The sequence below is a fragment of the Seriola aureovittata genome, chromosome 15 (genome assembly GCF_021018895.1).
Source record: "Seriola aureovittata isolate HTS-2021-v1 ecotype China chromosome 15, ASM2101889v1, whole genome shotgun sequence".
Classification (NCBI taxonomy): domain Eukaryota; kingdom Metazoa; phylum Chordata; class Actinopteri; order Carangiformes; family Carangidae; genus Seriola; species Seriola aureovittata.
The window spans coordinates 7056403-7344065 of NC_079378.1; the positions used below are offsets into that span (position 1 = coordinate 7056403).

The window sequence follows — 287663 nt, forward strand, 5'->3', positions numbered from 1 at the left end:
ACGTGAGAGTCTTTGCATGTTCAGTCTGTAGCTGTCTTGATGGAGCGCTTCCTTGAGACCTTGTTCAAAACTGTGGCCATTAACATCAACTAACTGAATGATCTTTCCAGCTCCTCTCTCCTGCAAACGTAGGAGGTTGTCATATTGGTCAAAGAACAAGGGTATGCCAAGCACAGGGACACCATGGTAAATGGCTTCCTGGACTCCATTGGTTCCTCCGTGAGCTACAAAGACTTTGGTCTGTGGGTGGCCCAGGAGGTCGTTCTGTGGCATCCAGTCCACTATCAGAGTGTTGTTGCCCAAAGTGGAGGGATGTTCACCTTTGTGCCTCCATAACACCTGATCAGAAAAGAAAAAGAATCAGTATAAACGTACTGTATCTGTGCACAAGCAGACAGACAGTACAATGATGTTGGCAATGCTGCATCCTGAGTGCTGAGCACTTTCCTTGATACTCAAAAGATGCTTTACATGACACAATCCTAGCCTCTTAAGATCCACCATTTTCTCAATGTGATTTGCAGGCCAAAATGCATTTAAGAGACATCATTTGAAATGTAACATCTTCTGAAAATGTTCTTGTTTAGTATGGGACTAAAATCTAACCTAAACTACATCAGTCCATAAATGGTATTTTTTGGGATATACTTTTTGCAAGAACTATAAAAATCATCACATCCCTTCTACATCTTGTGGAAAACACATATGTGAAATGTCAGGCCTCTAGGCCTGACCTTATACGAGTTGTGGACATTTTAGTTTGTTTTTTATTGGTGTCCTTGAACCTCTCTAAAATATCTGCAAATGGAAAACAGTGCTTTTACTCTAAATGCTTTTTACATTCAAACCAATGTTGACTTTTTTTTCTTTTACATTCATCAGCTGTGAGTTGGGACATGTCACACCTTTCACAGCCATTGACAATATTCATATCTTGGAATACTTTTATAGAACTTTTGTGGACCTTCATGGACTAAAGGAATATAAATAATCGAGAATTGACAGACAATATGACTTTATGACCTCTTCAAAGGTAAGGGGCCACCACCACTTTGCTGGTTTTGCTCATTTATGATGCTGGTAAATTTGAATGAATTACACTTGTGTGCTCATGGTTAGAGCAAAACTAATTCTATATTTGAATTGTGGAGACTGTAACTGATCTACCCAGGTATAGCAGGCCAATATTAACACAGGTTTAAGCCTTTACACCTTCATAAAATTTTGTACGTTGATCAGTTCAGTAATGGGTTAATTGCTGCACTAGAATCTCCAGGTCTCTCCGGGTCAAACAAAAAGCATTTTGAGTTACACATTTCTAGCTTTAACATTTCATATCTTTGTAAGTGTGTTACTGAGTATGTGTTACCTTCTGAGGCATCTTAGCAAAGACGCTGGCAATTTCATCTGCAACATCTTTGGGCAAAGCATTAACCAAAGTTCCCAGAGTCATTATAATCACTCCGTGCTCCCCAGCACTCTGAACAAACTCCTCCAGGTGTGCTGGCAGAGGTTGGGCCGGTTTGCACTGGAACCCTCCTATGTAGACAACATTTGGCATTGTGGGCCGGGGGAAGTCAAACACAAAATCGGATCTGAACAGCCAAATGTCTGCTTCTTGAAGAAGCGCAATGATGTCACATCCATCCTCTATATATTTATCACAGAGGGCATCGTAGCTTGGTCCCACAATGAATTTCTGCTGGAACAGTATGATGCTGTAGAAAAACATGTTCTTGATCCTCTGCATGAAATTCATTTTATCAGTTAAGCCCGATCCTGGCACTGGGATATAAGAGAGTGGTGAGGGGGCTATTGCAAAGTGGCCTTCTCCGCTGGTGATCCAACGAACATTGAGCACCAGGGGCAGTTTGAGATATTTAGCTAGTAAGACCCCTGGTGCCATGGCAGGGTCAGTCAGAACAAAATCATATTGGGAATCCATTAAGCTTTTGATCATATTCTCATCATCAAAGATTTCAACAAGAGCTTGAGACCATATAGAATGAGCTTCAGAAAGCATTGAAAGGAAATCCTTGGTGATTTTGAGGAAAGTAAGTGCTGAAGCCCCCTGTCTCTGCGCCTGAAAAAATGGTTAGAAAAAAAAGTGTTGAAAAAGTGCAGGGGACAAAAGATTATCTTGATTATTCAGTAATTAAATGACCCACGTGGGGCCCAATACATCATCCTTAATGACATACCCTCATATTCTCTTGTAGGTAGTCATCAAAAAAGTTCTCCAAACCTTCATCCATTGGTATTGCAATTGTAATGGAGGTGTAGAGAGGAGACTTTTCTGCGATGTACCAGCTGGTGGAGGCCCTGATCACAGTGATGTTGTGTCCTCTGGCATGAAGTTCTTCTAGCAGGATCTTCATGTTGACCCAGTGACTGCCGTCTACAGGGAACACCAGAATGTTCCCTCCATTGCAAGGTGTTGTGAAGGAAATCAGACAGACACTCAGGAATGTAAATATTCCACACACACAATGCAGTGGCATGGCTCCTGAAATATGGAGAGAGAAATAACAGTGTTTTTAACAATGAGCTTGAAAGTATTTATCTAAAAGAAGTACGTTCTTAACAAGTTTTTGAAGTGGGAATTACCTATGTTATAAATGAAATTCCACACACTGAAAGTATAATATTATACTAACCACAACATGATAATATTCCTAAAAGTTACTTACCCATGCTGAAGAGTGGCAACAGTAGTTGTACTTGCCCGTAGACTGACAGTCCATCTAAAGGATTCCTTGCATATCTGAGTTCAAACTCCAGCCTCAGAGATGATTGGTCCTTTCACAGGTAAATGAATTACATGTGGCACGTGTCATATGAAGCTATAGTGCTACAATGAAAGTTCTGCAAATGACAAACAAAGGGATTTTTTTTTTTAAAAATTTTATTACTTAACTTAATAATGTTAATGTATGGTAGTACATTGTATACTGTGTGTAGTTTTATGAATGTGTATCTCTGTCACACGAGAACACTGCTTGCATCATATCAACCTGTGACCTCTTTCATAAGGTTATTAGAGTGCATTATGTAATGCTCACCAACATGAGTTTCACACATGCCATGTTATAAACCTGGAGAAAAAACAGACAGGATTCCTGGATAAATGTATATCATCCTCTTAGCATGTTATGCAGTTATTTTCTCTTGTGTTTTTGACCTGCTGGTTTGTTTACTGCAACTCCCTGTTGCTAAATACGCCAAATATAGCTGCCAGCCGAATGTAGGTTGCAGGTCGCAGAACTGAACTCAGTTGATCTGAGGCGTGTCTTCTCCTATCACTCTTAGGATCAGTGGTGGAGGAAGTATTCAAACCCTTTACATAAATAAAAGGACAAAAGCATCACTATAACATTTCTCCATTACCAGTAAATCTCCTGCACTGAAAATGTTACTTACGTATAAGTATTTGACCATTAAAATGTAATTAGAGTATCAAAAGGAAACGCACTTAATGTGGGAAAAGGCCCTTGTGAGTTTTATACTGTTGTATATTATATCATTAGATTATTATTACAGATGTATTAATGTGAAAGCTGCATTTTACTGTTGTATTTGGTGATGATAATTCTCATTATGGATTAATTAAAATGATTCGGTTTACTATAATTTAAGATGAAGAAAAGCAGCATTTCGTCAAATTTGAGAAGCTGAAAGCATGAAAAATTACTTAAACAATGAATCAATTATCAAAAGAGTTACAGAAAAATGACTTATCTTTTCAGCTCTAATTTTATACTGTTGTATAGTTTAATCTCTTACATTTATTCTATTTTAACAGCTCTTCGTAGGTTTTGTATGTAAAATCTGAATCTGTAAAGTCACAAGCAACTAAAGTAAACAAGTAAAAAAGTGCAATATTTAATGAAATGTAGGGGCATTAAAGTATAAAGTAGTATCAAACTAAAAAATAAGCTTACTTCTTACCGTGGAAGACATGTGACCAAAAATTTGAATTCGGTAATGTTAATGTTAATCCCTCTACAGGGATGCGAGTGTAATATTATCAAGCGAGTAAATCGGCTGCTGCAGAACTTTTTCTTGTTTCTAACAAAAAAAATCAGGCAGCACTTTTAAACCACATCGTCATAATTAGAAGTTATGCTCCCTTTTAGATAATCATGAGTGTCTTTACACTGTTCTGATATGTTTTAAAGTTAACTTGAATTGTTGGTGAGTCAGTTTTCATAATACCAATTCCTTCTCTTCCTCAGTTCACTCTGTCTTCTTTATTTTCCCTGGTTTCCTCAAACTTGCTCATGAGAAAAACAAGCACCCTTCTTTTCTTACCAGGACAGAAACAATGCTCACATTGTGCACTCTGTGCTGGGTCCTAAAGCCGGCACTTTTCCAGTGTCTCGTTATTGTGAATTTCATACATGGTATAGAGGTAAAGGAAAAAGATCAGGCACACAGTGATCCCCACCAAGAAAGCTGCAGCATAGTTTCTGACAGTTTAAGTTATTTTGACAGGAAGGTAGTTTCAAGCAAGGAGGATTTAGAAGCGTCACAGTCTGGTTAAACATCCATCACTCTCTGCATGGAACAACTGGAGCAGCGAGCAAATGTTTAGTCTGTGGAAATTTAGTTGGTGGATACCAAATTTTTACAACATATCGCCACATGAGGTGGGGTAGATGTCCATGTGGCAGTCCAGTCTGTTCAGTGCTTTGCTCACACCAAGAAAAAAAAAACCCTGCTACCTAATTATGATTTCTTGCAGTGGCAAGAAGGCAAAGATGATTTTTTTCCTAGACTTTATGAACCTAAACATTCACACTTCCACAGAGAAAGTGCAGGTCACTTCCTGATATGTCTGATGTGAGTTTGCCACCTGCATCACAGGACACCACACACACTCAAAAACAAAACAAACACAGATCACCAGACCACAAGCTTGTCACACACAGGATGCAAGTTTATTATACTGCACTGACAGGAAGTGAGATTGTACACGTCAGATATGGAATTACTCGTTCCCTCGTGCCCTTCCATTACAATAATATCAGGTTTCTTCACATCTCCAGAAAAAATCAATTTGTGTGCATGACATAAAAAGTGCTTACAAGTCAGCTGGAAGAGAATGAAACGCCATGACAATTTCTTTCTATGACAAATTCCATCATCTAATGGTTTACTGATGGAGGAAACTCTGTCTCATGCAGCATTCCAAGATCTCCCATACAACAGGAGCTAAAGTTGGTAAAAATGTTGTGACAAAGACACCAAAAAGACACAAAATGTACACACCCATGATAAGATGAATTACTTTACTTCAGCTGATTGAAGGTTTCATTATAACTTTAACTATATCTGCTTTAGAGAACCCATTGTAGCATATTTCTAAATGAATTTGACCTCAGTCAGTGTTGCTTGGCTTTGGTCTTTCTTCTTCTGCTGCAGCAGAGAAACCTGAAAAAGGCCAAAGCAGAGAGCAGCAGTCCAGTTGCTATGGTCAGCAATAGTACCACTACATCTAAACAGTAGTATGAGTACCAGGGCATCTTATAAGCCTCTGTACGCAGGTGTGGAGCCCCTTTATGGCGCATCACGTATTCCACCCAGAAGATGGCCCGATCCATGGGTGGTATTGGCTGATCTCTGTGCAGACGTGAGAGTCTTTGCATGTTCAGTCTGTAGCTGTCTTGATGGAGCGCTTCCTTGAGACCTTGTTCAAAACTGTGGCCATTAACATCAACTAACTGAATGATCTTTCCAGCTCCTCTCTCCTGCAAACGTAGGAGGTTGTCATATTGGTCAAAGAACAAGGGTATGCCAAGCACAGGGACACCATGGTAAATGGCTTCCTGGATTCCATTGGTTCCTCCGTGAGCTACAAAGACTTTGGTCTGTGGGTGGCCCAGGAGGTCGTTCTGTGGCATCCAGTCCACTATCAGAGTGTTGTTGCCCAAAGTGGAGGGACGTCCCCCTTTGTGCCTCCATAACACCTGATCAGAAAACAAAAAGAATCAGTATAAACTTACTGTATCTGTACACAAGCAGACAGTGCTGAGCACTTTCCTTGATACTCAAAAGATGCTTTACATGATAAATTAGTAAAACCTAGAAATCTAGATTTACACAGTGAACTATTTATTAGGTGCTATTTCCAACCCCTCTATAAATCACTCCATCTGTTTTCTACACCCACTCATTATGATTTGTTAGACGCCCTAGGCAGGCTGCCAGTCCATCACAGGGCTATATATTCCTTTTTGAATTTAATGTATTCATTCAAGGAATGATTTGTGGATTTTTAATCATTTATTATTTTTTCTGTCTATTTGAAAAGTAGTATTGATTTTAATTTGAACAATGCAGTTATGAGTTAATTGCTGCACTAGACTCTCCAGGTCTCTCCAGGTCAAACAAAAAGCATTTTGAGTTACACATTTCTAGCTTTTGACATTTCATATCTTTGTAAGTGTGTTACTGAGTATGTGTTACCTTCTGAGGCATCTTAGCAAAGACGCTGGCAATTTCATCTGCAACATCTTTGGGCAAAGCATTAACCAAAGTTCCCAGAGTCATTATAATCACTCCGTGCTCCCCAGCACTCTGAACAAACTCCTCCAGGTGTGCTGGCAGAGGTTGGGCCGGTTTGCACTGGAACCCTCCTATGTAGACAACATTTGGCATTGTGGGCCGGGGGAAGTCAAACACAAAATCAGACCTGAACAACCAAATGTCTGCTTCTTGAAGAAGTGCGATGATTTCACAACCACCCTCTATATATTTATCACAGAGGGCATCGTAGCTTGGCCCCAGCATGAATTTCTGCTGCAACAGTATGATGCTGTAGAAAAACATGTTCTTGATCCTCTGCATGAAATTCATTTTATCAGTTAATCCCGATCCTGGCACTGGGATATAAGAGAGTGGTGAGGGGGCTATTGCAAAGTGGCCTTCTCCGCTGGTGATCCAACGAACATTGAGCACCAGGGGCAGTTTGAGATATTTGGCTAGTACGACCCCTGTTGATACGGCTGGGTCAGTGAGAACAAGATCATATTGGGAATCCATTAAGCTTTTGACCATATTCTCATCATCAAAGATTTGAGTGAAGGCTTCACACCACAGTAAATGGCCCTGAGCAACCATAGAGAGGAAATCCTTGGTGAGTTTGAAGAATGTAAGTGCTGAAGCCCCCTCTCTCTCCGACTGAAAAAATGGTTAGAAAAAAAGTGTTGAGAAAGTGCACAGCATTTCAATGCTGAAATGACCCAAGTGACGCCCAATACATCATCCTAAATGACATACCCTCATATGCTCCTCAAGGTACGAACCAAAAAAGTCCTCATAACCTTCAGTCATTTCAACTGTGATAGATGTATAGAGAGGAGACTTTTCTGCGATGTACCAGCTGGTGGAGGCCCTGATCACAGTGATGTTGTGTCCTCTGGCATGAAGTTCTTCTAGCAGGATCTTCATGTTGACCCAGTGGCTGCCGTCTGCGGGGAACACCAGAATGTTCCCTCCATTGCAAGGTGTTGTGAAGGAAATCAGACAGACACTCAGGAATACAAATATTCCACACACACAATGCAGTGGCATGGCTCCTGAAATGTATGGAGAGAGAAATAACGGTGTTGATAATGAGCTTCAAACTATCATCAAAAGAAGTACGTGCTTTGATAATAGTAGGTCTATTTGAGATTGTTTTCACATATATATTTTTTTATACAAACCAAACTCAGTTCTCCTAAAGTGGTCCAACAGAAAAGGGAAGAGGGTTCTTTTTGCATTCACATTGTGAGTTAATTTGAAGGAAGACTCAGTTCTCTTTATGGTCCACTTCAGCTTTGATGGGGCCTAAGACCATTATTGCTTTGGACGATGTGTGCCTCTCACTCAAATCAAGATGGCTGCTGCCATACTCGTCTTATCCACATTCATGTGGTATTAGGTAATATTAGTAATATTGTATAGCCAATTTAGTCAAATTAGGAATACAATATAGCAGGGGTGTTCATTTTAAATTCATTAACCTCCTAGGACCTGGCGTCCACATATGTGGACCTCACATTTTGGGTTCTCTAGACCACAATACTAACTTTTTCTCAACAAGGGCCTGGTGACCACATATGAGGATATTATACTGCCACTCAGTAATTGAAATTTAAAACTAATGTCCTCATATGTGGACATCATTTTTCTCAGGTCCCAATCAGAATAAATAGCAAAGAGAAATTAAAAATGCATGCCATGCAAGAGTTCGGGTCTTAGGAGGATAAAGTCAAGTTAGACAAAATTTCCTCAAGCAAAGGTCTGGAATTATCTGTTTTGTTAACATTAACAAATACAGCCTCATAAGAGAAAGGGTTTGAGTAAGAGAGTGAGAGATAGAGAAAGAGAGAGAGGGAAAGGGGGTGGTGGTCTAATTTTATACAGTTTGGCGGTTAAATCCTTTACAAATAATTATATTTTAACAGCTCTTAACAGGTTCCATATGTAAAATCTGAATCTGTAAAGTCACTAACTAAAGCAAAAAAAGTAAAAAGTATAATATTTACAGTACGGTGAATGTAAGTTCTTACTTTCCACCGCTGCCTAGGAGGAGTTGAAATAGGTTATTGTGTTTATCATATTTTTGCAACTGTGAAGCTCGTTTCAACCCTATTTTGAAAAATAGCTGTACAAATTAAGTCTTACTTCTTACTTAACTGCAGCCTAAGTATTAGTTTAACTGAGAGAGACAACCAGGAGAACAGTTATATAATCCGTGACATTTACGAATGTATGCTCTGGCTCCGGAAGTCCGGGGTGGACATCCTCATATTTCTGTAAATTGAAAATAGTTCCACCTTGTATTTCTCCATCTGGACAGATCCTCACACCTGTAGATCTAAGTACTGGTCTGTGAACACTACTGAAGTGCTTCTAAACGAAAGAAGTCTGACTGGATTGAATGTGAACAGGCAACTGACGCACCTGTCATACTTCTGATATGCTGTATTCGTTCATGTAGACAAGAAACTATGTAAAATATTGCATCTGTGATGAAAGTGAATACTTACTTTTAAAGGTAGAGTAAGCGACTAATCTAATACGTTGTCAAATTCAGTGAATATCTCCTCACGTTCCGCTAGCTGTCCGTTCTGTGTGGGTTTTGAAAAAAACTCCGGTGTCTGTACACTGTCTGTACCTGGCTTTGTAAAATGGATATTAACAAAATGGCTTGCCCTGAGTCACACCACACTATTCCAGCCAATCAGCAGCGTTTGTGCTCATGCACAAGACAAGGGAAGAAGAAGGAGAGAGTAAATGGGGGCAAAGGGGCGTGGGAGCAAGTGACAGTAAACCTGACGAATGCTAATGGATATGACCAATTTAAAGATTACCTGGGGAAAGTGAAGAAGTAGTCTACCCTTCCATCGATGTCAGTCCGTGTGGAGTTTTGAATTTGATTGACGGAGACTGCAGACGATACATCAATGCAGAGACCAGCAGTAAAGGCAAGTACATCAGAGAAATGTCTACAAGCAGTGGCGCGATAAAGGATATACCCCACATCAATCACATTGTTAAGAAGAAGAAGTGGCCAATGACCAGCAAAAGAGGAGAAGGTCAGAAGAATTAAAATTGAAAAAGTGCTATGAGCAGGCAAGTACAAAGAGCTTTGTTAACATTGGTAAGGCTTTCCAGTGATGGAGACCGCATGGTGGGACTGGCAAAGTAATTCAGACCTGGACTTATCCACTGTGACCAGCCCGCACCCCGAATGACAGGCACACAGAGAAGGCTGAGACAGAGACTAAATGTGATGATTGAAGGATTCATTAATGGTTATATTACTTTCGGTATACCAATTGATTGTAATTTTACTTGATAAACAATAAAGGAGGTACAAAGGAGATACCTTAGTGTCGCGGTGTCGAGCAGCAGGTCACACCAATCCAAATTCTATTTTAATTGCCTGACACCACCTTGGGAATTTCACCTGAGGAATTATTCACCATTATCAGTTAATGGGACACACAGGTTCGTTATACTCAAGGCACAAGACGCGATTCCAAGTACTTACAACAAGGTATACTTTATTACAATATTATAAAAAGGCTATAAACTCCAGCCATACAAAAGAAAAAGGGGAAACAAGGTTCAGGAGCTGAGGCCTACAGGTGTGAGCAGGAACTAGTGAGAGGAGTGGGGGGGGGGGGGGGGGGTCTACCAAATACGAAATATTAAGGATAAAATAATCAAACACACAATGTGAAATCACCCACAATCCCAGGACACAACACACAGAAGGGAAGGACACCACCACCTGAGTCACCAGCAGCCTGCAGCAACTGAAGGAAGAAAGAAAACAATTACAAAATAATCACAAAATTAACATACAAAATGAATAAAATGGGCAGGTAACTACTAAACTAAAACTGCCCAAGATGAAATAAACAATGTAAAAACAAACAAACACTCAGCACTGTATTACTACCACATTAAGTGGTGCCAGTCCAGTTCACCACCCAATGGCTGTGTATGGCAGCAGCCAGCCACCCTCAGAAAGCACCGCAGCAAAAGCATGAGGGAGAACGTGGAGCGGTCGACCAAGAGCAGAGGAGCAAGCCAGCAAGCACGAAAACAGGAGATAAAGCAAGCAGGAGACGAAACAGCAGCGGCTCAAATCAGCTGGTGGTGACGTCACACCACCGGTGGACTCCGTCAGCTGATGAGACTTCCTAATAAAAAAAATAAAAAATAAAAAAAATAAAAAAAATTAGCATCGCTAGGTTAAAATTGAATAAATTTCGGGAAGCAGCGATAGCAAATGCCTACCATTTGAAAGTTCACACAGGCATATGGGAGTGAGGGAGAGATGAGACCCGCACGGTTACCGGCATTTACCTGTAACCACACCAGCGTTTAGCCAGCGGAGACAATAGCAATGGCAGAGAGAGAGAAGGACACTTACCATTACAGAAGACACCAACTACAACAGAAGCACAGCCCACCGTCGTCGCTCTGAGAGGGAAAACAATCGTCCGGTTCTGAAATGACGCAATGGGGGGAAGCGCATGACAAAGAGGAGGTGAGAGGCTGCCACTTTTATACCAAGCTGGACCAATTACCAGCTACCAGCTGGCATCAATCACAGGCAGCTTCCTCTATGCTGCTACATCCGGATGTAAGTTTTCTTAATACAGAGCTTTAGAGAACCCATTGTAGCATATTTCTAAATGAATTTGACCTCAGTCAGTGTTGCTTGGCTTTGGTCTTTCTTCTTCTGCTGCAGCAGAGAAACCTGAAAAAGGCCAAAGCAGAGAGCAGCAGTCCAGTTGCTATGGTCAGCAATAGTACCACTACATCTAAACAGTAGTATGAGTACCAGGGCATCTTATAAGCCTCTGTACGCAGGTGTGGAGCCCCTTTGTGGCACATCACATATTCCACCAAGAAGATGGCCTGATCCATGAGTGGTATTGGCTGATCTCTGTGCAGATGTGAGAGTCTTTGCATGTTCAGTCTGTCTTGATGGAGCACTTCCTTGAGACCTTCTTCAAAACTGGCCATTAACATCTTCTAACTGAATGATCTTTCCAGCTCAGGTTGTCATATTGGTCAAAGAACCAGGGTATGCCAAGCACAGGGACGTCATGGTAAATGGCCTCCAAAGTGGAGGGACGTTCGTTACCTCCATATCACCTGATCAGAAACCAAAAAAAAGGGTCAGTTTAAACTTCTTGTATCTGTACACAAGCAGACAGACAATATAGTGTGAGGATCAGACTTACACTGAGGAATACAAATATTCCACACATACATGATGCAGTGACATGGTTCCTGAAATGTATGGAGAGAGAGATAATGGTGTTTTAATAATGATCTTGCTAGTATCATATCCTATGATACTAACCACAACATGATAATGCTTGCATTACCAGGGAGGCAAAGTGGATTTTTCTAGACACTTCCACAGAGAAAGTGCAGGTCACTCTCTGATATGTCTGATGTGACCTTGCATCACAGGACACTCAAAGCACAATAAAAACACATATCACCAGACCACAAGCTTTTCACACATGGCATGCAAGTTTTTAATACTGCACTGGCAAAAGGAGAGGTCGTACACATGTGAGATATGGAATTACTCATTCCCTCTCACTCCTGCCCTTCCATTACAATTAAATCAAAAAGTTTTTCAATAAAGTTTCACCACAGTTTACTAAAAATAAAAGCTTTCCTCATGTGTGATATTTAAAAAAGTGCTTGCAAGTCAGTTGGAGGAGGATGAAACCCTGTGATAATTTCTTCCATGACAAATTCCATCATCTAGTGGTTTATTGATGGAGGAAACACTGTCTCAGGCTGCATTCCAAGATATCCCATACAACATGAGTTAAAGTGGGTAAATATGTTGTGTAAGATGCCAAAAATAAATAAATTGATTTACACACCCACGGTGAAATTAATTACTTTGCTTAAACTGATTGAAGGATTCATCATTATGGTCAGCAACAGGATGATTTAGCACTAAAATATTAGGTAAATTGACAACACTGGTGTTTAACTTGCCCCCCACGGCATTGAGCAGACATTACAGGAAACTGCTCCCCATCAGCTTTCATATTTTGTTTTCCTTATTTTTCCAGGTGCTTCCTACATTTTGGTAGTTGATTCCCTCCTGAGCTATACAGAGGAAGGCAAACACACCCTGTACACCAGATCACAATCTATTACACTCCAGGTCTGGCAGACTTCGTTCATCATCAGCTGTCCAATAATTCACATGAAATAACCTCTTCAAAATGATTAACAGGGAAAAGTAAATAATCAAAATAACATTAAAGTACAAACCTACTCAGCCATGCCTGCAGAAGTATGGTGTGTCATATATCTTATGCAACAGCTTAAGTCTGAATAAATAGAAGTTGCCATTACAGTATCAGAAGGATTATTTTTGTTACAGTCTGCACAAGCCATTTTCATTTGTCAGCAGGGCTCTGGACAGGATAATGACCATGTGGAAACCCAGGGATGTCTGACTCATGCAGCAGTGAGGGGGTCTCTGCAGCCCTGCACACGATGAATGAGAAAAGAGTTCAAAACCATAGTGTTCGGATTATAAGAGCAGATGGACATATGAAAAGGGAGAAGTTCCTCACCTGCATTTTGTTTAAGTCTTTTCGGTGTTTGGAAGGGAATGGTGAAGAATGATAAGGAATGAAGGGCAGCTGTTTCACAAATCCTGTCCATGAAGAGTGATGGTGCATGGAAGCCCTCAGGGAGGAAACTCAATAAGTGGAAAAGATGCACAGCTTCAACAAATGTTAAGATGTGAGTTTTACCAAACAGTTAACACTGTACATTTGTCAAATTCAGTAGCTAAAGGCAAATACCAACACATGAGATATTCAAGACATACAGCTACATGTATGTGTTGAATATCCCCTAAAGGTCGTATACAGGGCAGTTGCTGGAGTCACAACTGGACACGTACCTGGGAGTCTTGGGTGAGGGCGAATATGTTCCTGTTCATTTTTCTGCATTGCTTGCAGTATTACTGAGTTAAAAATGGAGGATCATTGTTACATCTTACTGGTTAACACAAAAGGAGCCTGAGGGATAAAGGTCTTTGGACTGATGGACCAAATTATAAAATTTCAACTATATAAATAATCACCGGATTGACTTTGGAGGAACTCCACAAGAAAATTACTCCAATAAAGTGGCCAATATGGAAACATAGCACTGGTCATACAAGTAGAAGTGGGGTCGATGTCACCTCTGTTGAACAGGCTATTACACTTCCCTCTGTTTACTTTTTTTCCACTCAGACTGAGAGAGAGCAGGTATTCACTTGCCAAATGACTCTCTCCAATTACGGTGACATTCTCTGTGTGTGTGTGCGTGTGTGTTTGTGTGTGTTTGCACTTCTATCTTTGTGAGGGCCACTTTCATTTATAGACTGAGGCCAGTCCTCATCTTCTGACACACCTTCAAAGACCTGCTTTTAGGGTTCAGGTTAGAATTAGGTTTAGGTTAGCGTTAGGGTAAGGGTTGAGTTAGAGTAAGGGGCTAGGGAATGCATGAGAGTCCTCACAAAGATAGAAGTACAGGTTTGTGTGTGCGTGTGTGTGTGTTTGGAATAGAGCTGTTCAAGTTTCCTTGGAGTGGACATGATGATGATGACGATGATGATCTCAGAGTGTTAGAGCAGGATCCTGCAGCTGACAGATGAAGACCATAAAAACAAACACCACTGCGAGATACACCCTGATGAAGTTTCTCTCTCATGTGCCAACCTGTTCGAGGAAGAAACGAACTGCACATGAAGGCTCAGTGTTTCAGTGATGGATAGCTTTTCGGGGAAAAATGTTGAAATTCTTTGTCCTTTGTGAACAGAATCAGAAGCACAGAGTTGACTGTACTGTGTCTCAGCAGCTTTCAGCCCTGTTGTCTAACAATAATCTTTTTAAACTTTCTCAGTCTGCCTTCAGGGCGTGTCATTCCACTCAAACAGCACTTTAAAAGGTGGTAATTGATCTGCTTTCCGTGGGTTCAGTTTCCACCTCTGTTCTCTTCTTACTTACTTCTTACATCTCAGTGCAGCTTGCAATACCACAATTCATTGTAAACCCCTGGAAAACCCACTGGAAATAAATTTGGCATCTCTGGTTGAAGTCCTACTTATCTGACACTTATGTAGATCAACATATATATGAAATATGGAGTACCCCCCACTTGACTTTGGTGGATTTTGGTCTTGTTACTCATACACTGAGGCCTTAGTTTGTCATTTATATGTGCCCTTACAAATACAGACAAACAAACTGACCTTTAATTTTTCCTCCTACAGTATATACAGTCTAAATTAAAGGACCGATAAATCCTATGAGACGGTATAAAGTAGATTACAGGCTCCGTCTTAGGCCGACTGCCTTTGATTTATCTTTGATTTTTTTTTTTTTTTAATTACACCTTACACTCTTACTTCAGTTAGATACAACTGAAAAGCCTTTTTTATTATGGCATCACATTGGCTCATCCCAGATCACCACAAGGACACGTTGACGTCTGTCACTGTAAACACAAACAGACAATTTCGATTCTGTCATGACATGTCGATGAATTGAAATAGCATTTGCAAATGGGATCTGTATTAGAAGACCATACAAGCCATTTGTGATATGCAACACACAATACTTACTGCAAGAGTAGACACCAACAATTTTTCATATAATATACAGAATACCCAAATAGTTGGAGAATAGAACAAAATGTTCACATATTCCTCCCAAGCAAGTTTTTCTTCTCTGCAGATGGAGTGACATCAGTGAAAGGAACAGGAACCTAAAAACCTGTGGTACACTTTGGAAAATGCTCGGCTAAAGTCTGTGATTTGTAGAGTGCTAACACGTGCAAAAAAAACATTAGTATGCCTCTTTAATCCGCTCTCTAATTTCTCTAAATTCATCATTTTTCATTAAAAGGTGAACTTAAAAAAATCATCCTTCGTTCAAAGACTTCCAGCATGATTCGCCAGAGACTCGTCTCATGACACTTTTTTTTTCTCATTATTTATTATCCCAAGCAGATAACTTGATTAGAAAATATGAACCCATTAAACAGAACAAAGGAAACCACATGAGAAAGCATGACATCTTCAAGTTCACCATTAATGTAACAAACAGATGAAGCCAAACAACTTCCCATAGTCCGTCTATTTGTACATACAAATGCAAATTGTTACCAGGATCTCAGACTTCCTCTCATATTCATCAGTGGTGGTAGATGGGCAAAAACAAACTAGTCCCAGTCGGTCAATAATCTATGGCGCAATCCATCATAAAGTCATAACCCACACATAAACAGCTGTAAACAGTTTGGCATTTTGGGCTGTTTACATAAAGACCCCACACAGTAATGGAGCCTGTTACATCGTTTACAGTCTATAAAATGTGGTCACAGATGCAGAGTAATATCTGTGTTGCTATTGGCTCTCACACTGACTGTCTCAGACTTAAACCTATTGGTCTAATGGTAGTGAAATGTATTTCAGTTGCAGGCAACCACAAAAAATAAAAAACAAAATTACTACATGCTAGTTCAATGCAAAACATCCATTCCGTCCTCAACATAGTCCAAGGTTTTTAACAATGTTGACCTCTGCTTTTCTTTCTGCATCATGGAGTCAGTTCAATCATCTGGGAGAGATCAAAAACTCCTTTGAGTTGAGGCTTATGATTTCATTCAATTTCGGCATCTTCATGACTGAACGTGATTCAGCACGGGCCCCTTTACCGACCCCTGCACGTGTGCACACAAATGCAAAGTCGCACGCACGTGTGAACACAGTGGTTATTTTTCCACCCGTAGCGCTCAGTTTGTCTTCCACTCTGGACATGGAGAACATCAGAGTGTAGCACTGACAGCTCTCTGGAGAGGGCACGCAAACGCACACGTGTATACTACACGCGTGCACACATTTGCATGCACGTACACGCAAATTGGTTTGATGAGTGAGATGATTGATTACTGATATCCTCATAAGTCCTGATCTCTGAGATTGTTGAGCAACAGAATAGTGATCATATGAGGTTACCGGTCACCTGGTCATTTGCAGGGCAGGCCCAGAACATGCTGGAGAGATTGAATATCCCGTCTGCCACAGGATACTCCAAGAAGAACTGGAAGAACTGGTTAAGGAAAGCTTTGTTTAGCTTGCTGCCAGCGTGACCCATACCTGGATAAGGGGCTTAAAATTCATGGACCTCATGTAAGGTTTAAATGTTGTCATATTGTATGTTTGAGTTAATTTACTAAGAAATATACTTACAGTGTTTATACAATTCATTATTTACATACTTATGTTTACAGTTAAGTATTTACATATTTATGTTTATACAATTATTATTTACTTATTCACAAGTTTAAATATTTACATGTGCCTCTTTAAAAAGATAACCTATTTTATCAATCTCTCTCTAGTTTTCCTCTAAGCCTTCCTCATCTCTGATTGGTTAGTTTAGTGACATGTGACTTAGAAACACGAAGTATTGTTAAGTGGACGAAGTGTGGACTGAAGTAAAACTGCCACTTGAAAGTTAATCCGTTTCCATCCAGCTGTTTCTTTTCTCAAAAAGTATCCATACCACCACATATCAAACCCTCATGTTACACTGTTATTAACAGTATGTAAGAAGACAGAATACTTTACAAATGAAATTATATGTTGATGACAAGATACTGGTACAAAATATTATGACATTATCTGACTTCTATTTATGGGTCTTGGTAAATCTGTAGTGTTACATTAACACCTTTGTTTAAGATCAGTCTGTTCACCATTCATTCATATGAAAAACAAATGTTTCTGGGTGTGGAGGAGTCAAACGTTCACTTTGAGAAAAACAACAAGCTTATTGTAAGGTAAGAAAAACTTGAAAACTGATGGGACAAACAGCCCTCACAAGCCCACTCAGAGTACTGTAATCTTCACAGACAACACTGGACTCTGTGGCCAACACTTACTGGCTAACAAAGCACACACACGGGAAGAGGAAAGGGCATGTCTGCCGTGCGTCATTCCACAAGGGAATCACTTCTACTCTTCCTGGTAAAATTCCACTTTGTTGAAACGCTTTAATCACTTAGCTGTATCCTCATACAGAACACTAAAGGTCAAATTTGAAACTCTGCAGCGCTCCAGCTGTCAGACCTGATCATACCGTGAACTTTGCATTATGCATTGCACACAACAGTAACCTGTGTGCATTGTTGTACTGTACCTCTACTGAATCTTCACAACTCTATTAAGACAGTATACTATTTACAGGCTTGGTAATGTGTTACACAAGCTGTCTGGGTGTGTTCAGAGGTCGTCCCAGAGTGTGTGTGAGAGGGCATGCGCTCGTATCAAAGAGGGATATCTGATATCCATTTCCTGTGCTTACAGCCTGAAGAAAGACCGGTTGGATTTAATTACTGTAAAAGACCAAGCTAAACACAAACATGAAGATTTATAGGCACACAAACAACCATTTAGGACATAAACCAAACAAGACCGGCGATGTAGGCTAAACGTCATGTATGTTCTGTGTGTTTAGGTGTCAGAGGGTCAGGTCCATTTACAACATCCAAAGTTATAGGCAGAAGTGTTTTGCATGAACCAAGCCTGTGTTTGGGCACGAGGGCCTCATGCAGAACACAGAATAGTTTAGTCACACACAGCCTACTTCAAAGATCTCCAAAGGCTTAACGTTTAACTGGAGAGTCTTTTGTAAATATCCATAAACAGTGAAAAGGTTAAGGCCACAGCGTGATGTAAGCAGTGGAGAAATCAACTTATGATGCCATTACCACACGCACGTATGCACGCACACACACACACACACACACACACACACACACACACACACACACATCATAAACCACCAGTATTACCTCAAACCAGGCAGAAAAAAACATATGTGTCATTGTGGGAGTAAAAAATAAAATAAGCAAATGATTTACTTGAATAATGTCTGGTTTTGTATTTGCAAGGCTACTGAAGGAATAAGATGATTTTGTAAAGATGATATAAATTATGTTATTGTCACCAAACATAATGTAACTACTGTAAAATCATCAGACACTGTATCAACATTGTGTTTGGCTGTTAGGCTGCAGGAAAACTGAAATAAACAAATAAATACATCAAAGTTGAAAAAAATAGCAGCACCATAAAATGATGTATTTGCAATAAATTCATTCAATAGAAAAGTCTCATTGTATTGAGTGTCCTCTTACTGTTTAGCAAGAACTTGGAGGAAGTGAGCCTTATTACAAGCAGCAATTCACTCCATGTGTATTCTGTTGTTTCTCCTGTTTCAACTGTAAAAGAAATTAGACAGTGCCTCATCTGGACAAGTTAAAGGTTTTTTTCAAGTGTGCTGAGACTATTACATTGTAATTTTGGTAAATATTTGCAACCTCTGACTCTAAAATAATGACTTGTCCTGATTATATATGAGGTACCAAGGCACTTTGTTTTATGTTGTGATTGTAATTTTTGAGAAATGTAGAACCTCTCCCCCAAAGACTTTTTGTAATGCCGGCCATATGAATGTCTGAGTAGTTAAACACAGAGCCTGTCTGAGAAATATAAACTACACTACCTGTCCTTTGTATTCGCCCACCTTAAAAATCCTACACAGGATTGGTTTAAGCTGTAATTACATCCCCAGGCTCTAGACTTAAGACCTGTTCTTCCCACCCCAAGTGTTGTCCATAATATCGAACACCTTTTAACTTTCCAGCCCTGAGCTGGAGCCAAATATCTGTCTCCCTCCTCAGACCGTAATAGCGCCCCAACAGACCCAGTACGTCACATGGAATGTGCAAAAAGAGATATCAGTGTATTCGCTCTCAAATTGTTTTCCAGACACTTCAACTCCCACACTGCACACATACTATAGACACACTCACAAGAAACCAGACACCACAGCAGTTTTTTGTGGAATTCTTCTTTTACATAATTTCCCCTGTATTAGTCCACTTGGAGTAAATCTGGAATTACACAACTTTGATACCAAACCTGGATTTGATATTATCTTTAATGAGTTGGAAGCTCTTATATATCTGGGTGTCATCAACATAACGGTTGTAAATACAGCAAGACAAGTCAGGGTAGCGCCCCTTGTAAAAAAAAAAAAAAAAAGGAAATTGGAAGAACTGTTGTGTGTATCATTTCTGTCATGCATGCACACACATAATGTAATGTAGAGCTAAGAGTGTGCGGTACAGTAATTGTGGAATTGAAGGTTCAGCATGCACCAAGCCAAAGGACAAAGACAAAGGAGTGTGTTGAATCTCTGTTTCCAGAGGGGAAGTGCTGTCTTAACACACACCAGTGTAAGGAAGTGCCACTTTATCTTATCCACAGTAAGGTCAACCACTCTTACTCAACTTGAAACAACTTGCGTCAACATTACTAAGGGAGCAGATTTTTTTTCCTATCCTGGCTCCTCTATTTTTGTTGTCAATAAATGTCTCTTTGTTTAAAAGAAATCACCAGTCGCTAAGTGGAAATTTTTCATCCTAAACGAAGCAACACACACACACACATACTCTCAAAGCTCTGACAGTATCTCAGAGGCTGTGTTAACCTCTGGCTGTTTCTTTTCACTAAGTAGTCACCATTTATCATTTGTCTGTAACACCATTAATACGTTCACTTATTCTCTTCACAATGTGAGTGAGACAGTAGACAGACCCATTGCTCTAATGCACTGGCCTCCGTCAGTGATCAGCGCATGAATTTATTGAGGTTGCTGGTCATCTATCAAATTACCAAGGTCAGTTTATGTGGTCAATCAGTCTGAACTTGGAGCCAACAGACTGAAGAAATGCATGAAATCCCCCTGATCTGCTGTTTCTGGAATATTATACTGTCTGCAGACACAATAATCAGACATCGACACTCCATTCGAACAGGCATCACCAGTGATGTCATTGCACAGATGCACACACATACACACACACACGTGATAATGCACAACCCTCCCCTTGTTCTGTGTTTTGTGACTTATCCTCTTTCTCAGTTTTTCCAGCATCCCGTGTACTTGTCAGTGTTGTTGAGAGGTTTAAAGGTAAGGAATTCACTATTAATCCCTCTCATCAGTGTTGGGTTTGCAATGCAAGTGATGGATTGACAGCTCTTGAGTTTTCTCCAGAGGGCTGGGTTTTAAATATCTGACACACACACACACACACACACACACACACACACACTGAACATCCAGACCTGGCAAAACTCAGCATCTTAATACCAATATCAAAAGAACCGTGTGTCTCAGTGCCTTTTCCACCCTTATCTCCTGTTTTGTAATTAATAGGCAATCACTAATAATCACCAATAAAGTGTAACAACTGATTGCATGTAACATCAGGGAGTGCCTGGCTTCAGCACTCCCGGATATGAAAGGATATTACAGGAGTAAATTTTGCCAGTGACGCCACTTTTCCACAGTCAGAAGTGTCTGAACTAAGCAAACATTCGACTGCAATACAGTTAATTCTCTTTGTACTTTGGCCTAATCCAGATTTAATGGTATTCTTTTCCTTATTCTTATTCTTTCAGATACAACAGCATAATGTTCATAGTGATCAATGCTCCTTAACGCACCACCTTCACCTTTTTCATCACTGCATCTTGTAACTGTCAGTCTAACTGTGGTGAGGTGCCAGCTGGCGACTGGCCAATACACTGCACACCGCCACCTCTCCTGTGATGACAGACGTCTTCGTATTTCCAGGACTTGTATTTAGAGAAGCACTGACAGAGTGTGCACACTTATTTTTCATGCGGAGGGGTGGATGTTCTGTGATGCTGACATGGAGCACCTAACGGGTGACCACTGTGCTTTTAAAAAAAAAAAAAAAAAAAATTTTCAAATCATTCATACTTTCCTATTGACCAGAAAGTGTGAATTGAACTGTTTGAATACTTGGATCCGTCCAGCAACGTGAAGTACAGCACCACCCTGAGCCCTGACACAGCCCTGCTCTGTCACTGGCTTTACTCCACTGGTAATTATGTAACACATGAGTCACATATTGACTGTATGTGTTGACAAACTCCCACATGCAGCTTGTAGATCAGTTACTTTTTAAACCTTTAATGAGCTGATTTTGGCTCATAAATCTTATTATTGTTGCAGAAGTCAGAGCATTAGGTGAAACCTGCATGTTCATGCAAACAAAAAAATATGAACACAGGCAAACATGCATGTTTGCTGCTGAAATATTTTGGTTTTGTTTTTTCCTTGTTTGTTTGTTTTCTCTGTGTTTTCACTGCAGCGCAGTAGAAACGTAATTTAGATTTTATCTAATAAACTGAGGGATTAAGTGTTGCCTTGTGGATTTAGACTATTTTCCTACCTCTTAAGATAAATAAGCCATTTTAAAACTTACTGGATTATCTGAAAAATGCACTGTTGGACTGAAAACCTCATGAAAAGCTGACATTTTGGAAATACATGATTTTCTCTCCTTCTTTTTTTATGAATTGATTTTCATTAAATTCAAAGATCCATTGGAATACATTTGTGGAGGAACTATACACAACACACACACAAACACACACATTTAAAGATGTTTAAAATAACTTAAATACCAAACAATGTGATAAACAAAGAGAGACAACACTGTGTCTTAACCTGAATAAAATATTTATCAAAGTAAAGCTGTTTAATTCCTCACATGTCATCAGAATATAACTGATTCATAATATGAATACTGCTTCATGAAGAAATGAAGGCATTAATCATCAAACATTTCTATCCAAACATATTATACTTGAGTTCACTTAACACGCGAAAAGTGTTAATGATAACGATGTGCGTTTTGAGGTCTGTAATAAGGAGTTGTGGAGCCTGTGTTGACAGACTGACAGACAATGACGTCTCCAAAACAGATTGGAAACACAACACGTGATGTTTGGGGCTGAGTCACAGCTTCCATTAGACAGGCTTCAAGCTTGTGCATGGGAGTGACTTGTCCCAGCATAACAACAGCGACCTCAGACTGCAAAAAGCCAGATGGAAAGATAATGTGATAGTTGATACTTTTTTGTGTGTGCCTGATAAAAACAGCTGTGTAGGTACAGTGTGACGGCTCCAGTACTTCATTTGCATCAGTGCTGTATATAAAAATGTGCAGCTAATGAAACATAATATATGAGCAGCAAAAGCCTGATCAGCTAATGGAAAGAAGCAACTGACAAAGTGTGTGTATATTGTTTCAAATGTCTCACATCACACTGAAAACTCCACTCTCAGTGTATGTGAGTACGGTGCATATTGAACCACAACTGGCTTCCAAAATAGTTGTGATCGTACATACATACGTTAAACTGAGATTTAAGGTGAAACTTTCCTCCTTCAGGGGATGGATGTGAGACTCGGCACATTCACCACATCATTCTGCACAGTCAAGCTTAGACATCCAAGTGAAGTAACGGTTAACTAAACACTTTTCACAAAACTTGTGGTTTTAATTTGTGGCCAGTGGGGAGACCAGTACTCTCTACTGAATAATATCTCAATCTGAGAGGCATCCAGGCATCTAATTTGATCGAAGTCAAGCTATTGTGGTGGCCCCCCATTAAAATCCCAGAAAAGCTCTATGGCCCGCCTGGAGGTTTTCATGACAATCTTTTGGGCAATTGCTTACTGGCCTCCTCGTGCCGTTTTCTTGTTGTCTATGGCAAAGTATCTGTCGTCTGTTCATTGGAAGTTAGGCTAGCATTGGACACAGTTGTGGATGGTTATATAAAGCAAGGGGGCACACAAGGCCAAAACAGACTGGCTCAGAACAGACCTCAACCGCTGGACCTGCTCAATCACTCTGACTGATGAAGACGTAGGGGGAACCATAAGTCTACATCCAAAGCATGTGGCCAGGTCTGATGTTATACTCTCAGCTTTCAGATTAGTGATTTAAGTCTTCAGTTAAAAAGCGCAGTTATACAAATGTCAAAGAATAGCCACATAAAAATGTGGAAAGTGACAAACAGGTTTTAAATGACTCACAAACCGTGTAGAGTTCATCTTGAGCTTTACATGGTTTGAGTGATTTAGTGAAAGGTAATGTTTCTCAGTGTAAACATTAATCTAAGTGAGATATGATATTCACCAAACCGCCGGCTCTGATTTAACGTTGCTGACAAATTACTTTTTAATGAGTCATAAATGACAACTCCAGAGACTCCAGGTGATTCAGTTAAAATACAATATCATTCCAAACACGTTAAAACTAAGTGATGGTATTAAATGTTGTTTAAAAGGGTCATTTCACTGAAATCACAAAGAAATGTTCCCACTCCTGCTGGTTTCCATGTAGACAATTTCGATTCATCTGCTAAGAGTATGAGAGTTCTGCAGCCAACTCAGTGCAGTGGAAGTTAATGGGGCTGTTGAAAAAAATACACTTGAAATATTCAGCAGTGTCTCCGTCCAGAAACAACGACCTGGTTGAGACAAAGGTCATGACCTCATTGCTGTGGAAAGAGATTTGCTTTTGAGTTTTTCAGTTGTCATTTTACAAATCACAGGCCTGGAAATGACCCTTTTGCAACTAAATTTTTTTTGTTATTAATCCATGTTCAAACGTGATATCCTATTTCAAAACAAAAGTTCATTTAGTATATTTGTCCTTTAAAGCAATAATTTATATAGCAATTTGGAAAATTCATTTCTTTGACCAGAGAAGTCCTGAGATATCAAGCCAATCATATTGTTGCACTGATACAAGCGCACAGTTGAGGTTTACAGTTGATGTTGTGAGACCTTATTTTAGGGTAAAAGTCAACAAACTTTTGAAGCATTTAAAATAAAAAAGTCAGATTTGACTTGTGATTCTTTACAGTGGTTATGTCCCACTGAAAGTGAAGTTATGGCTCTCTCCCCATTCATTTAGATAAGGGCCTGATCTTGTTGGCCTGAAGAACTCCCAGAGGATGTTGCCAATATGGCTGCCAAGGGGGGAGACTTGCCAAGAAGGACTTTGGCTACAACCAGCAACCACTTAGCTTAGCATTAAGACTATAAACAGAGGAAACAGCAAACCTGGCTCTCCCACTTACAAGCCGCATATACTGTATTTTTTGTTTAATATAAAAAAAAAAAAAAGTGTAAAAACATTTGTTGTTTTACAAGGGTTTGTACCAGACTATAGACAGGCTTATATGGACCTTCAGTCAAAGGAAGGTAACTTGATGCAAACCAGTAAAAAATACTCTTTAGAGGTTTGACATCATACCGGCTCTGACCAAACACAGAAAATGACAGACCATTTATGAGCTTTACACGCAAACATGCACACGGCAGAAATCATACTCCATCCATGTCACACCAGGTTTTTGTTGCTCGCAGTGTGGCTACTGTCATGACATTTTTCCCCGGTGAGGTTATGTGACGGCAGAGGTAAAGTGTATGTGAGGGGTTCAAGGTTTATTTACTGTGCAAACAGAGCTTTCTCGTTACTACAGCATGTTTTTCACTGTTTGATGCGGTGAGAGCTGCGCCACACACAAAGTAAACAGATGTGGCACACACACACCAACCACCCACACACACACACACACACACACACACACACACACACAAACACATACACATACACAACACAGTAACTCTTCTGTTTTCCCTTAATTGACCAACTTACTTTTATTACTTTCTTGAAATCTTTATTTTGTTTTTGCTTGGTTGTTTATTGCTTGGAGCTGAATTATTTTCTATTCTCCTTCTGCGCTCATGAATGTTTCTTTTCTTTCCTTCATCAAAATGAGATCGCTGTTATGAAACGTGTTATGAAACTAATGTGTAATAGCTGCACAAGCACCCAGTGCAAAGTTAGCCGAGGTCCTCACACTGTCCAACCTTATCTGCCTGAGAGTGACTTTAACACAGAGTGATAGTCTCGTCATCATAAACCGGAACAGACTCAGACCCCTGCAGGTTAAAATTCATGTCCGAGCCAGTCTCTTCTCAAACACAACCCAGAGAGGATTTCTGTTTGGCAGCAGTAAGAAAGAGGATGAGCTGGAATGCTAATGGAGTGTCATTGAGTTCAAATGACAGAGTGCAAGAAGTGAAAGACATGGATGGGAACCTGAGGATTTCTATTATGTCTGAGACACCAGAGACTTTCCCCATCCAAATGTGCATGTTTGTGTGAGCGCACATGTATGCGTGTGTTTCTCAAATTAAAGCTGGGTTTTTTTGGGGGTTTTTTTTATTATTACCAGCCGTGACACATGTGTGGTGTGGTCCTGGAGACATCTACTGTACTGGGAACTACCACAGAGGCAGTACTTTGGCAGGTGTTTAAACGTCTGTGGACAGATTCACCATGATAGCGTCATAACTGTGCAAGATTAAGTCACGAAAGTTTACAGGTGAGTAGTTGAGATGAAAATGAAAGCCGAATTTGAAGAAGGGGTATGGTCTAACCCACGACGAGTGAGTACACATGGGTCAGAACGTCAACATGTTGATCCTATTGCAACTTGAACGGCACTCACTGGCACGATCAGCAGTCTCATAATCACTCCTTATAATTCATTTTTACAGCCCAGAAGAGCAACACCCAGCACCACACAGGGTGTCTCTGGCTAAACCATGCAGTCCTCAAATTGTAAACCAACATAAACCAGATGAGAAACAATTAAGTGTCAAACACAGGGTGAGATGTTGTATGTAGCGTCCTGAAAAGCCCCGACTTTAGCTCATCCCTGCTCATTCTTGTGAAATTGCAATTCCCGTTCAAACACCAGAGCTCTGGAGAAAATTAAATATGATGTATCATTACGGTCTGTGCTTGATATAATAATGGTTTCCCTGCCAAATTATCATTACTTTTTTTTGTGGCTCACACAAGAACACCTCGTATCTCAACTGTGAATTTTGCTCCCAATTGAAATCCACAGCCTATCAATCAGTGCTGCCGTTGGCTCAGCAAGAATTAACTATACCACATTTTACAAGAACTTATCCAGACCAAGAGTGGTTTTGTGAAACCTATACATTGTGACAGAAATCATCCATACTGCTTAAGATAATGACTCCTTTCCAGCGTTGTTCTGTATTTGACCCTGATCTCTGTGAGGGGAGCAACCAAAAGACAACTTTCTCTTTACGGGAGATTAATGGAGCACCACAAAAACCAAGCTCATGCAACACGCAGTGCCAAAGCGTCCTGCTTTTCAATTTCAGCAAGAAAAAGCTTTGTATATTTTTTTCTTCTCGCTGCTCCTTGGTTGATTGGGCTTTTGCATCTCAGCCTGTCCCATTCTTCCTCTCTGTGGCACTTGTCCTACTGGATCCCAGTGTACACCGTTATGCAAGACAAGGCAGCAACATAAATATGTCATCCCCAGAGAACCAGGCCAGGACAGAGTGGGCCAACTGAGCTTCTCTGGCTGCTGAGTCCCCTTGATACTATTACTCACAGGCTTTTTGAAATGAAACAGAAGGGAGGGACCCATAAGTCATTCCTCTCTCATGTTGATCACATTGCCTCAGTCCATTCACATGTTCACTGCTTTTAATTTTGTCTTTATCTGTCTGTCCTTCATTAAGGAGCTCATACTCTCAATCCTCATTTGTCAATTAAGTAATTCAGTTTTACCACTATCAGTTCCTCTCAGTGTACATAGTGCCACACCAATTATTCAAAAATCATTCCAATGTCAGTGAAGTTCAAACATTTAAAGTCGGGGAAAGTATTCTCAGCAGATACGTTGAGACTTGAGCTTTCAGAATAGGTATTGGGAGAGGAGAAATTGGATCCGTGCATGTTGTCTCCACTTTTAATCTCTTGACATTGACCTTTATTCCATCAGCAAGATCAAGATTGTCCAACAGAACTGCTGTTTTTGTGCAAAATGACACAATCTCAGAGGCTGGAGGCTACTGGAAAATGTAGCTTAAGTGAACGCATCAAGGTTTGACTGATCAGCTAATGTGACCTCAACATGACAAAATGAGACCTTATTCTTAAAGGGGCTATTTGTAATTTTTGCTAGTGCTACATAGCAAACGTTAGCATTAGCAGCTGTTTACTTACAAGTCTAGAAGAAAGGCTACAAGTTCAGCTACAAGTTCAGCATCAAACTTCATTCCTTTACTCTCCAAGAGCTGTTTCCAGCAGTGGAAAGCAATGCCAATTAACTCTCGTCTCTAATACGTCTATGCTTCTACTGAAGTTAGCACGCTAACCAGCAAGCCATGTCTCTTATCTTCCTGATAGTGACTCTCTGTAGCCTCCAATCTGCCCTGAAGATGTAAAAGGTGTACAATGACCTCTTGTCTTGAAAACGCAACATAGCCGAAGCTCTTGTCGAGCGACAGTCACCACCACCTGCTCCTGGCTATCACCCTTCAGCGGCAGAGAAAACTTACAGCAGAAGGAATTTTTGAGCTGACACTTTGTCAGTCAGCATTGTCTTTATCCTCATCATCTCAGGAAGATAGCGATGCTTGAAAAAAATGTATGCTCAACAAGAGTGACATCTTGAGGTCATTCAAATTATATATCACCCTTCCACTGTGGTCAAAGGTTAAGCTATAGCTCATTTACACTTGAAATTCAGTCACAATCTAGGAGAGCTCTGTGTAAACTCTTTCCATTCTCTCTCTTTCTGAGTTTCTTTCCCACAAGTGATTAAAGATAATGCACTGTTTACTCCAGTAAAATCACTCAATTTCCAAGTAACAGAGAACTCTTTCCATCCAGGGTAGCAGACAATCAATAACTTTGGCAGCGTGTTTTATGTGTGTGTTTAAGACTGAATATTGCCTGTGTGGGCAGGTCGTGAGGATGCATTCGTGCAAACATTGGTGTCTTTCATCATTTTAACACATTTCTCTCAGGGAGTATTCATTATTCTGATGAAAGGAGTTACAGGGTAACCAAACACTAATGCCAAACACATTTGAATTCCTCACCGGCAATTTGGCTTCCACCTCCATCAACCCAGTCAAGAGCACATCACAGCCAAGGCTGACGGGGGGATGCTAGTAACATAAAAATGGAAAAGATAATATCAAAGAATAAAACCACGAGTATCACTGATTTATGTTCATGGTCAAGATTTTGTGATTTTGTGCTGAATTGATAGGTTAACATTTACATTGGACCACCAAAGCCAATGCCATATGTAAGGATTAAATGTAAAATGTTTCTGTTTATTTTAAAAAGAAGTTCAAGTCTCAAATACAGACACATACAACATTTGGCCTGTTTCTAATAGTTTAAAGGTGTTTTCCTTCTAAATAAACCTGTCACACTTGGTTACCAGATACCATAACAACACTCTGTATACGACAGTGACTGTAATTCAGTACAGTGCTGTCCAATCCTCCTTTGCATCCTCCATCTGATCCCCGTCACAGAGCTGTAAATCAGCGGGTCGGCAGTATTCCTGGACAAGAAATGAAAGCAACATTGTTATGACGGGGGGGTTTTCACAGCGCAGAGAGTTATGAAGTTTGGGTGGGAGGAACGGCCAGGCTTCCAGCACCCACAGGCAGCTGTAGATCTGTCTCACAACAAGATCTGACCTACATGTCTCAGGCAGACAGACGGTGGAAACGCTAAAAGGTCCAGCTGCCTGGGTGTTTGACAGACACCGAAGGTCCCTATCAGCGTTATTACAGTGGAGCTCACCTTATATGATCTTCAAACCCTTGACCCAGCTAACAAAAGCTTCCCTGCAACAATATCTGTTGTTGAGTGATGGCAAAATTGAAATTAAACTTATTGAAACAGTATTTAAATTGCTTGCTAATGAAGCTAAATGTTCTTTTGTTATTGTACTGAAGTTTCCATAAATAAATCCAGTTAAAGCTGTAAGCTGAAGAATGACGTTGTTATAGGGTTTGGGGTTTCGTATCGGTCATAATCAGCATCTTGATATTATTCCTAATACATTTTTTATTAAAATGCATGTCTATTTAAGCACCAAAAAAAAGAATTCAAATGAGAAAGCAATAAAAAGAAAAAGCAGCAGGAGGAATGTGTTGCAGAAAGTAACTTTATAGAATAATAGAATAACTTAATACACCACACTGACTTCAGCAGATGTTTTGTCTGTCTGGTTATATTTTTCCTGCACCATGTGTGATTTTGTGGGCCAGAAAAAGATGGGAGACAAAAGTGAGTTGCAGTTTGGTATTCAACATGCTGAAACAAGATATTAAAAAAGCATGTTAGTTGAGTCACTTACTGTAAGTTGGCTTTTTTTTTCTGCAGGATGGGGTGTGAAAAGAGGCAGGTCACAGAGGATCAAAGACCAGTCAGTTCATCCAAGTATGGAAGTCGTAAATAGACACAAACTGGAATTTGTCAGGAAATAAAGACTTGTGGTTGTGCCTGAACTTTGGAAAGTGGAAATTGGTCTAGAATTACTTATTTTTTCTCAGAAATTAGTTCACATAGAATTTTTTGAGATTCCTCAAAACCAGTGTTCATTGTAGAACCAGTAGCCGCAATTATGTCAAATTTCATGCGACTTCATCTGCTATGAATTCAGCCTGCAGGCGACTAAATCAAAGCAATATAAATATTTCTCTCCCGCCAAATGTTTAAAAATAAGTTAAAATAAGCCTGAAGTCGGCGGGCTGGACCTATGTCAGTCTTTCTAACTTTATGGAGCCCTTTAGTCTGTGTGTTGTAGCCAACCTCGCTACATTTTTGCCAACGGTTTCAATTGTGAAAGACGTTAAGAAAACACAACTCAACAATCCGTGCCATGGTTTTGTTGTGCAGAAATGTAAAGCCTGTGTGTTCTGCACAGGGGATATGCTACATCTGCTAAGTGGCTGTTCAGCCAAACCACTTTGTATAATCAATAAACTTTTTTTTTTTTTTTTAATAATGCATAGTGTCAAAACGGAATATAACACTCAATACCTCATTCATCAACAGCTCTGATGATCCCTGCTCACATTTTAAATGATGATCTGAGTTTTATTTCAAGCCTCTCTGTGAATCTAATCGTCCCACAATGACAGCACTTTCCATTTGCTGGAGTCAAGGCAGTTGTTGTACAAGCATGTGCCCCGAATGTCCAGTTAATCCTCTCAGACAATCGTAGTAGGAAAGTGGGCAGAGTGGTAATGGAGTAAACTTGTCACTGCATTGGAAAATAGAGGACATGTGTTCACTCACTGGCTCGCTGTGTGTTTCCCTTGGCCAAGACCTCATGCTGTGTTGTCCCATCAGGCCATTCCTGTCTGAAATGATTCCTGGCGTTCTCTCCTCCTCCTCCTCTCGTTCACACACACACACACACACACACACACACACACACACACACACACACACACAGCCTACACTATCATACACATCTTGGCCCTGCTTCCAGCTTAATGTGTGTGAAATTCTACGACGTGTGGACACAGTCTAAGGTTTACCCACAGAGAGATACAAGCGCTTTTGGAGAAATTTCTAATTAAAACTATCACCTTAAAAGCATCTGCAGTGACACATAAAAGCATAAATTATATATGATGTAAGAATCTATAAAGAATCAGCAAGAGCGGGGGACGTGCTCTGACAAAGAGTGACCTGGGGGAAACAAAGAATAAACAGCACTTTTTAATGAAAGCCAGCTCACACTTCAGAGTGACTCACTGATAACTTGCTGAGTCTGGCTTTCACAGATGTGTGTTTTGAAGGACAAAGGCTTGCACGCCTGTTTAGCTGGTATGCATCACAATTCAAATGATCAGTGCCTGAAACCTTAAAAACCCATTCCAAACACCTTTTACTGCAGCAGGATTCAAAAGGTCAGTCAGAAATATCAGCGGTGCCAGTTCTGACTACTCGATCCATTCTCTTCCTCTGAGGTGAACAAACACCTCATTTGCCTAGACTTGTATTTCCAGCTTTTATGGCATCTTTCTCTTTCTGATGGGTGTCATTTCTTTCATAAATCACTTCTTTCATCAATCATTAAAGGGGAATGTTATCACAGCTCACAGCTGCTGTGTGCCTCAGCACGCTTCTCTGTCTTTGATTGTGTGCTTTACATTTGAATTAGTGAAAGTGGTTTGACAAAGTGAAATTATTTCTCCTTTAATACCAAATTTATACCCAGAGAAACTTCGCACTTGTCTCCTCTGATCACATTGACCTCTGCCACTCCCAGTATTGGGAGGGTCGGGAGATTTCCCCGGTGGGCCGTTAATCTTTTCGGGCCAGGTCAGAATAGCTAGCTTTTCGTTTTTGGGCAACCCTATGCTTTGTATTAGCTGGCTAGTTCACTTTATGTGTTATTAACAGCTAATGTTGCACAATATCTGCAGAATATTGCAGAATTATAATACAGAAAATTACAGGACAAATGTTGTCATTGCATCATGTAGAAATCTCGGACAAGATACTGTATATGTGTAGGCATTCTTATTGTAAGCTTTCGTGTGTGTGTGTGTGTGTGTGTGTGTGTGTGTGTGTGTGTGTGTGTGTGTTATGATCAATAATTCTCATACAAACCAAGTGATTTTTACTTCATTGCGTGATCAAGTTGAATTAAGCTATGTAGTAAATGTAGTAGTCTTAATAATAGCTGTTTTCATTTTATACTATTAAAAGCCCCCCCCCCTGATAATTTCCCAGTAAAATTAAGTGTCCCCCTCCACCCCTGGCCCCTCCTCATTTCCTCCCGGCACAAATAACTGACATTTTTTTCCCATGAAAGCGATATTATGCTGATGAGTTTCTGGGAACCACAAAACCCATGGTTATTGCTCTGCTCTTCCATATTCACCGCTTCCATTTAATTTAATTTCTCACCGGTGGTGTTATTTTTGTGTCCATGACACTGGAGCAAATAGAGGTGGTTCTCTAAATGGAAGTTATTAAAAACAAACATCAGGTTCTCGTTCTGTTTCTATAAAACATTACCGGTCACGAGAAGCTAGAAACGCTTCAGAGCAGCCTTCACTGTTCGGGTCTACATCTGCTTTTGCTTGTTTTTCCTGTAAGTGTGTGTTTAGTACTTTGTAATGAGCGGGATCGTTGTTTTTGTTTTTTTAGATTTTCTCATCAACTCCAATATAACACAGGCTTGAGAAGGTGTGATCCTGACTAGTACTCTTTGTGACAGGTAAAAGACATTTACACAACCATGTCTCAGGAAGTGATTTACCAGTGAGATAAATGCTGCTCCCCTACCATGTGACACACTAAACTACAACAAAATTGGTTAAATACGTGAGAGGTGCTGAAGGTATTATGTCTTTTTCTACACTTAGATTCCACTCCACTTTGATGTGGGTTAACATTGTTCGCTTGCTGAAACAATAAATGTGCAGAAGCTCATTTATAGTCCGCTATCTGGGCTGCTAGCTTCACCCTTCACAGCCTGTTTCCCCCGATGTGGAGTCTGTGGATTTGTGCCTGACATTTTTCAACATGTCCGCTGACAAAGTGGTCTGTCAGTAACATGTCTGTCTGTCATAACAGCCATTTTTTTTTTCTTTTTTTTTAGTCCTCAGCTTCTCTTATGGCTTTCATTGCTTTCTTGTTTGTGTGCATGAGCATATGCACGTGTTCCCACCATGCCCGGATGTTTATGCGTGCATGTGAACTTTGGCTCAGTGATGGGTTTCCAGTAGGCTGCTGGGCTGCTCCAACATCCAGCTGCTTATCAGAGAGAGAAAAAAAAAAAACAGGAGCTTGAGTTTGTGTGTGTGTGTGTGTGTGTGTGTGTGTGTGTGTGTGTGTGTGTGTGTGTGTGTGTGTGTGTCATCTGCACATTTTCGTCCATTTACGTTTTCATATGCAGCTAAAAAAAAGAGAGAAAGAGTGAGTCATGCAGTTACAGAGTAAGTGACTTGTAGCTGCCGCCTGTGCGTGCATCCACACATCCATGAGTCTGTGCACAACATGTTGTCAATTAAAACTGAGCTGTGCTGCTTGTGAAATTAAGAAAAAAAAAGATCTAGCACTGGTAACATTTGGCTGGCAGAATACTCATGGGTGTCCACTCCTGAAAAAAAAAAGATTATTAACACCTCAGTTTCGTGTTGGCGGCAGCAACGAGAGCGGAGGAAAAATGTATCTGATCGTTCCCTGCTCCCTCCTTTTTTTTCTTTGGGCATTATCACTCTCTGCAGGTTTCACTTCCACTGGGTTTATTTTCAGATGAAGAGAGAGAAGCTGCTGATTTAACAGAGCAATTACAACTTGTTGATTTGATAATTGGCACAACAGGAAGAAGCTCGAAGTGTAATCAGTGGTGCCAGGTTAGAACTTTTCAGCCCCAGGTCTCCTGTTCCTCCTCTCTGTTTCTTTATATGATACCGCATGTTTGACTAGTGATTGTAATTTTTTACGGGGTTTTTTTACTTACTGAAGTTTCTCTCCAATCAGAGATGAGAGAGTCCATAAACTCTGTAAGACATTAAAACCATCATAATGATCAGTGGTACAGTAAGACAGTTTGATTAAAAAAGAAAAACACAGAAGGTGAAATAAACATGGAGAAACAAACGCCTGCTTCTTCAGCGAGTGAAGACCTCATTACACAGTGAATCAGTCAAGGCTGTTGTTTATTATGGCTTCACAGGGGAAATACATCCAAGACTAATAACTGTAACCGCACCATGCTAATCCACTAAAATCAAACAGTGTGGGTTGGTTTGGATAGAATTATCCATTGCTCACTCTGTTCTTCTCACAGCCCCCTTACACACAAACACCCTCATCCCCTTCCCCACATATTCCCTCGGTTCTTTCCTGCTGTTTTGGGACGGCGTCCAACATTGACGTTCGGCCTCACTCATCCAGCAGCTCTTGTGCCGCTTCTCTAGAAGTCTGGCAAAGGAAACACTGGAGTCTGGTATATGATGCTGCTATTAACCGTGGGGAGTGCCAAAGGTCACATTATTGAAATGTAGACACGCAGTCTGCTACCAAGCTATTACAAGTAAGAGGGGCAGCTGCCAGAGCTTCAGGTCTTAAATTCCACTTTCTTTCGTTTAAGAATTTTCAGTGTTGCTCAGAGTGACTCCATATGGTCGTTCTTCTCATCCCCAAAAATTCAAAATGGGAAGTCCTTAACTATACTGCTTATCCTCCAGCACCCAGTATACGACCCGAACCCTCCTCTTGCCACAAATACACACACACACAACAGTAACGTACAGTAATTGCGGTAATGGATATTTCCAGTTTCGACAAATTGGGTCTCACTTTTGTAGATGTGTCCACTGCTTCTGTCGGTTTTGATAACATCAAACTATGGCAGAAGATCTGGGAACACGGCGTCAGTGCTACAATGAAGTCCGATGGGGCAGGTTTTAGCCAGATTATTTGGGGGGGGGGGTTCAAGCAAAGTTAGGTCGTTTAAAATGTCCGTTATAATCCATCAAAGTTGAACACTTGATTGTGCCATGGTTTTGTCACTGAGTTCCCAGATCTCAACAATTAATGAGTACAATCTTGTCATAATTGATAGGGACAATGGCCTCTGAAGAAAAACAACAGCATCAGTCGTCTCAGCGTATGCCTCAAAACAACACTGTTTTTAGCTCAAGTGACAAGGCCCTCCAGTGGCCGCAGGAGTTATGACTTTTGTCTGTCGGCAGCGAAGATGGGAGAAGTGTTTTTGGAAACAGGTGATATTTACTTCACATGAACTGCTTACACGTCTCCAGGGGCTTTTCATTGTCCCAACTCTGGTCAAAAACATGGAAGATTGAGTACATAGGGGTCAGAAGACAGATCCAGCTGTGACCTCAGTGCCGATAAAACCTGTCAGTGACATGGTTCCTTCTCCAAACATACATTTCTTCTTTTTTTTTTACCCAGAATTTTGGGGATTCCCATGAGCCTTCGGGGGAGGTGTTAGACTGAACTTGAGCAAATTACCAGAGAAAATTCTCTCTCTCAGCTCTGCCTCCTGTCTGTGATGGATGAGGTCAGCTCAGACCTCACACAGAGAGAGACGGCTGCTGCTCAAGAAAAAACATGAGGAACTGAATTAATTCTTGCATGTTTTTAGAGAACGTCACAGGAACGCCGGGGCCTTTGAACCAAACATCAGTTGTATAATTGAAGACAGCCTTTAGAAAACCTACTCCTTTCTCCCTTCTGTTTCACCATATGGTGCATAATTATAACTTCCTAACACACTACTTTCTCCGAGTCCTCAAACAACTCTGCTTGAACACACAGCTTGAAACATATTCACTCATGTGCTGACTCAGTAGACACAGGATGTAAAATGAAGTTAGATAATGAAGCGAGATGTAAAGTGCTGCTTTTTTTGTTTTTCTCACCACACACCCATTAGCCACAACCTTAGAGCAGCTAACTGGTTTTAATGTCGTGACTGATCAGTGTATAAAGACCAGATACATAAAGAAAAAAAAAAGCCATTCGTCTCACTGCAGCTACCGGCCAACTCGCTGCAGGTCTCCCATGTGAAATCATGCGTGATTTTTCTTCGGTTCTGTAATCCTATACAACACGACAGAATAGCTCATTCTTTGGAACAATAGCTGAGTCACAAGCTCATGGTGTGCTGAGTCCAGATATGCAGCTACAGCCTCTGGGCCACAGCTGGACCAGAGAGTGGTGGCCCCTCAGTGCCACAAAGTCATTGATATTTCCCACATTCATAAAATAACAATATACATCTCATGCTTCTTTTTTCTTTTGTTCTACATTGGCCTGCACTTTTTGACCAGTTATTCTTCCTCAGTGAAGTCTTCATCTGGATGATGATAAGAGGATTTGACAGTGGAGATGTAATGTGATGTGAGCAAGCTGATCATTTAATGAGGATATTTTAGAGTGTCATTGAACTGTGGGAATTATCTTGTTTGTTTTATATGCATTCTGTGAGCTCCATGTGTTCATATTGTTGAAATGAAAATTAAATAGAAATTAGTTATTAAATATTCATTTGCATTATATATAAGTTTTACATTTAAATTGTTTAATTCCTACTTTTCCATCACCGTAACTTGAACATCTTTTTTTTATGATAAGAGCAAATGTATAAAACAGACAACAGATGCAAGATAGAGGTATTTGTGTAACACGCCATAGAATTTTAGCTCCTATACTTGTGCACCGTACACTTTGAGATGTGACATCCTCCAGAGAATGACTTCATCTGACAATCTGCTTTATGGAAGTTTTGGATCCTCTCGCTCGATGTTAAACTCCCACACAGCTGCAGTCCTCGTCCCTTCCCTCAAGAGAAAAGACAGACTGAGATGGAAAAGACTCCTCTTCCACAGTTTCCAGGTCCCACGTCCGTCAAGGTGAGAGAGGCATGAAGAAGAGACAGACTCAAGAGAGGAGGGAAAGAGAGTTTTTAGTTGCAGTGTATTCACAATTGTGCCAACTGCCTGTCAACACTATGTGAAGGATTTGCCTCTCCCTCTCCCGCTGGACGTAACCTACATGTTTTGTCAGTCCCTGTTTCACTGGCACATCCTAATGTCTCATTTAACTCATCTCCCCTCTCCCTCTCTCACTCTCCACAGTGTGTGCTTGTTTGCTTCACTCATAGCTCATCCTGGACTGGAAAAAAAACGTGACCAGAGCCCGTGGCAAAGCAACACAATGACTGCATCTGGAGGTCTCTCCGTATTCTGTAAACAAAACAACATGGTTCTTATTGTGAAAGGATTTTTTTATGGTGAGTGATCTATCACACCTCAGCTTTTATGGATTTGAAATGCTCCAGCAGCTTAGGCTAAAAAGTCTGCCGCATGTCAGGAATTTGGACTCATCTGATTTTTTTTCTTTTCACTCCATGTTTGCTTCTCATTAATAATCTATGATATTGAGAATTTTGTTTTTTTTTTCCTTTATAAAGTTTTTATTCACAGGTGCTGTGACTCATCAGAAGCAAATGTTGGCAAGTAGAGAAGTGTACAGGACCACTTCTCAACCTCTCTAACCTACTAGTCCAGTAAAATGTCTGTAGGAGCAGCTATTAAATGGATAAATAGTGAGAGTGGGTTCCCAAGTGAGTATTGTAATAACACATTAGAGGCAGAGGAGTGAAAAAAAGCCAGCTAACAAACGTCATACTTCACTGTCACCTTATAAGTACACTGATTTCAAGGCAAGAGAATATTAAAACGACCTCTGCGTGACCTTTGTAAAAATTCACATTAGGCGTCCTTAGTGTCAGCCTCACTTACTGCATCCACAGCAGATCAGAGACGAGACTGCTGCAGACAAGGCAATTCCAACATGTTGAAAATACAAGAAGATGATATAGAAAACCTCCTAAAATGAGCACTGCACAAACGTGAACTCTCTATGCCCATACTGCTCCCCTGAGGTTTTGACTCTGGATGCACTTTTGAAAACCAAGAGCCGTTTATCCGTTTCAATCAAAATGCTGTTTACATAGGTGTCTCGCTCCACAGTAAGCCATCAGCACAGGCCACTTGCCAACTGTGTAGCTCGCCAGAACGCACCTCGGATGAAGTGGATAATTGATAGCAGGTCCTAATTTGCGGACAAGATTATTCAAAATCCTTAAATCCCGCACCCTTCTCCACATGGCTGCAACACAGGAATTGAATTAAGGGTTTGTAGCGTATTCAGCTGTCGTTTTTGATTTGCCAGGAGAGGAGCATCAGTACGAGAATAGCTCCAACACACTGCCTTGATGTGAGAGCAGCTCTCTCAGATGTGCTCATTTGGCATTTTCAAGGGGGCATCTTCAACACCACTAAGAAGTCAAAGTGTGTATCAGACAGGTCTTCAGCTCTCAGATAGCATCTTTTTTCTCTTGGCGATGAAGATGCAAATTGCAGTTAAGGAATGACACTGAGTGAAAACAAAAGTAAGATGCACTGCACCGGCTTGTTCAATCATCTGAGAGCCTGTTCAGTATTTCCCATCACATGAGACAGAGCTTCACAGAACACTCTGAGTCATGATCGCCATTGCCATCATCATTATCTCACTTCTAATATGTACTAACAGATTTATGTGACTCATCTTATTGTTCAAGCTTTGAAGCTACAAGACTATCACATGGTCCAAATCCAGATATTACTGAATGCAGACGCTATATCTCTCAGGAATACTGCCATGCATTTTGGTCTCACATACTTTCATGTCTCTTTTTCCCCAATATGATTATGGTTATGTGCTTATTCATTCTAAGTTCCAGCCAGGCAAGGCTTTCACTGCTGAGAAAATAAAAGATGAATTAGGATATGTGTCAGTTCAACACCACAGCCTGAGTCTTTTGTAATGTCCTGGAAGGAAACCAGTCAGAACGAAAGCTGCACAGCAGAGATGTTGATGCCAAAGTGAAACAAATTTTTTTCATCATTCGTTTTGATTTTATTGTATCATTTTATACATAGAAATAGCCTGTCACCAATCAGTTTGAGAATTGGTTAAGGATGGTTTTTTATTTTTATTTTTATTTTAATTTTTGCAAACGAATTAGGTTCCAACAAGTGGTGCTGCTAATCAAAACTAATTAAAACCAGCATTTTCTGGTCAATTAGTCACTTAGTAAAGCTAACTCTGGGATTTGAGTCAATGGAGAAACATTTATTATTGAGGCAAAATCAAATTTAATCAACATGCTGCATTGCTGACAGCATCAGCAACACATGCAATCCTGTCCCTTGTGTACAGAAGAAAAGGCTTTAAAAGAAATAGCTTACATTTTGAAATGTGACTGACCCCAAGCATGCCCTGTCATGTGGAAGTTTAGCTCTTGAAAGAAAGGGTATCTGTGTGTGTGTGTGTGTGTGTGTGTGTGTGTGTGTGTGTGTGTGTGTGTGTGTGTGTGTGTGTGTGTGTGCATGTGCAGCAGGTGAGGACTGATCCTAACTGAGCCCCACCCAGAACCTTTCTGTCCACATAAAGGAAGTGCTTATACTACAGAGATGTTGATGTTGAAAGAACTCTTTTTCAAGACAGACAAAAACCCGCTAACAGATGCTTAAACAGTTACAACACATTTATGTTACTCTTCTGTGAAATCCACATGTTTCAGTAGCATTGTAAATGTTTTCAGTGACGAGTTTCAAAAGTTACTAAAAGATTTTTTTATGTTTGGTGCAGTTTTTGAGTAACATATAGGATAAATTTGACATATAAAAGGCTGTTAAAAGGGTATCCTTACTCTTATGTCATCTAAACCTGTAAACCTGATTCATTCTCTGCTGTCCAGACATTTACTACATGCCTGTATGAAAACATTCACAGATTATGTCTTCATCAACTGCTTTAAATTTCTGTTGCATAAATTACAGGCACAATCAGTTCTCACCTCTACGTTTGCAAGTGGAGACTTTAAATTCCTTCAAATCTACTTTTTCTTTATGTTGCTGCTGTTACTGCACAACTGTGGCATTCAGCCTAATGAATCTGCTATCCTGCTCTTCCCCCTACTGTACATTTGTGGGATTTCAGTCTACCAAGATGTATACATTAGCCTATGGCCTGAAGTCATTTGTAAATAGCTTTAATCAGTTGTTTTCATCTGCTTTCAAATGTGCCAAACTTGAAGAGATCCTTAAATAATTTCCTTTTGACTTTGTGTCACAAACTGAAACTATTCTTAGCCTACACACTAAACACAAAATAACACATTGTGACAACAGCTATCAGTCACTGCTCGCTTGCCTTTGTTGCATGTTTAGGTTTAAGCATTAAGAGTTTAGTGATAACAGACAAACACAGATCCACTTAAAGAAAGGGCCTCAAGATTGGGTAACAAAACCAGGAAGGCCACAAGTGCCCATAAGTGCAACTGATTCTCTATTATTAACTACTATCATGTGTTTTGTAGGCTATTGTTAACTTATTTGTTTGTTTTTTAATTAGCAAACTGAACTGAACTGAATTAATTACTATCATCAGTGAGTTATTGAATGATGATGATGCTTGAGTGAATGATTATGAAAATGTTTTTTTAATAAAGGGACAACTGATTCAGATAAGCAGTTAGAAACAAATTTAGAATAAAATATCTGAGAATATTGTATAAATGTGCAAATTCTCCTTGACAAAGATGCCAACATACAGTTGCGGGGAAAAGTTTGGGCATTTATGGGAATATGTTTTGAGATGGAAATAAGTAAATACAATACGACCCCGGCAGCCATTAAAATTAGCCAGTAAAATGTCTATGCACTGTTGTTTTTTTAATTTATGATCTTTAAAAATAGGGGAAAAAAATAAATTTTAGCAGAAATGCCGGCTTGCTAACACGTTGATTTAGGATGTTTCACCCACTCATTCTGCAGATCAGACACCAAAACTTTTGCATACAACTGTGTGTCATGAAGATAAAGTCAGATAAGCTATCTGCATTTATCAGGCAGATGTGGATCTATAGAACTAGCATCCGTTGGGTGGTAAAGTAAGCAACTACTGTGGCTCCGCCCACCGCCGCTCAAACCGGAAGTTTAGCTGTTGTTGTCACACTGGAAGAAAATGGCTGCAGCTCCGACTTTTTTTCAATGAAGACACTAATATTTCAATTTCATTTCGTTTTCTCGCATCGGAGCCACAGTCGACCGCTATGCAATCTACAAGGCAAGTCCATCCTGTTCGTTGAGATTGACGTCGCTTTGTTGGTTTGTGTCTCAGACGGCGTAACATCGCTAGCGTAGCGGGTAACTCACAGCTTGCCCACTAGGAACGGGCTAGCATGCTAAGGTTAGCCATGTTAGCCTCAACGGTCAGGCATCAACGAGCTTGTTGCTATTCAGCCACTCTCTTGACTGCACTCTCAGTTATCAGAGTTCACTAACCCTAGCTACCCAGCTTTAGCGACGCAAAGACACATAGTGAGTGTATTTACTTCGCACACATATAAGCAAAGGATGAAACAATTTCGCTCGTCAGTCTTCTTAGCTGTTTTTATGTGGCATCTGATTGAGTGCCAGACAGGCTTTTTGGCATCAGCACTGACTTAACAACCCGCCCGCCACTCTTGAGTGTTTCTGTATCTCTGTTTGTGTATCTGTCATCTGCGTTTGTTTGGCCGTGCTGCGTGAAACACGTCTGCTGTGTTGCTGTGCAGGGTGTGAATGGTCACTATAGGAAGGTGACAGTGTGGGGCAGAAAGGACAGCATCGTCTACCGTCACTCGCCTTGCAGCTGGCGGTGGACCACAATGGTAAGTTTCATCTCTTTCAGGTCATCTGTCTCTGCATATCCAGTGGACACACACATTGATGTTTTCTACCAGATAAAATAGTCCACCACAACCCTTCACCAGGTCTTACACAGTTGGTCACTTATCTATTTGGGAATTCCCATTGTGACTGAGCTGATTTTTGTTTTTCACTTATTCCCCTCAGCAACAAGTTTTGGAATATGCATTGGATCGAGCCGAGGTAAAAGCCACTATTTCAGGTTTATATGCTTGTTTACAGAGAAAAGGAATTGCATGTGCTCACATCTATCTCTGTGCACCATCTAAATGCACTGTCCATGTTAGTCATACACGATTCTGCCATCATTCATTAATGCAGTGTATTATCTGTCATTCAGTACATTGTTGAAAGTGCTCGACAACGACCAGCCAAAAGAAGAATTTCATCTGGCGGGAGGAAGAGTTTGTATCAGAAGCTCTATGAGCTGTACATAGAGGAATGTGAGAAAGAGCCAGAGTTAAAGGTTTGTATTATGCAACTTGACTCTCAGTTATGACTAGGTCATTATGGGTATGCATGAAAACCTTGTTTATTCCAATCTGTAGATGATAAATGGAAAAAAACATGATCGTGTTGATAGAGGTTTCTAAACATCCATGCACATGTTTTAGTTACATGAAAGAGTGTTAATGCAAGAAAAAGGAGGACTTACATATAAGTGATTGAACAATTTTGAACACTGTATTTTCTACAGTCTGTCTTTTCCTTACTCGTTGGTTCAGAACCGAGTTAACTCCTGTTTTGTTTACCATTTATTAACTGCAATAGGCAACTACGTGATCGAGAAGTAATGCAGTCAGATGTGGTAAACTTGGGATTTAATCAACCTACATTTGTAAATTCTATACATAAACAGTAACATTGTAAAATCCACACGTACTAAAGTCTTATAAGAAATCACCCCTGCTTTTTGATAATAATAAAATAATTAGTAAATACCTGTAGTATGCCAGATTTTAAGAAGTGGCAGCGCTTGTCTGTTAAGTTTTCTTGTGAAAAGCCTATTAAACCACTATTTAAGAGCATTAACTCAAAGTAGAAGTGGGTGGAAAGCAGTAACATTTCTCTCTCATAGAGTTGGCATGGATATAACTGAGAGTTTTGTTACTAATATGGCAGATTGGTCTCTTATTTGTGTTTCAAAGAATTTGAGGAGAAATGTGAATCTACTGGAGAAGCTGGTGTCTCAGGAGTCTGTGTCATGTCTGGTGGTCAACCTGTACCCTGGGAATGAAGGCTATTCTCTAATGCTCAGGGGCAAAAATGGATCTGGTGAGAGAAGCCAGTTAAGCAATTACCCAAGTCCATCCAGTTGTTTTTTTTTTCTCCTTTTCTTTCAGCTCTGTTTACCACAATCATCTCATCTGCAACATTCATATCATGTTCCTCTCTAGATTCTGAAACAATCCGTCTGCCATATGAAGAGGGAGAGCTGCTGGAGTACCTAGATGCCGAGGAGTTGCCTCCTATTCTGGTGGATCTGTTGGAGAAATCACAGGTTTGTATGCGTATGTGCACATATACAGATGACTCTAGATTTAGGTTAAGCTAGCTATGCAGGGTTTCAGTTCTTCTTATCTTATAGTAGTTTCTTATTGATTATTGTATAATAATCTCCCACTTGTTGTCCATTAGTTAGTTGACATCCACAATATGCCCTGTGTCTCAGGTGAACATCTTCCACTGTGGCTGCGTAATAGTAGAGGTGAGAGACTACAGGCAGTCTGGAAATACCAAGATGCCAACCTACCAGAGCAGACACGTCCTGCTGCGTCCAACCATGCAGGTAAACCAGCAGAACACGTGAAAAACAAAATACAGTTTGAGCAATCGTAAGATTTTTACATCGATTGAATGAAAAAGTATTGACCTACAGTTGACGTTTTAACATAAAATTTGCCTTGTAGACTCTGATCTGTGATGTCCACGCCATGACGAGTGACCATCACAAGTGGACACAGGTAAAGTTTGGTATTTACCATCTTAGTGAAAAACGCAAGACTAAATCTGACACTTCACTATCTTGATTTGTCCCTTTTCTGTCCCATTAATTCACCCACATCCTCATTTAACACAACCCAAACACCTGTATTTTACAGAGCACTGTATTTTTTCCTGCAAATTCAAATTATATTGAATGTTTAAGTTAGAAATATTTTTTATTCAAGTAAAATGCATCTACAATGCCTTAGCTAACGCATATATTCTTGATCACAACAGTAGCAGTCCTGCCTTGTGTGTCTTGAGTCATTTTAGTATCAGCACATTGCGCAGGTGTTTTTTTGTAGCTGTTTTTATAGTCTGTTTTTCTTTTCTTTTTCTTTTTTTTAGGATGATAAATTACAGCTGGAGAGTCAGTTGATTTTGGCCACAGCTGAACCTCTGTGCCTGGACCCTTCCATCTCTGTCACCTGCACAGCCAACCGCCTGCTCTACAACAAACAGAAAATGAACACTCGCTCCATGAAACGGTACAGAACACACTCACGCACTCACAACAAAAGAATGCACGTTTCTGAATGTTTTTTTAAATGGAAGACATGAAAATTGAAAGCACTGTGATTGCAAAAAAGAAAATGTCAATGAATGAAGCAAAAGCCTTGAAAAGCATTTGAAGAGGCATACTTCTTGCTTGTTTGCACTGCAGGTGTTTCAAGAGGCACTCTCGAGCTGCACTGAACAGGCAGCAGGAACTGTCCCATCTGCCCATGCCACCGCAGCTTCGACTCTACGACTACCTACAGAGGAGGAAGGAGAGGAAACCTGCTCCCGTCATAGACCTGAAGATCTCCAAGATCGGAAACGTAAGTAGACAAACTACCTGCAATATGACAAACATATCTACACTGGGTACATACTTGGATATGATGAGGTTGGCTGAGGTTTTTTTGAAATGTTTCTTCAGCCATGTTTAAATGTATTCTAATTCCCCCAAGGGAGTCACTGGTGAACACAAGCTGGTGTTTCAGCACTACTACAGTATAGATCAGTGTATGTTGTCGTAGCGCACTCTCACTTGTTTTTGCTCATGCCCCTTTTTGTTTTTGTCTGATCTCGTCCTGGCCTCTTGGCTTTCATCACTCGCAGTGTGTTGACATGTGGAAGCAGAGCAACTGCCAACTAACTGTACCGAAGGAAATTGATGTGAGTAGCTCAGCGTTCCTTTTTTTTTTTTTTTTTTTTTTAACACTGTCACTTAAGCATTTGAACCAACACCACTTAAAACCCACTCAGCTCACAGTCTGACAGTTAAGATGTGGGGCATACCGAACCCTGATTTGTTTTTGTGTTTTGCTCCAGGTGGAAAAGTACGCCGTGGTGGAGAAATCCCTGCAATTGGAGGACTCTCAGCCCACCACTGTGATCTGGCCTGCTGAGGTAAGTGTGACAACGGCAGCATTAATATTCTCTGAGGGTAGAGATCAATGATGGCTGCTTGCTGTCAGAAAATAAGCAGGGGGTGTGTGCGTGCAACCTGTAATGCTCTACTCCCTAAATTGACTTTGCTGACCCACTACACTCTGCAAAATTACCACAGCCTGTGTTCACACAAATGTATGAACACAGAAACGATATCTTCTAAAAGGCTGTACGGCCTTAAACGGATTCCTTTTCGATGATAAGTCATGAATACCGTTCAACTCGACCACAGAAGTGCAGTAAATGTGGAACATTTCTGAATTTCACACGTGCTTCTGCTATTATGGAAAAGTAGACCACACTGGACTGCAGTCAGAGCGTGTCGGGGGCATTGCTTCTGTCCATAAATGGTGCTGGACTCTTTTTCACATCATTTGAAAATACCTCATCTCTTATGAAAGTCAGTGAAGCGAGGGGTGATATATTCTCAGTTCTCGGCCCTGAAACAGGTGGTGCGAGGCACAGTGCAGGTCATGAGGCGAGGCTAATTTGCTAATGTGAACATTAATGTTTGTGACAACATAACAAAAAATAGTCCACCTTTGTTTTTGCGGTTGGAATTTACCCGTGCCATTTTATCTTGCGCGTCATACAAACCTTTTTTTCATTAAATTGCATTCGTTTACACAGGAAGTTGTAGACGACTACACGCTTGAGTGTGAGGTGGGGGGCCAAGCGCAGAGGACCAAGGTGTCTATCTTCCAGTCGATGGGCGATCCACTGGTGTATGGGAAGATCTACTGTGCTAAAGAACCCAAAGCAGAGGAGGACAGCACAGACTTAAAGCTCATACATCCCCCGTAAGCACAAGTCTGCGAGACAAATTCAGTATACACGAGTGAATTTGAAATGCCGCTCATCTTCATCTCTTTTGTTTCATTCGCAGCTTCCTCATAGGCTCGAAGACAGACGCAGACCGGTGAGTCACCGTGTTTTCTTTTGTTGAGAAGCTAATCCTGTCAGATACAGTTTCCAGAGATATACTGTCAGAGAGCATGGTATAAAATTTAGCATAATGTCTGTTTCATAGGTTTCTTACTCAGTACAAAGGGGTGTATGAGAGGGATATGAAGTGTGTCGTCAAGATGACCCATAACTCAGTCAACGTGGGACAGGGGCCTCCCTCCCCCAGCAAAGATGAGGTAAATACTTTCTCACTTGGATGTAGGAAATGTTCAAGGTTGCTTGGGGTTTGTAACTCAAACAGAAAGTTACTGTTGTGTTACTTTTTGTGATTCGCTGTGGCTGACGAGCTGGTTTGAATGTCATCTGCAGGGTGATGGTATTTCTCCACTGGTCCAGACGTCTGTTTTGGGGAAAGGGGTTAAGCACAGACCCCCTCCCATCAAACTGCCTTCAGGATCAGGCAGCAGCTCCTCAGGTACAAATGCTACTGCTAAATTGCTCTGCAAACATGTTGTGACCGTACATGCCTCCTGGGAGCAGTGTGGTAGAGAACGGATACAGGGATAAATCGCCTCATTCGTGAGAAGAATCTCCTCCTGTTGCTATCTGGTGTCCTCCTGTCACCACAAGACTATTAAGCTCTTAAATATGAAGTTACAAGAGTTTAACCAGATCTATTTTATGCTCTCTGTTTATGAAAAATAGTGCAGTAAATATGTCAACTCTTCTTTTTTCCATCAGGTAATCCATATAGTTCACAAACCACCAGTGGTCTACTCAAGTGTCCTACGCCCCCTCCAGCCAAAAGCCAGTCTCTGAACAGGAAGCACTCCATGGAGCTGGGCCAGGTGGGCCTGCTGTCGCCCGCCTCCCTCTCCCCTATGGGCTCCACACAGAGTGAGTACAGCCGACTGTGACTAACCGTTGGGCTGCTTGCTTTCATCAGGCACAGCCACAGTTGTGAGAGCAAGTTGTATTGGAATGTCAGATCTGGATGAAGAAACAGTGAAACATGTCCTTGACAAGGGTCCAGGTCTTAAGAAATATGGGAGCATGAAACTACAGGGACGGATCTGGAACTTGACAAGCTCACAGAAAATTGCATCATCACCAGCCCTTGTTTCTGGTTTGTTATGTATTTAACTAAAGCCAGCTGGCACACACATTGTCAGAAAAATGGATGAAGTTTTGACAAGATGAGAGCCTCAGAAGTTATACTTAACTTTTTAGCTGTTATTAAGGAAAAGATCCATTTCCATTTAGCAAAGTAGCAACTGTCCTAAATTTGCAGTGCAAAAAAAAAAAAGATTAATCACTGAAGCAACAGAATGAGTCTAGAGTTTGTTTTTTTTTAACTAAACTTTTGCTTATAAAACGTTACAGATATCACCTGCTGAAAAGTAGCAAACCTCCCTGTCTTCATAATTGTTTTGTTTTTGTTTTAACCCATTTATCTCTCTTTAAGGATCTGGAACCCCCAAGCCATCCACCCCCACACCCACCAACACGCCGTGCTCCACCCCGCACCCCACCGACTCCCTCGCTGCTCCTCTCTCGGTGACCCCTACCCCTTCAGATCCTCCCATGGTTCAGAGCCAGTCGCAGCCCGCCCTCCTCACGCCTTTCCCCCAGCAGCAACTGGCTCTAAGCCAGCCGCTGCCCGTCATGACCATTCCCCTGCCCACCATGGGTACGTCCATCACCACAGGAACCACGTCATCGCAGGTCATGGCCAACGCTGCAGGGCTGAATTTCATCAATGTAGTCAGCTCAGTCTGGTAAGACATAAAATAAAAGTCTCTGGTGCTATACTGCCACTTGCTGTTCACTGTCACACTTCATGACGATCCTGTGCTGTTTTTGTAGCAGTCCTCAGACCTTGATGAGTGGCTCCAACCCCATGCTGGGTCCAGGCCTTAATCTGAGTGGAATCCTGCCACCTGGAGGGCTGATGCCCACCATGCAGTCCGCGGCACAGACTGGTAAGAGTGAGATTTCAGTGCCGTGTCCCCTCTTGTGCTACCAAAATGATTTATGAGCAGTCAGTCTCCATGTGACCTGCAGATAAACATGCTACAGGGTAGCAGTGTGGTGCTCTGAGCATGGAGACTAACCTTTTAAATGAACCTCTCGTGTTCTTTTGCATCCAGCCTTCTGACATGACCTTGAGCATAACAGGGAATTCCAGCTGCAGGGACCACTGACCTCTGACCTCACATTAGAGGGCAGAACAGTAGGATGCCATTTTACCAAACAGGTTCCTACTGCACAATCAGCAATTTGCATTTGATCAGGAAGATAAGAGGATTAACTGTATTGCTCAAGGACATTTTGAGAGGGTTGGACACACACTGGCTGCTCCAGGAATCAACAAGTGACTCTATACTTAAAAGGGTTGTTTTTCCTCTTTTAGCTCCGTGTTACATGCAATGCGTCACAAGGCTTCACAGGCCTACAGTAACAAAAGTTTCCGAACCAGGAAAAACTGAAAAGGTCTGATTATATAAAGGTAAAAGGGCCAATTCAAATTCACCATCTTTGACTGGTGTGCAACTGAGTCCTAGGTGTAAAAAGATGCTTATAGAAAATGAACAGAAAGTTGTTGTGAATGGAAACACGAGCTGTACAATGCACCGCAACAGTGTGTTCATATAGCAAAGAAAATTCCTCTGTTTGTGTTATTCTGTGTGGTGAGTGTAACTCTTGATTTGTTGCTGCAGGGAGTCATTTTGGCCTGAACAGCAGTACTGGGTTGAGACCACTGAACCTACTGCAGGTATGGCTCTTGCACCACTGTTAGTTGCATGCACTGGCTATTTGTTTGGCACCTGGAATAGTGGAGAGCTGTTTGTGAATCACCTGCATGGCTTAATTTCCTCACACGTCCCTTTTCCCTGCAGCCACACTGCACATCATGTCATGAAGTGAACACTTTTCATCAAGTTGCTCGAGTGTCTTTTGTATGTGGTGCCCCTGGATTGATTAGTGCCACCCTCTAACTTTTGAGATGGAAAGCAAATTAGCCATCGCTGGGGGAGGTCAAAGGATAGTGCAGAAGAAGTGTAGGGATAATGAACACAGGCAGAGTTTGTTTCAGGATCATTGCTTGCATTATCCCCTCTATAACCCTTTATATTGTTGATATTGTGATAGCAGTGATGGTCTAGTTACCCTGTGTTGTTTGATTGCTTTGTTAATTCTCCCACTTTCCCCTGCTCTTGTCCCTTTTTGCTTACATGTGCATCATTCCTTCCCCTCTGCCTCTCCATCTCCAACCCTTCAATCCTTTCCCCTGACCTCCCTGTCTGTCACTCCCCTACTTTTTGTCCGTTGGTGTCTGTGTGTGTGTGTATGTGTGTGTGTGTGTGTGTGGTTGTGTCTTTTTGTGTTTTACATTCCCAGCTCCCCACTGGTCCTCTCATCTTTAACTCTCTGCAGCAGCAACAGCTGTCTCAGTTCTCCCCACAGCAGAGTCAGTCGGCCACCTCCAGTCCTCAACAGCAGGGCGAGACGGTGAGACACACGTCTGCATGTAAAACGCACACAAGCACATACAGCCAACAGAATGCATGTTAGGGAAGTGATAAAAGAGCCAATGGCCACTCTGGGTTGTATGTCAGAGTTGCTAGAAAGAAGCCAGAACTCCGAAAGGAAGCTACGCCTAAAAAGGTTGGGGCAAAGATCTCTGGTCCGACCAAAGTGTGCTGACATATATGGCAAAGAATTTGAAAATGCTCAAGTGACCCAGCTGAAGCCCAGACTTGATAATGGAAAATCTATGAAACTGGTTCATGACAGCTGACAAGAAGCTCTGAGTCATACAAGAGCAAGTTTGAACAAATCTGCATGGAATAATGGGAGAAAAGCCCAGAATCCAACAGCGCCAAGCTGATACTGAAGTGTTCCAGCAGGCGCTGTAGGAGAAGCTGTAACTGCTGCCAAAACACCTCATAACAATCTAATGGCCAGACCCTCACTGTGCTGGGCTCACATATGAGAACTAGTAAAATTAGTTTCATCTTTCAAAGGACCAGTGTGTGGGTCTTAGTGGCATCTAGCGGTGAGGATGCAAGTTGCAACCAACTGAATCCCCCTGGTTCTTTTAAACCACTTTTTAAAACTTAGTTTTGATTTGATGTTCCTTTGAACAGTGTTTCAACAGTGTCTGGCTTTGTAACTGTGTGTGATGGCCTCACTGTTTTGTGCTACCTTTGACTTTCTCTGCAGGGTGATCAGGGGTCAGATCAAAGTATAGGAAACCAGCAAACCGCGGTCATCAACCTTGGAGTCGGAGGGTTCATGTCTCCACAGGCAGCAGGTATGAAACCCCCACCCCCCAATCACGCATGCAGACACACACACACGAACACACACATACACACAAATATACACTAAACCCACACAGATTTCTCTGAAACATTTCTGTTCGTTCAGTCCCTCCATCTGTTTCAAACTAGATTGACACCATACCACTAACTAGTACTAATAAGATAAGGTTTTACTAATGTATTCATCATTGTAATTACTGTACATTAGGACTCATAGTCTGTAACTAAACATGATCATTTTACTGAAGTCAGCCATTGTTCCTCTCAGTGGAGCATATAACAACTGACAGGAGAGACTCAACTTCCCCTTCTTCTCTGCTACATTTTCTTTTTTCTCTGTTGTTTTTATTTTTTTTGCCCCCACCCTTATGTCTTTCCCTCTTGCACTGTCCCGTCCTCCTCCTCCTCCACTTGTCTGGCTCACCCCCTATATGCTATTTGCCCATAATCCACACTTAAAAATCTATGTGGACATGGTAATTTCCCTGTGCTACTGGCCCCCCCCCCGCGATGTTCCTTCTTTTTGTCTTTTTCTTCCATTTCACCTCTTTCCTATATGGATCACTGACACCATGCCCCCCTACCCTGAATCCTCCTCCCCATCCTCATCGTTGTTTCCCTTTTGTACGTGCATTTTCTCTCTTCATACTTTCCTCCGTCGCTTTGCTTCTCTCCCTCTTGCCGTCACATCCCTTCCCCCTGGGGCTTCCTCTCTCCCTCCTCCCCCCCTTAGTGCTGTCCCAGTTGGGCTGTGGGCTGGACGGGTCTGGGCCCCCACTGCCTTCTCCAAGGCTTCAGCAGCAGCACCAGCCACAGATCCAAGTAATACAGCAACTTTAACATCTGTATACACATATACATTTTTTTTTTTTGTAGGACCCAAACACTGAGTCTAGATTCACCAGCACTCTCCATGCCTTCATTTAGCAGGCAGGTGTATGTTGTGCTCCATTATAAACTGTCAGGGAATCAGGTAAATTTACTTTGTGTTGTGTATTCAAGTCTAAAAAAAAAAAAGACAATGATTTCTTTATCTTTCTTTACCTACGAATTTGATATTTCATCAGACCTGGGTCAAATTTGAATGGATTTTATTTTTTTCTTAAACATTTTCTTAAATGTGCTTTTTATATATAGTAAATTAAAATGTAAATAATTATTCAGAATATATTCAATATATTCTTAATAATGTGTTTTTATTTATTTACTTCTAATGAACAGTTGTAATGAAAACTGTATCACCCCAGGTCTGATTTTCATCACTTGCCTTGTGGAATAATTTATTTTCTTTGTTGTAGATCAACACCATTCACTCCATCTTGTGTTGTATGTTTGGTTAATATGTTGTTTGACTAAGACGACAGCAGTGCCAGTATTTAAAGCAACCCGCACACCAGAGCTTGTGGCACTTCCCATGGCAGCAACTAACAGCGTGTCGAAGTGGGAGGCATGTTCTTACAAAGCTTTAGAAACAGGATCTGTTGAAATGTTGCTGACTGTATCACGACAGATTAGAGATGTTTAAGCATGAAGTGTTAAGGTGTTACGGACCTTTTTTTTTTTTTTTTTTTTGCCCAGTTGAAGTTGCTGACTTACTCTGAGCAGAAAGCACGGTTGCTAAGCTGCATGTCTGTCGTTGCCAGGATCACAGCCAATAATTTGTGTCTCCAGAACGCCACTGGTGCTGCTTGACTGTATCCTGCCTCACTCCCCAACACACCCTGCCCTGCCCCCAAATCTGTATCTCCTCCTCTTCCTCCTCCTCCCACCCCTCTGCAACCCATTAACCACTCTTCTGTGTTTCTCTTCACACTCCTCTTGAATGTTGTACCAGGCTTCAATTCAGCTTCACTAATCAATGCCACTTAATATAGATGTCTATGACACTATCTAAGATTCCAGTTACAGTGAGGGAGTCTGCTCAACAGCGATGCCAGTGAATGTTTCTTTTAACCGCGCTGCAGGTGCTTACACATACGTTAGACCTACTGACAGAAACGTGCATTGTGATGCTTGTAGTAAGCTAACATCCTGAAATTGCCTCTCATATTGTTTCTGTATCATCTTTCTCTCCGCACTGGACAGTTGCAATTCTTGCAGCACCAAATGCAGCAGCAGCAAATGGCTATGGGAGCAGCAGCTCCTCAGGGGGGAGCACCACGGCAACATACCGCCAGCCAACCAAGAAGTAAGAGGAAGAGGAGCACGCCACAGCCCCTCCCAAAGTCATGACAGACTAAAATCACACTAAACCCCACCCCACCCCCAGCTACACAAGGACGTGAATGATCCATACTGTGCTCTTTGTCTGCCTCACTGTGGAGACTGCAGACAAAAAAAAGACTTTTTTTTTTTTTTTTTTTTCCGTTTTTGTTTGTCTTTTTCTAGCTGACAAATTTGTATGTAATGGTTGTCAGAGGTTTTGGAGAACCAAAACTGTGTCCACCATAGAGGATGGGGCTTTTAGAACAGGGAGCCCTACGCTTTAAGAACCTTAGTGATATTTTTTTGAGATGAAACAGAAAAAGATGGTTCTTGTAGGTATTGGGCTTCCACGATAACAGATCGCCCCTTCAGGAAGATTTGTTTTTTTGTTTTCTATGGAGACCCCCGTGGACTGAGAGGATCATGAATGCACATTCTCAGAGGATTCCTCATGAGCCTTCCTGATCCTCGTGCCTCTGCTTGGTTGACCCCCGGTAGAAACTGCCCTTTAAGCACAGATCCCAGCTGAGCTTATTGACACCAAATCCTCCATATAACCATTACATGTGAAAATGCAAATCTGATCTTGGCTTAGTGCCTGGGGGCAGCTCTCTACCTCTCAGTCTGTTGGAAGTCTTTCTTCTGTTAGCAATCCCGGCACAGGGCTCAACCGAGGACTCAAGATCAACATGCAAGACGGTGTACCTGCTTTTGTACAGCACATTTTGAAAAGGCATTTCCTTTTAATTAGTTCAGGAGCCATGGGCGTATTCTTACAAGACATCATCTGAGCGTGTGTGTGTGTGAGACGTTTCTGGACACTGAGAAATAATTTTTTAAGCAGTCTTTGTCAGCAGTTTTATTGTTATTAAAAAAAAAAGAATATATATTGACAGTGGAAAATACAGCTTTTAGATAAAAAGCATTGTCTGCGGCTCCTTATTGTGCTGTCTTCACACTGTGTATGACTTTGTCGATGAGTTTGTGGATCTCTCTCTGTCGCACTGTTGCTCGGTTTATACACTCCTGCAGCTTCTCTCCCGTCAGGGACGACCCACCTGAGCCAGAGGGGAAGACTGTTAGCAACAACGTTTTTTTCTTTCCATTCAACCTCATAGAACAGTCGGTATGATTTGTTTTAATGCCTGCAAACTGCAGGAGCTCCGTTTACACACTTGTTTGGCAGGTTTACAGTTGCAACTGGGACGCAGTCCTCATTCTTCAAGAGAGAGGACTTAACATTGGAGCAGTGTAGGTAGACTGTCTGACTGACTTTACTAACTGCACAAAATTCCAAGCTAGGTTTGTGCAAAATATGATACCAGCATAAACATAAACAGATAATGACTGAATTCTTTAGTGTGGGATTTTAATTTGGCATTTGCTTCATACAATTCTTTATTTAAAAAAAAAAAAAAAAAAAAAAAAAAGGTTTTCAATACATTTAATATTTTTAAATTCATACTGATTATTGAAAATGGAGAGTAAATGCTACTCAACTTAACTTAGGCCTCTTAACCTCTGATTTAGTTGTTTATTTTTTAACTTTTGACTAAAAACATTACTAAATTGCACAGTATATCCCAGGATAAAATAATTTTATAGTTTAAATGTAACCTTTGTATTCTTAGATCAGCTTTTCCAGCCCTGCATATTTGACAGTGGGGCGTTCCTAATGAGTTTTCCTTTTTGTAATCAATAACAAATGGGATATGCAACACAGGGAGAGGCAGGTCTCTACAGACTTTAGTCTGACCTGGTTTGTGCAGAGAGCAGAGTCGATCTTCCTCATCCGTCACCACAGTGAGGTCAGCGGTCGCCAGACTCTCCTCCTCGGACGTGGGGTCTACGATCAGTATGGAGCTGCGCAGAGAGCAGGGGAGGATCACACTTGTGAACACTGAAGGTAGTTTTTATTCTGGCTAGACAAACCGAAAATCGTCCACTTACTCATCGAAGATACAAAAAGAGGTAGCGACTGGATGTTTGTGAATATGCAGCCCGTGTCTCTTTTCTAAATTCAGCTCTGGTGAACATGTTTCTTTGTTGATGGTGATCTCCGGGAGTTGTGCTGTGGAGAACAGGGAAGATGTGAAGTTATCATACTCATGAAAAGCAGCTTATAAACCAGATAGATCCTATGTGGCTCTATCCTATGTATAAGGCCGTAAAGAATTAGTTCACTTAAAGTGGGAGGATGAGCCTGAGTATGTGCTGCAAGGTACAGCATGGACACTTAATGTCAGGCACAGATCACTGATTGTGCAAGAATGACTATATATACAGTTAAAAACAAATTGTTTTTTTCATTTCAGCTACAGTAGCAGCACAGCACATACTGTTCTTCAGAGCGGCCAACAGGGCAACAATACAAGCATCCAACACGTTCCCATCGTAGTCCAGACACATCATGTCGCAGTAGAGCACCCAGCAGAGCTGCAACCAGAATCAGCACAATCAGAACCAATGATCTCGACATATACAACGGTATAACAGGCACCAGTGTATGTGCGTCAATCTGCGTTTACCTTTCCTCTGTCAATGCACAAGTCCTCTGTTTGTATCACTTCAGAGCTGCAAAATCCATATGACAAAACTTAGTGAGAGTATTGGCAGGCATGAAGAGAATTAACACACACCTGATAAAAACGTAAGAAATGTGTATTAAAATCTGCTGCACCTTTCGATTACATCAGCGATAAACTGGCTGGCAGCCTGGGCCTGTTCTCCAGGCGGGCCCGGTCGAAACCGAGACGAACACAGAGGCGGCAGGTCCACGTTGGGCACTAACAAGGACGGGGAGAGAAATGGAGTCAAGACAGTTAAGACATAGTTAACTGACATATAACAGATTTTATAATAATATTAATAGTCTCATCTACTCAAGCTGTGTTGCACATAAGCTGAGAATTCCAGGAAATGTCAATTATGTGATTTTTTTTAATATAGTCATAAAACAAGACTTGTAGAGCTGACAAAACACCTTATAAATTGCCAACTATAAACATCTCAAAGAAAACAACTGGCAATTTGACAGTGAAACATGCAATTATGTCACAAGTATGTCATAATTAAATTGACTAAATTTATGATATTTTAATTATGTAAAGTTATATAACATAATATTAGGAACAAAAGGAGGAGAAAATAAATCCATATCCACCTGGTGTACACTGCCTTGATTCAGCACTTACCGATGTAACCTTTACCAGGTGCTTCAACTGTAGGGTTTGCCAACTCCTGCACACAAAGAAACACAAGAAAGGAGTAAACATATATTTATATGGTCCAAAACCATTTAAATAAGACTTTTAGCTAATGTGTTCATGATTATTTACCGCTTTGATCCCACAGATGACGGTGGTGTTTCCAACCTTCACCAGGGCTGAGCCGTCTGCTGTGGATATGGACCCTGAACAGAAAGAAAATTATCCCATACAGACTTGGAAAAAATATATATATGATGATTTGTGTGGATAAGACTCAGCGCTGTGTCTCACCTATGTTTAGCGTTGTGGTTCTGAATTCTGACAGCTCCCGTCCATCAGGCCGGCAGTTCTCTTTCTAAAAAGGGAAGGTTTGGATGTTATGTGTCTGCTGGCACTGACATTAATAATAAATAGAAATGTGTAACCATTCACTCAGAGGGACAAGCTGAACGTCAGCTATGGACTGAATGTATGTTTTTACTCTCACTAACCAGGAAACTCCTGTGGTACTCCAGAGGCTCAGCAGTCCTGGAGTGAACAAGGAGAAGGAGGTTGTTGGTTTACAGAAAGTGAAAACATCACTAACATTTATCTTTAATGACAGATCCGCTCATTCGCCTGTAATTCAGAGCTCGCTTAGATGACGGGTAAATCCTGTTATCAGATCAATGCCACCAGGACTGGCTGGTTATTGCTTATTTATCGTGTATTAACTAACTATTCACCAGTCAGATCAATTATATCGTAATAAATATATTCACTACAGCACATCGGCGGAACAGGATTCACATGCAGATTTTTATTTTTCTGACAGCAGTCAACGATCACTTCTAATAATAAATTAGTTTTATAACTGAGATTACAACACATTAAAAGTATTATTTTAAATGTAATAACTGCAATCTGTTCAAACTTACTTGAAACCAGCCGCCATGATGTTTTGATTAACCACGTGGGTTTGGTGTCCACACTACGGTAGCCGGTAGGAGGAAGTACAAGTAGAAATGCGATTTTGTTCTCTTCCTCCACCACCACGGTTCCTGCGGTCGTTCCCACCCCTGTCCTCTAGGTGTCAGTGAATGTGTCACCGCAGGACCGCTCGGTGCTCTCTTGCCTCAAACTGATGATGTGTCGAGAAAAAGTTGTCACTTCCTTGTCACCCTTGTGTTCAGTTGTGATTGGAAGTGGAGTCAAACTGAACCGCCCGCAGAGTAATGGAAATACCAGGATTGTTATTTAGTGCTTCCACCTTCTAAACAGTCGTCTAAGCTTGTATTTTCTTGTGTACCCCGGGAAGTTAGAGCAGCGAGACACGGCGAGACACGGAGCAAAGCGAGGAGAAGGGAAGCTAGCTTTACAGCTAGGCACTCTGAGTGGTGGTCTGTTAGTGACTGCAGAATAACTAATGGAAAATGGATTTCCTCTGTGAAATAGTTCAAGCCCTGGTCGCATTAGCAGCTCTAGCTTTCATTGTGGTAAGTAGTTATAATAATGAGTTGATATTGTGTTGGCAGACAGCTGTTGTAGCTTGTTTATCATGTGTTTGATGTCTGTAATGTGAAGCAGAAGCTGTCCATAAGCATTTTGCACCCACTGGTCGGCAGTGTGGATTTCTGTCTCTGTACTTTTTCATGTAAGAAATCCTTTTGCAATGTGTTATTCTCAGGCTTTATCTTGTACTTTCCCTCAATTTTATGACACTTCCTTTTCTCTCTGCGTCTGTTTGTAAACACTAAAATCTAGTTGTTAATCCTTAGATATCTCCAAAGCAGCAGCAGGAGGAGAAGCCCACTTTAAGGTGGAACACAGAATTCTAAAAAGTATTAAAAACCTAGCATGATTTACATAATGATAAAATTACGACCATTTTATTAGATTTGAGTCTGTAATATAACAACATAAACAAAAGAAGGAATCTGACATTCAAGAAAAGGATGTAATCCAAAACACTGAAACTCATGGTAACAACAAAGTTTGCTGTGCTTCTGCTACTTTACTGACTTTAGTGGAGGTTCTGACAGAATTAGTTATCACAGCTTTACTCATGAAATAATTAGTACATGTTCTAAAATATTCAATACATTCACTCAGCTGTCTTCTATTCAAATTGCTAATTTATTTTCCACCTGTGGTGAAAAACTCTTAACATACCTGAAGGCAAGTGTAACAAGAGTGCTATTTTGGCTTTTTCAGGTGCTCGTTGTAGCACACGTCACCGCTGGGATGGTGAACCTGATCCGCCACGAGAAGGAGAAATACTTCCTCACTGCCTCAGGAGAGAAGGGGCTGTTCCCCAGCCTGCACGACCCCCACTCCAGGGAGCTCTCTGTGGTGATCCCAGCCTACAACGAGGAGCTCCGAAGTGAGTGACATTTACAGGATTCATATAGGATGCATAGGATATAGGATACATCATTAGTCTGTGTTTTAAGGACTTTATCATCACCAGCAGTTTAATGCTTATAATTGCACTTTAAAGTTTACTTTGTGATGGATGATAAATTGTGCACCATCCACTGGCTAGTAAAGCATTCAGTAACCATGCATGTTGGTTCAGTTTAAATCACATAGTTCACCTTGTACCTGCAATAGGTTATGGACACTAATATGTGTGTGACTATGTCATTACAGTGCCTGTGATGTTGGATGAAGCTATGGATTACTTAGAAAACAGACAGGTAAGTGCTCAGCCTCATATGGGCAGTGTTAAATTAAATCCTAATGATAATTTTAGTTTGATTAAAATGGGAATAATTAAAAGAGTCTAAGAAATATTTTTTATTTTATTATCTTCACTGATCTAAGTGAAGCAGTTTTATCATCTTCCTGACTGTGAAACAAAGAAAACATCGGTTATTCTCAAAGTGGCCAGTAGGTGGCAGCATTAAACTGGAAAAAGTGCCTGTTGTGAAATAATTCCCTCATGTTATTTCTTTACTGCAGAAACAAAACCCATCTTTTACCTATGAGGTAATTGTGGTCGATGATGGCAGCAAAGACAAAACCACAGAGGTAATAATTTAAACCTTTTTTCGGGGATATGTTACCGAGAATTTTATTTTTGCTCAGCTCACTTGCTTAGCTAAGCATTTGAAAGTGATACCAGTAGAGATTTGGTTTGTGAGTGAACACTGTTGCGATTGTCCTGCCAGGTTGCGTCGCGGTACACTAGGAAGTATGGTGCCGATAAAGTGCGGGTCCTGACGCTGGTCAAGAACCGGGGGAAAGGAGGGGCGGTGCGGATGGTGAGACTGTCAAACTACATTGTGTCTCAATGCACCACAAAAGCAATAGTAAGGAATTCAATTTGTATTGATTTTACATGTGTTTTTTTCTGTCTCATTTAAAAGGGAACTCTGAGCTCCAGAGGTAAAGTCATTCTGATGGCCGATGCTGACGGAGCCACAAAGTTTTCCGACCTTGACAAAGTGGAGGCTGGACTTAAAGACCTCAACCCTAAACCGGTGCGGCTGTGTTCAGTTTTTTTTGCTCTGTCTTACATACATGTGTTAATTGAAGGCGGTTAGTGTGTGACCATCCTTTAAACCTCTGTCTGTACATTTAGGAGAACATGGGAATTTCCTGTGGTTCCAGAGCTCACCTGGAGCAAGAGTCAGTAGCTCAGGTATCTGTCTTCTTTGTCCGCTTGGAGTCCAGAGTATTGTAGACTATGTCTGTTTAACCATTAAGTAACCGCTGTTGTGTCTGTGCCGCAGCGAGCCGTCTTTCGTACATTCCTAATGTATGGCTTTCACTTCCTGGTGTGGTTCCTTTGCGTGAGAGGGATCAAGGACACACAGTGCGGCTTCAAGCTTTTCACACGCGAGGCTGCTCTCAAGACCTTCTCCTCTCTCCACGTAGAGCGATGGTAAGGACTCGCACTCCACCATGGACACATCATGAGTTAGTAGGATGATGTAGTGACAGCTGTATTGTCTGCTGCCATGACAAACATTCATTTTCCTCAATTTCTCCTTATAATGAGAAACTGACCAGATGTTTTTTCTGTCATGGTGGCACCAACACACAGACACACTGTTGTGGTTTTGTGCCTTTGTGTGAAAAGAGTCAACCTGTTGCACTCAATCTGTTACAATCAATCCGTCATTTATTATAACGAAATAAGCATTGGTCTGTTTAATGTTAAATGCAGAAACATGCTTATCAGAAGTCCTGTGCCTCGTTAGTCTTATCAGCAGACACACTGGTGTGACCAGCGACCTCACACAGGTGGTTCCAATGAATCCGGTTAATTAGAACTCCAGTCAGGTTGAAGCTAGGCGGAGCTATGCTTGGAAAGCCATGATGTCACCAAACTCAATGGACCAATTAGAATAATAATGGGGTAAGTTCTCCTGCCCAACAACAGCTAATAGGAGAGTGAAGGAAGATGTCAATCAAGCTGACACACACACAGTTTTGAGGGGAAGTGAAATCAGGCAGCATGAGTGAAGACACCTGTTTTGGCTTTTATATTTTCTGATAAAGGTCATTGCAACTCTTACAATTCTAGCATAATATCCCAGATTCAAAACTGAAAACAGGAGTTTTTAAAATATCTTTATGCCTGTTTTTTTTTTTTTTTTTACTGTACAAAAGAAGCGTTCTTCTGAAATGTTTAATGTTTTCTAATCAGGAGCACTTGCACAATAACTTTGTCTAAATAAAATACAATCTTGCAGTTTTTGCCTCGCCTCAACATTTAGCATCATTTTTGATTGAAGTCAGGAACTATCTGATCAGAACTGGGCATTAATAATACAAATCTTACCTGTTATTCAGTGCTAGTTTTCGGTTCATTGCAGTTATCAGTAATGTGGACACACATGTCAGTAGCAAAAAGGTTTGACATCTGTTCACTTGTATCCTTCTTCTCAAAGGGCTTTTGATGTGGAGCTCCTGTATATTGCCCAGTGTTTTAAAATCCCCATAGCAGAGGTGGCGGTCAACTGGACTGAAATAGAAGGTAGGTTTTTCATGGAATATGTGGACATGTGTCCTCCCACTGTGCCACCTATCTTCTATAAATATCTCTGTTGTGTTTTCAACTCTATGATTGGCTGATTTAATATATTTGTATTATTTGTAGTTAGGAAGCCTTGTTAGTACTGCTGTGATTAAGTCTTTTCTGATGGTGTAACTGTATGGCCTATCAGCAGTAAAAGTCAGAATACTGGTATATTTCCATTATTTGTCCCATAAAAGCATCACTCGAGAATTAAGTTCCTGTGCGTTTGCCCTGCCAGGGTCCAAGCTGGTCCCGTTTTGGAGCTGGCTGCAGATGGGACGAGACCTGATTTTCATTCGCCTGCGCTACATCACCGGAGCCTGGAAACTGGAGTCGCCACATAAGACTGACTAGCCAAGCAGACAGGCCCTGGTATCCTAGAGACAGCCTCTGATCGGGCCATCAAACCTTTGGTTGAGGTGGGATTAACAACTGTGTCCATCAGTCACAAAGAACCGAGTACAGTATGCCACATTGTTTTCCTTTCCGAACATCACTGGAGGTGGAGTAATGGCACAGTTGTGGGTTCCTCATGGTCCTGCCTTTTTTCTTTTTTTCTTTTTTCATCGGATATTGGCTTGTGATCGCCACTGTTACATGCACATTTCTGTTGCCGCCATTTACAGAATGTCTGTATGACTGGTCCTTGTATTCAGATACTTAATGTTTATTTCTGTGGCCAATCAGCTGTAAGTCAGAAAGACTTGTAGGAAATGTGAAGGATGTGTAGATCTGTGTGTCATGATGCTGACGGGTAGACTGGATGATGTTGTATGAGATTTTTACAGGGGGAAGGACTGAATTTTTGAGGAAATATTGCCATGGGTTGATGGGATGGATGACTTGAGTCCAAATAAAAAACATTGATGGTTTATGCTATGAAAATCATTATTAATGTAAATAGTGCTGCAACAATTAGTTTATGTAGTTGATAGACAGAAATTTGAACTATTTTTATAATCGATTAATCATTCAAGTGATTTTTGTTTTTTTTTGTTTTTTTAAATAGTAAAAATGCCAAATATTTGATTTGAAGTATTAGAATTCTTTCATTGTTGTAAAAGTAATATATTTTGGTTTGGACTGTGCGTCATACAAAACAAGATATTTGGTGTCACCTTGAGCTTTATATTTTTAATCTGCATTTTTCAGTTTTTTGATGCTTTATAGACCAAAAAACTAATTGATTTCAGCAACAAAATTATCATCATAGATGCAGCACTACTGTTAATTGTAAACCATTGATTTTTAAAATGGTTACAAAAAATGCACTTTGGCTTCTCTGAGAGTTTGTGGGAGGATGTTTGAGAGTCGAAGAAGGAACAACAGCAAAAGAAATCTCAACACTAAAGATCTGAGGTCAGAGGACACAATTCATGACCATTTAATACCTTGTATATCAATATGGACACCAATCATGGTATTAGACAAGTTTAAACTGGTCAACTGTGTGATCTAAATTTTGTATTTGTTAAAAGCCTCGCTGCAGTGTTTATGGACCAGTCAGAGCTGAGCTAAATATCTTCTGTTAAGATCTGATGTTGTTTTCAAAAAACTTTAAACAAAAGGAGTTGTTAAATATTTATATAAAAAGCATTACAGCACCATTTATTTCTAGTGAAGCTCAAAATTTGTATCAGGGTCAAACAAAATCCCAAGAATTTTTACGCCATGTTTAACATTTCGATAACATTTGAAACTTTGTTATGTTGTGTCCTGATCTTCTATCAGTCAGCTTCCCGTCTCTTTGTGTCTTTCCTGCCTCTGACACAAAGCTTCACCCTGCTAATGCAATTTTTCACTGCAAAATTTAACAGATGCACTATCTTAATTGGATCTTAACACAGAGGGTGCACAGTGCGACAATGAATGACGGCTTTCATCCCAGGTCACTGTTTCTCAAATTGAGGGCTATAGGGTTTCTATCAGGCGTTCTTCAGAGAGTACTGGGGTCAGGAAAATATCTCTTAAATATCATTAGTAGAAATCTGCAGAATCTGACTCTACTTACAGTTTATTTAATTTTGTATAAAATTAGATTTAACAGCTAAAATCCTGTAATGAAATTAGCCGGTATCAGCAATATAAAGTTTTATGAGTATGGGGCTGCATTATCATGAGTTGGGTTTTTCCTTGACATGAAACAATGTGCAGAAAACCTGGATTACATTATGTGTCGCCAAACTCATCCTTTTTCCTGTCTCCCAACCCTCATGTGGACATCATCTTGGAAAATGTCCAGCAAGCGTTTTTGCGGTCGCAGTAAATGAACTTCTCAATAGAGCTGTTTTCTTATGCAAGCCTGAGGTCTACGGTTCATGTTGATGAGGATGTCTCTGGGGCCTCCCGGAGCCCCGGGGAGAGCATCCTGTTTGTGCCCTGTCTATCTGTCTGCCTGTCTGCCCTGAGCAGCTAGACAAGACACACACCGGCTGTGAGTCATAATCTGGCAGGAGAGTGAAAAGGTGACACATTAAAGATTTACATGAGGAAGGGATTTTATTGATCCAAGTCTGATTCCTGCTGATTTTCTGCAGGAAATCAGCTTGAACTTTAACTATGTGATGCCAAAACAAATAGGCAGATTTCTTAAATTTGAATTGATAGACATGACTGGGCAGACGTTCATCAGGTGAGGTGGACAACAGCTGAAGCCAGATGAATAAATCAGTCATTATTAGGCTGATTTCTTCCTATACTTATTTCCAAAGAGAAGGAAGAAACACTTGAACCATTTATAGTGTTCATCGTTTTGCCCTTGGACCCTTCTCGCGGCTTCCCTGAGGACCTGGGACTAGATTTTGGAAATCCCTCGCTCTCATAGACCACCACCTATTTGAGGAACACCGGGGCAGTTTATTTCGGTGGTGCATTCTGATGATCCACCTGGTCGATGGACAAAAAAAAATCATGAGGTTTTACAGATGATCCCCAGAGTGGTTTCACTTCGTGTTGGGAGTATTGTTACGTTCCGCAGCAGTTGCTGTAAACTGTGAAAATGTCAAACTTGTAGACTCACTGTCGCCAGCCGGGCTTGCGTCATTAACTGGACCAGTCACGGCACTCCCAATAAAGGATCGTATCCATCCGCAATGAGAAAGACCTCTGTGTGGCTTCCAACAGTAGATAATGAAGCAACTTCGATTTTTAAGAGGAAAAAATGTTCTTAGCGTGAGTGAAAGACACGGCGGAATATCTATAGATATAGTTCCTCCTCAGGGCGACTTTCTACTTTCACATTGTTTAGGCTACAGGTGTAGGATGGGCGCGTGTGCGCGCGTGTACCTAACATAGAATAAATAGTTAACTATTTAATGTCATTTTACTAGATCTCAGTTGAAATTATTCTGTAACTTCACATACTATGCAAACCATTATTCATATAAACCAATCAGGCTTCCAGCACCTATAATCTAGAATACACACCACTGGCAAGATTGCAACTTCCTGTAAATAAGAGAGAGCTAATGTCACTTCAATCATCACTGCACTGTCATGCGCCTGCTTAATCCCTATTATTATACCCTATTAAAAGATATATATGAAAAAAAAAACATTTATACCAGAACAATAGGAGGGAATAGCTACTGACAAAGTACCTAAAACATACATTTAACTTAATGAATGACAACACAAACAGTGAAACTGTGTTGATAGCTAGTAATTATTAGACTAGGCCTACAATATTTTTAGGGAAGTCAATCCATTAATTAGAATATCCAGAGAAAGGGAACAGGTGAAATGTTTTTCTCTCTGCCCTTCGTTAGTTAGAGCCAGCTGTTGTGGGACTGCCTGTTGTTGGGAGACTAGGCATAGCTCAGGTGGCACGCACACACACGCACTTGTGTGCGCGTGCATGTAGCCGCGGGGCCTAAATCTGAAATCCCTGAGATCCTGGGAAAGTTCCAGGACGGGGAGAGGGGGGGGAGGCGGAGGGATCTCGCATGCAGGCGCTGCGGTTCCAGCCAAACTGACGCCGCCGTGGCTGTGTGGCGCTCGGCTGGGGCTGCTGGAGGAGTGGAGGCTCCGGGCTCTACAAACCTGCGTCAATAACTCCGCAGAGGACCAGGGCAATACCGGAAGTTACTGTGACTGTACTTTCACAATAAAGGCGGATATTCAGTCATTTGTAAGCCTAGTTGAGCTATGAGCAATGCTTGCTACGATTGCCATAAATTGCCAAAAATTGCCATAGTTAATTTTTATATATATAATAAGTAACCAACATAACCTAACCTAATGCAAATTATTGTTCATAAATTGACTTATTGACAATCATCAAACATCGATTTAAATAATGAATAAATACATTTTTGCTACAAGACAGAAAACTTTATTTAAATAACTTTGATTCCATGTAAAATTAATATAAATCAAAATCTGAATATAAAACACAATTACTATGGGGAATGTTGATGGTTATTACCTTTTTTGCAATGAATATATTACACAATTTATATGAAAGGTAAGTAATTAGTAATAATCATACAATTAATATTAAAATATAAAATGTTATTAGGATAATTGATAGGTTATCAATTATTCTTAGGACTCCACACACTATTTATCGATTTTATTTTGTACCACACTAAATTCTAATGACAAATGAACTGAGCTTCTGTTACTTATGTTCTCTTCCGCTGCCGCCTTGCATTACTTTTTACTATTTGTTAACGATGCGTTTATTTTGAAACGTGCAGCTGGATGCAATTGCTAATGACGCTCGCTTGACATTTTAACGTCAACACACATGCTCGCAGACACAATCCGCACATACACACACAAACAGACACACACCTTCGCTGCCTCAGTATGTTACAGTCTGACCTACGACAGACAGGGAAGCCTTCACACGCACAGGGCTGTCTGCGGCGCACTTGTTATCACAACAGAGGTGAGAAAATTGTTGTTTTGTATGCTTCCAGAAATTGTGAATTTTTTGATATGTTGTTGTGGGTTTGTTGCCCTGTTGAATATTTAAAAGTGTTGTTTTTTGTGTGCGTTGCTGTTAAAAACCCTAAAAATGTGCCCACTGCCACTTTTTGGGCAACTTTTTAGAGATTAAATATTCTAGCATATATTGAGATTTTATTACGGTTTTATAGCTGTGTAGATCAAAAATCAATAGCCTATATTCAATGTGAGCACAAATTCAGGAGTAATAAAACACATAGGCTAAGTATGGTTCTCTTTGATAGACTACAATGTGCTTGATTGACTGGTTCAAGTTTTGTCTCTAGTGATGTTATCAAACTATGCCAGGAATGAACCAGGATGCCAAATCATTCAGCTCACATATTGTACCGTCAAGGTGTGTGTTAAGAGGTTAATTAGGACAGAACCCGGGTTCTGCAGCGGCTGAGTGGTTCGGTGTAGTAGTAGTAAAGGAAGCCGGCGTGTTTACTTTTTTTGGGAAGGGGGGGGGGGGGGGTCCTGGTGATAAAGCATTAGGTAATTAGCCTATCTGAGCCTGCAGACTGAGAGACGCCAGGCGCCATAAAGCAGCAGCGGCGGACTGATGCCGCATTGAGCCCGTGCGCTTTTTTGCTGTCATTGTAAACCCCAGCTGTCTGTCTGACTGTCTGTCTGCGGGAAACCAGCTTTGGTCACATTTCTATCAACAAGCGCAGGGCATGGTGTAGTTAGGCTGGTTCTCACTGCTTATTACCTGTGTGTATTTTGAGATCCGATCTGATTGAAAAGCCACAAAGTCCCAGATTTAACACTGAACTAATCTGGTTCTGTTGTGTCTTTTTCAGAAGTTTGGTCTCTGTGGTTAAAAGAGCTTCCACTTCACCTTTGTCTGCCAAGATGTTTATTTTTTTTTTCTTTATCTGGATCAGACGTGCATGCAGAGCAGAGCAGAACAAGTGAAGGTATCTGACATGCAAGAATGCTTTACAACAGTAGTACTACAAAAGAGTGTTTTTCTGCCACATGGGTCACATATGATACTCCACACTGCAGGACGTTCAGCCACAAAAGACAAACCAAGTAAATCACCATCATAAACTTACTACTGGATCTCTGACGTGCTGATATTACTGTATGAATATTTGAGAAAAGTTGATTTATTAGTAAGATGCTGCAGCTGGAGTGATGTGCACTAAAAAAGACTCTACCTGAATGCTACCTGAATATAGTGGAATAGAGTGAATCTACACTTCTCTACATTATTGTTGGTATTTCTGTAATTTTCAATAGTTTTTCAATGGGGAGAAACACACAAACAGGGAGCTCTCCCTCTCTGTCTCCCTCCCTCTCCCTCTCTCTCTCTGTCTGTCTCTCTCCCTCTCCCCCTCCTGTCCTGTGATGTGTTCTGGCCAGACAGTATGGCTCCTGGGCGTCAGTGGCATGATCATAGAAACAGAGGCCAGAAAGGACATTCCTCATTGTTGGTGAATCTAGAAAAGAGCCCGGCCATCTTGCCCTGCTCTTTCTCGTACAGTTTTTGGTACGTGTTTCATTTTCTCCGCAGAGAAGAATAATAACCTTGTTGTTGTTCAGCATGTGGGAGATCATGCTCTCTGTGTAGCCTCCTTATCATAGAAATCCTTCTCCAATGTCCAGATCACTGAATATGAGTAGACTTTGGTAATGTGGTGCTCAGTCTCAGATTTCACTCTGGTTATTGTCATCACTCCAGACCAAGCTTATCACCTTAATTACTCTGGCTTAACTCCCCTACAATTAAACCCCAAGGTCTCTTTTCTACCTAACCTCTGAACTCTTTCACCAACCGTGCATCTTTTGGAGCTAAATTAGCAGTTAATGCTTTCTCTCACTTCTCTTGCCAGGTGATTGAAACTTGACCCGGATTTCTGGCTGTGTGAGGAGTAACCTTTCCTACAGGAGGCTTCAAGCGCAGAGCTGCCGGATCCCTTCTGTGCCAACCCAGAGAGGAGATTTAGGGTTTGTGCTGCACTGGCGGGAGTCCAACTCCTCCTCCAGCAAGCACTGCTCGGAAGTAACAGCGGAATACAAAAAAAAAAAAAACAGCCTCTGTTTACACAGACTCATCACGCTACCTCTTTTATCCATACCTCTGTTTGTCCTCTGTCCTGGCTCCTCACTCCTACTCCCAAGTGGAAGCCTAAACATCAGCTCATCTCGCCCCTCCAATTTATTTATCTCATCATGAACTCCTCAGCCTCCATTACATCACTTTTCTCCTTCACCAGCCCGGCAGTGAAGCGCCTGCTCGGCTGGAAACAAGGGGATGAGGAGGAGAAGTGGGCAGAAAAGGCTGTGGACTCTCTAGTGAAGAAACTAAAGAAGAAGAAAGGGGCAATGGAGGAGTTAGAGAGGGCCCTCAGCTGCCCTGGCCAGCCCAGTAAGTATCAGGCTAGTACAGTGGTTTCCAGTCTGGAGGTCGGAACCTGAGCAGGGGCGGGGGGTCGGGGGGTGACACCATAAACCTGAGGGGCCTTGAGATGATTTACAGGATAGGAAATGTTATAACTTTACTCTAATATTTACTTGTTTCCTTCGAAAAACTTGATGCTTTACATTCTGGGCCAATAAAAATGATTGAAATGAAACGATTTGAGAAGGAAAAATCACTCTTTGGATAACCCACAGCTAATTGACATATTATGAAACACGTGAGGAGGGGGCAAAAGTAATTCTATATGTTACGGGTCAGAAGGTAAAAAGGTTGGGAGCCACTGGTCTGGTCCGTAAAGGGCTGTGTGAGCTCACAGGTTTGATTGCAACAGATGCTTTTTGTCAATGTGTTCTTGCACAAGACCCAGAAACCTGCCCTGACTGTTTTGAACCGGTCTGGAAAAACGATTAAAAGCCAGAAATGTGAAATTATACTAGTCTCATTATCAATTATGTTGAAAACATGACAAAAGCTCTTATCTAGAGTCACTTACTAAGCTGAACATACACACAGTAAAAAATACGAGTCACTTGCTTGTAAGTCCAACTTCCAGTTGATTCTTAAAAGTGCACCTTTAACTAACCGAATTAGAAATACTTTTCATACACTAGAAAAAAGTGCCGAGTGCAGATTTCTGTCTAATCACCAAGGTAACAAACGTGTCTCATCATGATCAAGGCTTACAAACAACAAACAACAGGATTTGCCCGTTTCGTGGAGCTCTTTTGATTTCATGTTAACTCCTCAGGCAAGTGTGTGACGATCCCTCGCTCGCTGGACGGGAGGCTGCAGGTGTCCCACAGGAAGGGTCTGCCTCACGTCATCTACTGCAGGGTGTGGCGCTGGCCTGACCTGCAGTCCCACCACGAGCTGAAAGCCCTGGAGTGCTGCGAGTTCCCCTTCGGCTCAAAGCAGAAGGACATCTGCGTCAACCCCTACCATTACAGGCGCGTGGAGACTCCAGGTACACACATTAGCAGAGAATATCTAATAAATTAGCTTTATAAATAAGGTCATTGTTGAGTTTTAGTATTGTAACTGTAAGGCTTTTATGGGTTCCCAAATAGAGGCAGGACATCTGATCCAATACAGTGTTCCCAAGCCAAAAGGATCTGCAGTAATATAATCTTTTATAACAGCATCTGGCTCTTGCTCTGTCTCTCTTTGTCTTTGTTCGCTCCCTCCCTCCCCACCTTCCTCCTTCCTTTTCCCTCGGCTCCGCTCAGTGCTGCCACCAGTCCTGGTCCCACGCCATAGCGAGTTCAACCCTCAACACAGTTTACTGGCAAAGTTCAGGAACGCCTCTCTGCACAACGAGCCTCTGATGCCCCAGAACGCCACTTACCCGGACTCCTTCCCTCCGCTGCCCTGCTCCTCCTTCTCCTCCTCCTCCCCTTCCTCCACTCACGCCCAGTCTCCCACCTCACAGAGTTACCCCAACTCCCCCAACAGCTCTGCAGAGCCCGGCAGTCCGTATCACATCACAGGTAGGTATTAAAAGGAGCAAGCCGACACTTAAAGTGCTACAGTCTGAAATATTCAAACATCTGTCATGTAAGCAGGCTGCAGTTTCACCATGGCTGTAGCAGATTCTGACCTCAGTCTCTGATGAGTGTGCATCAGTTGGTTTTCTCCATTTATCCTCTCACTGTGATTCGTGACATGCTTTTCCAGCGGAGACTCCCCCACCTCCGTACAGCATGATGGAGACGAGCCCTCAGGAGGATGTGAAGCCCAGCAACTCCACAGGAACCACTAAACTTACATTTTCCGCTCCACACACAGGTAACTTCGGCTCAAGCAACCGGAGATACACAGAAAGTAGAGATGCATGCAATATTAGTATTTCTGCATATGAAGCAATAAGCAATGATGGGATATCTGGTTGTATGAGGCACTGCAGATAATGTTGCAAATCAATGGGCAGGATGCTTCTTGATGCACCATAAGATCAAGAGTCAACTGTCCCTCGTCTTCCTGTTTAGATTTACGGCCCGTGTGCTACGAGGAACCAGAGTACTGGTGTTCCATAGCGTACTACGAGCTCAACAACCGGGTGGGGGAGACTTTCCACGCGTCATCCCGCAGTGTGCTGGTGGACGGCTTCACAGACCCTTCCAACAACAAGAACCGCTTCTGCCTCGGCCTGCTATCCAACGTCAACCGCAACTCCACCATCGAACACACGCGCAGGCACATAGGCAAAGGTAGGCTGGACGACTCATGCAGGTAATTCACATCAGAAGACACTTGTGATTTTTTAATGGGTTTTTTTTTTGTACCCAGCATACATTAGATCAGAGCAAGAACCGGATGGAAGCTTGTTTGCAAAAACCTTTTATAGTTTCACATTTGTCTTTTCTGAAACGAAAACATCACTCGGCTCGTCTCCTTGTGCTGAATCACTCAGGCCAAATATTGTGGTTTTTTTTCATGGTAAAAGGGTTAAGAAAGCTTTTCTTTGTTGGACAGACATCAAGAGTCTGCGGGTTACAGTAAACTGTGCAACGAGAGGATGTGTGGTTTTGAATGATAGGGGTGATACAAAGAGTTGAGGATAGTTCATCCCCAGTTCAGACAGGACTGACACAACTCAGTCAGTTACAAGCATAAATGCCCTTGTGGTTTTTCTCTGGCAGAATATACAATGAAGTGACTGAATATGTGTTTTTGCTGTACAAATTTTGTTGTTGTGTAAATGTTGCATTTGCGTCACGGCAAAAAGACAAGGGTTCCCATGGTCTTGTACTTTATCATTTAAGACTATTTGATTTTCCCCTCAGGTCTACACCTGTACTATGTAGGTGGCGAGGTGTACGCAGAGTGTCTGAGTGACAGCAGTATCTTCGTCCAGAGCCGCAACTGTAATTTCCAGCACGGCTTCCACGCCACCACCGTGTGTAAGATCCCCAGCGGCTGCAGCCTCAAGATCTTCAACAACCAGCTGTTCGCTCAGCTCCTCGCCCAGTCCGTCAACCACGGCTTCGAGGTCGTCTACGAGCTCACGAAGATGTGCACCATCCGAATGAGTTTTGTCAAGGTACTGAGCTTCCTTGTAAAATGAAACACTTGGGTGATATGCAACATGTAGAGACAGAAATGTAGTTAGTGATCATCCTTTTACCCACATTTCTGCTTGAAACGTGGTTTAATAAGAAGGGGCTAGATATCCACCCTCATTGTAACATTATATGCCGTTATTTTGATCTTTTAGTGATGTTGAGCTTGTCAAATCCCACTTTACACAAGCAGGGATTGCACTTTTCCACTTGGCACCCATTAATTTGAACAGTTAACTGAACTGCCGTCTTGCATAGTGAGATTTATGGTTGTGTCCACTCCTCAGGGCTGGGGCGCCGAATACCACCGTCAAGATGTGACCAGCACCCCCTGCTGGATCGAGGTACATCTGCACGGGCCCCTGCAGTGGCTGGACAAGGTCCTTACACAGATGGGCTCCCCGCACAACCCTATTTCTTCGGTCTCATAACATGAACACACACACACTTTTTTTTTAGTGTGTGCCCTCGGTTCTTCACACAGGTAGTCGTAGATTCTGTATGCTCGTCCAGGTCCAGGTTTTCTGTCCTACGGTCCCTTTCTTGACATCTCACCCAAATTTACAAAACTGTCTGTTACAGCTTTGTCACACTACACAGCAAAAGTGAAAGACAGGTGTAACTGAATTTCATTGGGTAATTTACAACTCATGTACTTAAATGATCAAGTGTTCTTTAATTTCAGTATGAAAAAGTATTTATCTTCTCTCTCTTTCCATTGGGACGTTCACTGCACTCCAAGCCAAGGAAAACGATGGGATACATTTGTAGGTACTCGGACTTGTTATTATGTGTTATAAATGTTATTATGGTAGTGTGTATCGTATTTCCAAGTGTTGAATAATGTTTGACTTCATGTACCGGTTGCTTTTTCTTCATTCCAGTAAAGTGTTTTTTTCTTTAAGAATCTTTTTTTTTTTTTATATATAAGATTTGAAGTTACACAGGTATTTTTCTCATGTTAAAAAAACAAAGCATCACATAGCGAGAAATTTCTCAATGTTAACATAATTTTAGTCTCATCCTCACAGCAGGGGGGATACACACTTCATCTTAAAAACACAGGAACAACATACAGTAGATACACAGCATCTCCTTGCCACAAAGACAGCAGAGCCAACATGACCAATATACGTCCCATCCCACTTCGTTTTGTATTCCTTTTTGTATACACTTACAATTCACTGTCTGTGCAATAGCACCACAAGCATTATATAAAAATTTTGTTAAACACACACATCCTGAAAGCCCCCACTTGACTGTAAAGAGGCTACAGACATGCCTTACACAAACTGATTGTCACATGTAACAACACTTCATGTTCAAAAGAAAACATTAAAAACACAATGAAGAATAATTCATGAAGAGGAAACTGTCAGAAAAGTATCAAATAAATGACACTAAAACAAAGAAATAAACTAGTCTTAGGTTGTTTTTTTTTTGTTTTTTTTTTTTAAAAGCAACGGAAAAGACAGGAGGATGAAACTGAGCTCATGATTATTTTGGCAACAACATCTGAGCAACTCCAACTGGACAATTATAATACAGTGCCTTCCTATAACTAATAACTAACAGAACGAGTGGGATTTGATGGTGTAACTACAATGTAAATTAACAATAAGTTAATATGAAAAGAAATGTCTTGTATTTAAGAAATTATACTTCATAAACAGCACCAGACATGGTTTTTCACATAGTCAGCCTGGGCCTAGTTCAGTCCACCTGTCTCACCACACCTTCAGCCTGTCTGCAGAAGTTCATGTTAACAGTGTATGGTTACTACATTTATGCATCAAGTGGCAGTGCTCGTTATACATTACAAATAGTAAGGTAAAACATTGAGCAGCCGGTGTCAGCAACCCTGGAACTGTTGCTGTGATTGGCTGCGGCTCTGTGTGGCCAGGAGCTGCTGCTGCTGCTGAAGGAAGCTGATCACCTCTGGACTCCTGAGCAGTGACTGAAAGGACACACATAAACACACACATTTCAGTGCAAAACGCAACAACAAATATGTCTGTAGATCCAAAGCTTTCTTGTCTTTTTCTCCCTTTGTAGGGAAGAGAAAGCCTTGAGCCAAATTTTTCTATTCACATAGATTCCACTCCCAGTGTGGGTGGAAGGACACACAATGAAACACGGTGGCTGTCAAACCTGTTCACTTAGGTACTTAGCTAATGTGTGCAAGTCATTTGGACAAAGTGATCAGCCAAACTCTACCATGCAGTCTTGAGTAAGGCAACCAATTAAAAGTTCCCATACAAGAGAAAAAGTCAGCAGAGGCAGCAGTGAGAATAAGGACAATCATACACACATGGGTGACATATTAAAGGAAAAACCTGAATGAAGGATAGGAGGAAAAATAAGAAATGCAAATGCTTCATGCCAGTTTTTCCTTTAATTTGTCACCATTGTGAAAATCATCGACCAATCTGACTAACTGTAACCTACCAGTCTCTTCTGGTTGAGGACCTGCTCTATCAGGGATGGTCTAGCTGGCCGGTCCCCCATGGCACCAAGACGTTGTTTGTTCACAGACACAGGCCGCTCCTCTGAGTTTTCCTGATTACCACGAAAAAAAAAAAACAAGTAATTAACTCACTGAGGGAGTTTTGTTTGTTGTGCTTCATGATAAAGTCTGGAAAAACAGAGCCAGGGAATCACATGAGCCAGTGAGGTCAGCCCTGGGAGCGTAAACTGAATTGTAAACTGAGGTCACACCTCTTAAATTCTTTACTCCTCCAGTCATCTGTCATGGGTTGACTTAAAAGTGTGCTCAAGGGTCTATATGGGATGTCTCTGTCACATCATGATAGGTTCAAATCAAAGCTTCTAGCTATTAAACTATCTATGAAGCTGAACCTTACATCAAGTTTCCCACTGGACATGGCTTGATCACTTTTCTTCTTCTTGTACTTGTCTTTGTACATCTTGTTGCGGTGTTTTTTGCACATCCACGGTTTCCTCTGCTTGGCCACCTGCGTCGTGGTCTCCGTGCAGCCTTCATAAGTGCACTGTTTAGGAGCGTTGTCACCCTCCGAGGTCTCCTCGTCGTTGAGCTCTTCCGGGCTGGCGGCGCTGTCTCTGGGATCAGAAGTGTCCAAGACGTCGCTCTCCTCGTCCAGGTCGTCCATGTCGTAGGAGGAGACGTTGTTTTCTGGTTCGTGCGGCGTTATCACATTTCTGCTGTCGACCACTCCGCTCTTACTCACGTAGTAGCGCTGTCCGTCTTTCGTGAGCAGGAGAGTGGAGTCTTTGTCTTTATTTGCTGATGCTGAAGTGTCATCTTCGCTCATGACTGCGGTGTACGAAAACAGTGCAGCTGCTGCAGCAAGCTAGCTTGTTAGCTAGCTAACCACCATCCCTTTGCAGTCAGCTCACGTTAGCTGATACAGCTATTCGTTGACATGTCGCCATCCGGGTTCCTGTAACAGTAGGTGTTCGGCTGCTTTATGAAGGCAGTATATCATAAATACACTCTGATATAGATAATAAATTTGATGATTTGTAACTGCCTACCGTCACACTTCCAGGGGTTACTGCTCTCGCTGCATTTAAAATAGCACGGATTTCTTCTTCGCTGCTTTGGTTCCAAGTGTGGGACTGACCCCTGGTGGTCAAACAAAAATATGCATCCTCCTCACAATGAGCGGTTTGTATTAATGGTATTACATATTGTTGGAAGAAGAGGGTCATGAAATCTTTTATAAAAAGAAGTTGTTGTTTTTTCAGTCCTGTATTCGTAATTTAATTTAAGTAAAACATTTACATATGAAAGAAGAAATTATGCATCAATCCTTGTATTGATGGGTTTTAATAACTGTAATTATAACCCAGATAATCAATACCAAAGTGTGCAGCTGTTAATAAATGGTTATTCAGGCAGTGGTCACTGCTGAAAGGTGGACACTAAAATAACTGATTGCATTTTCAAAAGTTTAACATTTGACAAAGCTGAAAGTTTTGAAAGTGAGCAGTTATTGTAGAGGCAGAGATACTTTACAACTTGGTCTGGTGTTCTCGCAGGTAAGAATAGAAATAAACTGTCAAGTTGTGGGAATATGGCTGGCAAGATTATAGTGGAAGGCACAGACACAGCTGTCTGAATCTTCAGTCAGAGTTCCTTATATTCTCTTCTCATTAAACTGGATGATCTTTCAGGGGGAAAATGTATTTATTATGTATTGTTGATGCCATGACCTGATTTCATCAAATGTTACCTGCCAACCTCTGACAATTTTTGTGCTTGAAGCTGAGCTGTACCTTATGCTGTTATTCCTTACTGTATATCTGTAGATTTTTTTTGTAATGCAACAAATTTCCATGACTAAACAAGCCTGATGAAGCTGTTTCTACTCTATCATCCCACCTGTATTCTGAGCACCTTCCGTGTCAAGTACAGACAATTTTGGATCCCACATCTCTGGCCACAACTGTTGTGGGATTCATGAAAATATAACAAGTAGGCCTACCCTTCTAGTCAAGTGCCACCCCAGCAGATAACAGTTAACAACAGCTTAAAAAAACAAGTCTTTGTGGGAGTATATGCATGTTTTTGATAGGACAAATTTACAATGAAATAAATCTGTATGCAGCTGAGATTTTGGGATTGTGTACTGCACATCTGGCCATTAATCCAGTCATACAGCAAGGCGGGTGCAAAGCCACTGAAGTCTTTATAAATCTTCCACCAACTTAAATCAGCTTAAAGCTCTATAAAAGACACAGACAACTTGTTTTTGAAACATATTTTAATTATTACTATTATTGATAGACCATTGTTGAACAGAGGTACAGGTATTGGTATTGCAACAGATTGTAATATTGTGGTGCAGCTGTGAGAACACTTTGGTAAACCACATGTGCCCCATGTGCTGGAGAATGTGAATTTCAACAGCACAACAAATTCATACCGATTTTGGTCAATATGGCGGCACATTACTGTATATGTGTGATGATGGGAATAAATACAGAAACGTACAGACACGTGTGACGACTGCAGGGAGATCATCTGCTAAAAAAAAAAAAAAATCTGAAATCGCTCTGCATATTTCTCACCCTCCCCTGGTTTCTCCCTTTACTGGTTGCTTTTGCAGAGGAAGTGACATCATTCCCAGTTTCTGACAAGAAGCCAAGATGGAGGTCTCATTTTCTTCTTGTTTGTGCAGATTCATCTAAGTGCCACAACGCCAAGTTGAAACAGTCTTCTTCAAATCAACTGTAGTTTCACCTCGACCTGATGATCTCCTCTAGATTATTTTTTCTTTGCTGACACACATGTATGATTGATTGTTTTTTTTGTTGGTTTTTTTTTTACAGTTCTCGTAGACTTACTACTAGTAAAGAAATATACTGTATTGTGAACTATCAAAATAAATAAAATTATGTTATTTACATAACATATAAACAATACTTCATCACTAAACTGTTTTTTTTTTTAATATAAGAATAGGCTACTGTATGTCTGTCATGCTTTCATCTGAATAAATGAAGCCATGAATGAGGTTGTACAGAGCTGAAATAAATCCTTTTAACTGTACTGCTTTCCAAGAGTGCTGCTGGTTCTCCGGCATCCGTGCTGACTTTTCTCTCAGACCTGTTTGACTGCACCTAAACCACAGTACTTTTGTGCAAATAGGCAGTCCTCATAAACTGTTAAATGTATACATTTACTACCTAAAACATTCCTCCAGACCCCGTACAAGTGGTACAACAATTACACTTTTCTTTACTGCTGGGATATGTGGATGAAATATGCCTTTAGTGTTGGGGGAAAAAAATGTAAACAAAGGCTTCAAATGTGTACATGAGCATCAGGAAATAACAAGGTTAATATGACATATGAAAATGTGTGGACTGAGGAAATAATTAGTTTGAGTTTGCTACACGAGCACCCGGATGCTGCTGAATTTTGCGTATCGAGATGTGATGAATGAAGCAGGTAACAGAATTACAAGGAGCAATCCACTGCACCGTTGTCTTAATAGCAGTCTGTGTAAAATGTAAACTGTAACACTGCATTCCAACATTACAGGAAGGCAACGCCAATACTGTTTAGCACAGAATAATCTTTGATCTGTTTCTGTCGCATATCATTTTCAGTGAACACTGTTTTTTTTTTTTAAAACACATTTTTGTAATAAAAAAGTCCTTTTCTCTACGTTCCTCATCTCCCGTTTCCCATCATGACATTGCTCGTCAAAGTCTACGGTTGCCTACTTCACAATTTCTGCGCTCTACTTCTACACACTTTTCCATTTTTTTTATTCCACCAAGCTCTTAGGACAAGTCAAACACTTATCCTTTATGAAAAAAAGGGAAATACATATCAAAAAATGCAGTGAATAAAGAATGGATAAATAAGGTTCAATAAAACATGAACATTGGTCCATATTCTCATATTGCCTTGTAGAGCTGCTCCACCAAAAGGAAGTTTCCATGTTGAGCCCGGATCATCACTGAAGGGTGAACAATACGCTGTCGCCCTTTCTCGCTCCTTGAGCCCTGTAACATGTGCTCAGATGAGAGAATGTTAAAAAACAAATAAACAAAAGTCTTTCACCTCGTTCTGCCTTTTCCCTCTTCCTCATGATCCCTGTTTTTTTTTTGTTGCCTCTTTAGTCTTTCTCTGCCATCTTTTTTTGCCTCTGTCTACCCTTTGATCAATCTCTCCTCCAGGTTTTGGAAAGATGGATTCAGGGGAGATAAAAGTTTGCTCCATTTTTTTATTTTTATTTTTTTTCGTTTTTCCCTCCACAGTTTTCCCCTAGTCACCCCCAGCCTTAGATGAGAGAGTGTGGGGAAGCTGACATCTCCTCCTCCTCCTCCTCCTCCTCCTCCGTGTATAAAGGGAGGAGCTGGATGAGGATTTTCTTCTCCTTGCATTCCTCCTCTTCCTCCTCTGCACACCTCCTCCTCCTTCCCCCCTCCGCCTCCTCTCTAGAAGGGCGAGCTGGGGGAGCAGACGGTGCTGGCCGAGCTGATGGAGATGTCATCAGAGTCAGATGGGAGGCTGGGGTTCGGGGAAGGGTCAGAGCAAGTGCCAGGGGTCAGAGAGGGAGGGGCCATGGGCAGGCCAGGGAGGCAACTGGGAGGCTCCGCCCATAGAGTTTTAGTTGTCGATGTTGTTACTGTTGTCACCGTCGGCATCAGCTGCAAAGGCAGCGGCTTCACATCCGGGTAGCGTCCTCGTCTGAAAACCTGCCCCTCCTTATCAAGAGGGGTGGCCTGAGTGAGGGAGGAACAGGAGAACACTGTGATTAGATCCTCTGCTGCTGCGATCCAGCAGCACAGTGCATGATCCAGTATGGAGGACCAGGAGAGCCTTGCATGGATCCATTCAGTTATTATCTGATATTTAATCGGACAGTTATGAGAGGGATTTAAAAAAGCAAAAAGAGTAAATTAATAAAGGGGTTTATTAGGTTTATAAAGCTTAAAAGATCAACAATAATATATTTATCACATATCACATAATTCAATTAAATAAATTATTTTTATTTCTAATTATCTTCTGTTGTTACTGCATTCACATTTCCGTTTCCATTGTCATTTTCATGGCAATGTGGGGTGTTTTTTGTTTGTTTGTTTGTTTGGTTGATTGGTCAAAAGAAGAAATAGGCTGAAAGATTGTGTCTATGTCCAAATTAAAGCCCCTTATTTAAGTATTAATCATCTATTTAATTTATATTAATTGCTTCATTTTGTTATTTATAATCTCTCTATAACGCTCGACTAATGCATGAAATTGTTGCATGCATTCATCTGTTATTAATTCTTTCAAGTCAATTATTAATTCCTCTTACCAAAGTCCAGTTACTGTAAATATCAACTGATCAATTTCTTTATAACTCTAAACCTTTATAACCATGCGTCTCTATAGGTCCTCCATAAATCAGTGGATAAAGTCAAACATCAGGGGGCGGGAGGAGCTGAACAGCAAGTCCTGGTGTTAGTAGAGGCAGCCAGGTGGGGAACATCACATCAAGCAAAAAAAAATAAAAATCAGTGAAATTCATTGTGACAAGCAAAGGAACAGGGAACAGCGTTATTTCTTTGGAAAGGCAGCATTCACAAAGATATAGCGTAAACAAAAAGTGAGTGTTACTCAGTGAAAACCTCAGCAACATCAGTTTGTTTACTTTGTTTTATAGCACATGTGCAACGGAGACATTTAGGAGAAACATTCACAATGTTATTCACAGAAATCCAGGAGACACTGATATGCAGCGACACAACACAGACGGTGAGGCTTGAGCAAAAGACAGACGACAGCGATGCAGGTACTGTATGAAATCTGCTTTGCGGCGAGCGAAGGGATGAAAGGAGAAAAGCGAAAGGCCGGGCACAAAGATCACAAGGCAGAGACAACAACATGGAGCTGTAAGAGCAGCACAGCAGCAGCCAGTCAGCAGGGCAGCACGCGGGGGGGGGGGGGGCACATCAATTTCAGAGACACTATTTTGGTTTGTTTTGATTTCTCGCTGGTTTGTGACCGTCTACCCAGTTGTGTCTCTATGGAAACCCGGCGTACCTTATCCAATACATGGCCGGGTGCTGGTAGAAATCCAATGACCCAGATCTCTGCATAGAAAAGCTGTCATCCAACTGAACACAAAGAGAAACCAGCACAATCAATCTAAACACCAGTTCAACAGAAATAACAAAAAGACCAATACTTCACTCAGAGAGTCGTATCCGTCTTAAGAAGCAGAGGAAATGCACTGAAAACCAACTTGCAGAAAACTACACACCTCTGTAGAAATCTAGCCTAGTGTAACAACTTTAGATGAACCAAACAATCTGTAGGACAAGTTGGCTTATGGGTACAGTAGTTTCCAGTGGTAGTGACTTACAGAAATGACTGATACTCCTGCAGTGGTGTCGTTGACCTTCGGACTGGTGTTGAAGTGCTTCTTTATCTTCCCTGCTACTGACAACTGATGATCGTTCTCACATAGACCCTCGTCCTGTGTCGAGCAAGGGAGGAGGGGAAAAAGATTCAGCGTTTATGGGAAAAATATCGCAACTGAGTAGATGTGAGGGTGTGCTCAATTTACACAAAACTTACAGTGACCCAAGGGTGCTCTAGCACCTGGAGGGCAGAGTATCTCTGATCCACCTCCACCTCCAGCATAGATCGAATCAGCTCCTGCAGCAGCAAGCAAACAATAGTGAGTTTTTACTCCCTCTATATAAAGTGAATTTCCTCCACGACACACAAAAACAGATGATGTCCACGGAGGACGCAGATATTCACCTTGGCCGTCTCTGACACATTGTCCCAGTACGGTAGAGGAAATTCTAGTTGTCCCATTAGTATTTGATCAAAAAGCACTTCTTGATCATCACTGCTCCTGCAAGCAAAGACACCACTCTGATTGACAGTGTTCACAGGGGTAAAGATGCAGTATTATTACCAACCTTTAGGGGGACTCATACACAAATCCCTGGGTGCCATATTATTTCAAGAATGACTTTAAAAGCAGCTAAAGTGAGAGTAGAATTTCACTTAGTGGACTCTTACCCTCGAAAGGGGGGGAAACCACACAGTAAGATATAGGTGATGACTCCAGCTGCCCAGATGTCCACCTTAAGGCCATACCTGCACAAAGACAAAGAAATGGACGAGATTTCTTAGCAATAATACAAAAGGTCATTGGGCATAAAAATGAATCATCACAATAAAGGAGTAGCTGGTGTCTATGCAATCTGCAAACTCTGCAGCATGACGCTCTTACCCTGTTTCTGCGATGATTTCAGGTGCTACATATGTCGGGGTCCCGCAGACAGTGTAGAGAGGTCCGTCCACCACGGTCGCCAAACCAAAGTCTCCCAGTTTGAGGCTTTTGCTGCCGTCTGAATGCTCATACACCTGAGCACACGGAAAATACACATGACAGATGCTGTTAAATGCGGGATCTTTGATGGCTGCAATGAGATGAGTATGATCTGGGCTGTGAGACCACCAACTCCTCTCTCTGCAGCTGCATAAGCAGTACTTGTAAAACTTCATTCAAAGCTCTTCATTTTCAGTGTCTCCAGGCTGAATTTGTGGGGGGGGTTTGTTACTGTGTGAATGCTAATGTTTCTCTGTGTCTCCTGGATGTTCACTATATTAACGTGACACGGTGATAATATGTCAGTGTTTACAGCCTGTGCAAAAAAAAAAAATCTTCTAATACAGGTTTAAAAATTGACCATGAAGTTCAATAAACTGTAAACAACACAGTTAACAGAAGTAATACTGATTGTAAGGCTTTCATAGACTGTGCCAGGTGTTCTAGTATTTGTCCACCTGTTATATGCTTCATGCTAAATCAGGACCTTAAACAATAAAGCATCAACACTTCTTATTTCATTGGACCAGCTGGAACGCAGGGAAGGGGAGGCAGAGTAGCGGAAACACGAGAAAAGAAGCTGGGGCACCTTCTCAGGTCAGTTAGGGGTGAATGTGGCAACAGAGGCCACTGAATTAGCTTTGGAGTGAAACGTCTCTAAAGCAACTGCAGGTGAGAAAGTCTCACAATCTTTTTTTTTTTAAGGTGTGAAGAAAAGCAGTTGGAGGATGAGAAGACAATGAGGAGGTCGAACAGAAGGGAGAAGGAGGGAGGGAACGCACAAATGCGGGAGGCTGGAGAAGGAGTGTGCTGGAGGTGTGAGGGCAGCAGGGATGAGTCATCTTTTTGCTCTGCTAATCAGAGTCCAGAGTGAGTGATATTACTTCGCTGCTCATTCAGAAAGAAGATTACACTGCGGCAAGTTATATGACCCGCATGTACAGTGCAGACGCGTGCAGACCCACTCACCAGCAGGTTCTCTGGTTTGATGTCTCTGTGCACAATGTTGAGGCTGTGGAGGTATTTGATGGCGTTGGCCAGATTGTAGAGCATGCCACTGGCGTCTCTCTCTGTGTATCTGTTGGCAGAGGTGATGGCATCGAACAGATCTCCCCCCTGTGGACAAAATCATGATGGATGGATGGATGGGCTGTCAGTAACAGGAACAATGTCACAATTGTGAGTTTCTCTGGCGCTGTCACACTGAGAACTTCCAACTGTTCACAGCTGCTTTTCTGCTGAAAAAAAAAGTTTTCGGCTTAAAAGTTAGAAGACTTAGTTTTCGTCTGCTCAGCAGCTGGAAGGGTAAACCGGGTATCCTCATTCCTCACCTTAGTTGAAACATCTCCTCCCCTTGTCTTTAATATTTCACTTTCATTTGAATATTTTTCCCTTTAATTCAACCTTTCCTCCTTTCTCCCTGGCTTTTTCTTTTGTCTCAGTTTCATATTTTTCATTCTGTCTGATTCTTGCCCTCCTCTTGCCTCTCCCTCTCTCTCTCTCCGATCCTCTCGGTGTCTCTCTCCCTGAGTGGACTAACTGGAACAGAGGCTTAAAATAGGGATGAATATTTTCTCTCCCTGCACAGTCTCACAGACACACTGTCAAGCGTCCGACCTGCACAGCAACAGTTATTTAAATGTGAGACCTGACAAATCCCACCGGCTCAGTCACTAAGCAATGCATTTGCAGTTCTCTGCCTCCTCTCATGTGGCCAAAAGTATGTGGACACTCAGATATAACGCCTAAATGTTGATTGTTGAACATCTTTCATCATTTCAAAAGCATGGTTATTAATATTGAGTTCATACTTAGATTACTTGATTACTTAGAGAGGCGGAATTAAGGTTCACTTTCATTTTTTTCCCCACGGAGTGTTAAATCGGCGCACCGCTGTGTTCATGGGGAAAACAAATCACAGACAGGTAAAACACCTGTGTGGACTATTAGCATCTCGGCAGAGAAAGACGCCACTGGTATGGATTAAATGAACATTATCAACCATTTAGTTTAGGTGTAGACGTGTTACATAATTTAGATAAATATTAAATGATTGATGTGTTATGTTGAGCAGCATGAATGGCATTGTTTGATTGATTTATGACGACGCTGAAGTTAGCTTCCGATTCACCGCCTCAGTTTCTCACACCGTGTTTTAAAGAGTCTGTAGACTCTCTGGAATAATATATACCACATTTGATAAGTCTGAGTGGAGTGGTTTTACATCTGGACTTGGTCTAATGTGGTTTAGCTAGATGTAGAACAAAAACAATGAAATGTTCTTTTTTTTTTTTTTTTTTTTACATTTTCACAAATAGAATAAAGGTTTCACCAATTAGAAACTGTTTTAAACAGTCTTTAGCATTTCTGGAAGAGCCTACTGTTTTAATGTTACTCTTACCTGATTATGACTCATGAGTTATGGGGATGAAACAATTATTTTGGATTATTTAAGCATAACACTGCAAACAAAAAACGTGAGAGTATGGTTTATTGTTAATGAAATAAATAAGAGTGGATGTATTTTATTTTGAGAATAATGTATTTTGTGTACAATTTTTTTTTTCTTTAAAGGTATCAAAACAAACTGGACTGAGAATAAAAGGAAGAAAAGTAAGGTGAGTTATCCTGTGGGTCCTCTAAAGGTAAGCCATTTTCAAGTTTGTTTGGTGAGCCAATCCGAAGTGACGCTCAGAGCCTGTCTTCTGATTGGCTGACTGTTTTCTTAGTGATCAAATGAAAATATAGCAGATTTCAGATAAACACGGTTGGCGGGGGCTTGGGGCATGGCTGAGGGCGGTGACTGCTCTGTTGTGACATCACAAAGTTACAGAAGTCCTGACAGCTCGTTTTAAGGCTCAGTTTCTGAATACAGGCCGTGTGCATTTCTCTGTGCACTGAGCGCTTTGATACTTTCACAGTATTAATAAAGAACCTAGACCTCACATGGAAATATCACTTTACACAATATGGGACCTTTAAAATGTAAACATTTTTTTATGGGTGTTGTTTTCTGAAAGAGGAAAGAGCCTTCCCAAAACTGTTGCCTTAAAGTTGGACACACGCTATTGTCTAAAATATCATTGTGTGTTGTAGCATTTAGTTTTGCCTTAGTTGAAACTGAGTAACGAAGCCAAAAGTAGTACCAGGCAAAAGGCGACAAAACTATGTGGACCACATACTTTTAGCTATATTTTGCACTATATCCATCTTGCGCGATGCACCCATCTCTCTCTCTCTCTCTCTCTCTCTCTCTCTGTCAGTCCCAGTCATTCTTGCAGTGACTCTTTCCACCTCATTCATGCAGAGCCTCCTCTCGATCCTCCTACTTTGGACACGCTCACACGTACACACATTTCTCCCACAGATTGCCTCTCATCTATATTCTGTAGTACTCCACACCACAACACGAACAGATGGATCACATTCCTGGCTCCTGAATTATGCACAAATATTTCTTGACTCAGCGAGCAAGAGAGAATGAAGAATGTGAACACATGAGCGCTCCGGGCCATAGACGGATTCTCTCGGATATCACAATGTGTGACTGGTTGGAATTCATCATTAGCTTCAACCGGCTGAAATGTTGCTGCTCTGTCTCTGTCGCGGATTCTGCCTCAATGCTCCTGTCTGTTGCTCTCAAACTGGAGATAATGATCACTGTCATATATATATACAGAACAGTAGTAACCATTATCTGAGTTGGGCAAAACATCTCGGCCTGCCACTAACCGGAGCAGATGACTCACAACAAGATAAAAATAAAGAGTAACCAAACAACGACCACACACCTTGACTAGCTCCATGACCAGGTAGAGTTCATTGTAAGTGTCCACCTCCTCTATGAGCAGGACGATATTTGGATGTTTGACCCTACGGAGGATGGCCACCTCGTTCTGGATCATGTGCTCCTGGAACAGAAAATGAAAATGAATTTTACAGCCAAGAAAAACAAAATTAAAAGAATACCGTCTTAAAGAGCAACTTAATGAAGGTGAAGATCAGTGTCTTATTTGCCCTCTCAGGTTGAAAGTTTCAAATCTGTCCCACATCCGTCGGTGTAATGGGTGTGTCAGAAGTGTGTTGCATCTGTAACCACACCCAAATGTGATGTCACAGTGTACAGATACACCCTGTAGTACACTTCTTCATCACTGCAGGGGTGCTAAGTTACACTACTGGAGGTTAAATATTCTCTTATGTCTTGATCCAGTAAAATTGGATTCAATTATTTAAGATATTGATCGGACTGAGCTTTAATGTTTTTCTTAGGTCTTAGTTTTTCTTTGCTGTTTGCTAGTTTTATTGACAGCGTCTTTGTGTTAATATACTTCAGCAGTTTTTAACACAACTCATTTATGTGCACTTACTTACGTTTTACACCAGTAACATTTAGGTAAAGCATCTTGTGTGTTGTGTCCCTGTACAGTACTGTCTTGCTTTAGGAGTCATAGTTTGCAGAGGTTCATTTACCTTGCCTCTGCATTTGCCCTTGTTGATGATCTTCAGCGCGTACTCCCGTCCCGTGGAGTGCTCCACACATTCTCGGACCACTGCAAAGTTGCCATCGCCCAACATGCGTCCCACCTTGTAGCGGTCCGATATGTAGGACGGCACAGCTGGAACCTCGTCGACTAGGACCTCAGCTGCAAGGAGGGAGCACGAGGTTTAGAGCAGCCGAAGGATCATTTACACTTGTTCGGCTCAGTGTTTCCAGACTGTTGAGACTTCATAGTATACACACAGGTAAGTACAGAGGACATTAAGCGTCTAGTTAATGGCTATAGCATGGGTTGTGGTAACTGTAATGGCTAATAGTTAGTGGATGCCTATGGGACAACACAGTTAAGTGGCTTTTAACAATGTTTTATGTTAATTTTGTATCATGCTATACAAATAAAGTTTATTATTATTATATTATTACAGTAGTTAGCACTGTTGCCTCACAGCAAGATGGAATAAGTGGCATAGCTGATGGATGGATGGATAGATGGATAGATAGTTGATGTGTAATTGAATCTAAATGTGGGATTAATAATATTACAAATAGGTAAAGCTGTTGGAAAGGAACTTGTATAAGGGAATAATGAAAAACATAAAGATAGCAGAAGTTGTTAAAAAATATAGTTTATTAAAAGTAAATGTAAACTTATAGGTATAATCGGCTATAAATCATTTAGTTTCAAAGCCAGTGAGCTCTTGTTACACCCCACAGTTGACATTATGTCACACTGAGGCCCTGCAGAGTGCTCTGCAAAGGGTAATCAAACTGGCAAATGGAAAAGTAAATGCGGAACCAACTAGTAAATCAAAATGCGAATATATTCAATGAATAATGAGTCAAATATTAATTCATGCATCGATTTATAAGACTTGAGTCTAAAATAAAAAAGATAAAATGTCACCTGGTTAACAACATTCTTGGTGTTATTTTAGTTCAGTGGATTGAGTGACTGCTTTGTCTCTTGTCAACAACACATCTAACGACTGACCAGCATTGCATTGTTTGTAGTGTTAGAGTTTCATGGAGTGAATCGGCGGGGTGAAGAAAGACACCAGAGAAGGGGAGAGGTGTGAGACGACGGCGTGCTGAGAACAGGATGTACAAATTAGAAGAACACAGAAATGCAGTGAGAGAGAGAGAGAGAGAGAGAGAGAGCGAGCCGCCTCAAAGGTCATGAACACGATTCAGACATGCATGATATTTGCAAGTACATCGCCTTTGCCCGCTGATGGACCGATGGGATGTTTTTGTCATAACGCTCCCTCACCTTCAGTTATGAGTCCATCCCCGTCCTCCACTGAGCTGGAAACTTTAGCGGAAGACAGAGAGGTGGAAGAACCCTGCGACCCCTGCAGAGAGGGACAGGAGGAGACAGAGCAGGACGTCAAGAGGAAGTTAATTATTTAAATTTTTGTTTCCCAAAATAGTTTGTAATCCACCTACACTCAACAAAATACAATTAAACAGTCCCTTCTGCTACAGTCCCAGCTGAAACAAATACTTACATCCAAAATTAGAATAAAGGGACATTGTGCAGCTCATCCTGAGAACATCCTCATGTCTGTCTTTGTGTTTGCATGTCCGTCTGTTGTATTGTGCTGCCTGTGGTGTGTGTAGCTAAAACAGATTTACTTAAGCTACTCAGCTGAATATAAACCGGTTTCTTATCCAGCAAACCACCTCGTGTGTGTGTGTGTGAGTTGCAGACAGAGTGCATCTCAATCAGCTCCTCTCCATTCACAGAACTTGAAGTAATTCTCGTCTAATTGCACCTTCCTTTCATTCGTCACTACTATCTTTAATAAAACATAAAAATGCAGGTTTGGGTGACACTAATAAAGGCGGATGAATACTACCTTTCATCTGGTCGGTAAGTAGGAGGTCATTAGGAGGAAAGAGAGCGGCTGAGATGCGGCGTCTGCATCTATCTAAAGACAAAAACTCATTACGCCCTCCACCTCGTAACCCTCTGTCTGGTTGTCATGGAAGCAACAAGGATGGGGAGCAAGGATCTAGTCGGGACTGTAAATGAGAATCTACCCTTTTCTCCACTCCTTTCCTTTCCTCCGAAACCTGTTGATGGTTTCACGTTCTTTTACTACATTTGGACAATTTGATGATGCTTCGTTTCTCTCTTTATTTGCGTAAGATTTTTCAGTTTCTACCCCCCCACCCCCCACCCCTCTGGCAAAATCCTCCTCTCCTGCCTCACAGTCTGTCCCGGAGACAAGGTAGTGAAGGACCTTTGGGGTTGCAAGGTTTCCAGTACTCAAATAAATCCCACAGGTGCGACTGGCACATGTAGCCCGGCCATCACAGGTTTTTCTAAAATAAAAGCACAGCCCCTTGGCAGATGTGAATTATTAACCAGTGCAGTTTGCTCTGTAAATGGTCTGCACTGTGTATGTGTGTGATGCATGAGCCGCTCTCTGTGTGCAACTTGAGAGAGCAAGTGCATCAGCAGCTTAACAGCGACCAGCTCTAAACTAGCAGATGATACATTTTCCTTTCACCTCTCATCATTTAAGCACAGGTGGAGCCAGATGTGTTTTTTTTAAGGCGCTCACATGATGACATAAATTCACACATCGATCAGTCCTGACTCCTTAGAGGAGATGCTGCTGATGAAACGGATGCTGGCCATTGTTATTAACCAACCAAGCTATGGTGTAATGTACTTTTTAGCAGTACATTACTACGATATGGTTAAAGTTTACAAAACAAAACTTCTTAAACTTCTTCTCCTCTTCTTCTGATTTAACAAAGTTTCCAGCAACATATGAAAATATATCAACATCTATACAATGTGAAAATATTATCTGGGAACAAATCTGGGTCATAGAATGAAGGAAATTGTGTGTGATTACAATCTGTGTGTATTCCAGAAAATTAAAGCATTTTTCATGTTTGATTTCAGCTCTTTCACCCAGGCCTGATGTGAAGCTCTCTGTTCTCTGGTGTCCAGTGGGACTGCGGTGCAAGCCTGGAGAGTTGGCTGTCAGAGAGGAAAAGGCCACCCATCATGATGACTTAGATGTGAAAACTATTTACAGAGCTGAGCTGCCCTATATCTCTGCCCAAGTAGCTGTCAGCTCTTTTTTACTCATCTGTGCTGCTGTGACCTGAAAGCCACCCAGGTGAGTGGAGCTGTGAGTCAGGCTGAATTCGGTTTATGTAATGTTGTTTTTGGTCGGGCAGCACATCCCGGAACAAGCAAACCGACTTAATGCCCATAAAGCCGATGACCCTCCTGAGCTCAGTCGCCAAAACATCCTTCTTGTGCACTTTTATGTTCTCATCCTGACTCATATATTTACTTCTCTTGTGCCCTTATCTCACATCCAGCCCCGTCGTCTACTCGCTTTTCTCATTTTGAACTCCCTATCTCTCCCTTCCTGCCACCGAGGGAAACAAAATACTGTTGCTATGGAAACTGCTCACAGAGAGCAGAGAGAAGCAGCTTATGAGACTTTCAGTGTGGAGACAGAAGCCTATATATGGCCATTTCCTGTCTGCGGGCTGGGAGGTGGGTTCAACCTTCTATGAACATTGTGTCTCTTTTTCCTGTGCGAAAAACTATATGAGACAGATGGAGTGACGAGAAAGAGGGAGAAAGAGACAGACAGAACGGGAGACGGAGAGATGGTAAGAAAGATGTATGGAGTCTGGTGTGGTTGATATTGATCATTGGATTTGGCAGGAACTGTGTTGTTATTGTTAGACCGTCCCGCTTTCTCCCTGTTGCACAATACGAAACACACTATTTCTAGCTCCACATCTCTACACTTTTGCTCTGGCTATGACTCACACCGCTAAAAAACACAATTGACAAACCTTTTACATCATGGCTGGAGCCACTGCTCTTCAAACCCGCAAGGGCAGCACTCAGCGGCTGAATACTGATCAGCGCATAAATAGGAATTAAACAGGATGTTCATGATTGACCTTAAACATGGAGCATCATCTCCAGAAGCAGATGTGTGGCAGCAGAAATGATGATTTATGCTGCGCTTGAAAAGGAAGTCCGTCAACTGTGGAATTCGGCATTAAAAATGCACCACACATTTACATAAGCAACTTAAGAGTAATGCTAGCCTTGTCCTCAATGCCCCTGGTTGAATCTGATTACGACACACACATCCTAAAGCCTTCTTTCTGTCCGTCCCTTAAGCTGGGGGGAGCCAAACCTCTTCCTCCTCCAGCGGTATTTCTTGTCACTTTCACTGTCATGCAATATCCAGCAAAAGCAGGATTTATTAGTTGTTTGCTTCAGTGGGGAAAAATCTAATACGATTTGATAGAAATGGGGTACTTTGTTTTATCCCATGTCCCTACTCCATCTGTCTCTCATAAGAACACAAGGTACAGGAGGTAATATTTCTTTGCTCTTATTTTGGTGTCTAGACAGACAGGAAAAATAATCAATTTGACTCTCGTCTGAAGAGATCAACGCTGTTTGGGCGATTCGGTTTTTATGGTCTGCCAGTTGGACACGGGGAAGTTTTCTAATCACGGTCCTTATGGACTGCAATCCTGGGAAATCACAGGAACGTGATTAAATGCTTTAGGGAAAATTAAAAAGGGGAAGGAGACTTGAGCTGCTGCCTCATCCAAATACAAAAAAATAAAAAAAACAATCCAGGGCAGAAGCAGTGGGACAGAGCCAATGAAAGCGCCCCTGGGACTGTGTTTGTGTTGTAATCTCTGCTCTGCTCTGCTGAATACACAAGTTTAACAAAGGAGAACCAACTGATAAATGTGTACAAAAAGACCATCATCGTCATCATCATCACCACAATCATCCACCATCTACTGTGAATGATCTTTGTGTTTGTTTTTGTATGTGATGAACAACTGTTAATGAACACAAATGAAGAGCATGAGAATAATAATATTAACAATAATAATAAATAAAAAAGCACAAAATGAAAATGAAATGACAATGAATTTAATGACATCAACAAATGGAAATTAATACATTAATGAAAGAAAATTACAAACAGAAACAAATGAGCCGTGAAGAGCTGGCAGCCTCACATCAGGAAATCATAACGTGTAGATGACGGACCGGATTATCAAATACACAAATATTTGCCACAGACAATTTTCATATTTACATATCTTTCATTGTTATCAATATGTAAAGACATGTAAACATGAGCCGGGTTGGAATCATTTCTTTCTTAAGTTTTAAGGAACAAAATGTTCAAGAAACACTGTTTAGACTTTAAAGTGACAGCCATTGTTGCACCATTTCCTCATGTGCTGCAGCCAGTCTTTGTGGCAGTCACAGGAACCAACAAACAAAAAAGAAAAAGGAACAAGTCATCTAATGACATCAACACAACATGAAATAGGAAATATAATACAGACAAATAACAAATACAACCCTTAGTAACAACACACTCACATGGATGAGATGAGACGATAATTAACAAATTCATTACACACACACACACACACACACACATTCTTCTTCAGTCTGCTCTCTTTCTTTCTTTCTCTCACTCACACACACACTCACTCACACACAATGACTTAATTTAATTATGAATCACCCGACACGAAAATATGGACAGTAAGAATGAGAGATGGAGCATGCAATTCAATGGATTGTGCACACGAACAACTCAATGGTGAGAGGTGGATATAGGTGACACACTACGGTTAACAATTAGCACTTTCTTTCTCTCATACACTCACACCAACAGCCACCTGACTCTATCACAGTTGGTGTATTAGAATCATAGACCATCTGTTTGTCTTGCCTTCAGTCTGTCAGTCACTTCTCTGTGTATTGTCTTTTTCTCTTTTAATTTTAAATTTTTTTGAATGATTTATTTCCCTGTCTGGTGTTTTTCACAGCTAATGGAGTAAACAGAGAGGGGAAGAGCTGCGACCTCGCCGGCCCATTCGATTAATCCGGTACGTGTTTTACACCAGGCATTGACAGAAAACAAAATGCATGTGTCTGTCAGTTTAATAATGAATATGAATATGGAAGGCTATGGTGCTCTTAGTGAGGAAAGCAGCCACAAGAAGTACAAAGGAGAAGGGGGGGGGGTGGAAGACTTCATGAATGTAGACCATCTTTTCATGCTTCTGTTCATAATTCATAAAAATGGGTCATACTAGTGTGAACCAACTGTGTAAAACTTCACAAATAGCAATTTCATGTATTAATGTGTTTCTTTTCTGAAGCCTACATGGATGTAGCAGTGATTCTCTGTACGCGTGCAGCTATGTATGTGTGAAAGCGGGGGGGGGGGGCTATGCTATGTCTGTATAATCTGCTCGGGGAAATGGGTTATGATGGTCTGAAGCGTGCGAGCAGCCTACTTCAGGCAGCATAGTGCCTCTAAGTGTTTAAATGCAGGGTCCGGAGAGGTGAGCTGTTTAAATGCAACATTCATAGTAGGTCACTGAGGCTCTGTCGCTGCTTAGGAAATGGATTTGTGGAGGCTTTCTGTGCTTTATTGGCTGAAATATCAGAGGATTTGGGCTATTTTTGAGCCCCAGATGTTCTTTTAAGAACACAGATGTTAAAATTCACGCTTCCGTTTTAAGGAGAAGGGTCATTTCTGACTGATGGCTTGGTAAGATTGAGTTAAATTTGCCATTGTAAGCATAACAATAACAGGATTTGAGTTTGTGTACTCTGTGATTATTCATGCATGTTTACACAGAGAACGCAGAAGGAGAGAAAATGTGAAAATATAATGCCAGGAACTTCTCAAAGAAGCTTAGAATTAATCTACATGGGAAATGATGGAATATAATTTCTCCCTGTGAAGTTAATACTCTTTCATATGGGGAAGTGAGAGGAAGGGGGAGGGGATGGGTTGGGGGTAAGTGAGAATGGATGGAAGCTGGAGTGAGAGAGAAATTAGAAACTGTCAGGGAGGGAAGGAACAGAGGGGGAGAGTCACTAACAGGGCGGATGGAGAAAGTAAGAAGTGCAGGAGAGAATTACATCGTAATGTGGCTGAAGAGTGTGAAGCTGCCGAGTGGAGACGAGAGATAATGGGCTGCGAGGCCTCCTCCCTCCCTTCCTTCCAGCCAAGCCATTGCAGGCTTAGGATGGCGTGTCAACGAGCACAAAGCCGGGAATAATCTCCGGTTCAGAAATACACACTCAACTTGTTGTTGTGTAAAACTCGTATTTAACTGCTGTACAGCTGAGGTCAGGGACTGCACTACAAAGATAATTTGTGAGGGCTAATGTTTGATGAGGAAAGTGGGTGGATGAATGTGGAGAGGATGGGGCAAGAATTAGTTTTTCCTTTTTTCTCTTTACATCCATTCAGCGCTCCTTCACCTCTCAAACCCAGACTGTTCAGGATCGCACTCTGAACTAAGAGGGAAGAACAGAGCAGCAGAAACTGACTACTTAAAATATCTACATTAACCGCCCCACATTTATTCATTCAGCGGGAAGCAGAGAGTTTATAAACCTCCTTCCCTTTCAACACGGAAATCTAAGGTGACCCACTTCCATTATACTGATGACTCTGGAAGCTCCAGCGCACCTTGTCCTGTTCTCAGCAGCCATACAACCCAAATGTGATCTGCTCCTGTTGTCTCCGGCTGACTTTCACATCACATCCATACAACCCCATCACTGATGGACTCACAGGCCTGAGGGCCACACTCTCTCCACCATCCATTCATCCCTGGCAAATCAAATGTACAGTAGCACCAGACTGAAGCTGCTGAGCGCGATAAATGAATTCTGTATGCTATGCTGGTTTTAGTGTACAGTCACTCACACACACACGCTCATTTGTGTGCATAAGTAATTCACAGCCACTGTTTTCTTTGTGTCCTATTAAAAAGCAGCCACATTCTTGACTTCCCCTCCCTAACAAACAATCGGGTTGCGCCTGCACCCCTGCTGTTGGGTTTTCAGTCGGTATGCTGGAGAGGAGCACAAGACACATGCAGGTGGTGGAGCTCATATGGATGCATTCCGGGTTCACATGCTGCATACTGCCGCGTGTCTGTGTGCGGGCAGAGGTGAAGTGAGCGTGTGAGATGTTTGTTTATGATGGAGAAGGAACTAAATCAGCAACAGGCTTAGGAGCTCCTGCAAATTACAGAGCTGCTGCTGCTGCATGTGAGGGGGAGAAAAAAAAAACTGGGGAAGTGATTAGGATTGAGGCCGACGTTAAAAGCTGCCCATCGTCGCCGTCAAAAACTGGATTAGTACATACTTTGATGTTGAACACACACACACAACAGCCTTTCCATGAACTCAGCCTCTCGACTATGGAATTCAAGGTTTTCCGTTTGAGTTGCATGCTCCTGCTCTGCACAGTGGAACTACAAGCTTCACAGAGAACATAGTGAGTTTGTATCTCAGATCCTTTCTCCTGTTATCTACAGAACAACAGATGTAAATTTAGATTTCTTTTTTTTTTTTTTTTTTTTTTTACAGGTTTTTTTTTTTTTTTTAAACCCAGGCCAATAACTGAGTACCTGGGGGAAAATGGCTGAAATAATCAAATTTACTAGTATAAAATGTGTTTCTAAATCTTTTACACAATAGGACATGTACAAAATGACACGACTTGATAAAAAAAAAAAAAAGATCAGTATTGTCTGGGTCTTTTCTTATGCTAACATGCAGCAAAGCACTGCCTGGTAGCTAACAAGGGATGCAAACCAATTTTTGCAGAATAAAAACAGGCTCGAGGATCAGAGCAGGCCAATTGACAGTCTCATCTTTAGATCTGATATTGCACAAATTACTGACTTGACAGATCGGGTCATCTCTCTAAAAGTCAGTGAAAGCATCATTCATTGTTGGGCTACCAAAGGCAGGTGGAGTTCTCTGTGAGGAACAAAGAGCTACAGGTCAGCATGTAGGGGGGGATGTGACAGAAAAATCTGCATGAAAAGGGGGAATTTTGCCCTTGAAATCTATTAACACTGGATGAAAGTTGTAACATTAGAGGATCCTAACATGAGCCTGCCATTCTTGGAATCCCCAGAGCAGCACTGTGTGAGGTCAGAGGTCAACGACCCGCCCCTTTCTGGGACAATAAAGATGTTGGGACGCTGTGGTTCCTTCGTGTTCTAGCAACTCTAAGATGTGGTCGGCCTATGCTCAGTCACAGCTTTGTCCTTTTCCTGAGAACATAGAAGGAATGTGTTATAGATTTAGTGTCACTAAATGCTAAGGGGTGACTGTGTGTGTGTGTGTGTGTGTGTGTGTGTGTGTGTGTGTGTGTGTGTGTGTGTGTGTGTGTGGTGTGTGTGTGTGTGTGTGTGTGTGTGTGTGTGTGTGTGTGTGTGTGTGTGTGTGTGTGTGTGTGTGACTGTGACTGTGTGTGTGACTGTGTGTGTGACTGTGTGTGTGACTGTGTGTGTGTGTGACTGTGTGTGTGTGACTGTGTGTGTGTGACTGTGTGTGCCTGTGCATTCTTGTCTTACCCGGCGTTGGTTGAGGCTGCCCGGGCTGGTCGGGGAGGGGCTGGGAGATTTTCCCGAGTGAGGAGTGGACAGCTGACTGGCCGGCGTCCCGTTCACTGGAGGGAGAAAACGAGGGCGGGGAAATGGAGCAGGGTGGGAGACAGGGGTGGAGACAGAGAGAGAAATATTGAAATAGATGATCCTTTTCGATGTGAATACACGTTTTCTAGAACTGTTATATTTCTGAGTGTCTAGCAGCAGCCCACACTTCCGCCCTCAGCATCCATCCATTCACATGAATGAGGCAGAGGAGGAGGACAAGAGGGGGAGGAAGAGAGAAAGGAAACAAGCACTGAAGTCCACACTGGTTTTCTTTTTTTTTTTTTTTAAATAAGCTCCAACTAAATACAAACCCTGTTGCTCTAAATCTCCCTGTGAAACAAGCCAGTTATACTTGAGCCTCATGTGTGCATCTAATAATCACATCATGTTCTAGGCTTCGAGTGCATGGCTGGAAGTCAACATTACAACACCAGGCTGTCCTCATTTCCATCCCGTTTAATGTACTTGTGACCTCAGCGTGGTCTACTTCTCCAGCTGCAGCACAGCACAAAAAAACCCAGTGGCATCACCTCATTAAACAAGAACATTAGATTAATCAACGCTCCGCCCGAATCCTGTGTGTGGTCAAGCAAAAAACTAGATTGGGAAAAAAAAAAATCCTAACAGTATCATTAACCTGCACACATTCCAACATGAGCCCGCTTTTCGTTGGACTGAAAATATGGGTAATTGTCTCTTGGCAACAAGGCACAGTTTCAACTCAAGTCAACTCCATGAAGCAGCAGTGATTGGAGATACAAATGGTAAATGAAACCCAATCCTCACAGAGATGGAATCTAAAAATCTAGATAAAATAGATCCAGTGTAGATTTAAAAAAAATAAATAAATAAAATTCACCACCAGGTTTCCTATTTCCTGCCACTCCCCGGCCGTTTAAAAAAAAATTGTAAGCTTTAATGTATTAGCCTATAATTAATAAAGTATTGCTGCTTGTAAACAATATTTAATTTGCAGTAACATTTTCAGATCCCGTTATTCGCGATGCAGCAGAGGAGTGAAACCTGTGGGGGAGATATAAGTGGTCCAACCTTGACTGTTTAATGTTTATTCCCCTGCGGAGATCAAAGAACTTTGTGAATTATTCAAGGCAAAGAAGATGAAGCCCACGGCGGACTAAAATAGCACCGGCTGCCACGGAGAGGAGCGACTCGTATTTTACCCAAAAAAAAACGAAGAAAGAAAGAAGCTCAAGTGCTTTTGTCTGAGCAATAAATTCCTGGACATCTTCATTGATGAAACTCAGCATCAGCGTTACGCACACAGACAGACACTCCTCCCGGTTACACAACGGGTAACGTTTAAAGACATCTCCCCTACTACAAAAATCACAACCTCACAAAGTCAATGATATTCAAAGTCACATCAGCGGTGAAGCACAAACAACCAGTGTAACCTACTTTCCAGGAAAGGAACAAATATAGGCTAAAGTTTGAGCTGCCGGGAGGGAAAATGACAAACGCTGTTTCACACATAAGCCGAATAAAACGTCGCGTTGTTTTGAGGTTCCTACCTTCCACTTCCAGCATGACGAAAAACACAGTGATAATCCAAAGCGGGGTAAAGAGAAGAAGAAGAAGAAGAGGAAGAGGGAGGAGAGGAAGAACAGCACCTCTGAACGCGCTCCGCCCGAGTGTGATAGTAAACTGTGGTGAATGGGAGAGATGGAGCAGAGCTGTACTACACGGAGAGGCGGGGAGGATGCTTGCGCAAACTCTGACGCGCACCGGGGACAGAGAGGCAGAAAGAGAGAGCGAGAGACGGACAGACAGCAGGGTAGAAGCAAGAAAAATAAAATACATCTATTATTTGATATGTTCCATTCCAGGAAAACTGTGCAGAGATTTAAAACTTGAACTATAGGAGTGAAACTGGGAGAATTCGAGAGCGATTAGTGCAGAATCAGATGAATATACATGCTGGAGAAAAAAAAAAAAAAAAAAAAAGCAATGCTGCAGCATGCTCTGCCTTCAGGGCTTTTTCTTATTCCTGCATTCAGAAGATGTGAGGTCATGTAGAGGTAGAATAAAGCCTGAAAACAAGGAGATGTTCAATAATCTGAAACATAAGAAGTTCATGTTCTGGAAGAGATGAATTAAGTCTGGAGCAGGGGTGCAGCGGTAGAGCCAGTCGCCATTAGTCTTGATGTTGGTGGTTAGAGTCTAGTGCAGTAAGACGCACTTAAAGTTGCTTTGGACAAAAGCCATTGCCAAATGAATGATTTTCTTTTTAGATTTGTCATGCATGGATATTCACAAGACCTCACAAGACCTCACAAGTGAGCTGTGCAGGCAGTGAATATGGAAAAGCACCTTGTGTTTCTGCCCGTTTCCAGCTGTGTGATGTGCTTGATGATACATAGGCTACATATTAAATTTCACATGGCTACATGGTGAGATAAGCAGCTAAAATTAGGCTGCTAGCGGTTACCTAACAGGATTTTTTTTTTTTTATGTTTACTTGGACTTAACATAGTAACACCTACGAGTCAGTCCAAGCATTTTCAATGCCAAAGTACAAAGTAGGAAACAACGAGCATCTACAGCCATGCTAGCAGCTCTCTGAGGCTGTATCAGGCACTAATGCCAAACACAAAATACATCTGAGGCTGATGGGATTGTCAATAGTTCTGCAGTATCTGGTCATAAACCAAAGTACTGGATGCAAAGTTAAGGGACAAGCTCTCACAATTAATCCTGAGGGGAACATGAATGTTTGTTCCAAATTTCATTGTTATACAGCCAGTAGTTGTTGACATTTTACTCAAAACTACAAAAGCCAACTTCATGGTGGTGCTAGAGGAAAAGTCGTGTGATCGCCAAAGTGGCTAGCATTCATCCTCTGGGGACCATGAATGTCTGAACAAAGTTTCATAGCAATCCATCCAATAGTTAGTTAGTTGGACTAAAGTTGTGGATTGACTGACAGACCAGCATTGCCATCCCTATAGAGCCATGATGCTAGCGTGGCTAAAATACTAGCATGGTAAAACCATGCATAAACAGAACCGACACAATTCCTGAATGTGGCAGCAACTGGTGGCGAGCAACACATTCAACACATGAGCTGTGAACAAAAATAAAAGCTACAACTACAGCAAGCCATATGGGTCAAAGGAGTTTCTATTTAATATTGGCAGATTGACAAACGAAATCTGGCATCCTCTTGGGAATCTAAAAGCAGCGTCTTTTTTTTTTTTTTTTCCTTCTCCATCCTGGGAACGACAAAACAGCCTTAATGGATTAATGAGACTTGATAACTAGCTAATCACATCCTTCTGTGTACATCTCTTACCATGTGTTCCATGTCACACTTGTGTATTATCACACCTTTATTTTAAACACCACACCCTACCATACACATATTGTTTCGTAAAAATGGAATGTGTAATAACACATGGTTCTTAATATAAACATATGGTAACATGTGGAAGTTCCTGCATGTTCATTAAAGGCTGTTGAAAGGCATTCGTGGAATTTCAGCACATGAAATCAGTGAGTTTAGCAGCACTATGACCCATGACACACGTTTTGGGACAACTGCTCCTATATAACAGGCAAAGCCCAGTCAAAGATCACACATTTTGAAAGTAGATAAGAGTGGAAACACAATGCTGTTTCATAAACACAAAGCTGCCTAGAGGCATGCCATTATCTTGTCTTTTGTCCAAATACCAATACTGCCTTGGACATGAATGTGTTTTTCCTCACACCCTCTGTTATCTGTTACCCTCCATGTGCTTATCTGGTTTCAGAGAGTACACGTGTACCCTGCAGGAGTGGGTTTTACGGGGCAAGAAAAGTGGCGAAGGCTGCAGACATCATGTGATCACAGTTCAGGAAGTGTCACAGCTGATTCTCCTGGAGATATGCGGGGATTTATTTGTGGGTCGGCCGCCCCGCGCACGCTTCGACGTAAAGTCTCTCCCGTCACACGGAGTTGCTCATGACAGAAAGAGAAAGACGAGACCCCCGAAGTATCAGCGTGATGCTTGTTGACACCATCTGTAGTTCTCTGTTAATTTTAGCTGACATGAGGCATCAGAGGAGAGCAGAGAAACAGATGGCGAGACAGGGAGAGAAACTATGTATGAGTGCAAATTGTTTTCTCACATTATTTTGGGTGTGTGTGTGTGTGTGTGTGTGTGTGTGTGTGTGTGTGTGTGTGTGTGTGTGTGTGTGTGTGTGTGTGTGTGTGTATAGACACTGAGCCGGGGGTTGTGAGATCATCACAGAATGAGGCTTCGAGTGATGACAGTGTACTGCTGACACACAAGAACCTGCCCACACACACAAACACATACACACACACACATATGCATACACAAAACCGACAGAACACAGTGCCACATCAGACTCTCGACAACGTGAGTGTTGTTTCAACGAGGCCACATCTTTGTTGCCTTGAAATTGCGAACTGACTGAAATTTTACTGAACAGCTGCAAGTTGAATCAGCTGTTGTGATCATTGACGGCCGTTCAGAAAAAAGTCAAGATGTAATTTTTATCTTCAGATTTCATCAGTTGAAATTCGTAAACACAAGTTTAATGCTTTTGGTTCATATCACTTATATTATTTGATCACTGCGTCATGAAGACTTGTGATTCACTGACTATTGAGACCCACAGTATGATTCACCTGCCAAACATACAACACAACAGTCTCTATGCTTTGAGGTTTTCAATAAGAAGAACATTTTGTGCAGAGAAGCAGCCTGATTATTGTGTTTTATTATTATTACAGTGCTTCTGAATTGATTCAGCAGATTTCTCAGAAGGCTCGTGTTCTCGAAACAGACTAGACAGGACAATGTTTGTCGAGTCTGATGAAGCTATAACAATCACTAAAAAGTTTCACAATCCTTCTCATTCCATCGTCTAAATGTTTTAAGTTTTATTCAAAATGTTTGCAAATGTTTGACTTTATTTGATATCATTTCATCACAATTTTGTAAATGTATGTAATTCTTTAGGTGGAAAGTTTTTACACCTTTGTCACAGTGTCATACAGAAAATGGGAACAATAAAGTGATAAGTTTATAGTTTTATAAGCAAATATCTTTCATTCCTGTAAGATAATGCATATATTGAAAAATTTGGGAGTTTTTAGGTGAAATATTTCAATAATTTTGCACATGGATCCAGTTAAAGATGGGTTTCTGTTTTCACTTTGACATTAACGCATCTTTTTTGTTGATCAGTCAAAAATTTGCTTTGATTCAATGTAAAACAAAAACGTAATAACTTGCATGTGAGGTGAATATCTTTTCTATCTGTTGTAATTCTATATTTATTTCCCCAATATAACTCCTGGTTGTCCTCTTTGTGTTTTTGTGTGACTGTCTGTCTCACCAGTCTGTTTGTCTGTTCCTCACACACACACACACACACACACACACACACACACACACACACACACACACACACACACACACACACACAAACAATGAGGAGCAGGCGGACACACAAAAGGACACCAGGTGGTGTTTGGCGGCACGTGTGTTGTGTTACATGCTCGCTCACTTTCACCATCTCTTTCACTATCTCAGGCGGCATCTACACTTCACATCTCCTCTGTGCGGCTCCTTCGGTCCAGATTATTAGATGTGATAAAGAATTTTTATTAACGCCTGTGTTGGCTGGAGGAAAAATGAATGTGGGACTTCGAGGCCGTGCTCAGAACACCTGAAGACCTGCAGTAAGGTTTAAAACTACTGAAGTTCTTTGTCTTTATCTCTCCAAGTGTGGATGAGCAATAATAAAATCCTACAGGCGCTGGTTTCTAAATATCAAAAACTGGACAGAACTTTCTTATCTGGTGTCCACACCAGTTATTTCGTTGGCAATATCTCAGATAAAATGGTTTAGAGTGCAGCTGCTTTTAAATAAATGAATAATTAATTGAATAATGAATCAACTTTCATCTAAATGCATTATTCTGCAGTCACTTGACTTAAAACCCAACACCAGATTTTTATATTTATAACTAACACTGATGTGATACTGATGGATATATTGATCTTTCTTTTTTGCTGACTGTCATTTCAGCCTTGATGTCAGGAATCTGTGCAGACTCCACAAGGTTTAAGACCAGAGGACATCAGCAAAAATAGTGCTCGATAAACATCAGCAGTCCCACATGTTCCAGATGAGGCGGGGAACTGGGGAACAGCAAGTGACCAACCATCCTAGATTCACTTGTTGAATCTACACTTCAAGGTAAATATGTCAGTCACGTGAGATGTTTGTTTTTGTTATATTTTTAGGTCTTTACTTTGATTTAGGAGTGCAATAAAAAGTTCTTTCATTATTGGTTAATCTGTTAATTACCTTTTATGATTAACTGACTAAATGTTTAAGCAGTAAACATTCGGAAAACAGGAGACAAATTGCTTGTTTTGTCAATCAAACAGTCCAAACCCAACACATGATCATGAGCTCGTAGATCAGCTAATTGATTAAGAGATTACTCATTTCAGCAATAGTTGTTGTGATGATACTGTACCGTCCAGTTAAAATGAAACTGTTAATCACAGTTTCTCAAATATTAAACATTTATGTGATGACAAATTGCAAATAAATCACGAGTAAATGTAAGGCACGCTCTGTTTGTCATCATACCACTGTAACACAGTGATCTATGACTTTTGTTAATTGCTACACTCGTCTGTATCAACAAAAATTTGTAATTTCCTTCCCACATAATGAGAGAGAGAGAGATTCTGCTCTATTTGACATCTATTTTATTTTAATGTTTGTTATCCGTAGTGAGACAGGACCTCAGTGAGGCCTTCGTGTGAACATGTTGAATAACAACAGAACAGGCACCTCAATAAGCCATGTGCTACAGCAGCCGGTATCAGCTGTTGTTGACTATCACCATAATCGTTGGACAAATTGTCCAGGAAGGGAAAGGGGGCACGGTAGCAGTAACAAAGCAGCAGAAACACAAACAACTGATCCATCAGTTATCTTTCATTTCCTCCTGTCGCTCCACCGACATCTCTCCTGATACAAACGGATGATGTCTTAGGGAATGAATTCAGTGCAGTGCTAAACAGTCAACAACAACCCGGGAGCATTTGATGATATTAAGCGGCGGAAGCAGCGAGGGAAGGGGGAACGTTTCTGAGAAGTGAGAACGCCGCGATGGTCTGACTCAGGGTTCCAGCGAGGGCCGAGCGTCAGTCGGCTCCGCTGCTCCACTGCAGGGCCATTTCGCCGGAAGTCACCGCCATATATGGCTGTCACCGACTATTGTGTCTGTGGCAACATGCTCCTACTGTGCTATGTTTCCATGGCAACCAAGACGAGTCAGTCTCATTTTCCCCCTCTGTCTCAGTCTCTTGTTCTCTCTCTCTCTCTCTCTCTCTCTCTCTCTCTCTCTCTCTCTCTCTTACACATACACACACACACACACACACACACACACACAGTAGTATACACACCTTCCTCCCAGACTAGCTTCAGCTGACGTGATCACATCAGCCTATGACTCACCCTCATAACCTTTTCCCCAAAGTTTTCAAGCCATCAGCATCCAGAACTTTCTGTTCTCACCCCAGCTGTTTCTCTGCACCTTGCTTTTTCTTTCACTTCGCAGCTCAGTTCAAAACACATTAACAACTACTGGTTTTCACTCCGCAACACCACATAGCTGTTTTGAGGCATCACAAAAAAAAAAAAAAAAAAGAAAGTGTGTCAGTGCATGCTCGAGATGCTTCAACAGCAGGTGGAATGATTTCTTTCTGGGGAGTTTCTGTATGTTGCATCACCTGTCGCCGCGTCAACCCCAACCCAACACGTCCCCATTCGCTCTCAGATCACCAAAAATAATAATAACAGTGAGAATGAAAAGTCAAGTGCTCCTGTTGCATAACTGGGCGTTTTACGCAGCCAAAGCTCAAGCTGTGCAATCAGAAAAAAGAACAACCTGATATTTTGTTAAAGCTCAAAACTCAAAAGCTCTCACCAGCTTCAAGCCAGCGTGAATGTTTGCCACACACAGAGCTGCATTCAGCTTTTATAATTATTACTCTGTTGTGTTTCAGAGCTTTTTTTTTTGCTTTGCTGTTGCCTCTAAAAGGAGTTTTTTGGCTTTTTCTGGCGTCATTATCAGTCGTAAACAACACAGTAGATACTGTAGCAAGCCCTCACCATTTCATTACATTTTATTAGTATGTCAGGTGAAGATCGGCTTGCAGGGAGCTGCAGGATTGAGTCACCAACCCCCCTTCTCTCTTCTTTCCCTCTCATCTTCACTCTCGCTCCCCTTCTTTTTTTTCACCTCTCTCATCCCTGTTTGCCTTTTTCTCCACTCCCTTGTGAAATCATTCTCATTTGAATTCATATTCTGCATGCAATGAGACACAGCTCACAATGCACGCACATACACACACAGTTCACATCGCCAGGCACACCACAGAGCTCTGATTTCATTGCAGTGTTTATTCATACTGTTTTCATTTGCAGCGACTCTGCAACACTGATTAAGTAATGAGCTAGAAAACACCAAGCAATCAAATGGGGAAGTATTAGGACGCAAGTAACTCCCAACTGTGTCCATCAGGTCTGAGACGCTGCACACACAGATGCAAGTACACACACTCAAGCATCATTCAGGGCAATGACACTGTTCCAAATTTCATTAACAGATTGAGTCATTGAGAGGAAAAGGAGACAAGAAGAAGAAGAAGGAAAGAAGGAAACTTATTTCACTGTCTTACCAGAAGCAGGGGACTTGCTGCGCCGTGATTGGATGACGGTCCTCGGGGAGCCTCGGCTCAGAGAGCCAGACATCTTCCCATAGTTCACCGACTTCATCGTACGACACTCTGCGAGCACAAACACAAAACAGACAGGTGTGTTGAGAAACCATTTGAAAAACACAAATTCCTTCGCATTTATTAATTCATCCACCCAAAAAAATATGTTTAAGTTTTAGAAAAAGACTCTACATATGAGAGAAATCCAGGGACTACAGTGTTTAAATGCACTTGTAGCAAATGAACAGCTGGAAATAAAGCACGAAAAAGCTGCTACACTCTTGCTGCTGGCACACACACACACACACACACACACAAAAGGATGCACCGGAGGAGTGAATATTAAGTGTGTGCTACTGTGGCATGACCTTGTGTTTTGTGACACACACACTTAAATAAAAAAGCTTTAACACAATATCAAGTGAGTAAGCATTTTGAAGCACAGTTCTGCTCTAGCCTATTGTTGTTTTACTGTTTTGATTGATTTTGACCTTCAGTCATGCAAGAAAACAGAAAAGCACTAATGTATCAACACAGCTGTAATTGGTCTTACCTTCAGGTCCCCCTGCAAAAATGAGTTCTGACCTTCACTGGGCTGGCTTTCCAAGCGTAATTATTGTGGTGGTTCAGGAGTGACAGCTATGACTCACGGAGGTCTGATATTTCACAGACACACACAGTCCTGATAAATGAGCTATGTGATGGTACTCACACACCCTCCCTGCTTCCTTCATCCCCAAAACTTTGCTCCTCTCCTGTTCATTAACCCAGCCCCATTATAGCTCATTATCATTTTAGACCAGCGGGAAGGCAAAATTATACACAGTCTGGCATGTGGCATGTCTTTGTCTGCACGTGTATGTGTGAGTGTGAGTGCGTATAACCGTGTGTGTGTGTGTGTGTGTGTGTGTGTGTGTGTGTGTGCGTGCGTGTGTGTGTGTGTTACGTGCATGTCAGTCGTTGTGGCCCAGTGAGTAATGTACAATGCAGAGTGTTAACATGATGACAGTGTGCCAGAGCTGAGGCAGAGGCGATAATTATAGTGATGCTGAGAGGAGGTGAAGCTGTCTGCAGCTCTGACTCCGACCGTCTCTCTGACTGTTTCCTTTGTCGCTTTGCTTTCCTGTCTGTCTGCTTCTGCCTCAGGGCTCCTGCCCAGCACCTCTTGCTCTCTGTGTTCCAGGACATGAGGAGGTGTCAAAATGTGCTCTCGGTCCTCTGGGACACAGAAAAAAGATATAGAGTGTGTGTATGTTTTGTATTAACCACTTTTTGTGAGGACAAAACTGGATGTTTGGGGACTAGTCCCCACAAAGGTGAAGCATTTACATTAGGATTAAGGTAAACTTCCAGTAAATTCTCTTTAACTGAGTTACCGAGGAGCCCTTGACCGCACCATCAGCAACTCACCAGCATGTAATGGATTACAAGGGCTTATGAGAAACTAAGGCCAACAAAGGTAAACAGGTCGCTTCCTGTGGATTGACAAAAAGAAATGGAAATCTGGAGGAGCCTTTGAGATCGGACAGGCCTCGTTGGTCAGCTGTGACCTCTGCCGTGAAATGCAGACAGAAAAAAGTTCAAATACACTCCAAACCAGACAGGAATGCAAAAAGCAGAAAGCAGTGGACATAAACACCGGGTGTTCGGTCTGCACACACAGTCCTCACAGACATAAGCAGATAATTAAATTTGTCAAACAAGTCACTGTGGCTACATGGACGAGGAAAGGAGCTTAAGTTGCATAAAGATGAGATTCATTTCTTTCTTATGGCTGGTTCCTATGACAAATCATTTATGGGGGCAATCATCAGTAACTAATGAAAATGCAGATACACTGGGAACACCTTGTTGCATGTAGGAGGTTGTTTTGTGGATGTTCTCAAAAGAGAGGCAGATTACCAAAGGGAAACTAAGGAAGGCTAAAGGAAGCAGCTATTGTGCAAATGAAAGGAGAGTAAAGGGTGAAGAGGGGGAGGAAAAAAGAGAAAGAGATAAAATGGGGTTGGAAGGGGGTGGGGGGAGGTGGACGTTGGTGACCCAGGTGGGCTGGATTATGGGGGGGAACAAATGAATTGAATAAACCTTTGAACAAAAGCCAGAACACACTCATTCATGTAGGAGACAGGAAGCAAGATGAGAGGATGAGAATACAGATGAGCATTAAATGGCAGGAGTCTTCTGCGACAGCGATGCAGAAGAACAGAGAGACAGACAGAAACACACACAGACAGGTGAAGTGAGGACAGAACGTATCCTCAGTCGACCACGGTGGAGAGACAGGCAGAGAGGAGGAAGAGGAACAATGATACAATAGGTTAGACGGTGGCTTAAGTGCAGCGTACCCGCTCCTTCCAAGAAAAGAGAGGAGCGGAGAGGGAAAAGAGAGGAGAGGAGGGGTGGTGAGAGACCACGGAGCGTAATGAAGTGGACAGCCTACACAGTCCTCTGCCACCTGAACCAGGGAGATGTGTCATATATAGGGAAGATAAGGAGGAGTGCTGTGCATCTGAAAAGACAAGATGAGCTTTTTTTTTTTTTCTTTTTTACAAGTCAACAAGGAGAGAATATTCTGACTAATAAGCAGAGAGTAAGGCTGGATGGTATGGACAAAATGAACATCCTCTCAAAAAACGAACTGGATCTTGATACAAAATATCATTTTAAGATTAGCAGACTACATTCACAATAAGATTTAAAGAAATTCTCCCTACTTGTCCACGGGCATGAGACAAATTCATCAATGCCGTTTTGTGTTTTTATGCTCACAGTCTGAAGATATATTGAATGATATGAAGAGACAGTTCATTTTATCTCATGAATGTCTGTGGGTCAAATTGCAGCTTCCCTCAAAAAGGTCATAGGGAAAAAGAAGTTTCCTCAATGATGTAATGGCACTCTAGCCATTACATAATAGTCAGAGCCAGACAAACAGGAAGTGGGAAAGTATTTATTTCTTCATTTCTTAGTAAACAGTGAAATTACAGATTTTTATAATTATGTTAGATTAATCTTTGGAGAAATCAGTGTATTTGTCTCTTTGCTCTGGTTAGACAACATTTGAACAGTCAGATTTTTCACTACTGAACCGCATGGTAATGTAAAACTAGCAATTTGAAAGTAATAATTCCCTCATTTTTAAAATGAGTGAAACAGAACACGGAACAACTCCTCCCGTTTTATCACAGTGTGATTACACTAAATGATAAATTGCTTAAAGGTCCCATATTGTGTAAAGGTAGATTTCCCTGTTTTGTTTGATTATAAAGCAGTGTAGGTTCTATATTAATACTGTCAAAGTCAAGCAAAGTGCTCAGTCCACAGAGAAATGCAAACAGCCTGTATACAGAAACTGCACCTTAAAACGAGCCATCGGGACTTCTGTAACTTTGTGATGTCACAACAAAGCAGTCACCGCCCTAAGCCACGCCCAGCCCATCTGGCCCCACCATCCAGCCTCGCAGGATTTGGTTTCTCTGAGTGTTTACCTGAAATCTGCTATATTTTCATTAAATCACTCAGAAAACATTCAGCCAATCAATAGAGAGGCTCAGAGCCTCTCTTCTGATTGGCTCACCGACCTGTTGTTACTAGAGCTACAGAGAAGCCTGAGAGAGGAGACCACAAATATATCTTCTTATGGATCAGCACTTCAAATAAAACCCAGGGAAAGTGTTTGAAAAAATATGGGACCTTTAACCCTAGAAAATATAGCAAAAAAATAAATAAAACATTTATTATAAATAATGAGAAAACACAGCTGTGGGTTGGAAGGAAATGGAGGAGGGGAAGGAAGAACATTAGAGGGCCAACTGGAGAGTCAGCTGTGAAACGTCAGAGGAACTAACAGTCTCCTCACCACTCTCGTCCAGCATCAAGTCGTCTTGGTAGCGGAACTTCTCTGGTCCACATGCAACAAAAATGTCCTCATCGCCAAAGAAGTCCTGCAGACATGAGACCTGGAAAGACATGCAGAAGACTTCAGTTATTATATTTCCCTGTCATTTAATTATCCAAGTCGGTGTCATTTGTGCCTCACACTTACACAGATAACACACATTCAATGGCAGCTTTCTACTGTTACAAGGCTGAATGCTTTGCTCAAGGGCACATGTAACCCACATTAAATGGCATAAATAAATAATTATAAATAATTAATTAAATTGCATGAATAAATTAGTTAAGTGTGTGCGTTTCATTAAATAAGAGCAATTTAAAAAATAGCTGATAGTAATTTAATGGGCACAATTAAAGGTTTGCTTATAAAAAATTGTAATGATGTGTCCCCTTTAAGAGACAAGATGGCGAGCCAAACCCGCGGACTACGTTCCCAAAGATAAGGATCCATCCTGGCGCCAGTGAGAGGACACACTGCCTGCGTTTAGGACTATGGTCGAACTTGGTGCCACAGCGGTGAGAGTGTTAGAACTATTGTCTTCTAACTGAACTTAATTGGAATTCATAATTAACTGAACTTGAACTGTCACAGTCATACTGTATTTGCATTCATAATTTTCAAGAGTTATGATTTTGGGTACAGTAATGTTTATTCAGTTTTGATTTGAAAACTGTGAAGTCTTATTTCACCTGAGAAGGGAAGAAAAAGAGTTAACTCAAGAACATAACAGAACCAATATAGGTACAGCTTAGTTACCTAAAAGCAAGAAAACCACTTACAGACCGGTCTAATAATAGAAACTAAATCTCAAATTCTAAAATAAAGAACTTAAACAAATCATCCAGCCTGGGTGGATCACCTGAACTAAACTATTTCTAACCTAGGTAAAAGAACTCAAAGGAGGAAAAGAGAGTTTGATTCGCATTTTCATTACCTGCAGGACTATACATTGGATTGAGTAAATTGTTATATTTGTATGTTTTGTCTCTAAGTTTAGTAAAGTGCCAGCTTTTGTATTCAAAGTAGCTTTATTAGTGTCATGTGGTTGAAACAAGTGCTACACACAGATTCTCACAACATCGATTTCCCAGCTGATTTTTGCAGATTTTGAATGACAATTCTCCAGTCAGATGTCGAGTGTGAGGCTACTGATACAATGAATACAACACAGCACACAAGATGCAATGTGTAGAAGACACTCGCTCAGTGTGCTCTACTTTGCACATGGTCACAAATTTAACATTCCCTTCCTGTGCTCAGGTGAAAAGGCACGTCCACTGGAGCCCCAGGAGACGCATAATGAACATCAGAGCTTTCTATTTGTGTGTGTGTGTGTGTTCCTGTTTGCATGCACGCTCATGGGTGTCTGTGAATTTCTTTTACGCATGCCCAACAAGTCCCGAGCTGCAGGGCTGCGTTGTTTCTGCACTTTTATCAGTCTATCAGCGGCTATAATGAGACCTTGCTGACTCACTCATTTTGCTGATGCTCTGCAGCACGTGCTCCCAACATCCAGAGAAGCGGGGGCTCTGTTCCCTGAAAACTTGTATCTCATAAATGGTAATGAATAACAAAGAAGAGGAATTAAGATGAGAGAGAGAGAGAGAGAGAGTGCATAAGGTACATGAGCTGCACAGAGATATAAGTGGAGAGAGAGAGAGAGAGAGAGAGTGCATAAGGTACATGAGCTGCACAGAGATATAAGTGGAGAGAGAGAGAGAGAGAGAGAGAGATAGCCTGAGAGGCAGAGAGAAGTAAAAAATTAGAACTGTTGAACTCTGTAAGCTATCTGACTCACAGATAAAAAGCCGTTGTAATGAGTCACTGTCATTCTTTGCCAGACTCCATACTGTGAAGCTAATTCCACACCTACAGCGACACGCTGACAGACACTGATTTAAAAACATGAGGTCACTAAATGCATCACAACAGGAACTGGTTCATTAGAGAAGAAAGGTTTTTTGATAAGAGGGTCTGCAGAATCTTCAATATTTTGCCTCAAGGTGTCTCATTTATGCATCACTCTGAACCTAAACTCTTCACCTGTTCCATTCTGTCTGCACAAGACTGATGTTATTCATTTTCTTGTAAGCTCTCCTAGGAAGCGGTCTCAGCAACAGGGTGTTTATTATGACAAATAAACAAAGAAACATGCTGCTCTTCATTATTTTCTATTTGATTTAGTTGACAGCTGATTCCATATCTGATTTAAACTCAGCATGATTTACTCAAATAACTTTAATTACACCCCCAAAGGCCCCTACCATCACATTTCCACCCCGAGCCATCAATACTCCAAATAATATTTCACGATAGGCAGAAGAGGATTTACAGGAAGACGAGAGTTCATTCATCCGCTATGACAAATCTCCCACCAAAAAACCTATTAAGAGCTATTACAATTGAGGCTGCATGCATGTCTAGCATCGCCTGGAGTTAGCACATAAACACAAAGCTGCCGTTATTGCATTTTCATGGCAATTAACATCCAAGAATCCATTTAAATTCCTATTAGCCACCGATCAACGCCCCAAAAGAAAGTCACAGCTGATGTAACAGCATTATCGACAAAATACCCAGTAAACAGTGAAGAGGCCATTCTGTGTGTGTGTGTGTGTGTGTGTGTGTGTGTGTGTGTGTGTGTGTGTGTGTGTGTGTGAGTGTGAGAGAATATACGTGTGAGCAAGTGGGGAGGCGAGAAGTTTTTATCTCAGACGCAGACTCTCTGTGGACTGTGGATCCTTTTCATTTTACATTTTCAAATCATTGCTCAGCGTCTTCTGCCTGATTCCTGCGCACACTTGGCCACACATCACATGAAGGCACACGTCTCTGCACAGGCACACATGGATACCTGTGCATGCGTGTGTGTGTGCATGTGTATGTATGAGGAAGAGATATTATTCTAGTTTCATAACAGGCTGCATATTGCTTTGTTCCCTGATATCCCCCGACACTGTGTTAGTGATTATTTCAGGCGCGAGCGGCTCAAAGTCCTAACAAGACGGCAGTGATACAGATGCTGCTGCTCTTAACATCTCCCCAGTGTGTCGTGGCCACTTCTACCTGTAATTGGACTGTTTTTTATTTCATTGTATTTTCACATTATTTTCCTCTTTATCATCAGTTTCATATTGCCTGCTGTTGCATACAGTACTTATAGTATCTGCTGTCCACTGTGTCCACTGAGCACAGTCATTTTACTTTCACAGTATTCAGAGATTCTCGTTTATATTGTTGGCTCAGCTTGTATCTGTTGTCACATATTCATAGTCAGGCTCTCTTGCAGTACAATGTGAAGATGCTGGATTGGTTCTCAGGGGAATAGTGAGGACATTTCTCATTTTCAGGCAGTTTAGAGACAATTCATTTATTAACCCTAACCCTAACCTGCATATTTATAATTAGAATAATTATAAGTAGCAGCCCCAGTGCAAGGCAGAGTCATGCTATCACTGCCCAATGAGTTGCGATGATTATTCGGTGGGTCAATCAACAGGGAAATATCTGGTTAATCGAGTCATTTTTCAAGTATTCTCTGGCTTCAGCTTCTCAAAGTTTTTTTTTGCTTTTCTTTGTATCATACAGTATATCTGTGTGACTGTTTGTCAGACAGAAAAGGTGACCTTCAGCTCTGGTAAACTGAGATTAATATTTTTCACAATTTTCTGACATTTTATGGAAAGAACATTTAATACGTTTTATCAAAAACTAATCCGCAGATTATTTGATAATGAAAATAATTGTTAGTTGCAGCCCTAACATGCTGTTTTGCCGTGAGGACTTGTGTTTGATACAAGAACAGGCATGCAGAAATGGCACTTTTTAAAAAAAAATGCTAACAATGATAAAGATGCCACTTACACGGCCTGGATGACCTACAGAGAATGGACAAAATAAAAGCTATATCAAACAATATATGTGTAAAGCCGTCCACCTACAGTTGGAATCTACAACTGGAAGATATTTCGGTATTTTTGCTTAAAAATGACTTTCAGCTCCCATATTATATAAAGAGAGATTTCATGTCTTTTTTTATATAAAGCAGGTCTAGGTTCTATATTAATACTGTGAAAGTGTCAAAGCGCTCAGCCTACACAGAAATGCACACTGCATTCAGAAACTGAGCCTTAAAATGAGGACCTTTGTAACTTTGTGATGTCACAACAAAGCAGTAACCACTCTCAGCCATGGCCCAAGCCCCGTCCACCTGGACCCACTGTCCAGCCTCGCTGGATTTGGATTCTCCGAGTGTTTACCTGAAGTCTGCTATATTTTTATTCAGTCACTCAGAAAACAGTCAGCCAATCAGAAGAGAGGCTCAGAGCCTCTCTTCTGATTGACTCACTGACCTGTTGTTAGGTCAGAGAAGCCTGAGAGAGGAGATGTAGAACTACATTGAGGTGGTTTTTGGTTCTTAAAACCACAAATACATCTTCCTATGGATATGAAAAGTTCAAATAAAACGCTCAACTGGTAAAGTGTAAAATCGGTTAATAAGTTTACAAATTTGCCAATTATTGTTTTATTTCATCAGACTAACCAATTAATGTATTAGTCATTTCAGCTCTAAAGTAACGATAATGATTAATATGCATCAGTTTTGTGCTTGTATTCTTTTGAAGGCCCCATGATGTTTATTTACAAGACACTCATCCCAGTGCAAACTGTGTGTGTTTGCTGTTTAGAGTCGGACTGACCACATCCTCAGGCCTGGACTGCTGCTGCTGGACTCAACCAAGAGGATGTTGCTGGATTGAGGCTCTTTGAGGCTGCTCATCCCAAGATAGAAACTATAGCACACCAGAAATGTCAGGTACACAGGGAGGGGAGAGGACACACGCAGAGTGTAATCAGAGAGATGAGTCTGGAGAGGAGAAGTGAGGGGATAGAGGGAGGGGTAGTCTCCATGTAGGGCAGTCTCTGAGGGCAGCATTAAGCTGAGGGTAAACTAATATGGAGCAGCACAGCAACACATACTGTGCTGTATACCGAGAAGGGCGTGAAAAAGTATGGTTGCCATGGTGATAATGCCTTCTAGGCTTTGGTGCATGGCTGGTGCATGCCACTGACTCCATGATGTGCACACTGTGATAGAGAGCGCCATCATTCATATTTTATCTACTATGGGCACAGCACTCATGGTACAGAACTGTGTCATTCACACAAATCCACACACAAACACATACAAGAGGGAAATGGCCTGGTTAATGTTGAAATACTCACAATATCATCTCTTTAAAAAAAAAAGATGATGCTGAGAAGAAGAAGCTGCAATTCTAGTAAAGACAGATGGGCCAATGAATGATGAAGGGCAGAGAGGAGCTGGTATGGGTGAAAACAGATGAAAAAAACAAAACAAAAACAGAGACAGTCAGAGATGAAACCAAATCCTCCGAGTCAGAAAGGAAGCAAACAGACAGAGGGAAAAGAGTAACAGAGGAGGAGATCTATTCCTGACTGCTGCTCTGAGCCCAATGACAAAACAAGCTGCTTTGATGTCTCTGGTGCTGCGTTCTCACAGAGAACCGGCTCGGTTACACAACATCTACCGCTGCTAAAACAAGGACAGGAAGAAACAAACAGAGAAACAGAGGAAAAGAGCAGCTAAAATAAGACGACGGGAAAAGAGCAGGGGAGTGTGGAAATTGGCAAATTCACAAGCCTGCCATCAGCTTTTTTCCCTGCATCTTTATTAAACTGACTCAAAGGCTGGGTCACGATCATCAAACCACTTGCCCACATTAAATATGATCTTTACATTTCCATAATGTTGTTCTAACATCAAATTGCAGGAGTGAGGCACAGGGGTTGACAGGTTAGCTGATTGTGTATCACATCTCACGTGACTGAGAAACTCAAATTCCCTTCACCATGACTGACAGGATAGTTTATTATCCGTCATGATGCTAACAAAAGGGGGAAAGGACATCTGTTTGATATGTATCTATATCCAGAACACAAGAATTACATAGAAAGGCTTGCATAAAAAGATGACAAGAGAGGCGTGACCTCTATAAATGTGACCATCATCCCAACAATGGAGTAGCTCTCAGACAACACATTTATACTCTCACTACGCCACCTAGTGTAGAATCAATCACCAAACACCCTCTAGAGTGTCTGTGTCTCTCTATCTCTCCTTCTCAATTTGTTCTTCTTCTCTTTCTTTGAGATTAAATACTAATCACATTTAGAAATCTACTGCAAGTCATGATTTTCACAACATCACTGCAAAGGTAGACCACAAAGTGAGACAAGACAAAATTGGTTACACCACATGGTGGCACTGTTTAATAACCACATGATGTAGAGAGACTCATAAGCTGTTCTATACAAATTCACAAATTCAAAGATCCTTGTTTTTATAACTGCACCACCACAAAAACAGGGTGATATACAGTCTAGGAGCCAAGAATATACAGTAAATTAAATGAGACACACTAACTACCTGGATTTTAAGAGGAGGATCAAAGAGAGAAGGATAGAGAGACAGACCACAGCAGCAGACACATTAAGACGTTTCAAATCTGGGTCTCTGTGGATTAATACTTTTAGTCACTCTATTTGGTGTGTGTCAGGAGGGATGAGTGTGGAGCTGCTGTGCAGATTTTTAGTTTGGGTGCTCAGGGACACCTGGGGATATGTGTGGAGAGAGACCAACAGTAACAGTAAAAAAAAAAAAAAAAAAAAAAATTTTTAAAGCCTATACAATAAAAATATATACTCTACACTATCTTATCCCACCTTTTATGAGATTATACACAAATGACCAGATAGCTACACACATATACACTGGTGTCTGAGCCTGCAGGTGGTGCAAATTCTTAGCACTTTATGTTTAAACAGTCTGTCTGCTCTCCTCTGATTTCAGGTCTGCCTGAGGACTCATCTGTCAGGACCTGCCTCTTTAGTGGGACTTTCTCACAGCCACTCAGAGGTAACCTGACCGTAAATGTGTGAGAGCACGTCTATAAACAATAGAGAGTTTAATTATAATCGTCTTAAGTCATTTATCAAAAGGGAAATGTGGAAAATGTGAGGATTTGCTGCTTTTTTCTACTTTATAGCATGTTGGATTGAATATCTTTGGGTTTTGAAGATGGCAATGCCAAAAAAGAAAATGTTAGCTGCAGCCCTAGTTACAGTACCACAGCTCAATTCAGCAGTTTTTTTGTGTTTGGTCTTTCTCTGGTAAGAAACAGAGGCATTTCTCTGAGACTGGAACAAACAGGCAGCTACAGCACAAAGCCAGGAAAATAAATTAATAAATAAAAAAGGAAAACCACTAATCTACTGCGCCACAGTAGACTCGCAGCGGTTACACAGAGGACATGGTGAGGTCAACATAATCCTGCCCACAGAAAGACCACATTTTGGAGGGACGAGCTGTCGCTGCACTCTGCCAGGGGAGCTTAGCTCAGTGGAGCTGTCCACGGTGCTGAATCAACTGCAGCCGGCCGACAGGGCCCGCCCTGCTGCTCAGATACACTCACCACAGAGAGACAGGCGGATGGATAGACGGATGGATGGATGGATACTAAAGGACAGGCAGACTGACAGAGTAACAGATGAATATATTGGTACAAGATAAAGAGAGACAGAAACAGAGAAGGCAAACATGCAGGTGAAAGAATAAAAAAAAAAAAGGAATGAAAAATATGACACTGATTGAAAAAGCTTTAACATTTACACAGCAGCATGGTAAGACTGACACAGACACTTTCAGTATTTCTTAACTATGCATGTGGACCATAATTAATATAATTACATAAAACCTATAATTTAATAACCTACGAGTCTTTAACTGACAGTAATGTTACAGAAATTAGCGAGGAAATTCTGCAGGGTTACAATCCCTGAAAAAACAAACACATCCCTTGTCACTGTGAGGAATATACAGCATATTCAAATATCTGCACAAAAGTTCTCAGTCTCACTCTCAAAATGAAACAGGCAAAATGCATTTCCTTACACTCCAGGGGAATTTAAATGATCTCCTCAGACCAAAGGAGACACAGAAATGGGCAGGCAAAGAGTCACGCTGGCTGACAGGAGGAAAGGTAGACGGAAATCGATCTGAAAGAGGCAAGAGGGAGGGATGAAACCCACGGCACCCCGAGGGAGAGTTCACACACACATACACACACCGCATGACCTCACTCAGCACCCTGCGCACTGTTCCCATCTCATCAGACAACTGACAGGGGTTGGGAAATGACAGAGAGGAGCGAGAAAGGATGGAGGTCAGGAGGGGCTAAAAAATACAAACAGGAAAATAGAGCAGCAGCGGCGACGTGAGGCCAATTAGCAGTGCAGTGGCTGAGTTAGTGCTGGTGTTACTGCGTTCACCTCAAACCAGCACAGCAGACTGCCTGCCTGCCTGCCCGGCTGGCTGGCTGGCTGCTCTGTTGCATAACAACTTATGTAACAGCTTCTGCTCTCCACAGGGGGAAAGCAAACTTTCTTTTGGAGCTGTGTCTGTGTTTCTCTCAAAGAGTGAGAGCATCCCGCCTGTCCTTCATGTGTCTGAAGGGAGCCAACTTTTTTTGCAGCCATGAAATAAATAAAAAGTAAGGAATTATGCAGCACCGTTCCCATGGGGATACAAATCGGACACAACATGGGCCTCAACTTGCCTTTCCTCTTTCAACCCTTTTCTCTCTTGTGTTTTTGAAGGATCCCCCTGATTTTCATCAGATTTGTCAAGTTATCTCATACCGTCTTGTTTTTCATCTGCCTCCCTCCCTCTCCCTCCTCTACCCCAGACTGTTCATTCCTCCACTGGTTTCTTTCATCTCCCCCTCTATTGATCTCTCTGCCCCTTTCAATCTGTTGTCTAACATCTGTTTTTCAGGGATCTGTGTGTGTGTGTGTGTGTGTGTGTGTGTGTGTGTGTGTGTGTGTGTGTGTGTGTGTGTGTGCGTGTGTGCAACTGATTGTGAGTGCGTTAAATTAAGGAGCTGAACGTGTAAGTACACGTGTTACTACAGCAAGCATTGACAGAAGACGTCCATGATAGTTAGTGAGTGAGTGAGTGAGTGAGTGATTATCACAACAGCTGTTGATTCATTTTCTGATGATGGACTAATTGATTAATCGTCTTATTGTTTCAGCGTCAGTAAGAATACAACAAAAGCTAGCTCTGGTGAGAGCTCCATGTACTAAGGGCAGGATGGGAAATATCTGAAAAGAAAATATCACTCCCACTCCAGTTTAACTGCAGTAACAGAGAGGAGGGAAACATGCATATAAATTGAACTGCATGTAAAACTGTTTTGATTATGCAGTATGCTGCTATACACAGTTTATATTTGATATAAGTGACAAAATGAAGTGAAGTACAATATGAGGTACATTTAGATATGCCAACATGCAGATTAAATCAGTCGAGGTTGATGTTGACAGACAGAAATACAGGAGCTACTCATAAAAATAAATAAATAAAATCAAACAATAAAGAAATTATTGGAAAAACTACCTACTAGGGATTGTTTATCATTGTTTATCATTGAGGCAGTGTTAATAGAAGTTGCAACTGTGCAGATGCAGGAATATTTTCTATTTGTTCAAAATGGTGCAGTGCAAGAATTTTGTGATGTACTTAAAAAACATAGTTTACTGTACATTAAATTTTAATCTTAAGGTGCGTTTTTTATAAAGACTTGCCTTCTAACTGGAGTGGAGAAGCATTGTAGCTTCTAATGTTTACAACCTAGTTTCTTGGTGGCTCCCTCACTGAGTCATGATTAGACAAAACCCCTGAGATATGTCGCGGTCCCGCTCTTTAAGTGAATGAAAACAATCTTTCAAATGCAGATTTACTTGAGAGAGATTAGAGAGTGAGTGAGTCAGGAAGTGCATGAGCCAGACAGTGCGTGTGTGTGTACGCGCGCGTGCCCGCGAGTGCGTGATGAAGTTGTGGTGTGACTCGGTTCTCAACAGTCTGCCAGTGCCCGAAATGTCTGCCATCGATCCTAATTTGGCAGCAGATCCTCTGACTACAGACAGCTCCCCAATCTGCCACTCTCTGCTGGTAGACAGAGACACACACAAGCAAACTAACAGAGACAGACAGACAGGCAGACAGAAAAACAACACATCGTAAACAACCTGTTTACACACAGAAACAGAGCTTTAAATGTAAGATTTCTACAGAGGAATTCATCATCAGTGTCATCTGCAAATATAGGCTACTGTATGGTAGCAAATACACTATATACTAGGTCCATGACACACATTCACACATTCAACACATACCCCCCACCCTCCTCGCACACACACGCACACACACACACACACGATGCTGTGCTGACTAACTGTGACTCAGCAGATCAGCAGCAGCAGATGGACTTTGCTTCCCACAATCCTCCTATGCAGAACAAAAAGTGACATCATCAACATACAATCTATCAAATAGGGATTAAAAAAACGTTAAATGCTTTGTTTTTGAGCAGAGCATAATCCCAGCATTTCATAGTACACAATATATCTAAGTGATATAGTCCCTGCAGAGCTGAATATAGCCGAAAGAGGTCAAGTGAGGAGACAGGGAGGGAACAAAACTAAAGAAAAGTAAGAGACAAAGTGAGAAAACAGGAGAGAGGATGAGACAAATGAAGGTGCGGTGGTGGGGAGGGACAGACAGAGAGAGGGAAAGAGGATAGAGAGAGGGGGAGAGAGAGAGAGAGAGAGAGAGTGGGGGAGAGCGAGCCATGCCATATGTTGCAGCTCTTGGATTTGGGGATGCATGTCGAGTGTGTTAATTAAATGAGGACTAAATAGCCGTAAAAACAATGGCGCATGTTGACAGCAAGAGACAGACGGACTGAGAAAAATGAAATAAAGGGAAGTGAGAGAAATAGGATCAGAGGGGCCATGAGCAGCTATGGACACGAGGAAAGCAAATTTGTTGATAGTAAGAAAACTGAAAATTATATAAGAGGATAAAATATGATGCAGATAGAGAGAGAATCAGAAACAGTAATGGGTGGAAAGAAATTGAAAAGAAAATGCGAGACACAGAGAGATGAAGAAGGAGGCTGCAGAGGAAACAGGAAGATAAAAGGATATTAAAAGCTCTTCAGCCTTGCCAGCAAGGAGAAGAACAGGCCAACAATGCGGTTTGAAAAGTGAGAGCTGCACTGCAGATAGTGGTTCAGACTCACTCTTCTCCTGTAGACATATAACTTCTGTGTTGCACGCGCCATTTAATTAGCACAGAAACATACCAACAGTATTATCAGTGATAAATACATAAGGGTTGAGGGAAAAGCGCATGTAATTATAACGCTTCACAGAAAAGGACACAAGCTTTGAAGACACTTATTTGCAAATAGGGATGTTCCTGTAAGTTGAATGGCAAGTAGCACCGTAGGGCTACGTAATAACATAAGCACTTCGTTATGTGAGTTTTTCAGGCAGCATGAGACAGTGAGCAATTCTAAGAAGGTCAGTTCATCTGTACCAGTCCAAAAAAACAAAAAAAAAACCAAAGCAAAAAAAACAAAAACAAAGCTAAACTATTTGATAGGTCGAGAGAAGAATCGGTGCAAGACGAGCAGTTAGAATACATCCTCTGATCTGTGCTACCTCTTCATCGTCTCATGCCAAACTGAGGGCAGACTGGATGCAATTCTACAGTGACTCACTATCGCAGCGTAGTACATGATGGGATGTGCTGTGGCTAGCTGGTTAGCATGCTACATTCAGTAGAAAAGCAGTGACAGAGATAGAAGCAGAACAAGACAGTTCTTAGTGAGTAAAGTAATGAAGTTTGATTCTAAACTAACAGCATTTCTTCCAGACTGGTAAGAAAACAGCTGTTAATGCTAATGTTAGCTGGGTAGCAATATTAAACGCTTACATATAGCACCTTTAAATGTAATTTCTAACGAAAACGTGGACAGATGCCATTAAAGAGGTAAATGAGAAAATATTTTTTGGCATTTAATTGAACTGACCCTTTAAACCCTCTTTAGAAGTGCTTATGCTTTATTTATCTAAGCCTTGTATTTTTAGTACAGGCAGCCTACGCGGGAATCATACCTCTTGCCCATGCTCAACTCACTGAGACACATACTTAAGGATTTCATTAGTGAGAAACTCAAAATCAGAATGCAACCAACCTTAGAAATGACTAATTGGCATCACTTCATGCACTGGTTGATAACTGCCTACAGTTAATGGATACTGATGCATGAGCAGAAATCTTGATGAGTCTTTTAAAAAAGAGTGTGTGTCAATATCTGTGCCTAAGTATGCATAAGCCTTGCAAGGCTCAAGGCTGGCAGCTGGGGTCCAACATATAGTGTCTGTGTGTGTGTGCGTGTCTGTGTCTGTGTGTGTGTGTGTAAACAGAGCTTAGATGTATTAATAGACCAGCCATGTCCGTGTCCTAAGCCACTTACAGGTCGTCTACCTTCTTGATCAGACCAATCCAGCTATACACCATCCCACCACCACGCTAATGCATGATATCACAGCAGGTTGGCCGGTTCCTAGGCAACTAGATCGAATCATCATAAAAACCGGCCAAGGTGAAGAGCCTGCCAAGAAACAGGAGGTTGTGGTATCCCCAAAGGAGAAGGGGACAGAGCTAAAAATACCACCTACCAGATACAGTGAGACCTGAGACAGTGGGAGAATCAATATCACAGTGGGGGTGGAACTTGATATATTCTTTCTCACACTCGGTTGCTCGTATTACCGACAGAAATATGATATCCAAAACTATCACAGTAGAGTGAGCTCCCAGTGGGAAAACTGAGTATATAGCACATATCAGCAGCTCACAGCCTGTCATACGTTGTCTGCTCTCTTTCAACATCTCATTATTATCAGTTCTCCCCCAAGTAGTGCCAAACTGAAAATCTTTAACAGTGATAGAGAAGACATTGAAAAAAACAACCACCAAAGCCAAAGTTTTATAGCATAAATCCTGTGGATATGTATCAAACACCTAAATATGTTTTTGGTGCTGACTTGGTGCCTGGTAAGAGCAAGAGTCCAAATTAGATTTTTATTTTTACCAGTTATATTCTGTATTTTAAGTTCTTGTACAGCTGCCTGTGTTAATTTAGTTGACTTTGTAAAATAAAAAAAAGGGGTTTGGGAGAAATATACTCCTCAGAGCAAGGTATCACAAACAGGACTGTTTCGGTATTAAAAAACGAAACTCAGTTGTCATATTGGCAATAATACTGAAAAGCCTCAGCACACAGTCCATCACAAATGTATAGTATACACATAATCACACACACATACATGAAGAGGCATAAAAAGAGGACTGACAGTAGACTGTGGCTAAAACAGACTTTTCAGATACCAAAAACGTAATCCATTATTCATCTTAGCACACTTCAGCTGCAGTGTTTGTAACTGAGCTGGACTTCTGAGAAAAAACTTTTGAAAATAGAATGAAATGAATAAAAAAAAAGTAATCATGTATGTAGGGGGAAAAAAATAATGAGAAGTCTTCATAGGCTGCTGCAATCCTTGAGAACGATTAGAGACAAAGAGAACGAGATGAAGACTAGGGCTGTGGGGATGTTCGTATACATCCTGCCCCACTGTCTCTGGCCTCATTACAGGGGGTTAATGAAGGCAAGAAGCCTGAGCTCCGGCTCTCAGATGCTCTCTCTCTAGGCTGTGCTGCTCTGCTGGGACTCAACATTACTGGCAGCCAGGCCCAGAAACCTACTTCTTCCGTAGGCTCGGTGACGGACATGGCTCAGCTGACGGCAGCAGCCCACACAAACACTCAAGTAGGCACACATGCACGCACCTGCACCCACACAGACACACATACTCTGCTTAACCCTTAAAGTAACCTTTTCCCAGTGCGTACTCGGGTAATTACCTTTAGCACACTCCTGATATTCAATAATGCATATTTAAGTGTCATTAACATACAGTTTTTTTCACTAGTCATCCCATCCCATTATTGTTATTATAATTCAGATGTATATTTAGACAATTTATGCAACTGTTAGTTTGTTATTATTTCATTTAACATGTTTGATTTTGTCAGATCTCATGGTATTTTTGTATTTTCTGTTATGCTAAGACTGATTCTCTCCCCCTCTCTTTCTATAATGGTTACGTTGACATGGATTAACCACATTTCATAGGGGGTTTAAGTTTGCTACATGATTATCCAGTGTTTTCTGAGACCTTTCACCCATTCAGAAACAGGAGGCTGTTCAGGTCTTACCCAGGAATTCCTCTCATGCATAAAACACACATGGATACTCTCGATCCTACGCAAAGATGCTCTGATCCAGTCTCTTTTCTAACCTGTTTTTTCATCATCGATCCCCATCTTGCTTTAGAATCCCTCTTTTTTCCCCTTTCAGTTCTCTTAATAACATAACCACAAACGCAAACTCTCCCACATGCATTAACCCACGCACGCACACACAGTCACACATAAAAACAAGAAGGAGTTGGTTGAGCACTCAGCCCAGCCCAGGCCAATTTGGCAGCGAGCATGTTACCATGCCTACAGGCCCAATCAATACCACGTCTAAAAATAGCATAACCATAATAGTCTTACTTCCAATGGCAGAGTGGTGAACCGGGCGAGAGCAGCATTTATTGTGTAATCTCCAAGATAACTGTAACCAGTGGCGACCGCAAGTTAGCGAGCATTGTGCAAAAGCGTGAGTTAAATCCCCAACAGGAGGTTTCTCAAGGAAAACCTGATCCTGGGATTTTATTGGCTGGTGCTGGGATCTCACAGCAGGGTCAGATCAGGAAATCTGGAATGACTTCCTGCTGGTTTAACAGTGGATCAAATGGACAGCATGGTTTCAGAAACAGGTGCCGGTGCCAGCACATGAAGGGTAATCTTTAGAACTTGGATAAATGGTAGCACAGAGTACTAAAATGGCAATTAAGAACCAAAAGCCCACGGGGCAAAGAGCATATTCTCGAGAATGAGTCACAAATTGGCCATTTAGGAGATGATTACTGCTGTACAGCACAAAATGGCAGGATGCCCTTGACGTCAGACACAATCTGTTTCAAAGTAATGGTGTCATTCTAATGCTACCACCAGAGGAAACGCGGTTCTGTGTCGCTACATTCAATAACTTGGAGCTACAGCATGACCTAGAGAGAGGCAGAGCTGGGGGGGGGGGGGCAAACAGAGACAAAAATGATGGAGGGGTTGGTGTGAGAGATGGAGAGGTGACATAAAATCAAACAGGAAGAGACTGGAGAGCTGAAGCAGGTTAAAAATATAAGCTGAGGCCTTAAGATGCAAGAAGAGATGCCTGCCTGACAAATACACCCTTGAACATGTGCCACCTCGGGAGAAAGTGTGTTTGACCTTATTTAACGTCCAGTAAGTCCAGTGCGGACCAAGTTCAATGCCATCACCACGTACTGTACGTGGGACCGCCTCATTTTAGTGCTGTGGTGGTGAATATGTGCAAAGTCTGTGTGTACAATACTGTCTTAAAGGTTGTTCTTTTTATACCGTCTCCTTCCACAGCTGAGAGAGGAAGCTGGATAGGTGGGTGGACCATCAAGGGAGGGGGGGGGGCCCGAGACTGATTTATTTTTGTGTTCGGAGGCAAAGCTCTGACACACATCGCTGGAGCGTGGGTTGAGAACCCAGGCTCCATTCATAGACTTCTTTCATCTTTACCTTCCCTCGACCTCTTTCGGTCTCTGTGTCACACGTCGTCTCCACAGCTCTGGCTGTGAACGGGGACACAAACGCACTTCATTCATAAAAGGCTCATGAAAGAAAAATGAGAGTGTGGTCATTAAATATTTAGCAATTTTTGATCCTATCAGCCTGTTGATCTTTATTTCTCCTCTTCAATGCAAAACCACAGTTGTTAGTTATGATTTTCAATCTTTCTGTCGCACATAAAACCACATCCAAAAGAGCAATACCAAACTCCCTCTTATCTCTGTCTCTATTTCTCTCAATGGAACCACTCATCATGTGTAACAACAAAACATCAGCTTTCACTGACTGCATTGCAAGAGTTTGCCTCTAGACCGAAAGCTTTTACAGAGTGCTGCAAGGATGATGTGCTTTTGTAGGGCCACCCCGGAAGTTAGCATCACCCTGGTTGCCTCAATAAAAAGCCGATGGGATTTTTTCCGTTGACTCCATTGACTTTGGGATGAGGGAACAGGAAGTGAAAAAATGCTAACTGATTTCTGGCTTTGGGGCTCATTCCTGCAGCACTCTACAGAAACATAACGCTACCTTGAATGCAGGCCACCAATCAGCAATGCCATCCATGATGAAGAACCCAGTCAAAGCCATGTCTGATGTCCTTTGATACCATTCAAACACTTCTTCTGATTTGTCTGCATGACACATTCAGCCCACTGACCAATGCAAAGGTTTCTCACCAGTTTGCCCTCCAGCGTGTAGATCTTCTTCACCACTCCAGAGTCAAGCTTGATGGCGTCAGTGATGTCGGTCAGGACTTGCTCGTAGGAATGGGCCGTTTTCTTGTTCAGCAGGATCCTCACGGCTTTGCGGGGCTTCACTCCGCTCCGCACCACTGTCACGAGCTTCGGACGTATGAAGTCCTTGTTTTCGCGGCTCTCGGGACCCCCGGCCTTGGCGCTGCCCAGGGAGGGAGGGCCGCGGGAGGAAGCAGCTGAGGCCTTGACGTTCACCGACCAGTTGGGGTTGACATTTTTTGTGTAATCCAACTTTTTGTACGCTTCAATGGAGCTGCAGACATAGCTTTCACCTGTTGGGGGTTAGGTGGGAGGAGGAGTAGGAGGAGGAAGGGAAAGCAAGAGACATGAGATTTAAAAATGACAAAGAGATGAGAACCTCATTTAAGTCGGTTGAGCAAAATTGGTGAAGAATGTGAAAGAATACAGAGAAAGTAAACAGATGCAGTAGCATAGGCTGGCTACTTTGTTCTGTGCAACATCTCCTAACCAGGCAACAGCATTATTATTCTAACAGCAAATACTTTAATAAATAGATTAAAACTTTAAAATATATACTTCATCATCAAGTTGATGTCAACAACTTACAAGTTTTCCAAAGTCACTTCTCATAATGTAATGATACTGGCATGTACAGAGAGGTAATCTGTGCTGATCACAATATGGCCATCAAATGAGTGATATAATCTTCCAAAAAAAATCTACAGTGTCCTTAATTGGATTAGCCATCTTTGTAGATAAAATATCATATTAAGCCTGATTTTAAAATGTTAATAGTCTCAATGTGGGACTGCTCAATTAACATTATCCATAGCCTGAAATGTTTTCCTTTATATAGCAGGGGGATTAGCCAGGAAAGATCACATAATATGGCAGATACAGGTCAGGCAGTGTTTGTTCTTTAAGAGGGAGGGGGAGATGCAACTAGATTATAGATTTTACATTATAGATGCTGAGTTCTGGTAGATGAGAGAAACTTTCATGGCAAGTGTGGCAACCCTCCAGGTGTGCTGTATAGTTCTATATACTCACCTTCTACCAAGTGGTCAATATTGATGATCTTCTTGGAGCCATCCAGGGTGTAGATGGTCCGGACTCCCTGGGGCAGGTTGACGTTGTCAGACAGGGAGCGGGTCAGGTCGGCCAACAGGGCGTCAAAGGTCCGGAACCTGTCCGTAGAGATGGCGTACACTATCCCGTTGAAGTACCTGTCTCCGTTGCGGTAGAAGCGAACCTTCTTGGCTCTCTTCTCCGCGCTCAGAGTCTTCAGGGTCCGGGTCCGGTACAGGCTGCAGTGGGCGCTGTGTGTGGGACTCGGCACCCCGTTCATCTTCGCGCTGGAGCGGCCGTGCCTCTGACCTTTGTCCCGCTCGTCGAAATGCTCCATCTCCATCCCGCTGCCGAGACTCACAACAACGGCTGTACTGTCTGCAGGACAAAAGGAGGAAGATGAGGAGGTAGAGGAGGAGGAGGAGGAAGAGGAGAAGGAAGGGGAAGAGATGAGGCTGCGGTGAAAAAGTTTTCAGCGGCGGATAAGTAAACAAAAACAAGAAAAATGGGGGAAAGAAGCGCGAGGAGAGGTCTGGACGGCTGATAGAGGAGAAGCCAGCCGGTGTCGGTCTCTGGTGCACGGTCTGAAAATAACTCCCTAATGACAGATTAAGTGCTCTTAAGCCGAGCGGTGACGACCACACTGTCTGACAGAGTGCGCCCGAGTTGTCCTGACGCGCAGATGGACGGAGAGAGGGCGACAGTCACGAATCGATGATAGTCTATTAATTTTCCTCTTTATAAATATTCAGAAGCTCCGCGCACATCCAGAACCAACTGCATCCTGCGTGGAGATTTGCCTAACACTAAACTGCGACCCCCACAATAAACATCATGCCTTAAACAATGATTAAAAATATGGAGGATATATTTGTACTTTATCGTTTTGAGATCAAGAAATAAAATTAAAAAAAATGAAAGAATTGATTTTCTAATTGATCACTTTTGATTAAGAGGACAATGACGCGCTTACCTACACGAGCGATTAACGCTTCTGTGACGGTCACCTCCAGCCTGCCTGATGTTTGATTCCCCGGTAGATGTGAAGAAAGAGTTCAGTGAGCTGGTCGCTGACACTGGACGGTGGTGAAGTGGGATCCCGTCCTGGCTGCAGTGACTGAGCCCCCTCTGTGTCCCTTTGTTGTCCGGTTGATGTGCTCCACCACCACCACCACCAACCACCGCTGCTTGTGTGTAAGTGTGTGTGTTTGTGTGTGTGTGCGTGTGTGCATGTGTGTGTGTGTATGAGTGTTCGTAGTGAGCAAGAAGCAGAGGCTGGACTGGAAATGAACTAGGTAGCAGCTGCTTCCCCTCCCATTCTCTTTTCACCCACCTCCTCTCTCCTCCTCCACGTCACTCTGTCGTGATTTTCATTCAGCGCCCCCACCCCTCATTAGGATGCAAACCCACGCTGCCCTCCCCACCACCCGCGCTGGGGATGCTGCCGGTCCAACAACAACCCCCTCCCAGCCCTGAAGACACGCGTGGAGTCGGGGTACGGGGGGCGGATAGGTGGGGGGGGGGTCGATCTTTCCTCCTTGATGTCAGTTTGAGAGCTTTTCCTTTTAAACTTCATCAGTTTAAATCCCAATTATGAGGCTTATTTTTTCTTCCATTTTCTGAACCTTTCAATGACAAAAAAAAAACACATTTCCGTTAAATTCCCTGGTCACAGAAGTTGTCTTAACCATCACTCATACTGTATTCATTTCATTTTCATTCCACATATGGGCTACATGCTTGTGAATGTGATTAATTTGAATCAAAGTAAGAAATATAAGCTGTAGTTTGGTGTCTAAAGGGGAGAACCACATCTCATTAAAACCTTGAGACTATAAGCACAGAGCAGCATTATGTTTAACCCACTAGAATCTTTGCAGTGAGATGTTATGTAACACTCTTACTCCACTGTATACACTAGGGGTCTCAAGGCAGCTAAAACCTAAACCATAAGACTCCGGCTATACAGAGCAGCTTTCACAGTGATCCGAATGCAGTGTATGATTTTTCATTTCTTGTATGAAGACTCAGTTGGGATCACACGTCTCACACGTCAGGTCGACTTACAAATGACTCCATAAAGCAACATGAAGGGCAAGAGGATGCTGCTGTCTTTTTTATTATCATAAGCTCTTTTCTTTTTTCTTCCTATAAGGTCTGAAGTTTGTTTGCATGTGGCAGCAGGAAATAGTCTCTCTGAGCGATGGAGGAGATAAAGACCACTGACCTACATCCTGGCCCCCGGAGACCACCTAATTCCACTCCATCACCACTCCCTGATGAACCATCGGAGGGAGTGCGTGTTACCCAGCATTTATCTGTGCCAGTGGTGGTGAAAGTTTCAGCTCCAGTCTGGTGGAACACAGTCCTTCTCTCACTGTATTTGCAGTGGTTTAACACGTGAAAGACACTTCTTTACATGCTGAACACATCACAGCTTTTCGTTTCACTTTATTTGCAGTTATGTAATGTTTGTGACGTGTTTAATGCTTGTTTTTAAAAGGTCACATATCATCTAATTCGTCTAATCCAAAAACCAAACTATACCAGACATTTTTAATGGACAAACACAGTATGTGATTGCATCTTTTATTACTGCTTCCGTGAGCAGACCTGCTTGCGTGAACATGCATACGAATGCATCCAAGTGTGTGACAGTGACAGAAAAAGACTTTGCTTTTCCCCACACACACAAACACACACACACACACACACACACACACACACACACACACACACAGGGACCCAGTGTGCGTCACAAACTGGGGGCTGAGAAAGTGTCCCTGTCTAAATTAATCCTGGGGAATCAGGGCACATGTGGGGGAGACTGTCTTTAGACCAGTGCAAGACAGATGGAGGACAAGGACAGGACACAGTCAAGGCCGTGGTCTCATTTCCAAAGGAATTTGCAAGTCGACGCTGATATCTGTGTCCTCATGTATTCAAGTAACAAGCGAACACATAAAAATGAGAAATGGATTTTAGTATTGCTGTGAAGTCATACATTTGTTGCATTTTAAAAGCCAGACTTTCAGTTTACATATTCTCAGGAGCTATCACACCTTTCAAACTAATCAAACATACAGAATATAGCGACCTATTTGCGTCCTCATTTTTGCAGCTGATCAATGACTGACTCGCCAAAATAAAATCATAAGGATATCGGCTTGGTAATATCGCATCCTCACAAGTAATAAAATGGGTGCAATTCTTCATAGGGGCCATCTTTGCTCCTGAAGCATGACAGGGCAATTTCCTGAGATTCAATTGACTTGTATATAAAAAGATGCAGGATTTTGGCAATTGTGAGTAAGACTATCAGAGTCTCTTTGGAGACTACACAGAGCACATTTAATGTGGATCAGACAATTTTATGATCTGATATCCATCATGAAAAAAAGGGAGAGATGATTACTTTTTTATGCCAAGACCTTCTCTCAGTGACTCATGACTTCCACTTTTTTGATTTTAATAGTTGTTTCAGTGACAAAAAAAACTAGGGTTTTGCACATTTCTGCAAATGCATTTATGTGAGGTCATGGTTCAATGATGATCGAATCCCATTTAGAATAATTATGAAAATTAAATCTGTCTTAATTTCACAGCCCATGAAGAGAAACTTGAAAGCCCACCCACTCAGACTGTAGACAGATGCTACAAAGATACTCTTTCCACTCTCTTACTAATCATTGCATCTTTATGCTACAATAATTTCTTGACAATTTTGCACAACACAGTTTGGAGTGTGAGCATGGGGATGGTCGTAAAAGTCAGAGTCTAAATCAAGTCAATCCCCATGCATATATTTGTTCACGTGCATGCCTGTCAATGCACACATGCACACTTGCAAATGAGTTTTCTATGAGCACACACATGCACTTGCACGCATGCTGAGTAAAGAGAGAACAGCTAACTGAATTAGCATGGCAGCAGAGGTGTGATTCATGGTGTTTTGACACACTGTAGTGATTTGTCACCATGTTTCACCTGTCGGCAGAAGGGGGGGTCAGGATGCAGCGAGTTGTATGAGAGTGAGCCTGAGCATGAAACAGAGAGAAAAGCAGAAGAGAGGAGAGGATAAAGACGGAGAGAGAGATGGCGCGCTGCAAATGTGCTCACTCTTTCATAAGGGCAACATGGACCAGCTATCTTTAAATTAAGTCATTAATCTAAGACAAACAACCTGTCACTGCAGCACATTTAGGATTATACACCAGCTCAGCCAGTCACATGGTTTCAGAAATAGAAGGACCTGTAAAGGAAAAAAAACACCCTAATACAGAACTCACACTGTGCTGTTGTAGTGATTTTAGGCGGGACAGTCAATACCAGCAAACACAACGCTGGAAATGAGAGCGTTAGGTTGGGTGATGATTTGTGGAGTTGTTTTATTGAATGAATGAGCTGATATATTATTTTTTAATTGTACCATATTTTAGGTACTACATCCAAATGAGTTGCAAAATGCCAACATCTGTATATAGAGCTTTTCCTTTAAGTAGTATCAAGTTTAATTTTGTCACTAAAAATATGAGATTTTATTAATTCATGTAAGGGAAGTGTTGAAGGTGGGGCTTTCAGGGTCACGCTGAAGGACAGTTGAGCTGGTCTGATGCTCAGTACTTGATCTTTGACCCTCTAACTAAAGGTCAGTTCCCTTGTTCCCGCCATGCCAGTCTTGGATATGAAGTCGTAGAATAGATAATACATAAATCATCATTATGAATTCATATTTGCCTGTGATCCTTTTTGTCTCAAAAGCCAATTTTAGATCAGAATACATGAGCTAATCAATATGTCACCTTAAAGACCAATCAGTGAAGAAGAAAACTGTTATATTCAAGATAAAGATAAATGACAGAGTGATGAATTCTTGCTAGTTTTGCCTGTGAGACCACGTCCTTTGTTAGGAGATATTGTTTCAATTCAGTGTCAAGGCTGACAAGAGCTGCACCCATCCTCCACACTCCTTCACTATCACGAGTGAAACAGCGTCTGGCACTTTTCATATTCACTACAGCGTCTTATATGGATACAGATTTCTCACACCCACATTTGTAAAGGTGGTCAGTGGGTGAGATGGAGCTGACCGGTTGCGCTGTAGATGAATTACATACAGAGTGAGCTGTGGATGTGGTGCTGCTTACGTAATGAAAGTCGTAGGAGGTGGTGTGTAAAGAAAAAAAAAAAACTGCAGTGACACTAGAAATGTCAGACTCAGCAGGTCTCTGGCACATTAGGAGATGACCTCCATCAGAGCCTGTAATATATAATATCTCTCCTTACAAAGAAACGTAAGGAAACAATAATGCCAGACTTTGTTATGAATATGACATTTTATACCATGAGTTTAATGTAACACTGTATTTGCCATCAACTGTAAAAAAAACAATTATGACACTGTGGCACATGGGTAGAAAACCTACAAAGGAACTGCATTGTTTCCTCACAATCAGCCTTTGAGAAATGTGAACAAAGCCATAAGAAGCTGAAGGACACAATGAAACATACAATGAAAATATAAGTATATGGAAAATGTCTCCTGCAATAATTCTGGCATACCCTGAAGACCTGGTTTTTTGTAAGAAAAAAAAAGAAAAGGGCTATAATGCCAGACTTAGGTTAGGGATTGTGTTTCAGGTAGTGCTTTAAGGTGGGTAGCCTGCTTTCCCTTTGGGATTTCTTCTCTTCTCTTCTCTCTGCTGTTGCTTCACAACCACCTTCTCCTTTTCCAAGCACTTCTCCTCCATCTTCCTCTCTTTCTTTTCCTTTCTTAGAGGCAGCCTCTGCCTTCCTGCTGGTCTGCTTCCCTCTATGCACCGAGAGATAAAAGGGAGAGACGCACAGTATGTGAATGAATGCTGAGTTCATGCCCCAGCGGGATTTGTTTAACTGCAATATTAAGTCTAATCCCAAAACATGTCAGTTTACACAGAAATTACAATACAATATGTAGTAAAGATCCCTATTTTCTTTCATTTTCCTCTTCCTTTCTTCACCTACCTCACTTCCTTTCCTTTCCTTATCACCGATTGGCTCTTGTTTTCGCACTCCACCCCTCATTTACCTGATAGAGTTCACCTGGGCACTAGAAGATTATTTAAGGGCTTCACTCCACTCATTCACTCTTTTTCACCTTCACATGGGGCAGCAGTTTCTGGTAAGAGAAGTTTGTTACTCTTTAGTTCTTATAGTTTGTATGTTAGTTCAGAGAACCTTCTTTATCCTTATTTCTTTAATAAGTATATAATGAGAATATTTTGGTTTGTTGTGTTAAAATTTAATAAAATAAATCTTTATTGTCCTTTCAGAACCCGCAGCCAATGTGTGTCTTCTCCTTTCATGTTTGAAATAATTGTGAATAAAACCTTTGTTGGATTGGATATGTTTAATGGCCTTCGTTCTTTCATCCTGCATCCTGACCCGATGCCCATGGTGATAGTGAATCAATTCTGAACCTCCTACTTGACACAATATTTACTCACAGTATCTCACACAGTTAATGTGGTTAAAGAGATTACCAATATTTTGGTTTCTTTTCTGGTATGACTTTGTCTCCATTTCTTAGGGCACGCTAGAAAATCTTCCATACCAACTGTTCTCCTTTGTTTCATTACATTTAGCAAGTTAGCATTAAACTCATCACTCAATGCAGCTCTCTAAATAGCTGTAGTAACTAACAGTAACTTTAAAGCTGATTTATTAATTTGGTTAAAAGCAATAACTCTATCCTGTATGTAATGACTCCATATTTTGGTCAATATTTCCTCTAAATTATTTCCTTGTATCTTGTTTTAGCTCAGTGATCTGCCAGACTGTGGATGAAAATTATCTCTCTGCTAACTCAGATAAAATGCATCAAACAGCAGCATTTATTTTGTATTTAATATTGCACATAGTCCCTTTATGAATAAATCAATAAAGAATGTTAAAATAAAAACAAGCTAGTCTCTAAAGCATTGAGGCACCTTCAAACTAATGTCACATATGTGACGCTTATCATATTCCTCATTTTTGAGGCCATAGTTTGTTCATTGAACTGTTCATATTGTATCACCTGTAACTGCTGTGCCTCACTGAGCTCCTCACTTTGCTTAGTGCCCTCTGTGGCTGAGTGGAGAACTGTCGTCTTTGGGCTTCAAGGGTGGAGGACAGCTGTGGCAGCAGACAGTTCATGAGTAATTAGTGAACTCCAGACACAGATAAATCACATTTAGCTTATGTTTGTAAATGTACTGTAAGCAGGCATGAGCCAGTAAAATGCTACTTCAGTGTCCTTGCAGTTGCATTAGTGTCAGCCCTGCGGGAACCAGTGCTGTTGCAGCAGAAAGCAGAAAGTCCTTGCCTAAGTTGTTTGTTTTTTTAAGTTATTGAACACTCACCTATTACATAAAAGGAGAAAACAGATCTAGAGGGTGAATGAGAGCCTAACTAGACATGAAAGAGAAGAGCTATAGAGAGCAACTCAGTCAGCTCTATGTACTGTCCTCTTGTAGCACTTTACCATGGCAGCAGTTGAATATTCAGTGACTCGTAGTAAACATATCTGGTTTGAGAGCTACTACAGGAGTGATGAACACCACTGTTAACATGGATGGAAGGGAATGCTTACCTTAGCAATCTCTGAAAGATATGCCCGTCTCTCATCATTGGTTTTATGAAATGCCTGATATTTGAAAGAAACAGGGAAGGCATCAGTAAGTCTCCAATGTTAATGAGCAACAGATTACAACAAGGGATTACTGCCTGCACATGCTGCGTGCTGAACCTTCATTCAACTAATATCTTGCTGTTTGTTGAGCAGAACAATAAACAAAGAACCAAATCGCTGAACTAAGAGCATATTGACCCAGTCGTAGCAGCACAGGGACAAAGGTTGAGGTTCCATTTAGCATCAATGGTTTTTATAAAAATAAAGAACGCAAAACAAAAATCTGCCAAATCCTTTCCAATCCTTTGCTAATGATGGTCATTTATAACTAAAATTTTTATTACCTGGAAAAAAAATGTAAAGCTGCTTGTATAAAAAAAAATATTAAAACTGGACCAGGAGACATTGTGACCTTCAACAATACTCAGCACAAAATCCCTCTAACAACCGGAACAGCTGAGACCAACACCTTTCCCTCCTGCTCAGTTCTGAGATGACAGTCCATCAGCTGACTCTGGAGGTCACACTTTTCCTCAGTCAGTAGCTTCAGACGCTGGCTCAGTGTTTCCTGCGGCAAAGTGTTTCCATTAATGAGCAAAATTCACAGAGACCACAAAGTATAAAGGTTGTTGTACTGCTGATGTCTGATTACAAATCAGTTTGCACTAGAATTACACTGTGCTATCCACTAGGATCAAACAATAACAGAATAAGTTAATGCAGAAAACATGAGTACAAGAATGGATTAGGCTCATACATTATTTAAAAAACACATTAAAGCTCAGACACAGTGAGGCTACATGAGATTTATAGCACTGTGCAGAGGTTTGGAACAGTCTCTTCCTTGTTCTGTGCCCCAAAATAAGCACCTGTAGTCAGCTGTAAAGATTTCCACTGTAGGCAGTGTGTTTAAAGATGCAACGTTTGAAATGTATTACCGGTTTTAATGAATCATGGAGTTAAATTTACACGTGCATTTTAATGTGTGTAAAAACATGCGTGTATGCATTAATTCTGTTTATATATTGTATGATGCTACTGTTAATCATCCTAATTGGTGAATGAAGCACCTCCACAACACGAGACATTTTTCCAAATTTTTTAGACATTTCTTTACTATTCTAAAGTACAGGTCATTAAAAGTATCCATTATTGTATCTAACACAATAAGTTAATTTGCTGATGCACAGCACAAGTATTCAGGAGCTGTATGAGCAATGATGCTACAGGACACAGCATCAGTGCTACAAATGTTCAAGCAAGACACTGGGATTATCTTTTATTGTTTATTTATACCCAACACTGTGGCCCTAACATTTATTCACTGCACTAATCAAAAATAATCTATATTCTTCTCACATAGTCAGTCTGTCTTAGTGTCATGCTCACAGTTTGACTACAGATCTTCAGTCCACAATCTTGTGGTCACTCCATGGCCACACTAATGAGCATCTGTTAGTTCTGCCTTAAGGCACACAGACACACACATATTTAGACTGGACTGTGCAACCTTTCAGTGTGTGGTGTGCATTCGTGTGTGTGTGTGTGTATGTGTGTGTGTGTGAATGAGTATGTGTGTGTGTGTGTTAAAGCATTGTAATTAGCGTGCATTACTCTCCCATGGTTTGTAATCCTGTGATTACAGTGCTGTGATTAAACTCTGGTTTATTCAGCCAGCATCAGCGGGAGGATGGAGGGCAGCTGGCATTACAATCCTCTCTGTCCCGCCCGCCTTCTCCCCTCATTCTGTGTCTCTGGCTCTCTCTACTGGTAGGTGCTTCTATCTTACACACAGTGGGGTCCAAAAGTCTGAGTTCCTATTCAAGTGAATGGGAACGTGGTCTCAGACTTGGAAAAAAAACCCATAAACACAAATACAACAAAACAGATCACTCACTACTGTCATGTCATCGTAAGATCGGATGGAGGCCAGTCGATCTGTGAAAAACAAGAGTGTGTGAGCATTAAAATATAAACTTGCTTGAGATGCGTGAATATATATGTCTTCTTAATTCTTAAAGATTAAGTTGTTGTTATACACTAATACAGGTAAGAGTGTAGATGGATTTGAAGAGTATTCAGGGTGGTGCCTTCATGATTTTGGGAAATTCTTACATCCAATACTTTAATATGGGAAATGTCTATCAAACAGAGTGCATTCAAATATATTCACACAATTTATACTATAGTTTCCAAATGGGGACATTGTGAATTAAATGGCCTGATGTGTCCTGCTGCACTTAACTGTTCATATTGTATATTATATACTATATATAATATTTTAAGAACTCTTCTCAACACCCCTCTTCTTTCTTCTTTCAGAGCAGACAGATGCATCATGTACTATGGATCTAGAGCTTGCCCCAAAGTGGTTTTGGTATTTAGTGTTACTATAGGTGTATTGCAATGATACAGCTCTTGGTGTGGAGAAAGTAAACCATCCTGTACTCTGATGAATGGCAATAAAAACAACAAATGTCCTTGCAGCATAAACTCCTTTAAAAGCTGACACCAGCCTGTGAACTTACCCATGGGGTTGCCTCGTAGGTCCTCCAGTCTCTCATGAATGAGTGAGATCTGTCTTTCCAACTGTCCGTTTAGCTCTATCTGTGTCTCATACCTGGTCTTCCACTCATTCCCTGATACATCAGAATAGACAGAGGAAATTGTCAAATTATATTACAAACAACACTGAGGAGTAGCTAAGCTGATAGAAACCAGTGGATACCAGTGAAGCTGAACTTAGGAATTACCTGGTTTTCTGCATTAATTGGTCATAAATGTGGTCTGATCTTCATCTAAGTCACAAGGGTGGACAAACACAGTGTCTAGTAAGACACAAAAAGTTAAATAGTCTCCATTTACAGACAGTTTGTGGACTGATGAATATCTAAACTCTTTGAGATGACTATGTAACCTTTTCATCTTTATGTAAATCAATAATTTTGATTGTAAATCTTGTAAAGGCTATTTTTTGTGAAGCATGGTTCACATTAGCAGATACTCAAAATGTTTTTATAAGTCAAAATAGCTCTAATCTCCAATCTTGTTTCATTGATTGGACTCCAGGTTTGATAACTCCTGGCTCCAATCAGGTTTTGTTGTCATTACCCTGTATGGATTCACATCCTTTTTCCAGCCTGCACTGTGAATATTTGAATGATGTTTACAATATAGACAAGAAATACACAAGTAGTTGAAATAGATTATGTTTGTTCAATATTGTAACTTAGATGAAGATCTGACAACATCTTAAGAGAAATGTAAAGGTTATACAAAGATAATTCCAATGGTTTCACTTACTTACCTACGTTATATTTTCTAGCCACTGTATAAAAATAGATATGCTATTAAAAATCACTTAATTATTACTCACCTTCTCCATCAACACTGTGTAGTCTGTCTTGCAGTTCACGCATAGTACTACGCAAGTCAGACACTGATTCTTCCAGCATCTCTCTACAATCAATAGGCAGACAATGCTACGTTTGAGGTGGAAAACAACATTTTATATCCTTGGGTGTAGGTCTGCATATGGATGGTGGGGACATGTCCCTTTACTATACTATAACGTTTTCTTGACTTTTTATGCCTTATGATACTATGTGGTTTTCATGACTTTTTATGTCTTACTATACTATGACTTTTTATGCCTTACTATACTGTGACGTTTTTATGACATTTCATGACTTACTACACTATAACATTTTTTATGCCTGGCTATACTGTCATTTTTATGACTTTTATTGTCTTACTATACTATGTCGTTTTTTTGACATTTTATGCGTTAATATACTATGTCTTTTTCATGCCTTGCCATACTATGATGTTTTTATGACCTTTTATGCCTTAATGTATTATGATGTTTTTTTGAATTGGTTGCTATACTATACTATGACGCTTATTGCCATTTTTATGCCTTACTATATTATGCCGTCTTATGCCTGGCCATACTATGACGTTTTTATGACCTTTTATGCCTTAATATACTATGATCATTTTTTGCCATTTTATGCCATACTATACTATGACCTTTTTTGGCATTTTTATGCCTTACTATATTTTGTCATCTTATGCCTTGCTATACTATGACATTATTATTACATTTTATGACTTAATATACTATGACCTTTTTTGACATTTTATGCCATCTTATAAAATTTTTTTTTTGGCATTTTTATGCCTTACTATATTTTGTCGCCTTATGCCTTGCCATCCTATGACGTTTTTATGACCTTTTCTGACTTAATATATTATGATGATTTTTTGCCATTTTATGCCATACTATACTATGATGTTTTTCAGCAATTTTATGCCTTATTATATTATGTCATCTTATGCCTCACCATAATATGATGTTATTATGACCTTTTATGCCTTAATATATTATGACGTTTTTTTGGATTTTTTGCCATACTATACTACAACCTTTTTTGACATTTTGATGCCATCCTATAAAATGGTGTTTTTTGGCATTTTTATGCCTTACTATACTATGTCATTTTTATTAATTTTTATGCCTTACATGCCTTGCTATACTATGACGTTTTTATGACCTTCTATACCTTAATATATCATGATGTTTTTTTGAATTTTTTGCCATACTATACTATGACGTTTTTATGACCTTTTTATGACATTTTATGCCTTAATATATTATGTTGTTTTTATGACCTTTTTATGACATTTTATGCCTTATTATATTAGGTCATCTTATGCCTCGCCATAATATGATATTATTATGACCTTTTGTGCCTTAATATACCAGGATGTTTTTTTTTACATTTTATGCCATACTATACTATGACCTTTTTTGACATTTTTACGCCAGCCTATAAAATGATGTTTTTTGGCATTTTTATGCCTTACTATCCTATGTAGTTTCATGCCTTGCCATATTATGAAGTTTTTATGACCTTTTATGCCATACTATACTGTGACCGTTTTTTGAAGTTTTTGTTCCTAACTATACCATCACGTTTTATTCCTGATTATGCTATGACATCTTTAAGGGTTACTAACTTACCAGCTACTGTTAAGTGGGCAGGTAAGTATAGTGGTTTGAAGTGTCACCTCTCATTCCATAGGTTGTGAGTTCAAATCCAAGTTGGGACCATCCTGTGCAAAATTTGCATGATTGCTCAGTACCTGCATGGTCATGTTGTTTTTATGACCTTAAATGCCCTACTATACTATGTCATTTTTATTAATTTTCATGCCTTGCTTTATTATGACGTTTTTATGACCTTTTATGCCTTAATATATTATGATGTTTTTTTGTATTTTTTATGCCTTATTATATTATGTCGTCTTATGCCTCGCCATAATATGATGTTATTATGACCTTTTGTGCCTTAATATACCAGGATGTTTTTTTTTACATTTTATGCCATACTATACTATGACCTTTTTTGACATTTTTACGCCAGCCTATAAAATGATGTTTTTTGGCATTTTTATGCCTTACTATCCTATGTAGTTTCATGCCTTGTCATATTATGAAGTTTTTATGACCTTTTATGCCTAAATATATTATGATGTTTTTTTTGAATTTTTTGCCAAACTATACTATGACGTTTTTATGACCTTTTATGCCTTAATATATTATGATGTTTTTTTGAATTTTTTATGCCTTATTATATTATGTCGTCTTATGCCTCGCCATAATATGATGTTATTATGACCTTTTGTGCCTTAATATACCAGGATGTTTTTTTTTATTTTTTGCCTTACGATACTATGACCTTTTTTGACATTTTGATGCCATCCTATAAAATGGTGTTTTTTGGCATTTTCTACCTTACTATACTGTGTAGTTTCATGCCTTGCTATACTATGACGTTTTTATGACCTTCTATGCCTTAATATATTATGATGTTTTTTTGAATTTTTTGCCATACTATACTATGACGTTTTTATGACCTTTTATGCCTTAATATATTATGATGTTTTTTTGAATTTTTGATGCCTTATTATATTATGTCGTCTTATGCCTCGCCATAATATGATGTTATTATGACCTTTTGTGCCTTAATATACCAGGATGTTTTTTTTTACATTTTATGCCATACTATGACCTTTTTTGACATTTTTACGCCAGCCTATAAAATTATGTTTTTGGGCATTTTTATGCCTTACTATCCTATGTAGTTTCATGCCTTGCCATATTATGAAGTTTTTATGACCTTTTATGCCTAAATATATTATGATGTTTTTTTTTAATTTTTTGCCATACTATACTATGACGTTTTTATGACCTTTTTATGACATTTTTATGCCTTAATATATTATGATGTTTTTTTGAATTTTTGATGCCTTATTATACTATGTCGTCTTATGCCTCGCCATAATATGATGTTATTATGATCTTTTATGCCTTAATATATTATGACGTTTTTTTCGATTTTTTGCCTTACTATACTATGACCTTTTTTGACATTTTGATGCCATCCTATAAAATGGTGTTTTTTGGCATTTTTATGCCTTACTATACTATGAAGTTTCATACCTTGCCATACTATGACATTTTTATAACCTTTTATACCTTAATATATTATGATGTCTTTTTTTAATTTTTTGCCATACTATACTATGACGTTTTTTGACATTTTTATGCCTTATTATATTATGTCGTCTTATGTCTCACCATAATATGACGTTTTTATGACCTTTTATGCTTTAATATACTATGATGTTTTTTTTTTGACATTTTATGACCGTTTTTGAGGTTTTTGTTCCTACCTATACTATCACATTTTATTCCTGATTATGCTATGACGTCTTTAATCGTTACTGTCATACCAACAACTTTTCGGTGGGCAGGTTAGTATAGTGGTTTGAAGTGTCACCTCTCATTCCATAGGTTGTGAGTTCAAATCCAGGTTGGGACCATCCTGTACATAAATTTGCATGATTGTTCAGTGCCTGCATGGTTATGTTGTTTTTATGACCTTAAATGCCTCACTATACTATGTCAATTTTATTAATTTTTATGCATTACTACACTGTGTAGTTTCATGCCTTGCTATACTATGATGTTTTTATGACCTTATGTTTTTTTTTAATTTTTTGCCATACTATACTATGACGTTTTTATTACGTTTTTTGACATTTTTACGCCAGCCTATAAAATGATGTTTTTTGGCATTTTTATGCCTTACTATCCTATATAGTTTGATGCCTTGCCATATTATGAAGTTTTTATGACCTTTTATGCCTAAATATATTATTATGTTTTTTTTTTGTTTTTGCCATACTATACTATGACGTTTTTATGACCTTTTATGCCATAATATATTATGATGTTTTTTTGAATTTTTTTATGCCTTATCATATTATGTCGTCTTATGCCTCGCCATAATATGATGTTATTATGGCCTTTTGTGCCTTAATATACCAGGATGTTTTTTTGAATTTTTTGCCTTACTATACTATGACTTTTTTGACATTTTTATGCCATCCTATAAAATTATGTTTTTTGGCATTTTTATTCCTTACTATATTTTGTCGTCTTATGCCTTGCCATCCTATGACGTTTTTATGACCTTTTATGCCTTAATATATTATGATGTTTTTTTGAATTTTTTGCCATACTATACTATGATGTTTTTATGACCTTTTATGCCTTAATATATTATAATGTTTTTTTGAATTTTTTATGCCTTATTATATTATGTCGTCTTATGCCTCGCCATAATATGATGTTATTATGACCTTTTGTGCCTTAATATACCAGGATGTTTTTTTGAATTTTTTGCCTTACTATACTATGACTTTTTTTGACATTTTTATGCCATCCTATAAAATGATGTTTTTTGGCATTTTTATGCCTTACTATATTTTGTCGTCTTATGCCTTGCCATCCAATGACGTTTTTATGACCTTTTATGCCTTAATATATTATGATGTTTTTTTGAATTTTTTGCCATACTATACTATGACGTTTTTATGACCTTTTATGCCTTAATATATTATGATATTTTTTTGAATTTTTTTATGCCTTATTATATTATGTCGTCGTATGCCTCGCCATAATATGATGTTATTATGACCTTTTGTGCCTTAATATACCAGGATGTTTTTTTGAATTTTTTGCCTTACTATACTATGACCTTTTTTGAAATTTTTATGCCATCCTATAAAATGATGTTTTTTGGCATTTTTATGCCTTACTATATTTTGTCGTCTTATGCCTTGCCATCCTATGACGTTTTTATGAACTTTTCTGACTTAATATACTATGATGATTTTTTGCCATTTTATGCCATACTATACTATGATGTTTTTCGGCATTTTTATGCCTTATTATATTATGTCATCTTATGCCTTGCCATAATATGACGTTTTTATGGCCTTTTATGCCTTAATATATTATGATGTCTTTTTTAAATTTCTTGCCATACTATACTATGACCTTTTTATGACCTTTTATGCCATAATATATTATGATGTTTTTTTGAATTCTTTTATGCCTTATCATATTATGTCGTCTTATGCCTCGCCATAATATGATGTTATTATGACCTTTTGTGCCTTAATATACCAGGATGTTTTTTTGAATTTTTTGCCTTACTATACTATGACTTTTTTTGACATTTTTATGCCATCCTATAAAATGATGTTTTTTGGCATTTTTATGCCTTACTATATTTTGTCGTCTTATGCCTTGCCATCCTATGACGTTTTTATGACCTTTTATGCCTTAATATATTATGATGTTTTTTTGAATTTTTTGCCATACTATACTATGACGTTTTTATGACCTTTTATGCCTTAATATATTATAATGTTTTTTTTAATTTTTTATGCCTTATTATATTACGTCGTCTTATGCCTCGCCATAATATGATGTTATTATGACCTTTTGTGCCTTAATATACCAGGATGTTTTTTTGAATTTTTTGCCTTACTATACTATGACTTTTTTTGACATTTTTATGCCATCCTATAAAATGATGTTTTTTGGCATTTTTATGCCTTACTATATTTTGTCGTCTTATGCCTTGCCATCCAATGACGTTTTTATGACCTTTTATGCCTTAATATATTATGATGTTTTTTTGAATTTTTTCCATACTATACTATGACGTTTTTATGACCTTTTATGCCTTAATATATTATGATATTTTTTTGAATTTTTTTATGCCTTATTATATTATGTCGTCGTATGCCTCGCCATAATATGATGTTATTATGACCTTTTGTGCCTTAATATACCAGGATGTTTTTTTGAATTTTTTGCCTTACTATACTATGACCTTTTTTGACATTTTTATGCCATCCTATAAAATGATGTTTTTTGGCATTTTTATGCCTTACTATATTTTGTCGTCTTATGCCTTGCCATCCTATGACGTTTTTATGAACTTTTCTGACTTAATATACTATGATGATTTTTTGCCATTTTATGCCATACTATACTATGATGTTTTTCGGCATTTTTATGCCTTATTATATTATGTCATCTTATGCCTTGCCATAATATGACGTTTTTATGACCTTTTATGCCTTAATATATTATGATGTCTTTTTTAAATTTCTTGCCATACTATACTATGACCTTTTTATGACATTTTATGCCTAAATATACTATGACGTTTTTTGGCATTTTTATGCCTTACTATACTATGTCGTTTCATGCCTTGACTTTTTTATGACGTTTTTATGCCTTAATATATTATGATTTTTTTTTTTTTTGCCATACTATATACTATGACGTTTTTATGACCCTTTTTGCCTTATTATATTATGTCGTCTTTTGTCTCACCATAATATGACGTTTTTATGACCTTTTATGCTTTAATATACTATGATTTTTTTTTTTGACATTTTATGCCATACTATACTATGACCGTTTTTTGAAGTTTTTGTTCCTAACTATACCATCACGTTTTATTCCTGATTATGCTATGACGTCTTTAATCCTTACTAACATACCAGCTGCTCTTAAGTGGGCAGGTTAGTGTAGTGGTTTGAAGTGTCACCTCTCATTCCATAGGTTGTGAGTTCAAATCCAAGTTGGGACCATCCTGTGCAAAATTTGCATGATTGCTCAGTACCTGCTTGGTCATGTTGTTTTTATGACCTTAAATACCTTACTATACTATGTCATTTTTATTAATTTTTATGCCTTACTATACTGTGTAGTTTCATGCCTTGCTATACTATGACCTTTTTATGACCTTCTATGCCTTAATATATTATGATGTTTTTTTTAATTTTTTGCCATACTATACTATGACGTTTTTATGACCTTTTATGCCTTAATATATTATGATGTTCTTTTGAATTTTTTATGCCTTATTATAGTATGTCGTTGTATGCCTCGCCATAATATGATGTTATTATGACCTTTTGTGCCTTAATATACCACAATGTTTTTTTTACATTTTATGCCATACTATACTATGACCTTTTTTGACATTTTTACGACAGCCTATAAAATGGTGTTTTTTGGCATTTTTATGCCTTACTATCCTATATAGTTTGATGCCTTGCCATATTATGAAGTTTTTATGACCTTTTATGCCTAAATATATTATTATGTTTTTTTTTAGTTTTTGCCATACTATACTATGACGTTTTTATGACCTTTTATGCCATAATATATTATGATGTTTTTTTGAATTTTTTTATGCCTTATCATATTATGTCGTCTTATGCCTCGCCATAATATGAAGTTATTATGACCTTTTGTGCCTTAATATACCAGGATGTTTTTTTGAATTTTTTGCCTTACTATACTATGACCTTTTTTGACATTTTTATGCCATCCTATAAAATTTTGTTTTTTGGCATTTTTATGCCTTACTATATTTTGTCGTCTTATGCCTTGCCATCCTATGACGTTTTTATGACCTTTTATGCCTTAATATATTATGATGTTTTTTTGAATTTTTTGCCATACTATACTATGACGTTTTTATGACCTTTTATGCCTTAATATATTATGATGTTTTTTTGACATTTTATGCCTTATTATATTATGTCGTCTTATGCCTCGCCATAATATGATGTTATTATGACCTTTTGTGCCTTAATATACCAGGATGTTTTTTTGAATTTTTTGCCTTACTATACTATGACCTTTTTTGACATTTTTATGCCATCCTATAAAATGATGTTTTTTGGCATTTTTATGCCTTACTATATTTTGTCGTCTTATGCCTTGCCATCCTATGACGTTTTTATGACCTTTTATGCCTTAATATATTATGATGTTTTTTTGAATTTTTTGCCATACTATACTATGACGTTTTTATGACCTTTTATGCCTTAATATATTATGATGTTTTTTTGAAATTTTTTATGCTTTATTATATTATGTCGTCTTATGCCTCGCCATAATATGATGTTATTATGACCTTTTGTGCCTTAATATACCAGGATGTTTTTTTGAATTTTTTGCCTTACTATACTATGACTTTTTTTGACATTTTTATGCCATCCTATAAAATGATGTTTTTTGGCATTTTTATGCCTTACTATATTTTGTCGTCTTATGCCTTGCCATCCAATGACGTTTTTATGACCTTTTATGCCTTAATATATTATGATGTTTTTTTTAATTTTTTGCCATACTATACTATGACGTTTTTATGACCTTTTATGCCTTAATATATTATGATGTTTTTTTGAATTTTTTTTATGCCTTATTATATTACGTCGTCTTATGCCTCGCCATAATATGATGTTATTATGACCTTTTGTGCCTTAATATACCAGGATGATTTTTTGCCATTTTATGCCATACTATACTATGACCTTTTTATGACATTTTATGCCTAAATATACTATGACGTTTTTTGGCATTTTTATGCCTTACTATACTATGTCGTTTCATGCCTTGACTTTTTTATGACGTTTTTATGCCTTAATATATTATGATTTTTTTTTTTTTTGCCATACTATACTATGACGTTTTTATGACCCTTTATGCCTTATTATATTATGTCGTCTTATGTCTCACCATAATATGACGTTTTTATGACCTTTTATGCTTTAATATACTATGATTTTTTTTTTGACATTTTATGCCATACTATACTATGACCGTTTTTTGAAGTTTTTGTTCCTAACTATACCATCACGTTTTATTCCTGATTATGCTATGACGTCTTTAAGGGTTACTAACTTACCAGCTACTGTTAAGTGGGCAGGTAAGTATAGTGGTTTGAAGTGTCAGCTCTCATTCCATAGGTTGTGAGTTCAAATCCAAGTTGGGACCATCCTGTGCAAAATTTGCATGATTGCTCAGTACCTGCTTGGTCATGTTGTTTTTATGACCTTAAATACCTTACTATACTATGTCATTTTTATTAATTTTTATGCTTTACTATACTGTGTAGTTTCATGCCTTGCTATACTATGACCTTTTTATGACCTTCTATGCCTTAATATATTATGATGTTTTTTTAAATTTTTTGCCATACTATACTATGACGTTTTTATGACCTTTTATGCCTTAATATATTATGATGTTCTTTTGCATTTTTTATGCCTTACTATACTATGTCGTTTCATGCCTTGACTTTTTTATGACGTTTTTTATGCCTTAATATATTATGATTTTTTTTTTTTTTGCCATACTATACTATGACGTTTTTATGACCCTTTATGCCTTATTATATTATGTCGTCTTATGTCTCACCATAATATGACGTTTTTATGACCTTTTATGCTTTAATATACTATGATTTTTTTTTTGACATTTTATGCCATACTATACTATGACCGTTTTTTGAAGTTTTTGTTCCTAACTATACCATCACGTTTTATTCCTGATTATGCTATGACGTCTTTAAGGGTTACTAACTTACCAGCTACTGTTAAGTGGGCAGGTAAGTATAGTGGTTTGAAGTGTCAGCTCTCATTCCATAGGTTGTGAGTTCAAATCCAAGTTGGGACCATCCTGTGCAAAATTTGCATGATTGCTCAGTACCTGCTTGGTCATGTTGTTTTTATGACCTTAAATACCTTACTATACTATGTCATTTTTATTAATTTTTATGCTTTACTATACTGTGTAGTTTCATGCCTTGCTATACTATGACCTTTTTATGACCTTCTATGCCTTAATATATTATGATGTTTTTTTTAATTTTTTGCCATACTATACTATGACGTTTTTATGACCTTTTATGCCTTAATATATTATGATGTTCTTTTGCATTTTTTATGCCTTATTATATTATGTCGTTGTATGCCTCGCCATAATATGATGTTATTATGACCTTTTGTGCCTTAATATACCACAATGTTTTTTTTACATTTTATGCCATACTATACTATGACCTTTTTTGACATTTTTACGACAGCCTATAAAATGATGTTTTTTGGCATTTTTATGCCTTACTATCCTATATAGTTTGATGCCTTGCCATATTATTAAGTTTTTATGACCTTTTATGCCTAAATATATTATTATGTTTTTTTTTTAGTTTTTGCCATACTATACTATGACGTTTTTATGACCTTTTATGCCATAATATATTATGATGTTTTTTTGAATTTTTTTATGCCTTATCATATTATGTCGTCTTATGCCTCGCCATAATATGATGTTATTATGACCTTTTGTGCCTTAATATACCAGGATGTTTTTTTGAATTTTTTGCCTTACTATACTATGACTTTTTTTGACATTTTTATGCCATCCTATAAAATGATGTTTTTTGGCATTTTTATGCCTTACTATATTTTGTCGTCTTATGCCTTGCCATCCTATGACGTTTTTATGACCTTTTATGCCTTAATATATTATGATGTTTTTTTGAATTTTTTGCCATACTATACTATGACGTTTTTATGACCTTTTATGCCTTAATATATTATGATTTTTTTTTTGACATTTTTATGCCTTATTATATTACGTCGTCTTATGCCTCGCCATAATATGATGTTATTATGACCTTTTGTGCCTTAATATAGCAGGATGTTTTTTTGAATTTTTTGCCTTACTATACTATGACTTTTTTTGACATTTTTATGCCATCCTATAAAATGATGTTTTTTGGCATTTTTATGCCTTACTATATTTTGTCGTCTTATGCCTTGCCATCCAATGACGTTTTTATGACTTTTTATGCCTTAATATATTATGATGTTTTTTTGAATTTTTTGCCATACTATACTATGACGTTTTTATGACCTTTTATGCCTTAATATATTATGATGTTTTTTTGAATTTTTTTTATGCCTTATTATATTACGTCGTCTTATGCCTCGCCATAATATGATGTTATTATGACCTTTTGTGCCTTAATATACCAGGTTGTTTTTTTGAATTTTTTGCCTTACTATACTATGACCTTTTTTGACATTTTTATGCCATCCTATAAAATTATGTTTTTTGGCATTTTTATGCCTTATTATATTATGTCATCTTATGCCTCGCCATAATATGACGTTTTTATGACCTTTTATGCCTTATTATATTATGTCGTCTTATGTCTCACCATAATATGACGTTTTTATGACCTTTTATGCTTTAATATACCATGATTTTTTTTTTGACATTTTATGCCATACTATACTATGACCGTTTTTTGAAGTTTTTGTTCCTAACTATACCATCACGTTTTATTCCTGATTATGCTATGACGTCTTTAATCCTTACTAACATACCAGCTGCTCTTAAGTGGGCAGGTTAGTGTAGTGGTTTGAAGTGTCACCTCTCATTCCAGAGGTTGTGAGTTCAAATCCAAGTTGGGACCATCCTGTGCAAAATTTGCATGATTGCTCAGTACCTGCATGGTCATGTTGTTTTTATGACCTTAAATGCCTTACTATACTATGTCATTTTTATTAATTTTTATGCCTTACTATACTGTGTAGTTTCATGCCTTGCTATACTATGACCTTTTTATGACCTTCTATGCCTTAATATATTATGATGTTTTTTTTTACATTTTTTGCCATACTATACTATGACGTTTTTATGACCTTTTATGCCTTAATATATTATGACGTTTTTTTGAATTTTTTTATGCCTTATTATATTATGTCGTCTTATGCCTCGCCATAATATGATGTTATTATGACCTTATTATGACCTTTTGTGCGTTAACATTCCAGGATGTTTTTTTGAATTTTTTGCCTTACTATACTATGACCGTTTTTGACATTTTGATGCCATCCTATAAAATGGTGTTTTTTGGCATTTTATGCCTTACTATACTGTGTAGTTTCATGCCTTGCTATACTATGACGTTTTTATGACCTTCTGTGCCTTAATATATTATGATGTTTTTTTGAATTTTTTGCCATACTATACTATGACGTTTTTATGACCTTTTATGCCTTAATATATTATGATGTTTTTTTGAATTTTTGATGCCTTATTATACTATGTCGTCTTATGCCTCGCCATAATATGATGTTATTATGATCTTTTATGCCTTAATATATTATGACGTTTTTTTCGATTTTTTGCCTTACTATACTATGACCGTTTTTGACATTTTGATGCCATCCTATAAAATGGTGTTTTTGGCATTTTTATGCCTTACTATACTATGAAGTTTCATACCTTGCCATACTATGACATTTTTATAACCTTTTATAACTTAATATATTATGATGTCTTTTTTTAATTTTTTGCCATACTATACTATGACGTTTTTTGACATTTTTATGCCTTATTATATTATGTCGTCTTATGTGTCACTATAATATGACGTTTTTATGACCTTTTATGCTTTAATATACTATGATGTTTTTTTTACATTTTATGACAGTTTTTGAGGTTTTTGTTCCTATCTATACTATCAAGTTTTATTCCTGATTATGCTATGACGTCTTTAATCGTTACTGTCATACCAGCAACTGTTAGGTGGGCAGGTTAGTATAGTGGTTTGACGTGTCACCTCTCATTCCATAGGTTGTGAGTTCAAATCCAGGTTGGGACCATCCTGTACAAAAATTTGCATGATTGTTCAGTGCCTGCATGGTTATGTTGTTTTTATGACCTTAAATGCCTCACTATACTATGTCAATTTAATTAATTTTTATGCATTACTATACTGTGTAGTTTCATGCCTTGCTATACTATGATGTTTTTATGACCTTATGTTTTTTGTTTTTTTTTTGCCATACTATACTATGACGTTTTTATGACCTTTTATGCCTTAATATATTATGATGTTTTTTTTAATTTTTTTATGCCTTATTATATTATGTCGTCTTATGCCTCGCCATAATATGATGTTATTATGACCTTTTGTGCCTTAATATACCAGGATGTTTTTTTTTACATTTTATGCCATACTATACTATGACCTTTTTTGACATTTTTACGCCAGCCTATAAAATGATGTTTTTTGGCATTTTTATGCCTTACTATCCTATATAGTTTCATGCCTTGCCATATTATGAAGTTTTTATGACCTTTTATGCCTAAATATATTATTATGTTTTTTTTTAGTTTTTGCCATACTATACTATGACGTTTTTATGACCTTTTATGCCTTAATATATTATGATGTTTTTTTGAATTTTTTTATGCCTTATTATATTATGTCATCTTATGCCTCGCCATAATATGATGACCTTTTGTGCCTTAATATACCAGGATGTTTTTTTTTACATTTTATGCCATACTATACTATGACCTTTTTTGACATTTTTACGCCAGCCTATAAAATGATGTTTTTTGGCATTTTTATGCCTTACTATCCTATGTAGTTTCATGCCTTGCCATATTATGAAGTTTTTATGACCTTTTCTGACTTAATATACTATGATGATTTTTTGCCATTTTATGCCATACTATACTATGATGTTTTTCGGCATTTTTATGCCTTATTATATTATGTCATCTTATGCCTCGCCATAATATGATGTTTTTATGACCTTTTATGCCTTAATATATTATGATGTTTTTTTGAATTTTTTGCCATACTATACTATGACCTTTTTTGACATTTTTATGCCATCCTATAAAATTATGTTTTTTGGCATTTTTATGCCTTACTATATTTTGTCGTCTTATGCCTTGCCATCCTATGACGTTTTTATGACCTTTTCTGACTTAATATACTATGATGATTTTTTGCCATTTTATGCCATACTATACTATGATGTTTTTCGGCATTTTTATGCCTTATTATATTATGTCATCTTATGCCTCGCCATAATATGATGTTTTTATGACCTTTTATGCCTTATTATATTATGTCGTCTTATGTCTCACCATAATATGACCTTTTTTATGACCTTTTAGGCTTTAATATACTATGATGGTTTTTTTTTGACATTTTATGCCATACTAAACTGTGACCGTTTTTTGAAGTTTTTGTTCCTAACTATACCATCACGTTTTATTCCTGATTATGCTATGACGTCTTTAAGGGTTACTAACTTACCAGCTACTGTTAAGTGGGCAGGTAAGTATAGTGGTTTGAAGTATCACCTCTCATTCCATAGGTTGTGAGTTCAAATCCAAGTTGGGACCATCCTGTGCAAAATTTGCATGATTGCTCAGTACCTGCATGGTCATGTTATTTTTATGACCTTAAATGCCTTACTATACTATGTCATTTTTATTAATTTTTATGCCTTACTATACTGTGTAGTTTCATGCCTTGCTATACTATGACCTTTTTATGACCTTCTATGCCTTAATATATTATGATGGTTTTTTTTTATTTTTTGCCATACTATACTATGATGTTTTTATGACCTTATGTTTTTTTTTAATTTTTTGCCATACTATACTATGACGTTTTATAAACTTATAATATAAACATACTACAATACATGTAGCTAGACATACAGTATATGTCAATATATGATATTGTCCCAATTTCTAACAGGTTTCATATGTAATTTTCACATATAGGCTATACTGTATATACATACATGATTTTACTTCATATGTACATATATTTCATATATGGAAATTCAACACATGTACTACAGCTATTGCATTTCGGTATGGGCAATTCTGAATGCAAATTCAGATCTAATATTTTAATAAAGCGTTTGGTTGACTGCATTAAAAAGCGAATCACTTTGTTTTGGAGTGGTGGGGTTATTGCGTCCCTACCAATGTTGAGACCAAACCTACTTCCCTGCCTTGAAAACATCGTAAGGTTTCTGAAAAAAAAACTTACTTAATTTCCCTTTCTTGCTTGAGCTCTGCCTGTAGGCGTGCCAGATCGTATTTGCTGTAGTCGCTCTCTCCAGCCATGTTTCTGAAAAACTTACATCGACTGAAGAAAAGTTTGTGACTCGCAGTTTCCATGGAGATCGCTGTTTCCGGCTAGTTCATGTGGCGTCGGAAATGATAGAGCACGTTGAGCGGGAGGTTTAAAAATGACAGCACATTAATGAATCGGTGCATTACTTTTCTTTATATTCAGTATATACAGTTCATTTCGCGCTTAATTGGGTCTGAAAATTAACTTCCTCCATACAGTATACCGAGCTCTTAATTCAACATCCTACATTAATGGTCTATAAAGGCCATTTATCTTGCAGAGGATCTAATTACAATACCAAAACAAGCAGAGTTCAGCAGACGTGTGTGTGTGCGTGTGTGCGTGTGTGTGTGTGTGTGTGTGTGTGTGTGTGTGTGTGTGTGTGTGTCTGGTGTGAGTATGCCCGCGCGCAAGCAAGAGAGAGAGAGACAGCAACATTTTCCATACATTTTTTTCTCTGTTACAACACCTTGGACATCTCATATACAAAAATAGGTTAAATATGAAATTTATATTAATTTATATTTCTATATACAAAGTTTGTGTGTATTTCTTAAAATTATTAAGGCAACTTTCATACAGATTTTAATATAGATGAGGTCATATCAGGCTATAGCTATAACTCTACTGGTAAAGCAACATGTTAACTGGTATACATAGTGAATATTTTGTCACATACAACACAGAGAAAATACATAGCCAACTATATATAAATATACAATCACAAGCCTATTATACTACCACAAAAACATCATTGGTTTTGTCTTGTTTAGTTTACAGCCATAATTAATACAAGACAGTGTCTATTCCAAAAACACTAATGGCCTATATTTACTTTTATAAAACTGCAAATGAGGTAGTGACCCACCCATCTGAAACCTTCCAGTAAAGCATTAAAGTCCTGTGGGAATCTATTTTTTCAACTCTTTCTCCTCTTCTGCTTTTCCTTCTCCCTCAGTCTCTGCTTGATGTTCTTGTCTCTGCGCCTCTTTCCCCTCAGTTTCTGCTGACTGTCCTCCCGAGCCTTTGACCATGGCCTTCGCTGTCGCCTTGCCTGTTGTCTTCAGGAAGGCTTTGATGCCCAGATTGTCAATGTTGTGTGCAGTCACACCAACATTTGCCACTGACCGGAGAGCTGTGTCTGTGGCTTGGCTTGCGTCATCACCGTACCTTCACCACAAATAATGGTGGCGTTAGGAAAAGAGTGGTTTGGTGTAAGAAAATAAATGAGGATGTGTACGGACTTGAAACGCTGGAGCGAGTATGTAATGTTTGTTCTGTTGTCATTCACGCCAACAAATCGTAGTTCAAGAAAAACATAGTCATATCATACTGTGTAGCAGTTTTATTAGTAACAAAAGGAGAAAAGGCTACAGATAGCATGAACAGCAAGAGCATTACCACCCAACACAAGCAGACATTTAACTGGAAAGACACTACACCAAGTCAAAAAAGAACCCAAAATACATACTTTGTCCAGATATAGACGAATCAACAAAAGTCAGTTTCTGTGTTAGTTGTTAGATTTTGTAGATTTTGATTACATTTTATTTCGGGTTATTTTCTGACTTGATCTGAGCTAGTGAAAAGAGTGTGCACGAAAAGGTTGAGCAAGGTCAGCAGTTAGTTCACAAGTCTTTGCCTTTACTCCCCCGTGCAGTCATATGTTGCTGGACATGTTTATTAGATTCCCTAAGCCCTTGAATCTGAAAAGAAATAGGTGTGAAAGCAGGTCAGTTACCCAACGTACCAAGAAGAAGCAACACAGTAGGCCACTGTAAGACTGGTTTCTGCTCCAGTGTTCTGCTGTTGCTCAGTGACCAAATAGATTCAGAAACAGGCTGAAGACAAGATCCATAATAATTAATTAAAGATTAATGATATTATTTCTATCAATAAAGAAGCGGAAGTTGGAAATGTCAATAGAAATTGGAAAACCTCATGTTCAAATATATATGTGATAAAATAACTTCATGCTTACTTGTACTTCACAGTTGTGACAGTCTCTGCTGCAACACTTTTGCCAACAAGCTTTGCTCCGGTCTCCAGACTGGACCAAATAGTAGAGAAACCTGGTTTGGATATAAACGAAAAAATATTGAGTTTTCTAAAAAAGACTTTGATTAGCCGCCTTTAATCAAACATTTAAAATGCCAAAGCATGATATTTTTGTGTTAGACAGAGCTAATGATATGAGAACAGTGTAAGACGTTGTACAATATTACTACTACTTCATGCTTAATCCTGAAATGTTCTTTTCTGCTGGTATATACCTTGTATACTGCTGGCTGCCACAAATTTGGCTCCATCAAAATTGGACGCCTGGCCCTCTTTGCTCTTCCTCATAGACTCTGGGACCAGCTTGGCGCCTTGTTTCTTCACATGGGGCGCCATTTTCTCTGCCACATGTCCTGCCACAGTGCTCACTCCATTAACTGTAGATATACACAGTTACACAAGGAGAGGCACACATAAGTACACAGCATATTAATGTGCAGCACAAGAAACTAATGGCATGCACTGAAAGAAAAAGAAAGAAAGAAAAAAGAAAATCAAGCATTTATGAGGGTTTTTTCCGTCATGCAAACAAGCAGTTTATATCTTTACCATTATTTTGGTCAAGTTCTCTGAAACAAAATTCTGGACCTTGTACTTATTGTATGGATGGTTATATTCTCTGTGGGATGATTTCTAGTCCTTTATATATTAGTTTAAGTCCTTACCCAAAAACTGGCTGACTCGCACAGCACCTCCGGTGGCCTGTTTAGCCACCTGCAGACTTTTGGTGACCCGGGGGCTGACCTCTGAAGGAGTTTCCTCAGGTGTGATGTGGTCCCGGATCTTGGCTGCTCCTTTTTGAATGGCTCTACCTGTGGCCTCTGCTCCTTTTGCAAACCCTTCACTCAACTTTGTAGCTCCTAAACATTTTGGTTGACAAATGTACATTGGAAATATCATCAATTGTTGTTTTGTCAAGATGTCAATTGCAGTCAAAGCAAGAGGTGGTTGAACACCCTTTGCCTTCAGGAAAGCTTGTTGCATTAGTAAACAACACCATCTAGTGGTCATTTTTGTAGACACGGGAACAACTACTGTGTATTTAGTCTGTGTACAACTTGAGTAGAGATATTTTGCTTAGATTTTTTTTTCCTCTGTCAGGACTTAAACACACCTGACAAGATTCCTTGTGCCATCTTCTCACTCCATCCAGGAAGTGGTAGTTTGTCCTTCTCCCCAGTTGGCACTGACAGTTTTTTTTGCTCTTCTGGGGGACCAAGGGGGACTTTCATACTCAGGTTGACGACCTCTGATCCTGCCCCCTCTGGACCCTGTCAGGGAATACATTAAGCCATATGCTAAATGGTTGTCATGAGAGGGCCCATCATATATTGATTTTAATATATGCGTACACCCAAACGGATAACATACAGTACATTCCTGTCCCAGGACATGTTTGTTTTTACCCACAACATGAAAACTGTTTTGTATCTCCAGAGGACCTGAGAAATAAAAGTGGCACACCCTGTATATCTAAAAACAGTAGTGCATGCGGTGTAACAGCCTGATCACATCAAAAATTGAGGTTTCAGTTTTACAGGACATTGTTTATTTTTGTTACCGGGTGACATCGCAAATGGATGGGTATTTATAACGGTCAAGATCTTTAAAAAAAGAAGGACCACATTTTTACACTATGACACATTCTTTAAACACAGAAAACACCCTTAACATACCAGTTCTAAAGTATTTGCTCCACCCACAAGAATACGCATCCTTAGATCTGCTCAATCCTGACAGTAAAGACTGACCTGGACCCTGAGTTCAGCCAGCTGTGACAGGAGGTCCTGAAACATCTCTCGGTCGGCAGCAGGCAGTTCAGATGACAACACTATGCCCACATAGGACCCCGGAGTCTCCGCCAAAGAGTCAGGGAACATGAAGATCCCGGAGTTAGCCAACAGCACTGGAGTGTCTGCTGACAGTGGGTACAGCCAGTCACACACCTTGAAAACACAAAAACAAGAGTAAGAGGTTGGGAAAGATGAAGGCCTCTAGGTCAGGAGTCATCACCCATGTACCATCATAACCAAAGAGGTTGTATTCATTCCACTGATCATCGGTTGTAGCTGATTTTAATGAAAACTAGTGAGATTCACCTCACATCCACTATTCTCAGATTTCAGAATTTAGACAGGAAAGCAGGATATGATGGCTTCTGTTGAGTCCTCATTTGTTATTTATCCTTATTATTCTCCATGGGGAAATTCATAAGCTGAGAATTGAAAATCATACCTTGTCCAGCAGTATTTTCCCACTTACATATTTGAATGGGCAGTTTAGGGTTAAGTTAACATGTTGTTTTTCTAGTAAGATTATCATCTCCCAGCAGGCAAAGTGTCACCTAGACTCAAAGATGCATTACAGGGTTTAAGCCCCATCAGGACTTATGTCAGTCATCCATACAAAGATAATATCAATACAGACTTGCTGCTGCATCGTGCCACTGGTATGCTGCCCGACAGTGTGACCCCTGTGAGGGCGCAGTGCACTGACCGGCAGCACAACAGAAGCGCAGAGTCATCTGTTAATGGGACCATTGTCTTGCTGGGAAACAAAGCAGGGCCAGAATACAGGAGAGCGGCCCATCGGCCTGGTGTGATAGGAAACAGAGTCATGGGGTAGACTGCAGTATACAACATGACATAATACGCTCTTTGTGGAGGTGCCAGAATACATTATTGTTGTTTACGAGTTTTATATTGACTCAATACAAAAATCATCACAGAGAAGTAGCAGGTTGGCAGACGGCTTCATATGATTAAGATCAGAGCTGATAAAGTCATACTTTGTGATGGGGGCTTTTGCCATAATAGTTGTAGACACTTAAAAACTTCAATATCTATTTTCTGCTAACAGGCTACAACCTACAGAGATTATGTTACAACATAATGGAAAATAATGCTGCTCAAACATAAATACATCAGATGTGCAATGGGACAGCTCATTTAATCTGCAAATATGTTACATTATACATCACTCAAATATATTCTAAACACTGAAATAAATTATAAAAAAAATATATAATGTTTTAACATCTGGACGACCAATTTTATCTTCAACAGATCAAGTGTAAAGCATTTAATACACTATAACTGGGGCCCAAATGAATCTGTAACTTTGATTAAAAATTGATAACTGATCAAGCAAAAATGCCAAAAATTCACTGATTATTTTTCCTCAAATGTGATGTATTCATATGACTGTAATATCTATCTTTGTGTTTCAGACCATTGGTTGACAGAGAACATCAGCTTCGGCTCTAGGAAACTGTATGAGGTGTGTTTCACTGTTTTCTTAGGTTTATAAACCAAACTGATAAATTCAGAAACTAATCATCAGATTAATCCTTGATGTACATAATTAGTAGTTGCAGCACTAATCGTAATGTGCTTATTCAGTCAACAAATTCAGTATAAATAAGTGCAAATCATGAAAAAACCTCTTAGGTTATGAAGTAGAAAAAAAAATCATCATTTATAAGCAGAAAATTTCTTTGTGACTACAACTCATATACAGACCAACATAATGACTCATAGTTATAAAACTGGACTAATAGTGATCAAGTGGTTCAAGTGGTGTTCACATCTACACACCTCCAGGATACATGCCCAGGGAAAAGGCTTTGCTCAAGTAGCAGATACGAATGATAGTAAATCTTTATTATAGCATACTGTACTTACATGTAGAAATGCTGAGGGTCTTCCTGCAGTTGAAACCTTGCTCTCACTATCAAATGCGATGATGCGAAGGTACCCTGGATTAGACAGGGAGCTGACCTGTCCATCTGGTGCCACGAAAAACATCTGCACCCCAGAGGGAATGTAAAGCAGCTCGTTTCCATCTCGTCTTGCTGCTGCTCCAGTCTGCTTTCCTGACTCAAGGCCACCTCCAGCAGTACCATAAGCCAGGCTACGGTGCCCGTCTGTCGGCACTGGTGTGTAAGCTGGAGGCTGGTCCCCTGGGTGAGCCATGGCTATAGTTTCTGGGGCCACTGCAGGGTGCATACGTCTGGGTGGTAGAGCAGGGGAAGCAGGTCTGACAGGGGCTGTATTTGGGGTTGGGGTAGTGTTCTGGTTGGTAGGGGGTATGGTGGGGTATAGATGGTGGAGAGAGCTGTGGGGAGGGTGACTGTTAGGTGCCAGGTCTGGATAAAGATTAGGAGGAAGATCCATCAACAGTCGGTCCCTCTGGCCTCCTGTTGTCAGCTGAGAGGTCTCCAGGTCAGAGAGGTGGGTGTTTACAGTACTCAGAGTGTCCCTCATTCTCTGTTGAAGCTGCCTGGCCGTGTCCCAGGCCACTCCCTGGTGCCTCTCCCCCCCAGTGGGAACTTCCACTCCTTGGGTAAGGTGCTGTCGGCCCTTTCTGTAATACTCCAGGGCCTCCTCTCTTTTCCCGGCCTCTTCAGCTGTTAGCCCACGACTCAGGGAGTGAAACGCCAACTCATACTGGTCCTTGATGAGCAGCAGCTCAGCAGGCTCTGCCATACTGAGAAAAAGATGGGATACAGTGACTAGAAAGAGAAGAATGGAGATAGTTATCTCCAAAGATTTTTATAGTAATAACCAATCACATGAAGATAACTAACATTAGTCATTTATTTGTTGTTTTTATTTTCTAAAACACACAAATGTTAATTATTGAGTTATTGGGGGACTGTAGTTTCTGTTTTGAAAATTAACAGTTTGGATGGGAAACAGTTGGGATTATAAGATTAAAAACATAAAAGTATTAGTACAGGATGATGGTGACTAGTACCTGTCACCAAGAAACCCACCGAAATCAGGTGTGAACAGGACAAGTTGTTGCTTTAGGCTGCATGTTAGAGAAAAACTTGAATGGATTTTCAACACTGACCGCATCACGGGCAGGGAGATGAGTTAATGTGAGAAAAATCTATGTAATGTAAATGTTGCTGGCGGCTAGCAATGGCTGTAAATGCCCGGAGCTAGCTGACACACACATCAGGTTTTACCTGATCAACAAGACCGTGAACTTGCATGAGAGATTTCACTTGACATGGGATTTCCATTTGAAAAAAAATGCCAGCGTTTACACATGTAGTCTTCATGTTAGTATTAAATGTATCAAACAACAACAACAACAACAACTGTTACCTATTCATACGTCACACCTGACCACTGGGCAGAGATGATAGTTATAACTTAGGTCAGACTTACCTTTCAGCCAAACTTTAATATACCGGGAAAGAAAAAAAAACAAACAATAAATAAATGTGTTCAGATTCCTTAATTTCAGTTTTCGTCAGTTCTTCTGTAACTTCACTTGAAAATGCTCCTACTCACATCATTATGCTTTCACTTCTCTCACTGATTTAACTTGACGCACCCCCACAGCAAAACTCAAACGTCAAAAGCAACCAGAAGACAAAAACGGCTTCCGGACAAAACTTTCAAAATAAAACGGATAGCTGCACGTTAAAATAATAATAATTTTCATAAAAACTTTATTTTGAAAGACACGTAGCATTACACTGAGACATGACATATGGAAAATAAAGGTTACAATAATTCATGATTGAACATGAATTTTGTATCATTCAAAATATAAGCATGTGTTACAACTAATGACTTACGAGTTTTAAAAACCTTTTGCATGGATATCTGCAAGTATCAGAAGTAGTTTCTTTATATATATTTTTTTGTATTTGCATAAACTACAAAAAAATTAATTAATTAAAGCAAGAAAGTGTCCAGAGGGGTGTGGCATGTATGGGACTGACAAAGAATCAGTTGGGTTTGTTTTGTTCTGTCAGAAGCGTCAGAAGAAGGGTGGAGCAGTGATTCATAGGAAAGGCAGAACGGCAGGTGGAGTGATCCACGAAACACGACAATACCTGTAAAGGGAGAGAAAAAAAGACATCCATTCATAAAGGTAAAATTGTGCCCTGGGATGCAATAACAACCCAGACAAAACCTACAAGCCACACCTTACTTTGAATTCTTAAATTTTTCTCTGACGGCCTGTTGTGGGTGACTCTCTGCACTGATGTGTAGCTTGTGGAGGTCAGTCACGCAGGGCTCAATTTCAGCCATGGTATAGCCAGTAAACACACATAAGGATTCAGGCTAAGATATGAAAAGAAAGACTTAAAAAAAAGTCCTTAAGAGATTCTCATAAAAGGGACTTTTAGCACTCAAAACAATGATCTGAACAAACTTACCCAGTGAGATTTGTTTACAGTATAGGAGGCCAGGCAGTAGGCTCCAGCTGCCACTATAGATGGGCTGTACTGTAGGAATGGTTCAATTTCCAGCAGGCTTAACTCTGCTACATACTAGAGGCAGCAAAAAAAAAAAACGAACCAAAATATGATCAAGGGAAATGGAAAACTGTATCTTCAAAGGCAGTGAGCATAAACCCAAAAAGTGTGGCTGACATTAGAGTGATTGATTTCACTGACCAGGGCCAGGTTCTCTGTGGTGGCACAGACAGAGTGGATGGACATGAAAAGGCGAAGGAACTGGTTTGTAGTTGGTGCGGCCATCTTGAAGGCCAGCACTCTTAGGAAAACATGCTCCATTCGAACCAACTGCTTCTTGGTGTAGGTGCTGTCTGTGATGTACACAAAGTCATTCAGCTCGGGAGGGAAGATCTCCTCATATTTTCTACAGGGTGAAAGATCAGAAGACATCAGACTGTAAGTTACCATCAGTCATCGAGTTGACACTTTTCCATAAGGAAGAGTTTTACCAAGAGTACAAGTGTTTTTCACAAATCAGTGCCCGAACTGGACAGGAAAAGTATCAGTTAGAAACATAAGAAACTTAAACATGTACTTACGAAGCGATCAGTAATGCAGCTGTGCCAACCAGCTGCAGCTTGCCCCGTTTTACATACGCCGTGCAGGACAGAAAGCGGTCCAAATAGTTGACAGCAAGATGCAGAGTTTCAGAACGGAGCTTGTACTCCTGGACGACTTCCACCAGCCAGTCCACCAGGATGAGCCGCATGCCACTGGTGATCTCCGGATGTTTCTCCAAGTAGCCTGGAAGAGGCTTCAACTTCAACTGGCATTTAGAAAGAAAAGCAGTTCTCATGAGGTATTTGCAGTGTATTTAATGATAACCATACACAGTAACATGGTAGAAATGATTCAGTGCTCATAGTTCAGATAATTTCGCACTTCACTCTCCCTCAAGTGTCGGTAAATGTCCTCTGCATACTCAGACACACACAGCACCTCCTCTGACATCAGGGATTCATCTTTTTCAGACTGCATAGAAGCATCCAGGCATGAACCTGCGAGGGTGAACAGCAGCTGGGTGATAAAAATAAAAGGCATACCAAGAAGAAAGTCTCACTTGGAGGTCTTGATAGATGTTTTTGTATAGGGCAAACTCACTTGAACTAAGCTCCAGCAGGAGTCTCAGCCCTTCGTTTTGCAGGGCAGCGGTTTCAGTATCTCGGTAATAGTTGTCAGACACAACTTCTTGACCAGAAGCCGCAAGAACAACTTCACAAGCCTCTTCAACATAAACATCATAGCTGGAACTGGAGGTACAGCCGAGAAAGGTGTGCTGAGAGCTGTCTGAGATCGAGCTGTGTTTGGAAAATTGGCTTCCCTGTGGTGAAAAATGAGGAAGCATGACTGCAACATGAAGTCAAAATGTGACAGTTCTGTGAGGGGAAAGTGAATTAAAAATTACTAACATTTTATGCCCTCCTATGTGTCATTCTCCCTTACCTTGCTGAGGGATCGACCACGCTGCTCATTTTCTGACAAAACACCAAGCACTGTCCGCTGCCTGGCTTTCTGGACCTGTGATGCATCCATTTTGCTTGACGGTGGAACATTTTCTTTGCTAGTGTGACTGCCGTAATGGGCATTTGTGCTGAAGTTCATCTTTAAAAAAGGAAACAGTGAAATTCATTTATTTAATTCTTATTTGTTTTTAGGGTTTTTTTTTTGTTACCTTATATCCTATATGTGTGAAGTATTCTGTTCATTGTCTTTAATGTATATCTGTAAACTGAAAAAAGCAATAAAGATGAATCTAAGGCAATCAGAAATAAAGCTAACTGTAATTACACAAATGATTGGTTTTTATTGTGAAACAAACGAATTGTTTTAAGACTTTAGGCCTACAAAAATCATTTAAATTAAACAATCTGGGAAAGAAACATGACTCATAGCAATTCAAGCACATAATCCAGAAGACACTGCTTTACTTTAAAGGGTTACAAGAAAAAAGGTTGGAGACTGCTGCAGCAGCAGCAGCAGCAGGGATGCTAGTAATATTGTTTAGGTGGTAAGTTTATGGTTTCCCTGACTACAGTAAAGCAGTACTGAAATCTACAGGAATATGTTGTGTATGTGTTGTGTATGTATTCAAATTAAGTCCAGCTGTAAGCATTCAGATTCAGTGAAGTGGTCTGTGAAACTCTATACTTAGACTCTAATCTATAAATTCTCCCGGGCGCAGATTCGCTGAAGGTGTCAGAAGCATCATTACCATGGTTACAAGGATTTATCAAAGGCCGGGAATAAGAGACACAAACAGTTAGAAAACATGGCTGTACACTCAGTGTCTCACTTCAGTGTAGCACAGAGCAACAGCCCAGCGACCTGTCGGTTTCAAGTATAAAACAGTCTCTCGCCTGTTCTTCACTGCAAACTCACCATAACCAGGATCAGCGTAGTTACTTCACAGCTTAACGCTACAAGGTGGAAACACTCACTAACGACCCGAGCGGAGCAACGACCGCTTACTTTCTTGTTTGTAACCAAATTGGAGACAAACAGCGACCTCTGGCTGCGTTCAAGCGACTTACAGCGGCTTACTAGATATCCGAGGTTTGTCCAGCGGCGAGGTTTTCTACAGGTTGCCTTGTAAACTAATCAGCTGTTTCCTCCGAGCGGTTTCTACCAATCACGTGCCCGAACGCAAGAGATGACGGACGACGTGATACGTCAGAAATCCCTGATTGGATTTACCTTAGCTCCACTTTATAATAAATTGGATTAGACCTTATCTAATTATGGAACTCCTCCCCCAGCATGTCTTTTCTTCTGTTGCTGGTCTGATCTGTTTATGGTTGCCTGTTAAACTATTAAAAAATATACCCTAAAACTTTCCTCATTTTGTATGCTACTGGCCTGGTCAAGCATAACTTTACTTTTTATCTGGCACAATATATGTATATATTCTGTATAAAAAAAATATCCTCTTCAAACAGTGGATTAGTAATAATATTTCATTAGCAAGGCAGCCCTGAGAAGGTCAACTCTACAATTATGTTGAATTAATTCAGCTCTATAGGATCACTGATCTCACTTGTCTTTGATACTGTCCCCTCAGGTTTCACTTTTCAAATGTTTTAAAGAAAATAGCCTCACCCTCTGCAACAGAGACAGCTGGAAAACTATTTCAGGACATACTGAGATAAAAAAAAAAGAAAGACAACCCATCCACTTTTTCAAGGCAAGTAGCCCACACTTTTCTACCCTATCACACTGGTCCAGTTTTGTTTTGGAGATGTTTGCTGGGACAGAGTTTGGTTGTTGCCTCAGAAGTTTTTTTTCATATTTACAGAAACTTAAGAAAGACACTGATGCAAGCTGTGCTGTCTGTAGGGATCAGAGTAGATAACCAAAAGCTATAAAAAAATATATAAATATATATAATCAGGAAAATTTTTCTCCTTCACTTGTTTTCTTTTTCTTCTTTTTTTTAGTCCCCTCGCTGTTCTCTGGTCATACTTTTTTGTAATTAAAAATAAAAATAGTACCTGAGCTCCAATGAACTTTTAAATTAATAAGACTTCATTTTGAGTGTTTTTTTGCACGACTACCTCAAGCACAAGTGATATTCTCTGCATATTGGGAATACCTCGGCTATGGTTTGTAGTGCCCATGTGATTCCTATAGGATATATTCACTCTGCTGTGGTTGAACAGCAGAGAAAAACCCGAAGATTTTTTTAATTTTTTTTAGGTGTGGCGCTGGACAGAATGTCCCTTTAGAGACACTGATCTGAAGATAGCTTTTGTCTGCATGTCATGAAATGATGTATGGGCTGCTGGTAAATTGGGCAGGAAGTGCAGTATCACACTTAGAGTAGGTGCTGACAGGATGGGCTTCAGTTCGACAGAAAGTAGAAGTGCTGAGTAGACTATAAAGTCACGGGCAGGTCCAGCGTTGGCGACGACAGGGGTGATAGTACTGAGTCGACTGCCCATGGCTTGTTGCCTAAAAAACATGTGGAGACAGGTGATAGAACAATAAAGCACAAGCAAAACATCTACATTTTAGCTGAGTGTTAGATATTTATACAGTATCTGTGTCCTGTCTGTCTCACAGACCCACAGCCACTATTTCTCTTCCTGCTTCCATCACTGAAAGCTGCTCCAGGATCTGTATGAGATTTATACTTGATGTCATTATCAAAGCAGTGCTGACTCATGTTTATCATACTGGTAGTGGTCTGTTCTCAAAGATGAATTTTCTCTTAAGCCGGTAACTTGCGCTCGACTGCAGTTCCTTCTCCCCCTATTAAAAAATAAATAAATTGAGGGTGAGCAGGGATGAAAGCGATGTTTCTTCTGAATAAATGCCTTCCTGTCAGTTTTGTCCTCAGCTGGGGTTAAACTGGGAGCTGCATTATTTACTCTGCTTGTCAATACCGTTGCCTTTGTTGTTGTGGAGGCGATTTGGTTCAATCCCACGACAGAGGAGTGGCAATGATCCAAAAATAGGTTCGGACAACACAGGAACACAGTCCACAGCAAAGATCGCCCCAGCAGATAACACAGACACCTCCTCCTGTGGACCTGCTTACACACCAGTGTAATATTTGTAAGAATTATCACTACAGAGGTGCAGAGATGGCGCAGTGGTTTTGACCTCACTTGTAATATCAACATATGGGTCCTGTCAGACTGTGTGTGTGTGTCTGTGTGTGTTACTCACTGGGGGGAGAATATATGATGGAACAGAATGACTCTAATCTCCTCTTAATGGACAATATATAGCAGAGTACAGAGTCACAACTGGTCCATCATTAATTACAATTGAAAGTAGTTAGAAACGAGATTTACACAGCCCGATAAAAATAATTGCAAAATAGACAAGACATAAAGAACGATAGTAATATTGATAATAATAGCAAATAAAAAAGTCAGTATAGTATATAGTTGGTTTTTGTCTGAGTGAAGAATAACCTGCTAACAGCCTGCAAGCTCTCCATTGTCCATCAGATGGCAGGCTCTCTCTTCAGTGCTGACAGCCTGATGTTTTTCATCAGCAGTGAAGTCGAGCAGACTTTTTATGTCAAATAGTTATTTTTTTCAGAGATTGTCACATTATGCAAATATTAACACGCAGAGTCTAACCTTGAGGCTGCCGCCCCAGTAGGTAAAATAACAGGACAAAGTCTGTATGAACTGATCATGTGACTATGTGACCCTGTTATGTCTAATTTTACAAATTATCACAGAACCTTTTCTCAGCCGAACTCCTCAGGGAAGGAGATGGTGCAAAGTGGTGAAATATTCTGCTGATTAAAATACTGACTCTTACTCCAACTTAACTGTGGATCTCTCTTTGACTTCAAACCATGTAGATGTCATATTCCTATTCTCTGAATTTATCATTATTAGTATTATTAGTGTTATAATTTATCATTATTATTATTATTAAGTCACAGAGGAACTACAGGCGGTATAGCAGAGAGGCAGGTATAGGAACTTGGGAGGACCCAGGGGCATTAACTACAGTCTTGTCATGGTGCTGCCTCTGCTGAGCAGCTCCAGTGGAGCGACGGGGGATTACGGATTCCAATTTGCAACCTTTTGGTCACAAGGCTGCTTCTTGAACCTTCTGCCAACCATCACTCCTAATACTTTCCCCGACAGCTAAATTTGATGGAAGGCTCCTTCACTTGTTTTGGTGTATTTACCATTTTTCTGCTCCTCCTTTAACCAGAATAGAAACAAAAATCACATCTTTTTTTTTTTTCTTTGCCTAATCTGGTTGGATTGTGTGTTTTAGTCCAAACACTATACAATTAGGAAAGCAAATATAAAGCGCTGTCTACATTAAGAGGTCCATTTCCCCCCAGAGAGCTTATGATCATGCAGTAATCCATAAATTACTCCCTAGAGGAGGGTTGGCTGATGGGAATAAATCCTTAATTAGCCAGGTTCATAAGACTTAAACATAATACGAATATTTTCAGAGTGTTTGATGATTTGCATGTTAACTTTCACGTCACAGCACAGGGAATAGTGTAGTCATGCATTTGGACACTACGATTTTGTTTGCATTAAAATATCAACAGTGTAATAATAATAATAATGATAATGAGAGTATGACTGTATGGTAAAACTTTGGGATAGAGAATCAGATGCTGCGTAGTCGCTACCTCGTGAAATTAAAATAAAACAAAATTCTCTAGAATACAAAAGGCCATTTCAATAACGCATCTCTTAGGGCCAGTACTGAAACTGCAATTGTAAAATGTATTTGTAATAACACCCAGGACAATATTGCTCAGAACCATGACTCAGTAGCCTGTTTTATTTGAACTAAATTAAAACTTTACAAGATTACATGTGCTATTATCTGGATAGAGATCATAAAGTCAAAGGTGATGAAGTCATTTTTCTCATCCCTACTCAACCTTTTTCTTATGCCCGTTGCTCTTCTACAGGTGTGTAAAGCACATTCTCACAACCCCGTGCAGTTTTCCACCTTAATCATTTGTGTGAAATTTCACAGTTTGTGAAGCTGAAATAGATATCAATACCAGTTGCCCCAAGTGCCAAGGCTGGGAGAGGCAAACTCGAAAAAAAAGAGAAGTCTCAGTGTGTAATTTTCTCTGTGACAGATAAGATGCAATGGAACTTTGTTCTACCGCACAACTGATGAAACATCCTCACCTATCTGGTCCAGCAGAGATGGGGGATGAGGCGACCCGCTGTGGCTATTTTCTCCTCTCAGAATAAAATCGATATCTGTTCGCATTGTGCCAAGAGGAGAGACTGAGTCATGCACACACACACACACACACATTCGTACTTCCACACAAAAACATAAACATGGCACCTGCTCAGGGGACACAGAGTCTCTCTGTCTTCCTCTGTCTTTTTATCCCTCTTCCTCATTTCCGTTCAGTCCATAAGCAGATGCAGATTGCTTATGACAGATAGCATTGGGCTGGTGCCATTTCATTAGCGTGATGTATTGCTGGTGACAGGCTGAGGCCAGATGGGCTGCGGGTTTGAGCGTTACCTCTATGATACTGTGCCATCAAGGAGTATCCTCCCAACTGAAGATGGACATGTCTCATCTCTCGGCAGCACCTTCATCTACTAGTGTTACCCCTGTTGGAAGAGATCACAGCTGAGATTGCCTCACACCCTGAGCTCAAAAAACGTTTCATCAGAGTAAGTTTAAAAAAAAAAAAAAAAGGTGGAACAGCCTACTAACCTGGAGGATGAAAGGGATGAAAAGGCAACTTGATCTGCTGAGATTTAACCATTTTTCCCACCATCGCTTGCAGAAAGAGAAGTAGACTGACTGATCATGACTGGATCCATATGTTAGAGTGAAATCTGTGTGTTAAATGCAGCTAGTTAGTAGTTGCAGCTAGTGATATTTGGTTACTTTAGATGCCATTGTGAGGTCCTTTGTCTTTTCAGTCTAATTTTTAGCCATTTTTACCCCAAATCCTCCCCATCATTAGATGGGGTGAGTAATCGTGCAGCCGGGTTAGTAAATGATTTAGGAAAACACACCATCATGAGAGCTTTCACCCTGCATCAGAACACTGTTAGATGAATGGGTGATTGCAACTTTTATTGACAGCCCAGGAACATTCTGTTCCCATGAGGAGTCTCTTGTTCTTTTGATGTAGTCTGCTGTTATTCTCAACCACTTATGTCCTGTCTGTGTGTGTGTGTGTGTGTGTGTGTGTGTCCGACATAATAATGCAAACACGCCACAGAAAAGGGCTTAAAGGAGCTATTTGTAAGTTTTGCTACTGCTACATAGCCAGCGTTAGCATAAACAGCTGTTTACTTAAACGTCTTGCCGAGAGCCTCCACCATCGTTGCATTTACAAGACAAAAGGTTATAATACTACCTCTGAGCAGCACTGCTACTTCAGGGCAGACTGGACGCTATAGTGACTCGGTATCGGACAGTGACGAGACAGTCTAAACAGGACAGGGCTAACTGGTTAGCATGCTAACTTCAGTAGAAGAAAAGAAGTGATAGACATAGAAGCAGAATAAAAAGGTTGCTTTTCACTGCTGGAGACAGCTCTTAGTGAGTAAAGGACTGAGGTTTGATGCTGAACTCGCAATGTTTCTTCTAGACTGGTAAGTAAATAGCTGTTAATTCCAACCTTGGCTGTATGGCAATAGTAAAAACTTCCAAATAGTTCCTTTAAACTCAGTTACAGTTATAAAAGATGGGTCATCTTAGGTTGAATGCCAATTAGCAGCGTTTATTTGCTCTAAAAGATGGCTGGCAGTCAGCACTTCTATATCAAAGTTTTCAAAGCAACATGAGACAGCTAACAGAACTCCAAAGAGGCCAAATCATCTGTGCCAAACTGCAGAGGGGCATCAGTGTACTGCAAAAATTATTTAATATGTGGAGGAGAAGAGTCTCAAAACCCACAACGAAAAACAACAAACTGCATCAAATATGAGAAGAAGTGATCACAAGTTACAGGCGGTTCATCTATCAGTGAATTGACCTATATTTCTTTGTTTCTGGTCTGAAGGTCAAATGTTTCGCAGTCTTTGTAGTCGAATAATGCTTTATTTAATGATCCTCATGAGGATCAAAGGATCTTTTGTTGAGCAGTATGATGTTGAAATGTAGTGCCAATCTCTTCCATTAAAAGGCCCATCAACTATAATGAGCCAGGGGCCTGAAAAGCAAATGAGCTCTGAAAGAGGCGGAGGAGTGTTATGTCAAGACTGAGAGCTCTTACTGTGTCTTTCTTATGATGGCACAATAAGTACGCTTATCATTTTTTAATTATATTATAATTTCTAATTAATCATTTTTATTTGAATTATTAAGTGGGGAGGATTTACCACAACACACACACACACATTTTCATAGACATTACATAGATTTACATTCACTTGCCCAACCCTAACTTTAACCACTAACCCAATAATCTGGTTTTTCTCAATTGGAACGTTATAGAAAGTCATTCCTGTCTAAGGCAATCAGACTCTATAATGCATCTCTATGATGCACCTAAACACTCCTGTACTCACACCCTTGCACATTAGTCCATATACATATACTTATTTATTTTCATTTATCTACTTGTCATTTTTATTGTATACTAGCTGCTATGATATTTTAATTTCCCTCCAGGGATTAATAAATTCATCCACCTATCTATCTATGGACAAGCCGTCCCCAATGAACTGGTCCTTAGTCTGAAATTTGTCCCCAAAAGTAAACTATAACACACACACAGGGACTGTTTAACCAATCTGTAACCAGAGGGCAACATTTTATGGAGTATCAGAGTATGTCACAACAATGCTACGAACCTTTGATGAAAGTTTAATTGTTTACATTTTGGGATCTGCTGGGATTTTCTTTCCCTGTAATTAACTATTCAGAGTGATTCAGAGACGAAGACAGGGAGCGAGAGTAAAGTCAACCACTATTTCACATTCACTGACTGACTGAAATCTAAAAAGACGTAAACTGATTCATTAATTACACTAAAAGACAAAGTGTTGCGTTGTAGCTTTTGTTCTTGTCTCCTCTATACCTGCTATTGGCGAAGTTGTGCATCACACATCCTCCTGTCTCTCTCTGCCTGAGCCATGGAGCTTATGAATTATGAATGTCTGAAGAGTAAGGGCTTTTTTTTATTTGCAATTTAAGGGCCCCAAATCTTTTGGTGCACTAAATTATTCATATATTCAAATGAATCTGACTTTGAGGACATTTTCCCTTTCTTCTCCTCTTTCATGAATTTAGAGTGTACCCTTCAGTGGAATAGGGCAAAATTGCCGAGACTGTTAGTGGTAAAGGTTTTAGCAGAACAATATTTTCTGTTGTTTCTTGCTCAGACATGATGTTTTTGTACATTGGGTCCTGTCTGTTTCTGTTTCTCTACTCAGGGGGAGAGTATCTTTGAGACGGTGCCGATATTGCATCGCCGTCTCTCTCATTGTTATTCTGGACGAGCGCTCGCCTGTCAGGCTGCTGTCCTGTGTCAATGTGATACATATGCCTCAGTATGTTGTCTCTGCTCCATGCCCTCAGATCTGTGGAGATCATTTAGATTGGCATGACACTGCAACGAGACGAAAAGCTGGAGCTTAGTGCATATTTATTGGCTGATGTCTGATGTTGAACATTTTTGAATATGTAGCTGAGGATCACAAATAGTTCTGCACAATACCTATATCACATTCTAAATGTCTTCAAGATTACAGATGCAAAAACGCTTTATCTCACAATACGGAGAAGACAAGTGAAACAGCTTAGCTGTGCTCATCAAAGTCTTAAATTTAGCTTTTGCTAGCTTCTCTCTCAGCGGGGTGCTTTGCAAATTGGTTCAGATTACCAGAGAGATGTAAAGCATATCTGGTACTCCATCTAAAATACACTGAACTTCTAACCTATTTGCAGCTAATATCGCAACGCTTTCCTGTCTGTTATCTCAGAGTTTAAAGATGTTCCCACGAGCTTAGTGGAATGAGCTTGTCAAAATCCCCAAACACACACTGCCCAAAATAGTCCCCAAATGCAGATGCACACCCCTCGTCGCTGCATGTCTCTGCCTCATTAACATGCAGTGCAGAGACTGGTGTCCTCACAAGGGCAGCGCCAGGATGGCACGGAGTCAGAACTGGCTGGGATATCAGGGAATGACACGGAATCGGCGGCCACTTCTTCGCCTTCCGGGATTAGTGACAAAAGCCAGCCGAGGCCAAAGCTCTTATCTCCATCCCTCAGTCCTCTCTCGCGTACATACACGAACACATGCAACACACACAAAAAAAAAAAGACACACAAGAACACTTGAGTTTGCACAGACACAAGCTCATGTACTCACAAAGACTTAATTAGCTTTGCCAAACACATTCCCTCTTTAGGAAAATGAGGAATCGAGTGTGTGTACAGATTCCCTGTCATTGGTTTAGAAAAGGTCTTGTGGGGTGTGATTAGTAGAATGGAGGTCATGGAAAATAATTATTCAAATAATTAAATGATGTGCAATGTTCCTTTCCTCTGTCCTCTCCCCCTCAGCACCGTCAACACCAGTGAAACTGCCTACAGCGTCTCATTAAAATATTTATTAACATTTTTTTTTGGGTGGTTCATATAAAGAAAATATTCACAAACAGATATATGCTCATCAGATGACTCCAAGACCTCTTCAAATACCTGTCAAATCCCTGTCTGAAGTGCACATGAAAACCAGCCATGTGATGTTAGCGAACGCCGGATTTGGATGTGAAATAAAGTAATCCTCGTCTTATCTCTCCTCTCTCTCTCTCTGTTCTACACTGCTGCTATTCCCCTCTGGTGCCTGTGTCATCGGGCAGATGGCAAAAGACAGGGGGCATCTGCAGAGGCGGAGAAGGTGCCTTTTCCCCTTCGCAGAGCAGGGACAGGTGTCATCTGCCGCACAATTAACACTTCCATGAATACCATTAAGGTGCTAACAAGCTCATGCATAAGATTCAGAGTCACGCACAACATTTATTTTAGATCAGAGGAAACTGATCCTTATTTGGAGAGCTTCATTCCAAAATTAGTTGTCTACTCTCAAAATCATTTTTACCATCAAAGTAAAACACTTTAAAGCGTCAGTTCACCCGAATGGCCAAAGATATTTTCTCAACTGAAACAACACACTATCAAAAAAAAAAAAAAAAAAAAAATCATTATGAAAACTGTTGACAGCTTGTGGATTATTTAAAGTAAGGGAACAGACTGAAGTATGTCTATTCATGTGTTTCTGTATTTGACTGGATGTGTCCTCCTTCTGCTTTTGACACAGAGGAAACTGTTGCTCATGGACACTGCAATACGTCTCCATGTCCCGTCTAATGTTTTCCTATTAAAGCTGCCGAGTGAGGTGAACCCAAGACGCTTGCTTACAGTGACATGATTACTTTTACTGGAAAGACATAGCGACACAAGGGATGTTGTTCTGTTGTTACTTTGGTCCAGACAGAACAATCACAGGATGGACTGTCATGAAATTTTACACACACACACTCATGAACTCCAGAGGATGAATTCAGTGACTTTGGGTGATCCTCTGACTTCAGACTGCCATCAGCAGGTCAAATGTTTCGCTTCTTCAGTGAAATATCTCAACGTCTACTCGATGGATTGGTATTAATTGTAATAAATGTGGTGATCCCAGACCTGCATCAGGTCAAATTTTAAATTTACTTTGGTTAATGACCAAATACCTGAAAAACTCCACATTCTCACAACTTCAGCACATTTCTTCCCGACTGGTAAGTAATTAGTAGTTTAATAATTTGGATGAACTGACCCTTTAATAAAGACCCCTTTTTTATTGACCAAACACTATGAGGATAGGATCCTCTTTAGTTTGTTGATTGGCGATTTTCAGAGCTTTAATTCCCCCCCAAAAAAATATGGAAAGCGTTTTCGAAAAAAATGATCTTGTTTCATATGTAATTTGTTTCAGCATGTGTTCATTTTCAAATCTTACTGGGCATTTTTTTACACAGATAACAGATGTGCTCAACTGCTGTTAACAACAGAAATAGTGTTGAGACAGGTGGGGGGGGATCAGTGGGAGAGAGAGGGAGATAAAAGAAAAGATAAGAGCTTTAAGATGAAGAGAGGCGTAGAGAACGGTGCAGGGAGATTGAGAGGTGTTAAAGGCTGTTTCTTCCCCTTTTCTCATTCATCTGCCGGTTTGGGGTCTCATCCGAGCCGCTCAGTCTGCCAGCACTTCGTCAGCCAGGTTATTGCTCACCACTGGATACTGTCTACTGACGCAGTTTGCTGAGAGCAGAGATCGAGGCTGCATCCCTCACACAAAACACACAGAAACGAAGGCTTCGATTGTGTTTGCGGGTTTGGGTGTGCCTGTAAAGAAAACGCTGATTTATTTGTCAATTTATCAAACAGTTTATCTGACTGTCTGTCTGTCTGTCTGTCGACCTGTGAGGAATATTTGCTCAATGCTCAATGAGAACAAAAAGACAGAGAGGCTGTGACAGTTGATGTGATCACTGTTGAAAGGTGACGAGCAGCAGAGAGAAAAGTGAGGGGTGGGGGGGTGGAGACAGAGGGAGTCACAGAGAGAGAGGATGGGATTAGAGTGAGCACTACTCCCTCTCTTCTTTCCTTTTCACCACTTCTCCAGTATAAAAAAACCATCAGTACCATTCATTAGTTACAGCGTCTCACTTACAGGCCTCGTGTATGCATGTTCCCTTTTTGAGCGTGAGTCCATTCACAGAGAGGCTCCGCGTCTGACACTGTCTACTCCAGTTGTAGTGTAGGCGTGCGTGCGTGCGTGTGTGTGGGTCACGCTGAATGACAGGAGAGAGAGAGAGAGAGAGAGAGAGAGAGAGAGAGAGAGAGAAGACGAGATCTCAGGGGCAACAGATCTGGTTTGCTCGCCTGAAAGACCAAACACAACGGGATGGATTTCTGCACGACGTGAACAGGAGCGGGGGGACAGCTCCCTCAAACTGAAAAAGGTCTGTAACTGCTCCTTTTGTTTCCCCAATATTGTCATGTATGTTGCTGATGCTTCAGGCAGCTTCTTCTTTTTATTTTTTTTTTGTATGAAATGTTTCCAAATTGTTTTTGAGAGGGAGACAGAGCGCGGACGGTGTTAAACTGATCATTAAGAGCAGATTCCTGATGAATATAAAAAAGGCATTATTCAGCTCTCTTCAGTTGCCAGAAACTTTGTTCAGTGATTTATCACTTTGTGCAGAGCTGCAGTGAGAAAACAAAGGAGGGAGAGCGCCGGAGAGGAAGACATAGAGTAAAAAGGGAAGATGAACTAAAGTAAAATGAATGCTTGCAGGAGATTCGTCAGCAGCCGAGTTGCAGCATCCAGTAAACAAGGTTAACGGTGGGTGGGTGGGGGGGGGATTCATGTACACTTTCATTCAGCAACTGACGGAAATGAGCGAGCTTCCAGTGTGGCAGTTGAGAAAAAGAGGGATGGAGTGAGGGATGAGTGGAGTATTTGTGCTGAGAGAAAAAAGAAGAGGGCATAAAAGTCTCCTTTCAGGGCAACGAGAACAGAAGCTGGGTTTGTTTGTGCTCGACACGATGTGTGACTCACCCGCTTCATCATCATAAACTCAGCGTGAAAACAGTCCAGATCAGATTTATTGGCAACTGCACTCAGAAGTATCAGGAGTAATTAACAGATATGAGATATGAGGTGTAAAAATACACTTCACCACAGGGATATGGTGAAGTGGACCACAAACACACACACACACACACACACACACACACACACACACACACACACACTCAAACATCAAAGCAATAGAGCTCATTATCTACACTGGCCACTGGCCGAAAAAAAAAAAAGAAAACCTTCCAATACTTCCTATTGGTAATGATCACTGTCTGCTCAGGTTTTAACCCATGTTATCTTTCTGTCGGTTATAATAAGCTTTTCACAGTATCTCCGAGATCTCATTCAAATTTTGGCCTTTTGAAATCCTTACTTTCATACCCTGAATATCTGAGAGAATCAGATAACAGTTGAGCAGTGGTGCTCGACCCCTGGCGTGGCGTCGAGTGCATTCAGGTGTGCCGTGAGATCGTGTCATTCAAATGTAAAGGCAATGAATAAAAACATTAGTTCATTGTTTTGTTGATTCATTCAAATTCCACCTCTCTTTCTAAAATCTGGAGACTTGTCATTTATCAGCACACGTTACTTGTATTTATATTTCTACATGGATATTATTTTAAAGTAAATTTTAAAGAAACAATCCAAACTGCAGAGAAATAGGTAGAAAAAAAAAAAATATGAAAATGTTTGAGAACTTACTGAAACTTCCCTTTACTTTCATCACCCCGGCATATCTCTGACCCCTACTTGGGTTATCTGTGGTATTTGGGTCTGCAGGGGCGATTTGGAATTCATGCGGTTAAGCCTCGGGTCTGTTTTGAGCTGATCTGGCTCAGAATATGAGATATTTAACATGTTTGAAATTCAGGCTACTCTTATCTCCTGGCAATCTGCGTGTGCGTAGAAAGTATGTGTGCAAATCCTCTGGTATTTTTACATATAGGCATGCATGTGAAAGACTATACCTGGTATCTGACTTTGTTCGTTCAGGCATGTGGTTATGAATACAGCATGAGAACGAATGCGCGCACACACACACACACACACACACACACACACACACACACACACACACACACACACACACACACACACACACACACACACACACACACACAGAATATGGCTCAAATGCCATGACATTTTGCCACACATGGATCTCGTCCATTATTCATGAGGTGAAAAGCGAACACCAGAACTGCACAGACAACAGAACGTCTCTCTCTTGGAACTTTGGGTTTTAGTAAATATTTGCATCGGCTTCATGCGTGAACTACAAAAATTCCAGTAATGGCCAAGGCTATTTTTCTGTCATCAAAAGAGAGCTCAAGGTTGAATTTGAATGAGTATGTTCAGCCATGCATGGACAAACTGTTGTGAATATAAAAAAGGCTTGTGCAAAAGTTACATATTTTATCAATAGAAAATAAAATCACACTCACATGAATCTGCGTCTATTTTATCAATATATGCAGACTGGATATTCATGTAGACAGGACACACTGTGCAGAATACACACAGAACAGTGACAGTGAAAAGATTAGGAAGAGACGATGGGAGAATGAAGGAGGGTGAGGAGCAGATTGAGAAAGTGGAGCAGAGGAAGCGACACGGCACAAAGTCTCAGGAGGAGTTTGGCTGAACATACTCCACCGGCAGAGGATGAGATTGTTTGAGGGGTGACTTTCAGAGATTGCACAGCTCAAGGAGGAGTTTGATCAGGACAAAGGGAAGCCTTTGGGAGTCCAGCAGATACAGACTAGCGGTGGGCAAAATATGCTCAAGCCAAAACTGAGCAAGCTACAGTGGAGCAGAGACAGAAGAAAGCTGGTTTGAAGAGTGTGCAGTAGAGATAACCGAGGCTATGCAGAATATATTAAAAGCTCTTGACAGAGCCGAGAGGGCAATGTTGACTTTGAAAATGCTGAAATACATCAATCAGAAAAAAAAGTCATAAATGGGAATGAAAAGGAAAAGCACTCCTATGAGAACCCACTGATGAGCTCAAGGCGGAGAGACTCAGGAGGAAGCAGGAAAATAAGGAGGTCTGAATGGCAGAACAGCCTCAAAGTGCCTGAACTATACACGGACCTGGCGGGGAGTGAGGAGCACCGACTTCTTCCTTGTTAAGTAGTTAAAGAGGAAATGAGATGTGTCAAGTCACAAGAACCTCAGGCCCTGGTGATGCCCAGTCTCAGGGAATGTCACCAGCTCTTGTCGTCCGGTCAGGCCACTGCACTTTGCTTCTGACAGGAGCAGCTGCTGCCAGCTTCCATTATACTGGTCCAGCAGTCCAACAGAGAGGCCATTCATGTCTCCAAAAGACCTTTACCTTCTCAGAGGGAAGTGTAGGAGCAGCAAGACCTTTCCTCTGTGAGGTTGAGAATGAGAGCAAACAAAACAAGCGGCAGCTGTAGATTGTCTCAATTTAACCTTAAAAACTGTGGCGAGCTCAATTTCCAGTATCTGCTGATGTCTGAAAGAGGAACCATGACAGAGCTTTAGAGCCACCACAGCACCTGTGTGTTCTGTTGACGACTCCACTGCTCTTTTTGAAAAAACAATAAGAATAAGCCTAAATTCTTTTCATCTGACCTCAGCAAAACCCAATAGGTATCGATAAGTATCGAAGTGGTAACCCTTCCTTCCTTTTGTCACAAACTGGCCTTCCACATTTGATGACTGTTTATGTTTATAAGCAACATCTATATATAAAAAAATAAGTCACAAAAGTCATTAAGTATCAAGCTGATAAAATTATGATTTCCTTGAGATGTTAAGGAGGACCTGAGGTCTCCGAGACCCAAAACAGGAGATAGAGTTAAGTAGAGTTAAGAAAATGCTGAAATGAAGCCAGGCTGTTGTTACAGAGACTCGGGAACAAGTGAGATTACAGCTCAGTGGGAGAGAGGTAAAAAAAAAAAATGGAAGTCTCAGAAAAGAAATGCTGTTAAACTCGAGCTCAGCTGACCAAAGAACTGAACAAAGTCAGGCCAGTCTCAGGGATGTGGAGGATCAGCTGGATGAGCACTTAGCAGGGTTGAACACCCCAAGAACAAACTGCCAAAAATGACATCTTGGACAAAAATAAAATCCAGGACACGCAAATTCAGAAGACAAAAAAAACAAAAAAAACAACCGGACAAAGATCATCCAGAGAATAAGTTAACTCTGAAAATCACCTTGGTAAAGTGATGTAGAACCGTACTCCCTGGTGTGTCAGTACGTCCTGGCATCACTGTTGAGTGATGCAACAAAGACAACTTTTGACCAGTCCTCCACCACTGATGTCCAATGCGGCCACAGGTGAAACAGATTTGGACCTTTCAACCATGGAGAGGAAAGTGAAACACTTTTACCTGGTGCCTGGTGTTAAGTTACACATTAATATGGAAGCAAATAAGAGAGAGGGGCGCGGCCGGGTATCGGCTCTGATCTCCCAATTGGATTAGGTTTCTACTCACGCAGGCCAAAATCAGTCCATTTTCATTTGATTTGATTTTTCATGATTCAGTTACATCAGATAAATACTAATGTTACTCAAGAGCTTAAGATCTTTCATTTCTTTTACATTCAACATGTGAGCTGCAGTGTTGTGTATAAAATTATGAAAAGTGCACATTACAGGCCAAACTGTAAACACATCGCCCCCTGTGGACCATGGATTTAAGTACTAATGAAAAAGAACCTTCAACACTTACAACAGCGTCAGCATTTTGCATATTTTAAAACATAAATGCTATCACATACAGCTATGCATGGACTGTCACTGGCAGATGCTTCAACTAAGTACAGCTCTTTGAGCGCAGATGGGGCAGAGAGTGAAGGTCCGCTCACTAATTCATCTGCACTGTTTGTGTTAACAAGCCGGTTAGACAGTGTCAGCTACCCGGCAGGGACAGACCGAATGAAGTCCACATACTGCTCAGTCGACTTTCACTGCGTCACATCTCATAGCTGGAGATACTATCTTTTCAACAAACACAAACTGAGAGCTCAGATCAGTGTGAAGCCTTTTTTTCAGTCCATCCCTCTCATAGATGAAATGAGATAGCCGGAGTGAGCTAACCACATCCTGAGTCACCACGGTGATGTGAACTGTAGCGGTTCACACCAGTTTACAAGACAAGTCATGGGCTCGAGGCGGCTCATATAGCCAGCTATCATCTAGGGCAGCGGTTATCGTGTAGCGTACAATCAAACTATAATAGCAAACAGGTATACGATGCGGTCCGGCGGGACAACATACAAGTTCCTATTACTGGCTAATCACACTGATAGACTTTAATACAAGGAGAAGAAAAAAATTAAAGGAGTTTTTCAAAATCTTTTAAAGATCATTTTGTTTTAAAATATTTAAACCATTGTTTGTATTTATATTTTTTACAATAAAATTTTTTCACCAAAATTGTACTTTATGCAAAGGATTTGTCAGCCTACTTGCAATACCTTCACGGTTCACCAATGGGTCACAGGCTGGGAACCACTGATCTGTGCTATTTTTTAACTTGAAATAACCTATTCACATTGCAATAGCTCAGTTTCCTCAGAACAGACATCTTACACATCATGCAGCCCTAACTGAACCAACCCCTGCATACATAGAACGTTTAGTGCAGATGTGCGTTTACAGAGAAAAGGCGCAAATGCCATGATCGGTCTCAGGATTAAAAATATTGGTATTAGATCGTTAAAATAAAAATTACACCTAATCAGAAAAGTCTCTTTTTTTTTTTTATCCAGCCCTTAGAGAGCAGACATGTGGCTCTGTTACTTGGCAGGAAAACATAGAAAGCAGTAGATTGCTGATGTTTTATAGACAAGAATAAAATACTAACATTTCACACTGGCTAAACCAAAAAGTTTAGGCATTTATGTAATTTTCCTCAATAAAGACAAATCATTTTCCAAATTAGCCCTCAGTGCTCTCTGTAATAGGCTTGCAGCTATTGCTAAGGAAAAATATGTACTGGTATTTATTATATGTAGGCGAGTGTGTGACCTCCCCAGCCTCAGTGGGACTGCATGGCCTGCCCTGTTAAAGTAGATTAGCTTGAAAAAAAGAACTGAAGGCACCGTGTTGCCTGGATACAAAAAGCATCATTAAGCACAATTATCAGCCACTTCAGCTCACAATGAACAAGCTTCATCACAGATTTCAAAACAACATATCATTAACGGCAGCAATCTGTACGGAGAAGAGGAGAGTAGGAGGGGAAAGACAAAGAGAAGGGCGGTGGAAAAGGTGGCAGAGATGAGGAGAAGAAGAAATTAAAGCGGAGAGATGAAGACGAAGCTAGAGGGCGGGGGTTCAGTTCCATTTCTGACATGCACATGACATGATTGACATATGTTGAGCTTACAAGAGTAAAACTGATGTGGAATTTGAAATAATTATTGAAATAACGTGATCCTTTTTTCACTATCAACGATTAGTGAGAGTGATTTCAGGAATGAAATGAATAGAAGTATGTTGAAAAAAAGGAGGCAGAAGGAGGGAAGGGCAATGTCTGTGCAATGAAATATCAATACGACTCTGAAAAGTTGCAGGACAGAAACAGACAATAAAGAAAAGTTTTTCATTGGGCTGGGAAAGCCACTGGGAGTGTTTGATAAAGAAAACAGAGCTGGGGCAAAGGGAGCATGCAATCACTAAAAAAGAGTACAGCCTAACTCATCCATCCTCATTATGCTGTGTAACACCCCCCCCCCGAAGGTACAGCAGGCTGTAAATTAAAGAAAGCAGAGATCTTGTCAACTGAACCATCCACAGAGAGACAAATGGAGGGAAGCGGGAAGAAAATAAAAGGGAGCGAACAAATGAAGAAGAAAAGAGTTAGGGGACAGGGTGGCTGGCTTCAACTTCAAAAGCAATATGACACAATGGGAGTTTGGTAACAGCATTGATAAGTGTTACAGACTGAATGAATGAAAACGTTGATGCCACACTTTTAAAACAGGAGTCACCTGTGCAAATGTAGACAGCTAGAAGCCTGTCTACTAGCAATGGACTTCAACTGGACTCACTGACTACACTGTTGACAGGTCACAGTAAAGAAAAAAAGAAAAAAAATCTATAAAATAACACCAAACGACCAAATGGGATTGGTCTAATACCAGTCGGCAACACCTCCAGCACATATCCAGGCCTTGCATGTTAACAGTTGACTCGCAGCGTTATTTCCGACCTATGCAAATGTTTATAGTGTACAAGAGTTTATGGTGTATTTTCTCAGGATAAAAGTACCAATATAGTAGCTGCAGTCAGCAACAGTGTTTATTGTCTGGCCTTATAATTAGCTGTAAGACGTGAACTTTTACGGGAACAGGAGTGTTGCAATGGATTTAATGAGTCCCGTTTTTTTTTTAGCCTGTTTGTTTACATTTCGGGAAAACTAATTACGCCGAATTCACTGTTGGCTGTCCCGGTTTACTAACCATTAAACGTACTGAGAACTATTAATGAATCACCTTGATACTGAAGAAAACATAAAAATATGATTATTCTCAGGCAAGTTCTGGAAGTACAAGGGACATCTTTTTTCGGATTTAATGATATCCTCGGAAAGTGTAAGTCACACCGAATCCTAAAATACGTGTGTCGTGTCTGTGCTTCCAGATTTGACTCAGATTTTTTACACTGATTCCGGAAATCTGGCGCTAAAAAGTATAACCTACCTTCATTTCCTCCAGGGGCTGCGCATGGCTGCTGCTGCAGCTGCTGGTGGTGGGGTTGATCAAATGGGGAAAACAACATTAACTAACTTCTGTAGTTTGCAGAACACCTGGAAGCACGTGTCCTTTTAACCAAAAGCAATGTTTTTGCCCCATGTTACTCTTTTCGCGCCTCCCTATCAGCTCAAATTATAACAAACCGCACAAATCAAGTTTATACGCCCATTTAAAGGAAAACATACCCCAATGTCCACCCAATAACTAAGCTCAGAACACCCTCTTGAGCTTTATATTAGTAGCACAGACACACATACGCTTAACACTTTACACTTTCTACTGTCACTGGCACAAAATACAGTAAAACTTAATGTCCAAACTTCTTCTTATATCTATTTAACATTTTCTCTGCACCTTCACTGCACCGTCCTCTCCCTCATAAATGTATTAGAAATTCCCCGGGGGCCACACATGCAGCTATTGCAGCCTCAAGGCTTCTGGAGAAGGTACAGCTTACTCCACTACCCTGAATATAATGCAAGTGGCCAGGCACATGTATATGGTGCATTGTGAAATGCATAACCATGAAGTGGAGAGGAAGGAGCTGGCAGGTAAGAAAGAAGCGAGCACACACCGCTGGGACACCAAGAGTGTGAGTGTGAGTGTGTGCATGTGTGTGTTTGCTGACCTCTTGCTTTCATTCTGGTCATGGTCAATTATTTCTCCCTTTGAAGTGTCTTTCTCTGCTGTCATAGATCAAGTCAAGACACAAGGCTGGTCTAACAGAAATACAAAACAGCCTCTCTCTCCCTTTCCTCCTGTCTCCCACCAACACAAAGACTTGTGTGAATGTTTCTGCACTGCAATGCTCAGGCACATCTTCTCTTCAGGTTTGGTTTGTGTGCCATGCAGCGATTTGCGGTGGAACATTATTAGCAACATTAATACACAGTGGAGGAGGGTTGGCTCTCAGCTGTCTTTATGAAAGCTGATTATAAGGAGTTTAATTTCATCAGATAAGGATGCCTTCCTTTATGAGCAGTCGCAGCTCCCGGCACCAAGCCTGGCGGGCATTCAGTGAGACAAGCACTCCCCCTGCTGTTACTGTTCATTACAGTCTGGTCAGTACAGTCCCTTCAGTTGAACAAGCTCACTGACTTTTCAAAGTACACTACTCCTAATAACAGCCTTAGCAAAGTCATATTTCAGCCTTTGTATATTTTGTAAAGTAAAGAGTATTTTGAAGTTAATTTGCTTGTTTCCTGAACTCTCCAATGGTGCTCCAAGAGGGATAGAGGGAATCATTATTATTTTCAAATGTTATTAGATGGAAGTCTTTTCTGTATCTGGGGCTCTTGCAGTAAATTGTTGGCCTTGAATCTGAATCGCTGAAGTGCTCTCTGTCTTCCTTTTAACCTCAGCCAAGGCTGTTTGGAGGTTATCTAAGGATGTGGTTGAAAGCTCTTGTGTCAGCAAGCATCTGCCATGCTGAAGTGTCCTGGAGGGAGAAATTAAATCCCTGGCAGCTCCAGCAGACAAAGGAGAATTTCTCCTACAGGTCATTTAAATAATGAATGTTGTAGTTAACTGTGTTTTTGTTGTTTCATGATAAATCTGACCCTTCTTTTTTAATGTGCCACCAAATCAGCAAGGATGTCTGGGATGGATGTCCCGCTGGTGGACCACAATGAGACTGGAATCTCTCCAATAGACAATGGGACCTTCCTCCGCTTCTCTCCAACCTCTGCCTCCACGTCAGCGGCCGCCTCATCGCCGGGACGTCAAGGCAACGTTTATGTTTACGTGTGGCTCTTCCTCGGCCTGCTGGTGTTCCTGCTCACGCTGCTCATCATCTCCCTCCACAGGCTGAAGAACATCATCTCCTCCTCCTCCTCCGTCCCCGACTGCAGCAGCGAAGGAGGGAGCTCCTTCACCAACATGGAGATCTGCAGCATCTCGTCTCAGAGGTCCACCATCTCCTCACTGTCCACCTGAGGACGAGAGGGAGGGAGATGGGAGGGAGTGCACACAGACATATATGCCCGTGTGCATTCACTCCAGCATGCAGCTTACATGCAAAAAACAGGCATGCATGCACACGCATAAAGACATACAGCTCTTGCTCCTCCTCACTGTGACATACAAAAACAAACACACACCACCAGCTACAAAAGAGCTGACAGCGTGGCTTTACTCTCTCTGCATGCATATTCTACTCCCAACGGTCCACTGATTCAGGTGTGTCCAAGCAATTTGCCCAGGCACAGGGGAAATATGACTCACAATGTGATGAAGAGGTCTTCAGGGGTGAGTGTGACTGAACCCTTCTGAGCCTTATTTCAATGATTAAAAGAAATGAACCAGGAAAATTGCCTCCTCTCTGCAGGAAAAGGGATATGGATGAACTATTGTCTTTCCTCCTTTTTTGTAAAAGTTATTTCTTGTACTGTACCTGTCATATTTACTGTAGAACAAACTTCATTGTTTTCAAGTGAAGCTTTGTACAGCATGCCTCATAATGTCTGTAGAGTACACTGCAAAAATCAGTAATGAAATAATATTAAAGACCATTGCTTTGTACAGAAATGCATGCTTCTGTCTCAGTTGCTCAGTAAATCTTTGGGATGCTGTATCTCCACTTTTTTTTTCTTTTTTTTTTTTTTACCAAACAAAGGGTAAAATACCTTGAAAAGTGTGTACATGCCAAACTGGTTCATGATTCCCCCCGGTTGGGTGAAAAGGAGAAGACAGACGTGGTGGAGTGGATGTGAAGGTGAGAAAGAAATGGAGGTTGTAGACTGCTGACATCCATGCAGCCTCTGACTGCAGCTACAGACAGACCAGGTCAAAAGTGACAGAAAGTACAAGACGAAATTCTGGTCCTGAAAGACGAGGTCTACCAGCGTAACGGATTACCCTCTCCTGCCTGTCAGCTCATGTGGCGTCGGATCGCAGTCTCCATAGTGACTGAAGCATGAGAGGTCTGTGTAGCTGTCAGGCTTAAGCTACAGTAATGGTTGTTTCTGACTAAAATACATCTTTCTTTTTTTTTTTTAAATAATGAGCTCTAGTTTGTTTGACGTGGAAACAAAAATCCAGCACACTGGTTTAATTCGTCCTTGCCACACCTTTTTTCACCAAAGTCAGTAACAATCAAGAAACAATGAAGGCTCCGATGGCAGTGATGGTGGCCACAAACAAGAGAATGAGTCAGATCTGTCAGTGCTCTTCTTCACAGATCCTCATTGTTCTCACATTAATCTGTTTGTCAGATGACGGCGATGCATCAGCCAAACTCTTGTATATCTGCTGGAAGGGTTTTGTCACAAAAGCCTTTTTCTTCTTTAAAGGAACTGACACATGGACTAACAAATTATATTAATTAAAAAACACTCTCTCTGGCTCATGCTTTGAGAGCAGCAAGTGCAACACCTTTGTTTATAATATGGATTATAAATGAGATCTTTCATGGCTGTGTTTGTCTTGTAAATTTAGGAGGATTAATGTAGTATATTCACTAGATTGTAAATACGCTCAATTGAATTTAAAAAAAAAATCCTTTTATCTTATCAGTTACCCCATCTATAATGACCCAAAAAATAAAAGCACACAATAAAATGTTTGTTTCATGATGACATCCCTTCAGCTAGACATCATGTTTGCGGTGCTATCGCCAACAATTCAGTTCATTATTTCAGCTGCGGGTGAATCTGTGCAAACCAGTCGAAAGGTGATCCAGAGCCTTTTTGTTGAAGGTAGTGTAAAAAATGAAAGTTTGAAATAATCGCTAAAACATTTGTTTTCAAGTTAACCATGTAGTAAAATCATTGTTTTAGTCTGTCGATGTTTAATAAAATACTGAAGATTAAAGGCCCCATATTGTATAAAGTGACATTTCCATGTGTTTTTTTTTTTTATTATAAAGCAGGTCTAGGTTCTATATTAATACTGTGAAAGTACCAAAGTGCTCAGTCCACAAAGAAATGCACACAGCCTGTATTCAGAAACTGAGCCTTAAAACGAGACGTCAGGACCACTGTAACTTTGTGATGTCACAACAAAGCAGTCATTGCTCTCAGCCATGCCCCAAGCCCCGCCCACCCGGACCCACCATCCAACCTTGCAGGATTTGTTTTCTCTGAGTGTTTACCTGAATGCTGCTATATTTGTTTTTAGATGACTCTAAAAACAGTCAGCCAATCAGAAGAGAGACTCTGACTGGCCTGTTGTTACTAGAGCTCCAGAGAGAAGCCTGAGAGAGGAGATGTAAAACTACATTGAGATGGTTTTTGGTTCTTAAAATCACAAATATATCTTCTTATGGATATTAGAACAAATAAAACACTGAAATTTGATTTACTGTGCTGTATACCTTGTGACTGTAAATCTATCTTTGCTTCACTGGCTAATGAACACCATTAATTTCTTCCTCTCTGCCACACTGAACCTGCTGTGTTCTCTTTTTTTTTTTTAAAAAAACACTTTTAATTGGTGTATTTCTGTTTTTTATTCTTTTTATTATTTATATCTGATTATTATTACTGGGTCTGCTGCATAAAGTGCATGAACAGAACTGGAAAAGGCCTAGTTCAAGCACCTTTTTACTTAAAGAATGTATTCAGCAGGCTACAATGCAGGATCAGACCAGATGAGGCTGAAGAGCCGCAAATGGGAACTGGAAGGCATTTCTCTGTATGTGTTAAGAGGCGTCTGTGTTCTTTCTAAGTGTTGCAGAAAATGACTGATATCAACAGACAACTGAGATGAAAACCACGGCAATGGTAGTTCAGCAATGTAGTCAAGTGAGTTTAGAGTTCAAGATATTATCTGAAAAGTCTTCTGAAATCATTTAAGGAAGGAAAATTCCTTTTAGACTGGTGTCTGATAAATGCTACAATAAAACGTGCTTGATGTCTCAATATTGTTTGTAAAAAAAAAAAGAATGAAATGCCCAATGAAAAGTCAAGTCATCAAATTCTTTGCATATTTTATTTTTCTTATCATGATTTTTTTTTTCAACTCACACATGTCATATTTTACATCTTTGCAATAAAACATGAATACAATAGTTTTTAGGGTTTCATAGATCCAAAAATATTTAACCTTTTTTTGGATACGTAAGTTGAACCTGTCGATAGAGTATGTGCATGTGCGCATTTGATCAAGATGGCTTCACACATACAGTACATCTCACATTTTCATCATCCCCTCTCCGCCCTCCTTCCCACCTCTATCAGCTACAGAATCATGATATTGCTTACAACTGTGAGGTTGTAAAACTTAATAATCACACATGAGCTCAACGTTTTTAAATACAAACATCAATGCACAAATAATCCCGTCAGGAAAATGGACCGAAACAAAATGGCAGCCGACCAGAAAGAACCAAGCTAATAAATAATGATATGTGATTGGTGCAAAGTGCAAATACAAAACAAACTTTTACATTGATTTGATTCTCTTTTTTTAAATAATCAACAAATGTGGGTAAGTGAAGGTTTCCTTTGCAGTTTCAGTCTTATTCAGCTGATTAAGTCTCCCACCAAGCCTGAACCAAGACTATATGTACATATTTGACAAAACAATCACCAAATATACAAAGGAAATCATGTCAGTCTTGTGGTTGTCATCTGTGGTGGCACTGGCAAGACCTCTTTATCATCACCATCTCCGGCAAAACCCATCATCATCCTTGACACTGCCGTTATTACCATCAGTCTTGTCAACATTATAATAATTATTACACAATATTTTACATACAGCAAGTCATTAATAAATTAAAGGTGATAAGCGCAGTTTGTGTAGTGAAAGAACAAGTGTAGACTCTGAAGGAAGCAGAGCCTTATTTACATAAAAATCAGACTTAACCCTGCTGTGGGTAAAAGAAAAATAAAATAAAATTAATATTAGAAAATAAAATAAAACCTGATAAAATCAAATAAGGTAAAATCAAATAAAATCATACCCCAGGCAATTTTTTCAAGGGTGAATTTAAGATCAAGCCAATAGCACCGGTATCTGAATAGCGGGTGGGGCTGGTTCATTTCTGACCATTTCTAATCAGTTTAGACACATTGAAGGAGTCTTAATTCATAGTCCACCCAAATAATTCCCAGATGCAACTCCCCTCAAATGAAAAGTATGGAACAAAAATTTGAAAACGAGAAAAAGAAAGGAGAAAACAAAACTTAGGTTCATTGTCTGTGAAGCATTAAGCGTACCAGCAACAGCAACTGCACCAGTCCTGTGAGTGGTACGGATATGATCGACCTCTACAAGGTCTGCTTGACTTGCTCTTTTTCTCTCCATTCTGCAGTCTGTCTATTTTATTAGCAGGTTTTGGTGTGTATCTTCGGGGTGTTATGTGTCTGTGGTTACACACGTGCGTGTACTTACACGTATGCACAGAGGAAGTTATTTCCAGCAGCGCTGCCGCATCCTCAAATCAAGTAAACTTCTTCAACGGAATAGAGCCTAAGGTCCGGTACTTGTTTTTCCTTCCTCTCAGTACCTGTAGTTTCCCCACGTTGCAGATACACAGCAGAATGCATCATCTCCTTTCCCTCTTGTTCTATCTTTCCTCTCCACCCTCCTCTTCCTCAAGCTGTCCACCTCAGTACCTGTTCTGGTGTTCGTAGTGCCAGCGGTTGAAGTCTATGTTGAACGCCACAATGCTGCCGGACGCCATGCCAGTGATCAGAGTCCTGAGAGGAGGGCACACACAAAGTCACAGCTGTAAACCAAACTATACACGTTATCCACAAAATACTCATTCACTCATTTCCCTGGGCCTGAGAAATCATGTGAGGTTTGGGTAAAATAACCGCCGCATGTCTGATCATTTAGTATTCTCTGCTGTCCCCTCGGAGGTGACCCAGTTTTCCCAACAACAGCCGTCCTTAAGAAAACACAGCCCTGAATTTGGCTGCCTTCTTACAAACGGTCACACAAACGGTCACACAAACGGTCACAGTGACACCCTGTCTGTTTTTACCTCTGGTCATGTGACAGGTCCATGGCACGGATGCCGGCATCACAGCCTGGGTAGATGTAAAGCTGTTTGAAGTCGCACGCCTGCCACACCTCCACAACCCCATTATCACCTCCGGTCACCAAGTTCTGTCCGTCACTGCTCAACAGGATCGCCTGGAGGGAAGAAGAAGAGAAGACAGAGCAGTTGAAAGAGACAGTATATTATAGTAAATATATTTTTATGAGTAAAATAATATTACATTATAGTGACATAAACAGCATCAACTCCGACAGCCTTACCCGTGTGGAATCGTTAACCTCCATTTGCGCCAGCAGTTTTCCATTTATGCTGAAGTTGCAGAAGCGGCCTCTCTCGTAGTAGATGATGCAGTGGCCTTCGCTGGACACTGAGATGAGACGGGGCCTCTGGCACAGCTCAGGCCCCTCCAGGGCCCTAAGCAGGTCCCCTGTAATAGTGTGGACCAGACACGGGCCCTCTGAGGAGCAACACCAAAGCAAGTTAGTGTAGAAAGTAAAAACTTTTTTTTTTTTAAGTATCAGCCCAACCTCTAAAATTTACTAAGAAATCAAACTTTGGGAAGAATGTAGAATAAATTGAATATCTCCAGGATGATCTCCTCATAATGTTTTATGCTGATGTGTGTCAGCTGAGGAGGGTTTAAATATTTGAATATATATATATATATATATATATATATTCTTTTATATATTTTTTTAACTGATATTTAATATTCACTAAAAAAAATTATAAATCTAAATGTAAAATTAAAATAGCTCTAGGACAGAGACAGACATATGAAGACACACAAACCTTTAGCTCCACTGATGACCAATCCCAGCTCTGCACAGACAGACACACACACCACCTCGTGGTCATGTCCTGTCAGTACTGCCCGGGGGGCAGGATAGTCACCTGGAGGAGAAAACACAGTGAGAGACACATCACACCACACCATTCCTGCACCAGCAGGAAGTGAACACACAGAGCTCGGCAAACATTCACACGTGCCACCACTCACTGTTATTAGGGTTGTCCCCTATAATGTGGTGTCGTCCGCTCCAGTACCACAGAAGAAGAGTGGCGTCTCTGGAGCCTGAAACGATGTAGCAGTCTCCTCCGATGTAGGACTCTGACCTCGCCAGACACGTCACCACATCCCAGTGGCCAAAAACTATCTGGGTCAGCTTTCCTGCGGAGAGGAAGGAAGGAGGAGGACGGCTCAGTCTGTGTGTGCCCTCTACTCATACTTCTGAGGGCCACGACTGTTATACTTTAAAAATACACTTGGAGATGGCAGGTTAAACAAGCAGATTAGTGACTAGTGTGTGACATGTTTGAACCCCTGGACTAATATATACAGCAAAGCTCATCTAAAAAAAAAGAGCTCTCCGAATCTCCCCTCGATCCATTAATCTAAATAAAAATTCAACAGGATCCACATTTAAACTAGGACCTCTGGTTCAGAAACAAATTGCAGCTGAGAGTACATTTCTACTGTGTGAAATACCCAACATGTCTTGAAATGAATAATACAAAACCCCTACCAGTTTCAGTGGAGTAAACACGGAAGCTCTTGTCCCAGAAGCCGCAGACCAGGATGTAGCGGTTGTCGGCAGTAACCACAAAACAGTGTGTGTTGATTTGGATGCTCTGGTCCACCAGGTCAGTGATCTGACGCTTGTTCACGCCTGAGTTGTTTGCTGCACGGATGAACAGGGATGCTGCAGGTTAATGAGGGCGTACAGATGCAATACCGCTAACAAGCTAATGTAATGAACTCCTCTAACCTCTCGGGATAGTTCATCACTCAGGTCAGTGATTTAAGTGTCAGCAACTCTGCAGTCTGCTTATAGAAAACTGTCTCCTTCTAGTAATGTTGTAGACATTGTAAAGATCATCCCTCAGTATATTTTATTAATGGATCTGGGTGGAAGTTGTCAATATTATCTCAAATGCCAAAATGGAAGTGAAATCTGCTGTGGAGATGTTTGTGCACTGACCTATGAGAGGGTCCATCTCAATGGGCAGGTGATGAGCCTGTTCCAGGGAGTATCCTGGAGCTCCACGGAGGCCTGAAGGGTGGGGGGGATCAAACGTTACGACAGTCATACAAACCCACATACACACATAATAAAACAGTGAAGGGTAAATGCTGCACTGCATCCTCTCATATAATCAACTGGTAAAGCGCTCTCTGTTGATACAGGCTGATACAGGCTTATGTTGAACTAGAGACCATCTTGTGATGGGATCACACATCAGTACGTTATTTACATGACTACTCAGGACTCATGGGTCAGACCACACCCATCTTCAAACTGGACTTTCATTTTGATGAATCTTGTGACACTATTGCAGTAACAGAATCTGTCCACAGACACATAAACACCTGCGAAGATATCAAATCCCCCTCTGTGATAGTTCCTGCTGCAGTAGAACCACATTTTGCAAGAACCACAAGAACCACATTTTGCCGTGATGTCAAGGACATTCATTGGCATAATGCATTCCTTATTGTGTGCACACACAAATTCACAAAAACAATACCAGTCACGCTGTCACAGCTTCTAAAAATAAGCAATCAATAACAAAACTCACTTGAACCGCCTCATGACCCTTCATAATCACTTTACCATAGTTAATTACACCTAGCCTGCTGTGCTAATGAGGCAATTAATGAGGTTAATGATGGCTTTAATCAAAAAGTATTTCTATGTCAACATACAGGGTGTGAGCTAACAGCTCTAATATGATACAATCCAGTACAACAAAACCAAAAACAATGGGCTCAGTAACTACCACTGACATGAACTAACATCTCACTGAGTGTATACGCCTTGCAGGTTTCCATAAATTAGTTTTAACTATATGCTATTATAATTTCCCAAATCCCAAAGTCATGTCTTTAAATTGCATTTGTCCAACTTGTCATCTAAAAAAACAAAAGTTATTCTTTTTTTTTTTTTAAAGCTGGAACCAGCAGCTGTTGTTTTTTTGACTTATTGATTAATAGACCAATTATTTCAGCATTATTCAGCACATGAACTCTGTATGTTACTGTATTGTCAGAGGGATTGTTGTAGTGATGTTTCAGAAATGTAGTCACATCACGTCCTGAATAGGTGAAACCACTGGTGTAAAGTTTGAATGTGTAGCCAAAATAACGAAACTGTATATTTGTTAAGATAATGTAAAGTCATGCTTCATTCTTCATAGTTCCATGCTTGAAACTATGAATGAATGAATTTGGTTATCATTACTCAATGGCAATAGATGAAATGTCGTTTCATTTGTATTGCCATAGAAACCAGCTGACAATAACAGTATCAAACTGCATTCTACAGACCAGTTCCCCTCCACACCAGCACTCACCGACTGTGTTGTGCCAGCGGTTGACGGCAAACAGCCGGCTACACGTGACGGTGACGGCTGCCGGTATGCTGAGGTGGGGAAGCGTGTTGGCTGCGACGTGTGTGACAGGGGAGTTGGAGGGGAACTTGAGCACCATGATGACGTCCTGCTGCATCTGATCCTTAAACATCAGAGGGCTCTGGGGAAGGAAACACTGGTGAGACAGACAGAGAAAGAGAGAGGGACAGAAAGGGGGAGGAAGAGAGAAGGGCAGAGCGAGGAGGGAAGGTCAGGAGGAGGAGGAGGGGAGGGGAGGGGGAGGGGGGAATGGAGACGTAGGAAGAGGAAGAGACAGAACAGATGGGACAGAGGGAGGGAAGGGAAAAGGTATATTAGTGGGAGCACAGGGTCAGAGCAGGTACACACACTGAGGGTGGCTCTGGGCTCAGGAGAGGAGATGGAGGCACTGGTTGGTCTGGGTTCAGGACTGACAGGTTTGGGTTGGGACATGGATGGCTCTAATGTGGAGACACTGAGGCCTCGTGCTGCTGAGGGTAGCAGGGAGGACAGAGAGGCTGATACCAGGGCAGGACTGGCTTTGAAAAAACATCATTACATACACGTGTATGTAATATCATTTCACAAATCCATTCACTTTTGTAACGGAAGCCGTTCATATCAGTGTATTGTGTCTAATGTTAACAGCTGTATAGAGCTAAAATGTGTTACAAAAATATGAAAGTTCAGTATTTGCACATACAAACCTTTAAACCTGTAATAAAAAAATAAATTTTAAAAAACACTTCCTTTTCTTAACCTTATCTCAACAACAACCTTGAAAAGAAATGAGCAAGTATATCTCTGCAGCTGAGGTTGGCGATGTGTGCACAGCATTTAAAGAGAGAAAAATTTGCTCGGGTGAGACCAAGGTTTTCTCACCAGGTGCATGGCGGAGGAGCGAGGTGGGTGCGGCTCTATCAGCAGCTGGGAGGGGATCTGACCGCAGAGCTGAATCTGCATCTCAATGACCTGCAGGCGGAGAGACAGAGATGATGGTAGCATGGGAGAGGAAGAGGAAGGTCACACACTTAAAAAAAAAAAAACATTAAAAAAGATGATGTGCAAAGCCACACGTTCCCCTCAACTTTTTTATTTCTTTTACTTTCCCTAAAATTCTCAGCCACAAAGAATAATTATCTAATAACTAATTATCTCACTTTAAACATTACATCAATGTGACGCGACTGCATGAAGAAATCTCGCAGATGCATCATGAGAATGAGAGGGAGATTACTGCACTGTAATAATCCGTTTCTGACTCAAACAAGAGCGATGTGTTGGGAGACCAACCTCGCGTTGCGCAGCATCTAAATTGTCGAGGGTGACCGCTCCCTCGTAGGACAGGAAGTTGAACACGTTGAGGGCTCGGACCGCCTCTGGCCCTCGCTGCTTGTAGCCAAATATTAGATCAATCCACTGGTGAAGCTGGCACGACACAAACTCGCTCTCCAACGCCTGGTCATGTGCAGAGAGAGAGAGAAAGAGGTCAAGAATATGTTCAATGTCTCTCCAGTGGATTTAAAGGCAGAGGCGAAAGATTTTTCTTTTAGCTTTTTATTTTCGGGTGCCTCTCACCATCCGGTTAATGCGGACAAAGTCTTCAGGTTTCTTGGCCCAGGCAGGAAGCTCTATGTCACACACAGGGACTCCATCTTCACGCACCCCGAGCTCATACTCATTACTGTTGACAAACATCTCCGGCAAATAGTAGAACTCTGGGATCAGCTCCTGAAGGATACAACGGATTCACAACAAAATTATTTCTTCCCGAAATCTGCTATTAAATGTAATGTTAAAGATATCAACTATACTTAGCAGTCTTTCAAAGCTGACACGCACAAGCTGTTTTCACCAATATTTAAATTATACCCTCCAGGACTTATAAAAAATACTACAAGTAAATACGTACTGAAGAGAACAGAAAGCAAATATTTTATACCAACTGTAGGACCATAGGAAAAATAATGTATATCGTGGCCTTGTGTGCAATTCTGACACACAGACAATGTGTGCATCTACAAGTACAGTTACTGACACTCCTCATACATTTAAAGACCTTTAAATTAAAACTAGAATAGTTTAACAGCACTTCAAACACAAAAACATTTAACATATTTAGCTTAAAATCACGCTACTCTCTGTGTTTTTGTGTTTTCAGTTATCATCTCAGCACTGCCTCTTTACAGGCTGATTTTCGATAATCTTAACCCGTCACTTCAGTACGTTGTTCCTTCAGCCCGTCAGGAATACCTTGACATCAGCCGTGTCCCTCTGACAGTTCCTCCACGAGCGGCCGATGCCAGAGAAGGATCTCTCTGGATGGTCAAACTTGCTATCGTTGGCGTTGAGGAAAAATGTGGTGAAGGGTTCCTACAGGCACAAGAAGAGACGAATTCATTTGAAAAGAAGCCTTGTGTGTCCGGGGTGTTTTCAAACAGCTGTTGAGGGGTTGATAGGGCTGATGGTTTGTAAGTGTCTTAAGTAGGTACTCACTATTCTGAGCATCCACATCAGTGTTGAATGAGCGGTGGAGTACAGGGTTGTATAGTGGTGAGGAGGCGTGCTGTCGTCGTCCCACGTCTCGTAGCGCTCTGCGTAAAATGCTGCTCGCTTGGGATTCAGTGCACCGATTGGCTGGAGGAAACCGGAGAGAAATAATAAACTTAAGTCAGTGGTTAATGGCTGGACAATAAAATTAACAAGTTGTGTCCTTTTTGATCCGGTGTAAAAAGAGCAAATGTATTTTCCTACTAAACCTCAGTACAATATATGACAGCATATGATATGTATTTCTCATTTTGGTTTTACAATATTCGTAGCACATAAACTATTTTATGGAAAAAGTGCAGTGAGTGTTGTGCGTCTGAGTGCTCTAACCTTGGAGAGGTCTCTGAAGTTGCCAGGCAGAGTGAGATCGAGCTCCTCTGAATCATAGTTGGTCAAGACCCAGGGGAAGATAGGGTACTGGTTCAGGTCATTATAGGTCCTCCCTGCAGGGATAAAGATTCACAGGAGAGCAAAACCTGACTAAGTGGAAATATAGACACGACATCATTCCGTTTTTTTTTTTGTTGTGTCACAAGATGGCCCCATACTGTGACACCATGCTGTGTTAGCCTTGTTATGGCATGTTTACTTTAATCAATCTGAGTCTGACATCAGATGAATACACACTAGAATATGATTATGCAAACTGTAAAGAACATGTGATTGATAGCATCATTGCTACTAATTTCCAGGCTTGAAAAACCTCCGCACCTAATAAGTCAGGCTCATGCTCAAACCTTTAATTAGTGAGGCTAACTTCTGAGCAAAGATTAAGTGCCAATTACGCCAACCAAGGTCGTATGTTAGTGTGATAAAAGATGCAACAGAGAGAGGCATAAAAGCACAAGCTGTTGACAAACTGCAACATGCCAACATGTGCAAAGGCTTTTATACAAATTTTCACTAGGCATCATTAATCTCGATGTGTATTAGACATCATCATCACTCATTCTGCATTTCTATCACATACATATATCTAACGTGTTTTTTTTTTGTTGATATTTTTTAGAACATCTATAAATAAATTGAAATATTCCAGTATACAAAGGGGTTATAAACAAAATAAAATAGCAAATGGCTGCAGTCATTATTTTCAATTCATTACTTATATCACTTTGTCATCATGGCTGTATGTGTTCATATATTTTTGTAAATATATAAATACCAACAAGGCAATTCTGCAGTGTCTGGCAGTGCAGTTATATTCGAACAACACAGCGCAACAGGAACAGTCAGAGCAACAAAATAAGGTTGTATTATTAAAGTCGTTGTCAATGTCAATATCACACAGCAGAGAGTGAGAAAACGAGGACGTATTCTTTCAAATAATTCAAATGTTTGGTCTGAGAAAAAGAGAGACCACATTAGACAGGGATGTGTGTTTGGCTGCTAGCCGCTTCATATATTATTTAAACGCTATGATTCACAAAAACAGACTTGGCAGAATGACAACTCATGAAATATGACTGAAAGTGGACTCTACCTGCAATAGTGTTGAGGAACATGAGGTACTCAAAGTTGGAGATCTCTCTCCTCTGCCAGCGCTGTGTCATGTTGGACGACTTGAAGAGCTGACGAGGGGTGGCCAAGGAAATCCGTCTGGGAGACCAACACACACACAAGCATAGACACACACATTGAAATTCATCTCCTTTTTAATCAAACCAGAAAACTGCCATTCCACCACAGAACACCTGCGGACCACAGCTGACTACACCTTGCACCTACCTGGCCTGCGGGAGGCCGTAACTCGTTCCTACACCCACCCGTGGGAGACTGTAAACCACCCTCTTGACTGTGGCCTGGTCAGGGAAGTTAAACATCACAGATGCTGGAGAGGAAGAGACAACATATAGTCAACGTGTGCCGAACAATAAAATAAATTGGGTTTACACCTTATAGTGGAACATTCTTTTGAGTGGTTGTGTAGAGTGCAGGGAATGGTAGTATTCTCCGTACTGTAGAGGGAAAAAGTGAGTGCCATCATACCGGGAATGATAATGACAATGATAGTGTAGGGAAGTGAGAAGAGAGAAAACACACTTACATAAAGAGGCTATACTCGATTAATATGCACTTCACTCTGCACTTACTAAATCTGAGTGCTATTCTAATGTTTAACCCTAACATTGTTTTCAAGAGGCTATTTGTAAGTTTTCTCTGCCGCCAAACATGGTTTCTTGCTGGGAGCCGGTGGTTGTGATTGTCGCTTGAAAAGAGCTTCAGTCATTGTTGCGTTTACAAGACAAGATCTTATAATAGGCCCTTTGAGCAGAGCTACGTCCTCGGGGCAGATGGGAGGCTACAGTGAGTCGCTATCGGAAAGTGACGAGACGGACCGGGGATAGCTAGTTAACGTGCTAATTTCAGTAGAAGAAAAGACGTGATAGAGATAAGAGTTACCATTGGCGTTGCTTTCCACCCCTGGAGACAGCTCTTGGTGAGTAAAAGAATGAAGTTTGATGATGAACAATGTTTCTTCTAGACTGATAAGTAAACAGCTGCTAATGCTATAGTTAGCTATGTAGCAATAGCAAAACTTACAAATAGCTCCTTTAATTCATTGTTTTGCTTGGTACTTATTGCTAACACGGTGTAATTTTAAACATTTTTAAACACCATTTTGATATTTATTTCTAATTCTTCACAAACCAAAGAAATTCAGTAGCTGGAACCAGCTGCGCTTTACTATTATTGGCATTGTTGCCCCAGCTGTTTCACACTGAAGTCATTAATTCAGTCAACCTTTGGTGTTAGTTCATCATACATATTGGTGTCTAGTCCTTTTTTTTTTATATGTACCAAAACATTTTTTTTGTTTTTTTACAGAAACTCAATAATAAATGATGGCAAAAAGGCAAAAAGCAGATAAACTGCTTGCAGACAGTGCAACCCATAAATTATTTATAGGTTTGAAAAGCTGGTCATAGTGATGGTAAATAATCAATAAATACTGTCAGTGGCTCGGATTGATGCCTTGGGGCTTGAGTTATCAGATGCATGCAGTCAAAATCCCTATAGTTCTTATAACCTCTCTGATAGAGTGTTGAGAAATCAATAGATGTGAGTAGGTTAATGTAAGTAACAAGACATTTGCTGACTTACTTCTGTTGGCCATGAAGACCTCTAGTCCGGTATTCTGCAGCAGGTAGCGTCTGGAAAACACAGCTCGGATCTCGCTGAACATCCATTTGCCGTGCAGACCCTCTGAGTAGGCCAGCACCTGTTGAGAAAGGACATCCGGTGAAACATTATAACATGAAGAAAGACCAATCTCCCAGAGAATATGGTCTAACTCTTTCCCCCCTCTGCACTGAACAACAATACAGAAAGACAGCTTGCCCTCACTTTAGCATCAGTCTTCTTGAATGCAGAATCCTCTTCATCCACCTCAAAGTAGATCTCAGTAGTAGTGATGGACAGAGTGCCTCGAGCCACCACCACTGGAGCGACCAATTGAGCTGGAGTACTCAGAACCACAGGCCCTGGGGGTGACAGTGGTGTTACTACTTCTTTAGGTAGTCAAAGGTAGATAGCTAGGTAGACATAGCACTGACAGGTTCATAATATATAATAGTAATAAGCAATGATCACACACAACAGATAATTAAATGGCACACATACTGTAATAGACTCATTTTGTGTTAGTTAAGATTGATCGTTTATTCGCGTCTTCTACTTTCCTACAGTTGTAAACAACCCAATCATGTGTGTAAGTCAGAGAGGAACCACTGGATTACATGAGGTCTTTGGTCTGATTTGCATCAGCATCGGTTTTTAGTAAATCATGACTTAATCGTCTTTAATCGTCAGGTTGGTTAGAGGAGCTGCAGAACTTTCAAATGTCCAACTTGCCTTTGGAGGTAAAAAGTCGTGGACGGAAACGTACTAAAAACAAGAGTCATAGACAGTTTTCGGTTTAGTCGAACTGTAGCATACTGTCCGTGTGTGTGCGTAACTGTGTGTGCATCTTACCTGCGAGGTTATCAATCTCTTTTTCCTGCAGCAGGCTGACAGCATCATCGTCTCCCTCTAGCATTAACTCCGCCTCTGGATTCTGGGTGACCACTGACTGGCTGCGGAAATTCTTTTTCGACTTAAGCCCCTCCTCTTCCTCTTCCGTACCTGTGTGTTTTTAAGTGTGCGTGTAAAAGTTGTGTGCATGAAGCAACCACTTAATTTTCTATTTTTATATTGCACATGTACAGAACAGCCTATGTTGCATTCTATATTGTTACTGTATATAGTATTTCTAATTTATCTTATTTATTTTAGATTCTGTTTCTATTTTTATTTTCTTATCTTATTACATTTTCCCCCTTACGCTGCTACTCTTTTCTGCTGCTGTGTCAAATTTGAATTGCCTCTACGGGGGAATTGATAAACGTACATCTCATCTTATCTTATCTTTTCTTATCTTATCTTATGCAAAAAGGAGGTATCGACCAAGTACAATACGTTCACATTAATACACATCACAAACCGTAATCCTCCAGAGCTTTGAGGGACACGTCGGCGTGGGTGGATCCGAAGGCGTTTCTCACAAATCTCCGTCTCCTCCTCAGGTCGTCCTCCCAGTAGTCTAGACGCCAGAAGTCATGTAATTGGCTGAAGACATAAAAGGGGAGGAGCAAAGATGAGTCAATGCAGTGTTGGGAAGCAAACGAGGTGTGCATTTTAGGAACGTAAAGATAACTGAAGTCAAAGGTGACATTTACTGTATGCTTGTAACTTGTAAAACTCATTTTCTACAGAGAAAGGCTCTTCTATATTTGGATAAGGGGCATTATTTGACCATATGTGTATTTAAACAACCTTTCCGCATCTGGAAACACCAGTAACTGGTTTTAAGGTGAGAGAAAAGTAGAGCCAAAGGGGTTGTATGAAGAAAACAGATGAATAGTAAGGTTTACCATAGGTGTGATTTAAATTTTGCCTAATGTGAACAAATATTAAAAATATCATCATTTTCAGATGCAATTTCACTTTGATTAGTTTTTTTTTTTTTGTATCTGGGTGCAGGAGGTGCTTATCAACAGCCTGCACGTTGTGGTATACAATTTACTTCATCGACAGTGACATGAGGAAGACAGGCGTCAGATGGTCCATGTCACATGTCCTCAAATTAAATCCCATGTCCTTCGACTGGCTGCCAGCCTGGAGGCAGATCTGCATAACAAGCCATCATTGAGGTAATGTGAGTGTATGCCAGTGTGCTAAATAAGTAGATCAGTCTCACACAGCTACCAGGCAGCTGTCTGCGTGTGCTGTAACTGCTTTACACAGACCGTAATATGTTTTATAAATGTGTTTGCTGAATTGTTCTGTATTTCAGCAATGAGTCTGACACTCTACTGGCTTTATGAATTTATGTACAATCTACTTTTACTATAGTTACATAGCAACAATATACAATGGTGATATGTTACAATGATATGGTCCATGCATGATGGACAGTGCTGACTTAATAATCACTACACATACCAATTATATCATTAAATACAAGAAGCACTCAACCGGCGTAATGTCTCCTATTAAATGACATCCTGTGTAATGGTGATCTAAAAATGTCCCAGAGTTATAATTTGATACGTCGCTCCTCTCACCTCTGTGACATCGTCCCCCACGCTCCATGCTTATTGGTCAGGATGTTGAGGATCTTCTGTTTCAGCTGGTTGGCTGTCACATGATCTCTGTGCTTAGCGGCGCTGATGAGGTGATCGCACATTTTCTCCTCCTCTCTCCGGTCCGCGGCGTACTGGGCGCAGTTAGACTAAGGGGGGGAGAGCGGTCGGTAGAAGAGTTAAAACCGGAGAGCATTACCGTCAAGATTTGTTTGAAGTAATTTAAAAGCAGCGTCATTGTTACATAGTTTGTTCACCAGAAAGCTCAGTATTGATCCTGGTCACATTCTTGAAAAAGCAAGTTTAAGGGATCTTTGTTATTTTTCTTCTGCATTTACTGTATGTAAATAATGAATATTAGCTGATAATCACTATGACGTTAACTCTCAAATATTAATATTGGTATTGGCATGAAAAATCAAGCACTGGTCAAATTAATTTATAGCTTTTAACCAGTTTTTATGTTTTATTTAAAAGGGCCAATTGCTAATTTACTGGCCAAAAGTGATACAATAATTACTACTCTGAAAATAAGAGCAGATATACTCAGTAGGTTAATTGTGTTTTTCGCAAAGCACAAGACGAGCCTGAACAGTGTCCTCCGTCATCACTTATCGCTGCATGACATCATAAAATCCTGAGTGGAAATTAATTTAAATGTACTAACTGCAGGCAGTAATTTACTCAAAGCCCAGCTATGTGTTGGTGACAATCCTGAAAAACAATGCGCGTGAACATACTGGCCACTTCACATGGCTTTTCACCTGTCACGTGTGATTTAAAACAGCAGCGGCGTTCTGTAGGTTTACCTCAAATTCAGCGTGTTTGTGCACATCCTCTGCTCTCTGTCTGTTCAGGATGAACTCTGCTTCGTTGGCAACGCGCACAATATGATCCTTCATGGCGTGGCACAGGAGTCTGGTGATGGAGTGAGAAACACGGGGGAGTGACAAAGATTACAGGCATTAGCAACACCTCCATTTAGAAAAAATTCAACTCTCAACAGGAGGCAATTAAAGCAAGTTCTCCTCAGTATTTCAAGCTTTTCTGAATTATATCAATAAGACATGATTTTCTGCTGAAGCTCGCTGAATGTGTGTCAATAAACAGTATATTTAAAAAGTAGACTTTTGGTGTGTATTTATCTTCTTAAGTTTTGCAGCAATCCTCCAATAAATACTTTGGACTGAAAAAAAAAAAAAACAAGATTACAGGCTCTGAAAATAGAGCAGCACAAATCAGCAGTAAACTTAATTGCACTCTAATGATTTGACTTCCTACTGAACACACGTGGCACTGTGCACTTATCCTGGCAAGGTTCTCATTAGGACTGTATCATACCCATTAGTTGTGAAGCACTGATAACAGTATTGGCGTTAATGTGTGAATCACGGGGAGTTACGCGGGGTGATAATCAGTCAGTGTGATAGATTACCTTCCCTCATTGATGAGCTCAATGAAGGCCAGTCCGGCGTTCTTCTGAATGGAGTTTTGCCACTCCTAAGTGTAGAGGACAGATCAGAGTTAATATGATAGGGAGTAGGGGTGTTCGATGTGTCATCATATGTCATTTTATACTGATGTCGTACATTTTCTGGAAAGTTACTTGTCAGTCAAATGACCAGATTTGAATCTTGTGAATTAAATATTACTAACAAAAAAACATTTAAATCCAACATTGTCTTAAAGTTGTCCTGCTCATCAATTTGCAGCATTGCACATTGTGTATGGTTACCAGAGCCATGTCGGTATATTGCACGGTAAAATTCCTCCGAAAAATTCTCTTGCTTCACTGCATATATTGTCACATCATCCACTCCTGGTTGAAAGTGGTAGGTGGGTTGTTGTGGTTAATCAGGGGATCAACACGTAAAAAGTGTCACTAAATACAGAGATAAAATTAGCTTTATGCATGAAGAAATATAAATTCATCAATTACCATCTCCGGTGCAAAGTTACACTAGCATGAAACTGCTCAAAATAAGGATGAAAAAACATCTTAAGAGCTCTGTGAGTGTCAATGAGAATGCACCCGTGCGTAAGTGTTTTATGTGCTTGTGCATGAGAGTGGAGCCTTCTGAGCTGAGGATAAGAGTGTTGCTGAAAGCCTAAAACTATCAGAGCTCCATTAGCTCCACTCGCTCTTAAGGCTGTGAAGGACACATGGGACCATCTCCTGTTACACCCCCCCCCCATCCACAGGATCAATATCTGGGCTAGGGTTTGCTCTCCTGAGCCTCTAATGTCAGACAAGGCCGGAGCCAGGGGGTAATACTATACATGCTGACGAGCAGCCAGCCAGGAGAGTGGAGGAGAGTGGAAAAGGGAGTGGTGAGAGGAAACAGCCGTGCAGTAGAGAGTGGTAGAAGATGAAAGCAGTAGCCCCTCAAACACTGAGTTGAAATGGACTAGTAAAGCAGAGAGGTGATGGTGCGGCTAAGGATGGAGAAGGGAAAAAAGGGAGAGACGAAGGCAAGGACCGCGGAAGAAGGGTTGAAGAAAAAGAAGAGGAAAGAACTGAAGAGCTCCTCCGAAGACAAGAGCTCTTACAGGCAGCAAAAATCCAGCCAAACAGAGAAGAGTTGGGAGACAAACTTCATGAGATAAGAAAAAGAAAACTGGTCTCCGACACCATCAGGGCGAAGCTCTGTAGTGGTAAGTGCCTCTCTTTTAAGGGTTATTCAGGAAAATAAAGATACTGGCTTTGAATGCTAGTTAGATAAATGACTCCAAAAACATTTGAAATGAGTGAAGCTGTGATGCCTTTGATGCCTTTAATTTAGTTTCTAAAAGTAAAATCCAGGACAGGAAAAGTTTATGTGCGTGTGATTGACGTGGAAAATTCTGTTTGCGGCCCTTGATACTGATGAGGGGGCGCTACAGTGTGATGATGCATATAAGCTGATATTATATTACATCTGCAGTGCGCTCATTGCATAGTCGACCCTGCCTCAGAGGGCAGATCAATAACTCGACAGCTTCCTGTGTGCATTCAACTCAGCCATTTATTATTGTGGGTCTAAAATAATTTTTTTTTTTTTAAAACTTGCAGAACTTTTTCAGGCTTTGACAAAATGGATCATATGTGTGAGGACAGTACAGAGAGAGACGGAGAGGAGAGAGGTGAGGAGGAGTTACCAACCTGAGAGCACAGCAGCATTACGAGCTCCACCACAGACGTGCTAGACTTCATACACACCAGACCTGCAGCACAAAGACACACTGCACAGTCAGGAGCATCTCTTTCTTTCTCTCTGACACACACACGCACGCACGCACGCACTCTCTCACACACACACACACACACACACACACACACACACACACACACACACACACACACACACACACCACTGCAAGACACAAAAATATCATCAAAGACGACACTGTAGTGTCAGTGGTTTTCTGCTGTTGTTTACAGTCATCGTAGTCAAGTTTATAAAAAGCATGCCACGGAGAAGACAGGAACAAACAGTAGAGAAAAAGAGAGGCGGGGGAAGAGGGAGCAGGAAGTGAGGAGAGGGAGAGATCAACATAGAGACAGTGGATCACGAAAACAGGACGCCAGGAAGCAGGTGGGCAGAGGGAGAAGGAATGCATCACATTTAGAACAGTACTATAATAGCAGCAGCATTAATGCTAAAACTGAACATAATCTGATCTAAAGCTGTTGACGTTGCCTGGCTAGCTGATTGAAAATGGTGCAAAATACTGACTTCATACCTGCTTGACGAATGAGTGAAGCAGCCAGCTCAAAGACACTCACTCACTCATTCGCTGCCAACTAATCACACACTCGTTCACTCACTCGTTCCATTTTGTTTTTCTCCTCTCTCACACACGCTTTTTCTTTCTCGCACACACACACACACACACACACACACACACACACACACATCGCGGTGAGGGACAGTGAATGGGGAGACTCCACAGAGAGACGCCAGTTAGAGAAAAAGGAGCCGTGTACAGCACCTGTACCTTCTATGAGCAGTTCCTGCCCATGGCTACCAAGAAGTGTCCTGGACAGGAAGGGGGCAAAGTCCACAAAAATCTCCCTCAGCAGGGGGGCCACCTTCTCCAGAGCGCGCTCCAGCTTGGTGGTAATACTGTGGCAGGGAAATAAGTGAGAGAAAGATGAAGTGAATAGGAGTGAAGATTAAAATAAGCAACATACAGATGAGAGTAGAAAAGCATGTGGGGGGGGGGGGGACTCAGGGAGGGGTATATACGGTGGGTGAGGAAGGGAGCAAGAAAAACATGCAAGAAAGAAATGAGCATAGACAGGTGAGAAGAAGGGAGGGCAAATTACAGAGAAGCAGAGATGGGAAAGGGAAAGAGAAGCTGAGAGCAGTAAAAGAGAAGGAAATAGAAAAATGTCTGAAATGGACACAGAAGACTCAAAAAACATACAGAATCAAAGAGTATGTGATGATGGTTTGGTATGGAAGCACTTTGCCTTGGTTAGTATTGATTGATGAGACAGTTCAAAGACTAATCGCTCTGCTAATCAACTTGGCTTCGTGAGATGAGTGAACCTTGACGTGCAAAAAAAGCTAAGCCTCCAAAAAATGGCTCTTATTTTAAACTGCGTTAGAGAATACTATATATATTGACATGTCCTGTAGATACTACAAATCTTTATATTAGTGCCTTTGTGTTGAAGAGTAAAATACTTTTCTGTTACATGTTCAGTTAAGAAATGGAGAGAGTAAGGCAGGACGAATATACAGCAAAGCAGCCATGTTGGCAGTGAAGTGCATCTTCTTAGCCTTGTAAGCATGTGGTTTCTGTAACAGACCCAGGTCACTGGTGTTTACAAATTTTAATTTTGTTTTAACCTGCCCAGAGCAGCAGGAGGTTAAAACAAGCGCTCAAGTCTGTTGAAGCAAACCCACGCCACAAGTTATTTGCAAACACAGTTTGACTCAGGTCTGATCTGGAGTTTGGGGTTAGTTAGTGTGAGAAAGTCGGCCATGCCAGAAGTGACAGAGTTGACTGTGTTGCAGAAAAAAACATAAAAACATGAGCTGCTGGGCCTAAAACAAAAGTGATTGCTAAGTGTTGAAAGCTGTTAGCAAAGATGTCCGTCCTTTCTTGCATGGCACTCTGGGAACATTTAGTAGTGGCTGGGCGTAGAAGAGGGTGTGTGGTGGAGGTGGGGCAGAGGGAAGGGGGGGGGTGTGTGGTGTGGGGTGGGGGTGGGGGTGTAAGGGGCATGGGGAGGGGGGGACAGGACGAGTATCTCCTTGCCTAAAACACTGTCCTGCATCTCGGGGGGCTGCCTGGAAGCCTGCCAGAGAGCTAAAAGACTTGAGCTCAGGGGGCGTCTGACCGCTGCGCAGCGCACACTGCGCCACCTCACAATAGGCACTGCAATACAAACCACACACACACAAACACACATGTACAGACATGCACACTGATTAAGGAGCACATGCGCACGCACGCACCCGCCCGCCCACTCACGTGCGTGTGCACCTTTAGACGCGCACGTTAACTGCACACATCATAACAGATTGTCTAACACGTCTGAGGAGAGAGGACATGGACAGAAATGTTACAGTACAAACTGCTGCAATGTTCAAAGGACTGATCTAGTATTTCATATTGTAAAGCCATTTCCTCATTATTACCAGTCTCATATCGCAGATCATCTTATATCTTACTAGTGAGCGTCAGACGCCTTCACACATATGGAAACACACAAAAAACACAGATTTACTTTTATGAGAGGTACTTTGAAATCCACTAAAACTCTTGGTCTTATGGAAATATTAAAACTGTATTAATATTGCTGATATTTTCATACTCTACAGTATATCTTAATTGTGACATTAAAACACAGTTGCCATGTCAAGGATGAAGAGCTCCATTGTGTAGACTGAGTAAGATGTGTGAGCGGTGTATGTGAATGTGAACATAAATACTTACTTAGTTTTACTAGCTTTTCCGAAAAACTATTGTCATTAGTTGATATCAGCTTTAAAAAGCAATGTTGAGTCATTCCAATATCATTTTTTATAGCTGATGAGTCAATGTGGAAGTGGAATTTCTCTGACTTGGATTTCTAGTCATTTGTCACGCAGTAATTAGCAACTAAAGTTTTGTCTTTCTTTAACATATCTGAATATTTTTTGGTCTACATTACTCCTGATATACTTAAAAAAATTAAAATGACTAATATCAGGTATTGTTACCTTATGTAGGCCTCAAAAAGGATGCAGGTGCACCCCGGTTGTTATCTAACCTGGCTGTATGATATCAGTAATGACTGTGAGTGTGAACTGCTGACGGGAATTCTTTGGGAAGGGATGAAGACCAAAGTGTGAAATGAAATAGGGACAGGAATAAAAATGGAAAAGGGACAGGCACCCGAGAAAACAGAAAATTCAACGTAAGGGAGAAAAAAAAAAGAAAAAAAAAAAAAGAAAGAGCGGGAGGAAAGTGAATGGCTGAAGCGATTAAGAGCTTAGTGATGCTGAGAGCGCTGACCTCATATTCTCCATAGTGTCTTCTGGCATGGGTGCCACTGTCTGCACGGCTGGCAGATTCTTACTAGTTGCACCATTGACAAATGACGAAGAGGAGGAGGAGGAGGAGGAGGCAGAGTCTGTGGCACCTAGGGGCAGGAAGGAGAAACGGCAGGGAGAGCGGTGAGAAATAAGACAGGCATTACAGTAACATGAATCGAGCAGGACAGAGATTAGCGTGCATGATAATAACAAAGGAAATGTATTAATGTCCTGATCAGCTGCGACCAAATTCAATTTGGATAGTATTTCACCGGACATGCAGCTGCTTGTCTTCTGGTAATGGCCCCCCGTTTGTGAAAATAGCTTTGCAATCAATATACAGAATCCATTCCAGGGAACAAATCCTTTCCTTGTCCATTATGCATGTATGATACAGTACAATATGTCCGACAGGCTGACAAAGCCTTGAATACAAATCCACTCTGCTGCTGAGTATGATGCTGCATAGAAACAGCACTGATCTGCATGTCAGCTGAAGTGTATTTGATTCTTACCTTGTTCTCCTACATACCTTCCTATTCAATATCATATCTGGGTCAAAGATTATCTAATACATATATTCTCTGCATCTGTTTCTTTTCCTGCATGGAGTATCAAATGTGAGCCATGTGAAAGGTACAGGGTACATTAACTTTTTAATGACTTAAAGATCTTACACTGTGCTGTGCTGCCTGCAACTTCATTCCTTTGGACGCTAACTAATCATGAAAGGATCTGCTGCCACTGTTGGTTCAGTTTGTCTCTATTCCAGTTTGTTCTGGCTGTCAAAGCGCAGCAAAGAAAAACATCAAGAGGAGAAATTCTGCTTCATCAAGCAGCCTTCAAATTGCTTGAGGCTTTTCTCCAAAACACCTCTGTCATACTGCAGGTGTCTGTCTGCTGCTTCTCCTTACGTTGCACTGAACAGATGCAGTGCAAACATTTCTACGTGTAATAATATCCCATAAATACATGCATGAGTGCTATGTGTTATCTCTCACCTGTAGTGTTGATCATGCTCTTAGGCGTTGCTGTCGCAGCGGCAAAAATGTTAGGTGTGCTGCCGGCAGTGGCTGCTCCACTGGTGGTGGGTGTTCCCACCGTGTTGACTGACAGGCTGCCAGGTGGTGGCTTTTTGACTGGAACCACAACACTCCTTCAAAAAATGTGTAAAAAACACAGGCATGAGACAAACAAAGAACAATATTCTTTATTGAAGGCTCCCCAGTGATTCTCTTCTTTTTTCTTTTTTAAGATACATGTTGTGACGGTACCCAGGTGTGTCCCCAAATCACAAGCTTTGCTCAAATCATCTTTAATGTTTTAAAGGTTCCATATTTTACACTCTTCTTGTATTTTATTTGAAGTGTTGATCCTCAAGAAGATATATTTGTGGTTTGCGGAACCAAAAACCATCTCAATGCCGTTTAAGATCTTGTCTCTCAGGCTTCTTTCTTAGCCAATCAGAAGAGAGGCTCTGAGCCTCTCTTCTGATTGGCTGACTGTTTTCTGAGTGCTCGAATAAAAATATAGCAGATTTCAGTTAAACACCCAGAGAAATCAAATCCTGCAAGGTTGGATTGTGGGTCCAGGTGGGCGGGGCTTGGGGAATTGTTGAGGGTCGTGACTGCTTTGTTGTGACATCAAAAAGGAACTGAAGTCCTGACGGCTGGTTTCAAGGCTCAGTTTCTGAATACAGCCAGTGTGCATTTCTCTGTGGACTGAGCACTTTGAAACTTTCACAATATTAATATAGAAGCTAAACCTGCTTTATAATCAAAGAAGATCAAAGAAAGAAATCTTACCTAATAAAATATGGGACCTTTAAAATACAACCCTGACAACATCAGGGAGCTAAAAGAATACTTGTAGGTACTTAGGCAATATTGGGAGCTTCAGCACATCAACTACTTTAATGTTGACTTCAGAAATATATTATTAAGTGCTTGTTAATTAAATCAAAATGTGCATTCATTAATATGTAGCACAATAAAATCATTCCCTAAAATGCCAACATTTCAAGCTTGTAACTAAAATTTAGGGATGATGAGCATTTAAATAACAGCAGGGTTTTAGTTTTTTTGAAGGACTGACATATCTTTGTTTAAATACACTACTATATAACTGTTTGTTGTTTGTAACTATGCATTTTGCCTTTAATTTATATGGACTGATGGATCAGACGTGTCTGTGCCTGTCTGAACCATGACCATGCAGACAGGCTTTATACATCAGGTAGACATCTTGGAAATGGATTTGGAGCCATTCATGATCTATTATGCACAATGTCTTCAATCAATAACTTAGCTCTCAAGGTCTGCCACAGAGCAGGATCAGGGAGACTAAGTGATTCACAGGAGATATAAACAGGTCATCACTCAGTGGAAAGTCACATGTTCACAGTTTGGACAAGAAAGGAAAATTTAAAACTCTTTGAAGACTTTGTTTATCCGCCTCGATGTGCAATGACGTAATCATTCAGCAGGAGTATCTGTATTTCTATAATCTTTTTGTCCAAAATCAATGTCAAAAATGGGAAGAAAATTAAATCAACTGCATCTCAGCCATGTTTCATTATCATGGTATCAGCGAGACGGGATAGAAATTACTGTCATTCTGTTTTTATACTGAATGCCTCTGTTTTTCTCAGGTATGTAGTCCACATTTTTAAGTATCTCTTATCTGTGCAATATTGGCGTTTCATTCAATGAAAAAAAAATTGATGCGACTGCTGGCTAACAAAAAGCACATTATGTATGCTTGTAAATGTTACCATCCAAATGGGAGAACATTTTTTTCAAAATAATAATCACTTTATTGATTTCTGTGTCCTCTGTTTTACCAAAGCTGATGTAGAGCATTAACAAATGGCGGTATACTAATACACATCTGTAAAAGACCAGTATTGACTGCAAAAATCAATTAACTGATGGATGTGTCAGGTTGTACTGACTCTGATATCTCTGTCTGCTCTTTCTGCCTTTATAGGTCAGTAGCTGGCACTAACCTGTCGAAGGAGTGGAACTGCATAGGCAGCATGGGGTGTGTCTTCAGGGCAGGGTCTGGGTGATAGGGCGTCGGCCCGGACTCCTGTCCGAGCTCTCCACCATCAACTGGAGCTGCCACCAAGCTCTTCAGGATCTCCTGCGTTTCAGAGAAAACAACTCTGGTGAATGCAGGACACAGGCTGGTGAAGCTGTGAGGAGTTTAATGGCTTGTTTTTCCTTTAAGGGCACCATGACATTGGAGATTTTGTTCTCAGTGTAAGTTTTTTATATTTCTGTTGTTGCCTCTGACAAAATCCAGCACAGACAAAAGTAAACTGAAAACCCTTTTATTTCTAGCAACTATGAATGATTCAAAAAATAGGCATGTTTTAATGATACATAACCTTATCCAACCCCACTTTAAAGAGCATATGTGGAAAAATCTCTACCCTTTTCAGACCTGCCATTAAAATCCATCTCAGGTGATATAACTGCAACCGTGCAGCTAAAAGTACTGATGTAGCTTGATCACTGAAAACACATTTAAAGGGGCTATTTGTACGTTTTCTCTGATGCCGAAAGGGGTCTGTGCCGGGAGTGAGTGGTGGTGATTTTCACTTGACAAGAGCTTCAACCATTATTGTTTTTACAAAACAAGAGATTACAATACATCCTCTGAGCAGCGCTACTTCTTCAGGTTAGAGTCGAGGCTAAAGTGACTCGCTATCGGAAAGTGACGAGACAGGCCAGGGCTATCTGGTTAGCATGCTTACTTCAGTAGAAGAAGTTTTGATTATGAAGTTGCCACATTTCCTCTAGATCTGTCATCTGAACATCTGTCAATGCTGATGCTGGATATGTAGAAATATCTAAACTTACAAATAGCTCATTTACAGGTGCTCATAGGTACATGTGATCATCTCAATAGTGTAGAGTAAATGAAAATGCATTTCTTGACCACCCGTACCACATTTATCATCTTTACTAGTATAAATACATAAACATTTACACATTAAATATATTTAATAATATATGCAGCAATGACATACAGTCAGACAAGATAATTTTGATATATTTGGAGGCGAGCAACCCGGTCTCAACAGGTGTCCCACAGACCTACCTTGACATTGATGCCTTTGTTTGTTTGACTAATGCTGGAGATGGATGAAGGCGGGGCTTGGCTGGAGTTGGGGGTGGAGCCGGGGTTGTGGGGAGAATCCAGAAGGCTCTCCTGTGACCTCCTAACATCAGACGACAGGCTGCACAACAGATCTGTGCCTCCTCCCCCACCTCCACCTCCTCCCATGTCTCTGTCTCGGTCTCTGTCTGTCTCTCTCCCCACCAGGCCGAGGCCAAGGCCAAGACCCATCTCCGAGCCATTCAGGGACCCGGCCACATGGCCCTCCTCTCCGATGCCGGAGTCTGTGTGGGGGAGGCCGGCCCGGGGAGAGTCATCCACAGGGGTGGGGGTCTGTTTGTCACGGTCAGAGAAGGCTGTGGATGGGTGCTCTGGATGGATGAGAAAGAAATAAAGATGGCAGTGTGATTTTAAAGAGGATAAAAAAGTCTGATAATTACACACAAAATGCATTGTCAAGAGATTCCACAACATATTGTCTGTTTCTAAATTTTCATTCTCAGCTGTTTTCCTCTTCCTTGTAAGCTTTCATTTCCCTGCCAAGTAATACCATTCTTTCTTCCTCTAATTGTCTCATATTCTTGATAAAGGTATTGTTGTTCGCCTGAAGCCTGTATTCTCTACACCAACGCTACAACAATGAGTCACCACCGGCTCATCCAAGATTACCCTGTAATATTGAGGATATTGCAGCAAAAGAAAAATGACAATCACCTGTACTGGTTGGGGAGTTGATCTCGTGGCGGATGCTTCTCCCTGATAGGCTGGTGGACCTGCCAATCTCCCGCTGGGGTTCCAAAATATCCCGGTATTTAGATACCATGAGAACTGAGATAAAATAGACGACTGCCAGCGCCAGAAACTGAGCCTGCTTACTGTCATCCTACAGAAAACACAAAACACCATTCAGGCATTTTTTTCCTCTCATGTTTATAACCACAAATACTGTATGCACTAAAAATACACAAACACACACGCGCTTACCACATCTCTGAACACCACAGCTCGGAGACGATTAATGTCTACATCCTGCAGGAGTCTGTCTGGATCCTGCTAAATATGGAGGACAGAATGTCAAATGTGGTTTGTCATACATATGCATGTTTTTGTGCCAGGTTTTAAGCGTTGTGCGCAGGATGTGCATTTGATTTGTCTGTGTGTGTGTGTGTGTGTGTGTGTGTGTGTGTGTGTGTGTGTGTGTGTGTGTGTGTGTGTGTGTGTGGTACCTTGCTGGTGGTGGAGGCACTGTGGAGGCTGTCCTGTGACTTGCTGCTGGTTAAAGAGGACTTGCAGCTTCGATCTCTCTGTCTCTGCCTGCACTCCAGACAGTTCCTCACTGCCACACAGCACACTGATGGATGAGGAGAGGCAGAGAGGAAACATGTAAGTATCATAGCAGAGTATCACAGGAGGTGTGTATGAATTCTGTGATTTGTTTATTGGCTTCTGTTTCTCTTTGATGTCCTACAGATGGGTAAATGTGTTTTTAGGATATGTACGTTCAGTCCATGATCAATAACCACATTTTGAACGTGTATATATATGACATTAATCAATGATAGGGCTGTGACACAACTAACGATTATTTCCATTATAGATCAATCTGCTGCTAATTTCCTCAATTAATCGATAATTTTTTTGCTCTATAAGATATCAGAAAACTGACAAATCCTCATCACAACTTCCTAAAGCCCAGTGTAATGTTTGCTTTTTCCAAAACGTTTCTAAATCCCAAAAGTATTCAGTTTAATATGATGAAAAAAAAGTTTGAAAACCATCAAATATTTGGTATTTTTGCTTGAAAAATGACCAACAATTAATGGATTATCAACATAGTATACTGTTAACTGACTAATCGATTAATTGGCTATTCATTGTATGAAATAATATGTTACAATACACGTTAGACTCAGGGATCAAAGGGTCACAAAATAAGAGAAATCTGGAGTGACTGTCAAGATGTGCACACTCATTTTGGGTTGTCTTCAATGCCATTTTTCAGTTGGAAGTTGCATCCCTGTCAACAGTAGTGCTGAGTCGGATAGTTCATTAATGGATTAATCAATACATAATAAAATTCATCTGCAAGCTTCCTCTGTAAATGTGAGTAATTGCTACTTCTCTTAAATTTACACCATCAGTGTAATTTGAATTTATTTAGGTTTTGCAATGTTAGATGAAAAAAGTATTTTAAAGACAGCTCTGCACCTCTGGGAAATTATAATGGGCATTTTTGGATTAAACGATTAATTTAAAAATCCTACAGGTTATTAGAAAAACAGTAATGAAAATAATTGTTAGTTGCAGCCCTACTCCACAGGACTGTGAACCTGTGTGTGAGTCAAATCTAGAATGAAAAGTTTTAAAACTTTGGTCGGGCACACACCCAGGCGGAGACATTGCCTCATCAGCCCTCCTGACGACATGTTCTTCTCCGCCTCGATCTCACTGAAGTTGAGGGAGCTGGCAAACACCAACACGTCCACCATGGCCATGAGACGAGACAGGAAGGTGACCGCCGTCTCCGAAGACATGCCCTGTGTCGCCTCGATGTTCTCCAACTCCGTCTGGGAAAGGGAGGAAAAAATACACACATGCTTGCCAGTTACTCGTTGTAAAAACTAGAGTGTAAACACAATGAACTGGTTGCTCTCTCAGTGGTTTTTCTTTAGAGAAAGTGGTGAAATACTGCAGTACCCTCCTTTATTAATTTAAACAGAGGTAACCTTTAGAAAAATGTATGCAGCTGGGTCTTACGCAAGCATGACCACAACAGTCATGGCTGGTTTCACCGACAAACAGGAAACACAATCTTGAGTGCCATGCTGGTTAAGTGAAGTACATACTGATATGATGAAATCCAGCAACATGAGGTGTTCTACACAACACACGGGAAGTACAGCCTGATGACACACAGGTAATGGTAACAGTGGGATCGTGACAGTAGCAGTGTGGCCTAGTAGCGGTAACAACAGCAGTGTAGAGACAGGCAAAGCTAGCCTAGAATATATTTCCCCTTGTGTTCATCTAAAGTATTTCATTACAAGAATTTCAGTATGTCTACACTGAAAATAAATCTGAGGGCAGCATGGCATTGGTTAAAACTCAAACCAAGTGTGTGGTTTGCTGTGTCTCTGCTTCAGTAAGCAGGATGTGCGGGGCTGTGGAGAGTCGACAAAGTGCAAGCATCTGGAGGCTCGTCAGCGCAAGTGAGCACAGACATTCGGGGGGGATAACAGACACACAAGGTGAAAACAGAAGGGCTTGGGTTGGTGCTCTTAGCTCTTCTGGTGATGGTGGGAGTCTCAGGCTCTTTACGCACCTCTCCCCCTGCGCCTCCTCCCCCAGGAACAGGGGTCACCTCCTCTCCCTTTGACCCCCTCTGGGGTCTGGCTCCTCCTGCCTTCTTTAGTGTTGATACAAATGGGACAGGCTTAGCAGATGCAACCCCCAAGGACTTTTGGTAAACTCTCATGCTTTTTCACTCTAATTTCTCCTCATTAATGACCCACCTCCTGGCTTTTGGTCTATTCTATCCCCCTTATTTGTATAATATTCTAACACTGTTAGAATATTATATCTTTAAAGAACTAGAGGCAGAGTGATCAATGCATACCCACAATATATACAGACAGTATAAGGGGGGGGGGTTGATTAGCAGCAAAGGAGCACAACAAATAGAAACACTATGGATGTCAGACAGGCAAGGGTTAGTGTCAGTCAAAATGATAAATAAACCAGAACAAAGTATTAGTAGAATAGAAAGAGAGGAAGAAACCACAACTTACAGTGTTGGCACTACTCTTAGAACTCTGCACATGCAAAAACAGACAAAAACGGGGACAAAAAGGACAGGAAAATACATAGAACATAGAAAAGAAAAATAGAAAGATGATTAAAATAAATAGATTAATACACTCTCAAATCAAATAGATTGTTAATTAAAGGGATTAGAACAAAGAACAAATAAAGGTTAAAATACTGTGGCAGAAGTGTTAGATTGACAGTTAGATATGTAGAGATACAAATGAGAGGAATCCAGAAAGGGTTATTGGAAGTTTAATTAATTTACCTTTTTTTTTAAATTCATGGCCAAACTAAACTGCACTCAAATTCAACCTTTAAGGCTTAAGAAGTCATTTTAGATTTATCATGATTTAATAGGTTAAAAAAAAAAAACACAACAGATTCTTTAACCTATTCAATCATGAAAGCTCAATACTGCCCTGAGCACGAAGGGAATCAGGCTTAGGAGGTTTCTTCAAAGTCTGCGTTTGGCGCTAACGCCTGAGCTACAGGCCTCTGGAGCGGCTGGTTGACCTGCAGTTTCCCCTCCTACCACAGAGGGGGGGAGTAGAGCCACTTACAGAAGGGGAGGTGGCAGCAGACAGGAGAGGCAGGATGCCTCCACAGGCGATGATGATGTTGTCCACCATCTGAGAAATGAGGTGGATCGTGTTGTGGACGAAGATGATGTTCTCATTGCTGTTCACAAAATCCATCACAGACTTGGTGGAGTGGCTGGAATGGAAAATTAAGAGTTTGACGGGTGATACAGAAAGACAGTTAGGAAATAGAGACATCGCAGGTATCACTTCACTTTTTGAATATCTTCAGTCTAATCTAATTTTCAATACATGTGCGGTCAATACGGATGCACTGTAAACAATGCATAAGGTAATGTCAGACGGATGTTTCAAACTAGTTATAGGTTATTTCAAAGTGATTATAATGAGCATTAAATGTATAAGGAAAAACCAGCTAACCTAATCCCATGCCTGATTTGCAAGAGACACGCACGTAGAATTCCTTAACTCACCTCCTCCACACATGCACGTCAGTTTCCAGGGCGAAAAGCAGGTCAGTGAGCAACCTCTGGTGCATGGGAGACCACTTGAATTCTGGGATGCGGAACATAGTCGTGCGCGGGCCGGGGCTGAACTGCCGGCGTTGCTCCTCCGTCATGGGCATGCCTCTGAAACCCAGGTCAACACGCAGGTCCCGCTCCAGCTGCGCCGCAGTACGACCATGAAGGGCCTGCAACGGGAGGGGTGGGGGGGCAGTACAAGGCTTTCAGCACATCTCTTACTAGCCTAACATAAATCGTGGAATAGATTCAATCCATTTCATAAAGGGAAACCACAGAGGACTCTCTGGGACTTCTTATTCTGTGTTCACTGAGCTATTAGGGAAAATTAGTTGATGTGTGGGCAGGCACTCGCTTTTCTGACGAGACAAACTGTCCGTGGCTGAGTATTTTACACTAATCAAACACACTCAGCTGATCGCACTGGGCAGCAGTGGCCTGAAGGATGAAGAAGAAGGCTTTCGATTGGCCAGCGCCTGAGCTGGCAGATTAATTTAGGTGAGGATGATACAGTACATCTTTTATTCTATTTTAATTTTAATATCTTAATTATCACTTGCTAGCTAATTATCACAATCAAAATAAATGATTTCACATTTAAATGTATATAGTATTCAGTGTATTACTGCATACTGTATACTGAATACTGTAGTGACCCAGCAACGTCCTTGCCGACTTGCAGACTCACACGCATAAACACACCTGAGTAGTCGCAGTAGTTTGGATCTTTTTTGTGTCCTTGTCTTTCCCATCGTCCGACCTCTCTGTATCAGAGGTGGTACTGGCTGTGTCTCCGCCAGTCTTGAGCCCCGCAGCCTCTCCCTCTGCCCCGGCTGTGCCCTCTCCTTCTGGGAAATCTGGTCTGGAGGCTCCCTGTATCTGGGTTTGGCTCTCAGCCTCAGCGATGGAGCTGATGTCAGCAAGAGGGCTCTGGATCTTGAAGGGCCCGTCCTCTGGAAGTTCCCCAGAAGTGTGGCTCTGGGTCTGTAAATCAGAGCCGCAGCTTGTCATGTGGGCCAGCAGGCTGAGGTCATCACTGGCGCTGGTGGTGGAGTGAGCTGGGACCGGGCCGGATGGAGTGGGCTGGTCTGGACTCGGCAGCACAAGGGGGTCCGTGGCTGCCAGAGCTGGAAGCAGTTTCTCATCAACCTGGAAGAGATGAATGGGGGTAATAAAAATTCGAAGAAAATTAACACATTAAGAAAAGTTTGCAGCAAAAACTTTTTTTTCTTTTGGGAAATTAGAAAGTGTAAGAAAGATAGAAAGTCTCAGAGATACAACAGCGACTGATTGGTGATATTAGATTCTAGGTCAGCAGGGGAGGATGGGGCCCCACAGATAAAATTGTAATTTGTCAGTGACGATGATCGTCATACAACATCCTACCTTGCTGAAGAGAAATCCGTTGTTGCTTGGGACACTGTCCTTCTCATCAGCCAACGTGATGAGCGGACCCATGTTCCCATCATCCTCCAGGTTGACTCCTGAAAGCCCCAGGCTCGGCCCCATGCCAACCCCTGAGCCTGGCGTGTCGTCTTTAGGCGCCAGATTCCCGTTCAGGTTCTGAACCACAGCGCAGTAAGCACTGTCCAGGAGAGAGTCCACCTCCACCAAAGGTCCGTTCTCCATTCCTCCTCCACCTCCTCCACCTACACTTCCACCGAGGCCTTCTGGAGACAAGTCAAGATCATCCAGCTTCACCTCTGTGGCCTCCACCTTCTCGGCTTTGATGTCCACCAGCAGGTCGTGGACCTCCACCCTCACCCCTGGACCAGCGCTCTGCTCCCCGGGTGTCAAGGCTTCCCCGTTGGGTCGCTTCACAGCGCCTTCTGCGAGGAGGTTGCGCGAATCTCCGCCAGCTCCCTCGCTATACTCAGCCTCGCTCTCGGGGGTCTGCGTCTGGGAGTTGTCGTCAATCTCCAGGTTGCCGTTGACAACAGGGGTGGGCGTAGCAGAAAGACCAGAGATGGTGGACACAGAGCCTTTCTTCCCCTTCTTCATGTTTTCCTCCTCCTGACGCTGGTACTCCTCATACATTTTAGCTAAGTATTCCTTATGGGCTTCGTAGGTCACCTGTGACAGATGGAGGGAACGTAATTGGTTGTGATCGGAACACAAGCACTGACAGTAGCTAACCTCCACCTGAATAATGTCTCCATCAGGTAGGGCTCATAGATAATCTGTACCAAAGGCTGTGTGGATAAAACTGGGACAATGGCCTAAAAGGGCCATTAGACCATCATCCATAATGTCCCCTCACTTTTGCACTACCATCAGAAAATGGGTTAAATTTCCACCACTGCACAGTGAAAAAAAAAAAAAAACACGCATCAGTTATTGAGTATTATATCTATAATGAATCATTCTGGGCCTTGCAGGTCATTGAACCAAGACGTACAGTTAAAAATAGTCGATATGTCCAAATCAATACATGTTTGTTTCGCCTTTATGATCGTTTCAGTTAAAATATCAATACCTAAAAATCATTATCACCAGTACTGTGTTTATTTTTGGTGCAATAGATTTTTAACAGGGAGGATATGCTGTTCCATAAGGATCTCTCCAAACCTGCCAGATCTGAAAAATCAGTATCAATCAGTCGATATTTTTAACATTAATCCCTTGAACAAAGGATGATAAATGATCAAGAAGTCTACCAGAAATACGATGCCGGAAAAATACATATCCCACTCTCACCTTGGAGTGTGCGATAGACAGGGTGTCGACCCAGACTCGCCACCCTCCCCACTCGTATTTGATGGCGTGGTAGAGCAGGATCCTAAATATGTTGTACACCATCTCAGTTATTTTCTGCTCCTCTGGGTTCTTGGGGTTGATGTAACCGAGGGAGAACATCCAGTCCTGCCACACGGAGCACTGCAGCAGGCAGCTGGTACACAACACAAAACACTGAATGTGAGCGGGGGGACTACAGCGTGACCTTCACATGGAAACTGTAACAATCACTGTGAGAAGCGAATGTCATGCAGCCGGATAATTGTACAGTCGTTTGCGCGATCTTACCGCCGGTTTTCGCGGCTGTTACTGAAGAGTTTAATCATGTCGGAAAGAAAGAGTCTCCTGACTTCCATCAGCTCAGCGCTGGGAGTGGAGTTCTTCAGGAGGGTCGCCACTACCTTTAGAATCACTGGGTGGGAGGCAAAAATTGGGTAATGGGGAACGGAAGGGGAGAATCAGAACAAAATGAGAGAGTGGGAGCAGCAAATATATAAAAAGTATTTTGAATTGGAGGGAAAAATGTGAGGGACAGGAGAGAGTGAGGCAGATCAATAAGCAGGAGATGGAAGAAGTGTCGGCTTCTGAATTCAGGCTTTGTTGTTTGTTTACCTGCATTAAAACAACACTGCATTACTGGCAGACCAAAGAACACAGAGAGACAGAGCCACCGTTTCTTTATCTTGTACTTACTTGGATTCTGGATCTTGACGGTGGAGTCGGGCTCAGGGTGGGGTTTGTGAACCACCTGAGTACAGACCTGCTCTGTGAGAATCTGCACAGGTAGAAGAAGATGGACAGCCGCGAATTAAACGCCGGGACAATCACCTGAACTCTGCGTCGACTAAAAATAAACTAAAAGCGCATCACTTTGTGTACTTCGCTATAGTAATGGAGAGTGTGAACGAGACGCCGCCAAACAATCACCTACCTCATACAGAGTGTTGTAGGTGGTGATAGAGACGGTGTTAGTGTGCATCATCAGCCTCTCCCCCAGCAGTGTGAACAGACTGTGAGTGTGCATGATCTCTACCTTCCTCCTGCAGGGGAACACAGAGAGAGAGAGACAGACAGACAGACAGACAGAGAGAGAGAGAGAGAGAGAGAGAGAGAGAGAGAGAGAGAGAGACTGCCATTCATAACAGAATTTACGACAGTTGAAACTGACATTGATTGTCACTGGCCTGATGACAGGCGGATATTGGCAGGCGGCACCATGTGGCCCTGTCAGTTATGATGGGACTAAAGAGGACGAGGAATTAACACCAGCAAGAGAAATTAACAGAACGGCAGAACACTGCAGGAGTCACGGAGGCAACGCTCACATGACTGTGAATTACTGATTTTGACTGTTCACCTTGCCAGTAGGTGATAATTGTGTCTCTAAGAGGATTTCAACTTGAGAGGCTCAGAAATCAGGGTTGACTAACTTTGAACGTTTTTAAAATTGAATTAAATGAATAATTATCAAAGCTCCTGTATAATCCTGGCTGTAATCAGGTCATTAGAAATGTACTATATTTAATCTTATATACTGCATATGCAGCAAATCCTAAGTCATCATTTAGCTGTCATCATCATGTTTGGAATACGTTTTTCAATCGGTGTAATCAGTTCAGTTCTAATTCACCTCCTTTAAACAGGATAATTACATTTTACAGAAACTGCAAATTGTTTTTTTCAACGCCCCGGTCGGTCTGAGCAAATTAAATCTAAAAAACAAACAGAACAAATATAACTGAGGGCACATTATGTCCACAAATCTTGGCCAGTCATAAGCAGCAAACAGATCCAGGATATTTATTCATCACATTTTCAAGTAATGAGGAGATGTCAAACGAAGTAACGGACTGCCAAATTAATGGCCTTTGTTTTTCTTTTTACTCACTAATACATAAGCGCAGGAAGAGTGGCAGGTCATTGTAGAGGACAGCTGTTTTAGAACTTAACATTATTATGTGGTTAAAGTCTTCAGTTCATGACTAGCTTGACTTAACATCTAATTTTGAAAGAAAACTTCAAAACAAAATGATTTATTAGATATGACATTAACTCTCATTCAGGAAACACAGTATAATCTACATTGGTTTATTTCTGTTTTTTTTATTCAACAGATGGAAAATCACATGAAAATAGATTATGTTAAAGATTTAAGCATTAATTGACCTTGTTATGAAAATATGTTGAAATGTCTTTGGCTGTATTGTGTGTGTGTGTCATACAGGATGCCCCACGGGATGCTTGGTTTGAGCAGATATTAAGTAGGTGGGGGGGCTGAAGGTGCAGGGCTCAGGTGCAGCATGGCAGCCTGCCCCCATGTTGTGCAGTAAGGGGCGTGTTATGTCGCATGGGATGAATAAATCCCCCAGCATTCATTGCTGCTCATCAAGGTTCCACCTCCCTGCCAGTGCACGCTGTCAAAATTATTATTCCGCCTTGTGGATGTGATGATGAGGACATTATCTTTATGTACACACACACACACACACACACACACACACACACACAAAACAGCTCCTCTAAGGCTCACAGGAGACTGCACTGCTGTAGTTCTTCAGTTTTTACTGCAGTGTGAGGCCTCTCAATCTCCCTACTCTGATGCAGCATTTGAGTTTACTAGTGACAGAATAAAAAAAAGAATAAAAGACCACCTGACACCACACAAAGGGGAATATAGCAGATAGAACGCACAGAGACAAAGAGGTACTCACTTGTGACCAAGGTGCTTGAGGAAGTAGCCCAGGACTTTGAGGGCTTGGACTCGGATGCTCTCACTCTTCGAGGCCAGGAGCTTGCAGATCACCCTGCAACATGCGAAACACACAGCAGCACTGAGTTCTTCTGTGTGTGTAGCAAAGTATGCAGTGTGTAGTAAAGTTAAACACCTGCTGCCTGATACTCAGTAAACATCCTCAACGTTAACAATGCGCTGCCTGAAGGATTTTCTTCAAAGGATTGCACTCAGAGGACATAAAAGTACGAAAAAAAAAAACACGGAGTGTGTTAACTACCTCTCTGACAACAGAGGAGTTACCATAGCAACCAAAAAGACATCCATGTGTAGTTGTGCTGTTGGGGAAATACCAGCACAGTTTGATGCCGTCTTTGAAAGACATCTGACTGATCAGTTGAGGCTACCCTTTGTACACTGTATGTAACGTAACATTGTATTCAATCTACAGTAAAGCAGTCGTTCTCAACCTTCACCAACTCACGGCCCACTTGAAAATCTGAAAAATGTTGGCGGCCCACATCCGACCCTTATAACAATATGTAGGCCATTCAGGACTGAACTGAAGGCAGGAGAAACATTTAACTCTTCCTGTTGCTAACCTGCTATCCCCTTTGACACATGTAAACTTTTACCGCACAATCAGACTGAGATAGCAAATACATATACGATGTGATGTGGTCCGGCTGGTGACAACATAAAAGCTCCTATCATTGGCTCATCACAGAGGCCTTAATACTAGGGAAAAAAAACAATGGAAGGATAACAGTTTTTTTTAATATATATAATTACTTTTTTTTTCAGCAAGATTGTACCGTTTTGCAAAAGATAGATCAAGAATGTTATTTTGTAAAATAGAAATGACAAGTGCAAATTTCTTCCTGCTTTTAAAATCTGAATCCGTAACTTACTTTTAATCTTAATACATAGTAATAGTAAATATGAATATATAATGCAACTGCATTGTAAAAAGATTTCAGTTGTATAAGGTATGGCCTTTCTATTTATGCATTCAAGTTTTTGTACTCAACTTAATTTGTCTATTAATACAAAAATCTTTTATTTTTCTATATATTGAAATGAATAATAGTGCATTATTTCTGTTGTATGTGTGTTGGTTACTTGTTGTAATAAAAACACATGAACAGAAAAGCCCTAACCATATGATTAGAATCAATATCCCACAAAGAAAAGATTACTTCTTTCATGTGGGTAAGGAGCTGGTGCTGCATCAGATCTGTATATGTGTGCGTGTGCAGCATGTGTGGGCAGCATTCACCTTATTCCGTTCCTCTGGTCAAACGCAGGGATCATGGACGCCGGGTGTTCAGACATAAGAGCCACCAGCAGCTGAAGCACGTCATGGATATTCTCATCCTGCAGAGAAAAGAAAGGCAAAGTTGCACAGGTGAACAAAGGAGAAGGAGGAAGCCCCGATGGGACAGATGAATAGAGGGTTAAGAGGACAAAGAGAGAGTTGTAGGGGTGGGCATGCAGTGGGAAGGGGTGGAGGGTGGGGGGGACTGCGGAGGAGCATGTGGCATTTCAGAGCAAGAATAGATATAATTGTTACAGAGGAGTACATTCTGTTCAGTCCATTGTTGCACCATTTTTCATGCTGTCACAGCGCCGAAGCTGACTCACACTCTCGCTCGTTTAAGTGGACCATAACTCCAGCCCACAAATTTTAATGCACATTTTGCCACCAGCTCCACTCAGCCGCTCTCACTGTCTCTCTGTCACACCGACTGTTTCAACATAAAACAGCATCTACCTCATGCATGGTCAGTAGGTAGTTGAGAATGCTCTGCAGCTCGTCCTCCTTCACGCCCCGGTCCTGTGGGAAAACAGATGTAGCATCTTTCAACAAAAACATTCATGATCTTCAGTTGTTGTTTTTTGTTAACCTCAGATGACTTCACTGACTCTGTTCTTGGTTGATGCATTTTAACCGTGAAGCAGAAACAACCGCACACACATCTAAACGCATGCACGAGCACTCACAAAACAACAAAAGCTATAGTGCTTCACTCAGGCTTCTGATCTATAATGCGATTCTCCACACACACACGCACACACACACACACACACACACACACACACACACACACACACACACACACATACACATTGTAGATTAAGCTAATGGTTCCCAGGAGGGAGAAAAACAACAGAGGACATAGTGAGAGAAAAAAAATAAAGTGATTTCTTTCATCTTAAACAATGTGATGAAGATAATCCGTTCCTCTCGCTGTACCTTTAGAATGAGTTGTTTGAGGAAGAGAAGCATGAAGGCTCTGAGCGAGATGATCTCCTTTTGGGACGGCCGTGGTCCGTCTACGCAAACACACACACAAACAAAAGAATAATTTCCTGTTAAAAAAATCAATTTTTATACACGATACTGATCAGCTAAATAAGTCTGTAGTTCAGGCTGAGTGAGCACCGCTGTTTACTGATATTAGATTTTATTAGGCTTCCTGGGGAGCAGAGAAAAACATGTTAACACACACAAACACAAACACACACACACACACACACACACACAGTGATAGAACTGTGAAGCGTAAATCACTCATTAACTCCAGAGGCAGTTTGGCAATCTGGGTATTTTATAGTTGCACTAATTTAAATGATTACAGGAAAGACATTGCAATTTGCAAACATGTGACTGATGGTCCAAATGATCCCAACCAAACAAGGCAACGCAATCCACTGCATCTCCATCAGCTCTGTGGCGGGCTGCGAAGACATAATCAAGCTAAAAACACAAAAGCTCCTGACACATGGAACGAGCCATTTCTCTCGCGGGTATGATGCAATCGCCTCTTTCTGAAAGGTCTGATGTCTTTAGCCGTTCTTGAGGCATTTACCTTTTGCGTTTCATAAATGCCACAGACCTCCATTAACTTTGAAAAAAAACATACTTTAACAGCCACAGAGAGCCGTCACTTTCACATTCATGCAGCTTCGTATCTTTCGACGTCGTGTTTATTCATTCTGACATTTGGCTACATTAAGCTTCACCGTCTATCTCCATGAAACAATGGCACAGCAGCACTTTTTAAAAATGTTTAGGAACAAAACTGACAACTCAGATGTTGGCATTGCGTTTTTTTATTGATGTAACCGTGTTTCATTCATTTCTGAGGTGTTTAATGTGCACGTCAGATACACTGGAATGATGAATTGGCTCAAAATGGCTGCCAAAGAACTCACTAATGGAATATGGTGCCAAAAAGTCTAAAAGATGCATTGATTCAGATCAAAGATAGAATGAAATAAGACCCACCCTTTAAAACTAAGGGGCACGTTCTCCTTTAATGCTCCCGTTGACTTCCCTACGTCACCACTCATTCTCCATCTTCCTCTACTGCTCTTCTTCGGACGTTATTAAGAAACAAACACTCGCCACACGATGAAGCTCATAAGCTACGTGTTCTCATCAGCATTCTGCGTAGCCAACAGAGGTTTGTTAGGGTTTATAAGGCAACGATAAACATTTATGATGTCCGGCTTGTGTGCATTTGCCACTGCACACTTTGCTGTGTCAGGGTATCTGGAAATGGCCAGAGGGAGAAGTGCTGCAGCTACACACAGCGTTTATCGTACGATGAATAAAAACGCACCTCATCCTCTCAGAACATTTAAACCGATATCTGATCCGAAGCTGCGGGAGGAAGCTGAGAGGAACATAAAAAGACTAAGGGTGTGAAAGGATGAAAATTTGACGCTTCTCCTTTTGTCATGTTCTGCTGGCATTGAATCAGTATTTCTGTCTGTTCACCTGCTCTTCACAAAAGCAAAACATGACACTGACACGATCCCCCCGCGATCCATCATCATTACGTGTCAAGCTGGTGCATATTGGTGGAATGGTGACACTCGCCCATCCATCATGGTTTCGCAGCAGCTCTCGTGTCAAAAAAACGAATGCGCGTGTGCTCCAGGTGAACGCGTGAGCGCCGAGTGCAAGCTCCTTTTAGGGGTCTTTTGTTAACAGAGGATTTGAAGAAAGCTTATAATCACATAAATGGTTTCCCAGGGGCAGCTTTAATTATCCTCTTTTACTCTTTGAAATTAATTTTCTTCTTCATGTGCTGTTTTTATGCTAACCCGACTCGACCATTTTATCCAGTCATTTCACTGCCAGGTAATTGCAACCTGTGAGGAGTCGATGAGTTTTAGTGTGTGTGAATGCATGTACACGTGAGTCAGTTTGTCCGTCTGTGAATGTGTGGCGTGTAAAAACTAGTCAAATGTCATTATGTAACAATACATTACAAGGTATCAAAGATTTAAATAAAAAAACAAAAAGAAAGGGCACACTGAGGCTAGCAGGATAAAACCTTTTATAAAAAGCTGAATAAATGAATAAAACATAGGCATATAAATATTTGACAGTACGTCGTTATTCATTTGTTTCAGCTGCATTCTTGTTTCTCTCAACAGAAGCCATTTAATCACTGTTTTCCATTGTAGTATAATGTAGCTGCGTTCAAAAACAATGTACCTGACCAGTGCAAGAGGCCCGAGGTGTTTTCATTAGATACAGCCTTTCCCTTTCTGTGGTACTGCAAGCAATTTTCAGCCAAACATCAAATGAAGTTATTTGTAAAACATGAGGAAAAACGTGGAGAGGAACAATGTGGTTCTAACCTGTGCTGAATAATAATACACTCATGCAAAAAAAAAAAAAAAACTGTATATCTGCAACTTGAATTCAATCAAATTACTTCAAACTGAGGCAAGGTTAAATACATTTTTATCCACAAAGCCCAAAGCGTGTGTTTAAAATATCTGTCTATTGCTATGCTAATTAATTCCATTAATTCCATATCACACCCTTACTGTATAGTCAAGCATTCGTATATGCAGACTTCCAAAACCACAACTTGCACATCCTTTAGCTTTGAACGAACCATTAGCACGCGTCTGAGGCTAATTGCTGCCGTTATCAGTGGCTCTTCATGGGACCAAATCCCAGTAGTCAAACCGCAATATCGCCAAACAGAAAGGAAGCCAGACAGCCACTTGATTAGAAATTCCAAAAGCTCCCTTGGATCTGCCAATCAAATCTGTCTGTTGCCATGGCAACGCGGGATGCGCACTCGTAGTCGGCGGCAGGGTCCCGGTCAAAGGAAGAGGTTGATTAAAGTGAAAGGCCCGCTCCGACCTTTCTGAAGCTCTGCTGTGTGGCAGCAGTGGCTGTGTTGACACTGTTCTCTGCTCTATTACAAAGCCTCTGAAAATACTGAATCTGATTTGTTACTGTGTTGTGCTTGGAATTCGATTTTTTAAATAGAATTTAATTTTTTTTTTTTTCCCAAATACAGACAAATCATATAAACACTGCAGTCACAGAAAGCATGTGCTCGCATTTCAGTTCAAAAAAGAGATTTCTGATTCACAGGCTGCGCAGGCAAATAAACACTATCTTAACTATTGGTTATTTACTCGGGAAAATTGGATTTTGAAATCTCTTCTACATTGAGTCTTATTCGTTCTCATATGCACAGAAACATTTTCACCAGGGAGCTCATGAGCATCCAGCAACAACAATGTTTGTTCAGAGAAGGGAGAGTTACAGAGCACTTACACCATCTAAATGCATGTGTGTGTCTGTGTGTAGCGTAAATGACCTTTATCACCGTGTTGAAGTGATGTTTAAATAGCCATCTGTATTTTATGCAATTTACCAAAGCTGTACATGTATGACGTAACTGACCATAAGGTTTTTTCTGCACATTTGCATTCATAGCCATTTCATAATCAGTTAGATAATCACGTCCCATTGATTATCGACTTTTGGTCTTCATGGGGTTTTTGTTTGTTTTTCCAGCTTTAACCTAAAACTAAAACTTCCTCTTAAAAAGCTCATCTTTTCATAGGCCTACCAAATATAAATAAAGCAATTCTTTTTTACTTCAAGTAACTGTGAATACTCTAGAATCAAGGCTGAATAAAAATCAAGCCTGAAATGATGAATAAAAAGTGTCAAAGTTCCTCAAAACAGTGGAAAAGCTTATAGTTACAAAGAAAATATTCCCTCTGCTTAAAAATACACACTGATCATTCAAGTTATAATACAAAGTCACCTAATATGTGATGATTTCCCACCACACTGACACACAGGATTACAGCGTCTCGTGTTTTGCTGCTTTACTCTGTAATCGAGACTGTCACAGTCAGATCTTGAGCAATGGAGACATTATATTACACAAAAATGAAAAATTCTCCAATGACTGTTTAAACAGCAATCAAGGAAATCTTCAACAAGAGCGCAAAGGTGCCGATTACTGCGTAGATTCGGACATAATGTAGATATAGTATAAAAGTATAGATGGTATTTGACTTATGTGGAGTTAAGACCCTCTTGGTTTTGACCTCTTTAATACTATGGCATAATGTGAAGGTGGCCAAGAAAATTCATATTTAAAAATGCAAAGCTCACATGCTCTATGTATTAATCAATAGAAGCCTTTCCCTGGTAATGTCTTCGTTTCAAAAAGGTCAATTGCGTCTGTAAATTGCGCTAATGGAGAGTCACCAGCTACCTTTGAGAGAGCTGCTGATTTAACGAAATCCTATATCAAATGGAGTCAGTTCAAGTCTATTCGCACTGTCGATATCTCGCACAATGTCTCAATGGGCTACTTAGGCTCGCGTCAGCAGCACTTCCCATCGAAGAGCACAAAGAACTCTGGACAGGACATAATTACAAAATAAACATTTCAAATTAATAGATATAGACAGGCCATCATAGTCTTAGAATAAGCCAAACATCATTATAAATACAGGTTTCAATACCCACTGTATCTATTGTAAATATGATATAAATGATTAATGTCCCGTCACTACAAACAGGGCTTACTATGGGATTCAATCTTCGTGTTTGGGGTTTGTATCTTCTACCTGTGTTGGTGTGGATTTCTCCCAGTTTCCTCCCACAGTCCAAACACAAGCAGGTCAAGTGAACTGGAAACTGTACAGGAGGAGGTCTGTTCCAAAAGAACTAGTTCGCGCTACGTGTCGTCCAACCGCATTGGAAGACAAAAGTTTTTATAGTGTTTTTTTTTTTTAACGCCACACTGGAACATAGAGAGGCAGCAAGGTGTGATAATCATATAAATAAGGTATTCATAGTGTTGCGCTCACACGAAAAGTGTAAGACACAATTGTGTAATGAAGGAAAAAGAAATTGCTGGTGTGAGAAGTTCTACTTACCTGTGCACGCCTGGCCCATCGCTGCATACTTATCGGATTGTCATTTTTTTTTGCCGGTGTGTCAGACACTGACGTTACAATGTGTTTACATAAATTCATTGTTAATATATTTTCTAAGACTTGTTAAGTGGAAACTGGAGCTGTGCGTACTTCTCTTTGTGAGGATGTGAGAGGATGCTGCAATAACTTTGTGTTACGCAGAGATGTTTACTATGTTTAAGATGAGTAAAGACAGAGGACGAGACAGTAAAGACGGGAAGAAGGGATGGAGCGTACAAAGTGGGAGACTTTGAGCCAGAAATGAAGAAAGACGACAGAAGAAATGCGCAGTATGTGAAGTATGTGTGCAGTATATAAAAGGTCAGGCATACTGTCTCTGAATTGTGAGTCCTCATGTGTGCAAACTGTGTGCGCATGGGCACCTACCAAGACCTTTGGGGGTGATTCCACTGCACTCCAGCGGGTTGATCGCCCAGTAGTAGTACTTAAGAGTGTGCATCAGCTGCAGGACGGTGCCCACACGGCGGATGGTGGTGTAGATGGTTGCGGTGCCGATGAACTCCGATGAAAGGTATGTGTAAAGGGACAGCTGGACCTAAACACACGCACACACACACACACATACATGCAAACACACGCATTAATACAGTACATAATATGGGTACAAAGACACTTACAAAAGTCGACAGACAAACACAAATTGTCAGAAGCTTACTGGGGAGAAACAAATCATCTGCGTGTGTTTATGGCGTTCAAACAAAAAGGCAGTTTTATTGTGAAAAAACAGCCACAGGGGAATGAGAGGAAACTTCCCTCTAGCAGAAACTCCAATGTTTTCTGCTTTGTGTTATTTTTGATGTCTCTGTGCCTGAAGCCGTCAAGCATCTGAAGAGCTCCACACACAGCGCTGACATTTAAGGAGGGCGCTCTCCAGTTGTTCATTTGCTCCTTCCCTGCCTCCTTCTGTTGCCTTCCTCTCTCCTCGTACACAGTCACAGAGTCTGCGGCACACTCACAAATCTCTGAGCTCATTACAGTGACCACGGCGCTGAGGACCGGCCTTAACGAGGTAGCCCTGTTTAAGCGGATGAAATTAGCGGACCAGACCGCACTGCAGCTCATCTAGAATGGAGAATGCACTCAGCTGGTATAAACGGCCTTCATTACATTACATTTCACACATTGAGCTGATGCTTTTTTTTGTTGTTGCTTTTTTTCTTATCTGTGTGCCATTTGCAACGGGTTCAGCTGCAGAGAAAACCCTGAAATTCCTTGATCAAAGCACAGCACAATAGTTTGGGCTGCACCGATGCATCAATAGCTTGTAACAAATAGGCCTGGTAAAGAAAAGCGGCTCTTTATTTTCCAGCACCGAGCAGGGAAGATGTTATGAGAGATGGGAGATGAGAGTCAGATGTGATTTCTTGAAGTGTTTCATTAAGTCCTGAATATGACCAAGGTTATTCTTGCCAATAATGAAGGTGCTGATAACACCCCGAGAAGTGGAAAATAATAAAGCTCAGTGGGAGAAAGAATTGTACAAGAGAAGTAAGATTAAAGGATTAAAGATTTTAGTATGTGTTGCTGCTCAATACATTTATTATTCTTGTCATGTTCTCATTACGACCCTTCTAAATTGCTGTAATGTTTAATGATAATTCATTGTCTGATTGCAAGTAGAGACACAATAGCGGTCGAGCCCCTTTGGGCCATTTCATGGTGACATGTTAGCTAAGGTTGGTACGGTTACTCTTTCACACCCTCCTTATTCTCCTGCTCGCGTTTCTCTCATCTTAACTCCAGCACGCCCCCGGAGATCTGTGCTGCTGCGCCCAAGAGCCAATCACATCTCAGGGTCAGAGGGTCGAAGACAGGGAAGTCAGGAAGTTTTGAAAATAATGGAGGCAATAGCTGATTTCGCCCCGCGAGAACGCCAGGAACACTCACATCCAGTTCAGAGCGAGAGTGAAGAGAGGACACACACATCTCTCTCCTGTCCTGGGGTCTTTTCAAATGTCACTTTTTCTCTTTGTTTCCTTTGCTTGCGTGTTCTGTCCTGTCCTCGCGTGAAGTGTCGGCTCCTACTTCTGTGTACTGCAACCTCTTTTGTTATATTATTGCAAAGGGCCACTAGGATGTCAGGATTTCCTTCCACTCTGTTTTATATTGTGTGCTTGTTTCAATTTTCCTTGCATTCACACAAATCCTTTTTTTTTTCCATTTCACACCATCTCTCATGCCTGTTCTGAGTCTATCACCCCACTAATTCTCGTATTCAGGATATCAGAATATGTAGCAGCAAGGTCATGAAAACACACACACATACACGCACACATTTTCCACAGATACACACACATGTATAAACAGACCTTGGCAGGGGTGTGTATCCAGATGGCAGCGTTGAAGAGGACATGGTCACAGAGCTGTTTGAGGAGCGGCGCTCCATGAGGTAAACCATCCAGATACTTGGCGAAGGACAGGAACTGTTCAAGGACCGCCCGGGTGATGTGAACTCGTGACGACTGGACAAAGGACAGGGAACATGGGCTGTGATTTAACCAGACTGAATGGTCACGAAAACCTCTTTTTATACATCATATTGCTGTTGTGTCCTTATGTCTTTAGAAGATCTTGACAGTAGGTTACGAATGGTATAATTTAGCTGATGAAAAAAGATTCAACCTTCCTCAAATGGTTTAAAACTGGGAAACATTTTACTAACAGAGCACCAAGAAAGATGACTGCATAGTTGCCATGATTGCTGATTAACATTTTAGTGACACGGGAGACACACAAGTCGAATGAAAAGGGGTTTATCACCACAGAAAGGTTGCATGTGAGTCCACATTTGAAATGAACGCAATTTTCTTTCCTAAATTTCAACGATCTCATCAGCAGATATCAACAAATACCACATTTTATCTATGCTACTTCATCAGGAGATGCTCTCAATCTGCAGCCGGTCTTACATTAAATAACCTGCTGTTATGCCGCTGCATGTTGTGTGCTGAATAATCTTAAGCACCTATGTTGACAGTTACCAAAGGTATCAAGCAATTAATTTACAGCAGCAGCCAAAATGCTAGAAAATGTACGTGATGTGACTTGGTGTGATCTCTGCCTCTTTATTCCTACGTTGTCTTTTGACACATTTGTGGTGTTCTGTTACTTCCCGCTGCAGTTGGAAAGAACAGCACTAATTAACATCTTTTTGCAGTTGTACAGTAAATGTAAAAATTCAAAAACTCAGCGCTTGCTCATACACATAATAGACAGGCTAAATGCCTAATATAAAGAAGGTATGTAGATAAATAGGCAGTAGAGAACTCGAAGTCTTATTAGACTAAATTTAGTGGAAGTCATGGTAAAAAAAAAAAAGCCAAGGCTACTTCAGCCAACAACAAATTAATTTAACATGTTAACACAAACGCCTCGCTGTGGACGCCGTTTACCGACCTTCTCCAGCAGATATCCAATCACCAGGAAGCCCTTCCCTCCCAGCATCTGCTCCTGCATGGCCACCGAGCTCTTCAGCAGCTCCACCAGGAAGGCCAGCAGAGTAGCACTGCAACATACACATCGTACACACACACACACACACACACACACACAAACCCAGTATTTTTAATAAGCAGTTGTATTTTTGTTTTCCTGATGATACTTGAAAATAATCGGACTGCAGTGAACATGATGGGGAGATTGTATATAAGTGTATTAACGTTCATGTGCGAGGAGCGCAGACACACCGCCTTCCTGAAAGCTGCTCATCGCTCTGGGTGAAACCACATAACTCTTCTTCCTCCCTTCACACTTACACACCCTGCTCTCTTTAATCAGTTATTTCTTGCCTGCAGCATGATGATCTAAGGTTGGTCTTTCAGATAGAAGATAATTCTCATACAGAAGATTAATCTTTTCCTAATGTTGGTCTTATTTTCACTTCTTATCCCTCTACTTTCTTTGTTTCCTGGTACGTTTCAGGATCAGCTATAGTAGATTTTGCATATTAAACAAAAAAATAAATAAAATAGACTAATCTAGAAATCATTTATAGCATCTATATCGCTGCTTTCCACACAGCTACTGGCTGCCATTCATTTCTGCGGAGCACTCACCAGACTGTGGTGTCCACGCTGCTGTCATTGAGCTGTTTGTAGTCCAGCTGAGCAAAGAGAGGAAACAGGACCTGGATGCCTCCTATAGAGTGGATGGCGCTGTGGATGGAGTGGGTAACAATAGCTTTCACATCCTGCGGGAACAGAAATGGGCCGTTAGCGCTGACAGAGACACGGGTGATACTGAATGTGCACACAGACACTCACCCACTGCCATTAAAAATTGAAAAACAGCTCTCATGTACAGGCTTAAAGCAAAAATATCTGCTGTTGGCCTTAAATACAGTAAAGCTGCAATTACGGATGGTACCTCTAGTTTTGAGCTGAATATCAGATTTTAATATATATTTAAAATCTATTCCTCATTATTTCACATTGATGTACGTATTGTTATTTGTTTTTCCAGGTCTCAAGAAAAAATAAAATAATTTCATATTGACAGAATAAATAATTTCAACAACTAAAATTTTCCATAGCACTGTAAATGGCTGCCTTGTGCTGTCTTGACTGAACTGAACTGAGAAAAAAAGAGGACTATACACCAGCTATAATACAATGTGACTCTGCCTTTTGTGATTGTGAATTACAGTAATTGCAGCCTGAATCTCTGGTGCATTCTTAAGAGGAGGAAGAAATTCTTTAAAAAAAATCAAGATGAGATACAAAGAAGAGCCACCATTAGCAAAGCACAGCTCCAGTGACCAAAGACGGCTTAAATACAACCACAAGCAATATCCTCAAAGGAGAGAGAGAGTTCAATTAACAGCTGAGACCTGTGAGTCAAATGTGGACAACATGGCTGCAGGGTGCAGTAGCAATTTTGGCAAAGGTGTATTTAACTGCCGATTTGCTTTTTCTTCTTTTCTTTTTTTTGTTTACTACCATCTAATATCTATAATTTTCATATCCACAGCAATCCCAGCAGGCTAAATAGTACAGTTTATTTTCACAGGGGGTGTGAGTCATCCTGTGACAAACTACCCTGATGAACATTCAGAGGTCTGGCGCTGGGGTTAGTGATGAAGAGCCACACTGACCTGTAGCATGAGTGCGTGCGGTGAGTGGACAAAGATGGACGGGTTTTCCCTGGGTGACGACTCCAGGCAGAGCTGGGCATCCGTCGCCTTGGCGTTGTAGGTGAAGGAGATGGAGCTGGCCAGCTTGCCATCGTACAACACCTGCTTGTGGTGCTCAGCCAGGTGGATGTCGCTCTCTGACTTAAACTTGAAAGTGCTCTGTGGTGACAAAGAAAGAAAGAAGGAAGTCGTCAAAGGTTGTGGTGAGAGAAAAACAGAATCAGAAGGACAAATGACTTGTCCAGTGGAAAAAAAAGATGGTGTGTGTGTGTGTGCGCGTGTCAACGACCAAAATGGAGTCTGCTTAATTGCAGCATGTGTCGTGTGTAAACAACACAGCATTAGCTTAATGAACACAGCGCTAACTCGGGCACTAATTCAATTAGCCCAGAATAAGAGATGGAGGGGGGGGGGAGGAGGCACTCGGAGCTCCAAATTTATCTTCTCCCTTTGTAGTCTACCAACAAAAAACACACATAAAGAATACAGATGCAAACTGACATATTTGTGTTATTCAATGTTTTTGTATTACACTCTTCTCTGGGAGCTGCTGAGCCTTTATTTTGTTGAAATCTAAGATATTTTTTTCATGGCTAAATTTCCTTCTAAAGAATTGTAAGGCAGGTTTACAAAAGGACAGACACCTTGTCTTCTTGGCTACCACCAAAAATAATTGGTTCTATCCATACAGACATTGTAGGAGGTATAAACTGAACCTTGTTTGTGTGTGTGTGTGTGTGTGTGTGTGTGCGTGCGTGTGTGTGCGTGTGTGTGCATCTATGTCTAAATCCGTCTGTCTGCACAGGTCAGTGGATCCATATATCCTGCAGCGGTGCTGACACACACATGAAGGCCTGCAGATGAACGGCCAGCGAGTTGCTCTGCCACCCTTTGCAACAGCTCCGGGCGAGGAGCGCTCTCTCCCCTCCGAGTGGCTGGGTCCCCGGGTGCCTCGCTCAGCCTGACTGCTCAGGAAAGCCCCGGGCCGCTTGCAAACCTGCAGGCCTGTCTTGTTCTAAACCTTTCATCTGAGGTCTGCAGCAGAAAATGTGCCCTGAGCAGTTTTAACCATGCAGAACTAAATTTCACACTGAAGCAAAGAGCGCACTGCACAATGGATACATCTGAAGGAAACAGCCTCTGCACAGTGTAACATCCTTATCCCCGTCCAACAGCTGAATACAAGTCTCACCCTTAATTTTCCCTCCCTCCTTCCCTATGAAGAGGAACTGATCGAGACCGCTAATCTGCATCTGAAACACACTCTCTGCACACACCTAGACACACATTCTTGCCAGAGAAACATTATTTGCAAGAGTAATTAATGGTAATTACATGGCAGGACAGCATGTCTAAGTTTAAGAACATATTACTTTAGCGAAATACAAGAGCCGATGACCCGAGGTTAAAAAGCGTATCCATTTAGAGTAACCCAGAATACTGCAGCCATGTGCAGGGATAATCAATCACAAACACAAATAAATGGCTCTTCGGTGTATTTCGAAGGTTAGTGGCCCCTCTGCATGGGGAAAAAATAAATAAATAATGAATAGCCTGAATGTGAAATTAATAAACTTATTAAGATACACATTTTTGCAGTGTAAGCCCATTTATTGTGGGGCATTTATGCAGGCTGTGTGTGTACTTGTGCATATGTACAGATGTGGCTGTGTAAATGTGAGCGTGTATTTATGTTTGCTGTGTTAAATGAGGGAGGCAGGTAGCTGGTGGTGTAAAAGAATTTTGCTGACGCTTTATAGTATTAAGGGATGTAGTGAGCATGCGATTAGGCGGAGGGTGTAAGGGTACCAGAAAATGGAAATTTTGACACATATAAATCTTTACGCAGCTCGGGCTTTAACACATATGTGTCTCTCACATGGTTTGAAGAAACACACAGAGGAGTGAAAGCGACAACTGCCGCCTGTCTCGTACCTGCAGTAACAACAGCACACCCACATCAACTCCATTCAGCTCTTGCATCTGTGCATCTCCACACAGTTTGCTGAATTAAGACCACTCCTCCAAAATGAGTTTTCCAGCATGTGAAACACCAATGTAAGAACCTAACCTAACCTTAACTAAATAAAATCTAAAGCTGATCAAAGAATAAATCTAGCTAGACGTTTGAGGCCAGTTCAGGACATGACATTCTCAGTCTGATACAAACCAGTTTTTAGGTAATTTAATTCTCTGAGCGTTCAATATTAAAATACTAAAAACAATTAGACTTTCAATCATACGATTATGAAACCTGACATGATGTGTGTGCGCAAAAACACACATGGAGACATACAACACAGGTGTCCAAATAGACTTATATGGTTCATTAATTATGTTGTGGCCAGATTGTTGGCAGTGCTCACCACTTTGCAATGAGGACATCTGGACTGATGATGAAGAGTGCAACAAGCAAAACACTCAATGCGAGTGACAGGAAATGGACACACACACACACACACACACACACACACACACACACACAAAAAAACCCAAAAGGAAACACACAGAATACACAAGCAAAAAGACAAAAACCACTGAATCTGTGTTTTGACTACAGCCTGCGTACTAAAACAACATGTTATGTTCCATCTTCTCCTGTCATTAGGAGAGCATGGAAGTGCTGAACTGCACACACATACAGACATTCACTACACACAGCATGTTGGCCATCATGAGCCGCGTCAAGCGAGAAGACCATGAACACCCTCCCTGTGCTGAAGGCTTGTTTAGCAGAGCGAGCAGAGAGTCTGTCTGCTTCTTGCTCCTCATTATTGAACAGTAACACTTACAGTGGCTGAGACCAAGAGGCTTCATACAGCTACATACACACACACATATATATATATATATATATATATATATATATATATATATACTGTACAGTAGATACAGATACAGTTCTCTTCAACACCGATGAGGCAATACCCCCAGAGCAGCTTGTCATATACACACATCATCATCTGCGTGAAGTAGGGCCTGTATTGGCATTAAGAGAGGAAGCTGTGTGACACAAGCTGAGTTCCACTGGCGTCCTCTGTTGCCGACCGGAAAAACCTGCGCACTCGTCATTACAATACCAGCGCCGAGGCCGGCGGCTTTGAAGGAACTGGGCCATTTAATGGTCTCTTCTGGGCATCAGAGAAGCCCATTTTGCGCCATGCAGAGAGGCAATCATCTGACTGATCAGCCTCAGAAAACCGTGGGCTGTGACGGAGAGAGGAATCAGCATTTGTGGCAGGCGAACAGCAAAACCTTAAGCATGTGCTCATTAGGAGGAACATGTGACAACTCCAGTCTATGATGTGCCCTACGTTATATGATGTGGGACAAGAGCGGGTGAGAGAGAGAGAGAAGACGAGTGTGAGAGAAAGAGACGGGTGTGAAACTTGCATGTATGATTCAGTGCTTCTTTGTGTAGCTCTACCTGTTGTAAGTATGTTTCTCCATCAGTGTCACTTTATCAGGTTTTGTTTCTTTTCTTTTTTTTCTTTTTTTTTATAAACAAGAGCAAAAACACATAGAAAACACATGAGGATTCTCACGTAACTCTAGCTCCTCTATTTATCTCAAAAAACACCAGATGAACCTCACAGGGTGTCCTTAATTTTTTCTAACCTCATATTAGATAACATATTTCTGATCCACTGCGAATGAGATCGAGGAATTGCATCTTTCCATTTCAGGAGGACTTGACAACGAGCGAGCAGCGTACACAATGCCAGGAAGTCACGCTGGAGCTTGTTCAAAGAGAGCTATAATAGGGTAAGGGTCTACAGTTACTTCAAGGACCTATGAAAGTGTCATAAACACAGAAGTCCACTGAACTGCTAGTTTGGAGCAGTTCCAGAAAGTATATCGATACGAAGATGGGATCATTCTATAACTTCGCACTCTGGATTTATTTTCTGGGATTCTCTCTGACTACTTCATTAGGTATTGGTAATCAAAATAAATTCTTGATTTAGTGCTTAACCTGTCTAAGGAGTCGTTCAAAAACCAGCAGCTGTTCGCACACGTCAGCACCCTCAGACATCCGCGCGGTCCCATGGTGCTGAAATCTAGACAGTTTTGGACACCTTCGTAAACAAGCTGTAAGTGGCCTGAGGCGTGCAAGTCAGCCAAAACAAGAAGCAGACAGCTGGCAAGGTGTTGCGGCATCTCGGCTGTCACTGATAGCCAGGCCAAAAGGCAGAGATGGTGATTTCTAAAGTTATCAGTGCTCAACACCAAACATTGTGAAGCCTCATTTGAATAATTTTTATCACCACAGGAACAAAAAGCTGTGTTTAGACTTGTGGTTTAAGGGCAAAATCCACCCCTGGATACTTCCAAAACTGCAATTTCATTCCAAAGTCATGATTTCCCAGGAGGTATTTAGAGATAGTGTAGTAATTTACTTTTTGCTGGGCCTCTTGAATCTGAAATTATTTTTTACTTTTTTATAGTGATTTTGTTCAATTGGGGGGATGTATGTGCATATTTACATTTATAGGCTACTGTACAGACTACTGTAAGCTAAATAATAATATAGTGGATAAACAGCGTAATGTGTTGATGTTGTGTTAATGTTGAATTCAACTTAAGTTGAAAGAGCTAAAAATAATCGATAACTGATTAAAATGAATACCTAAATTAAATAGTTCATATAGTTATCTGAAATTATTTTTTTTAACTGTTTTAACTGTTTAAATAAAGTAATGAAGAACTGGCTGAAATACTTAGCTAAGTCTCTCAGTGGTAGTCTCCAAGAATATAAACTTGATCAGACCAACCTAAACACTTACAGTTCAAGTGTATGAAAAATAATGTAAAAATATCCACTTTTATATACGTGACATTGTTAATCAATAACCAGTTAAAAGCATTTCAAGTCAACACATTTGCATGCTGGAGGAGTACTTGAGTTCATACAAGGCTGTGGGTTGTGAGTCTCAACTACCTCAAGCTGAAATGTGAACGGGCAAAGACGGCATTAAGTAACACTTACAATGCAATCCTCCGGCTACCAGGATATTCTGTGTGGCAAATGATGCATGACATTGATACGCTGTAAAGCGTACAGAGAATATACAGCACTGATAAGGTAGTACGTGGCTGTCTAACCTTGTATCCTGGGCCAAGCTGGTGAATGGCAAAGATCTGAGCTGGGTTGAGAGCTTCACTGAATACATAAATGGCTCCCAGCTGACCACAAAACACCCTGTTAGCGTCCGCTGTCTCTGATGAACCCAGGAAACACTTGTCATAGCTCTGGGGGAAAAAAACAGTAGAACACAAGAAAAAATTAGCTATCATATAAAACATTTCAAATTTTCAGAGCTTTCCTGCAAAGGGCATTTGGAATCTAACATGATTTAACATGATTCACCGAAGGCGAGCAAGGCAAAAGCTATTGGAAGATGGACATTTTTATCAATTGTTACATAGTTTATTTTACGTTTAACCCTGAACTAATTCTAGCTTTGTCAGCTACAGGTACACCAGTGACAACTCCTCTATTATAGATATTATATTATATTATTATATATTATAGATAGTGTGTTTTTCAGTTTCACGTCACTTTAAAGGAGCTATTTGTAAATTTTACTATTGCTACATTAGCATTAACTGCTGTTTACATACCAGACTTGCTAAGAGTTTTAGCGATCGTTGCTGTTACAAGACAGGAGGTTATAATACATCCCCTGAGCACTGCTACTTCTTTAGGGCAGATTAGACGCTACAGTGACTCAGTATTAGAAAGTGATGAGACAGGCCAACCAGGCCAGGGCTAGCTTAGGGTTGGGGTTAGCATGCTAACTTCAGTCGAAGAAACAAGTGATAGAAATGGAAGAAAAACAAAAGGGTTGCTTTCCACTGCTGCTCTTTGCGAGTAAAGGAATGAAGTTTGCAACGTTTCTTCTAAACTGGTAAGTAAATAGCTGTTAATGCTAATTTAAGCTACGTAGCAATAACAACACCTTTAAAAATAAATGTTTGTTCAAAGTTTGTTTATCTTGACATTCTAATAGTTAATTATTCATTTTCTCGGCTCACAACTTCATGACGCTCTGTAGTGATGAACACAGTGCATGGCTGAACTTTTAATAGCTGTTTGTTTCTAATCGCTCTGTTACAACTTTGCTATCACCTACTATTACAGTCTTTCTGCCCACTCGCCTTTCATCTCCTCCATCCCTCTGATACCCTTTATCACAATGAAATCTCTACTCCTCTGCTTCTTCGAAGTGATGAAATAAGTTTTATCTTCAGCCTTTAGGACAAAACAAAGCCTGATAGCATCAATGTATTTTTGAAACCTGTTCTTTCACTCGTGTACTGTATGTGTCTTTTCTTACGTGTCTTTTCGGTGAGCTGTGTGAACTAGAGACTTCTCACCCCTTACAGATTTCTTACAGAGAATAACACCAGCCCTCAATAATTGCAGCAATGTCAAGGGCCAGACAGGAAGGGAAGTGTAATGCAGGCTGTGCTGCCACTGAGAGGTCAGGCTAACTGTCCCCTGCTAAATGGAAAAGTGGGAAGTTGGAGTTTCGGCGAACTGTGCTGGAAAGGGGCCCAAGGGCAACTCTGCCACAGCTGACAAATGCAGAGGGCAAACCACAGATGTTTGCCAGTATTACGACAGGAGGGAAGTGTGAAGTAGAGCCAGACTAACACTGAATTCTGAGGCTGGTACAGAAAGATAGGAACATATCATTTAGAGAATCATTTATTAGCAAAGATCATTCAAATTTGGTTGAGAATAAAGCTTTTTTTTTTTTACCCAGAAGTCTCTTCATTACTTTGTGTGAAATCTTTAATGTAATTGTTCTACACATAACAACACAACGCCTCTGTGATAGACCAATATCAGTGCCCTTACATCATTGGTGTTGACGTGCCAGGCCATATCGCCGTAGGAGACCAGCTGACCGTTGACATAGCAACGAATCTCTGAGTTCCTCCAGCGGTTGTAGATGTGGACGATGCTGATCATGTACCACTGAAAAATACAAAAACATGAAACATCAAAACAAAACACAAAAAAATTTTAGGCAAATTGATGTCAGCCAACATGGAAGATTAAAATGCATTGAATAACCCTTTAGCGCACCTTAATCTACCACTAATAGTGTGCATGTGAGTCTGTGTGGATGTGTGTGTCTTCATTAGAAAGCATCTTCCCTGGTGACAATGCACACAGGTTCCCTGGAGGGACGACTGAAATGGAGGGGAGACTGTGGGGGGAGGTGCACAAGCTTGAATCTTGCAGGTGCACACATAGCTGAGAAGTGGACAATACCACATTCACATGCAAGCACTCACACATACACACACACACACACACACATTTACACATGCACACTGTGGACAAAATGCTGTCCGACATGGTGACTTATAAAATGATCAAATGAAAGCACCGGGAACTTTGTTAGGCAGCAGCAGAGATTCTACTGGGTCAGCAAATACTGCGGAAGGCTATCTCATCAAGTGAATGTGTGTGTGGTTATGTGTGCATGCACGGGTGTGTGTGGGTGTTTTTGTGTGCAGGACAGTAGCAAAATGCTGACAGCGCTGTAGAGGGGCAGTGTTTAGGTCTTAATTGACAGATCTTATCTAGAGTCATTAACAAGTGAGTGCAAGGAGAGACGGAAGAGGAGAGCAGCCACACGGTCCTGATGCCGTCTCATCTAACAAGTGGCTCTGGGTAACCAAACTCTGCACTAAATAAAAATTATTCAGTTGAGTTATTTGGTTGCACATGTGAGTGTTTTCTTACCTTGCGGGGTTGGAAATCGTATTTCACGCAGTGCTGGAAGCCTTTTCCTTTCGATTTCAACGACGTCACGATGAGACAGTTTCCCACAAAGTGAGCGGAGTAACCAATTCCTTTACTGGTGCGAAAGCTGCAGGAGAAGCAGAGAGAGTTCCACTTATTTCAGAAGATCTGTGTTTGAAAATACCTCTACTAGTTAAAAATAATAGCTCTAAATTAAAACGAATTGTGATACTTCTCAATGACTGGAGTAACATTTGAGTTCCTGTTTTGTTAAATGATGTTCACTGTGGTAAGTAAAAGCAAACATTTGCCACATAAATGAGATTCTGACCGTGTCTGGTTTAATTTGTCAGATCGGCTTTACTGTAGACAATGTAATGTTTTTTTGATTTTCTGCAAGCTACCACTATGACTGCAAAAGGTCAAGTACATCAAAGGAAATCGACTATTTTTCACAGATAAAATTAGACCTTATAAAATCCTGCCTACTGAAATACAAGCAGGAAATGTTTCACACCCACATATCACAGTATTTAAGCCAATAGCAGTCACAAAAAGCAGGATTTTAAGGTGCTTTCTTTGCAGCAGCACCAGGGGTCCCAGATCATGGGTTTGTGAGAAACACTACTAATCCCCTTCCCTCCATTTTTTTCCTCCATAATGTTTCTCTTCCTGCGCTCATAACCTCCATGTAAAACCCAGTCTCACAGCTAAGCTACTTCGTGAAACAACAAGACACACTTCACTTCTAAAACAGGCCCAGAAGGATCACACGCATAGCGGAACCAGAAAGCAGATATAAATCCCCTCTCAAGTGAATCCCTGATACACAATAGGAGTGCATATGCCGCGTTATCGTGGCCTTAATGCAGCTGCGGAGGCCAGTATCAGACAGGCGGCTGGAGTAGCGGCTGCATCTGGGGGAGAATGATAAGACCTGGGCCAGAGGAGAGGGGGGCACCCTCCCTCTCTTGCTCCTCGCTTACCATGACAACCTGACGAATGGTTACTAAGGAAACAGGATTATAACCTCACACTTTTCACGATTAGAGCTCGTCTCTGCGATGGTATCCAGAGAATATATGGATGTATGACATCCTTCCTGTAGATGACTAGCTCCTTGATTCTTATTTCTGTCAGTAATGAATCAGTTTGACACTGTGAGGGGGAGAGGTGAAGGGAAGACGGCGCCGGTTAGCGTCAAAGAGTGAAGAGGTGGAGGGAAGGAGCCAAGCAGTGGAGTAAAGGAGTTCAATTAAATAAAAGGTCAAAGCTAATGAAGCTTCATAGTGGCTAACGGCCTGCACTTACAGTGCTAACGTCGAGGCCGGCGAAGGTCCAGAGCTGTACAATGAGCGCTTCCGCCCAGCAGCATACTCATAATGGAGTGCCTTGACATTTAAAGTTATGTTCTAATTCATTATCTGTTTATCTATTAAGTTTCTGTCCGTGTCATTCACTCTGATGAGTTAAATGTTTATCGCCTGAAGAGCATCAGTAAAGAATCTCTGAATAAAACTAATGCTATGTCTATTGCTCAGGAGGAACCTGCAGGGAAACTTTAGAGAGACCATTATTTCAGGATTCTCTGTGTCTGTGTTCAACAGATCTTTGACTGATTAGTATGAAACTAGCAGAACACATGAACACTCCCAGCACTGAAAAACAATAGAATTTGAATTTAAATAGTAAGTTGTTTTTGTCATATATCAAACAGAAATGCCATACAGTCTGTGATTATAACTGTGATGATTTCCTGGTGTAACATAGTAAATTTAATATTGTTGAGTACCCTCAAGGATAGATGGATGGATGGATGGATGGATGGATGGATAGATAGATGGAAAACAAGCAATTTAACCAAATCACTTCTTGAATATGGATAACCTTGTTAACCTCTCTAGAATCCATCACCAGGTAAAATTTTGGTTACTAACGGAAGACAACCTACCTTGTGCAGTATTGAGAGCTAATGAGGGAGATTATAAGGCCTGAGAAGAGCCTGTTAAGTGCTTTCTCATACTGTGATTAAGTGAAGCGCGCTCTCCTTCCACCTGTATTCACTTGAGTTAGTTTCTTCGTACTTTCAACAGAAAGGACGGCTGTCAGTGGCTTCTTTTACACTATTTCTTTTTCCTGTCTGACTGTTTAAAAAAAAAAAGACACACAAATTGAGAGAGCAAAGAGCCCCTTTCTCTATGATTTTGAAGGACTGACAAAAAAATATGATGTTTAGCCCTGATGTTTTTGATTCCTTTTCTTCTATTAAACTCCTCTGTACCAGCACTCGCAAACAAATCGACATGTGGCTGGGTCAACAAAACGGGCAAAGCCATGAAAGATTCATGGACATTAGAAATACTCTGACGGTGCTGAAGTGTTGAAGAGCATGTTTTTCTTTTATTTAGATTCAGAAAAAAATACTGTAAGATATTTTCAGACCGTTTTTTTTTTTTTTATCATATGTAATTTTGTAATCCAGATGATTGCTATTCTACTTACCAATAGAGGTACGGTTTGTCTTTGTCCACGTTGATGTTGTTGAGTGGATCCTGTCTGAACCAAGTGTTGATAGTGAATCCGTTCTGGTAAGGCCATTTGGCAATTGGCGGCAACGCTATAGCCTGGAGGATGATACACACTTTCAGAGCAGCTCTCGCGAATGTTTATAGCAATCAATATGTCTCTCAGTTCGTCATTACTTCTTTTTAACCATTCAACTCCTTGCACTGGTGCTAATTAAGATGTGCTGAGTGTAAACAGGAATGTCAGGAATGAAGGAGTCTTTAGCAATGTGGGTGCACAAAGCATAAATTAGACTAATTTTTGCTAATGAGGCCCCGGTGTGTGTTTTGTGTGTTTCTCTTCGGTCGGTCTCACCGCTGCACTGCGTCCTGGAAAGTTGAAGAAGGTATCAGGACCGTGTCGCTGAGGCATCTGGTTCAACACCGACAAGAGCTTGATCGCGTGTCTCGGCTGGAGGAGAAGAGAGGAGGAGAAAAAAAAGTGATTGCCATTATTATGTGACAGATGCTGCATTTATCAGAGGCACAGGGGTGAGAATCTGTTAAAAAAAAACAAAAAAAAAACATGGTGTGACATCACATCTCCACCGCAACACCACTGGATCAATAACTCTTCAATCACCCCCGCCATCCCCCGACAACACCTCATCAATACCATGGCAACCCTTAATCGATCTGTCTCTGGAGAGGGCTGCTTGGGGGAGGAGAAATTGGAAAAGACAGGGAAAAAGGGGCGAGGTGGACGGGGTGGTGCTCGTTATTGGATGGAGGAGGTATGGAGAGAGAGGGAGGAGAGGGATGCATGATGGTCTTGCTGTGGAACACTGATCAGTGACCAGGGGTTGTTGATGGCGGCTGCCCTGGAGCCTGGAGTACAGGGGAGATTGACGAGAAGGAACGAGGTTGTATTGACTTAACTAGTGGACACAAGCAGCTGCCGAGGAGTCACACAACCCTGCAGTGAGCAGGGATGGCAGAGGAGAAGGTTTAGTCTCATAAAACCATCCAAAATGTCACAGCTCTCTTTTAAAACATCCACTCTGAATCTACTAGTGATTAAAAACTACAGGGAGCAGTTCAGATGACGAGTAGCGCTGTAAGTGGAATTTGTACTTAGCACTCCTGAGTCTCAGCTCCTGAATTAACCTCATTAACGGGTACTTAAAGTGAACTTGGCATTGTGGCTCTAGAAGTAAGCATGAGTCAGCAACTGTACAGCCTAACCCTACCTTTTCAGAAACTTTGATTAATAATATCAATAGTAATAATAATAAACTTTATAAATACAGCATCTTCAAAAACATCCAACTATTACAAGGGGAGAAAACTGTTGAAAAAATGTCAGCACTGCAGTTGGGCTGGCTATGGAAAGTGTTGGGGAACCTTTATTGAAAGCTAGCAATTACTTTACATTGGAAGAAGTTGAAATCTACTAGAAATCTGGTTTGTTTAACTAAAGCTACTAAGCCACTGCTAAGAAAAAGTAGTTCAAACTACTTTGTAAAAAAAAAAAAAAAAAAAGATCAAATTGGCAACGTACACATGATACAAAATTATAACAAAATAGTTACATGCCAGTTTATTGCAAAAAGTGCCTACTTGTTCCGAGGTCATAAACTAAAAACTAAAATACCCCACTATTAATGGGAATATGCAACAAAAGTCAGCTTTGGTTTTGTTCACAATAAATGCTTAAGTAGGGCCATGGTGATCCCTCCTCAGGCTGGGATTCAGGAGGTTTGTCCATGGCGACGTTGTCGATGTGTGAGTATTGAGAAACGCCCTTAGCTCTTGCACATGCACTACACAAAGGTCAAGCGTGTGTCGTGGACTGTCTGACAAATGCATTGCCTGAGTATGCCTTCACAGCAGGATGAAAGAGAGAGAAAGCAATGGTAAAATGAGAATAAAACAATAATTCCTTTCCTTTAATTGCCCAAAATTGTTTGTAGTTTCAGAAAAAAAACAAAAAAAACGGTGAAAGTAATTTCACTTCTTTAATCACTACGCACATATGAATGTAGTTGAACTACCAGCAAGCTACTGCGAAATGTGGTTACAGTAGTAGTTTAGTTACATTTAGTTCACTACTTCCCAACACTGGCTATGCAAGTGTAGAGAAAGTTACAGATGAGCAGATGTTGTGGCCGAATGGAATCTCCACTCTCCTGGTGAAAAAGTCTGACAGAGGGGAAGAAGAAGAAAATGAGCCCTCGGGCAACACATTTAGTCCAGTGGAGCTGCTCGATGGGTTAGAAGAGATAGAATAGAATAGATAGGTAATAGAGCATGGTGGTTAGAGTGTGTGTGTCTGGCATGTCTGTGTGCGTTGCTGAAAAATTGTCAACCTTCTCTCCAGGAGAAAAACAATTCTGAATTAACGGGCTATTTCATGAGTGTGTTTCACCTTCACGGCTGATTAGGCTGTTACTTATTACTCTAACAGAAGTATCACAGTCAACACTGTTGCATTAATAGCCAATTACAAAAGAAAAAAAAAAGTTAAACGTGAGCTCAATTGCCCTTGTCTTGACATACACTCCCAAAACAAAGCAAACAACACATAGACACACAGACACACACACACAGAGAAACACACACACACATCTGTGCTAGTGAGTGCCATCTACTCCGCTGTGGTCTGCTGGGGCAGCAGCATGAGTGGCAGAGATTCCAGCAGAATCAATAAACTCACTCACACAGCCGTGACCGTCATTGGTCAGAACCTGGAGACGTTTGAGTCAGTGAGGGACAGGAGGTCACTGAACAACCTGCTCTTCATCACAGACTGTCCATGTCATCTCTCCCTCCACAACACGCTGCAGAAACAGCGGAGTTCGTTTTCTAACGGACGCATTGAGCTCCGCTGTCACCATAACACTGTACAACAGCTCACTTTTATGTGACAAGTGAACACACTGTAATCTGTGTCTGCACATCATGCTCCTACTGCATTTTATCCACAGTTCTTATTGCAACCTAGTCTTTCTTGAATTGCACACCTTCCTGCTGTTTATGTTGTACATCTACTTTACAGCGTATCTATTTTTATTTTTTATTTGATGCATGATTACCAGTGCATACTAATTATAATACAAAAATCTGGGGTTTTCTAATGTGTTAGTCAATCAGTTGCCATCAGAACCACTTGAAGGGATTTGGATTGAAGCTCATTTTGCCATTGGATGGACTTCCAAAGTACTGTAGCATGATTCTTAAGTGAGATATCAATATCCAGTTTTCTGATGTCAGACATACTCACAATATGAAATAAAAGAAGAATTTATGACATAAAACAGTAATAATCACGATGATGCTATTACTTTTCCATTTTCTCCAGTGTAAGTGTTTGTTGCCTAGCACCGGCAAAGCACAGACAGACGTGTATGTGTATTTTAAGCGAAAAATATAACTGTGGTCATAACATTAACAACACCCACTGATACACAATATAAAACTCTTATCACTTTAATTAGGTTTTTTTTCCTTCTTTAAGTGTCCACCAACTCACCCAGATGCCGTTGTCCCCTCTCAACATACTGAAGAGCAGCTTCAGCTCCTTGACTGTGATGCTGTAACTGGCCATGACTCCCAGCATGTCCACCAGAAGGTCTGACAAAACACAGACAGAGGCAGAAAGTCAGTGTAAGGCAGCAGTAACGAGACATCCTCAATGTGTGTGTGTGTGTGTGTGCGCGCGTGCGTGCGTGTGTGTGTGTGTGTGAGTCAGCATTTGGAACTCTTTCTCTTGACACACTGTGAGTGTTGAGCAATCTATTAGTGCCGTCAAAATTCTCCTCCACTGTATACAAAATGCACACAACCTTGAATCTTGAGCAGAGTTGCTGAGCACAGCATTACTTTCATACACTGAATGTGTACACTCCGATGTAATATCTTGTTGTATTAGTGTTTATTGATCTTAATACATCAGATAATGTGAGGCCAAACACGCAGAGAAGGTGTTAAATCCTCTCAACTGTTAGCTAAACAAACCAATAGCCATGTAATACTTTAGCTAATGCGGCCAACGGCGACAGGCTGGTAAATTGTGTACATAACGCTTGTTAATGAATATTGATTTATTATTATAAATTTTACCAACAAACCCCCAGACACTCATTGGCTATATGGTGTATATACTGAACAGTTTATGTCCAACACCCAGTTACTTGTAAGTTTTCTCTGCCGTCGTGGTTTGCTGCCAGGGCTTGACAAGAACTTCTGCCATAGTCACTTTCCACTGCGGGGAAGAGCTCCGACAGGCACATACAGGCCAGGGCTAGCTGGTTAACATGCTAACTTCAATAGAATTAGTACAAGAATCAGCATTGGTGTTGCTTTCCACCTCTGGAGACAGCTCTTGACGAGTAAAGGAATACAGTTTGATGCTGAACTCACAAAGTTTCTTCTAGACTGGTAAGTAAACAGCTGTTAATGCTAATGTCGACTATGTAGCGATTGCAAAACTTACATATAGCTCCTTTAAAGGAATTATTTGACATACTGGGAAACAATTCATTTTTCACTGAAGTAGTAGAAGAAGTACTAGAAGCATGGGGAAACAGCTACCCCTGGCTTTGTCCAAAAGTAAAAAAAAACAATATCTACCTACAAGCACCTTATACTAAAACACCAATCTAAAATCCAGAAAAAATTCTCTTTGCTGGGGTACGGACTGTTTCCCCCTGGATCTAGTCTTGACGCTAAGCTAAGCTAAGCTAATTGCTTGCTGACTCTAGCTTCAAGAGAGTATTTCTAAATGTCAAACTACTCCTTTAACATGTTTACACTTTAATAAGTTATAGGAAGTCTGTAACAACCCGTCAACAACCTCACTAAGACTCCAAATGAGCTCTTGTTTAATGACCACATGTCATGAAATTGACAAAAAACAAGGCTTCAGATACGTCTCCCTCAAAATACTTAAGCAGATAATTAAAGTCGACATTGTGCTAACATAGATATGTTTGGTCAAAATGACCTTCCTGCATCACTGACTTTCACGGCACACAGCCACAACAGAACAGTGTGAATGTGGCAGTGGTACAGCACGGCCCTCTCAGAGTGAGGCAATCTGCTTACAAAGGTTCTTCTTTTCTATTAGGCCTGCTAGATATGAATAGAGTCTTCCCACAATATTTAATTAGCCAGAGCCCAGCGATAGGGAATAAAGCAGAAGGCTAGCTCACTGAGGTGCTTGGTATGAGAGGAAAATGCAATACACAATGTCCTAGATTTAAAACCCCTCAGCCCTGTTTTTGGTACAATCAATCCATGTAGGTCATTTTAAATAGTTTTAGAAAAGTCTTAGAATCACACCTGAAAATTGGAGTCTGGGAGAATTGGCATTAAATTGATTTAAGCAGTTTATACTCTGCTATGGTGAGCAGTAATAATAAGTCATAGAAGTTATAAAACACATTATCCTGCGGTGGTAGGTAGGACAGAGAGGACACTGGGAGGGAGGGAAGGAGAGGACACGCACACACCGAAGCGTCATTAAGGGGGGAAGTCAAGGCCAATATGATCATGTAAAAAGACGACTGTGTGTGTGTGCTGTTTTGCAATCACGCCTGCACATACAAATCGCAGCACGCACGGAAACATACTGAGGTCATTACCCTGCTTCTGCTGCACCAGCGGGTTGTTATTGATGTCTGACCGCAGGGCAAACACACATGCACACATGAAATAGTTTTGTTATGAAGAAAGAGATGAGTTAGACACATCTTCAACTATTGATTCTGAACTTACTGAAGTAACTCAACCTAAATTATTTTTAATTATTTTGATGGTTTTTAAACAGCTTTGTAATGTGCTACACTCCCAAAGTGAACAATATATACTGTTGGCTCCAATGTCACAAATGTTGTTATCCATATAAAATATTACCCATAAAGTCCATCAAAAAAGAAAATTTTGCACCACAGTCTGGCACCAAACATGGCATATGGCTTTTGTCTCTTTTGTATCTTTCCTTTCTATGTTATTACAATTGTTTTCCCACCTACACACAACCTACTCAAATTCAGGAGTTTAGAGTCTTTTGTGTGATTTTGAAAGGCACTTGTGAGGAAATCACTACCTGTCTGAAATCATTACCAATGCTAAGCAGGAAAAAAATTAAATAACAAACCTTCACAACACCAATCTTTGTTTTTATTCCACATCATAAACTTGTGCTTTAAGACAGTGTGAGGATATGTCACAGATCTTAAGTGAGTGTAAAGTTCTGTCTTTAACATGCAGTTTTTTTTGCACTTCTGACTCAGTAGCAATGTTTTCAACATTAGCAGTGCAGTAAAACTGTAACCTATTTTTGAATCAATAATTTATTGAAATACTGTAAATGTTAATAAGAGTGATTAAACAATATTTTAGTGAATGTTAAAAAACATGAAGAGCTAAAAACAAAATAAAAGCATCTCTCTCAATGTGTGTATGTTTGTCAGATGCCAGATATGATCATTTCAACTTTCTTTGTACTTGTGCTGTGATGTTCTGATCATATTGGCTCATCCCTCAACTTGTTCCCAAACAAACGGTAAATAAACTTGCTGAAGTTTGTGTAGGTTTTTATCAATTTTACAGTTTATGGGTCAGGGCATCAATGTGATTATTTTACACATGGTTGTGCGTACATTAGCATATCACAATATACACTCACTGGCTCTTAGCCTCTCTTCTAATTGGCTGACTGAGTGACCGAATAAAAATATAGCAAATATCAAGTAGACACTCAGAGAAACCAAATCCTGCAAGGTTGGATGGTGGGTCCAGGTTGGCCCTCAGGTCATGGCTGAAGGCGGTGACTGCTTTGTTGTGGCATCACAAAGTTACATTTTCCTGACGACTCGTTTTAAGGCTCAGTTTGTGAATACAAGCTGTGTGTATTTCTCTACGGACTGAGTACTCTGATACTTTCACAGTATTAATATAGAACCTAGACCTGCTTTATAATCAAAAGGCCTTTAAAGTAGAAATCATGGCAGAGCTGTTGTATTGGATTGGATATCACAATATACTCAGAAATGTACTGTATCCCTCTGTACATTTATGTCTTTATATCTGTTGCTCACCTGCGATCATGTCGTCCACGGTGCTCATCTTGAGCAGCACCTGCTGGATGAGGCCGACCTCTGTGCTGGTCTGCAGGTTGCGCACGCTCTTGCGCAGGATGGCTGTGAACATGCTCCAGATCTCAGCCTGGCACGTCACCTCACAGTGGGACAACAACTCCACCATGCAGCCGATGCTCTCCGCCTCCTGGATGATGAAGTTCATCTCCAGGTCAAACTCGCCGCCCACCAGCTGGAGGAGGGTGAGGAAGAGGAAGAGGAGGAGGGGGAGGAGGAAGACAAAATGGGGAGGAAGGACATGGTTCGGGAGGCAGAAAAGGGCAGGGATCCAGTGTAAAGGAAGGCGGATAGCAGAAGCATTAGGTTGGTGTGGGGGAGGAAAAAGGGGGAGGATGAAGCAAGATGGGAGGAGAGAGAGAGAGAACAAAAAGAGAGAATGATTTAGTGAAGCATTTAACCTTTTGTCTGTAGGAGAGGTAAGCCTGGCTTCTGATGGATGCTGATTGTGGTCAGGAAAACATTTCTTCTGCCGGGGGCCACACATACTGCAACAAATAAACGTCCTTCATTTCTGCACACATGCACACACACACACAAACACACACACAAACACACAAACACACACAAAACCCCATCTCCTCTCCTATTGCTCTCTCTCTCTAATGTGAGGAGTACAGCACTCTCTCCTCTGTGAACTACAATCACTCTCAAAATACAGCAGGCATAAAAATGCACCCTTCCTCTCCCTCAGATAGACACATAACCATGCAAGCGCACACAACACAGGCACTGATTAATACACCGTTCAGTCTCTGTCATCTCAGATGGCATTAGACAGAGGAGGATACCAAAGGCTACTTTTAAAGGAGACCGCAAATGCTCTCTCTTAATGGCTGGTGCACTATAAATACTTGTGAAAATACAGCCTTCATATAACTGTGCCTCACACACACTAGCACGCTCATCACATCCACCACATGAACACCAGCATACCCACTCAGCATACTACACTATCCAGGAAAGGGTAGCCATAGCAACCAACAAGCTACTGTGAGAGAAACACCATTGAGGTTATTAAATCAGATATAACAGAAACATGTAGTGGCTGAGGAGAGGCTAGCAGACGAGAGATTACGAGCAGAAATAAAGACACCGGACAGGATAATCTGTCTGTACGACTGTGGTCTTTGTACAGGCAGAGAAAAGGAAACTAATGGATCAAATCAAGTACAGTCAGTATGTTTCACAATGAAATGAAAAGGAAGAGTAGCCCCCTGCTATCTGCATTCTGGAGAGAATGAGAGGAGAAGAAAAGGTGTCGGTGCCATTGGATAACAGGCCTGGAGTCGATCTGCAGTCAAAAATGAAACCTGAATCTGACTTGTGTTCGATAAAGGGTTTTATTCTCGATAATTCACTCTGCATGTACTTTAAAAACTATTACAGAGAAAAGCTATTCTGAGTAAGCCTGAGAATTAATTCAATAGAACTGTCTGTGCACTTAATGAGATGATCATGTTCCTGTGATTACATAATTGTGTTGTTATTGTAGTTGTAATTAAAAAAACAAAATGAGCAAATCAAGTTTTTCTTTTACATCAGTGACATATTTTTCTAATTCATTGCATTACAGTGGAACACACTGGCTTGCACATCAACCTACCTCGCCATCTCCATGACAACTGAGAAAACATCTACTGATGAGGACCATGAAATGTGGCTGAAAGCTCCAGAAAAAGCTAAACATTTTAGACATTTATATTTTGTCAAATAAATTTTATAATGTTATATCTAATATTGTTGCATGCAATGTGCTACATAACTAATATAATATTCATTTCGGCCTTTCTATGAAACTTTTGAAATATGTAACACATCCTTTGTCTTTCAAAATTAAAAGTTTCATTCATAAACAAGTAAATGCTCCCTTGCTAAATTCAACACACCTAAGGGCTTTGCTGGTCTGGTATGACCATTATTATAAGTATAAAAAACTATGATCTTGCTGTATTTAAGACATTTCTGATTCAGTTCACTGACTTTTCCTTTGTGCTACTGTTTAAGTTTAATATTAATAGGAAAGTTTTTTTTTTTTTAAAAGTGCATTTGCATCTACCTGTTTTTATTCACATTTTTGATTTGTGCGTTCTGGAAACCAGAAAGAAAATGCAAATATTGCAAAAAAAGGGGTTTATGCTTGGCTGAGGTAAAAAAAAATTGATGTAAACATCAGATATGTGTGGACCGATGACATTGTGACCTTCCTCAAATTCATTCATGAAACAAACGTGAATGGTATCATGTTTTCAACATGGTTTTCCATTGTCTGAGGTGATTGTAATTACATCATCAAATTGTGCCCTCTTCTTCTGATTGATTTAAAGCGCCTGATTGGGGGAGCAAGACTGGCTGATAATGTTGATGTGCTCAGATCCCAATATTTTCATAATGGTAGTGGATGGAAATGCACATTAAGTTGCATTTTCTTTTATTGACTTTTTGTAAATTCAGTTACACTTAACGCTACGTTTGGATGGAGACCTGGCTATGGTATCACATTAAAGAAACTCAAGGGCTTTCGATTCAATTTAAAAGGGCTATTTGTGTTTGATTCGTCACCAAAAGTGGTTTCTTGCCTGGAGCGGGTGGTGGTGAATGTCACTTGACTTCGGCCATCGTTGTGTTTACAAGACAAAGAGGTTATAATAGGTTATAATAGTCCCTGTGGGCAGTACTACGTCTTAAGGGCAGATTGGAGGCTACAGTGAGTTGCTATCATAAAGTGACGACACAGTTGAGGGCTAGCTGGTTAGCGTAACTTCAATAAAAGGAAAGACAGGATAAAGACAAGAGTTAACATTGGCATTGCTTTCCACCGCTCGAGACAGCTCTTGGCGAGTGAAGGCATCAAGTTTGATGCTGAACTTACAACATTTCTTCTAGACGGGTGAGTAATCAGCTATTAATGCTAACACAAGCTAAATAGCAAAACTCACAAATAGCTCCTTTAAATAAAAGCGATCCCAGACCCAAAAAGCAAAGAAGACCCCGGGAATCGTCTCTCTGATGCTGACATATATATATATACACACATATATATATATATACACATATATAACATTGACATATAATGGAACATTAGCTGCAGCAGTCATTATCAACAGCAGTATTTATTACATACTGGCCCATTGACAGACTTCATAGATTACCGGTTAAGCCTTGTAAGCCATGGCTCCTTTTCTCTTGTTAGTTTCACTAAAGTCACCTTGCGATTGATTACATTTTAGACTTAAGGCCTTGGTGTTAAAACAACACTCATTCAAGTGTATAGTCTCCACGCTCTTCTACCTGCTTCTGATCCCTTCCCGCTCATCAGACACACTAACTGCCTCTCATTTCTCACTCTCATTCTGCCCCTTCCCCTCTCCTCTCTCTCTCTCTCAGTGAAGTGAATTGATCCAGTGCACTCTGCGAACGCATTAGCACAGATTAGAGAGGACCCCTGAACGAGGCATGGAATAAAAGAAGGAAGAATTAATTCATCCTACATCGAATTTTTTTTCCCCTCTCCTCTGAGGTTCCCAATTATAGAGCTCGCTTGGGACCACTGCGTCCTACAACATCTATACAACCTGCCAGTCTGAGGGTGCTCGATATACACCGCAGCGGAAGCTTAAAGGGAGACAGCGCAGATAAGTCTTTGTAGAAACTCACTCGCAGATACGCGGCAACTTGAACGCGGAAAACACACATAACCATGGGGCATACCTACACATGTACAGCACAAGCATAATCTCTCTCTCTCTGCTTACACTTCCCACCCGTGTATAGAACATCACAGCAAGATGAGAGGGGTGATGCAAACAACAGCAACAAATTGAGTCTCGTGACCAACAATACAGAGAAAAAAAAAAAACAGGGGGGGGGGGGGGCAAGTGCAGTGGGGGAAAAAAAGAACATGCCCAGATAATTATTATCTCTGCTCCACCAGAAGCAGCATCTGGAAAGGCAACTAAAACCAGGGTGACACTGCCAGGAGCTTCCTGGACCAAGGATGTCCGGAAAGAGGGAAGGACAGTCAGACAGAGAGAGAAAATATTCTTCAAAATAAAACATCACATCAAGTATATGCTCTCCATTTAATCTGACTTCCATAAAAAATGATTGATGCTGCCCGTTATTTGCTCGAGTACGGCTTTTAATTGATGTATAAATAAACATGCTGAATAACTGGCAATAAGGTTGATCGCGAACAGCCTGAGCACACTCGAGTGCATTCGAGCACCGTTACCGTCGTCGCCACGCACACGGACAAAAGACGACTAATTAGTTTTATGAGGGAACATGAATCTTTTGCATAAACACTCGTAACCCTCGATCTCTCCTTTCACCCAATTCCGTGTGTCCTGCTGGGAAAGCACCCACAAAAGGGACGAGTAATCACATCAGTGAGCACGCACAAGAGGCCTTTACCACCCCGACGTTAAAGAACACGCACACACAAACAGGGACCCGTATTATGCCACGTGCCTCAGGATAGAGGGGCTTGGCAGTACCACCCCGTCTCCTCTGAGGCGATGTGAGCGCTGACCTCACTGTCTTCTTGGCAACTGGTTGAAGACGTTTGTTTTGGCAGCATTATGACAATTATTGCTCCCCAAGTGTGCGGCTCATGTCTGTATGTTCCATTCACAAAAAAAAAAAAGAAAAGAAATGAACAGCATGTCATCGAGCAGTTGCTGAGGAAGTGACAACCTCTTCCCTGCGATCGATGTTCCAGAGGGTTTTATGAACAATTGACATTTGAGGCTGGATTGTGTTTGTGCTCATCTTATATGACTACAGCGTATAGAATATGCACTTGTGTTGCACTTGAAATAAACAAGGTTGCATAATATTGAAATATAATATTCTCCTTGTGTTACGAGTGGAAAGAAAACTGTAGCATTGAGTATGTTCAACCTTGAAACACTTGAAACTGTCTGAAATGCATGTTGCACTGTAATTATCACTGATGACTAATCTCATATTGTGGATTATTTATGGGTTTGAGCGAAGTCTGTCTGCCAGGCTCTTTCAAACTCATTTTTAAAAAAAAGCCTAATTTCATGTTTCAAGTATCTGTTCAGTGCTTTCACTGTCATGTGTTACCTTTCCTCTCTGCTTCCCCCTATTTCTAATTCTGTCCTGACCAGCTTTGCAGTGCTGCTCATTCAGACCCCGAAGGAAGCTGGCACTCCTCTTGGCATCACTCGGGATGTGTCGGGGAGGTGGGAGTTCGAGGAGGGCGGGCGGGGGAGGGGGGTCAGTGCCAGGACCGTCTTCCCACCACAAAGAGCTTATATGAGCGGGCACCTCAACCAGCCAAAACCAGCTCTCATAAGAGGCTCGAAAAACAAACACTCCCTCTGTCCATCTGAACCTTTCTCACCAGCCACACTGCTCGCAAACAGTTACTCCGAGGGCAATTCACTAAAGATGTGCAGGACAGTAGGAAAAGCACAGTTGTCCAAAAATACCTAAGCAAAAAACTGGTAATTTGTCACTTCCTTCAAAAATGACCCATATAAGTGTTATAAAATGATCCTTATGAGAGTTTTAGAATCTGCCACCTCAACTGTGGTCAAACCTGCAATAACGGATTTTTTGGGCCACTTTAGGACATGAACAAACTGACATGATAACTTTTTGTTTATTTACACATCCAGCAGTTACAGAGCAGCGCTATCGTACATTTCAAGTTGTGTTTCTAGCTACTTAGCCGAACGTAGTAGCTGCATGTTGTAGCCTATGACACCATGAGGGTGGTAAAGCTGTTAAAAAGTTAAAAAGGCTCAGATACAGATCTAGGTGATATTTACATGACTAAAAAAATATTGATTCCAGCCACTGTAAGGTTTGGTTAGGTTCAGGCAACTAAAACTACTTGGGTATGGTTAGGAAAATACTGTGGTCACATTTAAGAGAAATCTGTTCAGGAGACTACACATAAACTGCTGTCCTCAGCACCTCCTTCCTAATGGGTTTTGTAAGGCGATAGCAACATCACACTTGGTATGCATTTGTTTCTGTGAGAGGAGAGATAGTGTTTGTAAGACCACAAGATGTCGCTTGTCAGAAAACAAGTAAACACTGGTCATTTTCATTGTTCAAACAAACAACCAGTGCTGTATTTTTTCTGGTGAAGATTATCTCTGTTATCCTGTACGGCTGAAAAAGTAGAGCAATTCACTGTCAGAGATGAGCGTTCAGTTCCCTCGAGTCTGCTCGTGCTAAAAATATAGCTTGCAGACTCATTTTCGCAAATACTAGTGTTTATTTTGTTCCAGAAAGTGTGGCGTGTTCACTAGGTAACTTGTCAAGTTACATAAACATTGTAAACGAGTAAAGATGGCTTTAAAAAGTTATTCTTTTGAGGTTTTGTGTAGTCTAGTGTGACAATTCTAACCCACCTGAGAGAATAAAACACTCGGCCAAGAAAAGAACAAATCACTAAATATTGCATGAAAATAAAGTCTGATTCAGGTCTAGTGTTATGAATAAGATTAATAATAGCTCTGTTCCTTTCAAGTGTCCGAGTAAGCCTTGGCTGTGAGCCAACATGCACAATACCAGGACCCTGAAACTGATAACCTCATGAGGCAGCTGGATTTCTCGCAAGCAAGAATCCGTCCTACCAAGCTCCAAGCTATTCGCTTGTGGCTGAACCACAGTGGTTTGGACCGATCGGCGTCCTACGAGGGAGGAACGACTGGGAGCCGCAGGCATCTGAGGTGTGATGACAGCGAGAAGCAACTGTTCGCTGCATCAGTAATATCAGAACTGGAGAATTATTTCTTCATTGAAAGAAGAGCAAAGAACTGCACTGAAGGCTTTTCTCCATGGAAACAATGTTTTTTGTTCTTCTCCCAACTGGCTTCAGCAAGAGTTAGATGCACCAACTGAAAAAGTTTGGAATGATGCAGAATCTGATTGGTCGAAATTAGACAACGATAGACAGATGGTTCATCCAATCACCTGCCAAGTATTTTTTCGAAAGCACCTGCCATTTTTTCCGAACAGCTCCCAATGAAGCCTTCGCAGGCGGCTCTGTGTAACAAAACATCTGGCACGTCAGGTTATGAAACTGAAGCAGTTAAATGAAATTCATTATTTATTATCCATTATTAATTTTATAATTTACACCTGTGCTTTTCCAGCTGTGACTTCAGTGACTGTAGCTATCTTGGATGACAATTTTACCATATGCAGCTTAAGTGTTTAATCATTAGCTTTCTACAAAATAAAGAAAGAAAAAAAAAATCACCTTTTAATTAAACTTCTGGTTTTAATTGCTTTAGTTTGAATTTCAAAGGTGCATTCTGAGAGGCGTGACATCGATTAGAATTATTATAATTTAATTGAAAACGATCCCTGACGGACCCACCACAGCCCATTATGTAGTGCTGTGATGGTACATCAAATGCGCCATTATGCCGGCTGATTACTATGACTGACTGTTGAATATTGGATGACGACCAAGGCCAAAGCTGGCAAAAGAGGCACCTGTTGCTCATTACAGTCGTCAGAGATGACAGGTCAGAGAGGCGAGAGCACGGTCAATAGCTACCTCCTCTGCCTCTGCACATTCAATTGAGCCTTTGGAGCGAGCATCATCAATATGCAACTTCAAAGCCTCTGGGAGTGTGCTGGAGAGGTGCAGGGATGTGTGTGTGTGTGTGTGTGTGTGTTTGTTTGGTCACAGTATAGGCGAGTGTGTGTTTGTGTGTGTGTGTGTGTGTGGCTCATTACTCATTTGTGTCCCCTGAGTGAGCCGCGGCCATTCAGTCCCTTTGTGTGTAGAGTGAAAGAGGAGACGAGAGGCCCATCTAGACATGAGATCACAGATTATACACTTAACGCTTCGCCAAGAGGGCTCAACGGAGCACAGGAGAGCAAAATTGAAGGAGAGCGAGGGGGGGAAAAAAAACGGGAAGTAGAGAGGGAGACGAAAGGGAGAAAAACAAACAAAGAGAATGAACGGTGTGAACTGCAAAAGGGGGCAGGAGGAGGCAGGCTGGACGGAGGAGAAAGCAGCGATGAGAAAGTGTGTGTGCGTTGGAGAGAGCGAACGCGGCGAGAGATGGAGCGGGAACAAAAACGAGGGCGAGACGGCGGCTGAATGCTATTGTGCTTTATTATCAGGATGGCAGAGCGGTTTTTATTGCCCGCAGCCTTTAGTGCTCCGATGATGACCACAGGAAAATCTCTAAAGAGATATGGATTACATTGGGGCTAAACTGGCCACAAAACACTCAATAATCCACATTCTGTTTTTCTGCGTGACCTCATTTTTGGTAAACAGCATTGATAAGAGCAGCAGTTAATTTTATCACTGGCTCCTCATCCATATTCAGGATAAACTTCTTATAATCTTGGTTTTTCAAGGCTTTAGGTTGAGGATCTATTTGAGCTCCCTGCTGTTAAAAACAACGGTGACAAAAATATTTAGAGCAAAACTAAACATATTGGCTGTATCTCTCATAATGAGAGTGATTGAGGCACGGAAAACGATTAGTTAGTTAATTGATGAGCTGATCCACGGATGAATCAACGACAATTTTAATAATCAAATAACAGCTTTGGTCATTTGTCATGTAAAACTGCCAAACATTTTCTGGGTGCAGCTTCTTATCGAGTGACGATTTACTGCTTTTCATTTCATTACATCATACTAATCTGAATATCTTTGAGTTTTGGTCTGGGATGTTCAGACAGACGAGCTTTTTGAAAGCGTCGTGTTGGGCTTCACAGCTTTTCAAATGCGGGAATTTTTGCATTTCTTTGTTTCATATCACTGTTAATTAGATATATTACCACATGATTAATTGAAATAACCCCCAAAAAAGAATCATTAGATAACTGGATAGTAACAAAATATGATTAGCTGGAGCCCTCGGGGAGTCACTCCGTAGTCACTGTTGTGACCGTTAGAGTGGTGGAAAGTGTGAGAGTGGTTGAGAGGAGGAAAAGAAACGGGAAGGAAGAGCTGCAATGGAAAAGGGCAGTGTATGTGTTTCTGTCTCTTGCTTTGTGATTGTGATCAACAATGACATGTTGACTGACTGTAGCCTACAGACACTCAGGGAGGAGTGGGGGGAGGAGGCCCCTGGACTGCATTTCCCATGGGCCTTTGGACCAGTGTCTGCACAGATGGCAGATGGAACAAGACACAGCCCCCACTCATGAAACCGTATTCAGAGCAACAACGTCACAATTACACAGTCAGCACACACACGCGTACACACATACACACACATACACACAACTAAGCAAAATAAACATAATCAGCCATGAGTGTATGTGATATCTAACAGCTGTTATGCATGAAGTGTTGGGCTTTTACTTTAGATTTTACAGGAAGAGAGGAAGTGAGCGAAGTGAAGTACACTGCAGAAATCACAGCAGAGCAGTTTTAGGAAGGATGCACATAGAAACACACACATCAGACACTGCAAAAATACACCAGCGATTACGTAAATCCACACTAGGGGATATAAGGGTGGTTTAGGTCAGCGCAAGCAAGGCAGGTTTTTTGTGTTAACGTGTATGTGCATGTACGTGTGTGTGTATGCGTTTGTGTGTGTGTGTGTGTGTGTGTGTGTGTGTGTGTGTGTGTGGGGTAGTGGTGAGTGCCAGTAATGTCTAAAAATGTCAGGACTTCATAAAGGAATGTTTGATGTGGACAGCAAGTGCTTCTCACCGCCATAAAAACTGCAATAGGACAGAGAGTAGCATTTCCAGCATATGCAGAATTATGGCAGGATCCATACTGCATTATGACTGGGTGTTGAATCGATTAGAATTAATTATAAATAATTTATAAACGATGCTCAAAAAATTCAAATGTGAATAAAGGGATCTAGATTTTTCTCTATGTCGTAATGTGGGTGAATGTGTGTGTGCTCTTTATTGTGTCAAACCGTACAGTGTATCAGTCCATTCTGTGAACTTTATAGAGTCACTACAGTGACATGAAGTGACACAGGCACATGTCTTGAGTCTGCTTGACACACTATAAAACAGCAGTGATGATTGAGATCCCAAAAAAAGGGAAGTAAGGTTTCCTCAGCAACATCAAAGTGATTTGAATCAGCAAAGTCTGAAAATAATAACCGATATAGCGCATGTAAAGTATGTGGATTATGCACAATACACTATATTGCTTGTTATTTATTAGCCATGGTAGCAGCAGGATTCCAGTGTCCGTCCATCACTGGCTGAGACTGAAATAACTAAACAACTATCCAACTATTACCATCAGATTTGCTGCAGTCATTCATAGTCCCCAGAGGACCAGTGTCCTATAGATTTTTTTTGACTCCTTGAATTTTCACCTTGCACCACCAACTGCAACCAGCTGACGCTCCTGGTTCATGAAGCTAATAACACTCCCATCAATACGTTGCACTTTGGCTTATCAGTTCCACAGTGGGGAAATTAGTGCTAATTAGCACGTTAGGATGCTAATATGCTAAACTAAGATGGTGCTGAAGGTGGTAAAAAAAATAAAAAATAAAAATTACCTGCCACACATTAGCATTTAGCTCAAAGCACAAAAAAAGTCCCTAAGGTTGAGAAATAACTATAATACCTTTTAGGCCATGAGCATCGGCCTGGCTGGAGGTTGCACTAGGCCCATATGTGTGAGAAATGTATTATGGGAAACCAACAGATCTTACATCCAACCACTTCCAGTGATTGGACTGAGACTGATGGGTCCGTATAGCAGCTCTTTTCATCTTCCCCCTTAACATTCATAATCAACCATCAGAACACAAAAACCACCAAGAGAGGTTCAAACAGCCAAACAGAAACTAGAACACAACATATACACTTTTTCTTTTTTTTCCCTGTTATACACACATTGCATTTTCCCTGCAGGAGAGTGCAGATGGTAGTTCATTACAAGCTGATACGTCAGCCACACAGCAGCAGCTCTATGCAGCAAACTCACTTCCCTCTTGGACATCAATGCTGTTCTCACACGTAAACCATCCAATCACGGAGCCAATTCAGAGAATCCTGGGAAAATAACAAATAGGACAGAGGAAAAAGCCGTGCTAAAGGTTCGGTTCGGGTGCTCATCCTCTGTACTTTTTTTCCCACATACGATTTTGTTTTTGTTTGCTCCCTTAATACTGTAATTATGGACCAAATTTTGGATTCAAAACATATATAAGAAACTGTGGTGCAAAGCAATCATGAAGCTACAGATGGCATGAATCTGTGTTTGCATTAATACATAACATAAAAGAAAGAAAAAAAAATGCATTAAATCTTCAAAGAGATGAAATCATACTTGCAGTTGGCAACCAGAAATTTCCTCCCGTTCTCATACGTTTTATGTATGAGCCATAATGCACTGAATGAAAAATTAGCTACTCCGTCCTTGAGTCATTTCAAGGCTTAATTTGGCACATGGAAAAAGCCATGTAGGCATAAACATTGTGTCCTATGGGCAAAGAAGGTTTGTTCCAATCAGCTAGTGGGAGGCTGTCAAGGGCGCTGCGCGGGGAAGGTGAAAAATTCCAATCAACCAACTGCTACCTCCAATTTAGCAAATAAGTGTATGTGCTACAGTTCCATTAGATTTGAAAAGCCGACATTTGTGTTCTCGGTGCCAAAAGCTATACCCTGGGCACATTTTCCACAAAAATAACCATGAATGTGTGTCTGTACATACATCAAAGAAAAAGCAAAGCTACTGAGCATTCCCATGTATTGGCCTGTCAGTTTTTATTAACACTGCCAGAAACCAAAAGGGGGAGAGCGGGATAAAAAGCGAGTGAGAGAAGGCAAGATAAGACTGTAATACCTGCTGAGATCTGTCTTTATGAAAGCTGCGAGTCTCCAGTTCATTGCAGACCAGTTCAGTGTGCCTTTTCCCGCCTCCATAATCTGACTCAAACCTAGTCAAGTGTCAGGCTTTAAAAAAAAAAAAAAGTACACACACATACAGACAAATGCACACCAAACACTCACACACACATAAGTCAGACAAAAAAAAACACACACTCAGCAGTCAAAAGGAAAAAGCCTTTTTTTAAGCAATTCATTGCAAAAAGTCTTGAAGGTCTTAAGTCATTCGCACATACACTCTCACTCAGTTCGACACATATACACACACACACACACACACACATGGCAGCAGCGATTCACATGAATGACAGCATGAGTACACACAAAAGGAGAAAGGAGTGAAGGTGAGAGAACTGCAGCGGTACAGTGATTCTTCCCAAAATAATCCAATAATAATGAGGCACCATTTCATTAGCATATGAGCAGCTTGAAAAAAAACTATATATAATGTGTGTTTGCCAGAGTGGGAGGCAGAGGATCTTTAAAAAGAGCAGAGAAGAAGAAACGCAGAACAGAGTAACGCTACAGAAGAGAAGGAGATCAAGAGAGGGATGGGAGAGTATGAGAGAGTGAGGTCACATATCAGAAACACAGCAGAGAGGAAATGTGCAGTAACAGTAATGGTGTGAATGAAATGACACCCAAACAAAGCAAGACTGAAAAAAAATCCAGCTGACTGCTTTCAGCACAACGGGCAGCTCCAGCTCTCTCTGCCGACACACAATAGAAATCCTTCACTGAGAGCTCAAAATTCACTGACAAACAGCTGAAACTGGAACTGCACTAATTGCCATATTAATACCCTCAATATTTTTTCAAGGACTGAATTTCTGTGACAGCAAAACATGACATGAAATTCAAAGCTGTGAGAGCTACAGTGCAAAAACAGAACTGTACTGTTCAAGGCTGATATTCTCAGAAGAACAAAAAAAAAAGAAAAAAATTCAGGTCAGAAACACATGCATGTACACACACACACAGACACACACACACACACACACACACACACACACACACACACACACACACACACACTCTGCAGGGATTGAGGATTGCAGCCAAGTGACCACAACTCTGACTTCATCCAACTGCAGTTTAAAATGTCTGCCACCTGATTGGCCAAAGAGGCTTAGTAACGGATCTAGCAATAAGCCTCGTCACATGCTATTGGGCAACAAACAAAAAAAACATTTTTTTTCCCCTATTTGTCTTACAGAACACCGCACGTCTTACTCTCTTTCACACACACGTTATCGCACACGCTGTTTACAGATTCATATGGCTGTCGCAATTAGCAGACAGCAGTAGCGCATTAAACATCTGCATAAAAAAATAACGTGTTTCAGTGATTTTTAGTTTGCGTCACGATGGAGAGTTTGAGAGGAAATACTTGAGTTAAGAGGCGGTCCAACATATGAAAGAAAATAATAGACTGTAATCTTTTATTGAGTGTTCAGAGTGGGCACAGTCGACCACAGGCTATCCAGTAAACAAACGACGATGTACAGCTGGCTCTTTAAAGGTTTGACATTTTGCTTTACAAATTCTACCTTTACCACCTTGTAGGTAGTTTGTCTGTCAGCAGGATATCTAAAAAAAAACAAAAAAAAAACGTCTGCTAACAGCCGGACTGAGCGGCTGTGAGTCACTGGTTAGATTTAGATTTGGAATAGCTGCCATTAAATGCCATTTACTTCCATGTTTCTTTTTGGGGGTTTTTCAACCATGACTATATAGGAGTTTGAGGTTTGAATTTAAAATCTGTGTATATTCTCTGCATAAAACATTTTAGCATTTTAATTTCGTGACAGAAAGTATGTGCTTGAGACTAACAGTGTTGGAGAACTACTTAGAATCATGCCTCCCGGCTAAAATAATAATCCATTGCATTTTCTCATGAATAAATTTACATCCTTCTTCATACGACACAACACCGACTCAAGCCGTTTCAATGGCATATCTTTCTTTTTTTTTGGCAGTACATCCAGTGTCATCTGGTATTAGATGGGTCCATCCCAAGAAAAGAAGACAACAAGAAGGAATAAATAGGACTAACAAGAGTAAGCATGTAAAGTACTGACACTATCAAACCAAGTTTGCATTAGCGGTAGTAGCTGAACATAGCTGATCAGACAACATAAAGACTGGAACCTGCAGAAACGTCAACAACTGATCAAAGGAAAACCTTTCTGACAATACTGTTAGCGTTATAATTTCTGGAAAGTACAGTGAAAAAAACACTGAATCACCACTTGCTATGGAGGCTATCACTGAAATGACACAAAACTGTGGATCTTCATCAATTCAACACCTGCAGGTGAATGCACGAATCACAGCACAGATCCATCCTCCTCACAGGCTCGCTGTGGTAACACGGGAACACCCACACTACCCTCTATTAGGGAAACGCCTGGGCCTTCCAGACTAGCTATGAGATACGTGTTAAGACCTCAAGAATTATGGTTTAATAGAAAAGTTCCAAAGGCAACTTCTATCGCCAGGGGACAAAGAGGTCTGGAGGAGCGGCGCGCGAGAGCGAGAGAGAGAACATCTAAATTGCCACGGTACAGTGGGAAAAAGAACGCCGAAGAGGCAGGGAGAAAAATAGCATCAATGAGAGTTGGTGATTGAGGGGCCACTACTGAAAGGACGGCGTAAAACAAATGAGACGTACTATTGAATTCTACCAGACACAGAGAGAGCAGAGAGAAAGCATAAGTTGAACAGTGAGATGTAGGAGTGGGGTGTCAGGGTGTTGTCTTTTAGTTTTTTTTTTTGCCCTCTTCTACCAGATTCTGTCGAAGACAAGCGGCAGCTCAATTTTCCTCTCCTTTCATTTTTTCCCTCAAGGCAGGCAGTAACGAGGGCATCCTTGTGTGTTATGTCACGGGAGCCTCGGAAGGAAGGACTCAAGGCTGAGATAAGGTACTTTAACAAGGTCTTCGCGCCTGTTCCCCTGACTCGACTCAAATGTGCTCATTTCAAAGAAGCTGACAGGAAGTGAAGTCCTACAGGGCATCCTGCATGTTGCTTACACCTCGGTGGGAATATCAGAGATAGAAATACAGACAAGAGAGGCGAGCTGAGAGTTACAAGTCACCATGAACTCCTTATTCTTACTGTGCACTGACAAGGACTGATTGGCCAGATCAGCAAAACTGTACTATATACTGTATATTCTCTGGTGTATCATGAGTGACTACAGCCTTTTCATTGAATGCATCTGAGTGTGCGTCTGTGAGAAGTGGCAGGTGCAGACTAGCTGATGCTAAGTTCAAAGGTCAGCAGATAAAACCCTGCAGACCTGACTCAGGCCAGGCTGGTGGCAATTCAGGATCACTAATCTGTTTGTTTGGTTTGGTTGAGTGTATGTGCTGCAGCAGATAGGATGTGTGCACGCATGTGTGTAAGCACGTGCGCACACACACACACACACACACACACAGTCGTGTATGTGTTCACCATCCGCTGAAACAATGGAGAGTACTGTTCCACTGAGCCACAGCTGATGGAGGATAAGAGGGGCAGCAAGCAGCTCCAATGAGTCTCAGTAATCCATCATCATAAGACAGGATCGGGAATGACTCACACATGCACACACACACACACACACACACACACACAGGCACACACACAAAGTAGGGTTTGGACGGGTTAGTGGAGCATGATGCACTGCGTGTTATACTACAAAAAGACCACACACACACACACACACACACACACACACACACTGTACACACAAGATAATCAGAGGTCAAGTCAGACAAACAGGGAATGAAACGCACAGAAACACGGGATGCTGAGACCAAACTCAGCTCAACATACTATCACGTTCCTCATGAAACGTTTGGTCCAAAGAATGAGCACCGACTTCAACCGCCTCTCCGTCGAGGTGTTTCTGTGCTACAGGCCTGTCACTACATCAGCTTTACTTCAGACTCGTCCTCCACACTGGACAGTTGTGAAGACGTGTTGTTTGAAGCGGCTGTTGTTTGAAGTACAGCAGACACAGCAGTAACAGTGCAGCAGCTGTCAGACGCTCGGGCATTGGAAGGAAAAAGAAAAAAAAAACCTTGAAAGGGAATCATTGGAAGTTTGCATTTGTGGTGATCAATTAAGATTTAAGTTTGCGTCTGCACATTTTGACCAATGCTAAGATTTTCACATGAACTATATTTTTCATCCCAGCGTCTTCCCTTTTTTACGCTGGGAAGTTTGGACTTATTTGCATATAGCCTTAGGCGATCTAATACATGAATACTTTATTATGCGGCTTCTATTACGATGGAATCATTTACAAACAGTGCCATCATCCTGGAGGATGTTTTCATGGATACTAATGGATAACAAATGGAAACGAATAAGCAAAGTATGACTTTAAAACTGTAAGACTTAAACAGCTGCAATGGAAACTGAATGATGGGAACGAGTTACGATTCAAACGCTTCACATCTGCAACAAATATCTATTATTCATAAGGTGGATAAGTGACTGAAATGCAGATTAATGATCACTAGATATTTCATTTTCATTAGCTAACAGCTAGCTAGTGAAGTCATCCAATGCAGCTGCCATTCAGTTGGGCTTTAGCGGCAAATATTGTCAATCAACTCCACTTCTGGTCCTATTCAACTGAGCGAATATCAAATCTTCAAAACGGAAATGAGTACATTAGCATCATATCATGACACGCACTCACACACACACAGTGATTGCTATTGAGATACTTGCCTAAAAAGAAAATCAGGCTCCCGAGATGACAATGTCAAATGTCAAATTCACTCACAAAAAAACAATTTCCTATCAAAAGGTCATATCAACACAAAATCCATTCTCAAATATCACAGCCCGTTGCCAGCATACACCCGCAGCCTAGAGAGCTTACACTCTGCTCCTGAAGAAGGCCAAACACTTGGAAAAGAAAATAAATGTTACATTTCAAAAGGATTGCAAGATTAAGATTCTTAAAAAAAACAAAAAAAAAAACACTTCAAGTGCTGTTGCAAAGTCGAAAATAACTCTTGGGATGGGGCGGGGGAGTGAGAGTGTCAATTCTGAAAAACAAATATAGACAGCTCCCTGTGCAAATCCAGTTTGGTAGGTAAGCAGCATGATAATGTCTGAAGTTACTGGTAAAAAGAAAAAAAAAGAAAAGTGTGCATGATCCATTACAGCAATGACGGATTAGCTCATTGTGTAACTGAAATGTCCATCTGTGACCCCCCTGGTAACAAGAGCAAACACAGACTCTAAGTGAGACCCTTTTGGCTCCATACATTAGCTTGATTATAGCTTGAATATGCTTCACTCCATCCACATTCTGTATTGCAGCCTAATAGTTTTCCTGGAACCGGAGCCTGAACACAGCAGTGCGATGGCAGGCGGGCGGGTAGCGGAGTGAGTCACCACCACTGCCAGGTACTGGCTGCAGAAACTCTTCCTGCGCCTCTCTCTTCCAATGTTTCCAGAGTGTGAAAGTGCTCGCAGGCGTTGTGCGGAGAAACCTGGCGTGGTGCTGCTGGGTATCAATCCTGGTGGTGGCACTGGCACCAGTAGAGATAACTTCAGGCGATGGGTCAGAACAATCTGTTTTTTTAATAGTTGGCTTTTGTGCTGCTTCGCTCACAAGCATGTACAACTTATATGAATGATGGCATAAACCTGTTATGTCAGTGTGCTGGTTGGTTGGTCCGCCATGATATTTTGTAAAGATATTCATGCTTACAGACTCTCTATCCAACTCCTTAGTCTCATATTTGAGTCCAACTCATTTGCCATTATAAAATTCTTTTTTTTATTTTTTATTTTATTACTTAATGACTTAATTTAAAGCCTTCAATGAGACTCTGATAGGCAAAAATAGATAATACAGAAACAATTTAGGACCAGTGAAGTAAATTAAATGACATCCAAAAAGAAAAGCAATAAAAAATCAAACAGAGAAACATAATCTACCTTTATTATTTTCAAATTCTCTATAGATATCGCAATAATATCGTCGTCATTAATTATTTTGGTCATGATGAGCATGTAGTGAAAATGTGATATTGCAGCCTACAAACATAGTGCCCTGAGGATGAACCTGACTTTTCCTCTAGTAAAAAGTCTCAGCTTTTGAATACACCACTATGGGAAAGACATAAATTTGTAAACATGTTCTCAAAATCTCCGTCTCAAAAATAAATCTTTTGGGGATTTTTGCATCAGACGTGGTTGTACTGGCTGGAGCAGCCTATATGTGAGATAAATCATGCAGCCAAAAATTTGTGACAAACTGCTTTAATTTGAGTAGTCGACAATACTGAATGACAGCCAGCGCTCATACAGAATGTTATTATCAAATACAGTCTCAGTACTCCAAAGCAGATTAGGACACTGTTCTTATTTCCCTCGCTGACATAGACCAGAGCACACAGACCTGAGTGTGTTGTGTGTGCTAAAGCCAATGCTGCTGCAGTGCTAGCCAGACAGTAAAACCTCCAAAGGAAAGCAAAGGAACACAGCAAAGGGGAATACTGTGTCACTGTCTAGTCTATTTAACTAGCTCTCTTTGGAGTGTACAAAACATTACCGAGGCCTTTTTCTTATCGAGCTGCGCTGTCTTGTGAAAAATCCCTGCCTGAAAGCCTAAATATCCTTGTTTAACCCTCCCATTCATCCACAGCTTTCTGTCATTACTGAAGTGGATTTATTAGATGAAATCCTTCAGGGATCATAGCTCTCATCTGCATTCTCCGGTTGGAGTCTATTTCATGGGAAGAACATGCAGTCCTGAAACATTGAGCGCGAAGATGAAAGTAATAAGAAAGTGAGGTCGAAAATGTTTTGGTTTGATAGCAAATGCATATCCACTAACCAGTCTAATGTGGTGTTAAATGACTTGTTACAGCTACTGATGCCGTTTTGCATGCTGCAGGGGATGTGCGAGCATAGCAGTGAGATGCTAGATGTCAAAGGTATAAAGTAACATTGGGAGCAGTTGTCGAATAGTGAAGTTCCACACATACAAACACAACACAACCCTCAGCCACTGCAGTATGCAGCATGCAGCATGATGAATAGCTACACAGTTAGCTATACTTCACAGTAAAGCAGATGTGTGTGTGTGTGTGTGTGTGTGTGTGTGTGTGTGTGTGTGTGTGTGAGTGAGGAGCCAAGGGAGAGAGGCGAAGTAGGCCAGCATGAATATAAAATCACCCCTGCCAGGCAATAATGTGGGCTACAAGAAGGAAGGGAGCAGTGTGTGTATTTTTTTGTGTGTGCACGCGCATGTGTGTGTGTGTTGGTGTGTTTGAATTTGTTGCCAGAGAAAATGTGCAGATGAAGGTGTAGGAGACTAAAGCAAAGGGTTTGTAGGAACACTCATTTATCAACTCTCTGGGATGTTGAAGGCGTACACACTCACCAGCGCACAAACACCAGGTAATTCAAACAAAGCAGCTTGTTATAATTTGGAGATTAGTACATTGTAGAGGTGCCAGACTGAAAGACACACACACACACACACACACACACACACACACACACACACACACACACACACATACAAACAGATGTTTCGACAGTGTTGTTGATCTGAATGTGGCGAATAAAGATTCCATAGAAATGACAATCCCTCGCTTCTCCCGAAAAACAACACACTCAGACGGTACACACACATTTTGGAAAAAAGAAAAAAAAGAAAATACAAAACAAAACAAAACACAAAAGATCCAGAGACAATAGCCTGAACCAGCCGGTCACAATCATGTGGAAACAGGGAACACAGAAGAAGACAACAAGAATAATTAAGAGCACAAGCTTTCTGGAGCCTTTATATGAATATTAGTGCTGAAATTAATAATTTATTAGGCCTCGTAAAATAACAGGAAATGAATCAAATAACCAATTTATAGTTTTCGTTATTCATTGATTAAAGCCAATAATAATGACCAACTGGTTACAGTTCTAGATGCAAAAAGAAACTTTTTTGTCTTTTGCTCATATTATTATGAAATTTATACTTTGGGTTTTCAAAGTAAAAGCTTTCCATGCAGACATTACTGAGGGCTCTACTCTCATTTTATTGCTTTGTACATTTTAAGGGGTAAATAATTATTTAGGTTTTACCCTCATTCATTTTGAATGTAACATTAATATTACAAAACTCCAGGTGAAAATCACTTGCAGGTAATATCCAGTAAAATAACAACAATCACTGCGACTCTTTGGAAACCCATATGTTGCTTCACTTTCTATTAGTTTAAATATATTCTGATCAGTCATTCTGGATCCGTGAAATAAATATCTTGACGTCTGATGACAAATTCTGCTCCAGAAAATATTCAGTGTATTTCAAAGCAGGGACATGACGAGAACCACTTTGGTATCAAGTCGATGCCAAGATTTGGAAGGTACTAGATGTTATAGGTGCTGGAGATGTGATTCTTTTGGAATTGACCAGGGCAGTACAATAACCCTGAAGACGAGAAGCAGACAGGCACAGTGAACAGCAACATGTGGAACGGCGGCAGGAAGTGAGGGTGCAGCAACAGGTCCCGCGCAATCAGAAGCTAGAATGTAATTGGAGCCACAGAACATTTCAAATGAAAGGAGGAAACACCACAAACTTCTCTAAGCGGCTCACGGACAGACATCCCATCTGTACAGAGAATTCCAGGTGATTGAGTTTCAGCAGTAAACTTTATATTAACAACAAAATGTTCATATATTAACGTCAAACGCGTTCCATGTCCTGAGTATTACTGGCTGGCATCTGTCGTAACAAAGCTCGTGAACAACATTCATGACCCAGTATCATCGCGGTTCAGTCTGTCAAAATATAACGTCGACTTTTTAAACAAATATTCTAACACCATTTGCCTGTAGGTGTGTGCGGGTGTTTGTGTGTCACAAATCATTTCATTGGTAAATGAATTATCTGGTATTGTGACATCCCCATTTCAAAGAGGTCAAAAATACAATACAGTGTATTTATATGACAGCTTAGAGCTTCAAAAAAAAAAAAAAAAAAAGCCACCGCATCAATTGTACCGCTCAGTTCTACAATTCATTTCTGTCAGTTTCAGATACGACAAATATATAAGAATCCTGCACATCTTTTCCTCAGCAGGCCTTTTGTCATCTCCTTCTCAGTGCTCTACAACTCTACATCCACACTAACAAAAGCGTACCCACAGTAGGCTGCATGGCAGACATATGGTTAACAGCAGATAGTCTCCCTCCAGACTTTCTTAGCTTGAAATGTGGCGAAGATGAGTGGAAGGAGACAGTGAGTGAAGAAAAGACAGAGTAAAAGCAATGGCACTGCAGACAGCTCCATTACCTCCTCACAATAGGGATCATCCACATTCATCCACCAGCCCGCCTCACTCAACCAGGGAGTCAGGGAGCGAGGGATGAGATTACACCGAGGGGTTAGGGAGATGGATGTGCTTAGGGAAGATAAAGAATGGAGAGATGGAGGAAGCGACGGAGACGTAACAAAAGGTGTCGTTAAGCAAGAATGGGACATTTTTGTCTGTGTTTTCCCCATTTCCCAGAAGGTGCCCTCACACAAAAATCTGACATAGGCTTATCCTCTGAGAAATCCCAGCATCTGGAAATAGCAGCTAACGACGGATGAGGAGGAATTTAGAGAAGTGGAGCAGAATTGAGGCGCTCTAAGACACAGAGGTGAACGATTTAGCCTGGATGCTTAACTGCTCGTGCACTCGCACACATACAAATCAGACTGGTGAGAGAGTTGAACAAAAATCGCGTTATAACTTAAGCCAGAAAGAGAAATTGCAGTGAAACCAGGAGGAATCAGCATAACACCTTAAAAAGACTTATTTGGCTGTGAAGCACATCATTATGGAGAAGCTTGCAATTAAGAGGATTTGGGAGTGACAGAGTTTGTCGTTTAAGGGAGTTGACATTTAGATTTTTTAATTGGTTATTTTTCTTGTACCCCAGATATTTGTCAAACTGTGGAAAGGGTTTCTAGATGTGTCCAGCATGCCTCAGAGCATGGAAGCTATAAGTGCAGCCCTTCCTTAACCCCATTAACAAGCCAGTAGAAGCTAATCCCACAGTGTGACAAGTGACTGATGAGGAAAAATGGCCAATTAAAACTCAAAATGTCAAGGTATCTCTAACAGGATTTGTGCTTTATACAAAAAGTATGTTTAGGCAGGTCCATTGGACTCCTCCTGTATTTCACTCCTCAATCAACAGGAGCAGAGGAGAGGAGCGCAGTGATACAGACAGCGTGATGAGGCTCCACGGGGGGGAACTCATCAGACCCCCACTGAACACCATAAAACTGGACCTGTGCTACACTCAAGAGGAAAGAGCACCTGAAGGACAATCACAAACTTTTCAATTTTCCCTCTAAAACCTTCTGACTGCTTCCGATCATCTCGCTTCTCTTAGTTCACCGTCTTTCTCCCTCCATCACTCTTTCTGACGGAAAGATGAGGAATCCTCCCCGCATCATCTTTCTCCACCTCTCTTTCTCACTCTCCGTCTCTCTCTGGCTCATGCAGGGGTCAGGACAGCCCAGCTGTGTGATAGATAGCAAAGTCATTCATGACCTTGCAGTGGAAGCCACACCCTCCGTCCTCCACCTCCAAAGCGCTCGTGCATGTGTGTCTGCCGGCATCGAGTGTGTGTGTTCATGCAGTTAAAGTGGCAGGTCACCCCATGCAAAAACAATTTGAGTTGTTTTTTTGTTTTGTTTTTTTGTTCCATGAGTCAGTACTAGCACTGTTGTCACCGTTAGCTAATGTTGCTGACTGGCTGCAGCCCCCAGGCACATGCTGACTCTCTCTGCAGTATTACACCAGCTAATCCTTCCCAAAAATAAGCCCTAACATCATCTACCAGAGTCCTGCAAAACAAAATGTGCATCCTCTCTCCGAGACATTTTTGTCTTGAAATTGTCTTTGCTGCAGCATTAGCTTGAGGCTAATGTTAGCCTGTCCCCTCCATGATGACAGGATACACCAGCAGTTGTGCTATAGAAAGTTCATTCAGACTTACAACATAACAAATATTACATTTAGGGCTGAAATGATCAAGCAATTAGTTGACTGAAAAAAAATAAAAAAAAATCAGCAACTAATATGATAATCAGTTTATTGTTGAGTTCCAGCTTCTCAGTTGTGGAAATGTGCTGCTGGTCTTTGTCTTATGAGACAGTGAACTGAATATCTGTGTGTTTCAGTCTGTCGGACAAAACACGACATTTGAAGATGTCACATTAGATTGTTTTTTTTTTTACTATTTTCTGCCAATTTATTGACTAAACGAGTGACTGAAACAGTAATTGGCAGATTAATCAATAATGGAAATAATCATTAGTTGCAGCCCTGATTACATTGTTTTCTAAATTAGTATTTATTGTTTGTTACACAAGAACTGTCACTATGAAATCCATGTCTACAGAGTAAAAAGGCATTATATGTTGCATTTTATCATAAAATGTAACTACAATAATGCTAATAAAGGAGAACATTGTTGAGCTCAGAGTTTAATGCAAAATCACCTAAATGACTCTACAGGAAAAAGTAACACTGCTCGGACATAAACCAGATAGAGCTGCAACTAAACATTATCGTCATTATTGATTCATCTGCGGATTATTTTCTCGATTCATTGAATAATCTAACAAAGATTAATTCTATTAAACTGTCATATATGGCAAAGAAAAGCACAAAATCCTCACCTTTGAAAAACTAGAACCTGCAATGTTTGCAGTTTTTTTTATTTGAAAAATGGCTATAAAAGATTTATCAGTTGCCAAAATCCTCTAGAAATTGACTGATCAATTAATTGAGTCATCGTTTCAGCTGTAAAACCAGGAATAGCTCCATTGCACCTCCAACAACAACAACAAAAAAAAAAAATATGTGAAGGCAAAAGCACAAAAATCACTTAAAATATGTTTATCAAAGCTCATGAAAAGCAGCACTAGAACCAGCTCGATTGTACAGGCCGCATCCTTCTTGTAACCTGATGCAATGTCAGACAAGAAGTGGTGTTAGTTTCAGAAACAGTGATGGCAGCGCCGGTGTGACATGGAGCCATTGTCATTCTGCCCATTGTCTTATTACTCAATGGCAATAATAGTAGAGCGACCGCCACAATTAATTTCAAAATAACACAGTAATGTTTAAAAACTTCTGCTAGAATTATGTGCTACAGGCACCCTCAAAACAATGTGGAAAAAAAAAACTACACACAATACTCTATGTGCCATAACTGGATGTGAAAACGTTATAAAACTGCTCATTTCAAATAAACATCTACTGAGCTTTTTAGGCAAAACTCCACCAAACACACACTAGCGATGACACACATTCATTATTAGACTATTTGAATCTATTAATTGGATGCTTGTTATGAGAGTCGTCTGCATGGCTGTGCGAGCACACGATGACGCATTGTTATTCCCCCGCATGGCCATGCAAGCAGATTACAGTGCTGCAGGGAAACAGTTAGCCTGTGCCCCGAGTCGGCCAACCACAGGGCAAAGCTTGGAGAACAGTTAAAATTAAAAAGGGGTTTTGTACCAGCATTTAAAACCACCTCAGGGCAAAACAGCACCCAGTCACATAATATGCTTGACAATTGGGTGACCTCTTCCTTTAAAAAAAAAAAGACTCTGTGAGGTCTAAATCAGCATGTCAATGTCATTGCACTCCAAACAGAGGGTCAGACAGTGTTGAACAAATGACAAAACACAGAGACAGTCTTGTCTATGTTATCCTCTTTTTCTCTCCCCTCGTTTTTTCATCTTTTGTTTTACTTTTTAGTATTTATCACATCTTCCAGTAAAAGAGAAACATCAGTGGGTTGCTATGTGTGCAAATGATTGAGCGTGTGTCTGAATGTCAGCGTATGAACACTTAGGTGAGTACATGTATTTTCTTTTTTTTGAGTGTTCGTGTGTGTGTGTCAGACAGACTGAATGTGTTGTGCTGTGACTGTGACTCTGTTGGCTGTGGACTTGGTATCAGGTGACCTTGGTGATGGTGGAGTGTGTGGACAAGAATAATGAGACGTTTGCTAACAGAGACTCAGTGGGACCACTAAAGGGGCTCAGGTGGGGATTGACACTGCCAGAAGAAATTGCATCTGACTAAGAAGGAAGGCGGGAGTAGAAAAGCAAAAAAGCAAAGAACGCGCACGGAGACCGAGCGTGAGCCAGACTGTGCCACCAATCTTTCTCTCTGCCAGACAAACACGCCGTTTTGATCCCAAAAAAAGCATTACAACTAGATAAAGCTGTCTATAAATAAGCACAGCTGGTGCCGTACTTAGGCAGACGGACTGACAGCACCGCCTGTAGATGCATTTGAAATATACCTCCCGATTCTTCAAATAAAGAATAGATATGACAGTACAGTTCAAACAGACAGATCTCATGTCGACCCGCTTCCATCTGTCAACAAATATGTCTCCGGACCGGGCTTCCACTTTCCAATATCCATCATCACAACATGTCGAAGCAAACAACCGCAGCCTTGGGTGGAAGTGGCTGACTATTAACTAGAATACTTTGGGGGGTTTCAATCCACAGAACCAGCAGTGAAGGGAGGGAAATGAAAGCACTGTCCTCTAAAGGGATGGCACAAGCAGTAACTACAAAGTACTATACATATCTACTATAAAGTATCTTTTCCTGCAGAGCTTCATCTACAATGGTGGACCCAAACCTTTTTGGCCATCATTGCCAGAATACGTGCGTGGGTCATCAACCAAAAAGGGTTTTGTTTTCCTGCTTAATCTGAGGCCTGAAAATATTAGAGTATTCAGTAATTCTCGAGTTCTCCTGTCTTATTAATCATCTCATGACCCCTCATGTTCATCTCACAGCCCCTCGAACGGGCCTTGACCCCGCGAGTTATATAACAATATCTATGGTATCCCAACTGACTGACGTACACAAACATGTTCACACGCACAGGCAGGACGAAACCTGATTAAGGGAGCAGGGAAACATAACAAATGCAGATGCTTTCACGTGAGTCTTACTTAGTGGTTCAATGAATATAGAAAATAATGCGAATCATATGCTAGGCTCTTCACAGCCTCAACATCTCAACCCAAATGGACAACAATGGGAGATCTTGGGAGCTGAACGTCCAACATGCTCTCCCCCCGCCATCAACCAAACACAAATGGTGGCCCATCACCTCAGACGCCTGAAATTGGTTCAACTGATTCGTCACCTATTTGCTCACGAACCGAGTTTATTCCCTGGTGATCCCACTAAAAAATGGAGCAGAGCCTTCCTCAGTTATTCAGTGCTGTTTAGTTCCTCGACTTCCTCAAGCCATAAAAAAAACATTAGCACATAGTAGGAGACAGACAGACAGAGGAAGAGCTTGAGAGACAGAGAGAGAGAGAGAGAGAGCGAGAGAGAGATGCTGTGGCAGAGCACTGTGACAGAAGTCCGGAAGTGGAAAGCAACACCAGGTGGTCGAGCGTCTGGAGGCAGCAGTCAAAGAGCAGTGTTGCCTTGACAACTGTGATGCCTTGTTGATGGTAATGGCTGAGCACCTCACCACCAGCAACCCACACACACACAATAAATGTGTTTTCTTTGTGTGTGTGTGTGTGTGTGTGTGTGTGTGTGTGTGTGTACCACCTCCGCTCTATCTTTCATGTTCACTTTAATTTCAAAATACTATTATTACAGTATTAGCAACAATAACAAGCCCCGTGTTCCCGGCCACACTGGCGGCAGTAGTGATAAACTGATTCTGCTCTGCCACTGTATCAGCATCAGTGCAGCCAGCTTTCTGGCCCAAGTTGATTTTTTTATTGTCCTCTCTCTCTCGCTCTCTCTCATATTTTCTTCTCTTTCTTTGCACAGACCCTACAGTTCATCACTCGCCAAAGGCCAGAATCACGCCGTATAGAACGGGGACCATATCTGATCCAGCCGACAAGCCATCTGTTCAACCAAGCCGCAGCGGGATGTGATCAATACAGCCAGGGTGGATGGAGAATATGTGGCTGCTGTGGTCTCCCACATTGACTGGAATAATGGATCAGCTTTTGGGTCACAGTGGACTCATTGTACCAGCAGCATGACCACTGAGGTTTCCTGCCTCCACACCTCTTTGTTTCAACTCTTTTAATTAAGGAGCTGGGCAACAGAATTCCCTAACAGGCTTAGCTATTGGCAGCACTGCAACCAGAACTGATTGTTCAATTCAGGATTTAGCAAGTAAAGCTTTATAATGCCAACACATACTGCTTTAATTTGTGTCAGGCCTTTGTGTGTTAATGCATCAGACCAACATTCACTAAAAAACAGTGTGGGCCTAAACGCGGGTATTTCTGTAAAATGGAGTACATTTCACTTGAATGCACTGATGAGCTTTCACTGATCTGCTGTGGACCAATCCAGAGTCCTTCCCTCTTCCACTGCATCAGCTGGTGATTTCTGAGCACATAGCCACTGCAGCATCCTACCACCTCTCCTCCTCCACTCTCTCTCTTCTCCTCCCCCACCCTCCCTCTCCTCCTCCTCCTCCTCCTCCTCCTCCTCCTCCTCTCCACCTGCTTTTAAATGCATGGCGCTGCCCTGCCAGGCCAGTCTATGCAGGCAGCATCACTTCTCTCAGCCCCTCCAGAGTGAAGGAGAGGGCCGTGGAACAGGATGGATGGTTATCAGCCTGTGCAGCCAGGGGGGTGTGAGTGAGTGAGTGTGTGTGTGTGTGTGTGTGTGTGTGTGTGTGTGTGTGTGTGTGTGTGTGTGTGTGTGTGTGTGTGTGTGTGTGTGTGTGTGTGTGTGGTGGGGGGACGCGGTGTAAGGGAAGGAGACAAGGTCGGAGTGAGCCAGCAAAGCCCCCCTGCTCTTCCATGTAGTACCAATAATCGATTGGGAGATGAGAGCCGACCTGAATCCGGACGGCTCATCAGTCTGACTGAGAGGAAAATGGTTTAGCCCAGCTGTAGGCTGTCCTGCTCCAAGCATCCAGTGAGTAAATAGGCCACACCGGCTCCATAAAACCCTGAAATAGTCAACCTCCAGAAAGCACTGCACTGAAGGCAAGTTATAAATAATGTCCACATTATTCTACTTCTTCCTCAAAAGAAAATGAATAATGACTAGACCCCCCCTTTTCATGGCAGATATGTAATATCATGCAGTACACGCCATCGCCTGATGCATGGAGGAGGGAAAACAGCCTGGCAGCATCCAACACACACAAGTCCTATATCCTCCTAACGCATTAGCCCTCATGACCCACGTCTGCTGTACATTTTGCTCATCAGTTTCGTAACGGGAAACACCAGTCATGTCAACCCCCCCTCCAGCTGGATTAAATCCCCCTGATGTGTTGTGTAGGGTAGGCCCAGCATCGCCGACACAACCTCCGATGGAGGAGTGAAGATGGAAGAGAGGGGGGGGGGGGGGGGGGGGTGGCAACGTATATCTGATCCATAGATTAAACAATCGCAGTTTGAGGCAGAGCAATGTAAACCGCTAACCGTGTCACAGGCACCTATACATCACTGCTCTGCGCACAGGATGCAGGGCCCTGCCTTCAACAATAGGCCTATGCATAATTTTTGAGCCATTCTCACACACATACATATGTCGATGGATAGCATGATGCTAGTCGGCCTTTGTCCGTGTTGCATTAATTTGTTTCAAGTGCTCGACTGGAGTGTGTACCTGCCTCGTTTCGCTCCTTAGGAAAACGAATTTATTCTGTTTGGGTCTCGTGCGCAACATTGGAAGCATTCGCCGTTTGTGACCAGCTGCCTATGCATCACTTCGGGGTACACGTCGGGGTCAAGAGAATAGCCTGCATACACTTCCTCCCATCCGACACAGTGTGACTGCGAATGCCTTCTCCTCGTTGCACCGCAAACGGGTCATTTAGTCAACAATGGCTGGTGGTTAGACTACCCTCCATGCCTCGGTGGGGTCACATGCTTCATTCAGCTTCAGCTCCTCTATGGCTTTACAATATTATAGCTTTATTTATTCCCCGACAAGCGGCCTCGTGTATTTGTTGCTTTTTATCTGCAGAAATGAAATATGCCACATCCATCCTACGAACAAACAAATGACATCATCCTCTGAAAGCCACACAACCAGGGGAGTGAGGCATCGTAAATAAAACATAGCGGGTTGGGGCGCAGTGATTCTACTGTGTTCTATGGCTGCCTCTCTTGTGTTTTCTAACCCTTGCTTGGTCCTGCTTCCACTCACCAGGTTCAGCACGGTCTCCACGATGTCCCTGTTGCTAACCTCCCCGACCTGGATCAGGCCCACCAGCACGGCGAATTTCATCTGGATATTCCTGATCGGGACAGCGGGGTTGATCACGCCGGCCGGGAGGACCATAGAGCCGGCTGCAGACACCATCCTTTCCCCGGTGGCGCCGGAGCTAGCGCCCGCGGCGACCTGCTGCACGGAGGAGCCCGGCGGAGGATGGGAGTCTCGGTCTGTGTCCGTGAGCGAAGAAGCAGAGCCAGGTGGTGCTGAAACCGGCTTCTCGCTCGACATTTCCCCTTGGAAACAGGGAGGAGAGGAGCGGTCGCCGCTGTCTCTCACACCTGCTCTACAAGCTCGGGCGTCTGCTGCTGCTGCTGCACAAAAACCATCCACTGCGCAGGAAAAACAAGGGAGAGCTGTGATTTAAAAAAAAAAAAAAAGAATCCTCTGAATTCACCCTATCCTCCTGAAAATATGTAGGGATTCATAGGGCTGGGAAAAAAAGGATGGAGGTTTGACAGTACGGTAGCCTACGCTTCTCTCCCCCCCCCTCTCTCTCTCTCTCCTGTCTCTCTCTCTCTCTCTCTCTCTCTCTCTCTCTCTCTCTTCCCCTCTCTCTCTCTCATTGGCAGGTTGCAGTCAGTGCGGTCGTCGAGGAGAGAGCGCCATGTTGACGCCCCCTGTCTGCGGTAGTGCGCTCTAGCCAGGCATGCGCACTCGGCGACTTTCTAAGAGGGCGCTGAAGCGGAATAACATGGAGCCATCCATGCATGGGTTCATACAGAGCACAGCACCACCTAACAACTGGGTGTTTTTTTTTGTTTGTTTGTTTGTTTTTGTTCTGTTTTGTTTATTTGTTTGTCTTGTGTGTGTTTGTTTATTTGTTTCTTTGAGGTGCATATATGGAACACTACGGAAGAGCTGAATACAGATATTAAAAATGAAAAATGCAGCAATAAATATTGGGGGGGGGCTCTATTTTGGGTGCAGTGCAGGGGCAATTCAGATGAAGTTCATGCAGTTTAGAAAAACCTGCTCTCCAGACAGAGACTGTTTATATATTCAGCAGCCATCCGTCTGTCCCACTTATCGCTGTCCCTAGTTTAACTCTGCTACCTTTGTTTCCTCCTTAAGCATGGCAGGATTGCTCTCCTGACACCCATCTCTTCTTGTGAGATTTTCTCACTTCCCCTCCTCTTTCTACAGTGACTTCACCCCCTCTTCCCCTGTCCTGCAGTTATTTTTTTTTCACCTTTTGGAAACACCTTCTCACCTCATCACCTCTCTTCTTTGTGCCTTGTTTTACCAAACGCCATCCCGATTACTGCAGAAGATATTACCCTCGAATTACACTGTCTATCTTTGCACGGTGTGGTATGAGGGCACTTAGCAAACTACTCCCTTCTATTTGCACTCCTTTGATTAGTTTCCTTCAGGCTGATGGCTGCTGTATATTTAATTATCTGTGTTTACAAGTAGCTTTCATGAATCCAGTCTGGATGATGCTACACTGTCCTGCATCTTTACCAGTGTCTGGATATTGTTTCTTCTTTTTTAGGTCATGCACTCATTTGAGTCTCATTGAGCATTGACACACACAGGGTCTCATAAATAAACACTCACTCACACACCTACAGTATCCTCTGGTGGCTGCACAGACCGTGGGTACTGGTTCACTACCTGTATGCGTTCATAAGCCTGTTTCACACTCCATGTGTTCTTCCAACAGGACACATCTGCTGGGTAGGATTTCCATTAGCAAGGAAGCTGTAGAGGCTGATTCGTCACTCTGTCTGTGCCGTTCTGTTTGTGTGTGTGTGTGTGTCTGTCTGAGTGTATTTTCATATAGGCAGTGACGGCAGTCTCTCTGATGTCTCGCTTCTTATTTTTCTTGAGATGCCGGGCTGTTGACAGGGGCAAGGCGGGGGGGGGGGGGTTGACATGGGAGTGACATTTTCTGGCTGTGTGTGTGTGGCTGTGTGTGAGTGCGTTTTGCACTTGGTGCACGTGCATGTGCACACGTGAGATCATTAGAGAATTTCACAGATGAGCAGAGGCCATCTCACCCCCCCCCCCAACCCCAATCATCAGCACAAAGAAAATGAGGGAAACGGTCACACACAGTCAGTCAACTGCACACTCACATACAGAGCTTGCATCTGTTACACACACTTCCCTCACACTTAGACAAGCAGTTTCTCAAACCAACACATGCTATCTTGCTCTCCGATGTGCACACACTTAGGTTCTTGCGTACACACACACACACACACACACACACAACCACAATGGCAGGCTCTCTCTTTGCACACAAACACACTCCTCTTTGTTTTCAGACAAAGGTTCGCTTCTGCACCTTTGTCATGATTCCACAAAAGACTTCTTTAACAAAAAGAGAGGTCTTAACTGGGATCTGGTTGGTGATTGGGTAAAAACACTAACATTGTTCTCCTTCTCTTTCCTTTCCTCACTCACTCTCTCTCTCTCATCATCTCTCTTCCACCTCCTCTCTCTCCCTCTATCTCTTTCCCCTCCCTCACCTCCAGCAGAGATGCAGTACTTTTGCGGGCAGGCAGTCATTTTCCTCTCTGCTCCGGTGCACCTTTGTAGAGACGTGTGGCGGTAGTGCCAGTGTCTTGTGTGGGCTGATGATCAAGGTGCTGGAGCTTCAGAGGGGCCCGGGACTTGGTGAGGATCAGGCAGAGAGAGTGCAGCAGAGGTGACATCTGTCAGAGAGGGTTTGATCAGTGCGTACTGGAGAAAATGCAGTTTGTTTCTTGGGGATTTTTCTTTCTGTGTAATAGCTGCGGTTGGATTTGGTTTGACATGGATCTACTATCAAGTTCTACCGCTTAAATGACACTTTAGACAAGGCTGTGACAAAACTGATACTGCAGTTTTTAGGTGTTAAAACAACAGGATAGCTTGAAGATGTTTCTTGCAGCAGACTCGCAGATATATAAAGGGCAGGGCCTCGGGCAGAGATAGAGACGCAGGTAACAACGTCTTGTTTTCACAGATGAATGTGAGTCATAATCAAGCTGGCCATGCGTGGGCGTGCACCCATGTGCACAACTGTGTGTCCGTCCATGAACATGTTTGTGTGTGATAGAGATGGGGAGATAGGAAGAAGCTGATTGAAGAGTTGGAACAACACTGTCTCTTTCCATGCAGTTTGTCAATTACACAACTTCATCTTACTTACTGGGAACAAATCAATTTGTTTTCCTCCAACATTTACTGAGAAGAAACGTTTGATTCAAACACTTGTGAGCTGAATTAGCTTAAATCAAGCAAATCAAAGCTTTTCTTTTCTAAACTTAGTGACAGTTTCTCAATTATTTTTCTGTTAATCATTGGTTTTCAAACAATGACAGTGGGACAATCTTCTAATCATATTGTAATGATTTATAATACTTTATTTTTTTATTATCTTATTTTTGTAATATTTCCTTTGCTTTACAATACAAAAACATTCATCTTAAAGGGTTATTCAGGGTCATATGGATGCAGACTTCAAAACCTTTTTCTTTTGGGTAATGAGAAATTTTCTGGACATTACTGTCTTTATATTAATGTATGGCAGAATAAAGCAATTCATTATGCAGAATTATAAAAAATTACATTCTTGAAAAACTATTAAAATTTAAATTAAATTTGTATAAAAAACAGGTGTAAAATTCTCTTCCTACTGGCAGTCTTTCTTTTTAATTCGTTTGTATTAATAGACTAAAAGGCCCTGAGGTCCACACTCTGAGGACAAGATTTCCTCAGTTGCTCCTTTTGCTCAGATCCTCTGCAATCTTGGGACTGAATACTTTCAGCAAGCAGGTCATATTCCCTGTCGCATTCACTCAGTTACGCTAATACTGCAGGAATTGCAGAGGACAGTCCTCAAAGGACACCACAAAGTAGCTTATTAAAGTTTTAAAGATAAAAAAAGAGCCTGTGTATCCATCTGAAGGAAAGATTGCATGAGGGAAAAAAAAAAAGTCATCCTGCTAAAATCTCATAACCTCAATATTGGTCATTGTCATGTTGTAAGGATTACACGCTTCGCTATGGGTTAAGAAGATTAGACCATCTTGGGTCTTATGAATCGCTTTCAAGGCCTCCAGATGAACTCAGAAGTGTGCTGCGATAAAGGTTTAAACACGCCTGTTCTGTCTGAATCACGGAAAAAACTGACATTTTAGAGATATAGACAGGAACAAAATATTCCGATTGCAAATATTTTTGAAACATATGTCACAGTTCCTCATTTTCATTATCCACGTGGTGAGAGGCTCTGGCATGTAGTAACGCTCCCCTCGGTTTGGAAAGCTGTCACCAGGGATGAAAGAGCCACTACTTTGACAGGGGTCACGACCCGGGATCAAGGACTTGGCTCTTTTGACTGTGCTGCAGCACGGGAGCTCCTGAACTGTGGCAGTGGCCATGAATAAACTCAAGCAGAGATGAAAAACATGCTTTCGGTTTGATGGAGAAGCTTATAAAAAACAGTCTATCGCCCCAAAGGCTACTGAGTGTGCAAGGCCGCCATTGAAAATGTGTACTACAGAGAGCAGAGCACAAACATATCATGTGCATTGTTGTCAGTATGCGTGGCAACGATCCAGTATGGCTTGATCTCTTCATCCCACGGAACCTCAACCCACTGACGACTCAATTATCATGCAGAAAGGCATCATTCAAGCCCTCATAAAAAACAGTAAAAGTTCCACTGAAGATCTCAAGGTTGCCAAAGATACCAAATCTGTCATGATGACAAACAGATGCAGAATTCGATAAGTTGTGGAGCAACCATTCATTTCAATAAAACATTGAATTTAGACATTTTACGCAATACAAAAATGTAATATAGCTATAGAAACAGTGGAATACTGGAATCATACTGTACATAACAGCTGACTTTGATGATCAGTGTGACAAATGTGCTCTCTATTCAAAGCCATGTGCAGGGGACATCGGAAATCTTCCATTGCATACATATGTGTAAAGCTGTGGCAGTCTTTAAATGTACATCAATAGATTTAAATATACTGGGCTGCCTCCTGCACGCGCTGATATTTCAGTATTAGCTTCGGTAACACTTGAAAGATAAATGGTATATTGTGATATTTTGTTTGATTTATGAGGTATTTTATTTACAGTTACAAAATACACTATAATGAATAAAACATTTTTGAATTTTTAAATCTTACTAAATTATTGCAATCCCTGAAAGCAGACTGAAACCATGACACACTCTGCTCTAGACCTGGTCTGTGCCTCTCGTGTATTACCTTCACATTCGCGTCACAGAGCTATGCATCTGATTTTCTGAAAAATGACTATCCGACAATCTTTGGAAAACCAGGAAGGTCGTTTAGCAACACTTACCGCTGTTGTGAGGGTGTCTCCTCAAACCTCAGACTCTTCTCTTTTAGTCTGCGTGAAAAAAACAACACAACAAACGGACATTAGGAACCTTAATTGTAATAACCCTTATTTGTAAATCCAAACAAAGATATTAGCCAGAAATTTACATACAAAAATGTATTTTTTGATCAGTTTTATTGTTAAATATTGATGTTTCTCTCCACTATTTTATATCTTTAAACAAAATAATAACATGTCACTATTTTTGCTTGTTTTACAGGAAATACAGTATTTTAATTTGCATTGAACCGCATTAGGAATTACAGATGCAACTTAGGAAATGGGTTGCAAATCTTTTTTTTTTTCTATGCAATATTGTGATTTTTTTTTTTTTTTTTTCATCAAGATGGTTAGAAACAACTTTGAGGATTCTGGAGATACTTTCAGCAGCCGTGACTGTTTTCAAAGATCATTAGGCATTAGCTCATTAGCTCTGTGGCTCCGTTCTCCAGTGCTTCTGCCACTAACAAGCTAATGTATTTGCAGGTGAGGCGCCTGGGCCACAGAACCTCAGGAAGGGTTTGTATTTTGTTTGAACACCCGATAGACTTTATTCACAGTGTAGTGACTTGAATAACTTTGTGCTTTCATTGCCCTGATGAGTCAAAATGTCTCTACTTTCTACTGTGAGAACAGGCATTATCAGCTGCTGTAACAAAATTTGCCACTGTTGAACTCCTTTCACAACTCCAACCAAAAAAAACAACTAATATGATCAGTGTTTTGCCTTTGTTAGTATGATTTGGGAAAAGTATAAGAAAAGAAAAACACATTAAACTTTGCATTAAAATTATGTGTTAACACTTCTATCGTGGTGTTATCATGGTCTCGCTCAACTTTTTTCACCCTGAAAGTAACAAATGTGATCAACAACCTCAGCTAAGTGCAAACAAAATACTGTTTTTAATATTCCATCTTTTGAAGCTTCTAACACACGGTTCACTAATTCCTGTCGTTAATTGTGCACAGCTTTGCCGTGCATGCCAATACCAGGCCATACACTCAAGAGCACTGTACACACAACTGCCAACATAGTCTCATCAATAATTCATTCATTGGATAATTTATTCATTAATGACCTTATCATGGTTGTCTGGAAGAAGACAGTGGATTAGCCAGTCTCCGAGCAGATACATTCATTTTCCCCTGGCCCCTCTCTCTCTCTCTCTCTCTCTCTCTCTCTCTCTCTCTCTCTCAACAGCAGTAAACATCCAAAATGCATCACTGCAAACATCAACTGAGTTCTTCAGATGGTGTGAATGAGATGAATGAGATTTCTTAAAACCCCTATTGTTTTGTAATGTGAATTTGACAGTTAGAGTGAGGCTGGGTTAGACTATCCATTCACACAATCATTTTCTTGTGTCTGTGACGGAACATAATGGAAATTAAAGAAAAGCCAGACAAACACTGATTAGTTTTGTCATATCTATTGATTTCATCAACATTTTTAATTTAAGACTTAATGATACATCATCAAGTTTTTAAAAAAGTATATTTTTTTAAAGAATTTGTACTTGGCATTTAGAAATCACATGCAAAATTACTGTATTTATGAATTAAGTCTATTTAAAATATGATTAAATATATACTTTTGGGGTTTTTTTAAGTTGCTTTTGGTGAACAAAATACTAATTATAAAAACACAATTTTACTATTTAATGTATATACTCTAACACAGACTAAAATGTTTTAACTAATTTATTGATTCAGTTTTACTTTTGTACAGTAACATGTATGCACACACATACAGAAAGCCAAATAATGAAAAAAACATGAAAACAGAAAATGAGTAATAAAAATAAAGAAATTGAAGAAGAAATACTGGTGATATATAAGTTGCCCTCATGTCATGCTTTATCTCCAGAAAAAGGTTTGATAATAGCACATTACCAAGAGCAATGGCATAGCGTTCCTTTATCTTAATTTAATTCATTGAACTGATGTTGGATATTGGGACTGAAGTGATAACTTATAAGTATGTGCTATATGATGATTCTCATTGGTGTTATCATGATGTTAATAGTAAGAATTTGAGTTTTTAAAGGGATATCTTTGCGATCTGTCTTTACTGTGTCATCACCACTACCATGGCTCCAGGCTGCTGCTCCTTTCTTTCGCTTTCAGACAGCCTGTCTCTCGGGAATGGGAGATTATCAGTGAGTAGGCCTAGGTCATGGTTAGAGAGTCAAAACGTGTTCTCTTTCTCTGTGTCATAATTCAGTCAAATCTGAACACACCAACATGGCAAACATATTTTTAGCTTCAGTGTGACTTACGCTTCTCGACGATGTCGTCTCCGATTAAATCCGATGTCCATCGCAGACAAATATCCATAAAAACCTCTTTGAAAACACAGAGGAAAACGCTCCTGATAACTCCAGAACTTGCCTGAGAATAATCACGTTTTTAGGTTTTTCTTCGGTTTCACAGGACTCTGCTGATAGTTGTTTGCACATCCGTTGACACATTGTAAATATGAACTACTTATAGTTAATTCGGCATACTTTTAATGGTGCCGGTTTAGCAAAATGTAAACAAACACACGCTACCAAAAAAAAAGGTTCAAGGTGTGGGCCACAGCTAACTAACTCCATGGCAACTTTTTACTTCCTGTTTACGTCCATCAATGCCCAAAATTATGGGAACTGTAGTTCCAAAACTTAGTGAATGATTATCCCCTAAATCAAAGTATGACAAAGAATAATAAAAGGATGCACAAAATCCGTCACTTATTTATTTATGTATTTATTTCATATTGCACTACAGTAACAATATTTCAACGTTACTGAGGCTCCCATCCACATGGTTCGTATATTCCGGGAATACTGTCAGTCTTTGTCTATCAATGTACTTGCCCTGTGTTAAAAAACTGTGGACATATGGACAAGAAAGTCAATAATTCAAAAATGTGCCATGGATATTAATAACTCTTGGGCAGGGTTGGTAGCAGGACATGCACTTCCTGTTTCCTCCAGAAGAGGTCACTCTGAAATACTTCTGCAGGGTCACCATGTGTGAAAGAGCACCGATGATCTTCTGAAGCCATCTGCTTTTTATCTGTGCATACTGAGAGGAAGCACAGTCATATCAAATTGATTTTTGTTTTGCATAGATCATGTCTTCATTGTCAACATCTGCTTTAGTGTTCTAGCTGTGGATCAGAGAAAAAAAAATACGCTCAACCACTGTGCAATAAAGTGGATCCACTTGGGAAAATCAATGCTTGATTCACCTTGTCGGTAATCCCTTCTTTTTTTTTAATGGTGTAATTTGCAACATGTTCCTCATTTGTCAGAGCCCATGGAGTAGAGGAGCTAAAGTACTCCCATGGTGCAGAGGATCATTGACATTCAGGAGCTGTTAACAGTGTGCCCTACTTTCTAGATAAAATCACTGACTTGTTAAATGAGGTAGAAGTTAAAGTAATGTTTCATTCATTTCTGTGTTGTTTCAAAACTAACAGACACACGGGCATACAGGGAGGCTGGGGAGAGCAGCGTCTGTATTCAAACACCTTCACCGTCCTCTGCCGGAGTCACCATCTAACACGGCTAAGTAGGTAAATGTGATTGAGTATTGATCCGAGCGGTGGTGGTTTGGATTCCAACCATCCATCCCCTG

General features: G+C 40.9%; 13 protein-coding genes and 1 long non-coding RNA gene across 52 annotated transcripts in view; 5 read left to right on the top strand and 9 right to left on the bottom strand.

The window, feature by feature from the left end:
- Positions 1–2722, bottom strand: part of LOC130182044 (UDP-glucuronosyltransferase 2C1-like) — a 4536-nt gene extending 1814 nt beyond the window's left edge. Inside the window, exons 1-4 of the mRNA XM_056396575.1 lie at positions 2691–2722; positions 2202–2506; positions 1370–2083; positions 1–339 (exon numbers count right to left, since the gene is read on the bottom strand). The exon at positions 1–339 is cut by the window's left edge and continues 1814 nt beyond it. Of these exons, the coding sequence (XP_056252550.1) occupies positions 1–339; positions 1370–2083; positions 2202–2506; positions 2691–2694 (1362 nt within the window). The 5' untranslated portion in view covers positions 2695–2722. The remainder of the gene's footprint in view (positions 340–1369; positions 2084–2201; positions 2507–2690) is intronic.
- Positions 2723–4918: 2196 nt separating this feature from the next.
- LOC130181999 (UDP-glucuronosyltransferase 2C1-like) lies at positions 4919–11060 on the bottom strand. 8 transcript variants are annotated; one of them, XM_056396510.1, is made up of 6 exons: positions 10937–11060; positions 10463–10703; positions 9363–10313; positions 7282–7580; positions 6469–7182; positions 4919–5969 (listed from the first exon to the last, which is right to left on the bottom strand). In XM_056396510.1, the coding sequence occupies exons 4-6, from the start codon at positions 7573–7575 to the stop codon at positions 5385–5387; spliced, it is 1593 nt and encodes a 530-aa protein (XP_056252485.1). In that variant the 5' UTR covers positions 7576–7580; positions 9363–10313; positions 10463–10703; positions 10937–11060; the 3' UTR covers positions 4919–5384. The 8 variants fall into 8 exon arrangements, with proteins under 8 accessions (XP_056252485.1, XP_056252484.1, XP_056252488.1 ...); XM_056396509.1 differs by having other exon boundaries at positions 10460–10703; XM_056396513.1 differs by having other exon boundaries at positions 7282–7472; positions 9363–9438; positions 9881–10703.
- A 29880-nt stretch (positions 11061–40940) lies between these two features.
- supt20 (SPT20 homolog, SAGA complex component) lies at positions 40941–53462 on the top strand. 2 transcript variants are annotated; one of them, XM_056397142.1, is made up of 24 exons: positions 40941–41055; positions 41546–41641; positions 41826–41861; positions 42019–42144; positions 42827–42953; positions 43076–43179; positions 43351–43467; positions 43589–43642; positions 44013–44152; positions 44329–44485; positions 44769–44825; positions 44982–45059; positions 45732–45901; positions 45988–46020; positions 46132–46243; positions 46377–46482; positions 46749–46904; positions 47473–47785; positions 47874–47989; positions 48728–48783; positions 49410–49520; positions 50235–50325; positions 51069–51157; positions 52421–53462. In XM_056397142.1, exons 2-24 carry the CDS (start codon positions 41639–41641, stop codon positions 52565–52567), a joined length of 2499 nt encoding a protein of 832 aa, XP_056253117.1. In that variant the 5' UTR covers positions 40941–41055; positions 41546–41638; the 3' UTR covers positions 52568–53462. The 2 variants fall into 2 exon arrangements, with proteins under 2 accessions (XP_056253117.1, XP_056253118.1); XM_056397143.1 differs by lacking the exon at positions 51069–51157.
- exosc8 (exosome component 8) lies at positions 53385–56733 on the bottom strand. Its single transcript, XM_056397145.1, has 11 exons — positions 56667–56733; positions 56241–56277; positions 56041–56104; positions 55879–55952; positions 55735–55780; positions 55221–55326; positions 55069–55114; positions 54880–54976; positions 54491–54611; positions 54297–54403; positions 53385–53598 (listed from the first exon to the last, which is right to left on the bottom strand). Exons 1-11 carry the CDS (start codon positions 56681–56683, stop codon positions 53480–53482), a joined length of 834 nt encoding a protein of 277 aa, XP_056253120.1. The 5' UTR covers positions 56684–56733; the 3' UTR covers positions 53385–53479.
- Positions 56734–56886: 153 nt separating this feature from the next.
- On the top strand, positions 56887–61629 carry alg5 (ALG5 dolichyl-phosphate beta-glucosyltransferase). The gene is made up of 10 exons (XM_056397144.1): positions 56887–57224; positions 57943–58111; positions 58381–58427; positions 58693–58761; positions 58902–58994; positions 59100–59213; positions 59315–59374; positions 59466–59617; positions 60630–60715; positions 60996–61629. The coding sequence occupies exons 1-10, from the start codon at positions 57162–57164 to the stop codon at positions 61109–61111; spliced, it is 969 nt and encodes a 322-aa protein (XP_056253119.1). The 5' UTR covers positions 56887–57161; the 3' UTR covers positions 61112–61629.
- A 3888-nt stretch (positions 61630–65517) lies between these two features.
- smad9 (SMAD family member 9) lies at positions 65518–72062 on the top strand. 3 transcript variants are annotated; one of them, XM_056397642.1, is made up of 9 exons: positions 65518–65651; positions 66517–66633; positions 67555–68090; positions 68893–69108; positions 69371–69631; positions 69819–69929; positions 70130–70351; positions 70928–71184; positions 71491–72062. In XM_056397642.1, the coding sequence occupies exons 3-9, from the start codon at positions 67895–67897 to the stop codon at positions 71632–71634; spliced, it is 1407 nt and encodes a 468-aa protein (XP_056253617.1). In that variant the 5' UTR covers positions 65518–65651; positions 66517–66633; positions 67555–67894; the 3' UTR covers positions 71635–72062. The 3 variants fall into 3 exon arrangements, with proteins under 3 accessions (XP_056253617.1, XP_056253616.1, XP_056253618.1); XM_056397641.1 differs by lacking the exon at positions 66517–66633; XM_056397643.1 differs by lacking the exons at positions 65518–65651; positions 66517–66633 and adding an exon at positions 67096–67211.
- A 570-nt stretch (positions 72063–72632) lies between these two features.
- On the bottom strand, positions 72633–74810 carry rfxap (regulatory factor X-associated protein). Of its 2 annotated transcripts, XM_056397647.1 has the most exons (4): positions 74720–74810; positions 74068–74625; positions 73652–73762; positions 72633–73160 (listed from the first exon to the last, which is right to left on the bottom strand). In XM_056397647.1, exons 2-4 carry the CDS (start codon positions 74494–74496, stop codon positions 73056–73058), a joined length of 645 nt encoding a protein of 214 aa, XP_056253622.1. In that variant the 5' UTR covers positions 74497–74625; positions 74720–74810; the 3' UTR covers positions 72633–73055. The 2 variants fall into 2 exon arrangements, with proteins under 2 accessions (XP_056253622.1, XP_056253623.1); XM_056397648.1 differs by lacking the exon at positions 74720–74810 and having other exon boundaries at positions 74068–74713.
- A 1123-nt stretch (positions 74811–75933) lies between these two features.
- Positions 75934–126557, bottom strand: LOC130182601 (serine/threonine-protein kinase DCLK1-like). 5 transcript variants are annotated; one of them, XM_056397637.1, is made up of 17 exons: positions 126205–126557; positions 125210–125605; positions 124121–124470; positions 107702–107801; positions 103804–103911; positions 94979–95073; positions 86811–86892; positions 85513–85685; positions 84831–84950; positions 82009–82155; positions 80941–81074; positions 80727–80804; positions 80460–80556; positions 80271–80351; positions 80056–80169; positions 79734–79807; positions 75934–78427 (listed from the first exon to the last, which is right to left on the bottom strand). In XM_056397637.1, the coding sequence occupies exons 2-17, from the start codon at positions 125568–125570 to the stop codon at positions 78370–78372; spliced, it is 2172 nt and encodes a 723-aa protein (XP_056253612.1). In that variant the 5' UTR covers positions 125571–125605; positions 126205–126557; the 3' UTR covers positions 75934–78369. The 5 variants fall into 5 exon arrangements, with proteins under 5 accessions (XP_056253612.1, XP_056253611.1, XP_056253615.1 ...); XM_056397636.1 differs by having other exon boundaries at positions 126201–126331; XM_056397640.1 differs by lacking the exon at positions 79734–79807 and adding an exon at positions 101276–101284 and having other exon boundaries at positions 126201–126331.
- LOC130182605 (uncharacterized) lies at positions 86927–128211 on the top strand. 3 transcript variants are annotated; one of them, XR_008829728.1, is made up of 10 exons: positions 86927–88680; positions 88889–89188; positions 91409–91468; positions 100627–100775; positions 101126–101296; positions 103732–103938; positions 108137–108255; positions 112429–112556; positions 114615–114680; positions 127383–128211. It is a non-coding gene; the product is annotated as an uncharacterized LOC130182605 (long non-coding RNA). The 3 variants fall into 3 exon arrangements; XR_008829726.1 differs by lacking the exon at positions 100627–100775; XR_008829727.1 differs by lacking the exons at positions 100627–100775; positions 108137–108255.
- A 2346-nt stretch (positions 128212–130557) lies between these two features.
- ccdc169 (coiled-coil domain containing 169) lies at positions 130558–151124 on the bottom strand. Its single transcript, XM_056397644.1, has 8 exons — positions 150992–151124; positions 136255–136337; positions 135407–135517; positions 134776–134816; positions 133348–133446; positions 132840–132893; positions 132285–132382; positions 130558–131039 (listed from the first exon to the last, which is right to left on the bottom strand). Exons 1-8 carry the CDS (start codon positions 151120–151122, stop codon positions 130850–130852), a joined length of 807 nt encoding a protein of 268 aa, XP_056253619.1. The 5' UTR covers positions 151123–151124; the 3' UTR covers positions 130558–130849.
- A 79-nt stretch (positions 151125–151203) lies between these two features.
- sparta (spartin a) lies at positions 151204–158477 on the bottom strand. Of its 3 annotated transcripts, none has more exons than XM_056398441.1 (8): positions 158317–158477; positions 156820–157624; positions 154888–155082; positions 154251–154407; positions 153802–153996; positions 153352–153513; positions 153060–153150; positions 151204–152248 (listed from the first exon to the last, which is right to left on the bottom strand). In XM_056398441.1, the coding sequence occupies exons 2-8, from the start codon at positions 157621–157623 to the stop codon at positions 151990–151992; spliced, it is 1863 nt and encodes a 620-aa protein (XP_056254416.1). In that variant the 5' UTR covers position 157624; positions 158317–158477; the 3' UTR covers positions 151204–151989. The 3 variants fall into 3 exon arrangements, with proteins under 3 accessions (XP_056254416.1, XP_056254415.1, XP_056254417.1); XM_056398440.1 differs by having other exon boundaries at positions 156820–157649; XM_056398442.1 differs by lacking the exon at positions 151204–152248 and adding an exon at positions 152409–152784 and having other exon boundaries at positions 156820–157649; positions 158317–158474.
- Positions 158478–158586: 109 nt separating this feature from the next.
- ccna1 (cyclin A1) lies at positions 158587–162038 on the bottom strand. Of its 2 annotated transcripts, XM_056398443.1 has the most exons (9): positions 161781–161999; positions 160845–161003; positions 160503–160722; positions 160284–160399; positions 159941–160167; positions 159561–159765; positions 159321–159434; positions 159092–159225; positions 158595–158993 (listed from the first exon to the last, which is right to left on the bottom strand). In XM_056398443.1, exons 1-9 carry the CDS (start codon positions 161781–161783, stop codon positions 158942–158944), a joined length of 1230 nt encoding a protein of 409 aa, XP_056254418.1. In that variant the 5' UTR covers positions 161784–161999; the 3' UTR covers positions 158595–158941. The 2 variants fall into 2 exon arrangements, with proteins under 2 accessions (XP_056254419.1, XP_056254418.1); XM_056398444.1 differs by lacking the exon at positions 159092–159225 and having other exon boundaries at positions 158587–158993; positions 161781–162038.
- Positions 162039–172514: 10476 nt separating this feature from the next.
- Positions 172515–184618, top strand: LOC130182141 (serine-rich and transmembrane domain-containing protein 1). The gene is made up of 2 exons (XM_056396786.1): positions 172515–172852; positions 181799–184618. The coding sequence occupies exon 2, from the start codon at positions 181804–181806 to the stop codon at positions 182143–182145; it is 342 nt and encodes a 113-aa protein (XP_056252761.1). The 5' UTR covers positions 172515–172852; positions 181799–181803; the 3' UTR covers positions 182146–184618.
- Positions 184619–185120: 502 nt separating this feature from the next.
- nbeaa (neurobeachin a) lies at positions 185121–279191 on the bottom strand. Of its 19 annotated transcripts, none has more exons than XM_056396770.1 (61): positions 278613–279191; positions 249488–249719; positions 245917–246017; positions 242761–242856; positions 242383–242504; positions 239881–240007; positions 238984–239103; positions 237222–237368; positions 232077–232274; positions 231040–231173; positions 230381–230489; positions 229294–229446; positions 227351–227519; positions 221955–222034; positions 221472–221534; positions 220977–221074; positions 219678–219770; positions 217898–218006; positions 217660–217741; positions 217255–217378; positions 216928–217120; positions 215617–216303; positions 214933–215379; positions 214183–214400; positions 213731–213884; positions 213152–213175; positions 212686–212769; positions 211750–211930; positions 210590–210714; positions 210348–210416; positions 210078–210246; positions 209346–209734; positions 208246–208382; positions 206240–206394; positions 205219–205345; positions 203977–204096; positions 202699–202832; positions 201869–201930; positions 200162–200226; positions 199536–199644; positions 198709–198875; positions 197586–197710; positions 197078–197227; positions 196451–196587; positions 196208–196325; positions 194829–194933; positions 194586–194708; positions 193433–193545; positions 193049–193189; positions 192806–192925; positions 192131–192283; positions 191846–192010; positions 191435–191524; positions 190517–190694; positions 189145–189216; positions 188689–188844; positions 188163–188333; positions 187955–188056; positions 187423–187619; positions 187145–187296; positions 185121–186854 (listed from the first exon to the last, which is right to left on the bottom strand). In XM_056396770.1, exons 1-61 carry the CDS (start codon positions 278907–278909, stop codon positions 186764–186766), a joined length of 9129 nt encoding a protein of 3042 aa, XP_056252745.1. In that variant the 5' UTR covers positions 278910–279191; the 3' UTR covers positions 185121–186763. The 19 variants fall into 19 exon arrangements, with proteins under 19 accessions (XP_056252745.1, XP_056252741.1, XP_056252742.1 ...); XM_056396766.1 differs by having other exon boundaries at positions 190517–190709; positions 210348–210413; positions 278613–279190; XM_056396767.1 differs by having other exon boundaries at positions 190517–190709; positions 202705–202832; positions 278613–279190.
- Between the last annotated feature and the right edge of the window lie 8472 nt (positions 279192–287663).

What these genes read in the sequence shown, in the direction of transcription:
- sparta (XM_056398441.1), bottom strand. Translation starts at nt 157,623, where the DNA reads ATGGCAGAGCCTGCTGAGCTGCTGCTCATCAAGGACCAGTATGAGTTG. An exon ending in GGCAGCCAGCAGTATACAAG is followed by an intron (nt 153,151 to 153,351) that starts GTATATACCAGC and finishes TATCCAAACCAG; the next exon opens with GTTTCTCTACTATTTGGTCC. An exon ending in GTCACAACTGTGAAGTACAA is followed by an intron (nt 152,249 to 153,059) that starts GTAAGCATGAAG and finishes TTTGTGGTGAAG; the next exon opens with GTACGGTGATGACGCAAGCC.
- LOC130181999 (XM_056396510.1), bottom strand. Translation starts at nt 7,575, where the DNA reads ATGCCACTGCATTGTGTGTGTGGAATATTTGTATTCCTGAGTGTCTGT. An exon ending in ACCTTGAGGAGCATATGAGG is followed by an intron (nt 7,183 to 7,281) that starts GTATGTCATTTA and finishes CCATTTTTTCAG; the next exon opens with TCGGAGAGAGAGGGGGCTTC. An exon ending in TTGCTAAGATGCCTCAGAAG is followed by an intron (nt 5,970 to 6,468) that starts GTAACACATACT and finishes TTTTCTGATCAG; the next exon opens with GTGTTATGGAGGCACAAAGG.
- LOC130182141 (XM_056396786.1), top strand. Translation starts at nt 181,804, where the DNA reads ATGTCTGGGATGGATGTCCCGCTGGTGGACCACAATGAGACTGGAATC.
- ccdc169 (XM_056397644.1), bottom strand. Translation starts at nt 151,122, where the DNA reads ATGGAAACTGCGAGTCACAAACTTTTCTTCAGTCGATGTAAGTTTTTC. An exon ending in AAGCAAGAAAGGGAAATTAA is followed by an intron (nt 136,338 to 150,991) that starts GTAAGTTTTTTT and finishes TATTGATTGTAG; the next exon opens with AGAGATGCTGGAAGAATCAG. An exon ending in GTGAGGCACAGCAGTTACAG is followed by an intron (nt 131,040 to 132,284) that starts GTGATACAATAT and finishes CTCGGTGCATAG; the next exon opens with AGGGAAGCAGACCAGCAGGA.
- nbeaa (XM_056396765.1), bottom strand. Translation starts at nt 278,909, where the DNA reads ATGTCGAGCGAGAAGCCGGTTTCAGCACCACCTGGCTCTGCTTCTTCG. An exon ending in AGCTTGGCCCAGGATACAAG is followed by an intron (nt 232,275 to 237,221) that starts GTTAGACAGCCA and finishes TTGTCACCACAG; the next exon opens with AGCACTTTCAAGTTTAAGTC. An exon ending in GACACTATGGAGAATATGAG is followed by an intron (nt 204,097 to 205,218) that starts GTCAGCGCTCTC and finishes TTTGTATTGCAG; the next exon opens with TGCCTATTGTGAGGTGGCGC.
- smad9 (XM_056397642.1), top strand. Translation starts at nt 67,895, where the DNA reads ATGAACTCCTCAGCCTCCATTACATCACTTTTCTCCTTCACCAGCCCG. An exon ending in CAGCTGCCCTGGCCAGCCCA is followed by an intron (nt 68,091 to 68,892) that starts GTAAGTATCAGG and finishes TTAACTCCTCAG; the next exon opens with GCAAGTGTGTGACGATCCCT. An exon ending in CAGGCGCGTGGAGACTCCAG is followed by an intron (nt 69,109 to 69,370) that starts GTACACACATTA and finishes GGCTCCGCTCAG; the next exon opens with TGCTGCCACCAGTCCTGGTC.
- rfxap (XM_056397647.1), bottom strand. Translation starts at nt 74,496, where the DNA reads ATGAGCGAAGATGACACTTCAGCATCAGCAAATAAAGACAAAGACTCC. An exon ending in TGTCCAGTGGGAAACTTGAT is followed by an intron (nt 73,763 to 74,067) that starts GTAAGGTTCAGC and finishes CGTGGTAATCAG; the next exon opens with GAAAACTCAGAGGAGCGGCC. An exon ending in TCCTCAACCAGAAGAGACTG is followed by an intron (nt 73,161 to 73,651) that starts GTAGGTTACAGT and finishes GTGTCCTTTCAG; the next exon opens with TCACTGCTCAGGAGTCCAGA.
- supt20 (XM_056397142.1), top strand. An exon ending in ATCTGTTGGAGAAATCACAG is followed by an intron (nt 43,180 to 43,350) that starts GTTTGTATGCGT and finishes CCTGTGTCTCAG; the next exon opens with GTGAACATCTTCCACTGTGG. An exon ending in ATCAGGCAGCAGCTCCTCAG is followed by an intron (nt 46,483 to 46,748) that starts GTACAAATGCTA and finishes TTTTTCCATCAG; the next exon opens with GTAATCCATATAGTTCACAA.
- ccna1 (XM_056398443.1), bottom strand. An exon ending in GACACTTGAGGGAGAGTGAA is followed by an intron (nt 160,168 to 160,283) that starts GTGCGAAATTAT and finishes TCTAAATGCCAG; the next exon opens with TTGAAGTTGAAGCCTCTTCC. An exon ending in GAAAAATTTAAGAATTCAAA is followed by an intron (nt 158,994 to 159,091) that starts GTAAGGTGTGGC and finishes CTCCCTTTACAG; the next exon opens with GTATTGTCGTGTTTCGTGGA.
- alg5 (XM_056397144.1), top strand. Translation starts at nt 57,162, where the DNA reads ATGGATTTCCTCTGTGAAATAGTTCAAGCCCTGGTCGCATTAGCAGCT. An exon ending in CTACAACGAGGAGCTCCGAA is followed by an intron (nt 58,112 to 58,380) that starts GTGAGTGACATT and finishes ATGTCATTACAG; the next exon opens with TGCCTGTGATGTTGGATGAA. An exon ending in TCTCTCCACGTAGAGCGATG is followed by an intron (nt 59,618 to 60,629) that starts GTAAGGACTCGC and finishes TTCTTCTCAAAG; the next exon opens with GGCTTTTGATGTGGAGCTCC.
- exosc8 (XM_056397145.1), bottom strand. An exon ending in AACCACAACGCTAAACATAG is followed by an intron (nt 55,953 to 56,040) that starts GTGAGACACAGC and finishes CTTTCTGTTCAG; the next exon opens with GGTCCATATCCACAGCAGAC. An exon ending in TCTTTTTGTATCTTCGATGA is followed by an intron (nt 54,404 to 54,490) that starts GTAAGTGGACGA and finishes CTCTCTGCGCAG; the next exon opens with CTCCATACTGATCGTAGACC.
- LOC130182601 (XM_056397640.1), bottom strand. Translation starts at nt 125,570, where the DNA reads ATGGAGATGGAGCATTTCGACGAGCGGGACAAAGGTCAGAGGCACGGC. An exon ending in GGATGGACTCATAACTGAAG is followed by an intron (nt 85,686 to 86,810) that starts GTGAGGGAGCGT and finishes CCCTCCTTGCAG; the next exon opens with CTGAGGTCCTAGTCGACGAG. An exon ending in CAGGAGTATCAGTCATTTCT is followed by an intron (nt 78,428 to 80,055) that starts GTAAGTCACTAC and finishes TCCCTCACTCAG; the next exon opens with GCCACCCCTCTTGATAAGGA.